General features: G+C 37.2%; 3 protein-coding genes across 7 annotated transcripts; 1 reads left to right on the top strand and 2 right to left on the bottom strand.

Moving 5' to 3' along the window:
- Positions 1–50,479: 50,479 nt before the first annotated feature.
- On the bottom strand, positions 50,480–278,755 carry LOC127438667 (E3 ubiquitin-protein ligase RNF123-like). Of its 4 annotated transcripts, XM_051694399.1 has the most exons (40): positions 278,618–278,755; positions 274,066–274,168; positions 273,894–273,981; positions 270,963–271,042; positions 270,554–270,648; positions 270,295–270,349; positions 270,014–270,099; positions 269,635–269,721; positions 269,426–269,493; positions 269,112–269,237; positions 265,870–265,984; positions 265,651–265,755; positions 265,391–265,516; positions 265,142–265,234; positions 259,841–259,914; positions 259,442–259,559; positions 255,773–255,872; positions 255,617–255,678; positions 254,563–254,634; positions 253,738–253,858; positions 250,887–250,988; positions 244,605–244,705; positions 244,198–244,390; positions 241,530–241,675; positions 229,626–229,709; positions 229,404–229,511; positions 226,080–226,257; positions 225,569–225,643; positions 223,274–223,361; positions 221,175–221,262; positions 219,504–219,588; positions 211,513–211,539; positions 208,505–208,644; positions 197,976–198,164; positions 185,862–185,937; positions 182,773–182,857; positions 106,713–106,840; positions 78,981–79,075; positions 53,276–53,361; positions 50,480–50,619 (listed from the first exon to the last, which is right to left on the bottom strand). In XM_051694399.1, exons 2-40 carry the CDS (start codon positions 274,142–274,144, stop codon positions 50,520–50,522), a joined length of 3,924 nt encoding a protein of 1,307 aa, XP_051550359.1. In that variant the 5' UTR covers positions 274,145–274,168; positions 278,618–278,755; the 3' UTR covers positions 50,480–50,519. The 4 variants fall into 4 exon arrangements, 3 of the variants coding, with proteins under 3 accessions (XP_051550359.1, XP_051550360.1, XP_051550361.1); XM_051694400.1 differs by lacking the exon at positions 211,513–211,539; XR_007896785.1 differs by lacking the exons at positions 50,480–50,619; positions 53,276–53,361; positions 78,981–79,075 and adding exons at positions 90,768–91,170; positions 91,311–91,383.
- On the top strand, positions 139,771–157,628 carry LOC127438706 (amphoterin-induced protein 3-like). 2 transcript variants are annotated; one of them, XM_051694509.1, is made up of 3 exons: positions 139,834–140,699; positions 140,948–142,363; positions 157,490–157,628. In XM_051694509.1, exons 2-3 carry the CDS (start codon positions 141,065–141,067, stop codon positions 157,517–157,519), a joined length of 1,329 nt encoding a protein of 442 aa, XP_051550469.1. In that variant the 5' UTR covers positions 139,834–140,699; positions 140,948–141,064; the 3' UTR covers positions 157,520–157,628. The 2 variants fall into 2 exon arrangements, with proteins under 2 accessions (XP_051550468.1, XP_051550469.1); XM_051694508.1 differs by lacking the exon at positions 157,490–157,628 and having other exon boundaries at positions 139,771–140,699; positions 140,948–143,964.
- Positions 278,756–281,804: 3,049 nt separating the features above from the next.
- On the bottom strand, positions 281,805–287,902 carry LOC127438702 (telomeric repeat-binding factor 2-interacting protein 1-like). Its single transcript, XM_051694497.1, has 4 exons — positions 287,824–287,902; positions 286,169–287,136; positions 285,460–285,584; positions 281,805–282,554 (listed from the first exon to the last, which is right to left on the bottom strand). The coding sequence occupies exons 2-4, from the start codon at positions 287,124–287,126 to the stop codon at positions 281,961–281,963; spliced, it is 1,677 nt and encodes a 558-aa protein (XP_051550457.1). The 5' UTR covers positions 287,127–287,136; positions 287,824–287,902; the 3' UTR covers positions 281,805–281,960.
- Positions 287,903–288,358: the final 456 nt, after the last annotated feature.

The raw sequence follows: 288,358 nt of genomic DNA, 5'->3' as shown, positions 1-288,358 counted from the left end.
CCAAGTCTGCGAACGAACCTTTTCAGTGATGAACTTTAGTAAAATCCCAATAGATTTTCGCATCATTCGCACACGGAGGGGACATGCGAGCAAAACCAAGTGAGAGAGGAATATGTTTGTTCTTTGTGTTATTTGTAAAATGCTGAAGTCTCTCACACCTGTATGTGAATGTTATCTGGCAGTAATCATTTATCAGTATCATGCAGCCTGTTTTATTCAGTTGTGTGCTGAATGGGATGCCAAATAAACCATTGACGAGACTCACATCATGACCCATGAGCGTGTAAACAGGTTGATAATGTTTTGAGAATAAAACAAATGTGTCCACTTTGCGACCAACATTCAAATGAGCCTTTAGAATCTATAATTTCCAGAATATTTTATTTTACTATTAAACCAGACTCCTGATGTAGAGTGTTAAATTGAATACTAAATTACCACTGCATTGAAGTATGGTAAAATAAACAATTCATAATTATACTCAGTCTTAATTCAGTTTTACTAACATGTGATAGAAATGTAGCAGCAAAACTTCAAGCAATCACAGAATGATCCCTTCAGTCAGAATACACTTCAGAAAATTGTGCATCATTCATTGAGTGCATGAGTGCACTACTACTTCTGGGAATAAAAGATACAACTAGGCAGAAATTTTTATCTTCTCTCTTCCATGTTCTACTTAACAGATGATGTGGCCCCTGTACCAAAAAATTGCACACCTCTGCTCAATTTAATATGCAAGTCTAATACTGTAAATTGGCAAGCAGATTTCCTTCAATCCCATCAAACACACAAAAATCCCTGCAGTTTGTGAACACAATTGCTGCATCAAAACTTATAAACGTGTATGATTGTGCAAATCAGTATGTACTAATTTGCAGGAGCAGCATTTTGCTGTCATTTTCAGTGACAGATCATGTGAAAAAAAACAAAGCAATAAATGTTTTGTACATAAAAACTGTTATTTACGTTGTTTTAGTAGCATTTAAACATGATTTAATAGATTACAATACATCTCCACTTTATACAGAGCACCCCCACTATTTTCAAACGCACCCTCAGTGATTTTGATCTGGAACCGGGCCTGTGTCTAAGCATTATGTTTTTGTGTTCTGATTTTTTTTTTTTTTTTTTTTACTGGATAGTAAACCATCATAATGGCATTGATAAAAGAAAACACTTTCCTACTCTCTAGGACTTGTTCAATGTTGCCATTGTTACGTCTCTTCAGTCTAGGGGTCATAAGGACGCAACGAAGATTTGGAATACAAAAGTGAAAAATATGAATACAATGGTTTGTCAAAAGAAAACAAGATAAAAAGGACACAATAAATCTCTTCAGGAGGAAGCAAGGCCAAAATAACAAACAAAACACAAACTTACGAAACCACCCCCTAAAGAAAAACTACATAAACTTAAAACATACAAAAAAAAAAAAAAAAAACTTAAGACAAAATCACTTTCCTGCTCCCTCTCCATCAAAAAACTAAAAAAAGAAAATGGCTCTTCCTCACTACAGAGAAATACTTATAAATATAGAAAAAAGTGGTTTAAAGGAAGAAACTAAGAGACAACAAACACTAGTCGGCTATAGGTTTAACTTTAGCGGTAACTCTTAGCATTAGCACCTGGTCTTTTACAACCACAACTCAATAATACAATAAGAGCTGGGTAATGCTCAACAGGGACACATCCCAAAACAACAGCTAGCACACATGTAACAACTCAATACTCTTTCTGGTTCTCTCAGCTCTCCTTTTGTCTCCTTCCAAGCGAAGTTTCCTTCATTGATGAGCCAATCATAAGAAACAGGTGATAATTAGAGGGGAGGAGCCACCAATTAGAGGAGAACATTCCAATTATCACCTAAAAGATAGACCTTGAAAGGGAGAGAGAAAGAAAAAGAAAACAAAACAACTACGTCCACGGACGTAACGCTAAATTGGGCTGGTTGGGATGCTCAAACAATCTGAGCAATATTTTCAAAAGTGCCACAGAGCCACATTGTTTACACTTTTCAGGAGACTCGACCTGCAAATGACTTAAGTCCACTATACACTGTAGGATTTTTACAGTCCTTTAGGATTGTTGCTTGTCAGACTGTACGATATGAGTGCACTGATATCGCCATGGCACACTGTGCGACATTATGTCAGACTGTACAATACACATCGTTGCCGAATGTGGTCATAATCATCCCAGTCAGAGAAGATGTGCGGGAGCGTTGCGGAACAGAAGCGAAACGGCGAGATTTGCCCACCCCGGAGGAACATTTTATTATTATTTTTTTCTGAAAGTAAGAACATCAGCATTTCTGTTGCTCCAATACCACTCCATCACAAGCATATGCTAACATGTAAAAAGACAAAATTATTTTGTATAATAAGACAGCCTGATCACAAATACAAGAAAGTACAGATGTTGAGAATGAACGCCAGTCAGGGAGGTGGTGTGAATCTTAACTAAAGAAGTTTACAGATGTTTAAAGTAAATTTATTAAAAGTAAAATAGTCATTAAAATGAAGTTGTAAAGAAAATGCAGGATATATGTAAAGAAAAAAAAAAAGGTGTTAAGAAAATGCAATCATTTATTTATTTTCGTTTTGTAAGCTCTGTCGTTATTTAATTCAGAGAATAATGCTTTCATATTGCTGACGTGTTACACTTTTCTCCAAGTATTTTCTGCTTATTATTTATTAAAACTTTTTATATAAAATGAAAAGAAGAAAAAAAACATTGAAAGAGCTTGAGTAGAGTGATAAATGAGCATGAATGTTGCTATGGTGGTGCAAACGCAGAGCAGGTTTCTTTCCAAGTGAATTGGGGTGCGAGAGAGGAGCAGACTTTCTCATCTGGCCGTCCTAACAGCAGTCACACTATACGGCTGCGATGCTAAATTTCTGACACTGTCAGAACTTCGTCGGAGGCTAAAGATCATCGCAAAGGCTATTAATTGGCCGTTGGTGAACATGTCACACTGAACATTGTAAGATTGCCGATTTTGCCCTACGATGACAGAAATCCTTTAGGATTCCCAAAATTTGTCTCAGACGGCAGAATCGTGGCCAAAATCGTACAGTGTGCACTGGGCTTATAGGCTTATAGTTACTTATAGTTGTCTCTGCATATTAAGCTGAGATGGGTGAAAAATGTTGGGTGAAAAAAAAAAAAAAAAAATCACACGTCACCTTTAAACAGACCTTAATAAACATTGTTTTTGCAACTTATATATCTGTTATGATTGACATATGATCACAATGTTTGGTTTACAAGGTATTTAAAGTTGTTTATGTGTTAAAAACACTGTAACAAGCATTATAATAATTTGCATTATGTTTTCCAATAGCAACAGTAATGTGCATATGAGAGTGCTTGGACTCATATGCACATTAGCATACAGTGACATTTGCCTATACCGCAGGCCACTTAATGACACAAATATGCTGCATGTCATTTATGGCTGGGAGTGGAAGGACGTGCTCTCTGTCCAGTTGTGTCTTCCGCTGAGTGACCCTGGTCCCATCTGCCACACCACGGATATGTCAACGCAACAGAAAGCGGCCATTCATCATCCACACAGATAACACCAGTCTCCAATTCAACACCCCCAGTGCCACGATGGGTGCATTTTATTTTTTTTTATTTTTTTGTTGCAGATAATAAGTTCTATTATATTCAGCTTTGACTAATGACTGCAGGTACAGTCATTGTGGCTTAAAAATGATCTAAGAAAGTCAGATTTACAAATCGTCACATGTGGATCACTTTGGATTTGTGTGTGACTTTTTTGAGACTTTCCTGACAGGTTTCGATTCATAAATTGCTTTTTTTTTTTTCGGAAGTCCTCTTTAGCCAATCACATTTTAATCCACCAATCATAATACACCTTGCTGAACTATGGTGGATATTGTTTCCCCGTTACCATAGTTACTCATTCTTTCAGTGGGAAGATATAATCGATAGATTTGGCTATTTTAACAACTAAAAACATGATGAAAAGCAGTTGTGTCGTTTTTTGCACTTCAGACAAAGCCAAAAAACCCGGAAATAATTTGTTAATCACCTTTCAACTTACAAAATAGAAGCCTAAAGACAGCAGCAGATCCTGGCATAGGCAATATAGGCTGGTGTCTAGGCAGCAACGCTCTCTGGGGCGGCACGACAGGGTACCTGATCGATCGCCCCTGCACAGAGCTCGCAAAATCGCGATGGGAGAAGGGTGCCCCGAATTGTGCTACCCCGCCCCTGGCTCGCGATGGGTGAAAGGTGCCCCAAATCGTGTCACCCCGCCCACCGCCCCGAGCTCGCAAGATCACGATGGGAGAGAGGTGCCCCAAATCATGCCAGCCGTCACAGAGCTCGCAAGATCATGATGGGGGAAAGGTGCCCCAAGTTGTTCCGGACAGGCTACTCAACCTAAAAGGCTCTAAATGGTTAGGATTATAGATGTTCATAATGCATTTTTACATTCTGAACAAACATAAGATAACCATGATCAACAGTATAGGTACACCGTGGCACAGGAAAATAAGTATCAATCATGTGATTGCTGGGCAGAGTAAGGGGGGCGCCACGTCGGATCTCACCTAGGTCACCAAGTAAGCCAGAACTGCCACTGCCTAAAGAAGAGCACTGTGGCTGCAATCAACCAAATGCTGGATACATGGTTTAGTGTGTTTGAGAAGCATCCGAGCGGATTCAAGAATAAATCAATCATCATATCATCACAACAATGGCCCTAGCAGGCATAATGATGAGTTAACACCAGAGATCAAGACAAAACTTGACATGATCGGAGTGGAGTGCTGCTTATATTGGTTTTCATACTTTAATCAATCAAACCTTGTGCTTAACGTTCAGTTTGGTGAAGTGTTTAATTAATGAGGTAAAGTTGCTGTAAAAATGTTTAGGTACACAGTACTGGTTATGAATGTATTCTCATCACCATTAGTACTGTCTTAACTTCCAAACAGAGTACTTATTAAGAAGAAACAATTTTTGTAGCATTAATTGTTATTGCATTGCATATTACTGCATATTTCTTGTTTAATAAAATGTATTTCATCCCCATCATTATTGCATCCCCTTTTTTTGTGTTTTTTGTTTATAGTTTTATTATATGTGTACTATTTTAACCTTACCAAAGTTTAAGCCTTCTTGCATTGTCTGCTGAGGCTGTAAATTGTCAAATTAAAATAATTAAAGGTATTCCATTTAAATTGCATCAGCTCTATCACAGGTTTCACCTCTTAAATATTTTGCAAAATATCATTAATGACACTTTAAATGATCATATTAAAAGAAATAAATAAACATGTTGATGATGTAAACAAAGCAAATAAAAGTTGTAGATCCAAATCAAAGAACAAAACATTAATGTGAAAATCGTAAATGTAAACTTCTGTACTGAGTCTACTGAACTGTATGACTCTACAGCTTGAAGACATGTTTCCAGCATTTGGTCCATTGCAGCCACAGCATTCTTCTTTAGGCTTCTATTTTGTTGGCTGAAAGGCGATAAAAATCATTACCGGGTTTTCTGGCTTTGTCTGAAGTGCAAAAAACTACACAACCACTTTTTGTCATGTTTTTCATTGTTAAAATAGCCAAATCTATCGGATATTTCTTCCCATTGAAAGAATGAGTAACTATGGTAACGGGAAAATGATATCCACCAGAGTTCAGCAAGGTGTGTTGTGATTGGTGGATTAAAAGCTCAATGTGACTGGCTAAAGAGGAGTTCCTAAAAAAGACAAAGAAAAAAAAACATTCACACATTTTTTGATGCAAATTAATTCAAGAACTTGATAAATACGTATTTGTAATTTTTTTTAATTATTTATTTAAGTGAGAAGTATTTGTGCGGGCAATTGGGGGAATTTTTGTGCCCTCACTTGTATATTTATGAATTGTATTTTGGATTTATGAATCTGATTTTGTGAATGTGAATTGTGCTGTGCATTTATGAATTGTATTTTGTAAATATATTTGTTATGAGGAGGAGGGCGTGGCCAGGCTGTGATGGAGCATGCTGTCACTGAATCAGCTGATCAGTGGGAGAGCGAGATAAAGGGGCAGCCTTTATCTTTATCTTTATGTTAATTGTTCAGTTGGTTCCCGCCTCCTCCTTGCCCATCCTTTACCTGTTGCAGTATTCTTTTTGAGATCATTCTGGCTCCATAGCTAAAGGCTCTGTGGGGTAAAAGGCTCCTTGTAATGGGTAAGGGACGGGCAAGGAGGCGGCAAATGGCTGAACAGTCTACATAAAGTTGAATGTAAATCTCAACATAAAACAAACATAAACAAACACACACATGCCGCGTGCGTCTCTCTCTCGAACCACCGTCTCCGGCTGCCCTTTATCTCGCTTTCCCGCTGATTAGCTGATTCAGTGCAGCTCTGCTCCTTCACGGCCCGGCCACGCCCTCCTCCTCGTCACACTCATTTAATTTTATTCCCTCCCAAAACACTAAATAGCATCAAAAACTACCACAGTACTTTCCTAAACACCTGTTTGACACTATGAACTGCAAATTTGTCCTCTTCCATGAGATAATTGCTTGTAATGTCTAAAGTGTAATTTTAAGGCAATTTAAGAGAGGGGGTTCAGTGAAAAAATGGCAGCTGATAGCCAGAAGTGCCTGCCAATGTGTGTCAAAGGAGTAGGAGGAACCTGCTGCTGGCAGCCGCCAATCATTAGCGTCCAAACGGTGACAGCAGCCAATCGCTAAACTTCCAGAGTAACGACTAGACTATTTGTCTGTGTTAGCGGTTGAGTTCGTTTGATAAAATGATTAAAACATATTTCTTTAATCGTATGTATAAAGATTCGACTAAACATTGTTCGCATTGTCGTTTTTATTACAAGTCTTGTATTCTAAATGAGATCGTTTGAAATTAAAATGCACTACAAAATGTGGAACAACTTGAAATTTTCACATTTAGCAATAAAATATTCTAAGGTTAAATAAATGTCTATGGACAACAAAATGATGTCATCCATCATTTAGACAGCATGTATAGTAGGCTATTCCTATTTTGCATGATATAAACGACATAATTACAAAGCATTTCTGCCCAATATTAATGTATGTTATGGTCTGTGAAAGACATGCAATGGTGATGAAATGCAAATGTCAAGAAAATGTTTTTGATAATTAAAAACAGTGCTTCTGATTTAGGTTTAATTCACTGTATACTTATGCTTAATTTTAATGTCCCCAAAAGGCAAAAAGCAGTAGTATTTTGTCCATTTTAAGTTATTACCAAAATAATTGGTCTTGTTAAAAGAGAGTGTTGGCTCAACTTTTATATATCTTTTATATATCTGCTACATATGCTCAGATTCAGGGAAAACGAAGACTGTTTTTATAATCCTGTGTAAATACTTCAGTGTTGGTGTATAATTTGGCTTTGTACGGCAGTCTGGTAAATTATTGGTATGTTTAGTGTTCATTTTTATTCTGTTGTTTGTCTAGTATTACTGTTGAACGTGTTTGTGCATTTGAGTACACAAATGAGTGGCATCCGCATATAATATTGGTCAACTTTATGAATTATGCGTACAGAAAGTCAGCATCTTCACTGTGTTTCTGTTGATTTATCTTACCTTAAATTACACCACATTTAAGATTGAAACAGTACACTACAGCAACTTAGGGTTAGGGTTAGGTTAGGGTTAGGTTAGGCTGCTAATGGTGTATATAACATTTAACTCAATCAAGATCTGCTTAATAAACTACCCATATTCAATGAAACTATGAATTCATACGTTTTGCTAGTATAAGAACTGTCAACAAGGTGATGGGTAAAATATAATCATTCACTCAATAGACTTGTTGTCAACACTTTCCATGAGCTGCATTTTGAATTGGTAGCGTTAAATTCAATTAGAGCTGTTACGCAAGTCATATGACAATCCCAAGTGATTTTTATAAAAGGAAATAACTGAAGTAAACCGAAGATGACATTCCAGAAGCATAGATTTATTTTAAAACATGTTCAGTTTTACCTTTTTGCTAGTGCTTTTTTAGCAAATATAGCATTAGAGCTTTTATAATGAAGGAGGAAGAATCTTCTTCCCCTCAAGCATGCGAGTGATTGGCTGCTGCCAATGACAGCCCCTCCCACTTATGGTTAATTTAGCAAGTACCTTCGACTACCATTGACTGCTGCCAGCTGCCGAGTTTTCTCTGAACCCTTACTGCAATTTGATCTAATATTTAATGTTTTTAAATGTTGTAAATCTATGTAGCTAATGAATATCCTGGAAATTATTACATTTATTTTGAAACAAAATACTCATTTGTCATTTTAAATTTTGTTCAAGGTGATAATACGTACACTGGCGGCCAAAAGTTTGGAATAATGTACAGATTTTGCTCTTATGGAAAGAAATTGGTACTTTTATTCCCAAAGTGGCTTTCAAATGATCACAATGTATAGTCAGTACATTAATAACGTGAAAAATTACTATTTTAACTAAACTACTTTAAAGTTTTCTCATCAAAAAATCCTCCATGTGCAGCAATGACAGGTTTGCAGATCCTTGGCATTCTAGCTGTCAGTTTGTCCAGATACTCAGGTGACATTTCACCCCATTCGTCCTGTAGCACTTGCCATAGACGTGGCTGTCTTGTTGGGCACTTCTCACACACCATACAGTCTATCTGATCCCACAAAAGCTCAATGGCGTTAAGATCCATAACACTCTTTTCCAATTATCTGTTGACCAATGTCTGTGTTTCTTTGCCCACTCTAACCTTTTCTTTTTGTTTTTCTGTTTCAAAAGTGACTTTTTCTTTGCAATTCTTCCCATAAGGCCTGCACCCCTGAGTCTTCTCTTTACTGTTGTACATGAAACTGGTGTTGAGCGGGTAGAATTCAATGAAGCTGTCAGCTGAGGACATGTGAGGCATCTGTTTCTCAAACTAGAGACTCTGATGTACTTATCCTCTTGTTTAGTTGTACATATGGGCCTTCCACATCTCTTTCTGTCCTTGTTAGAGCCAGTTGTCCTTTGTCTTTGAAGACTGTAGTGTACACCTTTGTATGAAATCTTTCAAAGTTTTTTTTTTGACAATTTCAAGCATTGTATAGCCTTCATTCCTCAAAACAATGATTGATTGATGAGTTTCTAGAGAAAGTTGTTTCTTTTTTGCCATTTTTGACTTAATATTGACCTTAAGACATGCCAGTCTATTGCATACTGTGGCAACTCAAAAACAAACACAAAGACAATGTTAAGCAGCAGTGTTTGATATAATGGCAAGTGATGTTCTAGTACCAAATTAGCAATTTAGCATGATTACTCAAGGATAAGGTTTTGGAGTGATGGCTACTGGAAATGGAGCCTGTCTAGGTTTGATCAAAAATTACTTTTTCAAATCGTGATGGTGCTGTTTTTTACATCATGACTATACTCTGTGATCAGTTGAATGTCACTTTGGTGAATAAAAGTACCAATTTCTTTCCATAAGAGCAAAATCTGTACATTATTCCAAACTTTTGGCCGCCAGTGTGTATATATATATATATATATATACATATATAATATCAATAACTGTCCAATAAGTGAAAGGATAGTATTTGGGGTAAAAAGCCCCCCAGTTGCTGGGGATAAAGGTCCCTATTAAGCATATTGCTTTTCTTAAGTAGGGGGAATAGATCTGTTATTAACAATGTTCAAAGTTGGCACACATTGACTGATCCAATCACAATGGAGATACAATTGTTTATAGAATACTTAAGATGTAATAAAATATCAAATGTGATTGAAATGAGTAAGAAATGATGCACCCTGTTTTGAAGGGGTTATTTTGAATAAGTATTATCTTAATTTGTTACTAAAAAAGCATCTTGCTGTCTCAAAAGTATTTGTCTTAGTTGATAAATTGTGCCCTATAACTATTGTCCCGTCATCTACACGTCAGTATAACCCCCCAGGGGGACTTTTACCCCAAGTGAGAGAACCTTATGCCCGAGATGTGGGATAAAAGGCTCCCTTGCCACTTTTTTTTAATTGAATTGTATTCAAAACAACCTTCTGTTGTTATATCTTTTCACACAAATTATTATTCCATTGTTGCTCCATTAATATTCAATAAAAAGGAATGTATTTCTTGAATCTTGAGACACTCTGTGACCAGAAAAAAAAGCTAATTTTCCTTAAGGTGTGCCTTTAGCCCTGTTGTACCCTACTGCTGCTGAAAGGGTTGCAGGCACTCCACTGCATGTCGTTCTTTAGCTGTGAATGTAAAATATAGAACAGCCATCCAAAAACATCACTGTGCACTATAAAGCAACAGTTTGATTAAACAGAAATTAAAAGAATGCAAGAATTTTTGCAGAAACTGTGCTTTTGAGCAAAGTTATGCAATTCCAGGAACATTTTATGAAGATTGTGATTGCCGTAATTCTTGAAGGCTTTAATGAGTGAGTACTGGGCTTCAACTAACTTTCAAAAAGTTATTTTGAAGATTTCAGAGTTAAAACTTATCCTTGTACAAAAGAGAGAGCAAACTTCATATAATAAAGCTTTCAAAGAATGTAGACAGTTAATGGAAACAGATTAATCTGTGGATGTAATCGCTTTAGAAAGTACTCTGTATTTGGTACGGAGCAAATCCCCAGTTGATCTGAACGTGAAGACTGAATTTTGTACTTGTGTATGGAGCTGAATTAATGTTTGTGGTTCACATATATCTTTTATATCTATCAGTGTTAAAATTTAAGATTAAAATTAATATAAACATATAAGGGAAAGTGTATATCTTCGGTTCTATGAACTGGTCACCATTTCTTAAGTTTTTCACATTGTTAAACACCCCTTTGCCCTTCACTAGCTCATTTTAAATAGTCCTACAGTGAAAACTATATAGGGCAATTTTAAAGTACAAATATTCCATTTAGTTTCTCAGTCAATTTAAAGCTATAAAAGCTGCATGCATAATTATCAAAGAATTTGCAAAATGCTGTGTGAAAGTCAATGAAGTTAGTAGATGGAGAATAGCATGTCACACTGCAGGACATGTCATATATATGAATTTTACCCACTACTTAATTTTTATATACATTTGTATTACACTTTTGTTGTTGTTGTTTATTTATTGATTGTTTGATCATTTATTTATATGTAATAATTTGATTGTTATATTTTTATATATTTGTATTCTTTATTTTCTATGTTTTTGTATTGTTTAAATGTTCCATGTAGTTTCTCAATCAATCTAAAGTTATAAATAAAAATCCAAGAATTTAAAATACTTTGATGGGGTGTAGCATGTCACACTGCAGGACATGCCAACTTTCAAAAATCCCAATATATACTGATCAGCCACATCATTAAAACCACCTGCCTAACATTGTGTAGGTCCCCCTTGTGCCGCAAAAAACAGCGCCAGCCCACATCTCAGAATGCTATTCTGAGATAATATTATATTGTACAGAGCGGTTATCTGAGTTACTGTAAACTTTGTCAGTTCAAACCAGTCTGGCCATTCTCTGTTGACCTCTCTCATCAACAAGGCATTTCTGTCCACAGAACTGACACTCACTGGATGTTTTTTGTTTTTGGCACCATTCTGAGTAAATTCTAGAGACTGTTGTGTGTGAAAATCCCAGGAGATCAGCAGTTACAGAAATACTCAAACCAGTCTGTCTGGCACCAACAATCATCCATGTGATTATCTAATCTGCCAATCGTGTGGCAGCAGTGTAATGTATAAAATCATGCAGATGTGGGTCAGGAGCTTCAGTTAATGTCCACATCAACCATCAGAATGGGGAATATTCCTTTAACTGCTGATCTCCTGGGAGTGTATAATCTCAGAATGCTATTCTGAGATGCTGGTTGGCGTTGTTTTGGCGGCACGAGGGGTACCTACACAATATTAGGCAGGTGCTTTTAATGTTGTGGCTGATCGGTGTGTGTGTGTGTGTGTGTGTGTGTGTGTGTGTGTGTGTATATATATATATATATATATATATATATACACTATATTGCCAAAAGTATTCGCTCACCCATCCAAATCATTGAATTCAGGTGTTCCAATCACTTCCATGGCCACAGGTGTATAAAATGAAGCACCTAGGCATGCAGACTGCTTCTACAAACATTTGTGAAAGAATGGGCCGCTATCAGGAGCTCAGTGAATTCCAGCGTGGTACTGTGATAGGATGCCACCTGTGCAACAAGTCCAGTCGTGAAATTTCCTCGCTACTAAATATTCCACAGTCAACTGTCAGTGGTATTATAACAAAGTGGAAGCGATTGGGAATGACAGCAACTCAGCCACGAAGTGATAAGCCACGTAAAATGACAGAGCGGGGTCAGCGGATGCTGAGGCGAATAGTGCGCAGAGGTCGCCAAATTTCTGCAGAGTCAATCGCTACAGACCTCCAAAGTTCACGTGGCCTTCAGATTAGCTCAAGAACAGTGCGTAGAGAGCTTCATGGAATGGGTTTCCATGGCCGAGCAGCTGCATCCAAGCCATACATCACCAAGTGCAATGCAAAGCGTCAGATGCAGTGGTGTAAAGCACGCCGCCACTGGACTCTAGAGCAGTGGAGACGCGTTCTCTGGAGTGACGAATCATGCTTCTCCATCTGTCAATCTGATGGACAAGTCTGTTTTTGGCAGTTGCCAGGAGAACGGTACTTGTCTGACTGCATTGTGCCAACTGTGAAGTTTGGTGGAGGGGGGATTATGATGTGGGGTTGTTTTTCAGGAGCTGGGCTTGGCCCCTTAGATCCAGTGAAAGGAACTCTGAATGCTTCAGCATACCAAGAGATTTTGGACAATTCCATGCTCCCAACTTTGTGGGAACAGTTTGGGGATGGCCCCTTCCTGTTCCAACATGACTGCACACCAGTGCACAAAGCAAGGTCCATAAAGACATGGATGAGTGAGATTGGTGTGGAAGAACTTGACTGGCCTGCACAGAGTCCTGACCTCAACCCGATAGAGTACCTTTGGGATGAATTAGAGCGAAGACTGTGAGCCAGGCCTTCCTGTCCAACATCAGTGTCTGACCTCACAAATGCGCTTCTGGAAGAATGGTCAAAAATTCCCATAAACACACTCCTAAACCTTGTGGAAAGCCTTCCCAGAATAGTTGAAGCTGTTATAGCTGCAAAGGGTGGGCCGACGTCATATTAAACCCTATGGATTAAGAATGGGATGTCACTTAAGTTCATATGCGTCTAAAGGCAGATGAGCGAATACTTTTGGCAATATAGTGTATATATATATATATTATTTTTATTTTTATTATTTTTTTTATTTTTTTTAAGCCAGTGTCCATGAGTTCATTGGATTCACTCAACAATGCACGGACACACTTGACGAAGCTGAGAGATTTTGGCAGTATTCATCAAACAGTAGCATCCTCTCAGATGCTAAACGTAAACAAACTGCTCTACATTGAGAATCATTCTTGCAGGGAGACTCCTCAGGGGGGCCCTCACACTCAGCGCATTTCAAAGCTTCTTGCAGAAGCAGGATCAAATTCATCTGAGGTTTAAAGAAAACATCACTTCCCAGCTCACTTCCACCATCAAAGCATCACTGACAGCTCAACCTGAGTGCCACCTGACTCAGTGTTCTCGAATCCCCCGTATAATTATATTCTCAATAGCATGTTTGTGCGGGATGACTTTGAGCTTTTGTAAAGCACTCTAGCGCCATCTGCTGGATGATATCATCTGAATTAGTATTTCACAACCTTTTTTTTTTGTCTTGTGTATCTTTTCATCAACACTAAACCAGCAAATTATTCATTTGAAATTCATATTATAAATGAAAGTGAATGATGACTGAGGTTGTCATTTCCTAACAACCTGCCCTACATCTCCTTATTTACCACAGAAGAAAGATAGGCAATGATGTCAGAATCTTCATTTTTGGGTGAACTATTCCTTTAATTTGGGAATCACTGCTTTGAATCATTGAGATAAGGCATTTTGCATTGCAGTTTGATTGGCTGTGGTGCAGGGGTAAGGTAGAGTATTAAAAATGCTTTGTAATCATATGGGAAGATGGCCTGAAATATGTGATGTCATGTCAAGTCTCTTGGCAGCTTCATCATTTTTTCAAGGCATCAGCTTCTGGATGCAGAGATGCTGGCAGACGAACCCATGCAGGAGTATTTTCTGTACGTTTATTTGATTTGTTTGTTGTCTGAAAGGCACCTGAAGGTTAAACCTTTATCTTCTTTTCAGCAACAGAAGGAAAATACGTTAAAGGGATAGTTCACCCAAAAATGAAAATTCTCTCATCATTGTACTACTTTCTTTCTTCAACAGAACACAAATTAAGATTATTAGAAGAATATTTAATCTCTGTAGGTCCTCACAATGCATGTAAATGGGTGCCAAAATTTTGAAGCTCCAAAATCCACATAAAAGGAGCATAAAATTAATCCATATGACTTCAGTGGTTAAATCATGTCTTCAGACATGATATGATAGGTGTGGGTGAGAAACAGATCAATATTTAAGTCATTTTTTGTCATAAATTCTCCTCATTGTCCAGTAGGGGGAGTATGCATGAAGAATGTGAATCACCAAAAACAGAAGTAGAATGTGAAAGTGAAAATGATTTGGAGATTGATTGAGCAGGGAGGAGAATCTATAGTAAAAAAATGACTTAAATGTTGATCTGTTTCTGACCCACACCTATCATATCACTTCTGCAGACATACAGGTGCATCTCAATAAATTAGAATGTCGTGGAAAAGTTCATTTATTTCAGTAATTCAACTCAAATTGTGAAACTTGTGTATTAAATAAATTCAATGCACACAGACTGAAGTAGTTTAAGTCTTTGGTTCTTTTAATTGTGATGATTTTGGCTCACATTTAACAAAAACCCACCAATTCACTATCTCAAAAAATTAGAATATGTTGACATGCCAATCAGCTAATCAACTCAAAACACCTGCAAAGGTTTCCTGAGCCTTCAAAATGGTCTCTCAGTTTGGTTCACTAGGCTACACAATCATGGGGAAGACTGCTGATCTGACAGTTGTCCAGAAGACAATCATTGACACCCTTCACAAGGAGGGTAAGCCACAAACATTCATTGCCAAAGAAGCTGGCTGTTCACAGAGTGCTGTATCCAAGCATGTTAACAGAAAGTTGAGTGGAAGGAAAAAGTGTGGAAGAAAAAGATGCACAACCAACCAAGAGAACTGCAGCCTTATGAGGATTGTCAAGCAAAATCGATTCAAGAATTTGGGTGAACTTCACAAGGAATGGACTGAGGCTGGGGTCAAGGCATCAAGAGCCACCACACACAGACATGTCAAGGAATTTGGCTACAGTTGTCGTATTCCTCTTGTTAAGCCAGTCCTGAACCACAGACAACGTCAGAGGCGTCTTACCTGGGCTAAGGAGTAGAAGAACTGGACTGTTGCCCAGTGGTACAAAGTCCTCTTTTCAGATGAGATCAAGTTTTGTATTTCATTTGGAAACCAAGGTCCTAGAGTCTGAAGGAAGGGTGGAGAAGTTGCTTGAAGTCCAGTGTTAAGTTTCTACAGTCTGTGACGATTTGGGGTGCAATGTCATCTGCTGGTGTTGGTCCATTGTGTTTTTTGAAAACCAAAGTCACTGCACCTGTTTACCAAGAAATTTTGGAGCACTTCATGCTTCCTTCCGCTGAAAGATGCTGATTTCATTTTCCAGCAGGATTTGGCACTTGCCCACACTGCCAAAAGCACCAAAAGTTGGTTAAATGACCATGGTGTTGGTGTGCTTGACTGGCCAGCAAACTCTCCAGACCTGAACCCCATAGAGAATCTATGGGGTATTGTCAAGAGGAAAATGAGAAACAAGAGACCAAAAAATGCAGATGAGCTGAAGGCCACTGTCAAAGAAACCTGGGCTTCCATACCACCTCAGCAGTGCCACAAACTGATCACCTCCATGCCACGCCGAATTGAGGCAGTAATTAAAGCAAAAGGAGCCCCTACCAAGTATTGAGTACATATACAGTAAATGAACATACTTTCCAGAAGGCCAACAATTCACTGAAAATGTTTTTTTTATTGGTCTTATGATGTATTCTAATTTTTTGAGATAGTGAATTGGTGGGTTTTTGTTAAATGTGAGCCAAAATCATCACAATTAAAAGAACCAAAGACTTAAACTACTTCAGTCTGTGTGCACTGAATTTATTGAATACATGAGTTTCACAATTTGAGTTGAATTACTGAAATAAATGAACTTTTCCATGACATTCTAATTTATTGAGATGCACCTGTAGATTAACCACCAGAGTTGTCTGGAGTACTTTTATTTTGCCCTTATGTGGATTTTGGAGCTTCAAAATTTTGGCACCCATTCACTTACATTGTATGGACCAAAAGATCTGAGAACTTCTTTTTAAAATCTTCATTTCTGTTCTGCTGAAGAGATAAAGTCATACACATCTGGGATGACATGAGTGTGAGTAAATTATGAAATATCTTATTTCAAAATGTTTACTTCCTCAAATGTCTACTCAACAATCATTAACAGAACTGTTAAGGAACTGGAAAAGTTATGTCCTTATAATTCCAATCCCTAGAGCTCAAGTCAACTCAATGATATTATGGTCTCAAGATATAGTTCAGTTCCCTCCTTCATCGCAAGTCTATTGCCGTTTTCGCCTGTTTTATCATCCACCAGGACAAAACTCTTTAAGTCTGATAGTTTAGAAAAGTATTAGCACACTTCTTCTCAATAGGCCATATGATTAAGGTATCATTCCCAAATGTTGAAGAAATGACACAATGTGTTATGCACCAAACTTTAATACTTAACAAATACCACTAATTAGGAGACCTTGTCCATCACTACTTCTGTATTACACAAACTTAATTCCACATTGGCACAAGACTGATGGTTTCTCATTGTCCAAATGTGAAAAGGCTTCGAGCACATGGGTGGATGAACCCTTCCAATGCCTCAGGCTTCTGTCATCTGCTCAGAGTGATATCGGCCTCAACAAAAACACCTTAATTCAGCTGTCATCGCGGTCAGCCCAGGTGTCGAGGCAGGATAATGCCTCTCACTGGCCCGCATGCACGGTGCCGGCTTCAGTTCAGAGAGCATGAAGAGTCTCAACTATCCATTATATTCATGGAGGGAAACCACCAATATAGCTCCTTGCCTGAGGCTCAGGGTCGTCTGGAAATACACAGCGTTCTGCTTCACCGTGACTGCCTGTGATAGGCAGGGGGTTACCGTTTAACAGCGATGGGATGATAATATGGTTTGGCAAAGTTGAGATTTGGACATGTAGAACCAGGAAATAAAGGTGTATAAGCAGGAAAGATGAACAGATAACAGAAAATCAAGGCTTCTCTAATATATCCCCAATTGTATTATGACAGAATTCACTTGAGCTGGCACGAACTCCACAAGTTTGTGCAAAACCTGATGATCCATGTTAAAGAGTGCAGAATCCTAAATATTTCTCATTCACTTTATGCCACAAGGTTTCTTTTTTTCTTTTTCTTTTTTTTCCCCCTAAAACAGTTTATTTCCAGCTTTAAATTAGATTTTGAATTCCAGATTTTCAATGTGCATTCAGAACTTTGAATCCCACTATATATCACTGAACAGACACTTTTATCTAAAAGGACTTTTAGGCAACTTGCACACACTATCTGCCATTGTTTGAATGTTCTAACTGAGCTGTTTTTAAGATAGTGTAGCTTTGCACCAGTTGGTGAAGGGATGTACCAATATTTATAGGCCACTTATTGACAAAATTTAAACCATCAGTATATCGGTCATTAGCATGAAAATGCTGATATGAAAAACCAATGGTTTATTTATTTAATTATGTAAATTTATTGCATTGTATAAAATAAAAATACAAAAACATAAAAAATTCTATGTGTAAATATAAATGAAATCCAAAAAAGTAAAGCATGTTGAATATGCATAATATGAACATGTAATGTTCTATCATAATATGTCAAATGTGAGTTCTTTTTTGTTTAGAACAAAAAAAAATAAAATAAAATAAAACAGAATTGCTAAAATGTTGCAGAAGTGCAAAATAGCCTTTTCCTTTTTTCTATATGGTCTGATATTGATTTTCATCACAATATACATTGCATACCATAAATAGGGGAGGAAATGCATTCCACATGTTTGTTAGACCTCAAGAATAAATGTAAACATAACTTGAGAGGGTAAGCTACCTTTAAAGTATACTCAGTTTTGGATTTAATCCTACATAAGGTGCGTGACCTCTTTTCGATTAAATTTCATCATCTTCAGCTGACGTTTGACTCCACTGAAAGACTGTCCTGTGACGCTCCAGCTCAGTAGGTGGCGGTAATGCACCATAAGCCAATACACATCACAAGATGATATACTGTGACAGCGCAATGGATCATGATTATTTTTTTAACTAAATAGTACATAAATAAACATCAGTGGTGTTGAGGTCGGAGTTGCTGTTGTGTTCACTCGATAGCTGTCTTGTTTGGTACACAACAATATCATATTAGATGGATACAAAGTCTTCTAGCAAGTCAGTCTACTGTCGGCCATCTTTGGAACGCTCTCGGGAGGCTATTTCTAGTCATGCCAGTGCAGCTCCTATCTACTTGAATGGCGGGATACCGAAATCTCCACAATGATTGGTCAAGATTACGATCAAAGAACTTCAAATCAGTAATAAAATCTGACAATCCTGGAGTCATAATATGTGCTTCGTTACCTCATATTATGTTAAAAAGAGCAATTTTCCCAGCTTGTATAGCTATTGCACATGCACGTCCTAAAGTTGATTGAAAGGTGATGTCTGTATCTAAAAGGTGACTGGCTGTTTTAACTGTAAGGCAGGACTTTTTTCTACATCTGTTGACCATTGGGCGCTAGAGCTTCTTGGTTGAGCATTCCAATTTCTCCCATTCATTTTAATAGAAGTGGCCCGTCTCTGCTAAATAATCTCTGATGGATATCTAGCCACTAGCCTGCTAATACTTCCTAACCAGCTGATTTCATGACTGTGATTCAGTTAGCTAGTTGCGTTTTTAGCGACACGTACCTGATCCGATTGTCTAGATGTAGACAACTATTTTTTTTCTATAAATATCGATATAATTTTATCGCCCAACCCTACTCATAAGTGATCAATTTTGAATGGCCGACATAAGCAGCAATTCTGCACGCCACATAAATAGCACAGAAATTATTTCACAATTGATTTCAATACAGTTTGCCGTTAGCATGTTGCTAAGCTAATGGTGCGATGCACTAATAATCATTCAAATACAGAGCACACAGGAATATTGGGTAAAATAATTTTATTACACAGAACTATTTTTAGTGATACCTTACAGTATTTAATTAAATGTAAACCAGTTTTTAGTCAACATTTCTATTACTTTATCCAACATTTTTTATATATATACCTGTATATTATTATTATTTTAACATTTATGGAATGCATTATGGCTTTCTCTGCAAAGGATACATGTGATACTGCCTTAGAATTTGGCTAAAACAAGGTATCTTAGGAGGTGGCATAATTAAGATGTCTACCTGTTGAATCAATCTTCGCATCAGTGCAACTATGAATATGATGCTTTAAAATACTGCCATGAGTGGGCAACTCATATCTTCAATGGGATTTCCTGCCTAATTCATATACAGCTTTTTCCAAGGCTGCATTGTTACATCACTCTCATTATTTTCCTTCAACTTGTAAAGCACTGCAATCCTGAGGGAGTAATTGCATCAACACTACAGTTAGTCTCTGTCTGCGTTAAGCTCTGCTCATTGAATATCTGCCATGCTCAACAGGTGCAAATGACATGGTGCTGCCAATGTTCTGCACAGCTAATGATCTCATTGTAACCGACAGGGATCAATAACATGTTTTGACATTATTAAACCATCAGCTGTCAGGCTGAGTTCAGTAGAGCTTTCCTAATCCATGCTCCCTTTAAAGGGAGGATTCAGGAACAAGACATATAGAAGAAAAGAAGAATGCAAGAGAAGCCTGTATGTGTAATTCATTATAAAGCTATTCATAATAACTTACTGTACAATACACATTGTAATCCATTATACTGTATCTTTTTATAAATAACTGTAACCACACATAGTTACAGTATAATACATAAGAATATAATGCATTGTAACTCATGATGAAACATGTGAAAGTTAACATTGTTTTAATATGTTTTAATGCATTTCTCGATTTAAAGATGTAACAATTAGCCTATGTATTAAAATTAGGGGTAGACAATATATCGGTAACCAATATATCATTTGGCTGATAACTGGGAAATATCTATTTTGATGTAACATTTTGATCTAACTAGTAAATATTTTGACCTGTTTTGTTTTAAGTGAGTAGTTTTCACTGAAATAGCTTGCAACTCCAATTTAAGTGCGAAGGGGTTAAAACACAAAATGTTAAAGGAATATTCCGGGTTCATTAAAAGTTAAGCTTAATCAATAGCATTTGCGGCATAATATTGATTACCACAAAAATTTATTTTGTCTTGCCCCTCCTTTTCTTATAAAAAATCAAAAATCGAGGTTCCAGTGAGGCACTTACAATGGAAGTGAATGGGGCCAATCCATAAACGTTAAAATAATCACTGTTTCAAAAGTATTGCCACAAGACATAAACAATATGTGTGTTTACATGATTTTAGTGTGATAAAATCACTTATTAACCTTTTCTGCGTAAAGTTACAGCCAATTTTACAACTTCGTTGCCATGACAATGTATTATGAACAAACCCTAAAACGACTGTAAAAATAACCATATAATCAACTTTACAGCTCAAATAATACATGAGTTTTAACATAAGAATTAATGTAAGTACTTTTCTAAAATTATAAGCTTCACATATCTGCCTTTAAACCCTCCAAAAATTGGCCCCATTGACTTCCTTTGTACTCACTGTAACCTCGATTTTTGCTTATTTATTAAAAGAAACAGAGGGACAAGTCGAAATAAATGTTTGTGGTAGTATAGGGTATATAATAAGGTATTCTTAATGCATTGTAAAGAATAGATTATCCAAAAATGAAAATTGTCAATAATTACTCACACTCATGTTGTTACAAACCCTGTTTATATATATATACATATATATATATATATATATATATATATATATATATATATATATATATATATATATATATGCGGCAACAGGTAAAAAGTTGAAATTATGTTTAATTTGAGCTGAGAATCAACAGACCCTCCATGTGCTAAAATGCTGACTTGCAAAAGACATTTTAGTTCACTACATTTTGAAGAAAAAATTGATACTTTTACTTTTGCGACTGAACACCGCAAAGAATAACAAGCTGCATGTGCAAAAATGCATGCAGATCAGCGATAGTGATGTCTGATTCGTGAAAGAATCATTTTAATCTAATCTTTTAAATTTGATTCCTTTGAACCGATTAAAAAGATTCAAAAAGTGTTCTGAATGATTTGTTTTGAGAATCGCGAATCTGAATAAAAATCACAAGCGAAGCATGCGCCATATAACGTGTTCCGTCATCTCCACTGGGGAAGAAAAGACACTGCTCATGTCATGTCAATTTACATTTGTTTCAGTGTTTTGATGGATTAATTTGATAAATTTAGGCTTAAACATTTTGAGAGCTGTGAAATAATAAAGTTATGTGTTATCAGTCTCCCACCTTTTGAGGAAACATGTTCATATAAACGTCAATCAAACACGTTTACCTTTTACATATAACCAAGGTGCGATGTGTATGAATATTTACCAGCGCTCATGAAAATGTCCAACAACATTTATTTTATAAACTAGAGTGTTCTGGGTGGTTGTTAATGTGTTCTCTTTGCATTTTAGCACATTGATGCTTCAGTATATGTTTACTAGGGTGTTCTGTATGGTTGCTAGGGCATATCATGCAGTTGTCAAGGTGATCTGCTGTGTGTTTTAGCGTATTGCTACAGCATGTGGTTGCCAGGTTGTTACTATGCTGTTGCTAAGTTGATTTCTATGTAAAAAAAACAAGGAATTCACATCTGGGATGGCATGAGGGTGAGTAAATGATGATCACCACCAATCAAATAAGTGCCCATGGGTTTAATTAGCTGTTCCATAATTTATGCAATGTACTTTTACTTTTTATACTTAAGTAAATTTAAAATCAGTTACTTTAATACTTTTACTTAATTATTTTTCACGAGCTACTTTTACTTGAGTCAATTTTCATGAAGGTATCTTTACTTTTGCTTAAGTATGACGAATGTATACTTTATACAACACTGCATAAACGTGACCAGCTGGATATAAACTAATTCAAACAGATGGTAATAGATGGTAATCATCGTGACATTTAAACATTTGTGTAGGACTTGCGTGTATTTTTGTCACATTGTTCTAACAGCTTGAGGTTAGCTTTAACGTTAGGGTCCTCTCATACTGCTGTTCTCTACTAATGCAGCAACTATTCAACAAATGAATTATTTTATAATGATATGACAACGTGTATTTAAGGTATGTATACCTTTTCGTTGTTGATGTTTTTAATCTGCATCGGATGTGTTCCGCTCCATGCAGAGTGTAGTCTCATGTGTCAAAACAAACACCACAAGGCATCAGTGAAGTGATAGTTTTTATTTCTCCTCTAGAGGCCGCTCTCATATTGTATAATGACAGCGGACCCTTCCTAGCCGCTCCAACACCGGACGCAATGGGGAAAAATTAACGGTGTGGATTTTTGCAGATCACCGATAGATCCCGAAATCTGTTATCGGTGCCGATTAATAGGCAAAACCAATATATCATCGACCTCTAATGTGTATATAGTGATGGGGTGTAAGGACTACTTTTATGGCGCTTTCATTGTGTTTTTTTCCCTTTTTGGAGCTTGACAGACAAGGTCTCTGTGAATTGCCATTGTATTGAAGAGATGGTTGAAGATTCTTCAAAGATTCTACTTTTGAGATCAAAAGAAAAAAATAACAGCATACAGGTTTAGAATACATGAGGGTGAATAAATGATGACAGAATATATATTTTTAGCTGAACTATTCCTTTAAAGGAATATCCCGGTTCAATACAAGTTAAGCTCAGTCGACAGCATTTGTGGCATAATGTTGATTACCACAAGTTAATTTTGACTTGTCAGTCCTTCTTTTTTTTAAAAAAAAAAAAAAAAAAAAAAAAAAAAAAGCAGAAATCTGGGTTACAGTGAGACACTTACAATGGAAGTGAATGGGGGCCAATCAGTAAATGTTAAAATACTCAAAAGTATGCTGTAAACCCTAAAACTATAAAATGACCATAAAAACAACGATTTAAACAACTTTATAGTTTAAATAATACACATTTTCATAGAAGAATTAAAGTGCTTTTATAATAATAATAATAAAAGTTTCAAATTTCAGCATTTATACCCTCCAAAAATTGACGCATTCACTTCCATTGTAAGTGCCTCACTGTAACCTCGATTTTTTATTATTATTATTATTTTTTTTTTTTTTTTTTGAGAAAAGGAGGGATGAAATTATATTTTGTTGCACTCAACATTATGCCACAAATGCTGTCACTTGAGCTTAACTTGTATTGAAACTGGAGACAAACCGTATGATGCAATATATATACAGGTGTCATAGAAAGTGTTACCAACGAAGAATTGTAGTAAGTTTAGCCAGAAAAAAAACACTTTGTTCCAGCTTACAATGGACAGATCTCTGTCACCACCTGCTGAAGACTGATCATATTCAACTCCTCTCTTATTACCTGTGAAGTGAAAAGCATTAAAGTCACTTATCATCTCCTGCGGCCATAATACCCCCATAAAAGATCACTTACGATGGGCAGTCTACAGCTGGCTCTCCTCAGATAGCTGCTCTTCTCACTGCCGCTGTTTGAGCTCAGTGAAAAGTGAAATGAAACTTGACCTTGCAGAGATGTTTCTTGAGGAACACGTGAGGGAAAATGATACAAGACCCCTCCAATTCATGTCAGAAAAGGTATTTGGTGATAAAGACTGGCTGACTTTACAGACCCACAAAGGCAAAATGCAGTAACCCCATATTTGGTCAAAATTTAGTTTTTGGTTGCTTGGGATAACTGACAATTATAGCTACAGTTCAAGGTTTAACAAGTCGGTAGATGACATGAAATGATGGGCCGAGGTTAGTTGTGCTAATATCATGAACTACTTTGAATTGTTATGACAGCCAATAACTGCACAAGTTGAGCTTGAAATAATTTTTACTCCAACTAACACTTAAAATGGTCATTGTTCTCCATCTGGATCGCTCATTTTTATAGTTTTTCCACTCCTTCTTAATGGAAATTGGAACCAAAAAAAAAATGGGGATAACTAAATATTTTACCACAGTATGCTGCGATTGATCAGTCAGAATTAAGTGTTCCAGAGAGCTGTGTAATATGCAGATTTAACATTAGGGTTTCATTTTTGTCCTTGGAACTATAAATATAGTCCCAAAAACTATTGCTGAGATCCACATAAAATGTTCTTTTAATTCAGATGCTGAAATGCAATGGTTTTATTGTTTAATGTTCTGCTTTTCTGTTTGTACTTAGCTGAGGGTAATCCTCCTGAATGGTTGGTTTTTATCGCCGGTGTTCACTTAGCCAGGCTTCCTTCAAAAATGCGATTTACAGAATATGATGAGACTTCCTGGTAGGCAAAGAGGACTGAAATGTGGAAATAAAATTATGCAGCAACAGGAGAAATGTTTAATATCGGTTTCATTTGTCATTGCTCTGGATATCACTCGAGAAAAATGCATGCAAAACAGTACACATATCTTTAATCTTGAGTGATATTTACTTGAATTGCTTCAAAGGAAACCACAAGAGAAATAAACTAATAATCCATCGATAAATGATATCATAATGCTCTTCTAATGATAATGATGATAGGTTCTTCAATACATCAGAGATTTTGCCTACATATATAGAGCATGTAGACAAGAAGCCTAGTAATAAATTATACATTCAAAATATATATTATAAATTAAGCCTGCAGCTCTAATGCCTTAATATATACACTTTAGAGAGGTCTCTAAAAGTCCCCACCAGTGCATTTTGCACATTCAGTGCCCTCAATTGCCTTATAGGAATATTACTGAAAAGGTACGACAAAATATGTAATAAAATGCAGATTCATTTCAAACTGATCAGTATTCGACTGAAAACAACCAACCTGTGTGATCTTCTTTCAAAAGAGACCACAATGGCACCTGTAGTCCTTACAGCAGCTCAACACAATGCAGCTGAGGTTTAGTTATTTTCAGACATTTCATTCAAAATGTTTTTAAATTGGGTTGTTTAAGTGTATACTCCAAACTAATGCCAATATCATACTTTGTCTAAACAAGTGACAGGTTATCAAAAAAATGTCGTATGTATGATACTTTATACAGGGACGGTTTCAGGATTTTTTTTACAGGGGGGGCCAGACAATGGTACCGTGATCAGTCGGTGGTGGCTTTCTGTCTGACCGGAGGGGGGGGTGGGGGATGCGCGAGTGTTATATCGTCTGAGTGGGGGGGGGGGGCAAATGGGGCAGACAGGCTTCTGTCAGAACCCCTCTAGAACCGCCACTGACTGTATCTTTAGCCAAGTTCGCTAGCTTTTTTGCCCGTTTCGCGCCATTTATTCTGCACCGCGAAAACGGCAGTGTTGACGTTTACCTCAGTTCGGAGGATTCCTTGACAGCCTCGACAGTCTTCAGATATTATCGCGTGTGTGCCTAAGCGAAGCTGTATTATATGAGTAGCATACAGTTACAAATATCGAAGGCCCTAATCCTACCTCTACCCTAAACCTAACAACTTTTAAACAATATAAATTGCATAGCGGGCAGATAAACATACGGCCATAGTAATTTATTTCACAAAATGATTATAAAAAGCACTATAAAAGTATTTTAAAGAACTCACTTACTGCATCCCATGTCTTCTTAAGCCATACAATAGCTCCATGTGAGGAATAGTGTGAAACTGAACGTTTTGATGGCCGAAATCTAAATCTTATCCTCCGTGAGGGCAGTCACGTTTAGGTAAATATACAGTACTTTGAATCTGAACCTTAGCGTATTCCAAGAAGGTCGTTCACAAGAAAGGCGAGAGCCAATGGCATTTGACGTAAAAGCTGCCGTAACCACTGGTCATAACGCTTCCTGGAGTGGCAATTTTAGAATGTTTGTTTATTTATTTATTTATTTATTTTATCCCCTTTTCTCCCAATTTGGAATGCCCAGTTCCCACTGCTTAGTAGGTCCTCATGGTGGCATGGTTACTCACCTCAATTAGGGTGGTGGAGGACAAGTCTCAGTTGCCTCTGCTACTGAGACAGTCAATCCTCAGATCTTATCATGTGGCTCACTGTGCATGACATCTCAGAGACTCCCATCATGTGGAGACTCATGCTACTCTCTGCAATCCACGCACAACTTACCACATGCCCCATTGAGAGTGAGAACCACTAATCGCGACCACGAGGTGGTTACCCCATGTGACTCTACCCTCCCTAGCAAGACCTGGCTGGAGTCACTTAGCACGCCCTGGATTCGTACTCGTGACTCCAAAGGTGGTAGTCAGCGTCAATACTCGCTGAGCTACCCAGGCCCCCATGTTTTCTGTTTGTTTGTTTTTTATCATTTATTTATTGAGAACAATTCAAATGATACAAACAAGAGTACATATAGCAATTTAAAAAAAATTGTTATAAAACAACCATGTCAATATATGTGTAAGTGAGACAACCAAAATAACTATAGAAAAAAATGTGTGCATACAGTTGCATAGTTTGTATTGCTTTTAGATTTTTACATTTAGATATTGTTTACAAATGAGTTTTAATTTCACTTCTAAATTGTTCAAATACAGGTATCTTTTCAGTCCATTTAACTATATATAGGCCTATATAATTACTAGCCATAATGATAATTAAGTCACCTATCATTTTAATCATTATCCATTGAAATACATTTTGACATTACATAATTTCTTCAAAATTAACAACAATCTTGGCTTTTTTTTTAAATTTTATTTTTACTCTCTCTAAAATACTTTAGAACACTCCCAAAACAAATGATTAATAGGTTCAGGGGAATTTTTACATACGCACAAAAAAACAAAAACTAAACAGTTATCTTCCATACTAACTTTAATACGCTTTACCACAAGTGTATGACAACAATCTTTTATGAAACCTCCTTTTCTTTCTTCATAATGCAATACTTGTGAGGTGTCATCCATATTTTGCTTGAATCAAAACATTTGTTTTAACAGAGAGTTCCATTTACAGTTGAGCTCAAAAGTTTGCATACCCTTGGAGAATTGGTAATATATGTACCATTTTTAAAGAAAACATGAGTGAGCAGAAAAACACATTTCTTTTATTTCTTATGGGATTCATATTCAACTGTAGGTTATAACAGAATGGCACAATCATAAAACAAAACATGGCAACAAAGAAAAAAATGAAATGACCCCTGTTCAAAAGTCTGCAAACCCTTAGTTCTTAATACTGTGTATTGCTCCCTTTAGCATCAATGACAGCGTGCAGTCTTTTGTAATAGTTGTCTATGAGGCCCCAAATTCTTGCAGGTCGTATAGCTGTCCATTCGTCTTGGCAAAATGCCTCCAGGTCATGCAAAGTCTTTGGTCTTCTTGCATGAACCGCACGTCTGAGATCTTCCCAGAGTGGCTTGATGATATTAAGGTCAGGAGACTGTGATGGCCACTCCAGAACCTTCACCTTTTTCTGCTGTAACCACTGGAGGGTCAACTTGGCCTTGTGCTTAGGGTCATTGTCGTGCTGGAAAGTCCAAGAGCGTCCCATGTGCAGCTTTCATGCAGAAGAATGCAAATTGTCTGCCAGTATTTTCTGATAACATGCTGCATTCATCTTGCCATCAGTTTTCACAAGATTCCCCGTGCCTATAGAGCTCACACACACCCAAAACATCAGTGAGTCACCACCATGCTTCATAGTGGGGATGGTATTCTTTTCACTATAGGCCTTGTTGACCCCTCTCCAAACATAGCGCTTATGGTTGTGATCATAAAACTCTATTTTGGGCTCGTCACCCCAAATTACAGTGTGCCAGAAGCTGTGAGGCGTGTCAAGGTATTGTCAGGCATATTGTAACTGGGCTTTTTTGTGGCATTGGTGCAGTAAAGGCTTCTTTCTGGCAACTCGACCATACAACTCATTTTTGTTCAAGTATCGTCGTATTGTGCTCCTTGAAACAACCACACCATCTTTTTCCAGAGCAGCCTGTATTTCTCCTGAGGTTACCTGTGGGTTGTTCTTTGTATCCCGAACAATTCTTCTGGCAGTTGTGGCTGAAATCTTTCTTGGTCTACCTGACCTTGGCTTGGTATCAAGAGATCCCCAAATTTTTCACTTCTTAATAAGTGATTGAACAGTACTGACTGGCATTTTCAAGGCTTTGGATATCTTTTTATATCCTTTTCCATCTTTATAAAGTTCCATTACCTTGTTACGCAGGTCTTTTGACAGTTCTTTTCTGCTCTCCATGGCTCAGTGTCTAGCCTGCTCAGTGCATCCACATGAGAGTTAACAAACTCATTGACTATTTATACACAGACTCGAATTGCAATTTAAAAAGCCACAGGTGTGGGAAATTAACCTTTATTTGCCATTTAAACCTGTGTGTGTCACCTTGTGTGTCTGTAACAAGGCCAAACATTCAAGGGTATGTAAACTTTTGATCAGGGCCTTTTGGGTGATTTCTGTTATCATTATGATTTAAAAAAGAGCCAAACAACTATGTGATAATAAATGGCTTCATATGATCATTATCCTTAAATAAAAGACAGTTTTTTTGCACGATCAGTCATATTTTCAAAATCAATGCCAAAATTTCACAATTTCTGTCAGGGTATGCAAACTTTTGAGCACAACTGTATCTGTAACAGCAAGGACATCCTTTGTTAGCAAAAAGGAAACATAAAAAATACTATTACAACCATAAAAATACTATATACAACAACATACATCATCATTTAGGGCTGTTCGATTACAGAAATTTGGGAATCGACTCCGATACCTGGTTTTGGAATCGACGGAATCGATTCAAAGAGTTGATTCCAGACTCATTTTTTCGATTCTGAAAAAAACAGGAGGTAAAGTTAAATCTCATCATAAACAGCTGACTACAAAGCGTTCTTTGCACTGTTTATAATAGCATGAATGACATTTACTATTAATAGGTCCATTCTAAAATTAAATCAGGGCCTATATGCACATACCAAAGTGCAATGCTTCAATCCCATGACATAAATTTGAGGGAAATTTGAGTAGATGCGCCTGTATTTCAAAGAACTACCGCAAATACTCTTAAAAGCACAATTTAACATACACTGAGTTATGTTTAGAAAGAGGTTTATAATAAGAATGTACAGTAATTGTCCACTACCGTTTGTACACTGAATAAAATTTCCAAACAATACACTTCAGTTTTATGTAACAATCCAGTTTGTTGTACTTTAATATATAAAACATATATTTTATAACGTGTATTTAAAATTTTTGTCTTTGAATTTGATTTCATAAAATAATTTGAATGTAAAACACTGTAAAATGTAGGCTAGTTAATATATATATTGTATAGGAGGGGGACCTGCACAATATTAGGCAGGTGGTATAAATGTTGTGGCTAATCAGTGTATAAGGTTTTAAAACAATGTAAAAATGTCGAGAACGAGTATAGAAGTGTTAGATTCTCGCTTTTATAAGTGCAGCACATTGATCATTTAAACTTTAACATACTGATGTAATGATGTGAACTGGGAAGCTAACTGAATTCTGCCATCTCCTTGTTGCAAACTTGTGTTGTAACATAGTGGAAGTTGTTACTGTATGACAATTTACTGTTACAAATTTGGCATGTTACTTGATTACTAGTTTAATCCAAAGTAAAATACCAGCAGACTATACACAGATGTGGTGAAGGGCTGAACAAACGGAGCAGATTTACAGATGCTAACAGACAAAAAATGACTCAGAGTCAGGTTGATGATTGTTAAGATGCAGTCATTTTATAGGCCTAATCCTTTTGTAATTTTTATTAGTGCTGTTAGGCTTCTCAAATCTGTAGTAGTTCAGTGGTCGAGGAAATAAACACAGTCTGAAAATATCAACCGGTTTCCCCGAAAGGAATCGACTCCAAAGCTGTGTACTAGAATCTGAATTGTGGGGAATATAATTTTTCTTTTTTCCACTCACTCCTAATACAATATTAAATATGGTAATGATTTGCAAAGTGCTAACTATTAAGGTTTAATTCCTCTCTGTTTTTGATTATTGGTTCCAGGAACTCAAAACTTGATGAGTTTACCGTTAACTATGTCAAAGAATTGGTAGAGTACAGAATTATCAAGAAGGAGAGAATGGGATCAGACGCTTGGCAATGAACAATGCCCACCACCAAGCTTTGATCAAACATGTTTGGCATTGATTTAAATGATTTCTTATTCTTCTCACCCACAGCAGTGGATCCAGGTCTCGCTCCCCAATCCGATCTCTATCAGAGAGTTATTGGGAAGAGAATGAGATGGACAGTTGCTGCTCCGAATCCCCCCTATTGGATCACGCTCTTAACCTTGCTCACCATACCCCAGCAGAGACCTAAGTCAGACCCACAGCAATCGTTCCAGGTCTCCCTACCCCATCCGATCTCCATCAGAGAGGTGTTTGGATGTGAATGTGATAGACAGTTCCCACTCCGAATCCCCTCTATTCCTGAATCACAGTCACAGCATGGAACTCCCATCTCTTCCCAGCTACCGCATTAAGATGGAGAGGCATGATGTGGTGGACACACTGGCAAATTCTAAAAACAGCCAATGAATACAAATTGCTACCTGTGTTGGAAACATCTTTCAGTGAAAACTTGTGAAGCTTCGGAGCATTGCACCAGGCCCAGTTCTCCAAGCAGCCAAAAAAAAAAAAAAAAAACACAGACACAGACACACACACACAAGGAGCAACAAAAAAATAAACCAACAGGGAGCCAAAAAAAAAAAAAAGAAAGAAAAGAAACACAAGGAGGATTATCAAACATTTTTTTACCCATCGCTTAAAATAAACTTGTTTACTGCAGGAATGAGCGTGTCATTTTTTTATTTATTTTTTTATATAAATGCTGTTCAGCTGTCATTCAAATGTTTGCTGTAAGAGAGTAGATACTTGAATGAGTAATGCACACTGAAAATGTTTCTGTCATTTTTTGTTCTGTGGTGGTAAGATGCAAATATCATAGTATATCAATATAGTTGTCATGCAGTACCATGGCATACATCAAAGTGTGACTGTGTCATACCCCAGGAGAGACTGAAGTCAGACCTAGAGCAGTCATTCCAGGTCTCCCTCCCCAATCCGATCTCCATCAGAAAGGCGTTTGGATGTGAATGTGATAGACAGTTCCCACTCAGAATCCCCACTATATCCTCTATAACCATTTGATATTTACAACATTTCAAGTCGATTCTCGATTCCCAATGCCTCAGAATAGAGGAGTTGATTAATTTTGGAATCGATTCCCAGACCTAGCATCATTCTTCAACTGATTCTAATGGAAAATCATTACCACCTCTAAAAGCCTCAACATTTCCCTGCAAATTGCATGTAATACCATTAAATATTGACTAGGTTCAACTGAGAAATTATAAATATTAATAAATTCAGTAAAACTAACTTTATGTTGAATTGCTTAACCCTAACAATTCCCTTAAATTTATTTATTTTTTTTCTGTTTGCATGAGTGCACGATATAACTTTTTTTTTTACTTAAATTTCAGTTTGTTCCTCACAAAAATAATTGTATGGCTTCTACATCATATGGACTGCTTTTACAATCATTTTATGGTCCTTCTGTCATTTTTTAATTTTTTTAAGCCCCAACCCGGACTCTGAAAACTCCTTTTGTGTCCCATGACTAAATGAAACTAAATGAAAATTAAAAGATAAGATCATAAAAAAATGATGACATATTTGAAAATGTTAACATTTTAAAGTTTAGCTTTCGGTAAAGCAGTGTTAACCCTCAGAGACCCAGCATAGCAGAATTGCTACTTTTTTTTAACAGCAATTACAACAATAACACACACACTCTGAACTGTATCACAATAACCGTTTTGGTGAGAAGAAAATTGCATGTTGAATGTCAGAGCTTGCTAAAGTCACACAATAGTCACCCCAAAAAGAAATATGTTTAAAAATCAAAATGTTTGTAATCTATGGCTTCCTAAAAAATATGTTCAAGGAGGAAAAAAGAAAATACAACACCAGTCTCTATGTTGGAGTCTTTAAGGTTTAAAAGCACCAGAGTGACATTTGAAATATGCTAAAAAAGTGATGTTTTGGTGGTGCGGGATGAACGTAACTATATTTAAATTGCCTTTTGAGTGTGTGTTGTTACTGGATACAATTAGCCCTAATGTCCTTAAATATCACAAGTCATTCATCTAAACAAACAAGCCTAATTAAGTCATGGATGATGTTTTATTATAATTATTATTATTGTGAAATTTGCAAGTTTAACAGGGGATTTACTCTCTTTCTTAATTGAAGCAATGTAACTTGACTTCAGCACCATGGACAGCTCAGGTCACTTTATTGCTGCCCTCTCCTGGACACTACATGATGTTCACTTTCACCTTTTATTCTACATGCAGAGTTAGTCTATAAAATGACATCTCATGATTTAATAAAAATTAAGAGTCAATTTACATTATATTGACATCAGCATCGTGGTAGCTTTGCCTTTTGTGAGTGCTAGCTTTGCCTTATGTTAAAAGATTATACAGTAAATACTGTACACTGTGGGTGTGTGTGTGTGTGTGTGTGTGTGTCTTAAATAAACATTAAACATTATTTTCATGAAAATGAAACATTATATGAGACATTACTTCAATTATAAAGTGTTTAAAGATCATCGTATTATGATTTTCTTTCTCGTAGGCTGTTACAACGATGGGAAGCATTACTGTGTTATGTATCATCTTCAGCTCTTTGACAGTAAAGGGGAGTAAAGAGCCAGATGTTCATAAAATAAAAAAACTTTGCATACATGAAAAAGTCATGGCCTTTGGTTTACAGTTAATGTACAGTATTATAATCCATATAGACTTGTGGATGATCTTACAGTTCATCGAGTGTTTTGTGAGGCAGGTTAATGACAATAAGTTGTTGAGAAACAATAAAAATACTTACATCCTTACAAAAAGCACTGTGGTGCTGGTGGTGTCAGATGATAATAACACAGTCACACTTTGATGTATACCATGGTACTGCATGACAACTATATCGATATACTATGATATTTACATCTTACCACCACAGAACAAAAAATGACAGAAATATTTTCAGTGTGCATTACTCATTCAAGTATCTACTCTTTTACAGCAAACATGAGAATGACAGCTGAACAGCATTTATAAAAAATAAATAAATAAAAAAATAAAAAAAATTATGCTCATTCCTGCAGTAAACAAGTTTATTTTTAGCGATGGGTAAAAATATTTGATAATACTCCTTGTGTTATTTTTTTTTGTTGTTGCTCCTTGTGTGTGTGTGTGTATGTGTGTGTTTGTTTTGTTTTTTGGCTGCTTGGAGAACTGGGCCTGGTGCAATGCTCCGAAGCTTCACAAGTTTTCACTGAAAGATGTTTCCAACACAGGTAGCAATTTGAATTCATTGGCTATTCTTAGAATTCACCAGTGTGTCCACCACATCATGCCTCTCCATCTTAATGCAGTAGTTGGGAAGAGGTGGGAGTTCCACACTGGGACTGTGATTCAGGAATAGAGGGGATTCGGAGTGGAAACTGTCTATCACATTCACATCCAAACACCTCTCTGTTGGAGATCGGATGGGGGAGGGAGACCTGGAACGACTGCTCTGGGTCTGACTTCAGTCTCTGCTGGGGTATGGTGAGCAAGGGTAAGAGTGTGATCCGAACAGGACATATCAAGAGTAATGGCTGTTTTGCACCAAAGCTGAATGTATGTGAAGCTGCAGTGTAATTGCCAACATGATCAAACAGGAAATTGAATTGAAATGAAAAGAACAAACAATAATTTTTATTCAGCATCAAACTAGTTTGATCAAAACTTGGTGGTGGGGGGGCCTGGGTAGCTCAGCGAGTATTTACGCTGACTACCACCCCTGGAGTCGTGAGTTCGAATCCAGGGTGAGCTGAGTGACTCCAGCCAGGTCTCCTAAGCAACCAAATTGGCCCTGTTGCTAGGGAGAGTAGAGTCACATGGGGTAACCACCTCGTGGTCGCAATTAGTGGTTCTCACTCTCAGTGGGGTGTGTGGTAAGTTGTGCATGGATCACAGAAAGTAGCATGAGTCTCCACATGCTGGGAGTCTCTGAGATTTCATGCACAACGAGCCACGTGAAAAGATCTGCGGATTGACTGTGTAGGATATTAGAGGCAGAAAAATTGCTGGCAATATGACTTCAGTCTATGAAACAAAGCCTTTTAATCCTGGAATTCCTCAATGTCATAAATTAAAAGAATCTGTTGACTAAGGTGTCAAGAATCCTAGCTGACGCTCACATCTGGCCAATAAAACTAACAAAAGAGACTTGTCCAGATCGCACATGACTTGAGAACTTCTCTGCAAAGAGGCCCTAAGTGCAAAGGTTATGGGCAAGAAAAGACAGAGAACACACTACCTGGAATTCCCGAGAAAGACTCAGAACACACTTGGTTTTGTCCTCCGATACAAACCAATCTGCTACACTTAGACTCATCAGATCACGAGACATTGTGATTATTATTATTCTGCAAACAGCAGCTAAAAAGGAATCTATGAACGCTGTACTTCGCTGAGTTAACCCTCTTAAATGTACAGAATGCATTTAAGCCTACAATGTACACAATACCTAGCCTTGCTAGATAATTCTGAAAATTACTTTGACCTGTGATTACTTTTATAACTGACAAATTAATGATTATAGCCTGATGTACCTTTTAAAATATGTGTAGTGATTTGTAATCACTTATAACTGACAAATCAATAAGTATAATCGTTAATCTTGTATTATTCACCTCATTCTACTAAGAATGGTAACTAACCCGATAATATACCCTGACAATCAGGTTTCTCATGATGTGTAATGTTTTATCCATGTTGTAAAACCAATGAATTAACCAGTTTGACTGGTAATCAGGGATTTTCATGTTTTGTTATTTACACATGTAATGTCCATGAAAGTATGTCATATTTAGTATGTAAATGTTTGCCTGTTTACGTGGAGAATGGTTGATGAATGTCATGTCTCTTGCACCGTTTTCAAGATATAAAAGTTCATGATTAAACATTCACTATTTTGAGTGGGAGTTGAAAGAATCCTTCACACAAAGGATTGTAAATCAACTTTGAAAAGGACAGAACAGTCGACCATGTGACTCTGAAAAGCCACTTCTGATTGGCTTAGGACACCTTTGGGGTGCATCCAATTTCAGTTCAAACGTTTCCTACCGAGGAACAACTCTATTTCTTCTCTCTTGCAACGCTCTCTTGATCTCCCTCGTGGTCTCCTCTTCTTTGGCTCTCTTGCTCTTCAGCTCCACAGCCTCCGTGCCATGTAGAGTCCAAGGAAAACTCGGGACTCATCCGAAGGAAGCCTCTCACTCTTTGCTCTATGGTTCACAGACCCAACGGGAGTCGCGAGTCCTCCTTGTCGAAGGCCTCGCTTCAAAGCCCACTTCATCATCTATCGAGACAGCAACTATCAACGATCATTACAGAGTCCAAAACATCGACGGAACGAACTTTCTTCAAATGCCAAAGAACCAAGCAACACAAGGAAGTGCAATCCAAGGAAACGCAACAACACGCAAGTACATCTCCAGACTTTAGCTAAAGTGCTGGTGTATTAGTTAAATACTTTGTGTAATCCGATTGCAAATCGATTTAGACTCAAAGAAGGATAAATGGTTCTTAAGGCATTGTCAACAGACTCCATTAAGTTCATTTTCTCTGTATTGATCATTTACTTCACATTCTGTCACTACTCACCAACCTGTTTCATGTTGTATGTGTTAGATTAGTTTTATGTTTAGTATAGTAATAAAGTTTGTCTGTATTCAAAGATAATTTGACTGTGGTATATTTTGATATATAATCTCATCCTTGTTTTTAAAAGATTTCGCTTCAAAGCTATACCTAAATATGAGTGATATTATTTTCAATAAGCCATGAGAATAATATTACTCCAATAAGAGAATGAATCATAATTCCCTTATTAAAGCTAATTCCTTACAATAGAAATTGTGAGCGAATACAACGAGACGTTGTATTACGACTTTAATGGTAATCTAGTTATTTGTCATTTATCTCATTTATAATGGTTGATGAACGCGACTAATTCCATTATACATTTCCTTACATAATAATGTAGAATAAGGACAGTTTAATTTAATTCCTAGCTCACACATTCTGTTTTCCTATATATAATGGTGGGGCTACGCGGGCACTTTAACCCATCCCGTGTACATTTATACTACCAAATGTCATACAACTGTCTCAGAAGCGGAGGCAACTGAGACTTGTCCACCATCACCCGGATTGAGGTGAGTAATCGCGCCACCACGAGGACTTACTAAGTAGTGGGAATTGGGCATTCCAAACTGGGGAGAAAAGGGGATAAAAAAAAAAAAATAAAACAAATCAACAGTGAGAACGAATGATCAAAAACAGCAAGAAATTAAAACTTCACAGTAGACAGTTCACAAAACACAGCAGTTCAAATCAAACTCACTCTTCTTTAAGTCTGCACTCCTGCCTGTAAAATTCCTCCTCGGATGGGAAAAGTGCTGTTGACACATCAGAGAAAGATTCAACTCTGCCTGATGAAGTAGCAGGAGGTATCCAGGGAGACTGAACATGAAAATTTGGGTCCTGTGAATGCATAGGTCATAGTCTAGGTTACATCTGTTCTCTGACCAAACAAGCATACAGATGGGAGAAAAATCAACAAGCAACTGCTGAGGAGTTTGAACGTGTCTAATGCAAAGGAGGAGTTTTTACATGCTGATTTTGAAGATCCACTTGGTCCTTCATCCTGATTACTACAAAACAAAACAAAACAAAACAAAGACACATTGATGATCTACAGCAGATACTTTCTTAAAGTGAAAATGTATTCTGCTCTTTGAATTTGTGGTGCATTTCAGTCTTTTAAAAACAACATTGATACTAACCATGGTTAACCCATTATAGTTCAGGGTTAACTCTATAATAGCTGTGTCCACTCCATCCATCAGGTGGGTCTGCCAGTTAAGAGGTTAAAGGTGAAAAAATACTGCCCCTTTAAGACTATCTTTTACAAACTATTACAGAAACTATTAGGCCAATGTCCATATACATTTATATACAATTTTGATAAAGGATAATGCAAAATAACTTACATGACAGCCGTTTTGTCAACCATTTATCAGCATTTCTCTCAAACAGCCATGTATCAAAGTATCATATGATAAAAATCATATGAAATCATGAAAAAAAAAAAAAACATTTATTCTGCTACTGTATCTACATGCACTTTTATATCCAAGGGTTTGATTTTTATAACAAATATTTTTTTCCACTATTGTTATATTTGTCTTGCAAACTTTATACCATGCCTTCATTTATTTTTGCCACTTTTTAAATGTTTTGCCTTTTTATCTTGTCCCAGACCCAGATCTTAAAATATAAAATAGATCATTAAAAAATTGATTGTTAAAATTTAAAAAATTAAAAATCGGGGAAACATTTATTGTGTAAAATACAGTGGTGTGAAAAAGTGTTTGCCCCCTTCCTGATTTCTTATTTTTTTGCATGTTTGTCACACTTAAATGTTTCAGATCATCAAACAAGTTTAAATATTAGTCAAAGATAACACAAGTAAACACAAAATGCAGTTTTAAAATGAAGGTTGTTATTATTAAGGGAAAACAAAATCCAAACCTACTTGGCCCTGTGTGAAAAAGTGATTGCCCCCTAAACCTAATAACTGGTTGGGCCACCCTTAGCAGCAACAACTGCAATCAAGCGTTTGCGATAACTTGCGATGAGTCTTTTACAGCGCTGTGGAGGAATTTTGGCCCACTCATCTTTGCAGAATTGTTGTAATTCAGCCACATTGGAGGGTTTTCAAGCATGAACTGCCTTTTTAAGGTCATGCCACAGCATCTCAATAGGATTCAGGTCAGGACTTTGACTAGGCCACTCCAAAGTCTTCATTTTGTTTTTCTTCAGCCATTCAGAGGTGGACTTGCTGGTGTGTTTTGGATCATTGTCCTGCTGCAGAACCCAAGTTCGCTTCAGCTTGAGGTCACGAACAGCTGGCCGGACATTCTCCTTCAGGATTTTTGGTAGACAGCAGAATTCATGGTTCCATTTATCACAGCAAGTCTTCCAGGTCCTGAAGCAGCAAAACAGCCCCAGACCATCATACTACCACCACCATATTTTACTGTTGGTATGATGTTCTTTTTCTGAAATACGGTGTTACTTTTACGCCAGATGTAATGGGACACACACCTTCCAAAAAGTTCAACTTTTGTCTCGTCAGTCCACAGAGTATTTTCCCAAAAGTCTTGGGGATCATCAAGATGTTTTCTGGCAAAAATGAGATGAGCCTTAATGTTCTTTTTGCTCAGCAGTGGTTTTGGTCTTGGAACTCTGCCATGCAGGCCATTTTTGCCCAGTCTCTTTCTTATGGTGGAGTCATGAACACTGACCTTAACTGAGGCAAGTGAGGCCTGCAGTTCTTTGGATGTTGTTGTGGGGTCTTTTGTGACCTCTTGGATGAGTCGTCGCTGCGCTCTTGGGGTAATTTTGGTCGGCCGGCCACTCCTGGGAAGGTTCACCACTGTTCCATGTTTTCGCCATTTGTGGATAATGGCTCTCACTGTGGTTCTCTGGAGTCCCAAAGCTTTAGAAATGGCTTTATAACCTTTTCCAGACTGATAGATCTCAATTACTTTCTTTCTCATTTGTTCCTGAATTTCTTTGGATCTCGGCATGATGTCTAGCATTTGAAGATCTTTTGGTCTACTTCACTTTGTCAGGCAGGTCCTATTTAAGTGATTTCTTGATTGAGAACAGGTGTGGCAGTAATCAGACCTGGGTGTGGCTAGAGAAATTGAACTCAGGTGTGATAAACCACAGTTAAGTTATGTTTTAAGAGGTGGGGCAAACACTTTTTCACACAGGGCCATGTAGGTTTGGATTTTGTTTTCCCTTAATAATAACAACCTTCATTTAAAAACTGCATTTTGTGTTTACTTGTGTTATCTTTGACTAATATTTAAACTTGTTTGATGATCTGAAAAATTTTAGTGTGACAAACATGCAAAAAAATAAGAAATCAGGAAGGGGGCAAACACTTTTTCACACCACTGTATATATTTATATACATTTTTAATGTTATACATATTACATATACATATATACACAAATTATGACTTTCTCGCAGTTCTTTGTGGAGTCATTTCCGTCACAACCAACAGTCACAAATAATTTTCTTTAAAGTTTGTTTACCAAGGAGGCAACAGTGTCAGTGAAGAGTATGCTTGAGATGAAATATAAGACAAGTGATATGTCAAGAAAACATGGAAAATCAAGGTAAATATCATTTTTGAACAGAATATTGTTATTGTGAGTCATTTAAAATCAAGTTCCAGGTTTGTGTGAAAATATAATTTAATTGTGTGACTTTAGGAAATAAAATACCAGCTATGAAATAAGCCATAGAAAGACAAAGGGGTCTGCCATTTTATTCCAAAATGTTCTGAAATATCATTTCCATCACAGAATGAATGATAATGAGGTGTGGAAATGACATTTGTTCAGGATGTTTCAGAAAATAATGACAGAATTCTCCTGTGATGCATGGATATCCATTTTATTTTATTTTATTTTATTATTTTGCCTATTTGGGCAAAAATTGCACACAGTGGAGTCACTTTTAGCATTTAAGTAAGTCATCACAACCTGAATTTGTCATCTTGTCCAACTCACCTCCATCAGTTTCTGCACTGACAAGCTGCAGGTCACAGCAATGCTCCAGTTTCTCACGGCTCATGATTTCTTGTTGTAAATCACTGAGCATAATGTAAAAGCCACGTTGACAATGTGACACTCACGGTCAGTTAACCTGACATATTAAATCAATTAATAGAATAACAGCCAGGAAAACTGACTCTTGCATTTACTTTAATATGTTGTTGGGTGACCCTTTGCACGCGGGTCTTTCTATACTAGCTGTGGTAACTGTTGTCACTCACTTTAATAAATCAACAAATCTTGCTCATATTGAGAGAAATCCTATAAAACCATATGAAAATGCACTTCCTCACTGAAATACCTCACATAATCATATCGGTAACATTTTTAATCTTTTGTTGATTTAAAAACTCCATTGGAGCATTAAAATATGCAGGTCACCCCTTCAAAATGGGCTGGAATAGAGTAACCTACCTATATTTTTCATCTTTTTAAAATAATAAAACTTGAAAAAAAAGTTATATCTACTGTGTGTGTGTGTGTATGTGTGTGTCTATATATATATATATATATATATATATATATATATATATATATATATATATATATATATATATATATAATGGTCTTTAAATAATATTATTATTATTATTATTATTATTATTATTATTATTATTATCCGCTTCAACTCTGGAACATTTCACGTAAATTTGAAAGCTCACCATTCACACATACTGTGGACTAATTACAATTTTTTTTTCCACATTTTTCAGAAAACCTCCTAAATTTAAAGGGAAAAAACCCCAATAATTGTTTATGAATAATAATTTAAGTTTACAATGATTAAAAGAAAGTTTTTTGTTGTTGTTGTTGTTTTACTAATTTTGCAAGCATATAATTCTGTTTCTGTTCACTCTTTCTCCTTGCAAAAAGTCTTATTCCATTCCACTAGATGGCAGCAAGTACTATGAAAAATCATTTTCTAATAAAACATATTTATCACCTTCCACCACAACATGCCGATCTGAAATGTAGGTGGCGCTCTAACTCATCTCAGCCCTCACAGATGTGATCTTCAACTTTTTAGTTCATGCATCATATGTAAACTTATTTAGCAAGATAGTGGACCCGTAATCTGTATTTTTATGCAATTAAATAATATTGATTTAATTAAATACATAAAAAATACAATTTTAAGTTACATTTAACATAAAATTATTTAATATATAAAATTTGTTTTATAAATAAAATATTTATGTGTAATATATAATGCTTGCATTCCAAACCCAAATAATCATTATTGATGTACGGAGTCATACACTTGTAAATTGCATTTTTATTTTACTTAATACTGAACATTTAATTGACTTCAATTGACTTGATGTTAACCCCCTGCAGTACCCCCATGGACCCCACTGTTGGACACCCCTGTATAAAGTGAAACAGAAATGTACAATATCTCCATCAAGAGGGTGAACAGGAAATCAATTGCTCTGCAGAACCACTAAATGGCAGTTTGACTGCAGTATTATCAAACTGTGCAGAAAGCTTCAGGTCAGTAATGCTGTTACTACCTCTAGAGGGAGCCCTAATCCATTTCAACTTGTAATAGAATAGACCTTGTTAACATCTATGCTGACAAACAGTTTGAAAATGGAATGAAAATATTGGAATATTGAGTCTTTCTGTTCTTGTATCCCATGCTTTATAATGTTCAGTGAGATAAGAATATAATTTAGTATAAAACTAAAAAAATGCTCTTAAGAAAGTAAAAATAAATACAAAATAAATTGAGGTTTATGCTAAAATAAAAATAAAAATAGGCCATTAGATCAAGACACCAAGATGCATTTTCTGAAAAACAAGTCTTTCCTCATTTAAACCTTTTTTCGGCAGAATAAATATTCCATAAAATACACTTAAAATGGTTTTTGTTTGTTTTTCAAACTCATGCTCAGGTTGAGAAAAGATTTTCTATGGTAGGCCTAATGCTCTCAATAGACTTCATTTGTATTGAACTCGGAATATTCCTTTAATATTATATTTATTTTTAGCGAAAAAAGCACAAGATACAGTTCAAAAACAAATGGTACTGGTTGTAACTGAAAATTCACCTTGACTTTTCCCCCAAAGACCTAAATGTTCTCTCTGTTCTGGGTCCCTGGGGCCCGTATTCTCAGCCAGGTCTCTGGCTCCACAGTGGGGTCGTGTCATGAGTGCATTGATTCAGATGCAGGTTTGCTCTTGTTCATCTATAAATACATACAGGGTGCTATCATTGGCTTGCCTGGAGAGAGAAGATTCTCTCGTTGCCTGTCTCACTATCTCCACCCTTTGTCCTGTTCGCCTCCTCTCGGGTGAGGCTATTTCTGCAGGCAATCTATAAATCACAGCACCCTGCCTTCTGGGGTTCAGTTTCTAGGCAGTAGATCAATGAAGAGCAAGAGAACTGCGTGGTGAAGTGATAAAAATGTGCAGGGGATAGGTTGGGGAAGATGCTCCATTGTATCCCATCCAGCGGGAAAGATTTGAGTTGGGAATCGAAAGCCAGTTTTTATAGAGAAACTGTTGTTGTTTAAAAAAGACACTAGGTTCCGTTATAAGTCTTGACCATCTGCATTTTTCTGCCAATGTGGAGGAATTACCGCACTGAGTCTAAGAAATGAAAAAGAAAAAGATGTTGATGTCAATGTAGGTGGAACACCTAGTCACACCCACAGATGACGTGGACCAATGGCAGTAAGAAGGTGCTTAACAGCCGGCACAAATGTTTACTGAACATTTGAACCACTGCAACAAACTCAAAAGCACCTTCTTTTAGGCCATTCTTTATTTGAAATTATGTCACACTCATTCTTCAATTGCACTAGAAGTATATTGGTGCCTTTATGATGAACTGGTCAAAAAGACTCCAAAATCAGTCTCAAACTCATGAGTTTTTGGTCTAAGAACTCCTTTACCGTATCGGTCAGAAAGGGGGGGTTGTCAATATTGCTTCTAAAGATCTAATAGAATTGTTAAAGGAACTGTAAAAACTTACTAGGCGAACAGGCTTCTTTTAGCTCGCCTAAAAAAATATGACAAAACGCACTGATGTTTTTCTGAAGAATTGTCCATTTGATGATATTTTGAAAATGTATCAAGTGCAGGAAATGAATTAGAGATATATACACATCAATTTTCACTAGTTAAAATGTTAATTGTTGAGATCAGCAATGGAATTACTACTAGTTAAAATGCTAATTCTTGTATCAGTACTGACATTTCCACTAGTAAAACCGTTAACCCTTCATATCAAAATGACACCACTACTCACGGAAATACACATTCTTCATATCAAAAATGGAATTTCAACTACTAATAAAAAACAATTACTATTATCAGTAACTGCATTTTCACTTTAAATATCACAAATATCTGTCTAACTGTTTATAACACTGTAACGGGGTAAGGGATGGGCAAGGAGGCGGTGGGAACAGTCAACGTAAAGTTCAGTAATAAAACTCAACATAAAACAAACATAAACAAATGCAGACACACATGCAACGCGGCCGCGTACGTCTCTCTCTCTCTCTCTCTCGAACTGGTGCCTCCGGCTCATCTTTATCCCCCTCCTGGATGATTAGCCCAATTCAGGGCCGGCCCCGCCCTCCTCCTCATCACAAACATAATTAAAGATATGTAAGGGATAATGTACAGTCAGCTGTTTTTTTTTTTTTTTTTTTTTTTTTTTTGCATAATAAACCCCAACAGTGTGATCAGGACCCCGACGTGAAGCAAAGACACTTGTATCACCCTGAAGGGGTTTATTTTGCGATAACAACCGACTGACTGGAAAATATTGATTTGCATTGAAATGATGTCATTTGTGAAGAAAGAAATCGCTGAACAGCTGAAATCAACCTTGTTCAGGTTTGTGCCGGAGTTCTGTTGGTGTTTACTTTGTAAAAATGACCATCTGACTCCTCAATATTAAGCCTATTACAAGACTTGTCAAATAAATAAATGCACATGAAACATTGATTTAAGTTACTTGTAGAGATTGCACAGTGATCTGAGAAGCAGGAGAGATGGCTCGCAGAACTCGGATGAGCGGTCTGATACGTCTAAATCCCCAGATGTGCGGTTGTTACAGAGCAATATCTGACCGCTGGATGGCACCATTGACCAATCAGTATCGAGTATTTCAGAGAGCCGTGTAATAAGTCAAATTAGTTAATGTGTATTTAAAATTCCAATTTCACATTTTAGGAATGTAATACTAGTAAACAATAATTTTTGATATCAGTAATTACACCTTCTGTTACTAGTGCAAATGTCCATTGCTGATATCAACAACTGAATTACCACTATAAGAAGAAAATGTCTGTAATTTGTTTTTCACTAGTTGCAATGTGCATTTCAGATGTTCAAAAATGTAAATTACAGATATCAAATTTAGCTTTTATATGAGTTGTAGGTCAATTGTTGATAGCACACAGACAATCGTACTAGATACAATGTACATACTGATTTAAAAATATTTAAATCTTCACTTTTACTACTAAGAAGTACATAGATATTCAACTAGTAAGTAATTGCATTTTGAACAGGATTAAATGACAGATCATTGTGAAATTATTCCAGTGAAAATGCAGTTTTATTTTCATTTTTTTATACGAAGAATAAGTAATCCTACGAGTAATGTCATTTTTGATAAGAATTAAAGAATTAATGTTACTAGTGCAAACATAATAACTAGTGAAAAATTGCCACTTTCTCTACTAGTAGTTCCATTGTTAATACCAAGAATAAGCATTTTAACTAATACAAATTTAATTATAGATGTATACTCTATATCCTGCACATGATTAAATGTCAAAATGGTGAAATGGCACACATCCCTGAAAGTCTTGTCCTAACAAACTCATCTAGTCGAAGACCATTGATAATTGGTTAAAACTAATCATGGATGTGGCTTGAACTTGACGCTCTTTATTTTCCTCAATGGATAATTTTAAAATGACGCCATATGTAGTATAAAAACCATCTTCATTCAAGTGAAAAAAGTTTGCCTTCAGTTGTATAAATTAGGCTTAATTCAAAAGTGGGATAAGAATGGGTACCAGAGCCGTTAAATTCCTTACAATTCTCTAGAGTGTACAGTATATAGGGGGGCGGATGGATTTTTCGAAACCCCATACTGTTCTCTGCTATCATTAATTGCAGGTGGAAAAGGCTACGATCTCAAATATCAAATTAAAGGGAGACGGTGATGTGATTAAAAAGAAAACAGAATGACACTATTTCCAAACCTATAATGGAGGTAATTTGGCGTATTGGCTTATCTTTTACAAAGCTTATTATAAGGATTAAGAAAGTAAGCTGTTGAATCAGTGCTTTTTAATTCAAGACGCTGGAGCAAAGGCGATGCGGCCTAGCAAAGCCAAGATAATGGCCAGGGTTTTACAATCGATTCTTCATTACTTTCTTCGCACAGACTATAACCGAAGACTCTTTCACAGCATAAACATTAGCAAACACTGCTCAGTGAGTTCAAGGTACAGAAGACACAACCTCTGGGTGATAGCCTACATCACCATTTCAAAACAGCTAGGCACAGACATTTTCTTAATATACAATGTTGCCCCAACCTGTTGCCAGGCAGAGAGAATTAGAGTGAAGGATGCTGGGAGCTGGACCGGAAAGAAAGTTGAGTTCAAAGAGTGTGCTGCCTCATCAGGATACAAACATTATTTCTTATTCACAGCATTGCTCTGGCAAAACATGCTGTGGAATAGATGGCAGCAATGTTTGGCCGCCGCCTACGGCTATTGCGAATTGCCAAGGTAGATGCCATTAAAAATAAACCTAGTACTTTGTGGTATAGTCATGAAGGAACATGGTAATTCCAGTACCTGGATTTTGGTACTTTAATACTATTATATTAGATATAATTTAGTGCATGTTTGTCATGAACATACAGTACAGTATATAGAAATAGATAAACTAATGAAAGCAAGTACTACAACTGTCTTGCCGTTCAATCCAACAAAACTCTGAAGGACCTTGCAAAGACACTTTCTACAAAAAGGTTACAAAATAAGGTTTTAGGGCCCTATTTTAAGAGGTAAATGCCTTAAGCACAGCGCAATGTGATACATTATGCATACAAAGTCAGTGGGTATGGCCACGAAGATTTTAAATTTTTGTAGGCACTAAGTCTATGCGCAAGTCGGTTTGGTGAAATTGCGCACACAAAGTGCTAATGGGCTGGGTCAAGTGCAATTTAATTCTGAGGTTCTTCTCTGGTTATTGCACCATTTGTGTCCTATTTCTTGCCAAGCATGAAGACAGCCCATTCATAAGAATTTGGAGGTGTAAATGGGCTATGTGCAACGCATCGCCTGCGCTGTTTCGGACTGCGATGTCTGTGTTGTATGTTCTCTATCAGCCTATCTAGAGCTTTTGAAAGGTGCTATACAAAATAAATGTATTATTATTAATCATAGTGATCTACTCGCACAAAAATCATGGCTAGTATTAAAAGTGATCGATAGCTCTTTGATATCATTTGCTGGTGGAATCCCCAAATTGCAGATGCAGAACCTAAGTTTAGACTTTGCACAGAGATTAGATGCGTTCTCATACTTCTTAGCGCAATGACCTATTTCTCAGTGCTCAACTGATTAACCACACTAGACAGACTTTTAGGGAAAAACAAATATAAAATTTAATGCTAATATTTCATGAATACATGTACACTCTCACAAAAGTAAAAGAAGCAAAGTTTGCCATCTAATCTAAAATTCCCTTTGACAACAAAAGCAAGTGCCTGAGAGTGGAAATCCTTTGTTAAATTAAATTCGTCAGCACACACTCACCGCAAACACATATGTCTTCAACACACACACACTTAAAAGTAAAGAGCTATAGGCAGGGTTGGGGAGTAACAAAATACATGTAATGGGAATACGTATTTAAAATACAAAATATAAGTAACTGTATTCCACTACAGTTACAATTTAAATAATTGGTAATTAGAATACAGTTACATTCAAAAGTATTTTGATTGCTGAAGAGATTACTTCGCATTTTATTGTCATTTGTTTCATTTAATATTTAGTCCTTTCAGATGGAAAAATGTCTACATATAAATGATGCAATCCAAAGTGCATTTGAACAGCGGTGAAACACTTTCTTATGATGTGTTACATTCATACGAGCAGACAGAGAAGTAAGTTTGAAGTAAGTTTGGAGCAGAAGAAATAGAAATAAACCTTGTGTAAATTGTCAGCTTTACGCTAAGCTAAAATGCTATTTCCTGCCATTTTACATGCACGTTACCAGGCATGATCAAATATTTTTTATCAAGAAAATTCACGTTGGATCATAATTTCTTTTTTTCTAGTAAGACCCTTTGATATTAGGGCAAAAATTGTATTCTTAATAATAATTTTTGTATTGTTTTCATGTAAAAATATCTAAAAATCCTTAAAACAAGATCAATTTGATTAATCTTGTTTTAGAAACAACACTACATAAGATATTTAGGTTTTTCAGAGAATGTATTTTTAACATGTGTATTTTGTCTTACTGTACTGGCAGAGTTTTTATAGTCAAAACAAGTGAAAAAATCTACCACTGCTGAAGAAGTAATCCAAAGTATTTAGAATACGTTACTGACCTTGAGTAATCTAACGGAATACATTACAAATGACATTTTACAGCATGTATTCTGTAATCTGTAGTGGAATACATTTCAAAAGTAACCCTTCCAACCCTGGCCATATGGAGAAATGCTTTAACAGTCCAAATGAGAGAAATGCTTTAACAGTCCAAATGAAGTTGAGAAAATACTCTTTTGGTTTTAATAATTCATACTTAATGTCAGTTTTATACAGTGTTTAGAACTGCAGTGGTTTATATGTCTCAGCAAAATCGGTAGCTGTATGAAATAAACAGTGTGTGTGCATTATTAAGTAAGAAGCCTTTGATAACTTTGGAAGGAATTTTTTTACAAAAAGCAAAAGCAAGCTGTTTGGGCAATTCCGTCTTGTATTTTGACAGTCAAAGCCGTGCTTAATACAACCTACAATTTTGGCTCAGTTTGTATGTAGCCATCTGTCCTCCTCTCTAATTATTTGTGGTTTTATACTGGGTCAAACCACCACACTTTTATTTGGTGTAGAACATTGCAATTGTCAGTGGCTGAATATCTTTTTAAGGGAACTGTGGCAAGGCAATGGATTAAATGTTGCAACATAATCCATTAGTAAAGGATTCTGGGTAAACTAACCCCATGCACACAAGAGTAAAGCACTTAAATCTAGATGTCTGTTGGTGTTTCCTTACAAGTACAGCAGTCTAGGCACTCCTAATGTAAATGACTGAAAGAAAATTCTGGGAATCAAGAAGGCTGAAGTTTGTTTGAGAACATCCACAATGACCATATTATTATAAAGACTGACCACACATGTAAAAGTTCTGGTAGGGTAAAAATGTTGCGGGGAGAAGACTGAACAGGCCGTAGGGTCAGTGATAGGCTCTTGACAAATAATGACAGATGCCACACTAGTGGGTCGACGTGATTTGAAGACATAAAGTGTTGGCATAGCATTAAAGCGTTTCTCTCAAACATGAACATTTACTACTGTCTCACTAAAATAAAATAACTTTTGTCTAAACAGAAACTGTCTAATTTCGAAACCATACATTACTTTAAGTACTTATTTTCCTGTATGATACTTTATAAATCCTTAATAAAACTCTTTTATAACATATTGCATGACTAGTGTAACAACTTCATGTACTTTGTGTTTTCTGACCTTTGATACTGACTAAAGGTTCTGCTTAGAGTTTTACTACATAATCTAATTTCAAATATGGCTGTTAGTATTGAATTTTTTATTTTTTTAAACCATTACCAAATGCATATAGAGATGCAGAAGAAACTGTTTTGCTAGTACCAAGTTTGTATCTGCCTTCCTGATATGATATTAACCAGAGTTTGCAAACTGAGACAAAGGAGGAAATGGGAAGAGGAAAAGAAAGGAGGAAAAGAGTCGGAAGGGCAAAGGAAGAAGAGACAAGAGGAAGAGAATAGGAAGAGGAAAAGGGAGGATGAAAAGGGAAGAAAACAAGAAGTGATAGAGGCAGGAGAAAAAGAGAAATAGATAAGTGGAAATAGGAAAGGAAGGAGGAAGGGGAAAATGAAGAGAAAAGACAAGAGGAAGAAAAGAGGAAGATGAAAAGGGGGGAGAAGAGAACAAGAAGAGAGTAATTGGAATGGGAAGGTGAAAAATAAAGAGAACAGGAAAAGGTAAGTGGAACAGGAAAGGAAGGGGAAGAGAAAAGTAAGTGGATAAAGAGGTGGGAGAGGAAATAGGCAGAGGAAAAGGGAGGATGAGGGGGAAAGGAAAAGAAGAGGAAGATAGAAAGGGAAGAGGGAAAAGAGAACAAGAAGGGGGAGTGGAAGGGGAAAGGGAAGAGAAAGAGTAGAGGAAAAGATAAGAGGAAATAGGGAAGGAAGGAGGAAGGGGAAAAGGAAGAGAAGAGAAAGAGACCACAGGAAAGGGAAGAGAAAGACAAGAGGAAATAGGGATGGAAAGAGGAAGGGGAAAAGGAAGAGAACAGGAAGAGACAAGAGGAAGAGGGAAAGGGAGAAAGTAGGGGGAGAGGAAGGGGAAAGGGAAGAGAAAGATAAGAGGAAAACATAAGAGGAAGTAGGGAAGGAAGACAATAATAAAGGAAGATAAAATAAAATGAAGTGGAAGAAGAGACAAGACAGAGGAAATAGTAAGATGAAGAGAGGAGCAAGGATAAGACGCAAAAGGTCAAGGGAAACGGAAAAGGCAGGAGGATGGGGAAAAGGAAGAGAAAAGGGAGGAGGACAACCAGAGTGAAAAGAAGAGAACAAGAGGAGGAAGGGGAAAAGGGAAGAGAAAATGAAGGGGAGAAAAAAAGAAGTCAAGTGAAGAGAAAGAAAGATGAAAGAGGAAAGAGGAAAAGGGCTAGAAGGAAGAGAAGGCATTGGAACAATGAACTGAGTAGGATGGAACGTTGTCCATCTGAAGGAGGATTTGTCATTTCCTCTTTGTTGTATCCCAGAAGTCTTCTACTCCATCACTGTCAGCAGATCTTCCAGTTTCAGCTTTCCTGCTGCTCTGTCACAACCGCCACGAGCCGGCAACTCACGATCTCTTCCATTCATCACAAAGACACCGGAGAAAGATTGTTGCCTTCAAGCCTCGTTCCACTTACCAGAGGACAAAATGTGATGATATGCCAATACAGAGGGGTTAACTTGGCAGAAGAAACAAACGGGTTGAACATGGAAGTACACAGAAGTGATTTTGCAAGGTTTTGGAAGTCAGAGTGGATCAAGTTGTGGTGGAAACAATGTTTCCAGTCAGCTTTTGTATATTTTTTGTGTCTTTGGGGAAAGTGTATGTCATGTTGATTTTCAGTACCCAAAGTTTTTTAACATTTAGTGTGTGTGAAGAGCATGCTAAGAGGAGGTCGGTTTGGTGTAATCATCCACTCCAGTGATAGTGGCCTTGCAGAAGAAGCAGTCCTTGTTATTCATCAAGTGTTGATTGATACAGGCCCTGAAATAAAAGACAGGGAGGAAAACAGGGTGAGAGATCAGTCCGTCAGTGACATTTAATCATTTAAAGAGTGCTGAGTCATGTCACAGCCGTGAGTTATTTGCGGTACGTTTTGCTGGGATGATGCACCTAAAGCGAACCAAAAACAATAATGTAATAAACTGCAAAGAATATGTATGGATGTGAGAATGTGATCCTAAGCATTTAGTTTTGATTTATAAGATTAAACCCAACAGATTAAGGGTATGAATTACTGCAGTCCTTATTTTAAAAGGCTTAAATGTAACGGTCATTTTAGGACAGATACATATGAGTGGGCTATATGACCAAAATCTTTCATCAAGGTATCGCAAAGTAATTTTAGGTCACGGTAACAGTATATATCACTATAGTTATTTTTACTGGAATGTTTTAAATACCAATGCCTCTTTTTGGATAATTCAGTGAATTAAATACTTTACAAATTTCATTATTTTTATTTGGAACTTCATGAATGCAAACCAAAAGATAAAATTAATAATTACAAACATATGATTGGCCTGGCATCCCTACAAAAACAGTTTCACATTATGTAACTCTTGAGTTACAAACAAAAGACTCAACATTGTTAAACTTATATTATAAAATGGGAAGTTTCGACTCTAAATTCTGATTTGATGAGCTCCAGTTGAAGCTGCCATATGATGTTTACAGTCACACTGTCCAGCCTGACAGATACAGTGTAATTTTTTTCCGCTGAACTTACAGTATTTCAACATAAATAGTACAAAACTTACATTTTTAAACTTGAGTGGTGATAAAAACACAGATTAACATTACAACCAACATTTAAAGGACGTATAGTCAGACGTTTACATACACTTAGGTTGAAGTAATTAAAACTCATTTTTAAATCACTCCACAGATTTAATAATAGCAAACTATAGTTCTAACAAGTCAAGGACATCTACTTTGTGCATGACACGAGTAATTTTCCAACAATTGTTTACAGACAAATTGTTTCACTTTTAATTGAGTATATCACAATTCCAGTGGGTCAGAAGTTTACATACACTAAGTTAATTGTGCCTTTAAGCAGCTTGGAAAATTCCAGAAAATTATGTCAAGCCTTTAGACAATTAGCTTCTGATAGGAGGTGTACTGAACTGGATGTGTACCCGTGGATGTATTTTAAGGCCTAGCTTCAAACTCAGTGCCTCTTTGCTTGACATCATGGGAAAATCAAAAGAAGTCAGCCAGGACCTCAGAAGAAACCAAATTGTGGACCTCCACAAGTCTGGTTCATCCTTGGGAGCAATTTCCAAATGCCTGAAGGTACCACATTCATCTGTACAAACAATAGTATGCAAGTATAAACACCATGGGACCATGCAGCCATCATACCGCTCAGGAAGGAGATGCATTCTGGCTCCTTGAGATGAATGTAGTTTGGTGCGAAAAGTGCAAATCAATCACAGAACAACAGCAAAGAACCTTGTGAAGATGCTGGAGGAAACAGGTAGACAAGTATCTATATCAACAGTAAAATGAGTCCTATATCGACACCAAAACTGCCATAAAAAAGCCAGACTACAGTTTGCAAGTGCACATGGGGACAAATATCTTACTTTTTGGAGAAATGTCGTCTGGTCTATTGAAATTCTTTTTTAACTTTTTGGCCATAATGACCATCGTTATGTTTGGAGTTAAAACGGTGATGTTTGCAAGCCGAAGAACACCATCCCAACCGTGAAGCATGGGGATGGCAGTATCATGTTGTGGGGGTGCTTTGCTGCAGGAGGGACTGGTGCACTTCACAAAATAGATGGCATCATGAGGAAGGAAAATTATGTGAATATATTGAAGCAACATCTCAAGACATCAGTCAGGAAGTTAAAGCTCGGTTGCAAATGGGTCTTCCAAATGGACAATGACCCCAAGCATACCTCCAAAGTTGTGGCAAAATGGCTTAAGGACAACAAAAGTCAAGGTATTGGAGTTGCCATCACAAAGCCCTGACCTCAATCCGATTGAAAATTTGTGGGCAGAACTGAAAAAGCGTGTGTGAGCAAGGAGGCCTACAAACCTGACTCAGTTGCAGGAATGGGCAACTGATTGTGAGAAGCTTGTGGAAGGCTACCCAAAACGTTTGACCCAAGTTAAACAATTTAAAGGCAATGCTACCAAATACTAACAAAGTGCATGTAAACTTCTGACCCACTGGGTATGTGATGAAAGAAATAAAAACTGAAATAAATCATTCTCTCTACTATTATTCTGACATTTCAAATTCTTAAAATAAAGTAGTGATCCTAACTGACCTAAAACAGAGAATGTTTTCTAGATTAAATGTCAGGAATTGTGAAAAACTGAGTTTAAATGAATTTGGTACTTTGATAAGGTGTATGTAAACTTCTGATTTTAACTGTAAATACCATTAAATCTGGTAAGTAGACCATCCCACAACATCCTATTACACAAGCTGCGCAGAGTGCTGAGACCACAACATTATCTGTGGAACCATCACAATAACACAAACAGGATCTCACCAGGTAGTATATATACAAAGTAATGGCCATAGAAGCATTTAAATGCATACTGTTAATCTCCTAAATGGAAGAATGAACAGAATAATGGCACTGTTGACAGGATATTGGCAGCAGTTTGTTGAACTCACTTGCAGGATTTGTGGGAGCAGGGCTTGAAGATGGCCGATATGGAGTGTGCATAGCAGATTGGGCAGAGATCATCCTCACTGGGTGGCTGTGGAGGAGAAAAATTAAGATTTAAACCATATAGCAATAAAAGAACAAATGGTACCATGAAATAATAGACCGTAACAACAGCCATAAGATTGACCAGCTCTCGATATGCTCGTGCAAAAGCAAATTATTAATTAATGGGATGTCCAATTTTTGTTCATAAAATTGACATTTTCAATACGGGGCCAATACTTATAAGGTTCAGTAGATTTGTTTGGTCACAATACTGAAAAGTAGATTTTTGGAAAAGTAGTACAAACAATACGGGTGGAATTCAAGAATGAATAACGCCCGGTAAAAGCACTGTTTATTTGCACGTGCTGTCTGTGCTGGTTTAAGCCCAAAGTATTCTTTGGTCAGATGCAAATGCTAGGCGTCTAGGCGAGTGTTTGAGCACTGAACGTGTGTTGCGCGATTTTTTTAACTGCGCATACTCTGAAAGTACAGTATGCTCCTAGAATTATTTGCACTAATTAGTGGGTCCACAAGGTGGCAACACTCACAGTTGAGCCGTTGCTGTTATGAAGAGGAGCTAAAGGAAGATGTAATTGCCACTAAACAACAGGAGACAAAGGTGGAAACAACAACAGTGGATGTGCACATCAAGAACATGTGTGTGAGGAGGTCAGAAAATATTTGCATTTGTTTGTCTTAAGGACCTCGAGTCTGAATTTATATAAAGACATCTTTAAGGGTCTAAACTCCTGTAGAGAAATAGTCCAGTATCTCATAGCAGACGTGACATGCATGCGCCAAGCGCCTGTGTATTCGCACAATGTCAAATTAAGTATACTTTGAAAGGCTGGCGTTAGACTGTACACAAAAAGCTAAATGTTCGTGTCAAAACCGAAGTATACTTCACTGAAGGAATTACGCAGATCAGACAACGACGCAAACACACATTCAAACTTTTGACCAGTATGTGGCGCAGTATCCAGATTTATGTGGTATTTTCAGGGCATTGTGGAAATGAAATGTGTGAAGTTTCGAGTAACTGCCTTACTTCATGTTTAACTTTGTTAAAGTGTTTCTGGAGAACATGTAATTTCTCAGGTTTTCAAGGCTTGGTCTAAAGATGATCTGTGCCAATTTTGGAGAAGATTTGACAATCTTTGTAGAAGTAGCTTAAAACGGAATGAATATCCAATCAAAACAGTGGAAAGGCATATGTTTAACCTAGGACAGTTTATAATCCCAGTACTTTATAAGCATTGAGAATGATTTGGAGACATGCAGCTTAAGTTTAGGCCGAATTATTTGTCCATTTTCATTTCATTTTTAAGCAGTAGGCTAAGTGACTTTGCCACCAAATTGCTCCTGTACACTCAAGGCATAATGGCAATGATAGTGATATGACCTCACTTCCTGTTTGGCATCCTCACAGTCAAATACAGTATGTTGTTACATATAAACAGTTTGGAAAATCAAAAAGGTCGAAGTTTCAAAGATGATCAAGAAACTACATTAGCTTGATAAGCCAGCTAACCTGCTTAATAAAACTTCTGCATGGAAAAATCAGTAACTGAATGCCAATTTGCATACTACTGTATTTATCTCATATATTGAGTCAAATTAGGATTAAGGTATAGCAAAGCATATTTCGTTGAAACTAGCAGGTCAAAGCTGAACTGGATGGATTCAAAGAATGCATTAGTATGCTTTTCAGGCTAATCACCTATAATCTTGAGTGCTACAGAATGATATGGAGATGTGTCATGTAGTATCAAGGCTTAAGTGTATAGTTCACTCAAAAATGAAAATTCTGTCATCATTCACTTTCATCTTGTACCCAGGGCTTAATTATTGCAGGAACAAGATGTATCCGGCACCTCTGAAATTGGATCTGCAACCTATTTTAGTGGATTTCCAACCTCACATGCTTCAGAAATAAATTTTTGCCATGACCTGTCAAATACTCAAATATACGTGCTTTTGCCAGTGATGCATGTACTTTTTGTAATTAGCAGGAAGGGTGTTGACACTGAAGACCCCAGAGCTTCATCCTTGACCCCTCGAGACTAATATGGATGCATCTCATTAATACTGTATGTAAACCTTATCACTACGCAGTCGAGTGTGACACGACCGAGTACATGTTAACTGCATTTAATTGAATGTCCTGGACATTTTATTTAATGAACAAACATATAATAAGACAAACGACCAGCTGTATAGATACTAAAAAATGCTTGTATATAATGCATGTATATAACTGCTTAAGGGTATCATATTTCCATGACTTTTCCGTGGCTTCCCATGTTTCCGCATATTGTTTACTATTCATATGTTGTTTACTATTCGCACTACCCACCTGCACATACAGTAGATTAAAGCCGTCACATACATCAACATACAGTTGCAATCGAAATTATTCAACCCCCCCAAGACAGTAAGGATTTACAAAGGTAAGCTTTTCTGATGACCCAGAATTTTTAATGAATTCTATAGCAGTTGAGTGACACATTCAAAGTCATAATGTGAATATATAACCTAATATTTGTACAGCCATGTCATAATTATTCAACCCCTATTGCATGTAACTGTTTCTTAAATATGTAAGGCTACACAAGTAATTGTTTTAAAGTCATCAATCTGCAATGGCACTTATTTAAGTTTTAAAATTTAAGTTTAGTGTTTTAAGCAAAAATTTATTTCTATGCAAAAAATGCAATTAAAAATAAGCTGTCTCAAAAACTAATAGAGGAGATTATTTCTTTACACAAGAAAGGTCATGGCTAAAAGTACATTTCCAAGGCACTTCAATTTCCAACAGACAAAGTTGGCAGCACCATTCATACATTTTTTAAATATGGTACAACAGCAACCTTCTTGGGGTGTGGAAGAAAGCAAAACTTCACCAAGGGAAATGTTGACTTGAATATTCAAGAAGTAATAGGAAAGAAGTAGGAAAGACCTGTGGAGTCCTGGAAGAAGGTTTTAAAGACGTATGACACTAAACTGAAAATGAGTTTTAGACCCATGGGTCAGCAGTACGTCTGGAGTAAGATGTCAAGGTGATGACAAGAATAACATCATCCCCACAGTCAAGAATGGAGGTGGGTCAGTCCTGTTATGGGGGTGTTTTGCGGCTGCAGGAAACGGCTATCCTGACTATGTGACTGACACCATGCGAGAAATGTGTAAAAATTCTAATAGAGAGGTGTCTGAAGCCTGAGAACACTTACCTGAAACATTTATTTGCTGTTATTAAGGGTAAAGGATGCCCCACAAATGATTGACTTTGGGGGTTGAATATTTTTGACATGACATTTGTGGAGAGAATTAGTTAGTTAGTCTCAAAATCACTCAAATGTGTATTAAAAACTTACTTTGACTGTTTACTGAGGTTATAGTTGATGTGTTTTAATTCACATCACCAGAATATATAGCTGGTCAGGGGGGTTGAATAATTTTGACTGCAACTGTACATGACAATTCAAAACAGCTGCTGAAAACATTCTCTATTAAGACCCAAGAGACATCACATGCTAGACAAAATTCAGTCATCAAGCCTTCAGAACTGTCAACAAACTAGTACACATACATACAAAGATGTCAGTGTTCTTAAGATGCATATACCCTTGCAAGTGCCCCGGTATACATGTTTTTGTTGTATATTTAATGCTTATGTAGTTATTCCCTATGTAAAACTGAGGAGTAAAATATTCAAAAGATGATAATAAATTGTGATGATTTAGAACAGAATATCACTACAAGAGAAAAATAAATGTTCTCAAACTATTTTATCTGAAGTCCCGAACCCACTTGATTAAAATCCCTACTCTCTCAAAGCAGTTATTGTGTTTTTAGAAGCATCCAAAATCAATTAAGCCCTTGGAAAAGTAGGAAAATATTTATTGTAATTTAAGTCTGAATCAGGGGTTTTCTTCTCAAAGTTCAATGTTGCATAACGTACTTGAAAAATTAAAGCAATAGACACTAGATTTTTACATTCTCAAATGTGCAAACCACAATGCTAGGATGTTCTGGGTGGTTCCCAAGGCATTGCTATTTGGTTGCTAATGTGTGCTAAGCTATATGGTTGCTAGTGTGTTCTAGGTGGTTGCTAGACGGCTGGCCCAAGAGCTCACCCCCAAGTACCTCCTTCAATTTAAGTCTATTTTTACCGTCCGTTTTCTCATCTTCCCTGCACAATCGGGAGTTTCAATCGAAAAGTAAAAGCATATCTTTCCTCAACAAGACGTACGATTTGAGATGTGATCCATGACCGAGTTACATGCCAAAGCATAATACTTGGGTTAAGCGTTTGTTCAAATCCCTAAACCTAAGTATGGGCAACAATGATAGTAATGCTTGCCTTTGCAAATGAAAAAATTACAAAAATTAAAGAAAAAAAAAAAAGAAAGAAAAGAAATGCTGACAACCCTGACATAGCAGCATTGGCAACCAATGGTGTGAGTTTGGGATGGAACTACCTGATTTGTCCGACCAATGGAAAACAGGGGGAAGGTATGTGAAAATAATAATAAAATAATAATTTGAAAGTAATAATTTGTTTTGCAAGTCGATTTAGTGATGCTAGTGCCACAAAAAATAGGTTAATAATCGACCCAAAACTTAAGAGTCCTGCGGTCAGTCGGTCTCATCGTTCTACCAAGGGTCAGAATTCCAGAAGCCATGACATGACACCAATGGGGGATGACTTTTCTTTAGCCCTGAATCACACGAGACTCCTGTAATCTGAACCCATCATCAGGCTTTGCTCAGCTACAGTAAGAGTGCAGAGAGGATGGCTTCAAGTGTTAATTGAGTTCTCTGTACTCATTTCATGGCCACTGGAGATGGAATCCGCAGTGACAGAAGAGCAACCAAATCCCCACCAACCAGCCTGAGTTCACACATCTGCCACAATCCTCTAATTTATACGCCACAGCAAACCAGGTACCTCATTCCCATGAATTCCTGTTTGAAGTGTTGGGGACATAGGCCCTGTTTACACCTGGTATTGAGATGCAATCACAAGTGGTCAGGTGAGGCACATTGCCTTTTACGCTGAAAGGTCTCTGATTTCATGACTGTACAAATCACTCACTTCATCAAGGTGTTATTGCTTTATGATAAAGAGCAAAATCAGTCATAAAAATAAAGTGTGAAAAAATGCATGCACTGTTTTCCCTAGATAACTATAACATTTAATCTAAGCGCAAACGTGCCATTCTGTGCAGAATTCTCCATTTTAGTTGAGCTTGTATTAACTGAGCTGATCACATTTGTGCCACTTCATGTTTATTTTAGGCACATTAAAGAAGTTCAGTGAAGCCTTGTTTATGTGTATGTATACACATTTAAAAATTTTCTGCTCGGATGGTTTCATTATCTGTATGTAACCATCAAAGTTTAAAACTCTTGTTTCAGCACAGTGTTTGATTGACTGGTGAGTGGGTGGTGCTTTTCTGCTGTCCGGGACGCGTCAGGACAGATTATCATCTACACTATAAATGTGATGTTGTCATATGCGTTTTTAATGTAGTTTGAGATTGATCTATCACAAAATGTGTTGTACCATATTTATACCTTCTTTTAGACCTGTTTATTTACATTCAAATCACCTGAAATGCACCTTAAAGGGATAGTTTACCCAAAAATGTTAATTCTCTCACATCATTTACTCACACTCATGCCATCCCAAATGTGTATGACTTTCTTTCTTCTGCTGAACACAGATGAAGATTTTTAGAAGATTATTTCAGCTCTGTATGTCCTCATAATACAAGTGAATGGTGGCCAGAACTCTGAAGGTCCAAATTTCACATAAAGGCATCATAAAAGTAATCCATATGACTCCAGTGGTTTAATCAATGTCTTCTGAAGTGATCCAGTTGGTTTTGGGTGAAAACAATTTCTACTGTACATCTTGCCATTGCAGTCTCTAGGCACGATCATGATTTCAAGCTCGATTACTCTTCCTAGTGATTGAGGAAGAGCGCTAGATGGTGCCATAGGAAGTGTATTCAAGCTTGAAATCACGATCGCCAACGAAAATGCTGTTAAAATTTATAGTGAAAAAGAAATACAATTTTGGTCTGTTCTTACCCAACACCGACTGGATCACTTCAGAAGACATTGACTAAACCACTGGAGTCTTATGGATTACTTTTATGATGACTTTTATGTGATATTTGGAACTTCAGAGTTCTGGCCACCATTCACTTGTATTGTATGGACCTACAGAGCTGAAATATTTTTCTAAAAATCTTCATTTGTGTTCTGCAGAAGAAAGTAAGTCATACACATCATGGCATGAGGGTGAATAAATGATGAGCGTATTTTGATTTTTGGGTGAACTATACCTTTAATACCAGGTATAAACAATGTCTTGGTCATGGGAGAGCTTGTGCTAAAGCTACTTTGGAAAATGTAGTACATCATTGAGAAGCTATCTGAATTTTCCCACTCTCACTTCTCATTTTTATGGTGATTTTATAAATTTGTGATAGGCCGATATGTTGACCAGGTCGAATAATTGGCCATTTTTTATTTATTGATTAATTGTAAATGCTGGGTAAATATTGTCTAAAATAAGTGTTAATTTCAGCATTTTTGTTTTTAATTATTTCGGCCATCTGCCATGTCAATTAATTGGCAGATAATAAGACTTTTTTTTTATTTTTATTACTATTATCAGCATCAGCCTATAACCAATATATCAATGTATAATAAACTATTTATTTACATTTATTTGTGAATGTTGGGTAAATTTAGTCTAAAATAAGTGTTCATTTCAGCAATTTTGTGAACATGTTTAATTAAATCATCACACACATTGCTCTTCAGATATCGGTATCGTATCAGTGTAGGCCATTAAAATATCAGACCACTAGTATAAATGATTTTACATAAGCCATATATTCGTATGCCACTAATACTAAATTCTAATACTCAAAACTTTAACTCATAATTCATTGAGGCTTCCACAGTGATTGCATGTTGTAGACGGACAGTTATTGACTCTATCACACCTATATGAAATGAAGCCAATCAGAGAGCACAGATGACAAGTTATTGATATCCTTCTAACATGAATAGTTTAACTGTCCAGCCCAGCCAAACTGATTAAAAACAGAAAGTGGAGCATCAGCAAGTTTTAAAAGGGCTTTGTACTGTGGTAAGTGATTCTGGAGAACAAGCCATTGATTAATCCTCAGTTATGCAATTAGCAGGGCTATCGGTTTCTTTAACCATATTCAGTGAAGTTATTTGACGTGAACTGGACCTCGTGTATTTGTCTCTGGTTGTCTCCAGCGTCCTTCCATTTTCAAAGTCAAACTTTGTTGCAGGGGGAATGATTGGGTTTCTGTTTGGTCTCTAAGCTGAGATAAAGGAAATACAAGCCCCTTTTAAAATCTCATTCAGTTCCTACCAAGTCTGCCTCTCCTGAGCTATTATCTTCAGATCCTGTGTTTGAGTAATGGGGGAAGATATCCACTATCCCGAGGTAATTTTCCAGAGCAGTGACCTTGACTGCCCTGGTTCACTCTGGTTCACAGTGACCTGACAGCACACTTGTTACTTCACATGTTTAATTTTGATATTGACCAGAATTCTAGTCGGTCAGCATGAACTAACACAAAAATCACTATACTCAAACCCGTGATTGTGGGAGTAAGGGGACATTAACAATGAACACGTTCTTGTGTATATAAACTAGACAACACAACAAATGGAACAGAACACAGGTGTCTGGAGACACTTTTTAAAAAGTCAAACTTCTTTTAACTCGACATAGCATCCCAAATATGCTCTGCTCATGGCACAAGATGCTAAAAAACAGTGAGATGCATCACAACAGTCAAATACATCCACCTAGCCCATGTTTACATAGAAGAACAATTCAAAAACATCACAGATGGATGCAAAAACACTTTGTGTGAACGGTCCCAAAGGTCTCCAAGGTTGCATCGTGCCATTTATTTGTTAATTTTATATATTAATAATTGCACTAAATTATCATGTCAAAATGAAAGCCATAAAGACTATGAAGCCTTCATAAGGGCTGTTACAAAGAGAAATAACACAATAAATAAATAAATAAATAAAACAAGGGATGGTTCAGTGACCTCCATTAAATACTGAATAATCTCTTTCAATCACTGCTTTTGTCTCTTTTGTTGTTCTTGTCTTCATACCTAGCTGTCTAAAACATGTTTAATTTTTAGCAACCACAACAAGAACAGCCAAGCATGAAGCTGTCAAGTAAAACCTAACATGCCTTATTCATTTATTACAACCTTACCATCTGCTTTTTTGATCAATTCACTTCACTTTCTTTGCCAGTAGGGTTGCTCTTGGGAAGGTGGATGGAGTAAGTACCAGTAACAACCTTGAAGGTTACAGGTTGCCAGTGTAGATAAACATTTAATCTGTGACAAGGTGTTATCTTGTAGGCTTGTAAAAAGTTAAGAAATACTTTTTTTTTTTTTACTCTCTTTGATGTAAAGTTGACAAAAATGTCATATTAAAATGTTTTCCATGTATGAGTTGGAAATTCGCAAATGGTGCGACTTTAAGGCAGATTCATTCCCTGTTTATCCAAACCAGGTGGTCAAGCTTTGGCTGGTTAGCTTTGGCAGGTACTTTAGATGCATTAACTACACCATTATGTGTGCAAAAGCCTGTTTCTCCATTGACGGCCATTCAAAACATAATGCTTTGCATGGCTGTGCAAGCAACATACAGTATAAATTGCAAAAATTCCATTATATTAAAGTAGACCGGAGCCCAATTTTGTTTAGGCGCTGCTTAAAAGTGTGAAATGGAAAGAAGTTCTAATATAAAGTGATCAGTCACATGGCAATTATGGCTCAGGTTGTACAGAGCAGCAGTTAAGATCTGGAAGTAAAAATCCCATTCATTTTCTCCATAAATGAATAGATTTTTAACAATAACTTAAAAACCTTAAAACTTCAAAGACAGACCTATCGTGAACTCAGAGGTTGTTAATAAGCTCAGTAGTGTAAGCTTTTGTTGAAGCCATCAATCTGCACTATATCAACCTAATTAAGAAAATAAATAAAATTGTGATGTAAAGTGGAATTCCTGGGGCAGAACTACACTACCCATAATCCTGAAGTGAAAACATTCACCAATCAGAGAATCATGGTGAACAAAGTGCGCCAAGAGAGCTCTAAAGCGACCGCCCACTCCTATTTGAATTTGCATTGCTAATGACATAATACTACTTATATATTTGAATATACTGTTTGGATAGTTTGCAGTAAACTTTAAATATATTGTTTCTATACTTGTAATCAACATCTTTAAATATATATGTTTTAATATTTTGCCATTGTTTTTAATTTGATTACATCATTTTCAGAGCTTTATGGGATTGCAGTTCATGCCATCAGTATAGACGTTAAGTACACAATCATGTTCCTTTGTTTTTTTGTCTGATTTTCAAATACTTTTTGTTTTTTGCTTCAAATCAAAGTTTGTAATGTTGTGATTCACTTGGAGCTGGTTGGTTTGGTTCTTGGCTTAGAACTATTGTTTTAAGTACTTTATTAAATCCCTATGGGAAAAAAAATATGTGAAGAAAACCAAGACGGCTTAAAAAATAAATAAAAATAAATAAAAAAATGTGTGGGCATTGTTGCACATTGTTAGCTTAAAAATAACTGAGTGCCCATGAAGCAAAGGTGGCAGCATCCAGACTGCATACTTCCAGGGCTGCAGGCACTGGGAATGAATGGGAATGCTAACGGATAGTGCCCTCCAGGTATACTAAACCTCCTTGGTTTGGACTATGGAAGATGGAGGGAGTGTTTGAAAAGTGTTTAAATACAATCAGTATTTTTGCAATCATGTTTGGTGTCACTACTGGAACAGAAATGACACATTTCACCTTTAAAGATTTGTTTATTCTATTCATGTCAAAATGATTGTAAATACTGCCCACAGAGCTCAATTTCTAAATGGAATTTAGAGTTATGAGCTACAGAGATGTGATCGAATGAGCCTTTGGCTCCATCCATCCAGTGCCGCAGGTCATATATCCCTCTCCAGTCAGAGCAAATGTGCTGATGAGGCACAAACCAAAGAACAGTACCATCCAGCCCTCTCTGGATGATTAGACATGTTGCCCTAAGACCTTATATGCAACGCTTGCTGGTCTCCATATGGAACACCATTACATCCATCTAAATGGGACAATATAATTAGCATGTTGGGGAAGTCATTGGAAAATGTACTTTCCTATGTTCTTTTAAAGGCTGACAGAGTTGTCCCCTTTTTGCATGAACTATTCATCGAGAAGATTCTTCGTGATTTTTTGCATTAGTGCGTTTTAATTATCGAGTGCGATTGGTGTATTTCAATCCATTTAAAACCTGAACAAATCTGTTTACCATCACATTAGTACACGGCAAGGATTTGCTGTGCTGTTTCAAATCAATTTAGCGCCGCTGCGGAAGCAAGCATGCATCAGCAATATTTTCGCATCTCAGCCACTGCTGCATTTCGAGGCCACCAAGAGCTCTGACATTTGACCTTTCCTGTGATGGGCCCCTATCGACATGCACCAGATTGATATTTAAGAAAGAGATGGACAGGGGCACCTCCAGACCAGTTGAACTGAGGGTGCCAGTTGTGCTTTTAGGAGGGGAATTACTTTATAGCTTGAATGTGCTATGTACAAGTGTAAAAAACACATGAAACCTCAGATTTAGCCTTAAAAATCCAGACAAAACATGAATGTACACTACACACAAGCATTGATTGCAACTCTAAGAGGGGCAGAGCAGCAATTCACCATAATTTATAGGTTTGTTTACTGACGCTTTAGATCACTACATCACATCATATTTCAGAAAGATTGCATGTTTAAGATTTAGGGCTGTAATAAAGAAGATGAATGCTAAAATGAAGACATTTCCAGACAAAAACAGCTGAATTATTCATATCCAAGCAGATTGTTGTTTGTACCTTTCATAATACCGGTGAGATGAAGAAATTGGTTTAAACAAGGGGTTGTTCTAGTTATTGCATTGGCGCGAAACTAGTGCTGTCGAAGTTTAAGCATTATTAACGCGTTAACGCAAAATTAGTTTAACGCCACTAATATTTTTTTAATGCAGTTAATGCGTAATATGACCCTTTGACCAAGATAGTGGGAGACATTATGCTAAGACCTGCGGCAAGCATTTTATCAATGTAGCATAGCAGTAGAACCGCAAAGCATAGATAGAGCTCCTAACATTGTAACATCATTGCAGCGGCAAGACTGTAAGGTTTGATGCAAGCGCGAGCGTGAATTGAAAGTGCAAGCACGAGGCGATCGTCTGTGTTCCACGACTGCAACCGGGTCCTTGAATAACATATAACATGAGTAAGGGCAGCCGGCTGAGTTTCTGCTGCCCCCCTAGGGAGTTGGTGCCCTATGCAGACTGTGTAATATGCGTATAGGGAGCGGCGGTACTGATTACCGGCTAACGTAAACCCTGCTGCTGTCTCCAAGGTTCTGTCACAGCATCTCTGTTTGATGTGCACAAGCCAATTTAGAAGTTGGAGACATTGCTGGAACTCTGCAGGTAATCTACACTGTCATTAACCCATTTAATCCCATCAGTTACAATTGTGACTGGGGTCTAAAATAAGTATTTGATGTATTTTGCACAGAGTTGTCATTGTAAATGACAGTGCAGACTTTTTTGCATGTCTGTCAAAACTCCATAAAAAGAAGCAAATAAATCCTGTCATAATACACTTACAACTACCATAGTTTGTACATAATTTGAATTGAGTTGTGCTGGGTTCATTTTCTGTTGTTCAACTCTGTTGGTGGGGAAGGTTTTGTGTGGATGACTGAAAAATACATCTGGATGAAGCAAATTTTGTCCACTCATATTTATAAAGATATTGCGATTAATCATGATTAACTAAAAAAAAATTAAATAAATATGCAATTAATCGCGATTAAATATTTGAATCGTTTGAAAGCCCTACACGTAACAAAAATTTTTTTCGTGTTAGGCATACCACTGCTTTTCAGTCAACACAACCATAAAAATAGCTTGAACAGTCAGTTGTGTCAACACAGATAATCTCTCAGATTCTTTGATGGAAGCACAGAAAATAGGTCAAGCATTGCAAGACAAGCAGCATTAGATGTATTTCTAAATCCAGCAAAAATATCAAATGTAGGGTACTTTTACCATGGTTTGCCAATTGTGGATATGATATGGTTAAGCACTTGGGAACAAACTGCTGACCAATCTTAGGATGCATACTCATTATCTTGTGTAACAGTCAGACTGCCAACTCACTGAAGAGTACTTCTTTTCTGTACTTCTTGACTTCCACAATGATAGGGTGTCTTTTATGGTGTCCAGGATGTTTCCAGGTAGGATATATTCATCAGTTTTAAGGTCCGCCATGCAAAAATATAAATTTGATCACTTAGAAAAGCCTTGTCTTTTATAAGCCACATGGTTTAATCATCAGTCAAACCCTCCTTGGATATTTTTTCTCATTGAATTCAATGGGACAATTTAGATAAGAATCTATTTTTGAACGATTTACACACAAATTTGTTCTACTCATGTTTCACAAATAAGGCCTATAAGCTTTAAAGTGCTGTCTTGCCAGTTCTTGGCTTTTTCTTTTTCTTCTGCTTTCACAATGTGAAAACGAAACCAGATCCCAAAGTCTTGCAATCTGGTCAATAGATTTAATGAACAATATCCCTTGAATTATTCCAATGGAACTCCACTTGAAACCTCTCTTTTGAAACTTCACTCACATCTCTAACGATGGTGCTTTAAAACGTTTTCTCCAATTTTCTTCACTTTGAATCCCTACTTGCATTCTTTATTGGGAATGGTTCTGATGTAGGGGCATGCAATAGACCAGATACTGTAATTTTTATGTTTGTCAATCAATGGAAAGGATTTGAACTGTCTGACAATGTATTTAAAATGTGGTAAATGATAACGCAACTTAACATAAATATGTAAATGCCGTTTTCCATTTTTAGTGTGTAAGTGCAAACAGCTCTCTATCTGATCACACTGGAGATGCATTGGAATGCAATATGCAAATAAAATAAAATAAAATACAATAAATTGCTGATGATTTGCCATTTCATGACCGAATTTAGTCATGAGTAACAGAAAGGCAGCCATCTCTTTGAAAAAAAAAACCCATCTCTGGACTTCTGGGTCACTTAGAAGCCAAGAAATGTCAATCTGAACTTCCTTTTAAGCTGCCTTGAGAATTATGGAAAGGGGAGGCAGTACTTTGGCCGTGGGAGTGAAAATTGTAGCTTTTGTCAAAGCTAAAGTGCCCTGAAAACCAGCAGGTAATTACACTGCAGCTTTCCAGAGGAGAATTAGCTCAATGTGCTGTCAAAAAATTTAATCAGACCCCCTATTTTCCCCAAGAAAATTACTGTTTCTTGCTGGAATATCAGAGCTCACCAAAGTACCTTGTCCATTTAGGAATGTAGTATATTGCCAGTGAATCACACCAACAGATATTTGTCAAATGTGTGTTAGAGTGGATTCCCTAGTGCCCAACTCGAAACTAGTAGCAACGACTTAAAAACTATAAGATTGTTCTCAAACTCTTCTTTTTTTTTTGTTTTTTTTTTGTTGAGAAAACAGATTGTCTAAGCCTGTGTCTCCACAAAAACTGAAATCTAAGACCGGACTCAGGGAGTAAACAAGTCTAGGAACTTCAAAGCCCTTGAAGTAAGTTAGAAAACTGACCTCGGGTCAGGCAAGCATGGTAACATTAGAACAGATGCCAAGTATTAACAATTTGTTTTTTAATGACAATTTGTAAAAACACTGAATGACGGATCCAGTTAAAAGGTGTTGCCCTTGTCACTATTACCAGTGAAATCTATTCACTGCAAAGAATGGCTGTTGGAGAATAAGAAATAAAACTAGGTTTTTACATTTCCTAAAGAAAATATGATTGGGGCTTGCATGTGGGGTTAGCAATGCAGTTGCTATATGCAAATGCGATACCATGCTAGAAACAGCGGCACTGCAACAATGCTATTGAATTAGCAGCTCAAAACATACAGCGTGACCAGTGTAGTCTGATTCCCAAATGAACAACTCTTTTGAGTCAGTTCATTTGAATTCACAACACAAAACATGCAGTGTGACCACTGTAGTCCGATTCCCTAACAAATTATTCTTATGAGTCTGATCTTTCTAAAGGAACTAAAAGAATCATTAATGAAATCGTTAAGGAACTAGAATCGTTAAATTCCTCACAATTTTCCATCCATACTCCAGAATGCGTCCATCTTAGCCAGAGATCCATCATTACTCATTCTTGCCATATCAAATGTATAAGTGCATCCACATTTGTGTCAAAACCAAACAGGGACAAATACACAGCTGAATATAGTTGAGAGGGGGTGTTCTATTTTTTGATTTTTAAGAAAGAGAAAAAAATAGCAAAAATGGGGAACAAATGGAGCGAGGCTATCAATAAGTGCTGATGAGAGGTTTGTTGACTTTGACAGAGGCAAGAGCTGCTCATGGCTGGAAAAAATACTGGTAATCAGACACCACTTTAGGAAAAAAAAAAAATGTGTTGAGGCACAACAGCACACACACAGATCAAATCATTACAGCAGGAAAGACAGGCTGCACGCTTTGTTACCCAGGACGTCAGAGGCACAGTGCAATTGGCAGAAGTGTGTAAACAATGTCAGCGAGTGTGGAAACAAATACACACTCACATGTACACACACACACACACACACACACACAACTAGCTAGTGATAGTTCCTGTTCTGGTAAAGATGTGGTTAATGGGACATGAACCTGTCAAGACAAAATGTCCTATTTTACTTCAAAATCAAAAGAAAGAAATAAGCAATTATATTTTGCATACGGAAAATAAAGCCTATTTTTAGGGCCATCCCCCCTCTCAATTCTCACAATGCACAAAAAAAATAATACAAAATAAATACAAATAAAATAAAATATTGATATTCTCATTACCGCAATGCAAAAAAAGTCGGTCATTATCATATTCTAATTAGTGCAATGTGAAAAAAGTAAGTCATTTTTATATTCTAATTACCTCAATGCAAAAAAGTTGGTCATTATGAGATTCTCATTACCACAATCTGGAAAAAGACGGTCATTATAATATTCTCATTACCACAATCTGATAAAAGTCTGTCATTCTGATATTCTCATAACTGCAATGTGAAAAAAGTTGGTCATTATGAGATTCTCATTACCACAAAGCGAAACAATCTTGGTCATTTTAATATTCTAATTACCTCAATGCAAAAAAGTTTGGTTATTATGATATTCTCATTACCGCAATCTGAACAAAAGTCGGTCATTATGAGATTTTCATTACTGCAATCAGAAAAAAAGTTGGTCATTTTGATATTCTCATTATTGCAATGTGAAAAAAGACGGTCATTATGAGATTCTCATTACTGCAATGTGAAAAAAGATGGTCATTATGAGATTCTTATTACCGCAATGTGAAAAAAGTCAGTCATTAAGATATTACCGCAATGTGAAAAAAGATGGTCATCATGTTATTCTTATTAGCGCAATGTGAAAAAAGTCGGTCATTACGATATTACTGCAATGTGAAAAAAGTCGGTCATTCTGATATTCTCATTACTGCAAGCTGAAAAAAGACAGTCATTATGATATTCTCATTACTGCAATCTGAAAAAAAGTCGGTCATTATATCCTCATTACCGCAATGTGAAAAAAAAGTCGGTCATTACGATATTACCACAATGTGAAAAAAGTTGGTCATTACGATATTACCGCAATGTGAAAAAAGTCGGTCATTCTGATATTCTCATTACTGCAAGCTGAAAAAAGACAGTCATTATGATATTCTCATTACTGCAATCTGAAAAAAAAAGTCGGTCATTATATCCTCATTACCTCAATGTGAAAAAAAAGTTGGTCATTACGATATTACCACAATGTGAAAAAAAGTCGGTCATTCTGATATTCTCATTACCGCAATCTGAAAAAAAAAAAAAAAAAGTCGGTCATTATAAGATTCTCATTACTGTAATCTAAAAAATGTTATTCATTATGAAAACCTCATTACCACAATCTGAAAAGAAAAAAAAAGTCGGACATTAATGGATTCTCTTCTGAAAAAAAAAAAAGGTCAGTCATGTTGATATTCTCATGACCACAATCAGAAAAAAGTTGGTAATTTTTATATTCTCATTACCACAATCTGGAGAAAAAAATGTGGTCATTATGAGATTCTCATTACTGTGATTTGAAAAAAGTTGGTAATTTTGATATCGTCATTAACACAATCTGAAAAAAAAAAAAAAAATCGGTCAGTTTGATATTCTCATTTCTGCAAACCGAAAAAAAGGCATTCGTTATTATATTCTCATTACCGCAATGCAAAGAAATAAAAATAATAATAATTTTTAAAAAAATCAGTCGGTCATTATGAGATTCTCATTACCACAATCTGGAAAAAAGTAGGTAATTCTGATATTCTCATTACTGCAATGTGAAAAAGTTGGCCGGTCATAACCACAAAATTAACCATGGTTACTATATTACCACCATATTACTGTACTAACACCATGGTTAATTGCATTAAAACTATGGTTTCTGCCAAAAAAACATGGTTACTACAATATTAGTAATACAGTGATACAATCTACACACAAGCGATGCCGAGCCGCGGGAAAAAGTGCAATCGACAGACCCTGCCTCCAGATCAAACCCTTCTCTGCACTCCACGACATTCACCGTAACCAAATCACTGCAATGAAATCAACATTTATATTCATTTTTATCTATTATTTTAATTTGTATTAAAGGAAATTAGGAGTGGAAACAGGAAATAAGATGGGAAAAAGAGTGGGACAAAACACGGTTTTGCACCGCTGTCGCTAGGACAACAGTACACATTTACACCCCACGTCACTACAGTTCCACCAGACTATTGGGGTGCAAACAGCTGCACTGTGTGGCAGATGCTATTTACCTGTGTGCAAATAGACACTCCGAAAAAAATTATATATTTAAAAACGTATATATATTATATTTAAATTGTGAAGAATTTCTACATCATAGTAGTACTGCCTTGAAATACTTTAATTTTTGCTGATTTTAATAATAATAATAATAATAGTTTAAAAAAATCATTGTACAACAACATTGTAACATAGAAAAAAAAAATACTATGTTATGGTTATGAGAATCCTCTTGAACACAATGGGAATAGTAAAAGTAAAACACTTGGACCTGTTACGGTAATGAGAATTAGGGGGTAAAATTTATTTAAGTGTCCTGAAAATAATGTCACAATGCAAAAAATCTTAATGGTCTTCTTAATGGTATGATTCTTTTTAATGTTTTGTGTGTGTGTTGATTTGGGGTAAATATGGCCAGGACATTTTCTTTACAGATTTTAATGAGAATCGCATCATATATCACATTATAATTTATAAGAGAAGATTAATAATTTAAGCATCTTTGTTTTGCTTTAACCACACAACACAATAAACCAGTCTGATCAAGCATAGAAATAACTAAAGATCACTAAAGGCCAAGAGCTGAAAATATATAATTATTGTCAAAATGAACTAAGGTTGATCTATTGAGATGCAGTCTATTAACTTTCAATCAAGGGATGAATATATATGAGTAGGTGGGATCATAGCAGCAATGAACAGCTAAAACAAATAAAAGTTAACACCATAAACACATAACACAATAACAATATGTATTAGCTTTATCATTCAAAGCCTTAAGGGGAACAGTAGCAATCATCTTTATTAAAGTTCTGGAAATAATGTTGCCAATAGGGATAAAATAAGGTAACAACAGAAAATATCCTTTGTTTTAGGACATTAAACTGGGACACAACTGAGAAAGAATAAATACTGTACATGAAAAAAAAAAAAAAAAAAATCATCCAATTCTAATCTTGCAGCGTTAACCAGACAAAGCTCTGTCATTTCTATTTGTAAATGCGTTTGAGTGTTTGATCTGCCACCAGATGATATGGTGACTGCACTTATTGGAAATGACGTTGTCAGCTCCAGTTTAATTCCTAAGACACATATAGGGTTGGAAGTAGCAGTTAAATTCCAAATTCAATTGGAAAACATTTTCGATTCGGAGCAAATGCAACCTGACATCTTCTATTGAGTGGAATGATGACTTTAGATTCACTGTGATGTCAAGGAATGTTTACACTTCAGATTTAATTTACACCTTGATAACATGCGCATCCTGATTATGAATTTCAAGTGTGATTGTTTTCAGATTTTCTGTTGTTATTACTGATTTGAAATGTTGTTCAACATATTCTAAACTGCTAAAATTAATAAATGGTGCATGCAAAGGCATCACTATTAGTATTGCTCATTCATTGGGTTAGGTATTTAAAGAAAGCCCTAACCTTATGTACAGTATTAATCTTCTGCACATTTCTCGTCCTGCTCTGTTGGTGCTACAGACATGAATAATACCTCAAATCGTGTGCTGAAACTTACCTAAAAAAAGATATGTCTAAATGTGAGCAAATTGTTGGTTTACCTGGGGCTCAAACTGCTGTATGATTGCTTCAGTAATTTGGCACAATTCGGTGATTTTAGCATCTTTCAGAGTATAATGACAGAAAGAGTGACACAAATTGCAACAGAAATTATCGATGTCTGAAGAGAAGGTTTTGAGATATCATGAAAATGCTGCAGCTTTGACTGAAAATATAGTGTCAGACACATCACAGTTACAGTTCCAGGAATATCAAATAACAGGAGACAGTCTGAAAAGTAAACAGACACATCAACACACAACTCTCTGAGGTAAAAATGTGAAAATTTGCACCTTGTGGCGCAAATTAAATGCGAATGCTGCCGTGTTCAACATGCACTCATTGAAGGTTTCTCTATGTTTCTCGTACTTTTTTCTCAAATGGTTATGATGGTATGAGGGTAGTTGACAAATGGACATGTATATTAACTTTTTTTCAACATCAATATTTTTACCTAAAATGTACTCTGAAAAATTTGTTTTTAGACACTGTAAATGGTCACCATTTCATTTTTTCACCACTTTTAATGACATTATTTCTTTAAAAATGTCATTTCAGTTGTCCTATGAAGACTGCATAAACAATATTATAATACAATTAAAAAAGAAAAAGTGTTAAAAGTGGAATTTAATGGAGTTTAGCATGTCACTGCTGTTACACTGAAAGAAATTTTGAGGTATCCAGCTATTTTGACTTTTTTTATAGTAGCATCCACAAAAATAAGTAAAGATTTAAATAATTTTATACTTACTGAAGATTTTTAAGGATGGCTAATGATGAATCGTATGCCAATCCACACTCTATAGTTTACACATTTTATTTTAATTTGCTAAAAAATAAATAAAAAAATTATAAAAAATAGAGATAATATTTTTAGAGATAATAAACCTTTATCTTGATGTTTATATATATATATATATATATATATATATATATATATATATATATATATATATATATATATATATATATACAGTACTGTGCAAAAGTTTTAGGCACATAAGATGTTTCACAAAAGCATTTGTCTTAAGATGGTTATTTATATCTTCAGCTTTAGTGTGTCATTAGGAAATATAAATGTTAGACTCCCAAACATTACTTTTGTATATAGAAAAGATTAGAATAGAAGAACAGGGAGCCCTGCAACAGATGCCATGGCCCCCACAGAGCCCCCCCCCACTGAAAATCATGTCAGTCTGAGATTACATAAAGAGACAGAAGCAATTGAGACAGTCTAAACAGATAGAAGAACTGTGGAGAATTCTCCAAGAAGCTTGGGACATCCTATCTGCCAACAACCAAGAAAAACTGTGTCCAGGTGTACCTAGGAGGATTGGTGCTGTTTTAAAGGCAAAGGTGGTCACACCAAATATTGATTTAGCTTTTTCATCTTTACTGGACTTTGTATGACGTTAACTGATTAATGAAAACTATTTATGTCATTATTTTTGAAGACATCCTCACTATGCAACATTTTTCACAAGTGCCTAAAACTTTTGCACTCTACTGTTTATATATATATATATATATATATATATATATATATATATATATCAAATAAATGTTTCATCAAATAAATGTTTCAGGTAAGTGTTCTCAGGCTTCAGACACCTCTCTATTAGAATTTTTACACATTTCTAATTAGCAAAATCTTCCAGCTCATTGACATTCTTTGGTTTCTGTGCTGCCACTGCTTCCTTGAAAACCCAACAAAGATTTTCAATGGGATTTTAATGATGAACTGAAAGGACCATTCAAGGACATGCCACAACCCATCCCTGAACAAGATTTTGGACAACTTGGATGTATCCTTGGTGTTATTGTCTTGCTGGAAAGTCCAGTGATCACCGAGCTTCAATTTACACACTGAAGGCATCACATTTTTACCAAAATGGCCTGATACCTGAAAGAAGCCATGGTGTCAGTCACATAGTCAAGATGTCAAGCCATTTCCTGAAGCTGCAAATCACCCCCATAATAGGACTGACCCACCTCCATGCTTGACCGTGGGGATGGTGTTGTTTTTGTCATCACCTTGCCTTTCTTACTCCAGATGAACTGCTGACCTATGGGTCTAAATCTCATTTTCAGTTTAGTGTCATATGTCCATAAAACCTTCTTCCAGGACTCCACAGGTCTTTCCAAATTCCCTCTTGAATATTCAAGTCAATATTTCCCTTGGCGAAGTTTTGGATTCTTCCACACATAAGAAGGTTGCTGTTGCACCATATTTAAAAAAAAAAAAAATTATGAATGGTGCTGCCAACTTTGTCTATTGGAAATTGAAGTGCCTTGGAAATGTACTTTTAGCCATGACCTTTCTTGTGTAATGAAATAATCTCCTCTATTAGCTTTTGAGACAGCTTATTTTTAATTGCATTTTTTATTTTTATTTTTTGCATAGAAATACATTTTTGCTTACAACACTAAACTTAAATTTTAAAAAATAAATAAATGCCATTGTAGAGTAAAGGCTACATTTTGCTTTAAAACAAAGACTTGTGTAGCCTTACATATTTAAGAAACAGCTACATGCAATAGATCATCACCGATCCTGGTCTAATGTTACACGGAGACCTGGAGAGGCCTTCAAGCCACAGTGTCTCACACCCACGGTGAAATTTGGTGAAGGATCGGTGATGATCTGGGAGGGCTTCAGTAAGGCTGGAATCAGACAGATTCATCTTTGTGGACACATGAATAAAGCCTCTTACAAGGTTATGCTGGAAACTTGCTTCCTTCTGCTCTGCCAATGTTCCCCAACTCTGAGGATTGGTTTTTCCAGCAGGACAATGCTCCATGCCACACAGCCAGGTCAATCAAGGTGTGGATGGAGGACCACCAGATCAAGACCCTGTCGATCTCCAGACCTGAACCCCATTGAAAATCTCTTGTATGTGATCAAAAGGAAGGTGGATGGCTACAAGCCATCAAACAAAGCCGAGCTGCTTGAATTTTTGCACCAGGAGTGGCATAAAGTCACCCAACAGCAATGTGAAAGACTAGTAGAGAGAATGCCAAGATGCATGAAAGCTGTGATTGAAAATCAGGGTTATTCCACCAAATGTTGATTTCTGAACTCTTCATAAGTTAAAACATTAGTATTGTGTTGTTTAAAAATCAATATGAACATGTTTTCTTTGCATTAATTGAGGTCTGAAAACACTGCATCTTTTTTGTTATTCTGACCAGTTGTCATTTTCTGCAAATAAATGCTCTAAATGACAATATTTTTATTTGGAATTGGAATTATTTGGAACATATACCTATAAAGAGTAAATCCAGAGAAACTGATAATTTTGCAGTGGTCTCTTAATTTTTTCCAGAGGCTGTATATACACTATATTGCCAAAAGTATTCGCTCACCCATCCAAATAATTGAATTCAGGTGTTCCAATCACTTCCATGGCCACAGGTGTATAAAATGAAGCACCTAGGCATGCAGACTGCTTCTACAAACATTTGTGAAAGAATGGGCCGCTCTCAGGAGCTCAGTGAATTCCAGCGTGGTACTGTGATAGGATGCCACCTGTGCAACAAGTCCAGTCGTGAAATTTCCTCGCTACTAAATATTCCACAGTCAACTGTCAGTGGTATTATAACAAAGTGGAAGCGATTGGGAATGACAGCAACTCAGCCACGAAGTGGTAGGCCACGTAAAATGACAGAGCGGGGTCAGCGGATGCTGAGGCGCATAGTGCACAGAGGTCGCCAACTTTCTGCAGAGTCAATCGCTACAGACCTCCAAAGTTCATGTGGCCTTCAGATTAGCTCAAGAACAGTGCGTAGAGAGCTTCATGGAATGGGTTTCCATGGCCGAGCAGCTGCATCCAAGCCATACATCACCAAGTGCAATGCAAAGCGTCGGATGCAGTGGTGTAAAGCACGCCACCACTGGACTCTAGAGCAGTGGAGACGCGTTCTCTGGAGTGACGAATCACGCTTCTCCATCTGGCAATCTGATGGACGAGTCTGGGTTTGGCGGTTGCCAGGAGAACGGTACTTGTCTGACTGCATTGTGCCAACTGTGAAGTTTGGTGGAGGGGGATTATGGTGTGGGGTTGTTTTTCAGGAGCTGGGCTTGGCCCCTTAGTTCCAGTGAAAGGAACTCTGAATGCTTCAGCATACCAAGAGATTTTGGACAATTCCATGCTCCCAACTTTGTGGGAACAGTTTGGGGATGGCCCCTTCCTGTTCCAACATGACTGCGCACCAGTGCACAAAGCAAGGTCCATAAAGACATGGATGAGCGAGTTTGGTGTGGAAGAACTTGATTGGCCTGCACAGAGTCCTGACCTCAACCCGACAGAGCACCTTTGGGATGAATTAGAGCGAAGACTGCGAGCCAGGCCTTCTCATCCAACATCAGTGTCTGACCTCACAAATGCGCTTCTGGAAGAATGGTCAAAAATTCCCATAAACACACTCCTAAACCTTGTGGAAAGCCTTCCCAGAAGAGTTGAAGCTGTTATAGCTGCAAAGGGTGGGCCGACGTCATATTAAACCCTATGGATTAAGAATGGAATGTCACTTAAGTTCATATGTGTCTAAAGGCAGGTGAGCGAATACTTTTGGCAATATAGTGTATGTATATATATGCACTGGCGGTCAAAAGTTTGGAATAATGTACAGATTTTGCTGTTTCGGAAGGAAATGTGTACTTTAATTCACCAAAGTGGCATTCAACTGATCACAAAGTATAGTCAGGACATTACTGATGTAAAAAACAGCTCCATTTCCAGCAGCCATCACTCCAACACCTTATCATTGAGTCATCATGCTAAATTGCTAATTTGGTACTAGAAAATCACTTATATCAAACACAGCTGAAAGCTATTTGGTTCGTTAAATGAAGCTTAACATTGTCTTTGTGTTTGTTTTTGAGTTGCTACAATATGCAATAGACTGGCATGTCTTAAGGTCAATATTAGGTCAAAAATGGCAAAAAAGAAACAACTTTCTCTAGAAACTCATCAGTCAATCATTGTTTTGAGGAATGAAGGCTATACAATGCTTGAAATTGCCAAAAAACTGAAGATTTCATACAAAGGTGTACACTACAGTCTTCAAAGACAAAGGACAACTGGCTCTAACAAGGACAGAAAGAGATGTGGAAGGCCAGATGTACAACTAAACAAGAGGATAAGTACATCAGAGTCTCTAGTTTGAGAAATAGACGCCTCACATGTCCTCAGCTGACAGCTTCATTGAATTCTACCCGCTCAACACCAGTTTCATGTACAACAGTAAAGAGAAGACTCAGGGGTGCAGGCCTTATGGGAAGAATTGCAAAGAAAAAGCCACTTTTGAAACAGAAAAACAAAAAGAAAAGGTTAGAGTGGGCAAAGAAACACAGACATTGGACAACAGATAATTGGAAAAGAGTGTTATGGATCTTAACCTCATTGAGCTTTTGTGGGATCAGCTAGACTGTAAGGTGCGTGAGAAGTGCCCGACAAGACAGCCACATCTATGGCAAGTGCTACAGGAAGTGTGGGGTGAAATGTCACCTGAGCATCTGGACAAACTGACAGCTTGAATGTCAAGGATCTGTAAAACTGTCATTGCTGCACATGGAGGATTTTATGATGAGAATTCTTTGAAGTAGTTAAAGAAGTTCTGAATTTTTTTTTTTTTTTAAATTGTAATAGTAATTTTTCACGTTATTAATGTCCTGACTATACATTGTGATCAGCTGAATGCCACTTTGGTGAATAAAAGTACCAACTTCTTTCCATAAGAGTAAAATCTGTACATTATTCCAAACGTTTGGCCGCCAGTGTATATACACTTGGATTCCAGGAAAATCAACAAATGCTAATAGAATTAAAATAAATAAATAATCTATTTCTAAGTTCCTTATCAAATAAGCACAAGGTGCTATTTGAAACATTATCAAATCATGCTACAATAACATGGATCATGAGCTTTTGTGCATGCTTTTATTAAAGCAGAAGGACATACCAAATACTAAGATATTCAGAAATGTATGTTAATTTTGCAACATTTCAATAAAATTGTAATAATGACAATATTATTCATAAAAGAAAAAGAAAAAAAAACACCTATTAAATTACATAGATGCAAAATAGAATCATTTTCACTAGTGTTCTCAGGCTTTTGGACTCCAGTGTACATACTTATATTAATATGGTTAACAAAGCTTTTATGGCTGTTACAAAAAACAAATGGGTTTAATTCTGAAGCGACACACCAGACTGAACAACTCAATTTAAAACAGAGGCGAATTATCTGTTCAAAATCAAATACCCGTCTCTCTGCATAGCTGGGTCTGGTGGTGCATTGAGGGGAGATGGGACTGGCCGATCATATTTCTCTGCAGAGGGAGGAAGCTCTCAAGGGAAGAGCTCATTTTCTGCTGTCTAATGCTGTGGTGGACTCCACTCAGAGTATCGGCTGTAGAAAGACCTGAATGGAGTGGCCATTGCATTAACACTACACCACAGAAACCTAAGGGAACATTGGGATTCCACTTCAGAAATCACTAAAAGGCTTTAATTGACACCCACCATAATGCTGTCTAAAAGCTACTCACAAACAGAATATATTATGTTTAAGAAGCTTGAAGGACTCTTGAGTAATATTTCACTTTAAAAGTCAAGTATGTAATTTCTGTACCATTAGTGTCACCAAACGGAATTGCAAAACATTGCTTTAAGTCATGAAACTCTCCATGGCACAAGTTAATAGGTCCTTTGACCTTGTAATCTGTTAGCCAATCAACAAGTGCACTGGGTCTTTGTCCAGCATTTAAATTGCCTCAGGTATTTGCAGGTACGCTTTGCAGCATGCTATGAGACTTTTTTCTCTGAAACCCTCCTCCTCCCCGGCACCACTTGTCTAGATATACTTTAAGGGGATTTTATATATGTCTAACTGTTCAATTTTAGAACTATTTTTATTGAAAAAAACTCCATATTAATTACTTGTTTTTAGATCTGTTGTATAAAAGCAATATTGGTCTGAACATCAAAACTCTTGCTCGTGTGATATTGCTTAAATATTAAATAAAGGAAGAATTGTGAAGAACGGCTGGTTGTGGTTAGGTGAACTCACTGCAGTGCTGGCTGCTGCCTCTTTGGACTCGTCTGTCAGGAAAGCCAGCATCTGTTCTACCTTCTGCTGCTCCTCTGTGCTGATGTAGTCTGTATCTACATGAAACACAAACAAATGTCAGACTCTTTTTTACACAGCAATGATAGATTGTACATTTGAAGAATTGCTAATGATGAGCTCTTCCAAAACAATGCACCTACAAACAAACACAACCCAGGGCTTTGCAGGAGATGACTAAACATGGACCGAGTTTATTAACAATGGCTGTATGTGTCAAATCACCAAGACAAGAACTCTGTACGAGTGCAAATAAATTACATTTTGGTAGCACAACAATAAGGTTGTATTCATTCACATTAGTTAACCCAATCGTTAATGTGAATTATTAATGAACAATGCTTTACAACATTTATTAATCTTGGTTAATGTTAATTACTGCATGTACTAATACATTTTTAAATGTAAAAGATGGGTACACTTTACAATAAGGTTATATTTGTTAACATTATTTAACTCAAATATTAAACATGCATTAAAAAAGAACAATACTTTGCATTTATTCACCGTGGATAATGTTAATTACAACATATACAGTATGAATACATTTATACAATTTTAATTTGTATATGTTAATGCATTATGAACCAATATTAAGAATTGTATATTTATAAATGAAAATTAAGTAGTAGAATTAATAAATACTTTTATCAAAAATATATTGTTCACTGTTAAAGATACCTAATGTATTTGCAAAGTTATTAAATAGAACCTAATTGCAAACTGTTACCAAAAGCTGAATACATTTACATTTATTTATGCATTATGAACTAACATTAACAAGCAATAATTAATTGTATTTTGTTAAATGAACCAAGATTATTAAATGCTGTTTAAATTCATTGTTCATAGTTAATGATGCCTATTACATGCAGTTGTACCTTATTGTAAAGTTTTACCAAATTTTTATTTATATTTATTCTAAATGTATTCATTTTTAACAAATCTTTTATATATTTGTATTTGGACACAGGAGCACAATACAAATACATTAATGCTCAGTTTGGTTGATGTTGCAATTCTGACTTGACATTGAAACTGGGATTGGTGTTACATTTTAAAGAAGACAATTACCTTGAATGCCGGAAAATAAATACAATATACAGAACTATATACTAAACAAGGGGTCAGCAATGTTTTTGACATGAAGTGCCATTTTTTCATTTTCCTTGTTATTAGTGACTTTCACTAATGAAAACCGTTAGAGTAAAATTGTCGTATTACCTTTTACGGTAAATTAAATACATCTCTTATTCTCACAAGAAATGGCTTCCCGTATTGCTACCATTCACACGTCAGCACCAAAATGCCATTAAAAGTAATTTTAAATTGCATGCTTTTAATGGCAGGTGATGCAATTTGCCGGAAATGACCCTTAAGCATCTGTACCGGAGGAGGTCATTTATTTTGGCCTAAATAAGATAATCTCTAATTGTTCCACTAATTTCTTCATCTGTTTAGAATGACAGAAACTCTTTTGTTTCAACAACTTCCAGATTTAACATAATGTCTTTCCACAACATAATCAAGATTTCTGACTACCGCATTCAGCTCCTTCAGAACTTTGTGGTTGGCTCAAACTCACTGAAAGAAGACTTCTATCGTCAAATTGCAAGAGCTGATTTTCCAGAATTTCGTCAAAGGGCTCTGTTCAAACATGACCTCTAAACAGATTTTTTCCCCCTAATGTAATATTATTACTCAGATGCACAAGTAAATGTCTAAACCTACTGGGCATTACTGCCTGCTGCACCTCTGCCGGTGCGTTCAGTTGTCCAGCTAAGGGATCATCAGCCGGGAGCCACCTATCATTGATGTTTCGCCCCATTAATCCAAGAACACATCATGGGGGTGGGGCGGTGATCAGGGAAATCTCCCTGCCACCCCCCCGCAGCTAGACACTTGATCCTTTCGATTGCCTCTCGTTCTTGCTCTCCTATCAAAATATTCCTCCTTTCCCACCAAGACACAACTTACAACCAGGGTTCTATACCCCCCCATGAGTAGATCTACCCTACGTCCAAGGCCTCTTCTCTGTTAGAAAAAACACAAGCTATCAATCTCTGCCTACCACACGTCCAGTGCCTGTATTTCAATGACAGCGTGTACGAAAGCTGGCATGCACTCCACAAGTTGCTGCACTACCTGATGATGTTATTCCAGTCTGATTTGAGAATGTTCCAAAGACCATCTTGTCTGCTTCAATGGAAGCAAGGAAATTGTATCTTTTGTACAATGCAGTTAACATGATATATATATATATATATATATATATATATATATATATATATATATACACACACACCCTTTTCTCCCAATTTGGAATGCCCAATTCTCACTACTTAGTAAGTCCTCATGGTGGCGCGGTTACTCACCTCAATCTGGATGGCAAAGGACAAGTCTCACTTGCCTCTGCTTCTGAGACAGTCAATCCATGCATTTTATCATGTGGCTCGTTGTGCATGACACCGCGGAGACTCACAGCATGTGGAGGCTCATGTTATTCTCCGCGATCCACGCACAACTTACCACACGCCCCATTGAGAGCGAGAACCACTAATCGCAACCACAAGGAGGTTACCCCATGTGATTCTACGCTCCCTAGCAACCCGGCCAATTTGGTTGCTTAGGAGACCTGGCTGGAGTCACCCAGCACACCCTGGATTCGAACTCGCGACTCCAAGGGTGGTAGTCAGCGTCAATATTTGCTGAGCTACCCAGGCCCCTAGCAGTCAACATGATTAATGTAACAAATTTAATTACATGGGACTAGTGACCTAGAGATCAAAATCTTAAGGAGTTCTCATTCATTTTACATCAGAATGTTTCTTTGTTTTACTTTTCTTTCAAATTCCTAAAACTTTGCATTTATTACCAAGTTTCAATGAAAGAAGATCCCAGAATTCCAGTGTGGAGTCCCACTGAATAATATTCACTCAACTGCCAGTGAGAAACCATAGTTATAACTCCGACTGTGACTCAAATTCTTCAATAGCCTTGACAGGCACAAAAAGATCAATGGCAAAGAAAAGACAATCATTATTGCATTTACGTCATTATTCCATCCTTCAGTCATTGGCTTTAGCCTAGGGCTCCTCAGTCTTATTGCTATAAGGGAACCATGTGAAAGGCCCTCTTCTCATCACGCTCATCATGAATGCATTGGGACTCCGAGATCAGTTTGATAATTTTAGCCCTGTGTTGGGCGCCAGAGGTCTGCAAGCTTCTTTTTTCCTTCAGATTCTACATTCCCAACTGCAATTTCATGCCCTGTCTAGTCTGCAAGTGCCAAAATTGGCCCTGACATTGCCAATCACTGCTGCTCTGTCCAATGTTTTGGACTGATGAACAGCAATGACAGCCGGCGTCTTGATTGCGAGAGGAAAGACAAAATAGAGAACAACCCAGTTATGCCTTTTGGAATATTACTGTTCTTTTTCTGTAGATGGATGTTTCTACAATGGGTATTTTATGTCATAGGTGTTGATTGCTATCTGTGAGTGTATGTGTGCAAACTGTGGGTGTATTGTGTGTTAATGAAGTGGTGCAAAGCGCAATTTGCAATTTTCCTGAGAAATAGGTCATTGCGCCAAGACGTTTCAAAAGCAAAAACAAGAACTTCTGTTTCAGCACAAAGTCTAAACTCAGTTCCTGCATTTATAGTTTGAAGATTCCACCAGCAGCTGGAAATAAAGTTCATGTCCGAAATCTGAAAATATATTGAAACATCAATTTATGTCCCTGCCCATCACTGTTGTAGCTATTTTATGAAACAAACCTTCATGAGATTTGCATAAAATCTTCTAGAGGTCATGGTTATTTTTCAAATTAGTATTTTTTCACACATATTTAGTTTTACAAATGTATTTATGATTTAATTTGTATTAGTAATTTACCACCTGTTGTTGTAGAATGATTTTTATGTCACTGCAAAAGAGGCCATTGGAAGAAATTGGAGAGGGTACATTTTTGGAATTTTCAGGAGGTGGTTATACTTCTTATACTAATATATATTTTGATTTTTATTATAATTTTTTTCAATTAATGAATTACATTTTTTAAGCAAAATCGACCAGTAGAAGTGAAGTGCATGCAAAATCCACAGCCTAACCAAGAAGGCCTATACAATCACTGTTAATACTTGCCATGATTTGTGTCACTTGACCAATATAATTAATAAAACTTACATTCTCTATAATTTAACGTACATCCAAATCCTGTCCAGAACCACATTTTCCATGCATATAAAAAGAGTCTGTCACTGTCATAGAAATATGTCTGACATTCCACAAGAACGCAGTTAATCCATATTTCTATTTTTCTAGTCCATTATATACAGCCCATTTACACTACCAATTTCTTATAAATTTGCTGTCTTTTTTATATCGCTGGTGCTCGGCAGAGAATGGGCTATATAAAAGGACACAGACGGTACCTTCAGAATTAAATTAAACTTGACCCAGCCCATTAGTGCTTTGCGTGCACAATTTTGCCAAACCCCCTTGCGCCTAGACTTAGCACATGCTTGCACGAAAATACCAAAACTTCATGGCCATGCTTATTGACTTTGGCCGTATGACTTATCGTACAGCCCTGCGTGTATGATTTATGTCTAAGAGTAGCAAAAGACAATTTGAGTTGCAGTACATGAAATTTCAAATTAAAAATAAATATTCAAATAGGAAAATCCACCCTAAATATATTTTATTTTTAAAACTGATAATCTAAAATAAAGAATAACACAACTGTAAATTATATCAACATTTATTTTGTGGAACTGGTTTTTAAGTTAGTGTACTGTGTCATGGAAAAGCATGCTTGAGATGAAATATGAAATGTGATGTGTGAAGAAAACAAGGCTGCATGGGGTGCCGACCATCTGCGGATGCAGAATTTTCGGATCCGATTTGAGCTTTGGATGCGTTAAAAATGTTAACTTGAGTGACTATACCGTATGCAACACCCCGACAGGATATGGTGTATTCCAATCAAATCTATGAGCGTGAGGTGAGAATTAATAATAATTCTTTGTTGAACTTTATCATAAACAATTGATACTTGTAAAAATGCATGGATATTGATAAAGAAGTAATACATTATTCATTTTATATTTATATTTTTATTAATGTTGTTTCCATATGTTCCCTCCAAATGTATTGGTGGTCATTTGTCCTATATGCATAGCTATTTAATATTTGTATTCATCTCTGCTATTATTAGTTTAGAGCAAGAGATGCACCTCAACAGAGAAGATATATATGATTGTTTCTGTTGCTATTATATGACAAAAAGCTTTTTTTAATTACAGTAAATGTGTCATTTATTTCTGCACATGCAAAACATACATATTAAAAATCACATCTATTTCGTATTTGCTGAATTATGGTTGTTGTAGCTGTTAATTATCAAGACAAAAGGAGCCAGCCATTTTATTCTCAAAAAAATTACAATAATTGTAATTTCCATTACAGTCATTTCCACAACAGAATGTACACAAACGATACATAATTTGAGATGTGCTCGAAATGACAACACAGAAATATACATGATGTTTCAGAAAAAACAAAAAAGACATAATTCTTCTGTGATGCATGTACTGTATGCTCACTGTTGGACATTGTTCGCAGACAAATTAAATAAAGCTAGTAAGACTGTGATAAATGTGTTATATGAGAGTTTATTTTACAAAAGTCCAAAGGGACAAAGGTTTACATGGCTCAGTTGACAGTGTGCCAGAGCTCAACATGACTCATGTCCTTGATTAATCGACTGATGCCAAGTTTTATTATCTAATTTATGATCTAGTTTGATTATTCTTCATTGACGAGAATCAAGTCCTCTACGATTTATGCTTTGCCAATAATCCACAACAATTGTCCAAACGTCTGATGGTTATGACGTCCCTGATGTCTAACGTGAGACAGCTAGTTATCATGTTTCTCCAGGGTATGCCTTTAACTTGTCGAGGGGCCTGACAGTCTTAAGGGGCTCTTAACACTGAATGTCACCAATCAGCTATACTCAATGATTCTTCAGAAAAAAAAAAAAAAAAGCTATTTCAGGAGCGCAAGCACATGGGGTTCGCATAACACCTGCAAATTATAAATACCGCAGTGATACTTACATGGAATATTTATGAGGGGCATTCAAACAATGTAGTGTTAATGAAACATTTGGCCTTTATAATGGGCAAAATCTCCCAGGTTTTAAAGTACATCAAGAGCACTGAATATAACATATTAATCACCTATCAAATTACAGACAAACAGAGCATGCATAGATTCAAGGAAAAGTTCACCCAACAATGTAAATTCTGTATACGGTTATATAAATGATGTATTCTGTATAAATTCAATACAGTTTACATACTGATCCAACAAAAACCAATAACTGCTGGGAAATGGTGCTTGTAGCTGTCTGTTGTGAAGCTGTTCTGTTCAATACAAGAAAAATATGGATATTGGTACTGTCAAGCTCCATATATATAAATAAAAGCTCTAATTAGGCACCATAAAGGCGTTTTATACAACTAGTTCTGGGATGTTTTTGGTTGTCCACAGTCAGCAGGGGCCACCAAGCTCCAAAATTAACTCCAAGTCTTCAGTAGCCATATGATAGCTTTGTGTGAGGAGCCGACCAAAAGTTATTTTGTGTTAAATATAAGGTATATGTATATACTGTATTAGAGCTGTCAATTTAATGCACTAATTTAGTGCGATAAATAAAAAAATAATAATGCATTAAAAATTAACACAATTAATTATGCAGCCTTGACCTGCGTAAATTCAGTAGTATCCACAATATTCCCATGTCCCATAACGCTTTGCGGGCAATGTGGGCAGAACTTCCGGTTAAGCGTAAACAACCGTTATGTTATGTACTAACGCAGCATTAAAAATGACAGAAACTTGAGAACAAATGATCACAGAATTATAGCGAGGCGATATTGTTAATGATTGAAATACACCTATCTGTTAATGATTATGGGTTTGAGGATGATGGCCAAATATCGCAAGTATAGAAGCATTTTAGTTATTTTGTTGAGTTTATCCATTGATGAATGTACCTGAGCAGACTAACCTGAAAGGCTATGTAGACTATTAGCACCTTCACAGCTGTAAAGTTAGACATGTTTTGAGAACTGTAGATCATTATGTTTATTTAAAGCATATATTGAGTCTAGTCAGAACCTGAAGAGTTTGTTGTATCGCATATATTGATTATGTAGTTACTGCAGATACAGGGGAGGTCAAAACAGCAGGATGCTCGTGTATTACAGGACTCAGTAAGCTCAATCTAGCTTTATAATTGTTAGTTTACATACATAATCTCTGTATCTAAATGTTATAACCTACATGAAATGTTAAAGTGTTGACTGAACAACTAATCCTGTTGACAGATTGAATTTATTGTTCTTGTGTAGGAAATAACGATGTATTAGCAGCCACACAATAAACTGCACCGTATAAAAAGAACTACATGCAATATAAATAAATATATTTAAATGGACATACATTATAAACATTGTACACAAAAGTTAAATGTTCTCTGTAAAGCAACTATAAAACAGTATGCATTATTAAAAGCACTGTACAAATAAATATAATTGATACTGAATTAATGTCCACACTGTTTTCCAAATCACTTTTTCCCCTTAAGGGAAGACATGCACATTCTGCAAAGACACTCAAATGAAAGTGAATTGCAGGCAGGAAAAATGCAGGAAAGAGAAAAATCATAATACAATTAATTTAAAATGTGATAAAACATCTCACTACTGTACATGTCTAATCCAATAATTATGATCTTCCACTGTAGAATCCAAGTTGACAACATCGTCACTACTCACAGACAGATCAGGAAAAACACTGTTCCTTTTTATACTCCGTAATAACGCCATTTCAAAACACGTGAAGCATTCACAAAAAAAAAAAAAAAAAGATGCTAAATAGAAATGAACAGACTCTTCAGCACATGTACACACACCTGTTAGCACAATAATGCTATCGTTTATATAATTCATTGGGCTCTGTTTCTGGACGTCTATCGCAGCTGGACCGTAACGGTGGATAATATAAGTAATCCCCCCTGTTGACTTCTTGCCAATAAGGTGAAAAGAGCACACAAACAAAGGACCCACTTTATATTAGGTGGCCTTAACTACTATGTACTTAACCATTTGATACAATGTACTTAATGTATATACATGTTGTTGCATTGTAATTGCATTTATAGTTACACTGTTAACTTTACCCCTAACCCAACCCTTTCCCCAAAACCTAACTCTAATCCCTAATCCTAACCCTAACCCTAACCCTACCCTTACTCCTAAACCTACCCGTACCTCAACCTCAGTAGCAGCATATGTGGGCATTTTACAGAACAACATGTAGTTACACAGTGAATACATAGACTTGTATGTATTTAATGTTAGTACATAGAAGTTAAAGCCACCTAATATAAAGTGTGACACAAACAAAATATTCCAAGCTTTTTCAAACAGATGTTCTTAAGTCAATCCTTCTGTAGGCAGCTGATTGAAGAAGCAGCATCTGGGACTGGAGTGTTTTGCGAGTGGTTTCTGATCATAACATTGCTGTTTTAGACAAAACTTTAGTTTAACTGCACACATTTGTCTGGAATTTTTTTTAAGACATCTTACAACATATAAAAAGCAAGAATTTAACCACATGACACGCAAGCAAGCAGTGACTGGCTACACACAAAACGCACTTCCGCTAGCCAAGCGGAAATTCCGCCCACTTTGCGAAATACAGTGGACTCGCTGAGAATATTGTGGATAGAATTTTCCTACAACCGGAGCAATTCAAGCTTCAAATACCGTGAACGTTTGCACGCCACAGTTAGCATCAAGCTCCAATAATAATAATAATAATAATAATAATAACAATAATAATAATAACATTAAAACACCATAAATTTGTTCCTTGCAACTTGTGCGCTCTATTCCAAGTCTTTGGAATAGCCGTACGTTACTTTGTGTGTTCGACCAAAAATGATGTTGTGTTAAATACTAGGCATATTACTTTGTGCTGTCGAATAAAAACGTCAATTTAGTGCGCTAAATAAAAAAATACAATTAAAATTAAAATTTGTAAAAAAATGAACATTATTAATCATGTCCCTCAACCCATACGTAAATTGCATAAATAGGAATTTTCCTATCGGAGCAATTCAATTCATGTTATTGCAAGCGTCAGTCGGTAGTCAATTCTCGATCAGCTCCTCACACAAAAGCCATCAAGCTCCAAAACTAATATTAAAAATCCCACTGAAGTACCATAAATGTGTTCCATATGACTTCTGTGATACATTCCAAGTCTTCAGTAGCTATCTAATAACTTTGTGTGAGGAACAGATCGAAAATGAAGTTATATTATATATTAGGCATATACTGCATTTTAGAACTGACAATTTAAAACATTCATATAGAATCATAAAATTACATGAAATACTGTGTGTTAAAAAAAGTATTCAGTTAATTATGCCTCCCGACCTTGTGTGAATTCCGTAATAAGTAATTTTCACCACAGTCAGCAGGGAGCAGTCATTACAACTCCAGCTGTGCTCACCAAACCACTCATTGAGAGCAGGCAGCACAGAATAAGTAAGATGCCTTTCACACTTTTCATAAATGCATTCCTGCATTCAAAGACAGCTGGATGGCGCATAACAGAATGCACTTTTCACAGTTTCAAACTACTACAAACTTGACAGTCTTAAAACGTGACATTAATGGCATTAGACAATGTATCCCGCAAGTCGTGTGGACGACTTTTATGGTGCTTTTTGTCATATTTGGAGCTTGATAGCTCCAGTTCCCAAACTGAAAAAGAGCACTTTGGACATTCTGCAGTATATTTTCCGTTTTGCACAGAAGAAAGAAAACTCATATGGTTTTGGAACGAAATGAGGGTGCGCAAATGACAGAATTGTTATTTATGGGTGAACTATTCCTTTAAGGCTTCATTAAGGATCTGGCCTACACAAGTAAGTCCTTTGCCGATTCTCCAGCAGCCTCCTACTAACTGAAGTCCTTCAGAAGAGAACTGGGAATCTTTCCCACGCCATCTAGACATTAATTATTCCTTCGACTCACCCTAGAGGATCTGTGTCAAAACCCCTGAGCTAGATCAATTCTGCATCCCATCTAAATTTGTGGCTTTGTGATAGGAACATGGCTTAATGTTATTACATCCATTATCATTTCTGTAAAAATCTCCTTCAGAGCTACTATTATGAGACAGGGTTGTCTTACTACGCTGCTTTGAAGAAGCGCAAAGGGGCTGTGATATTTTGACCTTTCATTAGATACTGCACAATAAAAGTCATACAGGTTGGTCTGGACATTTCAAGATGGACATACCCTTTGAAGTGCTTATGTGGACCACCTACAGTCTGTCTTGCCTCATTAATCTATCTGTTCCTTGGACCTCTTTGGTATAAGTACCTTTTTTTTTTTTGACCCAGCACACTCAATCTGAACTGTCTCCAGGAGTAATTCATTATATATAGCTAGTGTAGCTTTGTTGGTGTACTTTGAATACCTTTTCTGTCCTTGATTTAGTGCATGAGAATCCTTGGTATTGAACTAAATCTATGTAGTAGTGGTTTTTTAAAGGAATAGTTATCCCAAAATCATCCTTTAGTCATCCTTGTGTCATTACAAACTCAAAAGAAAATTTCAAACAGAATAACCAAGCTACTTTTTTTCTCCATAAAATGAAAGTGGATGGGGATTAGGGCTTGTGGACTCCAGAAAGGACAAAAAGAACCATTAAAATAGTCCATGCGAGCTGTGCGCTATATCCCAAGTCTTCTAAAGCCAAACGATAGCTTTGTGTGAGGAACAAACTGAAATTGAAGTTGGTAATTGCTGCAAATCATCCCCAACGTACTGTAGCTCTAAAATGACATTAAATTCAAATAAATCACTTCATTATGATTTCAAACATTCGTGTATCGTCATCAACATCAAACCTGCCGCAATTCATCTTGACAAAGCATACTGGAATTAAACATAAGGATGAATGAGATTTGCGATTTAAAATGTTAAGTTGTAATTTGCTGAAAATCTTCTTTCACATCATAGCACTCAAATCTCAATCGAATTCATTCAATTAAAACATTTCAAGCATGTTGCATTCTAGACATGTAACTAATAAACTAATGACGTTTGGTGTCACTGACGTCAAACCAACATGCTTTGACGTGGCAAGTTTGAATTAAAATTGAATGCCACCATGAATAAGATTTGAGATTTAAAACCAAAATGTAAGTTGTAACTCCCTGAAAATCTTCTCTTACAGCGTATCTCTCAATTCTCAATCGAAATAGTTTCATTAAAACAATTTAAGCATGTCACGTTCGGTTTCGGAACATGCAACTGCACTGAAAAAAAACAACCTATATATTTTATCCCCCAAAAATGAGGCAGCAATTTGCACCAACTTTCTTTGAGTAAATTTTCTCAGTTTTAGCATGCAATATTAACTGTAGGTTAACAATATCAGGTAAAGTCTACCTAATATAACTTATATAGTTAATGCAATCTGCCTTTGTAAAACAGGCAAAATTCACTTTTAAATATTGGGTCAAATTAAACTGAAAAAACAGTAAGTACTTTTTCTTAACTAAGCCTATTCTTAACTAAATCTATTTCAATTACTCACAGAAAACAACACAAAAGCCATCGTTAATCATATTTATTGATCAACATGTGTACCAATGGGTTTACTAAACAAAAATCTTTCACAGTGAATCATCTTTGAATGTTTAAATGCACAAAGACAGACAGAAAGATTTCCATATCACACGGGTGTATAACAGCTAATTCTGTATTGAATTCACATGGGCTGCGCAACTTTCGCTCTGTTTACAGCTGTACACGAGAGCGCGAGCGCAATGCAGGTTCATCAGGGCTGCGCTGCTCCGGTGAGAGACCGGTGGTTGTTCTGTTCTGCTCTTGCGCTGCGGCCGGCAGATGTGCTGCATGGTTTGATCCCGATGGCTAGTTCATACTTGTATCCCAGTCCAACGGTGGCAGAACAATGAATTCTTCATTGTTGATATGAAACACATCCCTGAGCCTCAGTAAGATGCTGGCAACTTTCTGTGATTTGTTTTAACAGCAGGACCAACATGAGTAGAATGCATGGAAAAACAGAAATATTTTCAGATTCAGAATTCCATAACATGATAAACATGCATTAAAATAGTCATGTCTAAACAGAAATACGCTTTTCTACATACCTGCGACACAAAAGCATCTTGTCTGTCAATATTTATGGCTTCACTCGATTTTAATTCCAAAAGGCGGCAAAACCTGCAGTTGTCAGAAATACTCCGATTCAACACTTGCACCGCACGATAACGTAAAGCTTGGTCACACTTTAATTACAAAACAACAAATATAATGTTACTTTATCAGATTATATTAACCCACGATAAAGGATTTCATTCAGCCCTATGTAAATTGTTCCTGAGCTGGCAGCTGGACCTTATATGAATTTGTAAAGCCTTGCCACTCGGATAAAACCGATATAAAACGTGCATGAAATGTCAATTTCCTTTCAATTTGCCAAGTATAATATCAAAAACACAAAGAAAATAAAAAAATCAAATATGTCTCAAATATAACATTTATTCTGTCGATCCTGCTGGATGTCCGTTATTTCTGTCACCGGCCGAGCCTCTCATCGTGGATAACACATGTGCACATGCGTACGTGAATGAAATTTATTTTAATATATTTTATTTTTGGCTTTTGTATGTGGTGGTTTTTAATGAAATTATTAGAGGACATGTTGTGTTATTTCATCAAAGGAAATGTACAGCTTCTAATTAAATAAACAGTTTACTGTTAATTATTAAGTAAATCTACCTAAAATGAACAGGTAAACTGAAGATCTTATTTCCTTGGGTAAATTTTAACCAATGTGCAGGAATAGTAATTAACACCCCTACCCCTACCCCCCCCAACTGGTGTCATTAATGTCAAAATAAAATGTTTTGACGCAGCCAGTTTGAATTGGAATTCAACGCAAGCATTAACAAGATTCGAGATTTAAAACACAAATTGAAGTTATTTGCAGAAAAAACGTTTCTTACATCGTTTCTCTCAAATCTCAAACTAATTAGTTCAATTAAAACAATTCAAGCATGTTGCGTTTGGTTTCGAGACATGCAACTAATGAACTAATGGCAGCTGATGATGTTGTTGTCAAACCAACTTTCTTAGATGCACCGAGTTTTCACATAAGTGCTAATATGAATGAGAAATTTGTCATTTTTGGAGCTTTGCAGTAAAAATCACCACCCACTTTCATTGTATGGAAATAGCAGCGAGAAAATTCAGTGAAACGTAAAAAATGTCAAACAGGGTTTCACCACACAAGGGTGAGTAAATGCTGACAAAGTTTCATTTTGGGGTAAAAATACAGTATATTCACTGAGCAATACTTGATTTGCAAATGTTAATAAAGTTCTGAAATGTCTTCTTATTCAAGTCTGAACAGGATGAAATTAAGAGAACTAGTAGGTACAGTATTTAATGCATAATGAATGGGGTTCAGATTCAGAATTATGTTACTTTAAAATCACTTCATGCTTTATGTTTTCTAAGAAATTGCTTTCCAAGACCAGTGGAACAAAGTAAAAACAACACAAAAACATTATCAGCAAACAGGGCTCGGGAAACGATGCCAGCTTCAACCATGCTGACTTCTACTTAGTAAATTCCTGCATTGTACTTCACACACAATATGCTCCCGAATGAATAAATAATATGAGCACAGATCAGTGTTTTTCATATTTGGAACACCCTGCAGATTTGGACTTGCTATTCAGTGGAAACTCGGCCAAGTACATGAGTAAGAATAACGTATTAAAGAAAAGCAGTGGCACTTCTTAAATTTGACATTGCTGGCATGAGGGTGCCTAGCGGTTTATGATTTAATAGCAAAACATCTGATATTGGCAGCAGCAAGAAATAATGAAGTGTTGGACATATTTCCACATACTAATTAAGGTAGTTCAGGCAGCACCTGCCCTTCGTTTGCAGTCTTGTAATGAATCAATGACAAAAAAATACCATGGAAGACATATATTTATATATATATAAAATAAATGAGTGTGAGAGACTGGCAGAGAGGAAGAGGTGAGGAAAACGACGTGTGAGAAAGCATGAGAAAGTTGTTTATTCATAGGCTGTGTTCAGAATGGAATACTACCATACTTGATTAATGCATTCTGCACAGTGTACACAGTGTACTGCCTACTATTTCTTTTCCTATGTCCTCAAATTTCACTTTCCATCCACTTAGTTAAGTTACTTAGTTAGCTAGTTAGTAAAAAGTGTTGGGTAGATTATTTCTGAAATGTAATCTATTACTGATTACAAATTACAAAATTGTAATTGCAATTGGTACTACAATTGTAATTAGTACCATAAACTTTTAGATTACACTTTTTAGGTAATCTAAACTTTTTTTACTTTTTTTTTTTTTTTTTTAACTTAATGCATGTATAGATAAATCTATTTTTAATTGTTTCAACACCAAATTACACTCCTTTCAGAAAACATTGGTAAAATTTGATTTTTTTCAGTCCATGTCAGACGCTTTAACTTTTTGGTGGGAAAACAAAAACACAAACATCCTTAAGTATTAGCAATGGCACAGTAAACACTGCATACGTCTAGAATAGTAGAAGTATTATGGTAGTATGCAATTATGAAGATTGCCATTGTGTTTCTCTTTTTAGTCTAAACCCTTGAAGGAGAAACAAATGTGCAATCTAATGGCATATGATTGCAGCTTTCTGAAAGCAAGTCCTGCGGCTACAAGTGTCCCTGTTCACATGGGCTAACCATGTTATGCTGCTCAGCTGGGTTCAGATGTTGGTGGCGCCTTCATGAGTCCCCTGGGTCTTTGAGCCACAGGTTGAAAAAGACCCAAGGATGATTCCCAACCAATCTGATCTCGGGAATGGAGTCTGATACCCCTGACCCACTTTAGTGGTGGAAAAACACGGGGGGGGGCGGGGTTGGGGGTCTGAGACAGGAGAGAAAGACATGAACTGACACCGGATGTGGTGTCCATGGCGACCCTCCATCTCCATGACTACAAGAGAGACCTGCTTCTTCCTTGTAAGCCTGGAGATTCACACCACGCTGTCCCCCAAAGCATAAATGGGCCTCACAGTTTGAAGAAAATGGGATTTCAACGAAGAGTTTTCCATGATAAAGACCAAGAGATAAAGACATTGTTCACAAGACCTACCTGCATGTGGCTGTCTTTTTTACCACTTCCCTAGTACTGACCTGGCGACTTTTTTCTATATAACGGAACTGAAAGGGAATGGGGCTGTCAAGCTCAATAAATGACAAAAAAGTACCATGAAAGTATCAGAAAAGTAATCCATTATGACGTGTGCACTACATTCCAACTCTTCTAAAGCCATGCAATAGCTCTGTGTGACAAACAGACTAAAAAGTCGTTTTTCACTGAAAATCTTCTCCTCAACAACCCCTTGGTTGTAGCTGTCAAAACAAATATGATGTCATTGATGTCCATGATGATTGGTCACAAGAAAATGTGAGAACCAATGGCTTTTTGCATTAATGGCTTCAAAGTTTGTTTTCCATATTACTTTTGTGGTCCGTTTTACAGCTCGGAGTAGGGAAAGGTTATTGGTAAGGCTGCCGAATCAATTCAGTGGGATAATTATGTTGCATCATAACTCAATAAATCATGCCCCCTGACTGCACAGAAATTCAATAATATGGAATTTTCCTACCAACGGAGCAATTCAAGCATTAAGTTTTACCTTCATGTTTGTGCTATTTGCAGTCTGCAGGGGGCAGTAATCACAGCTCCAGCTGCACAGGTATTGTGCAGCTGCGCAGGCAACAAACAGACAGCTGTTCAATAAAATGTGCAGCTGTCTAGAGATATATTTTTTAAGGTTTAAAACTATATTCAGCTTGACACAGCATCTCAAAAATACAACATTTATGGCCAAAGATGATGAAAGGCAGTTAAATGCGATGCAGCCCTAATGATACTGCATGCTCCAAAAGTGTCCATCTGAAGCATGTGCACAGACAGAACGCAAATAACACATCCTCTTAGAAAAGACAAAGTCTACAGACCACAAAATTGCAGGACTCAACTGCAAATTAAATTGATCGCAGTGGACTGTAGATGTGATATGCTCAATATGAAAATGCAATATGAAAATAAAATATGCTGACTTCTAAAGATTTTTTTTTTATTTATTTTTTTTTTATAATCGGTAACACTTCACAATAAGGTTCTATTCCTTAACATTAGTTAATGCATTAGGTATCATGAACTAACAATGAACAATATATTTATTACATAATTAATCATCTTTGTTAATGTTAGTTAATAAAAATAGAATTGTTCATTGTTAGTTCATAGTGCATTATCCAATGTTAACTAATACAACTTTTTATTTTAAAACTGTATTAGTATATGTTGGAGTTAACATTAACTAAGATTAATAAATGCTTAATAAGTATTGTTCATTGTTAGTTCATGTTAACTACTGTTAACTAATGTTAACAAATGGAACCTTATTGTAAAGTGTTACCATATAATCAATGTATTATTCGTCTGCCACAATTTTCATTATATATATATATAATTTTTCTAATTAATTTGATTGTTACATGTTAAATTATCGTTATTATCAATGTTCTGGGGCCTGTTTTAAATGTATATATATATATATTAGTGCTGTCGAAGTTAACGCGTTAATAATTTTTTTAACGCCGTTAACGCGTAATATTACCCTTTGAATAAACCGTAGTTCATGAGAAGCAAGTAAATTCTTGCAAACGCTGCTAATGTCACATGCATTGACCATCGGGAAAACATATGGTGGGAGACATTATGCTGATACCTGTGCCAAGCATTTAATCAATGTTGCACAGCTGTAGAACATGCCCGCAAAGCACAGATAGAGCTCAGAACTTTGTAACATGATTGCAGTGGCAAGACAGCTGCAATTTGAACACCTGCTTTGCAATGCGAGGCGCGGTACGAAAGTTGCGAGGCGCGATGCGAGCGCGAGGCGAAAGTTGAGCAATTAATCATGACCGTAATAAGTCATATTTCTACCATTGGAGCAACTCAAGTAATCTTGGACTAATGGACAAATTAAATTGCTAAATGGATGCTGTAGATTGTAGGCCAATGGTAGACTTATGTTCAATAATATGGAAATAAACAATAGATTGAATTCTAAAGCCAATTTTTTAATTGTCTTAATGCTTTACTCGTCTGCCACAATAATGTAATGCATTATAATTATCGGAATATTTTTTTATAATAGCAATAATTTATTTATAATTATTTAAATATAACTATTTCTAATTATTATTATTTAATTTAATTATTCATCTTGCGAATCTCCACTCTCTCCCTAACAAAACGGACGAACTACATCTCCTCACCTGCACAAACAAGGACTTTTCAACCTCTGCTGCCTTGTGCTTCACAGAAACCTGGCTGAGTGAATCCATTCCGGACAGTGCGTTACATCTGCCGGGCTTTCAGCTGTTCAGAGCGGATCACATCGCGGAGTTAACGGGGAAAACGAGAGGCAGTGGAACATGCTTTGACATTAATGAAAGTTGGTGTACAGATGTAACAACGTTAAAGAGGATGTGCTGTCCTAATTTGGAAGCGCTCTTTATTAACTGTAAGCCTTTCTACTTGCCACGGGAGTTTTCCTCGTTTATTCTGGTGAGTGTGTATATCGCACCAAATATCCCAGCTATACTCCAGAATAAATTACACCAACTCTCTGTTCCCATGTTTGAATGCAGTGCTGCAACAGCTGGCTGATCAAAATCACAGACATGGAACAACAATACCCGGACTCAGTTATTATTATTCTTGGGGATTTTAACAAAGCAAATCTCACACATGAACTGCCCAAATACAAACAGCACATTACATGCCCCACCAGAGACAGGAACATACTGGATCATTGCTACATAACAATAAAGGATGCATATCGCTCTGTCCCTAGAGCAGCTTTGGGACTCTCTGATCACTGTCTGGTTCATCTTCTTCCAACCTACAGGCAGAAATTAAAATCAACCAAGCCAGTAGTAAGGACAGTAAAGAGATGGACTAATGAAGCAGAGCGGGAACTACAAGCCTGCTTCGATTGCATGGATTGGAGTGTTTTTGAGGCTGCAGCCACAGACCTGGACGAGCTCACAGATACTGTTACATCATATATCAGTTTCTGTAAGGATATGTGCATTCCTACTAGGACATATTTAAAGTTCAACAACGACAAACCGTGGTTTACAGCAGAGCTCAGGCAGCTTCATAAGGCCAAAGAGGATGTTTACAGGGGTGGGGATAAAGTCTTGTACAATCAGGCCAGGAACACACTGAACAAGGAAATCAGAGTGGCTAAAAGAAGATACTCTGAGAAGCTGAAAAACAAATTTAGACCCTGCATCAGTGTGGAGTGGCATGAAACAACTCACAAATTACAGGACTCCTACCCCCAACCCTGTGGTGGACCAACAACTAGCTGATGACCTGAATGTGTTCTACTGCAGATTTGAAAGGCCCAATCTCACACCCCACACCCACTCTGACCTTCACTTCACACAAACACCAAAACCTCCTGCAACCCCCCTCCTCCCCCCTCCTGCTACTCAACCTGCACTTAAGATCTCTGAAGATGATGTGAGCTGCATCTTTTGGAAACAAAAGACGAGGAAAGCTTCAGGCCCAGATGGCGTCTCACCAGCGTGTCTTCGATCCTGTGCTAACTAGCTTGCCCCCATCTTCACACAGATCTTCAATAAATCACTGGAGCAGTGTGAAGTCCCATGCTGCTTCAAACGCTCAATCATTATTCCTGTCCCAAAGAAACCAAAAATCACAGGACTTAATGACTACAGACCTGTCACCCTGACGTCTGTGGTCATGAAATCATTTGAGAGACTGGTGTTGGCCCACCTGAAGAACATCACTGGACCCTTTCTAGATCCCCTTCAATTTGCTTATCGAGCAAACAGGTCTGTGGATGATGCAGTCAACATGGGATTGCATCATATCCTGCAACATCTGGACAGACCAGGGACATATGCAAGGATCCTTTTTGTGGACTTCAGTTCAGCTTTCAACACCATCATCCCAGCTATACTCCAGAATAAATTACACCAACTCTCTGTTCCCATGTCTATCTGTCAGTGGATTATCAGCTTTCTGATGGACAGGCAGCAGCTTGTGAGACAGGGGAAACTCACTTCCAGCATCTGTACAATCAGCACTGGTGCCCCCCAGGGATGTGTGCTCTCCCCACTACTCTTCTCCCTCTACAGCAACAACTGCTTCTCCAAGCACCCCTCTGTCAAGCTCCTGAAGTTTGCAGACGACACCACTGTCATCGGCCTCATCCGAGATGATGATGAGTCTGCATACCGAAGGGAGTTTGAACAGCTGGCAATCTGGTGCAGTCAAAACAACCTTGAGCTGAACACGCTCAAAACGGTGGAGATGACTGTGGACTTTAGGAGGAACACCCCAACACTGACACCCCTCACCATTCTAAACAGCCAGCACTGTGGCAGCAGTGGAGTCATTCAGGTTCCTGGGCACTACCATCTCACAGGACCTGAAGTGGGAGACCCACATTGACTCCATTGTGAAAAAGGCCCAGCAGAGGTTGTATTTCCTTCGCCAGCTGAGGAAATTCAACCTGCCACAGGCGCTGCTGATACAGTTCTACTCAGCGGTCACTGAGTCTGTCCTCTGCACTTCAGTAACTGTCTGGTTTGGTTCAGCTACGAAATCAGAAATCAGAAGACTACAAAGGACAATTCGGACTGCTGAGAGGATTATTGGTTGCCCCCTGCCCCCTTCAAGAACTATACACTTCCAGAGCGAGGAAAAAGGCTGGAAAAATCACTCTGGACCCACTCACCCTGCCCACTACCTTTTTGAACTGTTGCCTTCTGGCCGATGCTTCAGAGCTCTGAGCACCAGAACCGTCAGGCAAGGAACAGTTTTTTCCCTCAGACTATCCATCTCATGAACAGTTAAAACTGCCCCTTTGAGCAATAATTAATGTGCGATACACAGCTTAGTCTTTTTTTATATTTATCCAACACATCTAACCTCTTCTGCCATTTCATTCCTCTGGGAGAAAAAAAAAAAACATTTGCACTGTACATAACAGATTTGTATTTGCACTGTACATAACAGATAACAGATTGTATTAGATTGCACTACGTATGTGTATGTGTGTATGTATGTATGTGTGTGTCTGTGTGTGTATGTATGTATGTATGTGTATAACTATTTTTTATTTTTTATTATTATCTATGTCTTGCTGCTTTTTTTGTATTGTTTTTGTTTTGTTGTACACTGGAAGCTCCTGTCACCAAGACAAATTCCTTGTATGTGTAAGCATACTTGGCAATAAAGCTGATTCTGATTCTGATGTGAAGCTGTACTGTTGCGCTCTGAAGCCAAAGAGTTTTTGAGTTTAATGAAAAGATATTCCTCTGTTGGAATCACCATCTCCCGCTTCCTCATTCCCTGAACATCAAAAGACCTGTCTGTTACACTGGAGGCAGCGATGACCATGTCCAAGCTCATGTTGGTCAAGATGGGGCTGTTATTCACAGTTCGAGAGGTCCCGCAAGCCTCCACGGGGTTCTCCCCTTTTTACTTATTGAGGGAAAATTGGGAGGAGGGACCTTCAATCAGCAAAAAATTAATTAAATATGTTCTTGACCTGAGAGCAAAACGCCACACATTGGGGCAACTTTCACAGGAGAATTTGCTACAGGCTCAAGAACATCAGTCCCGGCTGTATAACAGGGAGCTCAGCTACGGGAATTTACACAGGGAGACAAAGTCCTTGTATTACTACACACATCAAGCTCTAAATTACTTGCAAAGTGGCAAGCAGCCATTGAGGTCACACGGCGAGTCAGGGAAGTCGATTATGAGGTTAAACGAATGGATAGGGGTGGAGCACGCCAAATTTACCACCTCAACCTCTTAAAACCGTGGAGGGAGGTGGTCCCCGTGGCTTTGGTAACGGTGGTTCCAGAGAGGGAGAAGCTCGGGCCAGAGGTGAACTTAAAAACCAGTTGGGGCATCCCGGTCACTTGCGGAGACCACCTCTCACCGTTGCAAGTCCGGGTTGCAAAGAGAATTCTCGGATGTGTTCTCACTCCTTCCCAGTTGTACGAACCTCATAAAACACCATATCGAAACAACCACAGCGGTGGTGGTACACAGTTGTCCCTACCAATTACCCAAGCACAAAAAAAAGTGGTTTGGGAAGAATTAAAGGCCATGCTCGATATGGGGGTAATAGAAGAATCCCACAGTGACTAGGCCAGCCCGGTGGTGCTGGTTCCGAAGAGCAAAGGCTCGGTCCAGTTCTGGGTGGATTATAGAAAGGTCAACACGGTGTCTAAATTTGACGCGTATCCAATGCCTCGTATTGACGAACTGCTCGAACGGTTGGGATTTAATGAAGGGTTATTGGCAGATTCCCTTAACACCAATGTCCCGTGAGAAAACAGCCTTCTTCACACCGTTTGGCTTACACCAATTGGTGACCCTTCCATTCGGTTTGTTTGGGGCCCCGGCTACATTTCAGTGCTTATGGACCGAGTCCTCAGACCGCACTCTGCGTACGCCACTGCCTATCTGGATGAAATCATTATATACAGTAATGACTGGCAGCAGCACATGCAGCATCTGAGGCCGGTTCTGAGGTTGCTGCAACAGGCAGGACTCACGACAAACTCAGAGAAGTGCGCAATAGGACACTATATATATATATATATATATATATATATATATATATATATATATATATATATATATATATAAACTGTTTTCAGGACACTTTATGTAAAGATAATTTTGTAAAAATCCAAATAACTTTACAGATCTTTATTGTAAAGGGTTTAAACAATGTTTTCCATGCTTGTTCAATGAACCATAAACGATGAATGAACATGCACCTGTGGAACGGTTGTTAAGACACTAACAGCTTACAGACGGTAGGCAATTAATGTCACAGTTATACAAATTTAGGACACTAAAGTGGCCTTTCTACTGACTCTGAAAAACACCAAAAGAAAGATGCCCAGGGTCCCTGCTCATCTGTGTGAACGTGCCTTAGGCATGCTGCATGGAGGCATGAGGACTGCAGATGTGGCCCGGGCAATAAATTGCAATGTCCATACTGTGAGACGCCTAATACAGCACTACAGGGAGACAAGAAGGACAGCTAATCGTCCTCGCAGTGGCATACCACGTGTAACAACACCTGCACAGGATCGATACATCTGAATATCACACCTGCGGGACAGGTACATAATGGCAACAACAACTGCCCGAGTTACACCAGGAATGCACAATCCCTCCATCAGTGCTCAGACTGTCCGCAATAGGCTGAGAGAGGCTGGACTGAGGGCTTGTAGGCCTGTTGTAAGGCAGGTCCTTACCAGACATCACCGGCAACAACATCGCCTATGGGCACAAACCCACCTTCGCTGGACCAGACAGGACTGGCAAAAAGTGCTCTTCACTGGCGAGTTGCGGTTTTGTCTCAGCAGGGGTGATGGTCGGATTCGCGTTTATCGTCGAAGGAATGAGCGTTACACCGAGGCCTGTGCTCTGGAGTGGGATCGATTTGGAGGTGGAGGTCTATTTCATCAAATATTTATATAGAAGGTCATTTGGGTTTGGAATATCTTTAGGGTGAGTAACTTATGACAGAATTTTCCTCTTTGGCTGAACTGCTCCTTTAAGGTTGACTTTAAGAAGGCATACTTCCAGTTACAACATTTATTCAAGTGCACTTCACACTACTGGATCTTTTGGAGGCTAAAAATGATTGTAAAGTGCCTATATCTTTGGTTTTATAGAGTATCAAAAAGGCTTTCCCTACAAACAGAGAGTAAACAAACTCTAGGTGTTGTGTTTGCATACCCAAAGACCCTGCTGTCATGCCTGGCTCTCTCTCTAAGTGAAGCAGTTTAGAATTGTGGTCATTTTGTGGATGGAAATGCATCCACTCAGTGTAAATAATTTATCAAGGATTTTTACAGTACAGTGGTGGTAGACTGGGGTGGATGGTCTATACAGTTAAAAGAGTAGGCTTAAGCTTCAGTGATGATGAGATCGATTGCTACTGCAATGCAGTCAGAAAAGGATTTTTCTGATGTCAGGGGCAAAGCTTCTTCAATTCAGATTATTCAAAAAATTACATTACAAAAGGGAGATATGGCTCTAAAATCTGTTTGGATGTGTCTTGTTTGAAGGCCTGGAAAATAGCCGATATACGGACACTTGTGATCAAACATTAATTGAATTCTATATACCCCAAGTTGCTAGCTTACTACCGTAGACAGACTAATGTTAGGCTACTGAAATATAATACTTGAAAAACTGTTCATTGTGCTTGCTATTATTAGTAAACAGTGTTGGGCAAATAACTGTTATGTGGCACTGACTACAAATTACTCAACTAAAACTGTAATCAGCAACATAATATATTGGATTACACTTTTTAGGTAATCTAAATTTTTTATTACATTACTTTTGGATGACTTATTATCTGTTACTTTTGGGTTACTTTTGCATATTTATGAAAAACTTATTTTAAGTATATTAACTACCAGTTTAGACCTCATTTCATAACACATTAGTAAACATGAGATCAATACCAAAACTTTGCTGTTTGTCAGTTCCTGAGTCCCATCACCCCACCCCCTTCTGTGATTATTTGAAAGTCTAGACTAACAGGTAATGTTGGCTAATCAATATATAATCATGTAATCCACAAAAGTAACTGTATTCCGATTACACACATAAAAAAGTAATCATATTAAAAGTATTTGATTTTTGTAATCTAATTTACCAATCCAGATTATATGTATTTCATTAATATCCAACTTTCGTAAACACTCATTGAACATTCGTGTCTTCTAAAATGTTGTTGCAACTGTTTGAAAATGGGATAAAAGCAATAAGCGACTCAAAGATGTGCTTTACAGTTGGATATTGCTATAATAAATCATAATATTATTATTTTTTTTTTTTCAAGGGATTGTGTCAAATTTAGTGCAGTATAGACACTTCTTTTAAACCTATTTTACACTTTTTGCCAGTTACACAAAATTACACTGAATCATGTTTCAAACCCTGTCTCCTGCATGAGCAACACAATTTAATGAAATCAAAATTAGCCTTTTGTGGCTTTAAGTCCATGGTCCCTATTTTAAGAGCACTAGCGCCAAATGCAGTGTTATGCAATAAGTAATAAGCGCAGAGCCAATAGGTATGGTTTGGCAAAAATGCACACAAAACGCTAATGAGCTGGGTCAAGTGCAATTTAATTCTGAGGTTCTTTTTCTGCAGCATATGCATCCTATTATATAGTCCATTCCCTGTCAAGCACCAGCGATATAAACAAAGACAGCACATTTATAAGAAGCTGGTAGTGTAAATGGACTGTATATAATGAATCAGAAGGATAGAAGTATGGACTTGCATTCTTTTGTGCATTAAATGTGTCCTTGTTGAATGTCAGGCATATTTCTATGGCAGTGACACAATCCTTTTATATGCATGGAAAATGTGGTTCTCATCAGAATTTGTATGTACGCTCCCTTAAACTGTAGACAATGCAAGCATTATTAATAACTTTCACCTACTGACACACAAATCATGTCTAGTATTAACAGAGATTGTATTGGCATTCACTGATTTTGATTTTTAAAAATTACATTCATTTATTGAAACATGAAAAATAAAAAATCCCGCACACTATCTTAGCTTGCAAAGAGTATTACAAAATGTCATTATGGCAACGTTTCGGTCACACGACCTTCGTCAGGCATTTACAAACACAGAGTGCAATAGCACCAAACTTAAAATACGTCATAACCAATCAGCGCATCTGATGACCGTGATGTAACATAACCAATGACAATCAATTAAATAAAGGACCTCTATAAATTATAAATACAGAAAAGGGAAACATATATATCACATATATACACAAGCACATATACATATAATAAACAACAACTGAAAGACCCATGACATTATATAAACATCATTTTCTTTCTTTTTTATATAGAAAAACTAATTATACATACAGTATATCTACAGCATCACATTAAACAAGACTTCATCATTAAGTCCCATTGGTGATAAGGTTTTAAGTGTGTAGATCCAATAAATCTCACGTCTCTGAAAAATCAATTCAATGTTGCCTCCTCTTGGTGGCGTCTTAACACGGGACGGCAATGGGATTGATTTTTGCCCCTAATTATGCTAATTTGTTTGTGTGGTTTTTTTTAGCATTGTTATGTGTTTAACAGCGATGTTAATCCTTTTCTTTCATTCATCTTGAAATGGTATAGATACATTGATGATTGTATTTTTGTGGGGGATCTTAGCAATGTTCATGATTTTGTAAAACTTCTAGATGAAAAAGGGTCTTCCTAAAAGTCAGTTTTATTGATTGAGGAGGATGTGTCACTCTGATTCAGATTTAACCAAGAAGTCTGAGATAATGAAATATACATTTCTTCAGTGGGGTTACCCACTTGATTGGATTGAAGAAGCGTTTAGGACGGCTCTTCATAAAACATGCTCTGATTTACTTAAAACAAATACAAAGAAAAAAATAACCTTTTTTCAGAATAAAGTCTTAATGTCTTAAAGCCTAAATGTGGTCAACTTTTAAAAGACGGATAGACGGGCTCCGACGTGAAATCATCACTTCAGGTCAGGCATTTAACATCGTGCTCAGGTTTAGGCTATACATGAATACATGGGAATCACGTGTATTGTGTGATACATTAACACAGGCATTTCAAGAAGTGGGAAGTGTATATGATGTTGTATCTTAATGTTACATTTGATAAGTCCCAGATGTGGACAAATTAACAGAGACCACAAACGGAGATAAGACCATGGCCATCCGATCTGAAATCACAACGTGCACATTTTCATTAATAGAAATATTGGCTGCACAGATTCATAAATTCTTTGAAATTTTGGATATGTTTATTTCAAATGTCGCTTTATCCTTGTGCCTGTTGGATAATCAGTCATACGAATATTTTTTTAGATTATTCGATGAATCCTTTATTCGTTTTGAAGTCATTATTCGTGCCTTTCCGAATAAGGTATTCGGCTTCAGGCACATCCCTAATACACAAAATATACTCGATTTAAAATGTACAGTCTCTTCCATGAAAACAGACCAATAATACTGGCTTTCATTTTGTCCAATCAAATGCTTTCTATGAATGAATAAGAAAGTCCCACCACCCAATTCAATGTGCAATCAACTAGCAAGCAGCAAATCATGGTTCATGGCTGTGATACTAAAGCCTATTTGCTATAAAAAAGCAAACAATCGATATGTCTCACCCACACTTCCAGTTTCAATAAGAACAACATCAGCACAGGATGTTGTCAAGCAATTTAATGGGATCTTCAATGTGTCTGGAACACTTATGCTAACCGCTAGGCAATAGCTCCAACAACTGTGTCTCAATTACAGATGACATGCATTGGTAATGAAAGATTTCTGCTGAGATTAGGAGATTAGTGGTGGTTATCTGCCTGTCTCATCTAAATAGAATCTGTAGAAACACATTAAAATAGATCTGTGAATACTTTTCACACCAGCCAAACTGGAACTGGAAACGGAATTATGCAAATGTGTTTATATCTATCTCGATTTCAGCAGCTAACTTAGAGGTCAAACTATATCAAATTATAATAATCATAGAATGGATTTAATATCAGTGCTTGAAATAGAAGCAGGGTGATATGTGATGGCTATTTTAAGAGCACACGATCACGTTCACATCACTGAATATGGACGGCTATTCTAAGAAGGAAGGAGTATATTTAGACTGTAAAACATAGCATATCGACTCTGTGACAAATGTACTGTAAATGTAATACCACAATGATTATGCAGAAGTTAGATACAGTTGTATAACATCACAGAGAAAGAGTCAGCATAATAGAGCATGTGTGTCCCTGCCTTCACATGCTGTTTGGACAATAGCAAGTTGAAAAGTTAACGAACGTTAACGTCATCATATTCATGTGCTGTCTGATCTGTGAATAAGCCTATTGTGACATTCAGTTTTTTAAATGGCTGTACTTGGATTTGTCTCATTGCAGATAAACACATGTAAAACAGATATGGAAGCACTTAAGCCAAAATGCTGCAGTAAAAATCTATTTCAATCATGTTTCATGTTATTTGTGCTATTGCTGACTTTGGATCATATTAATTAACCTAGTCTATTAGATGAAGTGTTATGTCTTAATATATGTTTGTTTTAGGCAACAATTACTGTACAATAGGAATATCAAAGATTGCATTGGCTATAAGAGCAAGTAGGCTGCTTTTGGTCACGATTTAACAATTTCTGAATGATCACCAGTGGGGCGTGGCTTCCCATGTCGGAAATTGGTGTTCAAATTGGTGTCTTCGGATTACGTTAACATTCATGTGCAATTTCCCAGAGGGAAACTCGTATTTTCTGAGAGAATCCTGGAGCGATGCGTTTAGTCAGAGGCTTACATGTGTGAAGAGAGAAGTGTTTGCGATCAGCGCCGGTTGCTCCGCCCTCCCCCTCTCCGAGCAGGTACTGGATGGACCGAAGCTGGAAACAAGGATCCGACAACAGCACCGAAGAAGCCCGTAAGATCCTGAAAGATAAACCAATGGTGATGTTTAGAGCTGATGACTTGTTTTGTCCATAGATCTGCAGCACGCTAATTGTAAAACAGCCTCCTAACCAAGTGCGATATGAGTTTCAAGGGTCCGAGGATTTTTCTGTCTTGACTGGCTATGTTTATAAGCAACACAATTAATAATCTGACTGATGGTTTAATCAGAATGCAAATCCTTCATGTAAACATCTCAAACGATCGGATTGAGCTCGATCTGAATGACATTTCTATTCGATTGAAAGGTGTAGATTGTACAAACTTCTTTAAATAGAAGAATTTAACCATGCAAACCTTTAAATAAGACTACTGTCTCAATCGGATTCAAAATGACCTTGCAGTTAACAGTGCTTTTCTAAATTCCATATTGGATGGGGTTACACTGTAGGCTATATTCTGCAGGGCTTATATGTTCTTTCATGACATCACATGAAGCAAAAAAAAAAAAGAATGTTGTGTCATTCTAAAATTATGTTTCCATTCCACATCTGTAAACTCCTTAAGGACATCTCTTCTCCCACCAATTTTTACTTCACACTCTCATCCAGATATGCCTGGTTATTGAAAGAGAAATGGGCATATGAGCTAATATGGTTAAATAGGACAGGGTGTTGGGATACTGCCTCTAATTCCCTTTCTGTAACAAATAAAGTGAGTTACATAAGAAGCCAGCTTTTTTTTACATAATTTCCACTGTCAACAAAGAAAAAATGGCAATTACCGACATTGGTGCCATGTTCACCGCTCGAGATTGCTTTCGTCGCTTCTTCAGAACATGATGACTGTTCTGAAGTTTTGTTCAGAATACATGGCAAGGCAAGGCAAGTTTATTTATATAGCACATTTCATATACAATGGCAATTCAAAGTGCTTTACATAAAAAAAAAATATATCTTTTTTTAATAAATAATATACAAGATATATAATATATATATATATATATATATATATATATATATATATATATATATATATACACACACACACACAGCTCTGGAAAAAATTAAGAGACCACTGCAAAATTATCAGTTTCTCTGGATTTACTATTTATAGATATGTGTTTGAGTAAAATTAACATTTTTGTTTTATTCTATAAATTACTGACAACATTTGGGGAACTATATGCAGGTAGGGAGTGATCTTTTCTTTACATCATAATCATTGACTTGTGAAAATAAAATCAGGCCTATGGGGTGTTACGCAGTTAACCCATTTTTTCCCAGTGTGAAGCAAACTGTTCCAGTTTATGATCGACAAATGCTGTTATCTTCTCCATTTTGTAAATGTCCATTGTGATTTCCATCCATGAATTTAGAGTTGGGCTCTCCTGTGACAACCATTTCCTGGTAAGAATCTTTTTGCTAACCACCAGCAGTATATTCGTGAAATATTTATCTCTTTTCACCCATTCTTGAGGTATATATCCAGGGTATATGGTTTTACTTTCTAGGGATATTACACATTTAAAAATGTCTTGTAGGGCACTATGTATCCCTCTCTAAAAGTCTTTGATAATGGGGCAATCCCAAAAGATGTGGTAGTGGTTTACATTTTGGTTTCCGCAGTTTCTCCAGCAAACAGGAAGGTTACTATCATAATGGGATTTCTGAGAGGGTGTAATAAAATACCTTATCAGGTTTTTCCAACCAAACTCACTCCATTTCTGTGAACTGATGCACTTCCACTTATACCTCCATATTGCTATCCATTCTTCCTCAGATATAATCATCCCTCCTTCATTTTCCTATTTTGTTTTAATGTAAGAGGTCGAATGTGTTTTAAGATTTAACAGACTTTTATTTATGCATGAAATGATTCTACTACCAATATCTGAGTTATATGCTTTTCTAAACAGTTCTATCATATATGTATTTGCCTTGGTCACATTTTTTCACCTTCATATTAACATAATGTTGCATCTGCAGATATCGATAAGAGTCTTGTTTTTATAGTGAGTGTTTCTCTTTAAGCGTTTCAAAACTGGGCAGTGTCCCTTCTTTCATTATAATGCATAGAACTGGTATTCCTTTAGCTGTCCAATCCTTAAATCTAGTGTCTAATTTATTCGGTGTAAAATTATATGCACATCATTCATGAAGTACAATATCTCCCTCTAGTATATATTATTTTATTATAGTTTTCCATACTCCAAGAGTCCATTTCACCCATGGGTTATCAATAGTATTTATATGACTTTGTAGGTTGTTATCCACCAAGATTGCCTGTATGGGGATGGAGGGTGTTTTCTCTTCAATGTTTTTCCATTGAGCCTCATATGATGGGTTGCACCAGCATATCATATCTCTCATCTGTGCCACAAAATAATAATCTCTAAGAGAAGGTAGGCCCCATCCCCCTTTTTCGTTGGCTAAATGTAAGGTTTTGAGATGAACCCTAGGTCTTTTACCCTGCCATATATACAGTTGAAATCAGAAGTTTACATACACCTTAGCCAAATACATTTAAACTCAGTTTTTCACAATTCCTGACATTTAATCTTAGAAAACATTCCCTGTCTTAGGTCAGTTAGGATCATTAATTTATTTTAAGAATGTGAAATGTCAAAATAATAGTAGAGAGAATGATTTATTTCAGCTTTTATTTCTTTCATCACATTCCCAGTGGGTCAGAAGTTTACATACACTTATTTATTAGTATTTGGTAGCATTGCCTTTAAATTTTTCAACTTGGGTCAAACATTTTGGGTAGCCTTGTACAAGCTTCTCACAATAAGTTGCTGGAATTTTGGCTCATTCCTCCAAACAGAACTGGTGTAACTGAATCAGGTTTGTTGGCCTCCTTGCTCGAACATGCTTTTTCAGTTCTGCCCACAAATTTTCTATTGGATTGAGGTCAGGTCTTTGTGATGGCCACTCTAATACCTTGACTTTGTTGCCCTTAAGCCATTTTGCCACAACTTTGGAGGTATGCTTGGGTTCATTGTCCATTTGGAAGACCCATTTGCAACCGAGCTTTAACTTCCTGGCTGATGTTTTGAGATGTTGCTTCAATATATACACATAATTTTCCTTCCTCATGATGCCATCTATTTTGTGAAGTGCACCAGTCCCTCCTGCAGCAAAGCACCCCCACATTATGATGCTGCCACCTCCATGCATCACGGTTGGGATGGTATTTGTTTCATCAGACCAGAGAAAATTTCTTCAAAAAGTAAGATCTTTGTCCCCATGTGCACTTGCAAACTGCAGTCTGGCATTTTATTGTGGTTTTGTAGCAGTGGCGTATTCCTTGCTAAGCAGCCTTTCAGGTTATGTTGATATAGATACTTGCCTATAGATACTTGCTTCCTCCAGCATCTTCACAAGGTCCTTTGCTGTTGCTCTGGGATTGATTTGCACTTTTTGCACCAAACTATGTTCATCCCTAGGAGACAGAATGCGTCTATGCGTGGTACCATGGTGTTTATACTTGTGTACTATTGTTTGTACAGACGAACATGGTACCTTCAGTCATTTGGAAATGGCTCCCAAGAATGAACCAGACTTGTGGAGGTCCACAATTTTTTTCTGAGATCTTTTCCAATAGATATATTTTCCAATGATATCAAGCAAAGAGGCACTAAGTTTGAAGGTAGGCCTTAAAATACATCCACAGGTACAACTCCAATTGACTCCAATTAGCCTATCAGAAGCTAATTGTCTAATTGTCTAAAGGCTTGACATCATTTTCTGGAATTTTCCAAGCTGCTTAAAGGCACAGTTAACTTCATGTAAACTTCTGACCCACTTGAATTGTGATATAGTCAATTAAAAGTGAAACAATCTGTCTGTAACAATTGTTGGAAAAATTACTTGTGTCCTACACAAAGTAGATGTCTTAAATGACTTGCCAAATTTATAGTTTGCTAATATGAAATCTGTGGAGTGGTTAAAAAAAAGAGAGTTTTAATGACTTTAACCTAAGTGTATGTAAACTTCTGACTTCAACTGTACCTTGATAACATCTTGTCACATTCATTGATTTTGGTTCATCTCTATTGGTAGGGTCTAAAATAGACATAACAGTCTGGGCAATATTCATTTTAATAGATTCAATCCTTAAACTGAGACTAGAGAAAATCTTGTTATATCTTCCTTAATTTTTATGTATAGGCAAATAGTTGCAATCTGATTGTTTTGCAAGATCTTTTGGCATATTGATGCCCAGGTATTTAAAGGACTCTCTTTGCCATGCTAAGGGGTGTCTGCTTTCAATTTCTCTTGGTGGGCTATAGTTATATGAAAGTAATTGAGTTTTACCTATGTCAATCTTGTATCCTAACAATTGACCATATTGTTCAAATGAATGCATCAGTTTAGGTAAAGAATATGTTGGTTGCCCTAGATAGATCAAAATGTCATCCATGTAACAGACCAGTTTATGCTCTGTCCCTTTAATATTAATTCCCTTGATGTCTTCATTTTGTCTAATATACTGAGCTAGTGGCTCCAGATATAACGTGAAGAGTGGCGGTGACCATGCACAACCCTGTCTCAAGCCCCTTTCTAGAGTAGCACTATTTGATAAATATCCACTGATTTTAATCCTGGCAGTGGGATTGTCATATAGTGTCTGTATAGTTTTATAACTGTGTCATGTAAAGCAAATCTGTGTAAAACTCTGTAAAGAAAAATCCAGTTACAGAATCAAATGCCTTTTCAGCGTCCACACTTATCACTATTGCTTCGATTTTATTTTTTTGTATGTGATCCATGATGTGTAGTGTCCTTCGTATATTATCTTGTGTTTGTCGCCGTTGTATAAAACCTGTCTGATCATTATGTATCAGCGTGGGTAGGAACTCATCTAATCATTTGCAATGATAGAGTTAAATAATCTATAATCTACATTGAGAACAGATATTGGTCTAAATGACCCACATTCCATTTTGTACTTGCTTTCTTTCGGTATGGCTGAAATTATCACATCCTTCTAGCTGGGTGGCATTTGTGCTTTTTTTAAGAAACCCAATTCAGTGTAGAGAGTATGACCAGAGTTAGCTCATTTTTTAATTCCTTATACCACCCTGCCGTATAACCATCTGATCATGGTGACTTGCTTAACTTAAGCCTACTAACTGTAGTTTTTAGTTCAACTTCAGTTATATCAGCAGTGATCCTTCTATTTTGTTCTTCGTTTAAAGTGGGTAGCTCTAGGGAATTCAGGTAGGTGTCAATTTGGGTTATACTTCCCCCTGGAACTTTAGAGTATAGAGTTTTATAAAACACTTCGAAAGCTTCCTGAATTTCACTTAGCTTATTTTTTATCACTTTGTTCTTGAGTCCCTAATTCTATGAATTGTATTTTCTGCTGTTTTCTATTTCAGTTTCAATTCCAGTATTTTCATAGAATTAGATCCACTTTCATAATGTCTGTTTCAGAAACATTCGGGCTTTCTTGGTTTCTTGTGTAGCGAATTTTTCAAATTTCTTCTAGTCTAACCTGCGCCAAACTCAATTTGTGTCTTTTTATAGTTCCTTCAATTTATGTAATTCCTCTAATGTTTTATTCCTTATTTTTTTTTCTTATATGAAGATATTGCTATAATTTTCCCTTTTAGGACAGCCTTATTATTATCATCCCACAGAATAGGAGGTGAAACCCCTCCATTATCATTAAATTCTAGGTAAAGACTGATTTCTTTTTTAATTTGTTCCTTAAAATAGGGATCATTGAGTAGACTTGAATTTAGTTTCCATGTAGTATTCTTTGGTCACAGGTTAAAATCGACAGATAAATATATGTGCATGGTCAATTAAATCTATTGCCCCAATTCCACAAGTGTGTATTTTGTTTTAATATTTTCCAAATGTTATGAAATAGTCTATTCTAGTATATAGAGAATGGGGGCCAGAATAATAAGTGTAGTCCCTTCTGTTAGGGAAAAGGTCTCTCCATATGTCAATTACATTTTTCTACCAGAAGAGTCTAACTTTGGTTGTAAGTGTATATTTAAATCTCCCCCACATATCATTACGCCTTCTGTTTCCGTTGTCATGATATTAGTGATTTTCTGAAAGAAACTGATATCACTTCCTGGGGGTGCGTATATGTTCAACAGACTGAATTCCCATCTATTTTACCCTTTACTAGAATATATCTGCCCTCCTTATCTCCCATTTCAAATACTTTTTCAAAATGTAGTTTGCTTGAGATGAGAATAGCAACTCCTCTCCTATGTCCTGGTTCATATGAGGAGAAAAACAAGTTAGTGAAGCCAATTTTCTTTCGTTTTTCATGCTCTGTATCATTTAAATGGGTTTCCTGTAGATAGACTACATCGGCTTGTTCTTTCTTTATTTTAGATATAATTTTACTACGTTTGACTGGATTCAACAGCCCACTGACATTAAAAGAAATGAATTTTACTTTGTCACTAACCATTTGTATTTATCCATCAGTGTATTGTTGAAGTTAGCAAAATAGAACTTAACCGATCTACTCCCTGAACAGGCAAGAACAAAGAAAAGCACATGAAGAAGTAAGTAAAGAAGATGCGATTCCAAGGTTGAGGGCTCTAGTAGATTACCCTGGGCAAAGCTAGAGGGAGGTCTAGTTGTGGGGGAAAGCCTACCCTACCTATGGGCAGAGGGCCCCCACTCCTGCACCCCGAAAAATAAATGAAAATGTCTGTGTCTATTACACGGAAAGGGCTTCCCTGTATATTCCTCCCATGTATATGTTCTCATTTAGATTGGGAAAAATGGGTGTATGCAAAAAAAAAAAAAAATAAAACTGAGTAATAGAAAATTCACATTACAATATGTATTTCTTAAGATGAGTACATCACCATCTATTTTGAGTTCTGTTTAGCTCACCAAAACTTTTAAGGTTAGTCCGAACTTATATCTCTTCTGGAGGGGATGTGGGCTGTCTTCTGAAAGCTTGCAGTCTCTCCCTAATTTTCTTCTCTCGCTCTTCTTCCGTCCCCTGCTGTCTCAGTCCTCTCACCATTTCCCAGGCAGAGCTGGATAGCTGCTCAGCCAGGCTCTCCCTGAGTGTGATAACACTGACGGGCTGTCCTCTGTCCTTCATGTCTGCAGTCGCCGCCTCCACTGACTGGTACAGCCGAGTCCTGTCTTTATAGAACACTCATAGTTTAGCAGGGAATCGAGTCTGGAAGTGGATCTGTCTCTGCATTAATACTTGCTTCGCTTCAGAGTATTTCTTACACTTCTGCAGGACTGCTGGGGTGTAATCTTGATCAAAGTATATTAGTCTCTTGTTCAAAAACAGTTTTCTTTCCCCAGGCCTTGTGCAGAATCTCTTCTTTGGTTTTGTAGCGGCTGAATTTGATTATTATTGACCGTGGCTTGTCTTCCCTGTCTCCGGAGGGTTTCAGGTGTGCTCTCTCAATATCAAGCTCTGTAGTCGGGGAATCTCCAGCGTGTCCCGTAGTAACTTTTCCACAAAATGCACCATTGACGTCCCCTCCGCTTCATCAGGAAAATTACATATCCTTATGTTCTCCCGACGGGATCTCCCTTCTTGGTCGAGTAGTTTATTTTCTTGTTGGTACATGCCTTTTATCATCTTGCTCAACACCTGTTCCACGTTTTGAATGTGATCTTCCACCTTTTCAATTCGCGACTCTGCCTCTGCTATCTTTTGATTAACGTTGGTGATCTCAGAGATAATATCGTATAGTTGTTGTTTTGTATCTTTGTGAAAACCCTGTGTCTCCTCCAAAAATTTTGTTAAACTTGCTAAACATTTAGTTGAGGGTTAGCGTTAGCTTTGCCATTTTGTGCCTGTGTAGGAGAGCTGTTCTCTGTGTTTTCTTCATTTGCATTTTCATTACGGTTTAACAGTGTGAAGTTAGTGTTTTTTGTTTTTTTTTGGAGGAGCTGTTATTTTAGTCATTCAGGGTGATGACATCCTTTTTGTTATTTTGACCAGTTGTCATTTTCTGCAAATAAATGCTCTAAATTACAATATTTTTATTTGGAATTTGGAAGAAATGTTGTCAGTACTTTATAGAATAAAACAAAAATGTAATTTTACTCGAACACAAACCTATAAATAGTAAATCCAGAGAAACTGAAAATTTTGCAGTGGTCTCTTAAATTTTTCCAGAGCTGTAGATATATAAATACAAAATAAAATCAATTAAGAACAAGAAATAAGAATAACATGTAATACTTTAAATAAAAAAGTAAAAATGATTAAAAATGTATAAAAAAAATAAAATAAAAAAAGAATAGAAAAATAAAATAATTCAGTGCATTCAGTAAGTGCAGCACAGTGTTCAGTCAGTAAATGCACAATAGACCAATAATCATTAACCTATTAGAACAATAGCTTTATTAGCTTCCCCTTTACCCTTTTCAATGAACACTATTTAGAAATAGAACTGCAAGACTTTTTTTCTGCTATGTGGCTATATGCAGTGTCCATACCAAGCATACACCCTCGCCCAAAAACTCTATTTCAAATTTCTCTTGATAACTTTCTTTCAAGTTCCCCTTTACCGATACCTATATAAAACTATAGCATTTATACATGCAATGCACGTGCAAACAACTGTTTGTGTCGGATTACAAAGTTTAGGGTACATATGAACAGTACAATCTACAATTGGACTGAATTTATTCAGATTAACGAAAACGATTGCATGACCAGCATACTCACTTATGGGGCGATACTCATACAAAGCGAAAAGATCACAAGCAATGAAAACATATTTGATGGTGCTTAGAAAAAAAGAGCACATCAGCCAACTGTCAATAAGAAAAAGCTATGCAAAAGTAACTAAACACATGTACAGAAAGTAACAATGTAACTAAGCTACATTTTAGTTTTCATGTGTCATGTTATGTGCATTTGTCCAGAAGTACTTTTAGGGCCAGGGTTTTCAACTGGGGGTCTTGCAGGGGTCCATGGACTGATATATAAAACATACAGAGATATCTTCCAAAATATTCCATGTGTTACCAAACATTCTTAATATTCTGCATTTCTAAAGGTGATTAACTTTAAAAAGAAAAATGTACGATTGAAAGAAACGACCTCTTTTATCATATTTTGGTTGATATGGTTGCTTCTACAAAATGTAAAACCATCCAAAGTCAAATGCAAATCACTCTCTGTCGAACAATACAGTGTCACAATGAATCCAGCGCGTGACAATGGATGTAAAGGTTAATTGAGAAAGCACAGTACTCTAACGATGTGATAAAAAAATCAGAAAATAGGCAAGCATCACTACCACAATTGCTTATACTTGCAGTTAGGGATTTAAACAAACCCCAAACCCCAAAATTAAGAGCTATTGTAATAGAGCGCAACAGTCTAGTCCAAGAGTAAAAATCGCATTCATTGGGTCTATTCCAAAACTTAGTGAGCTGCCTCAATGTCTCCGGCCTACATAGGCAGCTGTCTTCTATGGCATCATCCTTTCTGAAACGATGCCTCATAAGAGACCGATTTGGAATGCTCTACATAGGTGGCAACTCGCGCATCATTCAAATAGCGCTCCTCACGTGCAGCGCAAGAGAAAAGATGCACTCATCTAATGAGCCTTAATACGCACAGCATACACACACATTTTGGGTAAAATGGTCGGTTTTGAGTTATACGAAACTGTTATTTATCAATATTTTTCAATATTGAATGGATTATAAGTACATTTATACATTTCTAAATTCCTCTCGCTTTGTCCGCCATATTGGATTTATTTTTCCGTCGAGCTCAACGCGGTGCATTCAGGGATCGCCTACCTGGGGAAAGATACACACGATGCTACCTTAGAATCTGGCCGAAACGAGATATCTTAAGAGGAAGCATAATTAAGATACCTACCTTTCGGAACAGACTTCGCGTCATGAGCGCACCTAAAATGCTGCCTCCGGAGGATGCTCACTAGGTTTTGGAATAGACCCGATTTCTCTATAGACAAACTAAATTATGATAGCTTATAAACCTTTAAAGACAGGCCTATCGTAAGCTCCGAGGTGGTTAATTGATGGCATTTTCTTTCATTGTAGCCATCAGTCCACATTATTTGAACTATGGGGTTGGGGTTAGTGGATGACCTCCTGTCATTTTCGCCATCCGGGGTCTTCCCTCGGTTGTTTCCATCACCAGTGGGGCCCCCGGTCGTTTTAGTCAATCCCGTCAAAAATCAATACAGCTGAAAAAAAACTTGGCAGTTGCTGTTGCACTGTATAGTGACGCATGCCTTTGCAAACACTTCTCAAAACAAGAGTGAGAAAAACATTTCACATCTCTGCACAGACACACAAATCATGTGATTGTGGTCAACACACTTCTAGCACACCATAGAAAAAGAGCAACAACCCAGTGGGAATAAAAATGCATTGCTGCTTCAGAAAGCAATAAAAACTGTATGCACCTCTGGACACATCAAATGCAGACAACAGGCCAAGCTGACCAAATCTACAGCACCATTTTTGCATCCGTTTACACTGTTCTTCTATTTTCTTTCTATGTAAACGACCACTACTCCGCTTCTCGCTGTGTTTTTGGCATCTATTTATGCCAGAATTGTCATTATTGAATGTACTACTCCTTTAATATTTAAGCATATTGATGGGCCTATGCCGTTCATGGTAATATTTGAATTTAAGAACATTTTTGCTTACTTTTGTATGATGCAATTTTGGTTACCACAAGTCCAGTGTTAATCTGAATCTGAATCTCTTTTATTCGCCAGTACTTGTGCAGTACAGGAATTTACTTTGGTACTTTATAGTTTAGGATCATAAAGCAAAACCAGTTGAAAAGCACTGGTTTCAGGTTTCAAAATAAAAAGGTTACACTTGTTCTGTTTGTTGTCATCTGTTTCAAACAAAAGAAAAAAACACAAAAGGTAGATGATTTATTAAGCTGAAGCTGGAGCTGCAGGCTGCACAGTAGTGCATTAAAACCCAAACCTTCCCGTCACCCGGCGCACCTGCTGCTTACATCCAACCCCTCACTTATCAATCTTTCATGTGTGTGTTTTTCCAACTGGACCGCACACACCCCCTCACTTACAATTCCTCATGATGCAAGCAAAGGAAAGCAGACTTCCTCTAATAATACACTGTGGAGATTGTTAAAAACATCCAATGTTGCTTTATGGATGCTCTCAATTAATTAAAAGTGAGTGGTATTGCAGAGCAGCTAACCGTAGTTTCTGCCAAAATACCATAGTGACTATGGTTATTGTAAAAAAGCATAATAAACAGTAAAATGATTCTTACACTATTTGAAGAAAATCCACCCATTAAAATGTTTCATGCTTTTACAATAACTGTAGTATTTAAAGAAATGCTTCAGGTTTAATAAAAGTTAAGCTCAATCGACAGCAGTTGTGGCATAACGCTGATTACCACTACAGTTAATTTAGACTTTTCTTTAAAAACAGCAAAAATTGGGGCTACGGTGTAACAATGGAATTAAATGGGGCCAATACGTAAACATTAAAATAGTCACTGTTTTAAAAGTATAGCCACACAATATAAACAATCTGCGTGTTAACATGATTTTAGTGTGATATATTGCTGATCAAGCTTTTCTGTGTAAAATTACATCCAATTTTACAACTTTGTTGCGGTGACAAACACCTAAAACCTTAAAACCCTAAAACAGTTATAAAAATGACAATTTAAATAACTTCATGTCTCAAATAATAGAAGTTTTAACAGAAGATTAATGTAAGTGCTTTTATAGAATTATAAGCTTCACATTTCTGCCTTTAAACCCTCCAAAAATTGGCCCCATTCACTTCCATTGTAAGTGTAATCAGAAGTAATCTGACTATACATTTTCTTTACATAAAGACTTTACTTAAAAACTTTAGACCTACACTACCATACAAAAGTTATTAGATCTGGAAGATTTTTTAATGTTTTTAAAAGAAGTCTCTTCTGCTCACCAAGGCTGCATTTATTTGATCCAAAATACAGCAAAAACAGTGATATTGTGAAATATTTTTACAATTTAAAATAACTGTTTTCTATTTGAATATATTGTAAAATGCAATTTATTTCTGTGATCAAAGCTGAATTTTCAGCGTCATTACTGCAGTCTTCAGTGTCACATGATCCTTCAGAAATAATTCTAATATGCTGATTTTCTAATATGGGCATATTTACAGCACATTTTACACATTTACACCCGAACAGATATTGGCAAGCACAAGCTTCATTGATGAAAATGAGGCAGCATAAACACTAGTTAAAATATAATCTAAACATTCATATTATTTTTATATCATATTACATATCATATTTATATCATACAGCATACAATTTAAATACCTGCTTTAGCCGAAACAACATTTAAATGTAACTTAAACTTGCCTATTAGGACATATTTCAAATGTCAATACTCTGAATACTGGCTGGCAAGTCTGGACATAGTCCAACTAGTAAAATATGTACATGTTTATATAAAATAGCATGTCAACTAATGTAAGTAAAGACTTACTCATCCGAAGTTGTATGCTCGGCTGGATCAAGTCGCAACATGCAAACGTTCCTCATCGGATTCCCGCTCTTCTTCTGAGGAAAATGTGAACTCTTCCTCACTATCCAGGACCATCTGTAGAGCTTCCTCACCTGTGTAGCGTGCCATATTCCAAACGTGCAGGAAAGTGAATGAATCTGATGATGAACTGATTACTTCAGCACATTACTGTATGAATAGCGCGCTCTGCTGGTGGGTAGGATCACATTAGCGATAATTAGCTGAGCCAGGAGAAACTGTACATCGCTTTGTTTCACACAGATTACATTGCAGGAGAATATTTGTTTTAAAAGTAGACATTTTAAGCTTTCTTTAGGCATATGTTTCATGTTTGTGTGATAAGTATTCGTGGAGTTTCACTTCATTTTTGTGACATGTTTCAGAAAGATGCTCGTGGAGAAAGAGACGGCTGAAAGCGCACCCTGTTTATTTTCTTTATTTTATAAAAGCACAAAGTTTTGTTGTTATTGTGAGTGTACACAAATAATAGTAGACCCTTTATAGTTTCTAATGATGTCTTACACTTATCTGTATGCCCAAAAATGACGGAGTATTTTAAGTTGTTTCCGCTGTTATGCGGAAAAAAATCCAGCAGGATGCGCATTGATGAATATAAAACAGAAATGTAATGTCTCTCTTTGGTGTAAGCCCCGTCTGGCAGAAGACGTTGTACTCTGAACCGTCATATCCTGCCGGAGATAGGAGGCAGGGGCGAGGAGCCTACCCCCGTGCAGGATGGGACTCGACTGGTGGTGGTGGGGTGGTGGAGGTTGCCGTGTTAGCACACTGAAACAGCAATGTGATAGATTGTGAGCAGACTTATAAAGCATTGGCTTACATGTGATTGGCTTGGAGTTACCTAGCTAACGGTGTGATGATGTACAGCTGCTAGTTTCCCGCTAGAACTACACTGCGCTTAAGTACCTTTTTTAAAAAGAATTATTTGGAAATGAGAAATGCAATTCTTTTTGTATTTACTACACTCTGCAGTCTGTTACCAAATGATGAGATCATTTCAGATTTCTACAGAGCAGATATAACAAATCAGAAATAAATGTAATACAATTCTTGTAAAAGGTGAGTTTGCAGACTTTTTAGAGACATAATTACAATCCAATAATAGATCCTAACTATATTTTAAATAAACAAACCTAAACCACAAAGAAATGTGATGGCATATTTCATTAATCATTTATTCTTTTATAAAATTCCACTTATTACAACAACTCTCATGTAGCTTTAATTATACATTGTGATACTAGTCAGTAACTGCACTGCTTGATTTAACAGAGACACAAGTCATCATTAAATAAACAGTAACAGTTCCAGAGACAGTTTAGACTGTGTTTTGTAGCCTGATGTTGTACTTCATGTTTGTGAGATTTCAACAGTTTTTATTTAATTTTGAGTTGGACATTAATAACTTCCACATCACTATAAAGATTACTTGTATACTGGACTATAAATGGAAGCGCTGTATGTTTCGCGCAGTAGATTCAAAAGAGCCGGCTCGAGATCGGGAATCAAATACACTGGTAGAGCTGTGTGGTTTATGCTGTAGAGGGCAGCGCTGCTGCAGAGATGTGCTGCTGGAAACACTGTCAGACTTTCAGGATGCTATTCCAACCGCTTCGGTGGAAAATTGCACGCAGGAGAACCGTTAATGTAACCAAAAGTCACGAAGATCATCCGATTCCGGTATTTTTTAAAGAATGGAACCGGTTCTGACTACCACCCCTGGAGTCGCGAGTTTGAATCCAGGGTGTGCTGAGTGACTCCAACCAGGTCTCCTAAGCAACCAAATTGCCCAGGGAAGGTAGAGTCACATGGGGTAACCTTCTCGTGGTCGCTATAATGTCGCCACCACAAAGACTGAGAGCGCATTGGGAACTGGGCATTCCAAATTGGGGAGAAAAGGGGAGAAATGGAACCGGTTCTAAACAAGAAACGGTTCTCGAGTCAGTTCCCAATCCTAGTGTTGGGGATGTTGCATTACACACCTTTCCCACTGCATGCTAAATCAGTGTGTATGGAAACAGCAGTGCAACTCGTGATAAGCTCACAAACTGGCCTCGATTTCCACCGTGACAGAGCTGCACGGCTGCTCTAAACAGAAAATAAAGTGATTTCTGGGTTATTATGTTTAATATTGCCTTTAAAAATGACCACACATTATAAAATGATTATCAAGAGTTGGCCACAGAGAAATATTACAAATATTATTACTTGAATGTCATAAAATCTTTTTAGACAAGGTGAGGAATCACATTACATGCAAACGGTAATTAACTCTAAACTAAAGGGAAGACAAACCTTAAAGTGTATCTTTAGTATAAACTTTATATTCCATTTAAATTAATACAAGTGTGTTTGTGTGCCTGTCACTGCATGTGGAATTAGCATCAAGCCCAACAGATGTCTTGTTTCAAACAATAGGTGAGTAGTTCGCTCCAGTATTTTGCATTTTTGCTATATTTTCTGCTCAGTACAGCACACTTAATGTAGGAAAAATAGGCTCAAAGCAAAACTCTCATCTCACTGTTGCGTCCGTGATGCTCTTACTATGCTCCAATGCGCTACTTACGTGCCCAGTGTGAATTATCTAACCTATACTGTGTATTTCTTTTGCGCTGCTTTTGCTTGCGGTGTGAAACAACTCTTACAAGAAACACAATTTCTTCAAAAAAAGATTAATTTTTGGAAGTAGCAAGTAAAGTAATGCATTACCTTTTAAAATAATGCTAAAAATTGAGTTTTTCCATGTAAGTAACATGTTACTTTCAGCATCTGATGGCCATTTTGACTATGAAGTGCATATGACCGCTCATGCATGCAGCCGTGTGACCATGTTTACCACGTGGCGCGAGTGCTCTTCTTCTGATCGGTCTATTATGCAAGTGTCACAATATTCAATCACTTGTTTACACTTTTTATTTTTTATTTTTTTATAAAAAAAAAAAAAAAAAAACACAACAAAACTGTAAAACAAGCATAGTTTTATAGTTTTGGATTAGAGACTGCCTAAGCCAAGTGACAGGGAAAAAAGTAGCACAAAACTCTTTATTTTCCATGTATACAGCAAATAACAATGACATTTTGCTACCTTTTTCAGGAGTTTTTTTTTTTTTTTTTTACAGTATTTATAAAAGTTACTCAACAAAGTTACCAAGAAAATCTAGGCTAGCATTTTTAAATTACGGGTCTCTAGCTTGGCTAAGAGTCTGAGTTGGGGGTCCTTTAAATATAAAAGGTTGAATAAATCCTGGTTGGTATTGTTTCCAACCAAATTTTTTGCAGATGTACAGACACAAGCAAAAAGCTTTAGGACCTCTGTACCGAGAGACAAACACTTGAACAAATGTGTTTGTACCCGCACACAATCACACCCAGCTGGCCACAGTGTTTACAAGGCACAACTGGCTGTCATGCTAAGTTAGCAATACTGTACACATGCAGAACGACAGGGCTGGGCGGTCGAGAACGATCAAACAACAAAGGCCTTGTAAACAGATAAATCACACAAACACATGATCAGTGCCCACACAACCAGCACCTGGCAGCCCTGCTGCTAAGCTCTGAGGGCAACGGTACTGGCAAAGGGAGAGTGAAATATCACATAAACAAATGTCTTGAACTCTACTGGTGTGCACCTGACAACTATTTCAAACAATAACCTTTCTTTTTTTGGCACCAAAATGAACACACAGACACAAACAAAACATTGGGGAAAAAAGAAATGCAATATCCTTTTAAAAAATTAAAAAAAATGTCTTGCATAGTAATTATTGTTTTAATGTGGCATTTCCATTCATAAGCCATAGAAACCACAGACAAACCCATGGATGGCTACTCGCTACCATGATTAGATAATTCAATTTTAACGCCATTTCAAGTTCCCTGTTGGATATGGAATGTTGGAGGAACATAACTGTTGTTAGCTACGTTTCCATCCAAGTTGCAAATTTAATTTATGCTAATAATCTGAATATGTGAATAAAGTTGTGTTTCCATCCTATGTGTTTAACAGAGCAAAATCGTCACTTCTGGGGAAATTTGGTGCAAAATAAAAATGGAAGTTGAAACCACTGTGGCTCTTTTATTAAATTATTTATTTTATAATAATTTATTTGCGGTTTAGATTGCGCAGAATAAACGATGGAACGCCATGTATATGCCAGAATTCAGTCGCAGATGTCTTATGTCTGGGAGCGAAAGCATATAACACAGTTCTGGGAGGTAATAGTGGACAATCTTATTGATGATATTCTCTGAGCGAATTATGCAATTTTGTATGTTGAGGCAAAGTCACATTACTTTTTTTTTTTTAATGTGCACCTACAGTATATACCTCTATAAGGTCTAGGGCTGAACAATTAACCAAAATAAAATCGAAATCGCAATATGACGCAGAGCGATTATCAAACTGCGAGGGCTGCAATTGAATTAAATAAATAAATAGGCTCAACGTGCTGCCCACTGTTCCATGCCTATGTGCACAGCTGTTTTGTCAGTAGTGTGTAGTGCTTTCTTAAATACCGGTACATGCAAAATGGGTCAGTGTATTACACATGTGGTTTCAGAGTGGTTCTGTTCACCAAATACACAAATTCTAGCTATCTGGTGAACTGAGTGACAGATGTGCTCTGCATTCGGTTCGGTGTGTAACCGGCTGAACGGTCAAAATAATATTTAGTGAAACAAAAAGACACACAACACATATGCACACATGGCAGCTGCGTGTGGCTCTCTCTCTCTCGAACTGTTGCATCCCGCTGCACTTATCCCTCTCCTCAGCTGATTAGCCCGATTGGGGGCCCTGCCCTCCACCACATCACACTCCTCCCTCCTTTGACTCAGGCCAGGGAACCCCCGGCATGATGTACATCATGCCCTTCCGGCCCCGCCTACTGGCAGGCTTTCCCCGCCTCTCTAGAGCTGGGGAGGGGGACAAGGGGAGGGAAAAAAAAAAGAGGAGAGGGAAAGGGCAAGGCGGAGCAACAGTGAGAGAGAGAGAGGAGAGAAAAAAAGTTGCTCGCCGGTTCCCAGACACGCCGTCGCCTGGTCCTCGATTACTCCTCCACCCTCTGGCGGACGACAGCTGCTGCTCCCCGAGAGGACCGGAGCAAGTCCTCCGACCCCTGGTGGATGGAACGCCCCTCTGAATTTTGGCGGCCGGTAGGGAGCCCCTCCGCCCCTGGCAGCGGCTCCACCGCTCCAGGCGGCCGGCAGCGAGCCCCTCCTCCCCTCGCGGATGGCGGCCGTTCCTCCGCGTCCAGGCGGCCGGCAGTGACTTCTCCATCCCCCGGCCACAGCTGCTCCTTTGGGTGGAAGGCAGTGGCGAGGACTCCACGATAGCGCATCCCTCCTCCTTCCCAGGCTTCAGCACCAAAGTAACAAGGTTAAAAATGGGAAAGAACGAGGCAGGAACCGGCTGAAAGGTCAAAAAAATATTTAATGAAACAAAAAGACACAACACAAAGGCACACACGGCTGCTGTGTGTGGCTCTCTCTCTCTCTCTCTGGAACTGCCGCATCCCGCTGCACTTATTCCTCTCCTCTGCTGATTAGCCCGACTGGAGGCCGGGCCGCCCTCCTCCTCATCACAGTGTGCTACTTCAAAGTCTTTCTTGAAAGTCAATCCACTGTCGGCCATTTTTCGAACACTCTCGGGAGGCTATTTCCAGTCATGCCAGTGCAGCCCCTATCTACTTGAATGGGGAAACACCGAAATCTCAAAAACAAATCTTGGTCTAGATTACGATCAAAGAACATATTTTAAATCAGCAATTAAATTTGATAATATCAGAATCATAAGTTGTGATTCTTTACCTCATATTACGCTAAAACACGCAATTTTCCTGGCTTGTATAGCTAATGTGCATGTGCATTACCGAGTTGACGGCGACGTCTGTATCTAAAAGTTGATTGGCTCTTTTACCTGTAAGGCAGGACTTCCTTTCTACATCTGTTGACCGTTGGGCGCACAGAGCTCCTTGGTTGGGCATTCCAGCTTCTCCCATTCATTTTAATAGAAGTGGCCCAACTCTGCTAAATAGTCTCTGGCTAACGTCCACTGAGCACATTATTTAAAGAACCCCATATTTACTTTAATTGCACTATTGCATAATTTCATATACCTCTATGTTTGGCCGCTACAATTTACTATACACATTTAAAATAACCCAATGAGAGTGAGTTTTTGTTAACAGCAAGGCAGATGAGAGCATTTTGCTGCATTTAAAAGGCTGTTGTCAACTCAACTACAAACAACAGACACATCTGTCCCATCAGTTTTCAAAAGCTTCCACCAAAATAAATTACTATTGAATAATAATAAGTTTTATATATTTATTTAGTTTGGTTCTTTTTAGAGGACTCTAGTGTGATCACCCTTTCTATAACAGTATCTCTGGTCTTATCTGGTCAGCAGTATTACATGTGCAAAACATGGTTTGAGTTTGGTTAAAAGCAATCACACATGTTTTTGTTTTATGTTTATCATATCGCAATTCAAATTGCAATCGCAATTTTTACTTTTATTTTTTTTAAATAATCGCAATTCGATTTTTTTGTCCAAATCGTTCAGCCTTAATAAAGTCTATAGGAATATATTCGGTAACTGTGTTTCCATTGGTAAAATTAGCTTATGTACCAGGACCAGATCTATAATGGTAACATTAGGGGGGTAATGTCATATGATGGAGAGGCATAAGGGGTGGGTGGGGGGATTGCACGTGTCATCCGTGGTAATGGGATTGGGGTGGTGGCTCGAGGAGTGGTGCACATGTCAACCGTTCAAGCCCATTAGGTAAAGGTAAAGGTTATGATGATGCAATTAGATCCTTTGCTTTAATTGTTCTTGGGGTGAAGGGCATAGGGATAATTTGGGGGGGGGCACCCCCCTAGATCCGGCCCTGCTATGTACCCAAAACGAGTTTTAAATTCTAACCAGAAGTACCCCCCACCCCGCCATTTTATTCTCATTAAATTCCATTGAACGCACATCATCGCTGCATATTTGCATCACATCTGGTCATGTCTTCACCTAGTCTATTTTTGAAGGCAGTATAAGTGAAGAATAAGAAGTGGAGCCTTTGCTGACTTTGATATCCCAAAATCCTGTGTGTGCAATTCAGTGGTTGGTGGAAAAAACAAAAAATATGTCAGAGGGAGCAGAAAAAAGCAGTAATTATTTTATACATGCCCCGTTTTTAATGTATTTTTTTCTTTAGTTTAGACCATTAGACATCATGTTATTGTGCCTTGAAAGGCTGTCCGAAATCAATGTCCATATTATGCAGCCCATATAATCGTAAATAGGAAATTCCGACTTACAAATTTCATACTTTTCAAATTACATAAGATCATAATATACTGTATTTTTGCAAGGGATCTCATCTTAATCTCACATCTGTCTAAATGAGTAACCATTCATAAATGCACAAAACTAAACCACCACAAAAATCATCTATCAATAAAAGAGTCAGAATCGGGTTGTAAAACATCCCAGTATGACAGCAGGTGTCTCTTGGCGTGCACAAGCCTGTAAACAGGAGTGGCTATTTGCGGAGTCTGTGGCCCCCAACAGACAGACACTGACTCACGGGCCCCATCCCGAGACTGCCTTTTGGAGCCCAGCGGGGTTGACAGCTGAGCGTGGGGGAGGATTATTGGAACAGCTTCCATCACTACACACACACACACACACACACACACGACTTACGATTCCCTCACATCCTTCAAAAATATGCCCAGATACACTCACCACGGTTGCCATGCTGTTCGATAATTAGGGCTGATCGCAAAACTTACCAGGAGCCCTGGGTGAGAGATACAGCTGTATATAGTCTGCAGAACTGCAAAAACATAGTTTTACTTGTGATTTGAGTGAAAGTGAATAAAAGTAATTGTTGTTGTAGCGCCTCTAGTGTTCAATTCACCAGGAAACTGTCACGATACATACAAAGACCCACTTAAAAAAATAAAATTTTCGCAAAAATGTAGGCATAGCAACGTGATTCTATGACAACAGGTTATAAGACGTTACATCTTTTTTTTTATTTAAATAAAAATCCAACAACATTTGTGAGGTTTATGCTTAAAATAAATAAATAAAATTGACAATGGGCTAAAAATAAAATGCTGTTATTACAATTTCTCTGTAAACAAGCAGAATATAATGTCACGTTGCTTTATCAAAAATAATATATATTATTTTAGATATTTTTTACTAGAATACAAGATAAAAAAAAACTGAGAAAGAAAATTATTATTATTATTTTTTTTTTTTTTGCAGTGAGGGTGATAATGAGAAATCAAGCAGTGGGACATTTTCAGATTTATTTAGAGCCTATAATTTATTTCAGGAATAAGCAACTTAATGTACACAGGAAGTGCACTGGACACCAACATTTCAGGACCATATGAAAAGGGACAAAAATCCATAGTATTTGACCTATGGTCCAGTCACTGACGATGTCAATTATTTTGTTTTTTGTCTTTTATTTGTCAATGTGAAACAATGGCAAGTAACGATCACAGAAGACAACAGCAACTAACATATTTTTAGGTTTTCTCATTCTGTAAATGGAAATTCAGTGGGGTTCAAAGGTTTGAACGACAAATGAAACTGCATTCATTTTACATTTTTCTAATTTAATTCTAATTTATTGTATTTTTTTAATTATCAGCATGACAATTTGAGTGAAAAGTTAAGGGAAAATTTGAATGATTTGAGCTGACGGACTCCGGAAGTGCAAAAACTGATGATCCATGTTAGCCAACCTGATCTCACAGTGAAATCGGAAAGTGTAGACCGACTTTTCTTTCGTCAAAATTGGTATACGTTGACCGAAATTTTGAAACACTGCCCCCAGTGGCCAAAGCGGTAAGTGTTGTAGGGCATATGGGCACGTTGAACTCCATTTATGTCCAGGAGAGGTTGCCAAATGCTAGTAATGAAGCAAGTTGTTTTCAGCTTTACAGGACGTTATACAATGAAGAGAAAAACATATATTTATAGATTCTATCCCCCAACCCAAACCTTACCTTAACCATTAGTGGAGTAAAAAAGTAATGTTTGAAGGAAAAGTGAAACCTCCGAATCATGCTCGTCATTGATTATTCAAACGTGGTTGCTGTCAGGCTTTGAACCCTAGTCTCCCATGCAGCTGATGCAACACCCTGCCAATCTCACCAGGTGGAAAGGTAAACACATTGAAACCACTGCAAACATGTCTGATAAGAATGCTGCACGTCAGCGCGTCGGCATACAGTCGCCAATCCTAGGGTACTGAAACTATTGGAAATATCATGCTGACTTCACATGTGATCATGTTGATTTGAGAGCATCCAGCTTGTGTGCTTCAATGGAAGCAAGGAAAACTGAAGGAGCCAATATGGTCAATGTCATAAATGTGCTTATTTGGTAATTGATCGAGAAATAGTACAGAATGTTAAATATGTATAATTTATTTTACATTATGACATTTATTTACTTATTTTAAACTCCCCCAATTTTTAATGTATTTATTTATTTTTATTTCTAGATTTAAGTTAAAATTTATATCCCAGATTTTCAATGTGAAATCAGACTGCTGAACTCACCGTATGTGACACAGTACAAAACAAGTCATTCAGATAACCTTGAAATAGTAAATGGACTTGGACATCAGTCTGACCCCAGAGACAAAGTTCTATTTGACAATCTGACAGCAAAAGAGCCAATTAAGAGGCAATGTCTCAAATCTTTCTCTTTCTTTTTTCTCCTCGCATGAAGTCTGTCTCAAGCATTTGTAGATTACGGCACAACAGCCTGCCTCAATTTTCTTTTGTTTCATTTCTGTGTTCTGTCACGCTTTGTGTTTATAAATTGTCTGGTTGCAGTTTTGTCTATTGCATGCTCCAAAAAGAACAACTCCGATAGCAGATCAGAGAATGCAATGCTTTTCAATTCAACTTGAATTCACGCTGAGTCTCTAAAATAAGACAACATTCCAGCTAATTGTTTGGGATCAAAAGAGACAAACAGATTTTGTAAAGTCTGTAGATGGCTCTCGATGCTTTTGTCTTGGTTGAATTGTGTGGGAAAACAGAATTATTCTGTGAATAAGCGAAAAAAAAAAAAAAAAAGAGAGAAAAAAGTTGAGTAATTTCCACAAAGTTGTGTTGAAAACAATGAAGGCACATACAGTAGAATCTATCGGTATCCCGTTATGCACCATCATTGCTACTGTGCTAGCTTAGCTGCACAAAATAACATCTATTACATGGTGCATATCTACAGACTTTAGCTAAAGCTTTCAGTAAGTCGTAAGGAAGTCAATTTACAGGTACTTGTAACTGGATTACATACCATTTTAAGTGGTGTATCATATTACAGTTACTTTTTATGGATTTTTGATTACCAATCAATGGCAACAACTAATTTACTGATTTTCATTAGGCACTATTTGGTAAAAAAGCATCAATCCCTGTTCCTAGTTGACAACAATTCTCTTAAAATTAAAAGTATATTTCATTATATTCCATTTTGGATAAAACAGTGTTAGTTTTACCCTTTTGTTTTACTTCTGCTGTTTGATTTTATGTTTATTAATGTTTAATGAAAGGAGTGTTAAATAGTGCTTAATGCATTTAAAATAAATGATTCGATTTCGAAAAACATGCAATCAGTAATCCAAAAGTAATCTGATTACATTACCAAAAAAAAGTATTTAAATGTATTTTAAAAGATTACATTATCGATTGCAATTAATTTAATGTAATTTGTAATCAGAACAGGACTGCATTTCAGAAGTAATCTACCCAACAATACATTTCAAGTAATGTCGGAATGATCATATTTATGAGATGAGGGAACATGAAATTCCGCGCAAAGTCATAATTACCAGTGGAAAACAGCGGACTTTGATTTGAACCCTGACTTCATCATAGAAGCCAGTTGGTTTTGGTCATAATTAAGTTTTTATTATGAATACTGACTGTCCAATTTAGTATCTACACATTTTGTGAACTATTAGTCGTAGAATAGTGGTAAAACTTGCAAGAAAATACTATTCATTTAGCTGGTTTAAGAGGCAATGCAATAAGTAAAACTACACTTACATATTGTCGCAGCACAATAATGATCAAATATACATCTAAAGCAAAAATTGCATGTTATTTTGCATTAAGTATTCTTTTTTTTTTTTGCACTAGCACTAAAACGGCTTACTTTGTTTTAAGGATGTTTCGATATTTTTACCGGAAAATACGAAGAAAAAAGAATTATTTTTGCTGTGTATGACTTGTAGACTTGATTGCAGCAAAAGACTCCCCTGTCCACCATCTCTTTACTATCAAATAAATACTTTTCCAGGGCACATTCACGGCACAACACTGTTAGTCCTCGATCGCTCACTGTCTACCTTTCTTGAATATATCAGTGGTCCCCTGAGGTCTTTTACCAAATTCAAAACCTCCTTGTAAACCATTTGTCAGCCATCAAGAAATGCTTCAATTCAATAACATGTCAGAAATCTTGCCATTTCCTATGAGTCATTTTCACCTCTTATCTTTAAAAAATATTAGCAAACTGTCATGGGGCGATAGATGCTATCACCATGCTATATGACAAGGGTGGATAATCTTCAGTATGCTGTTGGTAAAAGTAACATTCCATATCTGTGGCAGTCTAAAGTTTATGGTGCTTGCTGCAGCAGTGTTGGAGAGCAGCTAATTAAAGTAGTGACACTACTAACTTAAATGCATGGAAGGAGTGGAGTTGTTTAAAAAAAATAACAGCTTTTCCAGTAACAAGCTACTTTTTTTGACAATAAAAAAAGCTACATTTCTGTTTGTCACTTTCAGCCGAGAATTGGTTCATTTGGATGGTTTGTGTAAATAAACCATTTCAAAAAGGATTCACTGATTCATTGGAGTCACTGAACTTTGAGCCGAAAATCGGTTCATTTGGACGGTTAATATAAATTAACCATTTCAAAAATTATTCACTGATATATTTGAGTCCCTACACATTCAGCCGAGGATCGGTTCATTTGGTAAATGTACCATTTCAAAAACGATTTACTGATTAATTTGTGTAACTGCACTTCCAACCGAGAATTGGTTAATTTGAATGGTTCATGGAAATTAACCATCTGAAAAGTGATTCACTGATTAATTTGAGGCACTGAACTTTTTGCCAAGAATCGGTTCATTTGGATGGTTTGTGTAAATAAACCATTTCAAAAAATATTCACTGATTCATTTGAGTAACTGAATTTTCAACAGAATATCAGTTCATTTGGATGGTTAATCTAAATTAACCATTTAAAAAATTATTCACTGATTCATTTGAGTCCCTACACATTCAGCCGAGGATCGGTTCATTTGGATGATTCACGTAAATTTACCATTTCAAAAATGATTTACTAATTAATTTGTGTCACTGCACTTCCAGCCGAGAATCAGTTCACTTGGATGGTTCATGTAAATTAACCATTTGAAAAGCAATTCACTGATTCATTTGAGTCACTGATCTTTGTGCTGAGAATCGGTTCACTTGGATGGTTTGTGTAAATAAACTATTTCAAACATGATTTACTAATTCATTTGAGCCCCTACACATTCAGCCAAGAATTGGTTCATTTGGATGGTTTGTATAAATAAACCATTTCAAAAACTATTCAATGATTAATTTGAGTCACTGAACTTTCAGCCAAAAACTGATTAATTTGGACAGTTGATCTAAATTAACCATTTCAAAAATTATTCACCGATTCATTTGTCACTGAACTTTTAGCTGAGAATTGGTTCATTCTGATTTTTTTACGTAAATACACCATTCCAAAAAACAATTTACTAATTCGAGTCACTACACATTCAGCCGAGAATCGGTTCATTTGGACGCTTAATCTAAACGAACCATTTCAAAAACGATTCACTAATTCATTTGGGTCACTGAACTTTCAGCCAAAAATCAGTTCATTTGGAAGGTTAATCTAAATGAACCATTTAAAAAATGATTCACTGACTCACTTGAGTCACTACACATTCAGCCTGGGATTGGTTCATTTGGATGAATCATGTAAATTTACCATTTCAAAAATGATTCACTGATTTGAGTCACTGAATGTTCAGCTGAAAATCGGTTCATTTGGAGTCACTGCACTTCCAGCTGAGAATCGGTTGATTTGGATGATTCATCTATTCAATCAGATTCAATATTGATGAGGATGAAATGGGAATCAAAACTTTTCAGTCCATTCTCAGGGGATGAAATGGAGATCAAAACTTTTTTGAACACACAGTTATACTAGAGAGATGGTTACATGCTAAACAAATGAATGTACATTGTTGTGCTATGAAATTGGTACATTACAAACAACTTGAGATGAGCATGGGGAACTTTGTATCAATGGCTTTTCGATGCAATTTTAAATGGTCTACTCTGTTTAAACAGACTATCTGCTAAAAGGCAAATGGAAAGTGAAAACTTGTGCATTTCTGTGACGGGTAAAATAAATTAGAAAACAGCGGCACACATAACTAAACTTATAAACACATCATGATCTGTAATTACATGAGCAAAGTTCAATTCATCAAAGCATGACAACCAATATACACTTCAACAACCCTACCAGAAAATATATCCAAGCATTATAGCAAGTAAACAACTTCACCAAACAGTTTATTTAAAGTGCACCTATTATGGTTTTTAAATGTGCCTAATTTTGTTTTAAAGGTCTCATACAATAGATTTACATGCATCCAAGGTCAAAAAACCCTTTAATTTGCTTATAATTTAAATTGCAGCATTACCTTTTTTTTTTCCCAGTGTCTCAAACGACTCGTTCAATGATCCGTTCTAAAGGATTCATTCTAAACTCCTCCTTTCAGAGAGCATACTCTGCTCTGATTGGTCTACCGCTTACAGCGTATGTCGGAAAGGAAATGCTCACTACCATATCCGAGTTTCAGCTCCATCTGAAAATATTTCTGTTTTACCTTACCAATTTGAGCCCGAGTCCGATAGTGATACATCGGAAGATCAACCCGAACAACCATCGCAAGCACGACGAGAACAGGATGTTTCTCAGTGGTAAGTTTATATGTAGTTTGACAATAACGTGAGTTAGCCGGTTAGCAGAGGCTAACAGCTAACAGTGTGCACTGGCTGTACATGTAAACAGACCAGAGGCGGGTTTTTTGTTACCAAATTACGTAGGTTAGTACAGTCTGGAATTACAAACAACTCGTTCAGGTGTTCAGAATTGGTTCTTTCTTTTGGGTGTCAATAACTCCATATTTCATGCACTTTGATTTATGAAACTTTGCAGACTTTTTTACATTCACAAACAGCTATATAACACACTACATGAAAGGTAATATTTGAAAAAAACATAATAGGTGCTCTTTAACATATTAACATCCAATAGGGCAGTGGTTCTCAACCTTTTTTGAGTACTGTACCCCCATCATATCTCAAAACCAGTCTCAAGGACCCTCTGACACCCCACCCCAACCCTCTGATTTTTACAATTTTACATTTAATACCATCATTAATTGCAATAAAATTACATTAATCACAAAAAAGACATTAACTTTCATCCAATATCAAATTTTAACAAAACATTATACACCGATCAGCCACAACATTAAAACCACCTGCCTAATGTTGTGTAGGTCCCCCTCGTGCTGCCAAAACAGCGGCAACCCGCATCTTAGAATAGCATTCTGAGATTATATTCTTCTCATCACAATTGTACAGAGCGGTTATCTGAGTTACTGTAGACTTTGTCAGTTCAAACCAGTCTGGCCATTCTCTGTTGATCTCTCTCATCAACAAGGCATTTCCATCTGCAGAACTGCTGCTCACTGGATGTTTTTTGTTTTTGGCACCATTCGGAGTAAATTCTAGAGACTGTTGTGTGTGAAAATCCCAGGAGATCAGCAGTTACAGAAATATTCAAACCAGCCCATCTGGCACCAACAATCATGCCACAGTCCAAATCACTGAGATCACATTTTTTCCCTAATGTGATGGTTAATGTGAACATTAACTGAAGCTCTTGATTCATTTTATGCACTGCACTGCTGCCATAATCGCATGGATGATTGTTGGTATTATATTAAAATATAAGTATTATATACTTGTAGTATTTGTAGTATTTTGAAGATTCAAGTATTGCAAATTAATTGCAAAATTTTGCTAATTTAGCTACAAAAATAAAGAGCATCTTGTGGAGCACTTCCTTCTGTTTCACACATGACAATAAAAGACTGAAAACAAGCTGCTCCTTGAATAAATTATTTAATCAATTACAATAATGACAATTGTGCATGTGCACAGTTTTATTTTTTACTCTGTGCTTGTGCATTGTAGGATTTAAATGTATCCAAGTAGCTTGAGTGTTGACTACGTTCACCAAAATTCATTCGATCCATTTAACGATTCGTTCAGTGACCATTTCTGGTGATGCCACCTGGTGATGTCTTGTGTGAAATTAGTTAGTCACCGAATCAACGGTCAAATTTGTTGTTTAATCCTTTAAAATGTGTATGTCTACAGACCTACAGAGAGACTTTAGTAGAGGTTTTAAGCATTATAAGAACAAAGCAAATCTATCATTTCCATACAGTTTGTGAGCTGCTCAGCATGACTTTTATCAAAAGACAACAATAATAGTCTTATAATAATTATAATGAGTTTCAATAACATCCGAGTGTTTTCATGCATAAAAAAGCGTGTCTCCATACTGTATCTATTGACTTCAGTCAAATACAAAAGTGTTCTAAGAACACAGCAGATTTATCTTTTTTCCTACAGTTTGTCAACTGCACACCAACATAGAGGTAAAAAACAGGAGCTGATATTAAAAATAGCTTTACATATTTAACTCAGATCTAGTAATCTGCTTAAATTGGCAAAAACAACCAAACATTTACCTCACAAGCATAATGTAAAAAGCATAACTTAATGAAGACTCATGCACTGATATAAACTCCACTTACAATGTGTGCTTAAAAGAAGAACTGTCCTTTGGTTTTTTTCTGCAGTGCATTTCACGTAATCTGCCAATCAAGAGCGATATGCCAATAAATAACTCTCATTTGTGTGTTCCTCATCTCTTGATTATTAATTTAGATCAACCTCAATGTCAACAAAAAACATGGATAAATGAGCATTGTTGAAAGCAGCTTTGTAGAAATGAATGGAGCCACGTTGATTAGACTGTCCTTCTGATGGCCTGTTACATAAGGGTTGTTTTAGCTCATGAAACTCACCTGTGATTGGCTGGATAGTTGCTCAAACAGCCCAAAGTAACAAAGCGTAAAGAATACTGTATACAAATCCACCATTTGGACTCAGTATAGGTTTAGCTTGTAAAAGTGTGGGGGACTGAATCACCTTTTTTATAGAGTGCACGTCCCTCCTGGCTGCTTTACGCCCTTGGTTTAGATGCTGAGGTAATCTTCACAGAGCGCGTCTTAACATCTGATTCTGAGCGGCTGAAGGGCAATCCTAATGCCTTTCCTATACAACCTCTGTCAGTGAGACTTACACATAGATGCGACTTGTCTGTGTTTTTTTTTCCTCTCTCTCTCTCTCTCTCTCTCTCTCTCTCTCTCTCTCGAATGATTTATGCCTGTGATTTCGCACCAAATTCCACCCGATAGCTCATGACAAAAATTTTAGGATTTGAACATGAAATGTTCAAAGGATTTTTTATGTACTCGCTCAATAATTAACTTTTGTTAATTGTAACCAAAAAAATCTTACATAGAGCAGTTTTAGTTTTTTTCTCCCCAGTTTTGGAATGCCCAATTCCCAATGCACTCAAAGTCCTCGTGGTGGCGTAGTGACTCGCCTCAATCTTGGTGGCAGAGGACGAATCTCAGTTGCCTCCGCGCCTGAGACCATCAATCCGCGCATCTTATCACGTGGCTTGTTGAGCGCGTTACCGCGGAGACATAGTGCGTGTGGAGGCTTCACGCTATTCTCCACGGCATCCACGCGCGACTCACCACGCGCACCACCAAGAGCGAGAACCACATTATAGCGACCACGAGGAGGTTACCCCATGTGACTCTTCCCTCCCTAGCAACCGGGCCAATTTGGTTGCTTAGGAGACCTGGCTGGAGTCACTCAGCACGCCCTGGATTCGAACTCACAACTCCAGGGATGGTAGTCAGCATCTTTACTCACTGAGCTACCTAGGCCCCACACAGAGCAGCTTTAATAACTTTAAATAACGAGTGCTTTCAAAGCCGTTTTCTGCAAGCAGATTGATATGTCATGCTGAAAGGAGTGTGGTAACGACATCAGAAAGGACACCATAATAAGCTTTTTGACGCTTCACCAGTTCTTGGTTCAGAGTTATCAAAAGGTGCAAAGAAACTTCTGGCTCAAATTGATGGTTGTCTGAAAACATAGATGAGAGAAACTAAGCTATTAACCTCAGGGTTCCTCTTTCTGTCTACCTGCTTGTATCCTTCACTTCCAGAGTTTTGTTTTTGAAAAATGAGCAAGATCTGGGCCAGGAAACCAATTTTCCTGAACAATTTCATATCAGATAACTGCTGTCAGTGAACAACTTTGACTTTGTCTTTGCTAAACATGGGACGAATGTCATGAATTGATGTCACAATAAAAATGTTTTGTTTTTTTTAATCCCTATGGTACAAAAAAAGGGTCTTATTTTCTTTACGAAAAATTGTATAATTTCGTATTTTTTTTACTTTTGATGTTGCGGTGAAATATGACCCGAGGCCAGATTCACGAAATGTTCTTAAGAAGAAAATTCTTCTTAACTAACATTTTCTTTTTAATTTGTAACTTAAGAAAAATAATATTTTGTATTCCTGTATAAACTTATTTCTTTATTGAAAGTTCTTTATTGAAAACTGAAGCAGCATTCATGTTCTTGAAAAAAAACTCAAATCTTAAAAATCGACATAAATAACATCTTAATGTTAGGATAACCTCACCGTTGTCTTAAATCCTAAAAGTTAAGATATTTAATGAATTTACTGGGTTTTTCATGTTGAGTCTGAAGTCGCAGTGGGCTGTTTACGTAGAAATGTTATTTTAGACCCAAAAACTTTTTGACAGTTTTGTGTTTAATTATATTTTTGTTTTCAGCTTTTAAACCATGTAAATATTATCACCAAATTCAAACAATAAATGCTGTTTTGAAGCTTGCTAATGTGGTGACCAATCATGCTAATGGATGCGCTGCATATAGCGCTCTCTCTCCGCAATCTTTAGAGTTCATAGAAACATTGGCCTGGGTAGCTCAGCGAGTATTTACGCTGACTACCATCCCTGGAGTCACGAGTTCGAATCCAGGGTGTGCTGAGTGACTCCAGCCAGGTCTCCTAAGAAACCAAATTGGCTAAGTTGCTAGGGAGGGAAGAGTCACGTGGGGTAACCTCCTCGTGGTCACTATAATGTGGTTCTCGCTCTCGGTGGAGCACGTGGTGTGATGTGCGTGGATGCCGCGGAGAATAGCGTGAAGCCTCCACATGCGCTATGTCTCCGCGATAACGCACTCAAAGGCAATTGAGATTCGTCCTCCGCCACCCGGATTGAGGCGAGTCGCTATGCCACCACGAGGACTTAGAGTGCACTGGGAATTGGACATTCTAAATTGGGGAGAAAACAGTTAATAGAAACATAATAATTATAACATTAGTAAACTGAGACTTTCTTTTTCACCACCATCCACATCCCTGTCGGAGTTGGGCACAGCAGAGACAGCCTACGCCACCCTTTTCCATTTACCCGCCTCTTAATTTCTGACGTGATATTATTATCAAGCTTCCCAAGGACAACTTTTTCCTTGCAGTAATTTCCTCAACAAGAACCTCTTTTCTACTAAAGTTTTTGTCCCTTTCTTTTCCTCCATGTCAAATTTAAAGTTATCAAATGTTAGCAGCAAGTAAATTCTCCTATGATGGTTAATGTCGTTAAAATAACACATCTCACGCACTTTATATTCAAAAAAATTATTGTGAGGTGCTTGCTATTAAAAAAAAAAAAATAATAACGTTTAAAGATACACTTACTGTTACGATTTACCAGTGTTGAAGAACTGAATTTGTTGTAGGCTATTAGACAAGGCAACTCCATTAGCAGGCTGATCAGACAATGTCAATGACTTTTTATTCTTAAGAAAAAAAAGATGTTCTTATGAAAATATTTGAGAACTTCTCAATAATTTTTCAAGAATTACACTTAGGAACATTCTTATGAACTTCTTATAATTTATCCTAAGGACTTTCTTAATTGTTTTCTTAAGAAAATATTTGTGAATCCAGCCCCTGGACATCTTCTTGACAAGTTTTATGAGATTCACCCAAATACTCAATGAAAGATTTCACCTCAGGTAGAAACATGAAACTACTATCAGTTTAACTTGTGAAGACAATGAATTAATGGGTTGTGTATTACATGGACCCAGAGAAGTGTGTGTGGGAGTGCTTGGACTCATTTGATAGTGGCCCACAGCAGTGGATTCAGACTATAATGCGCCATGACAGTAGTCAAACCCTGTATAAGGGTTTGTGCAGCGTCACTCCACAACTGTGATCCAGACACCTAAATCAGCTCTTCAAAATGCCAACAGTGTGTTTGACTACACTGCACATCAGAATGTATTGTTCTGCTCCATGATTTGATCATCATTTGATGAATTACTGCAGCCACTGGGAAATCCCTTTAATACACAAGCATCCCTTTTAAATATAATTTGGTTTATGCCTGCTTTGTGTGGGTGGTAATAGTACCAGGTTAAGTGACAATTACTTCGTTTAAATACTCATGGACCAGAATTATACTGTAGCAGTCGTGGTTTGTGAATAAGACATAAATACGCCTATTTTGTGCTAAAGTGGCGCAATTGTTTTGTGAAATTGAGCCATCAGTAATAGTGTAGTGTGTACACAAATACAGCACTGTCATCAGAATCTAAATATTCTTAAAATTTACAAAAAATTAAATAAAAAAATCTCTCATTCATCATACATACAAGTCTGAGCTTTTGCGTCAACAAATGGAATTGCAAAAATAATGACTTCTCCCAAAAAGTTTTCTCAAACACTACCCCTGACTAGCGTTGCTAGAACAAACAGGTAGTCCTGCCCCAAACTTATGCCACTGGCTGATTCAAACGTTTGCATATCAGACCGTCAAAAAAAAAAAAAAAAACACTTTTATCCAGGCAATTAAGGGCTTATTCAGATCACCATTACAAAACATGCGTTAATGGCATATTAAAAGCTAAGCAGAGCGAATACAACCTGCTAAAGAGGTGCCTGCAAAGGGAAATTAATAATTGGAAGAACACAAGGAATGGGGAAAAAGCAGCAGCACCAGGGGAGACTCTGGCAAACATTTCCTTTTCATAATCTCCGACTTCAACCAATCAGTACTCAGAAGAACCCCCCTCCTCCAAAACTCCATGCCTGTCTGTTTATAGAGCGCAGAGAGAGAGATAGACAGAACATGAGAGAGAAAGGGAGTGTAATACACACTCACTCTGCGAGAGAGAGAAAGAGACATGAAGATAGAACGGAGACCTGTAAAACAGAAAGCAAATCGGAGGAAGGAAAATAAATAAGAATAGAGAAACAAAACGGATGCTTAAGAAGAAAAAAAAAATATAGGCAAGCTGGATCTGTGAGGAGTTCCAAAGGCAGATTTAAGATACTTATCTTTGTTTGTGCTTTCACCTTTTGGCCAGTTTATCCAGATGCCACGTGGAGACTGGAAGCTTAAGAGGTACCTGGATAAGAGAAGTTAGTAGCCCTAACCCAACAAGCATGGTTTGCAAACCGTGGTACAAAATCTATACTTAAAATTTAAGGACTACTTTCTCCTGTTTCTGAAGCAACAGTGATATACACCTGCTCTGTATTCTTATCTTCTGGTTAAAACAAACAACAGATTGATTGCTTGGCGATGGACATTGTGGTCCAGTGGCTCGTGTGACACGTTGTGCGCCTGCTGTTTTCAAACGAGGGCAAGATTATACTAACTGAAGTGGACAGGATGCTGACTTTCTCAAAAAAACATCCTCAGTATGCAGCAGCAAGCTAATTCATGATCTAAAAACCTTTTCAGCACTGTCTCAAATGTCACGCCCGCAAGACAGCTTGGAATGCTAAAAGGATGGTTCACAGAAGGTTGGGATCAGCTTTGGGGATGGGGCATAAAAAACTTCTCTTCCTTGACTGACTCATGATACCATCCCTCTCTTCCTGAGAATGGAATAAAATCTGGGGCAACATTCTGAATCAATGAGCCAAAGGTTGAGAGCTGCAGCCGCCCAAACAAGAGTTATGAGGCGAGACATTTGGGGAAGTAACCGTTGTAAAGGTAAAAACTATCTTATGGTCTGTAACTTTTATGCAATCCTAAATTAAAAATGTCACTACAATATACGGTATAATGTGGTGTTGGATTAAATTGACTACAAGTTGATAAAATAATAATAGTTCTCTCATAGATTCACTCTTATGACATAGGCTGAAAGAATGCCAAGAGATCACAGCATTATTAAACAAGGTATGTGCTGTATTAAATAACTGATGTTTTTTTGTTCTCTCTGTCTCACAATCTATTAGAATTTTAAAGACAGGAATACCTAATCAAGGTACCAGCTTCATATAACGGTGCGTGGACCTCTATTCCTGTGAAACTCAGGCTGCTCTGTTTACACACAGAAGGATCCTGACGGCACAATGCTGTGTGCTCAGGGTGTGGCTGCACCCCTAATGCTGAGCTCTTTCCTCCTTCAGCTGGCCAGGGCTAATCTCCCTTCTGGCTGCCTGATTGCATCCGATATACTGAGTTGCACCAATCTCGGCCTCGACCAAGTTCCACTGGAGTTGCCTGTAATGGTGGCAACCTTAGACTTCAACCATAACATTCTTGAACGTCTGGAGGAGGGCAGCTTTGCTGGCCTTCCCAATCTTGAGACCCTAAGGCTGGCCCACAATCTGCTGAGCAGAATTGTTGCAGGAACCTTCCGGAATACAAGTACTATTCGCCATCTGGACCTTTCCTCCAATCAGTTGAACATTATAGAGCAGCACTACTTTCAAGAATTAGTAGGAGTCAAAGAGTTGCTTCTTTACAACAACCATATAGTAAGGGTAGAAAGCAAAGCCCTGAGTGGGTTGAGTAACCTACGGAAAGCCTACCTGAGCCATAACAGGCTGACCGACTTCCCTTTCTTTTCCATTCAGGAACATCCCAGTCTCATTACCCTGGACCTAAGCTCGAACCGCATGCCCAACCTTCCTGTTGAGGACATTGGAGCTTTGCATGAATCAATACAGCAAGGGTTGTTCCTGCACAACAATACCCTAATTTGTGAGTGCTCCATGTATAGCATGTTTAAACAATGGGAGCAGAGAGGCTTTACCTCAGTGAGAGACTTCCAAGAGGAGCATACCTGCTTGCTTTATGGCGAAAGGCGTGCTTCAGTTCGGTTTCTCCAGCATGTGCGATTTTTTGAGAACTGCACGGTAAAACCACAACTGGAGACAGAAAGTCTGAAAGCAGACTCTGGGGATTCAGTGCTGCTGGATTGTAAAACATCATTAAAGGGAAAGCATCTCACCTACCTGTGGGTGTCCCCACGTAAGGAATATATTGCCCCTCCTGGTAATAACAACACACTGCGACTGTATGCCAATGGCACTTTGGAAATCCTGGCAGCACAAGTGGAGGACTCTGGGGTATACTTGTGCATGGCTCTAAACCATCAAGAGTCCCGAAATGAGACTCGGGAAGTGAATGTAACCGTGGTGATCCACCATCAGGCGGAGGAGCCTTTTAACACTGGCTTTACAACCCTGCTGGGCTGCATTGTTAGCCTGGTTCTGGTCCTAATGTACCTCTATTTGACACCTTGTCGCTGCTGGTGCCGCAAGCAGCCCCTACCAGCAACACCAAGCCCTGCAAACGAATGCAGCGCCCAGTCTTCAATCCTGACGCCCACGCCACCTGCCACCACGGAGGGTCCCGGCCGCAAGGTCAGTAACAACAAGCATGTGGTCTTTCTGGAACCCATCAAGGAGGCACAAAATGGGAGGCCGCGGGCAGCACTGGCCCTCGAGCACCCCAAGCTGGCAGTAACACGGAGCGATGCCGACTCCGTCACCTCCGTCTTCTCAGATACAACTATTGTGCCATAGCGGCTACATATATTCCAATGACCTACTCGAATAAGAGTGTGGGTCCTTCAACGAGGCAGTCGGCAACTGCACAGCTACTCAGGACAAATCAGGGAGAGGGTGTTGCAAGCCCAAGGCAGGGAACAGAACAGAGCAGGAAAGAAAAGCACACAGAATCAGAGAGAAGATATAAAAAACACAAAAGGCAAAAAGATGGAGCAAAGCACTCCCAAGATTCAGCTTTAAGGCTCAACTGAGCCACAACGGTAGAGGAAGGAATTGGCTTGAAATAACAAGGGTAAAATGCTTTCCCTTTACCACTGCTTGAACCTTGATAGATTCATAGCTATGAATGCCTTGTCTAGAGCCTATAACCCAATGAATACTGCATAAACCCTTGTTATTACTTAAGAAATAGCATGATTGATAAGAAGGAGAATGACAAGTGCATACTAAATTTCTAGTTTTTTACAGACAATACCTCTAGAATGTAGATTTTTTTTTAGACTTAAATGTATGTCCTTTGTACCACTGTGTTTCTAATTAGCATTTTGGTTAGTAGTTAGAAGTAGTACTTAATTTGAAGAGGCCATGCTCATTTGGAAAATGCAAGTGTATTGGTCAGAACAAATGGATCCAGAAAACATTGGGGAATTGTTCAGATGGTGGAAGTTGTATTACAAAAAATGACATGGTGGTGCTCAGAACTTATTCAAACTGATGTGGATACTGCACAGAGGTTACGTTTTATCCTTAATAAGATTAAACATTGAATGAAATGGAATCTGTGAAAATTTTGTTTACATTCTGGAGTACTTTCCCCCTCCCAAAGCATTCCATGTTTCCTCTTCACCCACCCCTCTCCTTTCACAAATCCCTTCCTTATTATCTTTTTTAATAAATCCTTCTGCTTCGACCCCAGAGGTAAATGTCTGCCTTCTTATTGATTTGTTGGTGATATTCAGCCTCTTTGGCCAAAGTGAACAGCCAAACCATGTGTGTGCTAACTGCTTTTCTATTCAAATGTAAATATAAAACAGTGTGTCCAAGATATCTGTGTCAAAAGCTGCTGGCAACCAGAGCATGACGGAAATAAGTGGTGAGATATGTTTCCAAAATCCTAAATGTTTAGTCATGAAATGTTATGCTTTTAGACAATGGCACACCGAAATATTACTGAACAATCTCAGCACAAACCACTGACTAAATGTTAGATGAACACTCATCTTTGCATTGCTGGTACCTCAGCCAAGTGAAGGAAGTGATTCTGATTATAGACCCCAATAAATCACTGGATGAGCAAAGTTTCTGTTCTGTGCTGACAAATTTCCTTTTGAAACTGTAAGATTGGGAGGGACATTCCGAAGGCTTGCCCCCCTTTTTTTTAACCAGCCAACAGGATTCATAAATAATTTTGATCCATTTTCCCCAAAAGAGAAAGCCTGTACATTTTAAATGCATAACGTTAGGAGTACACTAGAATATAGATGGCTTCAAAGCAAATAAACATGTACTAAATGTCACAAAACTCAATTTTTTTTTTTTTTTTTTATGGGGTCTTTAAACATGTTGATAATTTGGTGATATGCTGTGACCCCACAAATGAAAACATGCAATTAAAAGGAGAGTTTTACAATAGTGCATTACCCTTGAGCCGAAGCCCACCTTACCCAGAATAACTGCATACTAATTATCGTCCTCCATCTGCTTAAGAAATCACAGCTGAACTAGTGTCACTAAACCATCACAATCACAACCACCATTATCTTCATTATCTTCATTATCACCACATCACAATTTTTGTGTTGTGAGTCTAACCACATCTGCATGGACACACATTCAGCTACCTAAGGCTTGCTTCCACCTAACCTGGAATTAGGGAGAGTGGGGTAAAATGTCACACCCTCAATCAAGGAAATTGTGCACAATTTTTGTCATGTGACCATACAGTAAATTTTGGAAGAGCCCATTAAATACAGCTGCCTGTGATTGAGCGATGCACATGACAACATTGATAAGCATTTGTATGGCAAAAAAAAAAAAAAAGTGCCTGGTTCATGAAAATGCAAATAATCATAATAAGACTTGCGAATGGGATTGTGCCTTAACTTACTATATTACAGTTTTTAATGAGATTTAATTTCTAGTCTACTGTTATTGGTATCTAGTCACATTTTCATGTTTAATAAAGGCAGTTTAGATAGGTTTCAAATTGTATAATATACCGTGTACAAAAAAAAAAAAAAAAAAAAAAAATCATTTTTACTTTATTTAGGTTAGTTTATGAGTTATGGAAATTTATTACGTTTGTGTATGCATATTACATGCTAATGTATTTAGTTTGCAGTATAGTTTACATTTTACTATGTTTTTATTTATTTTTGATTCAGTTTTGTTTCAGTTTCTATTAATGAAAATAACACTGTACCACACACCATGATATATAATTAGGCATCTTGATTTTACCTCTCATTTCTCCTTGCCTACAGGAAAAGTAAAAGGTGGCACAACTTACCCCACTCTCCCCTATGCCACTTTTTTAGGTTTGGGATACCTTATATTATGCATATGCTTAAAATCCACAAGCTTAAAATATTCCATAATTTTCACCGCCCTGAATGCGTGTTTTTCTGGGTCCATCTGTGTTTTTGTTTTTTCATGCTGGATATAGCTGCTGTTAGGGGACTCTATGCAGTGGGTGCAGTTCCTTTGCCTCTGAGCTGTGTGGTTCACCTCATTAGTGTATTATTTATCATCTGGGATCAATACTGTCACATAGAAATATGTCAAAACAGTGACAGTGCAAAAAGCACAGAAGAAACCTAACTGAAACCAAGGCTTGCATGTAAGAGAGCCACTTCATACAATAATTAGTTTTGTGCATGTATAGTTTGTACTGGACACACTCGCTCACTAGAGAAGGGCCTAATTTACAAGATCAGATTACAAGGCAATGCATAAAGCCATACCTCAGAAAATAAGCAATCTGTTTACGGCATCAGTTTACGATACAGGTGAATACACAATGAGTGAAGGGAAATCCTATGATCAGCTGCTGAGCTCTAAAGCTGCTCTGAGTTTTTCTTCCACATGCACCATACTGAGCTTCACATGTCTGTGTGGGAAGCCCAATATGGGCTTTTTGTTTGAGCCAGGACCAGTAAAGGATTCCAAATATTTTCTCTTGATCATTATCGAAATAATAGAGCTATATGAGGCTCTATGTTTGCAGCCTGTCTGAAATAAGTTCCAGAGTACCACAAAAACTAGTATATGGGTGCATCTCCCATAAAGAAAAAATATCACATTGCACCCCAAAATCATACCAAAAATAATAATAATAATTTTTGCATAAAAGACAATTACTGTAAGCTTATATTACTTTATTTTATTTGTGACATTATTTTCATGACAAATAAGCATCCACCCCCAATTGTCAGCAGCTATAATAATATAATATAATATATAAAATATGTTATATATATTATTTAAATTGTAAAGTACATTTGTGAAGCACAATTACAGTAATAAGACATTTTTTTGGATTACGGTTTTTGCATGAAACTTTGGAGGGGGGGGGGGGTTAATTGTCATGAAAATGTCACAACGCAAAAAAATTATGATGATCATAAAATAGGCTTTTCTTTATGTAAAGTATAATTTCATTTATTTGTGATATTAAAATATTGCATGCCCATGATCCTAAAGGAGTGTTTACACTTTGTTGCACATTTGCAAAAGTTGCACTTTGTTTTTGCAACTTAAGTGCAATTTGAGTCAGAGTCTAAAATTCAGTGACTCATTTTAAAATGGCATTTTAATATGAAACTATACATCTCTATGAACTCCTACACTGCAGTGTGATTCGTTGCTTTTGGAGTCTAGTTAATTTTTTTTATTTATTTTTTTTACTTGGATGCCAAAACATTCAGGTATCCAAAAAAAAAAAAAATACAAAATGTGTCAACTCATGTGTCGTTATGTCAATTTGGACCTGGCTTGAACAGACTTTGAAAGTTTAGTAATGTAAATATAATTTAAGACAATATGCAATTCAATGCCGAAAGGCCTTGAGCACTGCCAGCAAAATAAACAGACACACACTGCTTTAGTCTCTCAAAATGCAATCACATTAGCTCGGCTTTCTTTTTCTGCCTTATCTGCAAGATTTCCATCATTAGAGCTCAGCAGGAGAAAGCCAACAGTTTTGCTCAACAGCCTGTGAACATGTAAATGAGGGACGTGTAATTGATTAGCTTGACTCTTTCCCCAACACTTTCAGTAGACATGGATGCGTTTTAAAAATAAATGAATGCAAACTTGCATTAGTAATAATGTGAGAAAATTGTATTAAATTAGGTTCAGCTTATTAACTTGGTAAAACAGCGTGTCTGAGATGTAAACTTCGAAAACACAATGCATGGCAAAACCTGCATTGTTGCGAGACTATTCTAGTCAATAGAACTGCATGCACTTAAAAAATAAATAAAATAAAAATAATAACAATAATAATTTTCTTAGTATTTTGTCTTGGTTTCCAGTAAAATAATTAATCAGCTTGAAAGATAAAATACTGTATCTTAAAACAAGAAATGATTACTTGAATAGCAAAATTGTGTAAGATAATGAAGTTCATCCATTTTATGTTGGTGGGTCTTTTTTTTCCCTTAAGCATAAATCTCACTTGTTTTTATTTTATGTATATATATATATATATAATGCAGATGGGCTGAGAAAAATTGACATCAAGATACATTTTCTGAAATCAAGTCTTATAATCTCACATAATTTTGCTCTCCACATACAGTTTTCCTGTTTTAAGGATGTTTTGATATTTTTTATTGGAAAACAGGACAAAAGCAATGATAAAACAGATTATTTCTGCAGTATAAACATCATACATAAATATGCTTGTTTGTCTCATTTCACAAATGCTATATACTGCATGTAAATCCTGAAAAGAGTTACAAGATTAAAAGATGTGTTTTAATTAAGGCTTGACCACCATTGAAAATTAACTGAATGTCTGTCAACATCCCTGAGACAAAAAACAAATAAATCAACCTGCTTGATATCCAGCATCATTCAGTCTCTGCTGTTTGGCTCATCCATTTCAAAGGTATTCATCAAAGCTCGACAACAGTCCTTCGATTACCAGCAAACAGTCCCAATTTAGAGCTCTCATCAATCAGAAATATTTACAGGCATTCTGATAACTCATTCAGAACAAAGATTGCCCCACTACAAACACTATTTGGACAGATTTAGTATTATCTGCACCTGAGATTAATCTTTCAATGTGGTCGTTGCTTGACAACATGGCTTATGCAGGTGGTAGTAATCTTGTGGTGGAGAGTCAACCTAAAGAAAACATGTGCAAGTTTTGTTGCATTTCCCCCCCCCCCCCATTTGCATAATATTACACACCTTAGAAATATCTTTAAATGAAAGCACAATCAAGAACTGGTTCTTATTCAACTGCTTGTTCAGTTTTGTTAACGGTTCTGAAACGTCTGCATTCTTTCATCGATGCGGATGGAAAACCATAATAAAATATGCACAAAATATGCACTAACGGCAGCTTTAGGCTTTGCAGCTGTCGCCATCTTGCTTTCGGTGAACTGTGCATGAAATCAACAATCAACATTCAAGCGCACCAATCATTGTTTCCCGCACTTGCCTACGTAAACACAACTTTTCCTGGTATACAGTATATGTCGCTTCGTAGACGTGGTGTACATGACAGGCCTCACAGATAAACTGAATTCAAGGTATGGGTTTTAAAAGAGATAACAAAGACAGCAAAGATGCAGTAAATATGAACGGACAATACCTTTCTTTGAATTTTGCAAGAATTATTGAACAATAGTTTATTTCTGATTTTACTATTAACTGTTCTGTGAAAATTTGAAATGATTTTCTCATTTAAAAAGACAGACTGCTAAGCACAGTAAATTAAATAAGAATGGTTTTCCAAACACTGTCAATTATTTCTTCCTTAAAACAAAAATAATCACTAATGGAATCATTAAGGAACCAGAATCGTAAAGTAGAATGGCAATCTGAACCATAATCATTAAATTTCCATCCCTTAATTGGAGTCACATTTCTTAATTCTCTTACGTCACTCAGAGAAAGCTAGCATACCCAGAGAGGTTGGACTCTCTAAAGTATGGCTCTACAGTAAAGGTCTGGCAGTCCTCATTAAAACATGATGACATCTCTCTGCCTTCTCTGCACTTGAAAAAAACAAACAAAAAAACCCCCCAAAACAATCCAAAGCCAGAGCATCACAACCCTAAAAATAAAGCGAAGAGACACTGTGCAGACTGTGACTTAGCCATGTTTGTAGTTTCTTTATGCTCTGAAAATGTTTTAAGTAAAACATTCAAATAAAACTTACTAAACATACTAAAAGAAAGTATTGCATATCTTTATTCTTCACACAAAATTCTGTAAAATATCAATGAGGTGGAATTAGGGCATTGGCCTAGATTCGTTTGATGACTCGAGTAATCAATCCACACAAAGAAAGGAAAGCGGAAATTATTGGCCGTTGGGGACTGGGTCGCAGTAAGAGAGATCCTTGAGTGTTAGACTTCTCAAATGCACATTACTATTGAAACACACACACATTCACACACACACAGTGAGAAACGTTATCAGATTTACACAAGGCCGAAAACAATTACCTTACTGCTAAGGGATATTGCATCCAAATTTAGGTGAGGTTACTGTATAATAACTTTAATACTTGCAACTTTTTTGGTGACCTTGGCTCTGTAAGTATTTTTTCCCATTAATTATCTCCATAGGTATTAAAAAAAAAAAAATCAATAAATAAAAAAATCAAGAACCAATCAGCTCTGTGATAAATTACAACATTACAACCTTTGATTTAAGCTGTGTACTTAAGTTTTTTTTTATTTTATTTTTTTATGAGCCAATGAACTACAATCCCATTAATCTCTGTGATTAACTTAATTGAATCAAAAACATTGGTACAATATAAAAAAATATATATATATATATATATATATAATGATAAAATCATTGACTTTAAGTATAAAATACTATACTTTTTAAGTTTTTTTTAAAATATTCAAGTCTATAACTCTTTTACATTATTATCAATGCTTTACAGTAGTGGGTGGTCAATGCTGAACTCTTTTTGCACTCTCCATTCTACCAGCAAGTGATTTGATTGGTCGATCTCTCTTGAGGATTATGGGTAGGGTAGTTCGTCATAGGGAATTCAACAATGGAACACAACTTTGTTGAAAATTTTAAATCAAATTGACTTACGACTTGAGGCATATACCATTACTCCACAACCTCGCAACTCACAGTAGGTCTGTCTTGAAAGGTTTTTATCACAACATATATATATATATATATATATGTACAGTTGTGCTCAAAAGTTTGCATACCCTGGCAAAAATTGTGAAATTTTGGCATTGATTTTGAGAATATGACTGATCATGCAAAAATAACTGTCTTTTATTTAAGGATAGTGATCACATAGTTGTTTGGCTCCTTTTTAAATCATAATGATTACAGAAATTACCCAAATGGCCCTGATCAAAAGTTTACATACCCTTGAATGTTTGGCCTTGTTACAGACACACAAGGTGACACACACAGGTTTAAATGGCAATTAAAGGTTAATTTCCCACACCTTTGGCTTTTAAAATTGCAATTAGTGTCTGTGTATAAATAGTCAATGAGTTTGTTAGCTCTCATGTGGATGCACTGAGCAGGCTAGATACTGAGCCATGGGGAGCAGAAAAGAACTGTCAAAAGACCTGTGTAACAAGGTAATGGAACTTGGTGGAAAAGGAAAAGATGGAAAAGGATATAAAAGATATCCAAAGCCATGAAAATGCCAGTCAGTACTGTTCAATCACTTAAGAAGTGGAAAATTCAGGGATATCTTGATACCAAGCCAAGGTCAGGTAGACCACGAAAGATTTCAGCCACAACTGCCAGAAGAATTGTTCAGGATACAAAGAAAAACCCACAGGTAACCTCAGGAGAAATACAAGCTGCTCTGGAAAAAGACAGTGTGGTTGTTTCAAGGAGCACAATACGACGATACTTGAACAAAAACGAGCTGCATGGTCCAGTTGCCAGAAATAAGCTTTTACTGCACCAATGCCACAAAAAAGCCCAGTTACAATATGCCCGACAACACCCTGACATGCCTCACAGCTTCTGGCACACTGTAATTTGGAGTGATGAGACCAAAATGGAGCTTTATGGTCACAACCATAAGCACTATGTTTGGAGAGGGGTCAACAAGGCCTATAGTGAAAAGAACACCATCCCCACTGTGAATCATGTTGGTGGCTCTAAAGGCACAGGGAACTTTGTGAAAATTGATGGCAAGATGAATGCAGCATGTTATCATAAAATACTGGCAGACAATTTGCATTCTTCTGCATGAAAGCTGCACATGGGACGCTCTTGGACTTTCCAGCACAACAATGACCCTAAGCACAAGGCCAAGTTGACCCTTCAGTGGTTACAGCAGAAAAAGGTGAAAGTTCTGGAGTGGCCATCACAGTCTCCTGACCTTAATATAATCGAGCCACTCTGGGGAGATCTCAAACGTGCGGTTCATGCAAGACAACCAAAGACCTGGGGCCTCATAGACAACTATTACAAAAGACTGCACGCTGTCATTGATGCTAAAGGGGGCAATACACAGTATTAAGAACTAAGGGTATGCAGACTTTTGAACAGGGGTCATTTAATTTTTTTCTTTGTTGCCATGTTTCGTTTTATGATTGTGCAATTCTGTTATAACCTACAGTTGAATATGAATCCCATAAGAAATAAAAGAAATGTGTTTTGCCTGCTCACTCATGTTTTCTTTAAAAATGGTACATATATTACCAATTCTCCAAGGGTATGCAAACTTTTGAGCACAACTGTATATATATATATGGAGAAAATAAATAAAATGTTTAACTCCAGAACTCTACAATCACACCAGATACGCATGTGCGTATGTTGGTGTCAGACTGATCACACTGAATTCGGTGACAGTAGGTCAAAGGCTTTGCTTCACCTGTCTGTGCTTACCGCAGTTCAAATCACTGCCCCCAGAGGGTGAAGTTGGAAGTGTTGTTGAGTGTATGAGCATGAGTGAGCTCTAGTTTCTAGTTTCCAGTGACTCTACACCCTAAACATAACCCAAACCCCAACCCTAAATCTAACCATCAGTGGAGCAAAAATTGAATTTTAGAGTGAAAATGGAACCTCAGAATCAGCATTGTTTATGTAAACACCATCACTTCCTGGTTTCCATGGGACAAGAGCCCATGTCTCCGAGGTTGCTTGCTGAACAAGCTATCAGTAGCGGCAGACGGAAAGGTGGTGACACTGGAATTTAAGGGTGGGTAAAAATATTGTTTTTCTGATCTTCACTTGAACGATCTTGATATCAATTCTTAAATCCCAAGATCGGGGAGGTAATCAAAACAAGCAAGTACAACCCCCAATATTTATACGATGATCAATGGAAACATTTAAATGCTTCACGTTGCAACTCCCAATGTAAATACTTGTAAATAGTACAAATTATACCATTTTACCATAAATATGAAACAAAAATAATATATGAAATATAATATCTTATTTATTGAATAAATACATTTATTTGTGACCAAAATGATGAAAAAGTAATAAAATATAATTCGTAAAATTGAATATCGTTTTCAGAAAGACTGCCTCTGTTAGTTGTGTGTGTGTGTCCGTATCCCTTTTCACTCTATAAACCTAACAGGATGTTTAAACATCCTGAAGTCTGCTTAAGTTAATTAGCAGGCATTGTTAATGAGCGCTCTGAGCTGAGTGTTAGTCGCTCCGCTGGTATTTAATGAAGCCATCCAATGCTCAAGGGCCATTACCATATTAGTACAGTTATCATACAGATTGAACATAAATCTCATGAGTCACAAAACATTTAGATGTTTGGAGGTATACACACCTGACCACTGTTTAAAAAAAAAAAAAAAAAAGATTTATAGAAAATAGGGGCAGCGTTTAATCTTAACAGCACAACAGATGTTTGCAAAAGTTCGTTCTTGATGCATTGCAGACAAAAGTACTAGTGCTGGCAACTGATTAATAGGGAAACACTTTTGAATGATGTGTCTGAGCATGTCACGGTTCACAACTTGCAATTTCACAGGGAAAAGGCAAGAAACGAGCTTTTATTTTCTCTGTTCTCAACACTTTCTCCCAAGTTATCCAAGAGCCCTCATTGAAACCACGCAGGAGAAACAACTTCAGACCCTAGCCTTAAGGCACAAAAAAGCACCATTGAATTACATGATAAAAAAAGTATGATATTACCTCTCGAGCAAGGACAACTCTTACTAAGCATGGTCAAAAAGAGCACACAGCCACAGCCAGTTTGAAATAATTCTACCTTTCATCTCTATTCTGCAATGTTTGCTATGAATGATAAAACAAGGTATACCGAGGAAACCAGATCCATCTGTCCATCCTGAATAATAACAGCTGGAGTACATGCCTTATTAAGCCCCACAGAATGATGTCTTCACAACACCGGCTCTATGGGTTTTATAAAGACTACATTGAACAAAGCAAACATCTGAGTGTTGACTCAATGTGGTTGTGTGTCGATAAATCAGGTCAAGGCTATATAGTTCACTGATTCTTGAGATAAGGGACAAAACAAGTTTAAAATCTGAGTTATATTTTTTAATAGTAAATTCATTTGAAAAGTATATATTTGTAGACAAAGATCTCAGCTAATGAACCGTGTAAGGGAACAGGTTTTTATAAAAATGCTTTTTTTCTGAAAATTGAAATTTATTCACTTCATAGCTTACATCTTAATGTCATTTGTGTCAGCTCCGTCAGATACACTAAAAAGCATGCTATTTTAATTTGATCCATCCAACAAAAGTTTCAAGTCTTTAATTATCTAATACTAGTGTTCAATAAAGAAGTTAAGTGATAAAAATACATTCTATACATTTCTTTTCTGTTTTTACACTATTCTGAAAATTCAAAACTGAAACTGAATATTTTTTCCATCTTAACCATGTGTTGTACTCTGGAGCCATTTTTTATATATTTTTTTCCCTCCGTCAAAGCTGCCTCTATAAACTAAACTAAAATGCCAAAATGCATCCCACAATTCTAACAGAACTTATCATAATGGGAATGACGCAGCTGACATGTTGAAGCTGTGACCGCAGAGACTGAAACATTGTTTAAAATACAAATAAATACAAACCTTACCAGACCATGTGTCCTACTGTTGCATCCACCATGAGCTGGAGGCATGAAAGAGGTCCTCAGAGTTATAGCTGACCATGACATTATCCGATTTATTCAGGATTGATGCAAAGTGAGGACACAACTTTGATAGACAGTTGTTTTTAATGCAAAAATATAATTTTAAGTTTACTTTGTGACTTCTGTGACATCTTACAGATCGCTACCTTTCATTTGATATTTATATTTATGATTTTTTTGCATTTGCAAACACTTTATTTGGCAGTTTAACATTGTGACCTCTTGCTGAGGACAGGTTAAGTTACATGTGCTTTCAAGTATAGAGCATGCATTTTAAAAACTTCCAATGAAATTATTAAAAAAATAAATGGCCTGAGTATACACAATTCCTTTAGATTTAAGATTTTCCAGTATTTTTAACATAAATAGGGATGTCCCGATACTATACTGTATCAGGTCTGATACCGAGCTCTTGTACTGGTACTCGTAAAAATACGACGATACCAAAAACCGTTACCATCTGATGTACGAATGCCATTACGTAAACATTCAGCCCACAAATTAAAATCACGTTATGATTAAAAGTAACGTTAAAATCCTAGTGAGATTGCTGTGATTTAGTGAGATAAATATATAGTTTGCATGTAATTCAGATGTGAGCGCTTGTGAATGTGTGGAGACAGTGTTGTGCTGATGCCGGCTGCTCATAACTTTTAAAGCCCCTCCAAGGCTCATGTAGGGAAAACACTGTCTTGAGCATTCCGCTCTCTGTTTGTAGCAGATAGAGTACACATTCATGTTGTAGCGCGAGGCACATACAGAGCACATACTTGTTTAATTAAATAGCAGCCTTTGCAGTTTAATAATCACTTGACTCACGTAGCGACCGGCTTTTCTAGAGTGGGAAGCTGCCGTCAAACGTCAGAGGTCCTTGGTCAAAACAACACAGAAACATTTCAAAATAAAAGCTCCGTCAAAATTAAAGTGACATTTATAAGAAAAAAGTATGACAGAAATATATCACTACTGTAAAGTTATGTAATATTTACTGTATTACTACTACTACTATTACTACTACTAATAAATCAGTAGTAATTGTATTATACCTAAGCATTATCTAACATCTGTGATGTTCTGTTATGTAGCACTTTATTTGACAAAATGTAACTCTAATGTTGTATTTTGGATTCTGCTGTGAGGTTCTGTATATAAGCACTTAATTTGATAAAAATAATACAATATTATGCTGAAAATGAATTGTTATATTTTCATTTGATTAAAGTCTTAATGAATTCATTTATTTTAATAACACCATCCCTAACCATAAAGATGAATTTTGTATTTAAGACATGTTTTGTCATTTATCTGAAGAATCAGTGAGAGGATGTCAAGGTTAATCACACTGGAGTGCCTGCAACGCCTTTAGCTGCGGCTACATACACAATATAGTATGGCCTTAAATAGAGCTTTTTCTCAGAACCAAAGTCACTTTCTGAGCATCATTTCTGCAATGATTATTAACCAACTGGTGTCAAGGTGATTTTTAATTCAGTTAAAAGTCAGTTCCTCAAGTTCACACAGGTGTCATAGTAAACCACATACGTAGTTTAGCACATTAACGTTTGATAACCGGAAAGAGTCCAAATACTTTGTGTTTAACTAAATTTTGATTTATCATTTCAAATCTAATAAGCTTGTTTTTGCAAAATAAGGATTGCTCGATAAGTGTGCTTGAGCAATCCTCAATTAAAATGTATACTTTATTTATTTATTTCATCTAATTCAATGACATACAGAAATTTTAAGTGTGCCTTAAGTGTCTATATATCTTTCAGGCCACTGAATGGTGCACAACTTCTGTGATTTTCCCCATGCACTTCAGTTACTTTAAAAACCCTTCTCTCTCTAAGCAAATACTCTGACTAGGGAGCAATTCCTCTTCTCAAGGGCTCCAATTGGCTGCTTTCGTAATGGCTGCACTAAACCAGTACTCACAGATCGGGAACTTCGACCACCTGTAGTGTGGAATCGGTGAAATCGTCACAGAATGCTGGCACCTCCATTTATTATAAAAACACTCATTCTGTACCACCATAACCGTCCCCACAGTCTAATAACACCGCACAGGGTCCAGATTTATAATTTTTAAGTACTAAGGGGTAAAATAAAAGCCCATTTTTAGCACATACACAATTGCATGCATCCATGAGTCACTACTGAGCTTGTGAGGAGGTGACACACGTTCTTGCAGCTTTTCACAGGGACGTAAACTGCGGGTAGGGTGAGCCGAAGCTGCTCAGAACTGAACAGCGAGTGAAAATTGTTATGCCAAATAAAGGATTTTGATTCCAGAGATGTGCAAAGTTAACAGAGGTATTTAGATAATTGTTTTTGCCTTAACATACAGTAGCTTTGGAGAAATTCTGTCTGCTTCGACAAAAACTGTTGGCACTTTCCATGAATAATCATTTGTTAAGAGTTTCAGGCCTTAGTTTGAACCCTATTTGTAGAAATTTCCTGTTGCTTTTCTTTCTGAATTACCTCATTATGTCCCATAATACATCCATTAGCAGTGTCTCGAATCGAATCGTCTCTACTTCATGACCAATTTGGGATGTGCCCTGATCATATTTGGTCTATCAAGGATTTAATGAACAAAATTGTTCCACTGGCTTTGTCTTGTTCTTTGATTTCAAATACAAGTCTTGGCTGGTATGGTAGATACGGACTGAAATCAAAAGGATTTAAATACATGTCCGGACTTCCTGCCAGCACTGGTCAGATGGGCAAAAATACACGCATGCAATGTATGACAACGTGACAGGGTTGTGATGCTTTGTGTTGAAGTGCCCTTGGTAACAGCCAAAAAAGTAAAAGACAAGTTAATAAGGCTCAAATGTACCCTTTAGGGTTAGAATGTTAACAAGGTTTAATGTGAAGGTGTAATTTCGACGCTTAATGACTTAAGCTGAGAATGTTTCAAAAACTCCCCCATCTGTCTTTGAAAAGCAGATTTGGGGCCCACCCTCAACACACACCATTGTTTGAGCCATTGTTCGTATATCAAAATAACAGATTGCAATTAAATTTGGTGCCACTAATGACAGAAATTACACAGTGGAACAGTACATCCATATGCCATTCCAAACCTGTATGACTTTGTCTTTTCTGTCTTCTGTGGAATACAAAAAATAGGAATTTATCAGAAATGCCAGGCTACTCTTTTCTAAAACATTGAAAGTGAATGTGGATGGACACTGTCAAGCTCTATAAATGAGAAAAAAATAAACAAAAACAAAGCAAAGCAAAACAAAGCAAAACAAAAACGCAAAACAAAAACTCAAAGCAAAGTTAAACAAAACACAAAACAAAATGCAAAGCAAACAAAATGTAAAGCAAAACACAAAGCAAAGCAAACAAAAATGCAAAGCAAAACAAAACGTAAAGCAAAACACAAAGCAAAGCAAAATGCAAAGCAAAACACAAAGCAAAGCAAAACAAAAACGCAAAGCAAAACAAAAGGTTTGGGTGAACTATTTAATAAACAGTGACCAAGACAAACTCAAGACTAATAATCCCATCATCTGAACTTTTGTAAGCCATAACAAATGCCAGATGCAATATCAAGAAAATCCTGATTAGATTGTTTTTGCCTGTGTCGCACTCTCAATTCTAACTCTCTCTCTCTCTCTCTCTCTCTTTCTTCAGATGGCTCAATCCAAACCAGCGGTCACCTAGCAGCCCCTTGCCCCTGACATATGGACCACTTGTTCAACTTCTCTATGACTAAGACAACATACATATTGGGACATACACTGTACCCTCCAGAGCGGTCCATGAAACCTATATCCAGCGCCGTTAGAAGATATACAACTTTAGAGCTTTTGTTTTCTACAGTTATCAATAATCTTTATCCTTAAAAAACAATACAATGAAAGACAATAAGTAGAAAGAATCATGTTTGCAAATGCCATATCTATCTTTCTTTATTTTCAGTGTAAACAATATACTGTATCTATTAATCTATATATACAGTATACTGTACATACAGTGTGTGTGTGTGTGTGTGTATATTATATATATATATACACACACACACACACACACACACACACACAGTACAGTGCAAATGTTTTCGGCACTTGTGAAAAATGTTGCATAGTGAGGATGTCTTCAAAAATAATGACATAATTAGTTTTCATTTATCACTTAATGTCATACAAAGTCCAGTAAAGATGAAAAAGCTAAATCAATATTTGGTGTGATCACCTTTGCCTTTAAAACAGCACCAATTCTCCTAGAGACACCTGGACACAGTTTTTCTTGGTTGCTGGCAGATAGGATGTTCCAAGCTTCTTGGAGAATTCACCACAGTTCTTCTATCTATTAAGCTGTCTCAATTGCTTCTGTCTCTTTATGTAATTGTAGCAGCCAATAATGTAATAACTACCGTTAATATAATAACTGCCAATAACATAATAGATTTTTCATTCTTGATGTAATAAAAGTCAATAATGTAATAACTTTCCAATAATGTAATAACATTTCTCAACCAATAACGTAATAACTTTTTGCCCATAATGTAATATTGGCTGGCTATTATATTATTGGCTGGGTTAATAAAAAAATAATTAAAAAAATATTACATTATGGGCAGTTATTACATTAACGGTAGTTATTACATTATTGACTGCTACAGTAATCTCAGACTGACACAATGTTAAGTGGGGGGCTCAGTGGGGGCCATGACATCTGTTGCAGGGCTCCCTGTTCTTCTATTCTAATCTTTTCTATTTGCAAAAGTAATGTTTGGGAGTCTAACATTTATATTTCCTATTGACACATTAAAGATGAAGATATAAATAACCATCTTAAGACAAATGCTTTTGTGAAACATCTTATGTGCCTAAAATTTTTGCACAGTACTGTGTATGTATGTATATATATATATATATATATATACACTATATTGCCAAAAGTATTCGCTCACCCATCCAAATAATTGAATTCAGGTGTTCCCATCACTTCCATGGCCACAGGTGTATAAAATGAAGCACCTAGGCATGCAGACTGCTTCTACAAACATTTGTGAAAGAATGGGACGCTCTCAGGAGCTCAGTGAATTCCAGCGTGGTACTGTGATAGGATGCCACCTGTGCAACAAGTCCAGTCGTGAAATTTCCTCGCTACTAAATATTCCACAGTCAACTGTCAGTGGTATTATAACAAAGTGGAAGCGATTGGGAATGACAGCAACTCAGCCACGAAGTGGTAGGCCACGTAAAATGACAGAGCGGGGTCAGCGGATGCTGGGGCGCATAGTGCGCAGAGGTCACCAACTTTCTGCAGAGTCAATCGCTACAGACCTCCAAAGTTCATGTGGCCTTCAGATTAGCTCAAGAACAGTGCGTAGAGAGCTTCATGGAATGGGTTTCCATGGCCGAGCAGCTGCATCCAAGCCATACATCACCAAGTGCAATGCAAAGTGTCAGATGCAGTGGTGTAAAGCACGCCGCCACTGGACTCTAGAGCAGTGGAGACGCGTTTTCTGGAGTGACGACTCACGCTTCTCCATCTGGCAATCTGATGGACGAGTCTGGGTTTGGCGGTTGCCAGGAGAACGGTACTTGTCTGACTGCATTGTGCCAACTGTGAAGTTTGGTGGAAGGGGGATTATGGTGTGGGGTTGTTTTTCAGGAGCTGGGCTTGTTCCAGTGAAAGGAACTCTGAATGCTTCAGCATACCAAGAGATTTTGGACAATTCCATGCTCCCAACTTTGTGGGAACAGTTTGGGGATGGCCTCTTCCTGTTCCAACATGACTGCGCACCAGTGCACAAAGCAATGTCCATAAAGACATGGATGAGCGAGTTTTGTGTGGAAGAACTTGACTGGCCTGCACAGAGTCCTGACCTCAACCCGATAGAGCACCTTTGGGATGAATTAGAGCGACGACTGCGAGCCAGGCCTTCTCGTCCAACATCAGTGTCTGACCTCACAAATGCGCTTCTGGAAGAATGGTCAAAAATTCCCATAAACACACTCCTAAACCTTGTGGAAAGCCTTCCCAGAAGAGCTGAAGCTGTTATAGCTGCAAAGGGTGGGCCGACGTCATATTAAACCCTATGGATTAAGAATGGGATGTCACTTAAGTTCATATGCGTCTAAAGGCAGGTGAGCGAATACTTTTGGCAATATAGTGTATATATATATATATATATATAAAATGAATGAAATGATGTAGACTAGATGACAACATATGTATGCCTCACTCTGCTCAAAATGTTGAAATTACATTCTGAATGTGAACGTGAGAAAAATCTGGAATGCTGCATTGTGGAAATGACAGGACAGCAAATCTGGAATGCTGCATTGTGGGAATAAATGGCTGTCTAATAATCTCTTCCATTTAAATCGGAACTTTTATCTTTACTAGCTACGGACTCAACAAACAATGGGACATTTAATCAACCGCTTGGTTTCTATTTCTGTGGCATCATCCTGGGTAGCTCCACCCACCATGAAATTTCATTGGCTGTGATCGGGTCATATCATTCAGCAGTTTTATGTTCAGTGTGGACAGAAAAAGAGTTTTCAGATCACACCTGGTAAGGACACCGTGTTTCATTGGGAATTAATAGCTGGCACTTCAGCCTCTTTCCTTACTATTTAATAAGTTAATTTCAAGAGTAATTGGTACCATTTCACAAAATCTGCTTCTTATAATTTTAATGTTATCAAAGCAGCAAGCATCTCTTTAATAATATGGCCTCTGCAGTGAAACAATGCATATAAGGGTGTTTCTTTAACTTTGGGCACCTTCAGCCCTGTGAATTTCTAGAAGGTTAAATAAATCTAGAAAGTTCACAATCTCAATAGTAATTTGTCTACTAACAATGTCCAACAGTATATTTTAATGCACTGCAGGAGAGTAATGCAAAAAAAAAAAGTTTTCCACACTGATGGAAATGACTCTTTTGTCTCGCTAAGGCTGATTTTATTGCTAACAATTTATGTTTCCTTAAATACACAAAATGTTAGCACTTTTAGCAAAATCTGGCAAAAGTACAGCTTGATTGGATACAACGCCCAACAATATATACACAGTATATATATTTATATATACAGTGGATATAAAAAGTTTACACACCCCTATTAAAACAGCAGGTTTTTGTGATGTAAAAAAATTAAATATCTGTTTGGATAAGAGTCTATTAGCTTGGCACATCTTGACTTGGGAATATTTTCCCACTCTTTGCAAAATCCCTGCTCAATTGTAGTGAGCATAATAGCATCTCAAAATGCACAACACGTCGAACCTTGAGGCGGAGGGGCTTAAACAGCAGAAGACCAAGTTGGGTTCCACTTCTGTCAGCCAAGAACAGAAAACTGAGGCTGCAGTGTGCCTACCATTTGTGTACCTCAGTAGAAATTAGAGCTTGACCGATATGGGATTTTTGAGACCGATACCGATTTTAGAGAGGGAAAATTCACCGATTACCGATATGGTGGCCGATATATTTAATGAATGAAAACAGACCTTTTCTATGTGGATTTTTCACTGATTTTGCACCGATATGACTACGTAAAGGTACTCAGAAGACTGATTTCTTAAAAAAAATTTTCAAAGAAAATTTGACATTATTATTATACATTGTCAACAAATTCTAGAAATGAACACTGAGAAAATAAAGAATAAATAAAAATTAAATAAATAGCTAAATAAACATCAGTACTGTTTAGTATCAGTCAAATGCTGACCATTAAAATAAAGAATAAATAAAAATAAAATAAATAGCTAAATAAACATCAGTACTGTTTAGTATCAGTCAAATGCTGACCATTAAAATAAAGAATGAATAAAAATAAAATAAATAGCTAAATAAACATCAGTACTGTTTAGTATCAGTCAAATGCTGACTAGATTAATACTGCTGAGTCAAGATAAACAGATAAGCAGCGGTGTTACACCATATTCTGCTATACAAGTTCAGGAGAAACTTTCAAAGGTGGAAAACTAGACTTTTAAATATTACATTTTATAAATGCAACGACTGGAATTGTTCGGTTGAAGGAGGTACCAAACTGTGAATCTTGAACAAAACAGTTTGGTGAATATGTTTACACATTAGCTTCCACTCAGCTGATAACAATAGTCTAGTTTCCATCCACTTGCGCTATTTTGTTATCGACAAAGTAAAAATGCGTAAAAAACTTTTGCTGTCTTCTGCCTGTTTCCATTCAAATGGCCTTTTATCGATATAAATGGTATGTGTGATGACATCATGCCTAAAAAAACACTTAAGTTTTGGTTTATCGCAAAAGAAATCTGCCCTTAAGCTGTTTCCATACAGAAATGTGTGTTTATCGCTAATTCGCCTCCCAGATGTCCCTAATTTTTTTCCTCCGAAGTTTTGGTAAAATGGGGAGAGTATTGAGACAATTCATTGAAATTAGACAGCTTACTGTCATTTTAATTTCACAAATAAATGCAATCAGAAGAGGAGGAATTGCAATCAAAAGGAGCAGTTGCCCTTCTGATAGGACTGTAATTTTGGTCCTGATGTTGCGCCTATCGTAGGTTGCCACCGGTGCCGACCCGAAAGTGAATCGTCATGGGCCTGTTCAAGCTGGCAACCTGCACCAAGTAGTGGGGAAATTTTCGGTCTTAGTATAAGGACCATCCATCCATGCGTATATACTGTGTGCACAACTATTAAAGAAACACTGATGCAGTGTAATATCAGGGTTTACATATGATACATTCCTGATATTTTAGGCTATTTTGAATAATCATCTAATCTAAAGCATTGCCATCACAACTGCATTATGTCCCGTATATTTGTCCCACAACTTTTAACAACCAACTGAACTTGATTGTCATTTAAAATTAATTTTAGCGTCATAATGCAATTTACATTTTCTGAAGAAGCTCAGCAAATGTGATCCGAGGTAAAGAGGGTTAGATTTAAAATATTTAAAAGCTCGTTTTCTGTAAGTGAACTCACATTGGACAAATAGCTCTGATAGTTTAAATGTCATTCAGCTGACTTTATTCGTCTACAGAACAGGGTATGGCTAATTTAATTAGTGTAAAGAAAAGGCATAAATAGGTCTAAAAATATAAAACATTTTCATTTGGTAATTTATTTTTTTAATTTAATGCGTTTTTCGTTTGGTAATTTATTTAATTTAATACAGGGAATTTTGCCAGCATTTTTTCAAAAGTAAGCTAAACAATAATTTAATATAATTGGGCTATGTTAGTGTTTCAAAAAAGCACACTGAAGCCTTTCTTCTAGTAATGTGTATTTATTTTTAATTTAAAACTTTGTGCACAGAAATTCTATGTTTTTTTGTATTGTGGGCTAATTCCGTGACTGCCGCCTATTATTTTGAATGGTGTGGAAAAGCAACTTTAATAAATAAACGGATGTCTACCGTGATTAAATTAATCACAAAGAGTTGCCACTCATTTGTTCTCCGTGCACTTCTCAGTGTGCATGATATGAGATATTTGTGTTGTCACTCTTGGAAGTGTCATGTTTGCAGCATCAGATCTGTGCTATGCCGTTCAGATCAGTCCATATTCACTTACAATAAATTGGCTTTCAAGGATGTATACCTTGTCATCATGATTAACACAGGCTAACGATTGGGGTAAATTCTGTCATGTGACACATTTTTGCGTTAATGACAATTTTCTCTACAAAAAGTGTTTCCAAACCAGTTTTTCACGACATCTGAAGTATCGACATTGAGTTTATGCGCAAGAGTTAAAAGAAAAAAATATTATGTCGACACTTGTGAAATTTTAGCAATAATTTGCATTTCCATCAGCTTTATTTTGATGCGCTAAAAATTTTCCGCAAAAAATCCTTGGATGGAAACGTAGTTACTGAAAGTTGCTTCGTGATTAGCTAGTTAGCTATAAGCTCGTTGTCACGGAGAGTAAAAGACGGACGTTGTTTATTTTACTTTCCAGCATTGTGTCTCACCAACTACATAACAACATAGCATGAAATCAACACTCAGACACAATCCACCACCGCACTATTGTCTACTGAGCTGCAAAAAGATGCTCTCTTACCTTTCAATCTGCTACTTACTGCTAATTACTGACTGCACTGACAAACTATAGCTGGCTAACAGCAAACAGACATGAGTGACATGGTTGTCAGGGACAAGGTTAATGTTATATTAGTTATATTGAAAAGAGAAAATGATGGGGTCATTGTTTATTAAGTTTCCAGTATGTATTTCACAAACTAGTTAACTTACCGAGACACCGTTTAACTCCGCCCTGTCTGCAGAGCCACCATCAGCTCAGAGTCAGCTCTGTAAACAATGGAGTAGGAGCGCGCTCTGCTGGACAAACTACGCTATGACACCAATTCTAAAGCATTGTTTTCTGCATTATATGTTCTGAAAAAAAGTTTTCATATCGGCACATATCGGTAAAATATACGTCGATACCGATATATCGGTGAAATGCCAATATCAGCCGATAATATCGGCCGGCAGATATATCGGCCGGGCACTACTAGAAATCCAGATTTTTCAGACCAGGTGATGTTTTTCCAATTGTCTACTGTCCAGTTTTGGTGAGCCTGTGACCACTGCAGCCTCAGTTTTCTGTTCTTGGCTGACAGAAGTGGAACCTGACATTCTGCTGTTGTAGCCCCTCCGCCTCAAGGTTCGACATGTTATGCATTCTGAGATGCTATTCTGCGCACTACAATTGTTATCTGAGTTACCGTAGACTTTCTATAAGCCCGAACCAGTCTGGCCATTCTCCTCTGACCTCTGTCATTAACAAGCCATTTTCTCCTACAGAACTGCTGCTCGCTGCATGTTTTTTGTTTTTCACACCATTCTCTATACACTCAGAGTAAATTCTAGAGACTGTTGTGTGTGAAAATCCCAGGAGATCAGCAGTTACAGAAATACTCAAACCAGCCCATCTGGCACCAACAATCATGCCACGGTTGAAATCACTGAGATCACATTTTCCCCATTCTGATGGTTGATGTGAACATTAACTGAAGCTCCTGAACTGTATATGCATGATTTTATGCATTGCACTGCTGCCACACGATTGGCTGATTAGATAATCACATGAATAAGTAGGTGTTGGGGTACCTAATAAAGTGCTCGGTGAGTATAAGTGATATTTACTTTGATTTTATTTGTTTTCTTATAAAACAAGTACTTTCTAAAAAAAAAAAAAAAGAAAAAATGTATTAGGGGGGATTTTTTTTGTGTTGTGGAAATGATGCCACAACTGTGGGACAGTTGTAATTTTTACATTTATGATAGTTTTAAACATAATAATTTGTATTTGTATAATGGATTTTCACAGTTCAAAAACACAATCTATACTGTACGTAAAATGCATTTGAAAAGTACCAAAAATAAATGAATGTCTGGTAAAAAGTCGCATTGTGACCTTAATTTAACAACAACAACAACAAAAAAGAAAGAAAAAAAAAATCAAACCCTGGGATATCCAATTGTCCAAAGTTACAGAAACACAAATAAAGTCATACAAATAAAACAAGGGAAAAAAGAAAAAGAAAATTGAGTTTGTTTACACACTGAAAGTGAGCATCGCAGCATGACAAAATGAATCATTCCCATTAAACAAATCTGTTTACACTGCAAGAGCTGACATCACAAAAATGGGAGCAATTTACTTTAGTCTACAACGCTGTGCAATTTCAAAGTCTTTTAAAACAATACTTTGATTTTCCGAAGAACTTGCAACCACCCTGCAAATGGCCATGGCCCAGACTTTGGGAAACCCTCCTCAACAATTCAAATAAATAAAGGCAGCAAACACAAGTGAATCTGAAAGGCAAGCCATGAAAAGTGAGGGTCGACACAACTGCAGATGGCTCGATTCACACAATCACCCGGCATTGAAGATGAGTTTTTGGTACAGCGGGAAGAATCAGTGGTGATGAATTGTAACCACAGTACAGATCAATCTCGGAAAAGCCGTCCAAGCGGTAGGCATTAACAACTGTAGCAGTCAAGAACCACAGTATAAACAAAGGGCACGGACCGAACCAAAAAATTACATTTATTTTAGTTTTTTCTCCTTTCTTGAATTTTTTGTGTCCAATACCAGCTTAATATGCTATATACCTATAAGTAATAACTATAAGTACGGCATTACTAGGTTCTTAACCATTTGTAACCTTCCTGACCTGAAACAGCAACATTGGCTCCACAAATGGTGTGAGTTCGGGGCGGTACTGCAATAGTGTGACAAAGAGTGATTACACACTTAAGCCAAACAAGTCCATAAACTTTAAATGGATGTGCTCTGAAAGTTTGACGTATCCATTAGAGCACGTAGCTTGTATACAGCATTAGTATGTAGAGTGCAAGAAAAGATTTGGCTTCAGTTTGAGTAATTCTCGAAGGTGTTTATCAGCATCAAACCATGCTATCATCTCATCAGTCAATCGTATGGCAGCAGTGCAGTGCATAAACTCATGCAGATACGGGTCAGGAGCTTCAGTTAATGTTCACATCAACCATCAGAATGGGGAAAAAATTGGATATCAGTGATTTGGAGCATGGCATGATTGTTGGTGCCAGACGGGCTGGTTTGATTATTTCTGTAACTGCTGATCTCCTGGGATTTTCACACAAAACAGTCTCTAGAATTTACTCCGAATGGTGCGAAAAACAAAAAACATCCAGTTAGCAGTAGTTCTGCGGATGGAAATGCCTTGTTGATGAGAGAGGTCAATGGAGAATGGCCAGACTGGTTCAAACTGACAAAGTCTACGGTAACTCAGATAACCGCTCTGTACAATTGTGGTGAGAAGTGTATAATCTCAGAATGCTATTCTGAGATGCGGGTTGGCGCAGTTTTGGTGGAACAAGGGGGACCTACACAATATTAGGCAGGTGCTTTTAATGTTGTGGCTGATCGGTGTATGCTTAATAGAAAATGTTACTAATTACCACCTCAAAAATAGAGTTTCTCTATTAATAAATTATTGTAAAAATGATGATACATGACGTGGAAAAATGATTTAATCGGTCATATATTATTGAAAAAGATAAAATATTCGGATGCTTTACAGACTGACTGGCTATTAATGAGCAGTCATAAGATTTTAAACATCTTGTTGGAAATTAAGCCTGAAATGCAATCAGTGCTCAAGGATTAGACTGAAGCTATCAACATTAAAAGCTTTTCAAATGAATCAGTCGAGCAGAACTGAACTTCACAGGACTGTCAAACTCACTGAATTTTCTAAAGAAGAACACAGCTTTGAAATATGTGCTGGCTTTTGAGGAATTACTGTAAAAGATCTTCTGAAAACAGTGGATATCAAGACTGGCTTTGTGTTGTGACTCATATTCTGAAATGAATCAGCGAGTAGCCCATTTTGCTTGACTGTCAGCACCACATGCAATAATGTTCTTTCTTAAATTTTGTTGAGGTGATGTTGTATTTGAAGCTAAAGTGCAATTATTTTCAATTATAGTCCATTAATTACATGACAACTGTTTAACAAAATCTGTATAACAATTCAAGGAAGTACGCTTGTGTGATAATTCCTGATTCCTGAATGCATATGAGAACAGTACAAATGTACAATGTATAAAAGTAACTGTCCAAGTGTTTAATGAACTAAATGCTCCTTACAACACAGTACTGTGGCAGTATCATGATACAGTCATGGTACAGATGGTACTGAATAAGTGTCATATTCAGACAGCGCTTCAAGGTATTTACATACTCCAAAGGAATTCAAATAACACCCTTGAATTAACATGGTATCATCATGCCTAATAAACATGGTTTTTACCATGGTACAAGTCAAAAACCATGGTATTAACATGGTAGCTACAGAAAAAAAAAAAAAAAATGGAATTATAATGGTATATGTATTAAAAATAAATAAATAAATAATTAAAAACCTTATTATTACGGTATTGCCATGGTATGAAGTAAAAAAAAAAAAAAAAAAAAAAAAAGAACCACATTACTTAATATGTGTTAATTTGATTCATCAGACACAGACAACAATATGCAGTGACTGAATCTGCGGGCAGAAGGTTATCAGCAAGTCCTGCTCAGAGTGATGAAAAGACAAAGAGTGAAATGTACCGCCCCTCCACCCAGTCCATTTCTTTCCCTAAAGCTGCTAAAGCCAATTACACTGTCACAATCTAATTAGTACAGCACTGTGAGCTCTATTTGATGCCTTTTAGACAACAATAATGTTAGGAAATTATCTAAATAGATTTTTTTCCCCCTCCACAACAGAATGGGAAGGCATTTGTGTCTGTTATTACAATGAATGTTTCACACTGGAGGTCCACCTCATTGAGGGGAATGATGTTTAACATTAGTACACTTTACAGTTCTGCAAACGAACCTTCAAAATTCAGCTTAAAGGAATATTCCAGGTTCAAGACTAGTTAAGCTCAATCGACAGCATTTATGGCATAATGATGTTTTTTTTTCGTCCCTCCTTTTCTTAAAAAAAATAAAAAATAAAAAAATAAAGCAAAAATCAAGGTTACAGAGAGGCACTTGATATTTAGTGCAACACTGAACACCCTAATAAGTTGATTTTACTCAACTGATTTAGTAAACTCGTTCCCTCAATTGAACTGTGTAATGGCGTCTTAATATAGTTATACAGAATGAACTTCACTATTTCATTTAAGGTTACTAGAAGCAAGTAGACTTAACTCATAGAGTTAAAACCTCTAAAAATATTTAAAAGAGCACAACAATCTGGTTCCGGAAGTAAAAGTCCCATTTGTTTCTTCCATAGATGAATACAGTTTCAACACCAACTTTTAAACCTTTAAAGACAGATCTACCGTGAGCTCCAAGGTTGTTCATTGATGGCATATGCTTCTGTTGAAGCCATCCATCTGCGCCACTTCATCGTCATTGTTTAAAAATGGTCTTTAATAGCAGAATTCTTGTTGAACAACTACATTACCCATGGTCCAGCAGAGAGAGCTTCACCAATCAGAGAACCGCGGCCAACAAAGCCCACGAAACTAGCCCGGAAGTGACCGCCCACTTCCATGATGCACTCTGAATGATGCAAACAGGTCGGTCTCCCTGCACTCTCAAACTGCTTATATATTTGTGTATATTGGAATGTTTCACAATAAACGTAAACTATATTGTTTCTACACTTACAATCAACAACCTAAAATCAATAGTTCTATAAATTTCCATAGTTTTATATTCATAATTCACAATGCTTCATGGGATTATAGTTTGTGATCTCATGAAGGACGTTAAGTACACAGACTTGTACCTTTGTCATTCTGTCGGATTTTCAAATTTGTAATGTTGCGATTCACCTTGGAGATGGTTGGATTGGTTCATGCTTTACAATTATTTAATGGATGATTTTTTGAAAAGTCTATGGAAGAAATGAATGGGAAAAATACTTATGGAACCCAGACGACTGAAAAAATGGGCGGGCACTGTTGCGCTCTATAACAACGACTTGCATGTCCCCATCTGTTTCTATTGACCAAGGAAACATAATTAAATAATTCAAGGCACAGAGATTATGGGTACTCCCCATAGCCTCAATCCGGCACTCAATTGTTTGATTTATTAACAGTTCAAAGAACAAATATTTGAGCTATGAGCCCAAAACTTTACATTTCAAGAAATGTTTAGTTAAGACAACGTATTTTTTTTTCCAATAATGACAACATTAGGGTTTACAGTTAACAGCACGATTGATTTTATAAAGTTACTTTCGAGTAACTTACATTTTAGACATAGCATGGCCAATTATTTTGTCGATTTTACTCTGCTAACAGTGCCAAAAACAAAAAGAAAAACCCAAAGTGGGATCAACAGCCAAACATTGCAGTATATACTCTGAAAGCATTCAAATTTCAACACAACTAGTTATAACAATTCAATTCATTGGCTTCCAAAAAAGCAACCAATATTCAACAATGCTAAGCAAGGGACTAAACCCCTAGCGTCATCTATGCTGAAGCTTTTTTGTCTTATTTTTATTTTTTATGTAACACCAGCTGCAGAAGAGCACATGTCTGACAGTTCAGCTAATGGAGGGTGACGCCAGGCGTTAATGCTGTTTTGCTTTGTCCTAGCTAGTCTTTTGTCAGTGGGGTAAAGGAGAAATGGGCTAATTAAAATGTGGCAAACTGACACACTTTTGGCTCTGCTTTATCAAGCCCTGCATTTGAATGAGATGCTAATACCAGCTGGCAAAACAAAAACAGTCACCACTTTATGAAACTATGCTAATGCCTCTTTATCTTTCATTAGCTATAATTTAGGCAGCATTTTGCTTCACTGTATAAGGATTTCACTGTATTATTGTCTCTATAGCACAATGCACGGGTTGTTGCAGGACTATACATATGTTTTGAAACATTTGACTGAAATGTTTCTCATGATCTTAAAAATCTTTTGATCTGAAAGCATATGCTTAAATGTTTGAAATTAGTTTTGTAGACAAAAATATAATTGTGCCACCATATTAATTTATTTCATTATAAAACTAAAATTGAATACAAAAAGAAAAGTTTTTGAAATTGATGACTTGGACCAAATAATAAAGAAAAGCAGCCAATAAGTGCCCAACATAGATGGGAACTCCTTCAATACTGTTTAAAAAGCATCCCAGGGTGATACCTCAAGAAGTTGGTTGAGAAAATGTCAAGAGTACATGTCTGCAAATTCTAGGCAAAGGGTGACTACTTTGAAGATGCTAAAATATAAGGATTTCTTTTGGATTTTGTTTAGTCACAACACAATTCCCATAGTTCCATTTATGTTATTCCATAGTTTTGATGACTTTACTATTATTCTAAAAGTGAAAAAGAAATTATAATAAAGAAGGATTAAGTGTTTCAAAACTTTTGACCAGTAGTGTATGGGTGCAGTAGTTGAATATGTCCATGGACTTTTGTCAACATGAACATTTTAGGTTTCAGTTTTCATCTTAAACCATCTTTGTACCATGGTACAACCACATAACTTTTTTATGGGTTGTAGTCTTAAGTATAGCTTAATCTTAAGGACTCGTGTGAACTTAAATGACCTTTGGGAAATACAATGGCAATCTGTCACCATACAGCTATTTGGGGGTGGACAGAATATGTAGGAGTTGTAATGCATTAGTGTGATGAGATTATTAGGAAAGGTTTGAAAAAGACCACTGGGGGAAATTTAGCCCAAAGACCAAGGTTGAAACCAAGGTAACAGCCCTTACTCTTTAAATAAAGTCAGATGTTTTGTGAACTCATGTCCACAGTTTAAAGTGACTTCTGAAGGACAGGATACAATAAAGAGATCATTAAAGCAATTCTTTTTTATATCAAGACAAAATTGGCATATTTTACCAAGATATCATCAGTCATTTTTCTTTTACACAAATAAGAAATTAGAGAACAAGCTTGAAACCCTCTACAGATACGTATACTACAGATAAAAAGTCAAATGCTCGTGTTGATGGTGCTGAACTGTTTGTTATTAACACAAATGTGGCATGGACTAGCAGAACAGGGATGGATAAAATATCATAACCATATCGGTTATCAGCCAATATTGGTGATTTTTGGATATTCTAGTTAGGTGATATTAGATATTTAATTGTTGATTCTAGTACATTCACCATTTCAAAATGAGCTAAAACTTAGCCATAGTCTAACTTACTAATTTTAATATTAAAAGCCTAATACTTTTAAGGTGTTTTTATAGCAGATTTCAGATTGTGTGATGCCTAAATTACACTTGTAGCATATAGAACCATTGTTTTTAGTTTAGCTTTGTATCTATACAAAATAGATAAATAATATCGGCCATTTATCAGTTATCATCCATAACATGAAAATATTTACTGGCTTGTTGGTATCGGCCAGAAATTCAATCACAGTGCATCACTGTTAGAGATATAGACATAAATATCGGTATATGTCAGGCCAACTAATTGGTTGATATTTGCCCCTTTCTAAATATTTATCGGCTTATTGGTATTGGACAGAATTTATATATCAGTGAATCACTGTTAGCGATAGACTGAAATACTGTATTTATACTGTATATATGGGCCAGGACAAATAATTGGCTGAAATTTGCCCATTTTGAAATATTTATCGGATTACTGGTATCGGCAAGAATTTTTGTATCTGTGAATCACTATTATTTATAGACCTATATATTGGCCTGGTCAATGAATCCTATTGTTTTCCCATTTGGAATTTATTGCCATCTGCCAATATACTTATATATATATATATATTTATTTTATGTACATCTAATTTGCTATTATTCAATTGCTTCATGTACATATCAACATTATCCATCGTCCACCCTGCTCTCTAGATACTAGTATCGGTTATTGAAAAATATTGAAAACCTTATACTAGGGGGCCTGGGTATCTCAGCGAGTAAAGAAGCTGACTACCACCCCAGGAGTCGCGAGTTCGAATCCAGGGTGTGCTGAGTGACTCCAGTCAGGTCTCCTAAACAACCAAATTGGCCCGGTTGCTAGGGAGGGTAGAGTCACATGGGTTAAACTCCTCGTGGTCGCTATATTATGGTTCTCGCTCTTGGTGGGGTGTGTGGGGAGTTGTGTGTGGATGCCACAGAGAATAGCGTGAAGCCTCCACACGCGCTACATCTCCACGGTAATGCGCACAACAAGCCACGTGTTAAGATGTGTCGATTGACGGTCTCAGACACGGAGGCAAGGTCAGGGTTAGGAAAGAAATTTGATGCACTCTGAGAACACAGTGCTGCTTCATGCAAGCTATGAAAAATATCAGAATACAAGAGTGGTTAGAATATCAGAATACATTATTGGATTCATCAAAGCTGTCTGAGCATCATCTTGTTTCTTGATATTGTTCAATGTGGTTTCTCTACTCTACACTGATAATAGAGTCTGGACCAAGTAGACCCAGAGAACTTGGCAGAGGTCCCAAAAAGCTCTTTGGTTCCTGTGGAAAATTACAGGCAGTCTGGAGGAGATGAGAGGAAGATGTGAAGAGATAATTGGGGATGTATTAGGGATCCCAAGGCTGAGAGAACTGACCTCATTTTAAAGGTCATAAGGAGAGTGTTAAAACTAGGCTGCACCAAAGCCTAGGGTCTGGGTGTATTATCTACAAGATCTCACATGCAAACATGTGAGTACCAAACCATATAGGCCTGGTTTCCTCAAGCATCCATTTAAATTCTTCTCTTTTTTTACTTTTTTTTTTTTTTTTTTTTTTTTTACAAATTTGTGAAACTGACCATGTTAACTTTGTCCAAAAGGTCCCTTAAAGCACACAAGAAGTGCTTTGGAAGATTCTTAAATCATGCTAGATAACATGATAATCAGGTTTTCTGCATAAATGTGTAGAGTCCATGCTGGCTCGAGAGCATGCTGTCATTAAAGCAAAAGGGGGGCATACCAAATACTACGAAATTCTAAAATTTCTTTATTCATCTTTTCAATCAAATTGCTATGTGTGACGAGGAGGAGGGCGTGGCCGGGCCGTAAGGATGGTTGCCTGGCGCTGAATCGTCCTAATCAGCCGGGAGAGGGATAAAGAGGAGATGGAGATGCCAGATCGAGAGAGATATAGAGGATTTGTGTGTGTGCGTCAGTGTTTGAATTGTGTCTGATTTAAAGTCTTCGTGTTTGTTCATACGGTTACCACCGCCTCATTTCCGATAAGCAAGAGACCTTTTTGTTACACTATGCTAATTATATAATTGGAAAAGAAAAGTAATTTAAAAAAATCATCCATATGCATCAGTTAATATACCAAGTGAAATATTTCTTGGAAACCGTAAACAGCCTATACCATAGTTAGGCTAATGGACTATATTACGAGAACTGTTTATTCCAATTATTAATATTGAAAAAGTTAATAAATTTTTTATTCAAATTTGATGCATTTTATTTTTTCATGTTGCATTTGCCATCATTTTTTAAAGCAATAAGCCACTCAAGGCTGTGCGATACAGCAATTTTACCATGTTAAAACGGGTTTACACATACTTTGCATCCCATGATAAAAATTACTGTATAGCACATGGCTTCCTGTGGCATATCAAAAATAAATGATTCAACCAGTAAAACTAAGAGGTAAAATGAGAATTTGGAGAATCAAGATGGACCTTTAGCCGAGCCAAGAGCCATAAGAAAAGTTACATTAAATTACATTTTACATATATGCATTTGTCAGATGCTTTACAGTGCATTCAATATTGACATTTTTATTTTTATCAGTTTGTGTATTCCCTGGGAATCGAACCCATGACTCTGGCATTGCTAGCGCCATGCTAGTTGCCTAAAAATTGTTGCCTAGAAACTTTATACTAAAATTAACTTGTTTAATATTTTAACATGGACCAATAAACTTAAGTGACTCTTATTCCAGAATGGTTGCTTTTAATTTCAAGCTTGATTTCTATGCTTGAAATCAAATTAGTGGGCCAAACCACACAAATTGCAGACCTGAATACCAATGCGATCAAGACATGCATACAATAGAAGTAAATTAGCACATAAATCATTTTATTGAAGTTGGATTATTCCAATAGAATTTAGAGTACGAAAAACACCATGACAACAGCCCAGCGCCTCAAGCAAGTGTAGACTTCAGCGGGAATTCAGGAAGTGGGAAGGTGCCAGGTGTCACACCAATTATTTCCTCATTAACAATTTTGTACTGGGTATTACATGCCAAATTTAGCAGCAGTTTCAGATTGTCACCAACTACCATGTAATGATAGCAAAGGTGTTTCTTAGGCAATTTTCTATCCACTATATTTTTTACAGGATGAGAAATAACATAATAACAACATGAGTTTTGGGGCATTTGTTGGTATTCTTTCATAAATCAAAGTGAAATTTCAGCCGTATTGCATGGACATAAAGGCAAGAAGCTGCCTGGCTATTTGAGAACAAGATAATACATCAACTAAAATTTAGTTAGGGCTTTTAACCATTTTTATAAGTATTTTAAAACACTTCTAATCGCTCAAAAAAAAAAAAAAAAAAAAAAAAGTGAGGAAGGTTCTTTTTCACTGTAGCTTTTACCTGAGGTGTTGGGATGAGCGTAGCTGTTTTATCAAGTTTGTAAAGGTCATCTTCTAAGGACTGATCTCTTGTGTTCACCTGTAAACGAAAGTAACCTTGCCAACTCAGTGTCTGTTTTGTGTGTGTACAGGGCTTGTGTGACCTTAGAAAAGACCTTATAAGACCTTATAAAACAGAGAAGCACAAGTAGAAGTCTGGTGACATTCAAAGAAAAGGTCACATCTCATCAGAGCACATTGAAGAGAGATGCTAGGCCATCGTGAGAAGATAACACAACGCCACAGTTCAGCTGAGAGCAGCATTCTTGCTAATTGGTTTAGTTGATGTAGGCTATCTTTCAACAGTATGATGGCTATAAGAGACAAAGTAAAAAATAAATAAATAAATGGAAAAAATTATATATATACACACACATACATACACACAGTACTCACCAGCCACTTTATTAGGTACACTTGTACATCTATTTATTCATGCAATTATCTAATCAGCCAATCGTGTGGCAGCAGTGAAATGTATAAAATCATGCAGATATGGATCAGGAGCTTCAGTTAATATTCACATCAACCATCAGTATGGGGAAAAAAATGTGATCTCAGTGATTTAGACTGTGGCATGATTGTTGGTACCAGACAGGCTGGTTTGAGTATTTTTGTAACTGCTGGTCTCCTGGGATTTTCACATGCAACAGTCTGTAGTGTATAGCAAATGGTGCGAAAAAAAATAAAAACATCCAACGAGCAGCAGTTCTGTGGGCGAAAACAGCTTATTATTACAGAGGTCAGAGGAGAATGGCCAGACAGGTCCAAGCTGACAGTAAACCAAATAAACTTGCATTACAACAGTGCTGTGCAGAAAAGCATTTCTGAATGTACAACACGTTGAACATTGAGGCGGATGGGCTACAGCAGCAGAGGACCACTCCGGGTACCACTACTGTCAGCTAAGAACAGGAAACTGAGGCTGCAGTGGTCACAGGCTCACCAAAACTTGACAGTAGACAATTGGAAAAACATCGCCTGGTCTGAAAAATCTTGATTTCTGCTGAGGTACACAAATGGTAGGTCCACTGCAGCCTCAGTTTTCTGTTCTTGGCTGACAGAACCCAACGTGGTCTTCTGCTGTTGTAGCCCCTCCGCCTCAAGGTTCGACATGCTGTGCATTCTGAGATGCTCTTCTGCTCAATACAATTGTACAGAGCGGTTATCTGAGTTAACATAGTCTTTCTGTCAGCTCAAACCAGTCTGGCCATTCTCCACTGACCTCTGTCATCAACAAGGCATTTTGTCCACAGAACTGCCGCTCAATGGTTGTTTTTTGTTTTTCGCACCATTCTCTATACACACTAGAGACTGCTGTGTGTGAAAATCCCAGGAGTTCAGCAGTTACAGAAATACTCAAACCAGCCTGGCACCAACAATCATGGTCTAAATCACTGAGATCCAATTTTTTCCCCATTCTGATGGTTGATGTGAACATTTATTGAAGCTCCTGACCCTTTTCTGCATGATGTTATACATTACACTGCTGCCACACGATTGTCTGATTAGATAATCGCATGAATAAGTAGATGTACAGGTGTACCTAATAAAGTGGGCAGTGAGTGTATATACTGTATAGATAGTATTTGGTTACATCATCAACACGCCCACCCGCCGCCATATTGTCTGTAGACACTGGGTAAACAAAGCTGTGCGTTTCGCTGGTACCAACGAGAAAAACAAAAACATTGCAAACATTGTGACCATAGAAAGCACTGAAGTGTACATTGTATAATATTTATGAGCTATTATTTAGTTATGAGAAGATAAAAATGGAGATAAACTTAATTGGTGGATTTGATCCTTCATGTGCTGCTAAGATAAACGCTTCCAATTCTGATATTATTAACATTCCTCAATACTTGATGCACACAAATGGAGCTTAAATGATCCAGGAACTAGACATTCAAGTCTCTACAATCATGTCATGTTGAGGGAGGTGGGGCCTCCATGGATCTGACTTGTTGGTCCAGCACATCCCACAGATGCTCAATCGGATTGAGATCTGGGGAATTTGGAGGCCAAGGCAACACCGTGAACTCTTTGTCATGTCCCTCAAACCATTCCTGAACAATTTTTGCAGTGTGGCAGGGCGCATTATCCTGCTAAATGAGGCCACTGTCATCAGGGAATACTGTTGCCATGAAGGGGTGTATGTGGTCTCCAACAATCTTTAGGTAGGTGGTACATGTCAAAGTGACATCCACATAAATGCCAGGACCCAATGTTTCCCCGCAGAACACTGACCAGAGCATCACACTACCTCTGCCGGCCTGCCTTCTTCCCATGGTGCATCAGCTGCCATCTCTTCCCCAGGTAAACGACACACACGCACCCAGCCGTCCACATGATCTAAAAGAAAACGTGATTCATCAGACCAGGCAACCTTCTTCCATTGCTCCACGGTCCAGTTCTGACGCTCACGTGCCCATTGTAGGCAATTTCAGTGGACAGGGGTCAGCATGGGCAATTTTACCGGTCTGTGGCTTAGCAGCCCCATACGCAGCAAGCTGCAATGCACTGTGTTCTGACACCTTTCTATCATGGCCAGCATTACGTTTTTTTCAGCAATTTGTGCTACAGTAGCTCTTCTGTGGGATCAGACCAGACCAGACCCCACGCACATCAATGAGCCTTGGGGGCCCATGACCCTGTACCGAGTTCACCGGTTGTCCTTCCTTGGACCACTTTTGGTAGGTACTAACCACTGCATACAGGGAACACCCCACAAGACCTGCCGTTTTGGAGATGCTCTGACCCAGTCGTCAAGCCATCACAATTTGGCCCTTGTCAAAGTCGCTCAGATCCTTACGCTTGCCCATTTTTCCTGCTTCCAACACATGAAATTCAAGAACTGACTGTTCACTTGCTGCCTAATATATCCCACCCCTTGACACAAACACACATATATATATATATATATATATATATATATATATATATATATATATATATATATATATAATCAATCAATAAATAAAAAATCCAGAAAAAAGTATATATACAATACATTAATAAAAACAAAATGAAAAATAAATAAATACCAGGTAAAACATTTTTATTTCATTTTGTCACTTATATACCTACATAGAAAATACAAATCCGACATGCACCTAAAATATACTCCTGTTGGCAAAAAATATTTATCATTACTTGAACATGAATATTGCATTTTACTGCATAGTTTTGTGCACCATGTTCAGTAAATTGTGCCAATCTACAAATGAAGGAGAGCTTATTTTTCCAGAGTTAAATATAAATATCTCAAAAAGCATTCTTTGGAAGGCTAGTCCTGATTTTTGTTATCCTGGCATAATTAATTATTTCATGACCCAGACAAACTTCAAAGCTGTTCATTATTTGTTAACTTGAGTTAGCAGGATACAGGAATACATCTACGAAAGAGCTGTTTTTCAATGGATGTGCAAAACTCCTTTTTTTTTAGTAGGTGGACTAAAAACACAAGCTGCATCCCAATTTGCATACTTATTTGTATAAAATTCACACTTTAAATAATACTTTACTGCTTGAAAGTACATGGGTCATACCCAAAAGAAAGTGCCATTTATGCTAATGCTGTGCTATTTTTAATTATTTAATTTTATTGTATTTATTTTTTCATTTGAAAAGTTTACTGCTGAACTATTTTCCCAAAGTATTAGGACCATAACTGGCATGGACATTGGCAAACCACTTTAGTGAGATTTGTTGAATGCAATACTCAGATTAGTGGCCAACAGAAACTTGCAAAGAACCAAGAGTTATTTATCATTCCTAAGCCTATGCTTAACCCTACCGCATCACAGTAAGTTTGGAATTTGTATCTTTATCATTTGAATAGATAACTGAGTGAATTTTGGTAGTATCACTGTTTGGTGTGCCTTGCAATATATTACACATTATAACTGAAAGGAATATAAAAAAAAAAAAAAAATGCATTGATTTCCCTTTCAAAACATTTGTGCCAACCCTGTTAGGTTAAAAAAGTTTCAAGGTTGAAAATCGGTGCAAAAATGTCTATAAACTTAAATAACAAATAACATTGTCTCACACCATATACAATGTATATTGTAAGTCCCCGATATAAGTGTAGCAACAAGACATTCAGTTGCATTGTTTTAATTAGGGGTGCAAGCTGTATCAGCAGCCGATGTATTATTCACCGACATCTGGGAAAATACAAATATATTTGCCGTGCCTTGCAGCGGACTTACAGATGATATTTTGCTATGTTTTTTTTTTTTTCTTTTTTAGTTTCTCAAATTGTGAATTTCAGGGGTCTCATTTATAAAATAGATTTGATCCTTCATTCCATGGATTTAATCCTTCGTCAAAAGTGAGGAACAAATCAGGATTCAATTTAATAGTTTTGAGTCCTACGAGTTAACAGGCAGATGTAGTATACGGTATGTAATATGCTAATTTTTGGAGGGTAGAGGAGGAGAGAATGGTTTAAAACATCTAAATCAGTATACAGACAGCTGAAAGCACCGCAACAGTCTCATCTTTAAAACCTAGTTGTTGTTGTTTTTTTTGTTTTTTTTTATCAATTCATCCTTTAGCCTCTTGTCTGCTGTTGAGGACATAAATAAAATAAAATAGAATAAATAAATAATAAATAAACTGAATGATTTGACTAAAATGCAGTGTACTCAAATGGCAAGAGCCAGCAGAAAAGAATAGCGGGAAAAAAATGTGCATGTAGTTTATACAAAATACTATTGCCATGTAGACTATGCATATTTCATTTTATATAAATGAGCATGTGAACCTCTTTTTGGTGGTGGGGGTGGAGGAATTAAGATTTAGCAATAATATGGACATCGGTTGAAGAACGGTGTAGATTTACAGCAAACACGGTCAATGAATGGATTTATTATTGATATTGAAGATGAATAACTGATGATTTGTTGTGTAGGCTGCATTATATGAGCAGAAACCAGTAGCTGCACTCACTTTTTAAGAAAGCTATGTCAACCACACAAGACCATTCCTTTTGAATAAGTGAACAAATGAATAACTTACACATGCACTTTTATTGTATTCTGTCCATGTGTGCATGATTTTAAGATGAATTTTGATTCATAAAGTGGGATGCATTTAAAAACATGTTTAGTGCAAATGGAACATTTAAGAAGTTGTAGTACATTCACATTTAAGATAATTTGACGAGTGTCTTTATAAATGAAGTCCCAGATTCTAAGCTTATAAAATGACACCTCTTTTTTCAAGTGAGCAGTTTTTGATTAATTAGCAAGAGCTACAATTTAAAGGGTTAAACGCTAAAAGTTAAATTATCGGTTATCAGAATCGACCACAATAACTTGTGAATTACTGTATCTGTTATCGGTATCGGCAACAACGAGCTGTGAATTATCAGTTACCAGTATCTGCCACAATGATTCTGCGAATTATGGGTTAAAGTATCAGGCCACAATGAGCTGTGAATGACCAATTTTCATATCGGTCAAAATAAGATGTGAAGTATCGGTTATCAGTATCGGCCACAATGATCTGTGAATTACAAGTTTTCAGTATCGGCCACAATGAGTTGTGAATTATCGGTTATCGTAACGGCCACAATGAGTTGTGAATTATCGGTTATTGTATCGGCCACAATGAGCTGTGAATTATTGGTTATCGTAACGGCCACAATGAGTTGTGAATTATTGGTTATCGTAACGGCCACAATGAGTTGTGAATTATCGGTTATCGTATCGGCCACAATGAGCTGTGAATTATCGGTTATCGTATCGGCCACAATGAGTTGTGAATTATTGGTTATCGTATCGGCCACAATGAGTTGTGAATTATTGGTTATCGTAACGGCCACAATGAGTTGTGAATTATCGGTTATCGTATCGGCCACAATGAGCTGTGAATTATCGGTTATCGTAACGGCCACAATGAATTGTGAATTATTGGTTATCGTATCGGCCACAATGAGTTGTGAATTATTGGTTATCGTATCGGCCACAATGATATGTGAATTACAAGTTTTCAGTATCGGCCACAATGAGTTGTGAATTATTGGTTATCGTATCGGCCACAATGAGTTGTGAATTATCGGTTATCGTATCGGCCACAATGAGTTGTGAATTATTGGTTATCGTATCGGCCACAATGAGTTGTGAATTATCGGTTATCATATCGGCCACAATGAGTTGTGAATTATTGGTTATCGTATCGGCCACAATGAGCTGTGAATTACCAATTTTAGTTTTGGCCACAATGAGCTGTAAATTATTCGTTATCGGTAATGCCCACAATGAGCTGTGACTATCGATTATCAAGATTGGGCACAATCGGGAGTTGTGAAATATTGGTTAACATATCAACCAAAATGAGCTTTGAATTATCTGTTATCAGTCAACTAGACTTGTGAATTATCGGTTACTGTAACAGCCCAGAAATTCCATATCTTTGCATCCCTTGTTTTAATTTTGTAGATTCATGCTGGGTAGCTCAGCCCACGGTGAAATCTTATTTGTCCAAAATCCCACTCTGCATAGCTGTATTTTAAGCAACAAATATTTTCTGATCGTTCTGATTTAGATATAAACATTGAACTATAGACAAACAAAGATTCAGACAGGGTTTCCACACTTTTTTCCCCAATTAATTTCCAATGAGTTTTCCTTGACCTTTCTGTTCGTTTGTTATTACTGGACAAGGATGCTAAAAAATAATTCTGTTTCCGATCAATTCGTAAATGAATGTTTTAGAACGATTTCTTAACATGTTTAACTGGTTGAGTGAAAAGAATTGACAAAACATTTGCTCACAAATTGGAGAACACAATGGCTTACAAGCATGTTTTGCTCTGCAATATCCAGCCAATTAAATATTTTACTATTTACTAAAGAAATGCCCATGACTCAAGATTGGGTTTTTTTTTTTATTTTATTTTGATGACTTTTCCAGGCCTGAAAAACAAAGTTTCCTGATATTTCCACATTTTCCATGAACATTTCTACAAATCACTAGCCCACAGTGGAAACAACATTTCAAATGCCAGCAATGTAACAAATCCAGTTTAAAAAGACACTGAAAGTGAGAGCGATCATGATGGATTAGAGACTCCATTTGTCCTTTCTGAGGTCTCTCAGAAGTCTAATTTCTTTCAACATGAGCCCGTTATTAGATTTCACCTCTCCACAGTCTGTCCCAAATCCTGTTGCTCTGACCCTCTTCTCAGCCCACATACACACAACAGGGATGTGGTGGGTGTCCAACTTCCCCCCAGGCAACAGAACATGCAATTAACTGTTGACTGCTTCAAAAAGAACAGACCAAAGTCACACAGCTCCCCTGCCAACACACACAAACCTCTGCCGTATGCCCATTTACACAGAACAAATGTGCTTTCCCCAGTTTTCAAAAAGAAAAATGGCTCTCAAATCAGACAAAGTCAGACACCTGGTGTAACTGTTATTGATCAAATCCACACAGACCCAATAAAAATAGAAATTGGGTCTGTAACACTATAATGGACTCTCCATTACACTCTAGGAGATATTTTGCTCTCCGCCAAAAACCAAAACCAGTCCAGAAGAGATTACACTTTCAAATACCACATGCAGGCCCCTTCATGTCAAATAAAGGGGTCTGATACCACTGATATTTAAGTTGATTTTTTTTTTCTTCCTTTTTTTTTTTTTTTTTTTTTGCAAAGGTAACTAAATTGGGGGAAAAAATAAGCAATGTCTGACATTTTCATTTATATTATACATTTTAATTATTCAATGAATTCTGGCTTTGATTAGCATCTTCTAAATCTACCTTAGTATAAATTCTGTCCAACAAAACTTAAAATTAAGTTTTAAAATTCAGAGTAAAATAAAGAAACAAAGCCATAAACTTACCCATGCTTGTCTGAGTCTACCAGAATACACACTAATATCCCCGTAACAGCCACTAAGATGGGGTAATGATCAACACTCTCCAGACCTATACACAAATAAGAAAAATGGTTTAGTGCAGTGGAAGCAGCTTTGGAAATGTAGCTTCCCAAGCAAAAAGCTACACATAACTTAAAAGCAGAGAAACTACAGTCAAACTACTCTTTTGAAAAAGTTGTTAGCCACACCACAAGCAACTAACAAAAGTAACCATAGGCCTATCTTTTGAAATACTGTATATAATTACCAGATAATACAATAAATTTTTTCAATTGGAGCTGTATTTATCTGGCACAATCTCAAGAAGGTTGGATAGCATTAAAGTGGAACATATAGGCCTACATTTTCAATAAATAAAACAAAACTAGAAAACACAAATTTACATAACTGATAACAATGAGCGTGTTTGCACACACCGATTATGCTTAATAAGCTGACAATGTGTATGGTCATGTAAACACATTAAACGGAGTTCCTTTATCAAGTAAGGTCGTAAACGGCGTAAGAATAAACATTACGCTGATTCTGTGTTGCATGTAAACACCTTTACCGGCGTTCTTCCCGGCTTATCCAATGTATGCTTAAGTTGTGTGCATGCCTCTTAACGGTTTGATGTCAAAAGCAGAGAATTAAGCAATTATTTACAATGTCACGTAAATGCAGATTTCTTGCTTTGTTGGATTTTTTAAAATGGGCTCAATGATGAACTTTTCAATACTAAAATATGATGTAAAATGACGCACATGGACTCTGTGATTTTTACTGGTCCATTAGTGGCATTACTGCCAACAGTGCTCATCACTTTTTTCAGCCATCTTGGTCCCAGACGTATTTTTCCCATTAATTTTTTCCACAGCTTTAAGTTGATATCAAACTTTGATTTGAAATGAAAAAAAGGATTTGGAAACTGGACAAAAAGACTAAAGGTACAAGGCTGTGTACTTAACTGTGTACTGTGTCTTTAATGGGGGAACAAACAACAATTATGAAACTATTCATTTAAAATTGATGAAAATAGGTATTGAATCAATATATTTTAAGTTTATAGCAAAATAAACAAACTATTTTGAGAAGATTTACCACTATTTATTTGAAAAATTAACTTGTTACTTTAAAAACGACAGATTTGAAAACAGCTGAACTACTATAACGTCTTAGAGCGCAACAGTCTGGTTCCGGAAATAAAATTCCCATTAATTTCTTCCAAAGACGAATTGATTTTCAACACTAACTTATAAACCTTTAAAGACAGACATAACTTGAGCTCTGAGGTTGTTCATCGTTGGTATATGCTTACGTTGAAGCCATCAGTTTGCCTTATTTCAACTTAATTGTTTAAAAATCGTGTTTAATGTTGGAATTCTTGTTGAACAACTACATTACCCATGGTCCAGCAGAGAAAGCTTCACCAATCAGAGAACCGCGGCCAACAAAGTCCATGAAACTAGCCCGGAAGTGACCGCCCACTTCCATGACGCACTCTAAATGATGCAAACAAGTCGGTCTCCCTGCACTCTCAAACTGCTTATATATTTGTGTATATCGGAATGTTTCACAATAAACGTAAACTATATTGTTTCTATACTTATAATCAACAACCTAAAATCATTAGTTCTATAAATTTCCATAGTTTTATTTTCGTCATTCATGGGATTGTAGTTCGAGCTCTCATGAAAGATGGTAAGTACACAGACTTGTACCTTTTTCTTTTAATCCGATTTTCAAATAATGTTTTGCCTTAAAACAAAGTCTGTAATGTTGTGATTCACCTCGAAGCTGGTTGGTTTGGTTCATGCTTTACAACTCTTTAATGGAGGATTTGATGAAAAGTGTATGGAAGAAATTAATGGGAAAAATACCTCTGGAACCCAGATGGCTGAAAAAGTGGGCGGGTACTGTTGCGCTCTATTGAAAAATACTATGTTTAGCTAGATTTTCCCCTATACTGTTTGAATGGTTCAGATCATTTCATTTTTTGTTCATTTACTAAAGTAACTATGAACTTTTATATTAAAAATTCAGTCAATACAGTCTAAAATCAACTACAAAACGTTATACTTTAAAAGGCAACACTTGATGTTATGTTCTTGTTTGTAACTACATTTTGACATGACATCGAGTCGCACACTTTAGAAGAAAATGACTTTCAAACAAAAAGGCTGTTTCGTGCAATTTCAGTTTTAGACCATTTTCTACCTGCAAAGTGATTTTCTGAAGTGCAGGTCAATGGAGTGCAAGCAGCAAACTTTCAAGAGAACAGACAAGGTCTGCCTATTTTTTTTTTTCTTCCAAGGACACCAAATATACAACATTTTCTCAGAAGTTTAATGCTAGGAATGTCTGTAAATATCATTATGGCACAGTCAATCATGGAACAGATTTTAGAAATGATGGGGAATACATCAAGTGGTGATGAAATCTAAATCCACTAAAACCCAAAGATAGTAATTCTTCTCAAACAGTATTTTATGATCCATACCAGGTTGACCCAGGTCATATTGTGCTATATAATAACAACTGCTCTTCAAACAAGACTATTTTAAATACATTGAGTGTCATGGTGGAAAATTGTCCCTTCGCTCTGAGGACTGTCCCAATATCCTTTGGCAGAATTGGATTATGTTTCCGCACTAAATCGCTGTCTAATCTCTTGACCCATTGCTCCAATATCATTCCCTGAGCACGCAGACTGACTTCCCAAACTTCCGAAAGGTGACATGAAGATCATTGCAGAATGAATATTAAATTATGTCTTTGTTCAGGGACTTGAAACAAGATGCTAAAAAAAGGAACACAAAGTCGACTGGTAGGTTAGGTAACAAACCATATTTTAGCCCATAGGGAACACGATCAAAGACAAACCGAAGTACAGTACATGAGAGGTCCAATTTGGTACATTATGAACTTGAGAAATATAATTGCAGTCAAGTGCATACTCTAGTGCGTATCTTAGTATGCACTCTCATGTTTGATGCTTCACACAATTTGCATGAATCTAAGAATTTTTCTATTATTTGTTTCCTTCAAAACGAAAAGAGATTGGTAAGCATTACCTGGAAGACGCAAGTTGACCACTCGGTCAAACAGGTTTCGTTCTGCCGTGACTCGATTTAACACTTGGTTCAGGAGCTGCAGGGTAAAGACACAAAAAGCAGCATTAGGCCTTACAATGTAAATGCAGCATTTGTGTTTTTAGTAACTGCTGCAACAAACAGCAAAGGAACTGGATTAAATCAAAACAGAAAGTTACACGTTCACAAGGGCGTAGACTCAGAGTAAAAAATAAAAATTGTGCACACGCACAATTGTCATTATTGTATTTGATTAAATAATTTATTCAAGGAGCAGCTTGTTTTCAGTCTTTTATTGTCATGTGTGAAACAGAAGGAAGTGCTCCACAAGATGCTCTTTATTTTTGCAGCTAATTTTGCAAAATGTTGCACTTAATTTGCAATACTTGAATCTTTAAAATACTACAAATATTAAAATTAAATAATATGTATACATTAATATAATACTTATACCATACTTACTGTATATATACTGTAATATATTAATACTGCACTGTAAGTGTTGGGTCTGTGCAAGCCACCTACTGACAGCTGTGCCCCCCACCCCCCACCACCACTCCCCCACTTTTAAAATGACTGCTACGCCCCTGCACGTTCACGCAGTCGGTGGGGTGGATTCGGGAAAGATTTTTCTCCTCAAGGATATGCAGACGCATGCTGAGCTCACAGGTGTGTTTCAATTAAACCCTGATTACAAGCTGCAGGTGAACGGAAGCTCCGCTAGGAACAAAGCCCACACAATCGCTGTGAGAAAAACCCACCTGAAAATTCCCTTTTAAACCTTAAACTTGCAAAGGCCCTGAGAACAAGATACTCGCACTCCTCATTCATATACCAGGGTGACTCTCACAAAACCTGTCAAAACATATCTGGGTCATGTTTAATTCTGAAATTAAAAGAAAGAAACAAGACACTAAATTTTGCTAAAAGAAAATTAAGCCTTTTAAGCCTAATTAGAACATCTGAGATTATTTTGCATAACAAATAAGTACATTAATTTCTTAAAAAAAATTATAATTACTATAATGTGAAAAAAGATATTTATACTGTATATTGTTTAAATTGTAGTGTTTACTACAATTATCAGTGTATTGTTTGTTGTACTGCCTTTATGCTAAATTAAATAAAAACATTGTTTTACAGTAATTTTATAAATATATTAAGAGTGTAAATATATATATATATATATATATATATATATATATATATATATATATATATATATACACACTATATTGCCAAAAGTATTCGCTCACCCATCCAAATAATTGAATTCAGGTGTTCCAATCACTTCCATGGCCACAGGTGTATAAAATGAAGCACCTAGGCATGCAGACTGCTTCTACAAACATTTGTGAAAGAATGGGCCGCTCTCAGGAGCTCAGTGAATTCCAGCGTGGTACTGTGATAGGATGCCACCTGTGCAACAAGTCCAGTCGTGAAATTTCCTCGCTACTAAATATTCCACAGTCAACAGTCAGTGGTATTATAACAAAGTGGAAGCGATTGGGAATGACAGCAACTCTGTAAAATGACAGAGCGGGGTCAGCGGATGCTGAGGCACATAGTGCGCAGAGGTCGCCAACTTTCTGCAGAGTCAATCGCTACAGACCTCCAAAGTTCATGTGGCCTTCAGATTAGCTCAAGAACAGTGTGTAGAGAGCTTCATGGAATGGGTTTCCATGGCCGAGCAGCTGCATCCAAGCCATACATCACCAAGTGCAATGCAAAGCGTCGGATGCAGTGGTGTAAAGCCACTGGACTCTAGAGCAGTGGAGACGCGTTCTCTGGAGTGACGAATCACGCTTCTCCATCTGGCAATCTGATGGACGAGTCTGGGTTTGGCGGTTGCCAGGAGAACGGTACTTGTCTGACTGCATTGTGCCAACTGTGAAGTTTGGTGGAGGGGGGATTATGGTGTGGGGTTGTTTTTCAGGAGCTGGGCTTGACCCCTTAGTTCCAGTGAAAGGAACTCTGAATGCTTCAGCATACCAAGAGATTTTGGACAATTCCATGCTCCCAACTTTGTGGGAACAGTTTGGGGATGGCCCCTTCCTGTTCCAACATGACTGCGCACCAGTGCACAAAGCAAGGTCCATAAAGACATGGATGAGTGAGTCTGGTGTGGAAGAACTTGACTGGCCTGCACAGAGTCCTGACCTCAACCCGATAGAGCACCTTTGGGATGAATTATAGCGAAGACTGCGAGCCAGGCCTTCTCATCCAACATCAGTGTCTGACCTCACAAATGCGCTTCTGGAAGAATGGTCAAAAATTCCCATAAACACACTCCTAAACCTTGTGGAAAACCTTCCCAGAAGAGTTGAAGCTGTTATAGCTGCAAAGGGTGGGCCGACGTCATATTAAACTCTACAGATTAAGAATGGGATGTCACTTAAGTTCATATGCGTCTAAAGGCAGATGAGCGAATACTTTTGGCAATATAGTGTATGTGTGTGTGTGTGTGTGTGTGTGTGTGTGTGTGTGTATAAAAATATATATATATGCATTTTTAAATTAAAATTAAATAACTAAATTAGTATATTGTTTAAGCGATTTGAATTATGGGGACACTAGAAATGTCCTCATAAACCACATGTATAGCATAATACCCTTGTAATTACCAGTTTGTAGTTGTTCTAAAAAATGTCCTCGTAAACCACCCAAACATGATGCTTGGAATTGAGCCCAAACAGTTCAATCTTTGTTTCATCAGACCAGAGAATTTTGTTTCTCACAGTCTGAGAGTCCTTTAGGTGCTTTTTTCAAATTCCAAGCAGGCTTTCATGTGTATTGCCCTGAGGAGAGGCTTCCGTATGGACACTCTGCCATAAAGCCCAGATCGGTGGAGTGTTGCAGTGATGGCTGTCCTTCTGAAAGTCTCTCCCATCTCCACACATGATTTCTGGAGCTCAACCAGAGTGACCATCGGGTTCTTGATCACCTCTCTAACCAAGGCCCTTCTCCAACGATTGCTCAGTCTGAGGTCCCCAAATCGGGCAGCAAGCTCAAAGAAGACTTCTGGTTGACATGACTTCGCCAAGATGGCGCCGAGTATGGCTGCTGCGTTGTGAGCTCCGACAGAAGAGTTTTTTGTTTGTTTTGTTTACAATTCTTATGTTTTTTGTCTTGGATGTTGTCTGCCTTATTGTCTACAACAGACAAATATTTCTGGACACTAGTTCTGCAATTACACATCGTAAACCAGACCTTAAAAGACCCGCTGTTTAGAAACACGTCAGCTGAGCCCTTTGTCTGGGCAGCCCGTCTGCGGAAACGCAGGAGGAAAAAGGGAAATAGAGCCGGCGTTCTCATCAGAGTAAGACGTCGTGCAAATCGACCCCCGCTACCCAGTATTCTACTGGCAAATGTTCAGTCTCTGGACAACAAGCTCTGCGAGCTGAGAGTGCAAATCTCTTTCTAATGAGAGACAAGGGACTGCTGCATTATCTGCCTTACAGAAACTTGGATGTCTGCGGAGATTCCAGACTCAGCCATCGAACCCGCGGGGTTCTTCCTGCACCGAGCGGACAGAGCGAAAGACCTCTCAGGTAAAAGCAGAGGTGGTGGTGTATGTTTTATGATCAACAAATCCTGGTGTGATCAGAGGAACGTACATTCTATCAAGTCTTTCTGCTCTCCTGATCTGGAATTTCTCATGCTTCTGCGTCAACCATTCTGGCTACCAAGGGAATTCACAGTGGTCATTATCACAGCTGTGTACATCCCGCCACAAGCCGACACAGACCGGGCACTCAAGGAACTGTATGGGATTATAAGCAAGCAGGAAACCGCGCACCCTGAGGCTGCGTTCATTGTGACCGGGGACTTTAACAAAGCCAATCTCAAATCAATCGCACCAAAATACCACCAACACATCAGTTTCAACACACGAGGGAACCGGGTTTTGGACCATTGCTACTCTCCCTTCCGGGATGGCTACAAATCCCTCCCCCGCCCACCATTTGGCAAATCGGACCACTCCTCCATTCTGCTTCTGCCCGCTTACAGGCAAAAACTGAAACAGGAAGCACCCGCCCTCCGAACGATGCAGTGCTGGTTGGACCAATCAGACTCTACGCTACATAAAAAAGTGTTTCATAAAAAAGTGCGTAGAGGATGTTTTTCCGTCCAAAACAATACGGATCTACCGGAACCAGAAACCTTGGATTAATAGCGATGTTCGTGCGGCACTTAATGCGCAGACCTCCGCTTTAATTCCGGGAACACGGAGGAGCATAAACAAGCCAGGTATGCCCTCCGAAAAACTATCAGAGCAGCAAAACGCCAGTACAGGAACAAGATTGAAGGACAATTTAACACCACCAACTCTAGAAGCATGTGGCAGGAAATTAATATCATCACGGACTTTGAAGGGAATAAAAACTCAGCCGTGAACACCGCTGCCTCTCTCCCGGATGAGCTAAATACTTTTTATGCACGTTTCAAGGGAAATAACACCGCCCTCGCGGAGAGAGCTCTCGTGGCCGAAGCTACAGAGGTTAGTTCACTCTCCGTCTCTGTAGCGGATGTAACCCGATCCTTCCGATGGGTGAATATCTGTAAAGCCGCGGGTCCAGACAGCATTCCGGGCTGCGTCATCAGAGCGTGCGCGAACCAACTGGCTGGTGTTTTATGGACATTTTCAACCTTTCCCTCTCCTTGTCTGTAGACCCCACATGCTTTAAAACATCCACCATTGTGCCTGTACCAAAGCAATCCAAAATCACTTAAATGACTGGCGTCCTGTTGCTCTGACCCCCATCATCAGCAAATGCTTTGAGAGACTAATCAGAGATTACATCTGCTCTGTGCTGCCTCCATCACTAGACCCGCTGCAGTTTGCTTACCGCAACAACCGCTCCAGTGATGATACCATTGCATCTACAATACACACTGCTCTCTCCCACCTGGAAAAAGGAACATTTATGTGAGAATGCTGTTTGTAGACTACAGCTCAGCATTCAACACCATAGTGCCCTCCAAGCTTGATGAGAAACTCCGGGCTCTGGGCTTAAACAGCTCGCTGTGCAGCTGGATCCTGGACTTCCTGTCAAACAGACACCAGGTGGTTAGAATGGGCAGTAACATCTCCTCATTACTGACCCTCAACACTGGAGCCCCACAGGGCTGTGTTCTCAGCCCACTCCTGTACTCCCTGTACACACATGACTGTGTGGCAACACACAGCTCCAATGCCATCATTAAGTTTGCTGATGATACGATGGTGGTAGGTCAGATCACTGACAATGATGAAACAGCCTACAGAGAGGAGGTGCACACTCTGACACGCTGGTGTCAGGAGCACAACCTCTCCCTCAACGTCAGTAAGACAAAGGAGCTTGTGGTGGACTTCAGGAGAAGAGAAAGTGAACACAGCCCCATCACCATCAATGGAGCACCAGTGGAAAGAGTCAGTGGCTTCAAGTTCCTGGGTGTCCACATCACTGAGGAACTCACATGGTCTGTCCACACTGAGGCCGTTTGTGAAGAAGGCCATCAGCGCCTCTTCTTCCTAAGACGGCTGAGGAAGTTTGGAATGAACCACCACATCCTCACACGGTTAAACACCAGCACTGTAGAGCATCCTGATTGGCTGCATCTCCGCCTGATACGGCAATAGCACTGCCCACAACCGCAAAGCCCTGCAAAGTGTGGTGCGAACTGCCAGACACATCATCGGAGGTGAGCTTCCCAGACTTTTGAACTCTTGATCTCTCACGATCAATATACATCAGCACTGCACTTTATTAATCTTATTATGTCACACTGGACTGTCATAAATTATATTCTCTCTTAACAACACACTGGCAACTGACTATCAACCGACAGCCTGAATGTCAATACAGTACAATACAACCTACTGTACATTTTATATATACTACATATACTATTTTTTATTGTATAATGTGTATTCTATATTGTGTGTATTGTATAATGTACATTATATGATATTATTTGTATACTGTGTTGTGTGTAATTATGTGTATATTAGATTTTAAATTGTGTTGTGTAAATCTGAAGTTTATTGTAAATTGGCATATGTCTCATCACTGTCATGACTGCTATGTTGCTTGAAACTGCACCCAAGAATTCCACACAATATTGCATTTGTGTACATGGTTGTGTGATAATAAAAGTGATTTGATTTGATTTAAGAATTATGGAGGCCACTGTGCTCTTGGGAACCTGAAAAAAAATTTGTAGCCTTCCCCAGATCTGTGCCTCGACACAATCCTGTCTCTGAGCTCTGCAAGCAGTTCCTTTGACCTCATGGCTTGGTTTTTGCTCTGATATGCATTTTCAGCTGTGACACCTTAAATAGACAGGTGTGTGCCTTTCCAAATCATGTCCAATCAATTGAAATTGCACAGGTGGACTCCAATCAAAGTGTAGAAACATCTCAAAGATGATCCAGAGAAATGGGAAGCACCTGAGCTAAATTTCAAGTGCCATTGCAAAGGGTCTGAATACTTATGTCAATGTGATATTTCAGTTATTCTTTTCAATAATTTTGTTTAATATCATCTGTTTTTTGCTTTGTCATTATGGGGTATGGAGTGTAGATTGATTTGAAAAATAAATAATTGAAAGTATTTTAGCATAAGGCTGCAACATAACTATATATATATATATATATATATATATATATATATATATATATATATATATATATATATCAGAATCAGAATGAGCTTTATTGCCAAGTATGCTTACACATACAAGGAATTTGTCTTGGTGACAGGAGCTTCCAGTACACATCAATACAAAAACAGCAACAAGACTTTTAAAAAATAATTAAAATTGAATAAAAAATAGATAAATATTGAAAAGAAAAAAATATAGAATACACAATAGACAATATATATATATATATATACATACATACATACATACACTACCGGTCAAAAGTTTTGAAACACTCATTCTTTATTATAATTTTTTTCACATTATAGAATAATAGTAAAGTCATCAAAACTATGGAATAACATAAATGGAACTATGGGAATTGTGTTGTGACTAAACAAAATCCAAAAGAAATCCTTATATTTTAACATCTTCAAAGTAGTCACCCTTTGCTTAGAATTTGCAGACATGTACTCTTGACAATTTCTCAACCAACTTCTTGAGATATCACCCTGGGATGCTTTTTAAACAATATTGAAGGAGTTCCCATCTATGTTGGGCACTTATTGGCTGCTTTTGTTTATTATTTGGTCCGAGTCATCAATTTCAAAAAACATTTTTTTTTTTTATTACATTTTAGTTTTATAATGAAATAAATTAATATGGTGGCACAATTATATTTTTGTCTACAAAACTAATTTCAAACATTTAAGCATACGCATTCAGATCAAAAGATTTTTAAGATCATGAGAAACATTTCAGTCAAGTGATTCAAAACTTTTGACCGGTAGTGTATATACATACATACATACATATACACATATATACACATATACATACAGTTGTTCTCAAAAGTTTGCATACCCTTGGAGAATTGGTAATATATGTACCATTTTTAAAGAAAACATGAGTGAGCAGGCAAAACACATTTCTTTTATTTCTTATGGGATTCATATTCAACTGTAGGTTATAACAGAATGGCACAATCATAAAACAAAACATGGCAACAAAGAAAAAAATGAAATGACCCCTGTTCAAAAGTCTGCATACCCTTAGTTCTTAATACTGTGTATTGCCCCCTTTAGCATCAATGACAGCGTGCAGTCTTTTGTAATAGTTGTCTATGAGGCCCCAAATTCTTGCAGGTGGTATAGCTGCCCATTTGTCTTGGCAAAATGCCTCCAGGTCATGCAAAGTCTTTGGTCGTCTTGCATGATCCGCACGTTTGAGATCTCCCCAGAGTGGCTCGATGATATTAAGGTCAGGAGACTGTGATGGCCACTCCAGAACCTTCACCTTTTTCTGCTGTAACCACTGGAGGGTCAACTTGGCCTTGTGCTTAGGGTCATTGTCATGCTGGAAAGTCCAAGAGCGTCCCATGCGCAGCTTTCATGCAGAAGAATGCAAATGGTCTGCCAATATTTTCTGATAACATGCTGCATTCATCTTGCCACCAATTTTCACAAGATTCCCCGTGCCTTTAGAGCTCACACACCCCCAAAACATCAGTTAGCCACCACCAAGCTTCAGAGTGAGGATGGTATTTGTTTCACTATAGGCCTTGTTGACCCCTCTCCAAACATAGTGCTTATGGTTGTGACCAAAAAGCTCTATTTTTGGTCTCATCACTCCAAATTACAGTGCGCCAGAAGCTGTGAGGCGTGTCAAGGTGTTGTCGGGCATATTGTAACTGGGCTTTTTTGTGGCATTGGCACAGTAAAGGCTTCTTTCTGGCAACTGGACCATGCAGCTCATTTTTGTTCAAGTATCTTCGTATTGTGCTCCTTGAAACAACCACACCGTCTTTTTCCAGAGCAGCCTGTATTTCTCCTGAGGTTACCTGTGGGTTTTTCTTTGTATCCCGAACAATTCTTCTGGCAGCTGTGGCTGAAATCTTTCTTGGTCTACCTGACCTTGGCTTGGTATCAAGAGATCCCCGAATTTTCCACTTCTTAATAAGTGATTGAACAGTACTGACTGGCATTTTCAAGGCTTTGGGTATCTTTGGGGAGCTAACAAACTCATTGACTATTTATACACAGACACTAATTGCAATTTAAAAAGCCACAGGTGTGGGAAATTAAACTTTAATTGCCATTTAAACCTGTGTGTGTCACCTTGTGTGTCTGTAACAAGGCCAAACATTCAAGGGTATGTAAGCCAAACAACTATGTGATAATAAATGGCTTCATATGATCGCTATCCTTAAATAAAAGACTGTTGTTTTGCATGATCAGTCATATTTTCAAAACCAATGCCAAAATGTTACAATTTCTGCATACATACATACACACACACACACACACACACACACACACACATACGTAGTGCAAATCTAAAATACAAATCGGTTATATACAGTGCAAGGGAATGTAATGGCAGAAGAGTTAGGATGTGTTGGATAATATAAAAAGACTAAGCTTTGTATTGCACATTAATTATTGCTCAAAGGGGCAGTTTTAACTGTTCCTGTGCCTGACGGTTCTGGTGCTCAGTGCTCTGAAGCGTCGGCCAGAAGGCAACAGTTCAAAAAGGTAGTGGGCAGGGTGAGTGGGGTCCAGAGTGTTTTTTCCAGCCTTTTTCCTCACTCTGGAAGTGTATAGTTCTTGAAGGGAAGGCAGGGGGCAACCAATAATCCTCTCAGCAGTCCGAACTGTCCTTTGTAGTCTTCTGATATCCGATTTTGTAGCTGAACCAAACCAGACAGTTACAGAAGGGCAGAGGACAGACTCAATGACTGCTGAGAAGAACTGTATCAGTAGTGCCTGTGGCAGGTTGAACTTCCTCAACTGGTGAAGAAAGTACAACCTCTGCTGGGCCTTTTTTCGAGTCAATGTGGGTCTCCCACTTCAGGTCCTGTGAGATGGTAGTACCCAGGAACCTGAATGACTCCACTGCTGCCACAGTGCTTTTTAGAATGGTGAGGGGGACAGTGTTGGGGGGGTTCCTCCTAAAGTCCACAATCATCTCCACCGTTTTGAGCGTGTTCAGCTCAAGGTTGTTTTGACTGCACCAGACAGCCAGCTGTCTAACCTCCCTTCTTTATGCAGACTCATCATCATCTTGGATGAGGCCTATGACAGTAGCGTTGTCTGCAAACTTCAGGAGCTTGACAGAGGGGTCCTTGGTGATGCAGTCGTTGGTGTAGAGGGAGAAGAGTAGTGGGGAGAGCACACATCCCTAGGGGGCACCAGTGCTGATTGTACAGGTGCTAGAAGTGTGTTTTCCCTGTCTCACAAGCTGCTGCCTGTCTGTCAGAAAGCTGGTAATCCACTGAGAGACAGACGTGGGAACAGAGAGTTGGTGCAATTTAGTCAGGAAAATAGCTGGGATGATGGTGTTGAAAGCCGAACTGAAGTTCACAAAAAGTGTCCTTGCATATGTCCCTGGTCTGTCCAGAAGTTGCAGGATATGATGCAATCCCATGTTAACTGCATCATCCACAGACCTGTTTGCTCGATAAGCAAATTAAAGGGGATCTAGAAAAGGTCCAGTGATGTCCTTCAGGTGGGCCAACACCAGTCTCTCAAATGACTTCATGACCACAGACGTCATGGCGCCAGGTCTGTAGTCATTAATTTCTGTGATTTTTGGTTTCTTTGGGATGGGGAAGATAGTGGAACGTTTGAAGCAGCATGGGACTTCACACTGCTCCAGTGATCTATTGAAGATCTTTGTGAAGATGGGGGCCAGCTGGTTAGCACAGGATCCAAGACATGCAGGTGAAACGCCATCTGGGCCTTGTGCTTTCCTTATCCTTTGTTTTCGAAAGACACGGCACACATCATCTTCACAGATCTCAAGTGCAGGTTGAGTAGCAGAAGGGGGGGAGGAGGGGGGTTTCAGGAGGTGTTGGTGTTTGTGTGGAGTGAAGGTTGATGTGTGAGATTGAGCCTTTCAAATCTACAGTAGAACACATTCAGGTCGTCAGCCAGTTGTTGGTCCACCACAGGGTTGGGGGTAGGAGTCCTGTAATTCGTAAGTTGTTTCATGCCACTCTACACTAATGCAGGGTCGTTAGCTGAAAACTACTCTGATTCCCTTATTCAGTGTGTTCCTGGCCTGATTGTACAAGACTTTATCCCCAACTCTGTAAGCATCCTCTTTGGCCTGACGAAGCTGCCTGAGTTCTGCTTTTAAACATGATTTGTCGTCGTTAAATGTTAAATAAGTCCTAGTAAGAATGCACATATCCTCAAAGAAACTGATATATGATGTTACAGTATCTGTGAGCTCGTCCAGATTGGTGTCTGCAGCTTCAAAAACACTCCAATCAGTGCAGTCAAAGCAGGCTTGTAGTTCCAGCTCTGCTTCATTGGTCCATCTCTTTACAGTCCTTACTACAAGCTTAGCAGATTTTAATTTCTGTCTGTAGGTTGAAAGAAGATGAAGACAGACAGTGATCAGATAGTCCCAAAGCTGCTCTAGGAACAGAGCGATATGCATCCTTTATTGTTATATAACAGTGATCCAGTATATTTCTGTCTCTGGTTGGGCATGTAATGTGCTGTTTGTATTTGGGCAGTTCACATGTGAGGTTTACTTTGTTAAAATCCCCAAGAATAATAATAACTGAGTCCAGGAATTGTTGTTCCGTGTCTGTGATTTGATCAGCCAGCTGTTGCAGCGCGGCATTCAAACACGCATTTGGCGCGATATACACACTCACCAGAATAAATGAGGAAAACTCCCGCGGCGAGTAGAAAGGCTTAAAGTTAATAAAGAGCGCTTCCAAATTAGGACAGCACATCTTCTTTAATGTTGTTACATCTGTACACCAACTTTCATTGATGTAAAAGCATGTTCCACCGCCTCTCGTTTTCCCCGTTAACTCTGCGATGCGATCCGCTCTGAAAAGCTGAAAGCCCGGCAGATGTAACGCGCTGTCCGGAATGGCTTCACTCAGCCAGGTTTCTGTCCTTGTTCGTGCAGGTGAGGAGATGTAGTTCGTCCGTTTTGTTAGGGAGAGAGCGGAGATTCGCAAGATGAATACTCGGCAGCGCTATTCGAAAGCCACGCCAACGGAGCTTGACCAGCGCGCCTGCTTGTCTCCCTCGCCTGCGTCTCGTAGCGCGTTTAAACAGCACAGCCGCGTCTCCGAATAAAATGTCCAACAAAATGTCTGAATATTCAAAATCCGGGAAAAGATTGACTGGTATATGCTGACGAATGTTCGGCAGTTTGTCTCTGGTAAAACTGACTGGAAAAAGATTACTAAACACAGGACAAACAAACAAAAACAACAAAACAATAGGAGCGCTCCACACCGAGGCAGTCATCCGCGCCATCATGATGGATCATATATACATATATATATATATATATATATATATATTATACACATACATACATACACACAGTATATATATATGGTAATCAACGTTATGCCACAAATGCTGTCGAATGAGCTTAACTTGAATTGAACCCGGAATATTCCTTCAGTACAGCTGCTTTAGAAATCACTCTCACCTGAGCCAATCGGCGTAGCAGCAGCTCAGCAGAGGGGCGGGTCCAGTCCAGGAATATTTCTGGCACTAGAGTGATGGTCATTTCTAGAACCCGTAACAGACTGACAGAGAGGTCAAAGCAGGTCGCACACACTTTCAGCTGCCTTGTGTCCACAAAGTTTCTCTCCGGTCGCTCGGCAGCCTGCTGGATCTGAAACAAGATTATTAACATTAACGAAAACAATCACAAAGATGTTTTTTTTGGGGGGGGGGGGACAAAAACTATGCCAGAGTGATAGCAATCACTAATGAATATAATAATATAACAATAGTCGCAATGGCACATTTCTAACACAATTCACTGTCAGCAAGTGTTGTGAATTCGGCAGATACAATTTTTAATTTAACTTTGATGGTATTACTTTGAGCATAAGTAGTTTCTGATAAAGCGTCATCATTCGATGAAAATATGTTTAAAAGTACAATATTTCTTTAGGTGTAACACTTTTCATTAGGAATATTTTGCACAAAAGCAATGTCTTGATGTTTAGATATTCAGTTCAGACAATTCCTGCGTCTCGGCTTCATTCTTATTTAGTTCTCCCAGAAACGGAGGCAGTAAACACATCACAAGCTTCCCCTGGAGACTGCTGCCTCCTAATTCGAGGATCAACGCAGATAAATGCCGCTCCTAAGAGCCAGCCAACCTCCAGGCGAAGGAGCATACGAATAAAATCCAATCTGCAGTGAGCAGAATTTCAGTGTCTTTACTCTCCTGAAAGGCATTGATTAAAGAGAAGAGGAGAGCCTGGTGGGAAAGTGCTTTTATGTGTCTCTGCTGAGGTTTAATTAACTACCATTGTAGATCAGTCAAGGTTTTGCTTTCTTCTACTGTATATCTCCCCAGTAGTTTCCAAAGCCTGTGTTTAGTTATGAACCTACCATGCCAGGGGGCTGCCTTGCAATATATAATATCTATTTTTAATCAGTATTTTCGTCTTAGTTTCCAGTAAAAAATATTTAATATCCTTAAAACGAGATACATTTATTAGAGTTAAATTTTGTAATATACTGTGTTAAACCTTGTTTTCCGAGAATATACAGTATCTTAATACAACATTAACCAACACTTCTTGGGAGGGTGGAACCTTTGTAATGTGTCCGCCCGGAAGCATTCCACTGACTGACACACCAAACACGCACAACAGCGCTTCCTTGAAATAATGGAGATGGAGAAAGGAACTCTTAACACTATTTGATGTACAAAAGAAGCCTAGATGGGACCTATATAAGGTGCGTTTTAATTACCACAGAAGCACGTCAAGTCTTAACTATCTCCAAAACGCAGAATGAGACATTTTTGTCTGCAAGCGTGGAGTTCAAAGTGACGTATAACGCTGGCACTGACGCTCTGATGCGAATCATGGATGCAGCTTCACAGTTGCTGAAGGAAAGCAGATAGCAACAGTCTACCGGCTGATTAATATTGTGGAGGATGAGAGTTTAAGAGATTTAAAGCCAATGCAATGAATATGCAATCTATGTGGGCACTAGTTCTTTCAATAAGTCAAACTTCCACGTTTAAAGTTTCTTGGATTGGTACTATTTTACAGCATTTCTATCTTTATACTGTGGAAGGCTTTATTTGGCAACTGTTAATAAACCATAATATTGTTACATATTGTTTTGCTCTCTTTCCTAAAGTGGAAATAAATGCATTTTGACAGGAAAAGAAGTATATACAGTGTCAAATTTCAGCATTTTCAAAATCTGCTACAATGTTAAAAGTCCACCCACTCCTCTTTCTTATATTTCTATTAATCAAAAACAGTGTCTCAAAATGACTGGTTTTCGTATCTGCTCTAAAGTGACGTCACTTTAGAGCAGGCCACGCCCACGACTGGTGATGGACTCCACCCTATTATCATAGATCCTCCCCTGAGTGATCGACACACAGTCTGCCATTTTTTTCTGCGCTGGAGCAGCTACAGTGAGAAGAATAATGCCTCAGCTTCATAAGCGTCATAAGTGTTCTGTTGTTGGCTGTAAAAGTGAACACAAGAGTCTTCATGTACTCCCGGCATCAGAGCCACTGAAGACGCCGTGGACAAGTTTTGTTTCTGAAGAAAATGTGCCCCAAAACATACAAAAATGTGTGTATGTTTGTACAAATCATTTTACACCAGACTGCTTTGTGAATGAGGGTCAGTATAAAGCAAGAGTTTCAAAAAAATTGACTCTCAAGCATGGATCAATACCAACTGTTCGTGTTCCAGCTTTATATCCTGAAGATGTAAGTATCGCACTTTATATTTTGTGAATGTTTGCAAATCGCCTTTCCGAATGTGTTTGTTAGCTGATTCCACGGCTAATGCAACTAAAGTTACCATTGTCTCTGATTGTGTTCACGGAGACCAGAGCTATGTTGTTATAGCTTGTTTGCACATGACGTCACATCACTGCGTTGCTGTGGCGTGAAATGCATATGGAGGGCAGGAAGTGATTTTCTACATAAGAAGCACTATCACAAACTCAAAATGCCTATGTTTTGCGTCGTTTACGTTTGCTCATACATATATGGCTGAACTCCGGTATTTACGGTGTTAGTCATATTGGTTCTGATTTGTTGTTGCTATAGTATCTGAAGCACGAGCTGTAAAGGCACAGCCCTGTTCCGGAAAGGGGGCAGGGAGCAGCAGCTCATTTGTATTTAAAAAGACACACACGAAAACAGCGTGTTTTTGATTCCACCCAAAAAGAGGCATTTACAACATTGAATAATAAATGATCCGTGGGGTATTTTGAGCTGAAACTTCACAGACACATTCTGGGGACACCTGAGACTTATATTACATCTTGTAAAAAGGGGCATAATAGGTCTCCTTTAATAAATTTAGTGTGATAATACCTCCCTAGTTTTACAAAAACAACAAAATGGCTGTTGCATTTTCTCGAGCAAGTCAAATTTGTATGCACTGTTTTGTAAGAAAATTATCTGGAGGGACAAAAAACATTTCTTGAAGTCACTTTGCACTATACATAACTGTACATGAGAAACCGGAGTATTTATTTATTTATTCATTTTAAAGGTGCAATATGTAACATTTGTCATGTAATATTCGCCTTTTTTTTGCCAATGTGTGAACGGCTTCTAACGCAACTTAAAAAATGAGACCTTCCCGGACTTCCTAGGTTGCCTATTAAAGCCTGTAGACTGATTTTCATGCGAAGGGAGTGGGTCGCTTTTGCCAGGAAAATCCAAAGGATTTGATGTTTATGCGCGCTCATGAGAGCCTTGCTTCAGACAGTAGCTTCTCTTCCGCTATTCAACAGCGACAACAAACTGCAACACTAGGTAACGTTATCTTAGAGATGGAATCCATCAAACGTCCAGCTCCCAGCACAACACCGACTCCTACACAAACTTTAAGTAAGCCAAAAAAAAAAACAAAAAAAACATTTATCTACTGAATCCCATCTGGCTAAGCAGGAATGTGATCATGGTCGAGCGAAAACTAGAGTGAACATCGGCAGGGCATTTGATTCCTGGAGGGACCTTCGTTCGGTTTTGGGGATCAAAACCAACCCTGAATTGGCGTTCTTCTTATTGGACAGGTAAGCTTACATAACTGCAAAACATGTGAAATATAGTGCCATAAGGATTGATCTGTGTAATTTTAGCTAACTTGATCTTGCCTGCACAGTAACTGTCATAAACAGTGTTAATCTGTAATTATTCAGCAAGGTAAACTACAATAACACATGAAATGACAATGTTCAATATAATGTAAAAAGACCCATTCATTAGTGTAACGTAACTTGGTTATACAGAAAATATATATATTCTATTATTATAAAACAATAGCGCATTGATATATCAAAATGACAGTTGTGATGGAATCACATCAATACTGAATTGTGTCAACATATTTATAATGTACAGTCTATTTTATAAACAGCTACTGTCATCAGCCATCAAATTTAGCTAACAGCTATTGATAAAGCTGGCTAGCTAGCTAACGCCTACATAGGCTATCATGTAAATGCAGTCAATGTATCATGCAAAGAAAAGTGATTACTTCAAGCTATAGTCTTGCATAGCCAGACCTATTTCCACACTTTGTTTTAGCACTGTTCCAGCACTGGAGAGTCAAATAAAATATACAGTCTCAAAGTTTGTAGTAAAACAAAAAAAAGTTATATAATCATAACTGTGTAATTTTAATTATGCTACGTCATCTGTCAGCATGATGTCTGTGAATCACGTTCAGTGTCTTTGTATGTTATGTCATTGTTTTGGTCGATGCTCGCTGCAGTTCACTTAACGGCCAAAGGTGTCATTAATAACAAGGGTTTCTGAATCTTACATACTGCACCTTTAAGTAAAAACTCATGGTAACATAGTTGACCATATAGAAAAATAATTGACACAGGTAACACAGTTAACTTAACATAATAAAGTACAGTGGCAAAATGAGCAAGGGATAATACTTCACAGGTTACAATTATGAAAATGCTAATTTTTATTTATTATTTCATCAAACCATTGTTTTAATATTATTGAACTGAAGATTATTTTAAAATGTTTGAAATGACTGCTAAGCTAATTCAGTAACTCCTTTAAATTTTATTTTACAAATTGTATATTTTTAAATTGAACATTTTTAAACAACTTATAATATATGTAGAATGTGCTTAAATGTCAACTATGTTACCAATTGTCCACTATTTTACCTTTATTGGGTAACACTGTTGGCATTTTTTAACACTTCGGGTCTTTACTCAACAAACAGTGGGCCTACAACAGATGTTATCTTTAAAAATGCATTTTCAAAAATACTGAATCATTTATTTTTTTATTTTATTTTTTTTTCTAGTGAAGCTTTAAAACGATAATACTTGAGTCACACTGTTGACAGTTATTCAATCCACTCTTGACCCAGGCTTGGCTTTTTAACAAATATTTGGGAAAAAGAGAAATAACAACTTTAAGTCCTTCATCCTTGTGTTTCCTGAGAAAATTACAATATGTTGTGCAAATCAAGTGATATTGGGACAAACTGTTCCTTTTTGAAGTGGGTTTTTCAGATGGGTAACTTAGGGGCTGTTTACACGACAATGTTTTCAACTAAAAACGGAAAACTTTTTATGCGTTTTGGCTGTTCGTTTACACGACAATGGCTTTTTGGGGCCTGAAAATGCAAACATTTGAAAACGGGTTTCAAAGTGCAAGTTTTTGCGATGCCATTACCGTCTCTGTGTAAACATACAAAAACGTGAATTTGTGAAAACGATGATGTCATGCGCACGCGTATTATGTGTTCAGTCTATAAGCATGCGCGCGAGTACTTCAGAACAATGCGCGAGACATTCAAAACTACAATGGCGGACTACAGGACTGTGTTTGTGCTGCTCAAGATTTTGAGTTTATTGACGCTTCTCTAGCAAATTGTAGATTTACTGCATCACTACTACAACCAGCGATCGCCATCTTTATTGTTTGTATTCACCACTCTGTGGAAGAATGCTTATGTGCGCAGGAACGTAGTGTTTCTTTACAAAGTGACATCGCCAACTACTGGCCTGGCATGCATAATACAGCGTTTTTAGTCGTTTTCGCGGATCCGTGTGAAAGGGGATCGTTTTGACAACGTTGTCGTCTGTACGTGAAACTTTTCAAAAACGCAAAGGAAAAACCTTTCCGTTTTTAGTACATCGTTGTCGTGTAAGCGTACGCTTAGTTGACTATGATTTTTCAGACAAATATAAAATTAGGAATATCACAGTAAAATGTTTTTACTTTGTGTAGTGCATAAAATGTCTTGATAATCTAATCTATATAAAGACAGATGTATGGACATAATTTATGTTTGATGTCATTTTCATGCATATTTGCAAAGCAGAATGACCAACTCAACAAAACTGACAGCTGAATACCAAGGTTTTATGTCATATACGCCTTTTTTTAACAAAAGACATGCCTTTTCCAACAAACAATAATGTGATTTGGAAAAGATATAATTGTGTACTAAAAAATAAGCATTAGTACTATACATTGATGAAAATGCATAAAATATATATCCCACCAACATGAAATGCACCTGCAATTATAGAATGACCCACTTAGTGCTGGGGTTTAGACCAAACCTTAGCCAGACTGTTTGAGGAATATCAATAAAGTGCTGCTTTGCAATAACTAACTACTGAAATTGTGGTGCAATTGTCTACAATCTTAGGATCGCAACAACAGACTTACATAATCGTTGAGGTGGATAATGTTGTTCGGTGATGCAGCACGAACGCACACCCGCCGTGCAAACAACTGACTCACAGGGAGCATGGAAAGTGACAGATCATTTACATACTCACATTTGCCATGCTATAATAATACTCTAAGCATGTTGAATATACATTTCAAAATCAGCTCACAGAACAAAACAGAAGAGCTATATTATTGTAATGACTAGATTACAGCAAAGCTTTGCTACCATTAATGTTATTGACACTTATTAGTTGTGTTTCCTACTGCAAGCATCACTATTGCTATTCGCCATACATTATTTTTTTTATTTTTTTTATTCAGTTCAGATATCCAGATAATTCAATTCATATATGAAGTGGCAGTCATGATTACATTGTCATTTTGAATATTTACAAGGTCTGATTGAGTTAGCTACAGTATAATAAACTACTTAAATGAATAATTGCAGACAGGGGAGTGTCTGGGAAACCTGTTTGGAAAAAGAAATTAATTTTGCAATTCTGTTTGTTGTCGCTAATTCACAAAAATGACACTTCAGTTATTTTAGTACACGTTTTTCAAACTTACAGCATCAGAACAACAGCTGTGTTGCTGTAGGGATTTTTTTTTAATTTTTTTTTTATTAAATATCATGGAAAAGAAGAGATTTGTACACTGTGAAAATTTTGTCTTGTTTTTCAGAGAAAATATCTAAACATACTTAAAACTTGAGAAATTTACTTGAGAAATACTTGACAAAATTATGCAAGGCTTGCTTTCAGAGACTATATCATGAATTAAGTTTATTTTTTCTTACCTCACCTGATTTTGTATTTTTTTAATTTTTTTTAAATTATTATTATTTTAAGCATAAACCAAAATTTTGTAAGATCTATGCTTTAAACAAGATTTATTTTTTTTTTAATAAACTTAATTCAAGATATATTCCCTAAAAATATGTCTTAATTAAGGCTGTTCATTTAACATGTTCATTTCATGTTAGTGTGATTAATTACATAAAAATTGTTTTAAATTTTTTTCACGTTTTTATTCTACTAAATTGAACATAATTTAGAAACAATATATTGACTTCAAAAGCCACTTTATGTAAAGGCACTTTGTGTTGTCTAATCAATACTTTACTCCTCTGCAACAATAATGTACAGTACCGGTCAAAAGTTTAAGGTCACTTACTCATTCTTTATTAATATTATTTTTCACATTTTAGAATAATAGTAAAGTCATCGAAACTATGGAATAACATAAATGGAACTATAGGAATTGTGTTGTGACTAAATAAAATCCCAAATAAATCAAAACTGTGTTATATTTTAGCATCTTCAAAGTAGTCACTCTTTGTCTAGAATTTTCAGACCTGTACTCTTGACATTTTCTCAACCAACTTCTTGAGGTATCACCCTGGGATGATTTTTAAATAGTATTGAAGGAGTTCCCATCTATGTTGGGCACTTATTGGCTGCTTTTCTTTATTATTTGGTCCAAGTCATCAATTTCAAAAAAAATGTTTTTTTTTTAATTACATTTTAGTTTTATAATGAAATAAATTAATATGTTGGCACAATTATATTTTTGTCTACAAAACTAATTTCAAACATTTAAGCATACGCCTTCAGATCAAAAGATTTTTAAGATCATGAGAAACATTTCAAGTGACCCCAAACTACTGAACGGCAGTGTGTGTATTTGAATGACCTTAATCATCACATGATATATATACAGTATATGGATTATATTTATAATTATTTGATTATATTTTGTATAGGGCTGTTGATTTAATGTGTTAATTTAGAACAATTATTTATCTAAAAATTGCATAAACTGCCGCCGGTGTCCTCTCTTCTCTAGCTTCTCCAAAACTTTCTGCCCGGTCACTATACAAGAACTGTAATACGTGATTTTCTGCACATTTCATTTTATTCTGGAAAGGAGCCATTCATTCAGGTAAGAGGGAACCATCTGAACACATTTAATCACTGATCAAACTTCACTTGTTTTTAAGGTAGGCAGTGTTTTTACTGTCAAACATTAACACAATGTAGTTTGACATCTATGTGGGGATATCTTGTTTACTTGCCACTATATGTCTAAAACAAACTTTTTATATACCTTAGAAAGATACAATGCCAATTGTGTCGGAAATTAACGGGGACTTGGTGCAAAAATGCCACAGAAATTGACAAAAACATCCCTGGAATTCAAAATATGGAGGTAAAAATGCCAACACAACGAGTTCCCGTGTTTTATTAATAACATCTGGTATAGTTACAATTACATACATTGCGATCTTCTTTTGACTTTTCACTGAACATATTTTTTTTCCCCTGCCGTCCAGTTCCTCACAACATTGCACGCTTCTATCATTCCGAATCAATTCGGTATTGTACTCTCACGTTAAATTCCGTAACCGTTCGCCCCTCCTGTTCAAAATAAACTTTCCTAGCGGGTAACACTCTCGCTCACGGTGCTGTACTATACATTCCTGCCCTGTGCTGCTGTTTATCTGTCTGAGAAGCCTCACACGCTACAGGCCAAAAGTGTGCAAGGGATGGATGTTATTTAAAGAAGGTATGAGAAATCAAAAAACAATGTGAACAAATGCTACAATTTATTTAATAATAATATCTCAATATGTTAAATAACCATAATGTTAATTAAGTCTTTATTATTACAACTGTTATACAATAATACATATACAGAACAACCACTTTTAGTGTTTGAATCAATCATACAGTATCTTGATAACGGTTTACTTAATAATCTCATTCCATATCTGGATTATTGCTGCAATATCATAGAGGATACATTTCCTCCTCTATGATATTGCATTATATTAGTTTTGTACAGTATGTTAACTTAATAGCCAAAATACTTGGACATACATGAATGAGAATAAACCTGAAATAGGAATGTGTTTCAGTCACAATGCACATTATGTAATTTAGAGATGATTTAGAGACACTTAGAATGTTACAAATGGCTATTTCTATTTAAATAAATGTTACATTCTTAAAATGTACTGTTTGTCCAAGAATCCTCTTGCAGCAATGCAGGTCTTTGGCATTTAGAAGCTGCTAGTTTAGGACCTATGAGGAGTCTGTTTCTCAAACTAGAGACTGTGATTTACTTGGGTCGTCCACTTCCCTCTCTATCCTGGTTAGAGATTCTTTTTTCAAAACAGTAATGCATGGAATAGCCTTCATCTCTCTAAAACAATAGCCTTTAGGAGAAAATAGAATTTCAAGAGAAATGTGTTTCTTTTTGCCTATTTTTAAAACCAAAATTTGACTTGCAAGTGTAAAGCAACTTGTAAGAACTCAATATCTCAGCAAATGGGGGAAACCCCCACTGTACTGTGAGTTCCGCATGGTAGCGCAACCATTTTCAATTGTTCTAATAATAAGACAATTTTCTTGAGTACCAAATTAGCTCTTTAGAATGCTTTTGTAAGGAATAGCTGACACAGTATATGCTCTGTATGCTTGTACAGAGCAGTTATCTGAGTTACTGTAGATTTTGTCAGTTCGAACCAGTCTGGCCATTCTCTGTTGACCTCTCTCATCAACAAGGCATATCTGTCCACAGAACTGCCACTCACTGGATGTTTTTTTGTTTGTTTTTGGAACCATTGTGAGTAAATTCTAGAGACTGCTGTACTTGAAAATCCCATGAGATCAGCAGTTACGGAAATACTCAAACCAGCCCGTCTGGCACCAACAATCATGCCACGCTCCAAATCACTGAGATCACATTTTTTCCCCATTCTGAAGGTTGATGTGAACATTAACTGAAGCTCCTGACCCATATCTGCATGACTTTATGCACTGCACTGCTGCCACACAATTGTCAATTAGATAATTGCACGGATGATTGTTGGTGCCAGATGGGCTGGCTTGAGTATTTCTGTAACTGCTGATCTCCTGGGATTTTCACACAAGAATTTACTCAGAATGATGCATAATAGCATTCTGAGATGCAGGTTGGTGCTGTTTTGGCAGCACGAGGGGTACCTACATAATATTAGGCAGGTGGTTTTAATGTTGTGGCTGATCAGTGTGTGTGTGTGTGTATATATATATATATATATATATATATATATATATATTAGTTATTACATTAGTTTTATAATGTTGTTATACACAATTTTGCTTCTCAAGCAAATTTATCTTGCCGTTTAAAATTTTTACTAGAAAACAAGTCAAAAACACTGATTAAGGAAATTATTTTCTGTACTGTAGCTCAGCTGATAAGCTCAGTAGAAGGTTTTTGATGGGACAACACAAGTTTCTTACCTCCTGTATCATGCCGATAAATTCGGAGAAGGCCCAGTTGAGCTGGTTTAAGACACTGTTGAGGAAGCTGGCAGCCATGTCTTTATCCTGACTGAGCAGTTCAGCCATGTGTCTCTGCAGCAGAAGTGATGGGCACGGCTCTGTAGCCAACCAGAGAAGAGCATAATCATCCAGTATGTCAATTATTAGCACGAATATTTTGCAGAATAAAGTGTGTAGATGCTTTCATAAACTATAGCATTAGTCGCATCTCCTTTTATGTGAGGTAGCAGTTTTTGTAATGTTTAAAGAATACGAATAGGTAGTAAAAGGCCTTATTCAATGCATGAGTTTGGGGCAGGACAATCTGTTTGTTCGAACAATGGCAGACGAAGGGAGTGTTCGGGAAAAAGTTGTTTAAAAAAAAGCGTATTATTAAAATCCAGTTGCGGTAGTAGCGCAGAAATGACGCACTTCAGCTTTAAATACAAAACAGAAAGAACAATGTGGGAAAATATAAATTATTGTATTAATTCAAACCAAAACCCATATTACTCAACAATAAGACAAAACCGACAAATACCAGAAACCAACATCATCTGTCGCAGGAGAGTGGATACAATCTGTCACATTTTAACAGAGTGGCAATGCTGAAATAATGCAATAGTGAAACAACAAAAAAGAGAGCTGATGGGAAACCATCACCCTCCCCAGCTGCTTTATTACTATCTGACCATGTCTGGTGAACATAGAAAGGCCGTTCTCTCATTACATGCACACAAAGAGGACACTGGGTAATTTAATACCTTTTCTGGGAAAGCACAGTGATCGCAAACATGCTAAAAGCCATGGAGCACATTGTTAAAAGCAAGAGCGAGCAATGGCAATAAAGCCCTAACTAAAGCTAATGATTAGATGTAGGGGTGCAGGTCTCAGAGACACAACCTTCATGTTTAATTAGATGAAGTCAGGTTTGCTAATTGCTAAGTGGCTGCTTGGAAAATAGGGGCTTATTGGGCAAAGAGGAAGGCGTATACATAGAGAGACAAAGAGAGAGATAGAGACTGAGGTGAACTTAAGGGATGTTTTTTATGGTGTCAATGCTGCATCACCCATGATTTAGGACTCTGGTTTTGGAAAGGCAAGTTCCCACTGTTCCTCATTAACTTTGCCAACAGTTGCAAGTGCACTGAGGTTGTGTCTAAACTAAAGTGCTATGTTTATGCAAAAAATTTCTTCATATTCATGCGCCATGTATATAACATTATTTTTTTTTAATATTCTTTATAATTTGATAATTTAGCATTTAATTGCATTGTTTGAATATATTTATTATATTATATGTATTGGCAACAATTACATAATAATATAATACCTTATATAATATCATAATTATAATGTTTGTTAATGATATTTCAATTCGCCAAAACACAAAAATCCCTATATTTATTTTTACTAATAAAAGCGGTGAACTGGTATTTTGTGGCCATTAATGTCATTAAAACAAATTAATAAATAGGCACAGAAAATGATCTAAGATCTATAATCTATATAAAATGATTTTCTGTCAACAGAAAATCAAAAACATCAAAAGCTAAATTAGTAACAAAATAATCAGTTTTCCTAATGATTTGACAAAATATTATTTCATTTTATTCAATATATTTTTATTATATTAAATGTGTCAAACACTTTATGATAACTTTTATAATATCATAATTATAATGTTTCTTAGCAACCTTTACAAAAATTTTCTTTGATTACCATGGTTTCCAATAAAATACCAAACAATAATTCAAAGCCCCTCACACTCCTGAAAAGTTATAGGTAGGTCCGTGAGAAAATAAAAATATATTATCGAGAGAAAAAAAGAAAAAAATCCGGCACACTACCATAGCTTGCAAAACACAATCAAGAATTTATTTGTGACATTTCGGTCACACGACCTTCATCAGGCATACATGTAAGCAATGGCAGTGTGCGTGTTTTTTTTTTGTTGTTTTTTTTTTTTTTGTCTTTCCAATAAAGTACCAAAAACCATGTATTTATTGTTACTACAATAAAAGTGTTTTTTTTTTTTTTTTTTTTGGCCATTACAGTCATTAAAATTAAATAAATACAGTAAATAAATACATAAATAAATAAGCACAGAAAATGCAAAATAAAAAATCTGGAGATCTAAGATCTATGTAATCTATAAAAGACACTTCAATGTCTACAGAAATCTGAAACATCGCTTCAAAAGCAAAATTTGTTACCAAATAATCTGTATTTTACATTTGAGAATTAAGCATTTAATGTCAGTTCTTTTTAAGTATATTTATTATATTCCTTTAAAAAATTTACTATGATAACCATAGCTTCTCTTAAAATAATAACAAAAAAAATCCTATTTTTATTGTTAGTACAATAAAAGTGTGGTAAATTGGTATTTCTTTGCCCATTACGATCATAAAAATAAATAAATAAATAAGTCAGAAAACAAAGATGCTGATAGGCTGCTTTCCCTGTTTGTAGGAGATAACTCTTTTAATTAATTAAATATAGTTACTATTGTACAAGCATATTACATTTATTAAAGTAATTTACTAGTAGTTAATGTCTTTAGTCAGAAACTATGGTTAGCATGGTAAACATTTGTAAAGGTAATGGAAATTATTAGAAAGTATTACTATTATATGCATTTATTTCATTCAACTAATTTGATTATTTCATTCTACTAATTTGGAGTAGGACATAAGAGGTGAAACATTAATCACATGGTAACTGGGGACAATTAGGAAGCAAAAGCCACTGCAGACAAGGACGAGGCAGAAGAATGACCTTGGTGAGCAAATGGACAAAACTGGGCAAAACTAAATCCTAATCTAGCTACTGGCCAGCACTAAGACTAGTTTAAGACACAATCCTAAATGCAAGTCAGTCTGCTGTGAGCCAGTATGGCAAAATCAGAGCAGACCCGCACAAAGGATAGTGTTGCTAAGGGTCAACGGAAGGTGAGGATAAAAACAAAATGCAATGAAACTTACTTTGAAAACTAGCAACTGACAGATCTTCTGGATGCCATGCAAATGAGAGTAAAGAAAAGATGGAATAAGCACTGGGGAAAAAACTCATCAGGCCAGGGAAAGAATTCATGCATCACATACAAGACAATATCAAATTTCAAGACAGTACCCAAGTGTACTTTCGAAAAGTCTCAACTCTGAGGAATAAATTACAAAGATAAGCATTAGGGCTCTGATTAAGTGCTATTGTTGAAAGCCATAATTGACCCTTTGCTAAGCCCCACTCCCTTTAGTTACTGGCAAGCCTCACAGAAATGGACATTTCTATGAGCAGGGCATAATTCAGCTAAATGTGGTCAAAATTGAATTGACATTACTATTAAATGAGCTGAAATAAAGTGTGATATTGCAAAGCATTTTTATCTGCAATTTACTAGAGTATGTGAACAAAATTAGAGAACAGTGTGTCCTTTGAGACAGGGCTTTACTTTAGAAGCTTTACTTTTGTTATCACAGGAAAACAAAAAAACATAGTACTTACTTTGATGAATCATTTACAATGAGACCAGGAACATGTACTAATGAAAATTATTAAAAAATAAATAAATAAATAAATGTTTGTCTATAAAATTGGTCATTAAAATGTAATAACTTGCCCCACTTCTCATTTTTTTCTCTGAAAAAAAATAAAAATAATAATAAATAAAAATCTGCTGAAGGCATACAGTATTTAAGTACTTGAGTTCCGCAACAGCTCTCCTGTGCTCGTTCTCGACTTGAATTTGAGTCATCTACGCTCAAACTCCTTCACAATGTCTCACACTGAAACATCGTGAAAGCAAAGATTTGCTGTAGAACTTGAGTCATTAATGCTAGAATTCACATCATAAAAGCAGTTCATGAAAAAGATCATTCACAATGGCTAGTGCTGAAACCTCGCAAAAGCAAAGGTTTGTGGTAGGACTTGCGTTGTTTGTGATAGAACTTGCAATGTTCACGCTAGAACTTGCATCATAAAAGTAGTTCATAAAAGAAGCTAGGTCACAATGGCTAGCGCTGAAACCTTGCAAAAGCAAAGTTTTGTGGTAGAACTCGTGTCATTTGTGATAGAACTTGCAATGTTTATGTCAGAACCTGCGTCATAAAAGTAGTTCATAAGAGAAGCTAGTTCACAATGGCTAGCGCTAAAACCTCAAGAAAGCAAAGGTTTGTGGTAGGACTTGCGTTGTTTGTGATAGAACTTGCAATGTTCACGCTAGAACTTGCATCATAAAAGTAGTTCATAAAAGAAGCTAGGTCACAATGGCTAGCGCTGAAACCTTGCAAAAGCAAAGTTTTGTGGTAGAACTCGTGTCATTTGTGATAGAACTTGCAATGTTTATGTCAGAACCTGCGTCATAAAAGAAGTTCATGAGAGAAGCTAGTTCACAATGGCTAGCGCTAAAACCTCGAGAAAGCTAAAGTTTGCAGTAGAACATACATCGTTTGTGATGGAATTTGTGTCGTTCACGCTAGAACTTGCGTCATTGAAGGTAGTTCATAAGAGAAGCTAGTTCACAATGGCTAGCGCTAAAACCTCAAGAAAGCAAAGGTTTAAGGTATGTGATGAAACTTCGTCGTTCACGCTAGAACGTGCGTCATAAAAGTAGTTCATGAGAGAAGCTAGTTCACAATGGCTAGCGCTAAAACCTCGAGAAAGCTAAAGTTTGCAGTAGAACTTACATCGTTTGTGATGGAACTTGTGTCGCTCACGCTAGAACTTGCGTCATTGAAGTAGTTCATGAGAGAAGCTAGTTCACAATGGCTAGCGCTAAAACCTCAAGAAAGCAAAGGTATAAGGTAGAACTTGCATTGTTTGTGATGAAACTTCATCGTTCATGCTAGAACCTGCGTCATAAAAGTAGTTCATGAGAGAAGCTTGTTCACAATGGCTAGCGCTAAAACCTTGCGAAAGCAAAGGTTTGCGGTAGAACTTGTGTCGTTTCTTGACCTGGTGTCTCTCATAAACTACTTATGAACTACTCACAGAATACTCTTATGATACTTTTGGGTGCTTTTTTAAACTTTTTCTTTTAAAAGTGAGTCACTATCAACTGCACTTGTATTAAAAACATGGAAAAGAGCACTCTTTAAAATATCTCTTCGCTTGTTCTGCAAAGGACAGAAAGTCATACCATTTAGGAACAACATGCGGGTGAGCTAATGATGAAGCCCCAGCATCTTCTGCGTAATTAGAAATTATACCTCAAGAACAGGTTGGCAATGAGTGATTAAATTCAGAGTACATGGCTTTAAAGAAAATTGATAAGGGGAAATATCTGTGGCCAATGCAATGGATGCTTTGACTTAATGGATTGTCTCTTAAAGTATTGATCTGACAGTCTGCTGTAAGGAATAATGGATGTCGAGCGAATAGCCACATCCTTGCTGAGTTTATGTGTGCACGCAAGTTTGACTTTAATGAGTATAAAGTCTTAAAGCAAAGAGACTTTTTACAGTCCCACAGAACAATGGCATGATGTCAAAACTGCCCTAGTGATATCCCAGCATTTGTACTCAGTGTTCAAAATTATCGATTTGGACTTTCTAATAATGTCAGCCAAGGATGTCAACTCCAAAGTCAGGAACAGAAAACAAAAACTGCTTGTCATAACAGACAGCAATATTAAAAATCACGGAACATCTCTTATGTATAATCAATCAATAGTTGATGTAGCTTGTCTAAAATGTACCCTTCTTTTAGTGTTTTGTTATTGTTTTTCAACAAGCCAACTAACTTTGAGATGCCAACAGTGCTCGAAGAGTTTCTAAGATGAATCCATTTATTTGCTTTGATATTGTAAACTATATTTGGTGTGCTATAGGTGGAATATTTAGTGCTTTATTTTGACTGGTAAAACATTTATACAAGTGGGTTAAATGTGACATCGCTGATACAGATCCTATTTATTTAAGCAAACACAAACTTCCACACAGAAACACACATGAATGTAAAGCACATAAATGACAAGCACAAAAGAAATACTGCAAATTATTTCTCTGGCATGTCTCTGAATTGCTTCTTAAAAATCACAATAAAATGAGCAAATAAAAAAAGGAAAGAGACTTGGTTTTTACGTTACTAAGTACACAGTATACAAAAAATGTGATGGTACGCATCGTGGAGATTCTACTTTTTTATTATTATTATTATTATTTTACAAGCATCTGTATCCACTACGCATGATGTCCTACGCCTACGTAACGCAGGCATACACATGGAAATCGCTTCAATGCACACAAGGAACTCTAAAATGCAATTACTAGCTGAATCTGCAAGAACTGAAAGTGAAACCATGTAGCAAATGTAATACAGGGAGCAGGAGAGAGAAGCGTCTTTTAAGCCGGGAGGGATCTAATGTCCGTCTAATGTGTGAGATCGAGTGATCTGCTCTGACTGCGTGAGAGAATATTGAAGTTTACAGAGGATTAATGACAGTGCCATATTAATCTACTGTATATAATGCTAAATATATATAATTATGCTACGCTCTGTCAAATGTCATGTCTGATTAGATTTCATCAGTACATTTCAGTAGGGTTTTAAGTAGGTACATTATTTAACTGGATAAGAATGCACTTCCATTAAATATGTATTTTTGAAAAGAGTATTTAGATGTAATCAGAGACAATATTATTTTAGAAAAATACAGCTTTAATTTACAATATTTTAAATGTATGTATGTATTCAGTGACAGTGTGTAAGCAGCATATGTATCTAACATTATTCCATATTTTCTGCGAGGCTAATTATTAGCTAATGTTTCCATTTGGTGTCATCATTGCCCTGTTCTAGGCTGATTTTTAATTCCAGTACATCTCTGATGGATCGTATAGCACTTTAAATAACAGTGCAAAATTTTAAATGTTTTGCATATGTCTTTAAAGTAATAATAAAACTTTCAATCGTAACTTTTCTTGATTCAGGCTTAGTTTAAAGAATCGCAAACTGATCTGAACCGCAAGCTCAGTATCGTGAACCGAATCCGAGATGAGAGAATGGTTACACCCCTTGTACATAAATATATACAGCCGAAGTTTACATATACCTTAGCCAAATACATTTAAACTCAGATTTTCACAATTCCTGACATTTAATCGTAGAAAACATTCCCTGTCTTAGGTCAGTTAGGATCACTACTTTATTTTAAGAATGTGAAATGTCAGAATAATAGTAGAGAGAATGATTCATTTCAGTTTTTATTTCTTTCAATCACATTCCCAGTGGGTCAGAAGTTTACATACTGTTAGTATTTGGTAGCATTGCCTTTAAATTGTTTAACTTGGGTAAAACATTTTGGGTAGCCTTCCACAAGCTTCTCACAATAAGTTGCTGGAATTTTGGCCCATTCCTCCAGACAGAACTGGTGTAACTGAGTCAGGTTTATAGGCCTCCTTGCTCGCACATGCTTTTTCAGTTCTGCCCACAAATTTTCTATTGGATTGAGGTCAGGTCTTTGTGATGGCCACTTCAATATCTTGACTTTGTTGTCCTAAAGCCATATTGCCACAACTTTGGAGGTATGCCTGGGGTCATTGTCCATTTGGAAGACCCATTTGCAACTGAGCTTTAACTTCATGGCTGATGTCTTGAGATGTTGCTTCAATATATCCACATAATTTTCCTTCCTCATGATGCCATCTATTTTGTGAAGTGCACCAGTCCCTCCTGCAGCAAAGCACCCCCACAACGTGATGCTGCCACCCCCATGCTTCACAGTTGGGTTGGTGTTCTTCGGCTTGCAAGCCTCACCCTTTTTCCTCCAAACATAATGATGGTCATTATGGCCAAACAATTAAATTATTTGTTTCATCAGACCAGAAGACATTTCTCCAAAAAGTAAGGTATCTGTCCCCATGTGCACTTACAAACTGTAGTCTGGCTTTTTTATGGCAGTTTTGGAGCATTGGCTTCTTCCTTGCTGAGCAGCCTTTCAGGTTATGCCGATATAGGACTCACTTTACTGTGGATATAGATACTTGTCTACCCGTTTCCTTCAGCATCTTCACAAGGCCTTTTACTGTTGTTCTGGGATAGATTTGCACTTTTTGCACCAAACTACGTTAATCTCTAGGAGACAGAATGTGTCTCCTTCCTGAGCAGTATGATGGCTGCATGGACCCATGGTGTTTATACTTGCGTACTATTGTTTGTACAGATGAATGGGGTACCTTCAGGCATTTGGAAATTGCTCCCAAGGATAACCCAGACTTGTGGAGGTCTGCAATTTTTTTCTGAGGTTTTGGCTGAGTTTACCATGATGTCAAGCAAAGAGGAACTGAGTTTGAAGGTAGACCTTAAAATACATAAACAGGTACACCTCCAATTGACATCATTTTTTATGGAATTTTCCTAGCTGCTTAAAGGCAGTTCACTTAGTGTATATAAACTTCTGACCCACTGGAATTATGATACAGTCAATTAAAAGTCAAATAAACTGTCTGTAAACGATTGTTGGAAAAATTTCTTGCAAAGATGAATTCATTTTGCTCAAACAAAACTCAATTTTGCACTTGAATAAAGTTTATTTGACTTTGCACAGAATTTTGAAATTGATGTAACTTGTTTGTGCAAGATCTCACTCACTCTCTCCTCATACCCACTTTGCATGCACTCATAGCTTTGACTGCTCGCTTGCTCAACAGGGTCACAGCGTTACAATGTGCCAGAATTTCAGATAATCAGAGATGAGGGGGTACATTTTGATTGGTTGGCTATATCACGGAGCATACTGCTAATCAAAACAAGAGGAAGAAGAGAATGGGATAGTTTGTTTTCAAGAAAGGAAATGTGTAACACACCATAACCACATGTAAGTAGCTCTTTTGTTTTTTTTTTATTTAACCTTAATTATTTTAGTTTTTCTAGTCTGTAAACTGCCAACAGGCTTACTAGCTAGCTAACAACAGTATCTGGCTAGCTCTCTTAGTCTCTTAGTATGGGTATATTAGTATTTGGTTCTCTTGGCTCACTATCAAGGTTACCAAGTTACACTTACATAGCTACTAGCTTGGCCATGTTAGCTACCACTTTCATCTGAAATCAACGTAATTTAATCTCGCCCATGTAAAACTCTTTAAGAGTAACATAATATTGTAGTTTTGGGGGAACTTAATTTGACTTTTATCTATCCCACAGTATATTCTGAGAGAGCAGTTTATTAAAATACTGTAAATGTGACCAGATTACAGTCTTCCATGGATCAGTAACCACTGAAACATTTATTTTATTTTTTTTTGGTGTTGTTATTATTACATGAAATATTAAATATTAAACAAGTTATTTTGTCCACCTTCATTAGTGTACCTTCTCCTATTTTCTCATGGCCTATATGTCAGGAATGATGATAGCCTTATGTATTATAAATATTGCCTGAATTAACCAATTCTATTCTATTCTATGCTTGATAATAAATTAGAAAAGCTGTTTATTTTTTTTAAAGGTGCACTCAGTATTTTTTTTTTCCTCATATAAAAGTTTTACTTCTAAAGAAATTAATAGTAATATTGATACATATAGATAAAATCATGACCACTCATGTGAGTTCAGTCATATCAGTAACCTTTTATTCTACATGGGGCTGGCCATGTTAGGATCACATGACCACCTGAATACCACTTGTTAATCACAGTTACTGCCCTGTTATTGAACACTTTCATTCATGGATTAAATTAATCTTGGTTTACTGTGCATAGTGAATTTCTACAATGGCACTAGTAACTGAAAACTACTGTGTTTGAATGATGCAGCTTCCAGGCCACTAGGTGTCACTGTAAGCCAATACAAGTCACTTTGACATCCTTAAATTACTGAGTGCACCTTAAGTTTTTGCATTCTCCACAACCCTGGCAAAATTGATAAACGAGAAGAAATGGTAGAATAGGAAGTGGCTAACTATGTCACCAGTCATAGTTTGGGATAAATTAAATGCACAGTATACTTAACCTTAATTGTTTGAGACTGCAAAAAGTGAAAAAAGGAAATAATTCCTTAGCATTGCATGATCCCATGCAACTATATTTTGAAAAACTTACATTACAGTAATTATGTCTATAATCCATGGGGTAAATATCTCTTATAATGATAACTATAGTATACAGTATATAAATTGTATACTGAACTTAAGAGCATTGTGCCTTTCTGCTACATTTACACCGAGATGTTCATGGTTGCTGTAGCTACCTCAACTGTCCTACTGCAGAGTGCTTGTAAGCAGCTACTAATAGCCAATCTTGATGAAGGAGTCGGGACTTGTCGGAACACAGGTGGCAAAGCAAGCCAGCAGTCTTAAGTTCTGAGCACACACAGAGTGCGTACGAGGAGAGAGAGCAAGTGAAATCTTGAACACGCAAAAAACAACGGAGTAGCATAAATGTCAAGATTCTGTGAAAATTTATGTCAAACTTTATCCAAGCACAAATTTTCATTTGCTCAAAATGAATTCATCTTTGCAAGAAGATATATTGCTTTACAAAACTGAGTTGAGGCATGTACAAAATAATGGTTTTGCACTCAAAATATCATTTTACGCATGCAAAATAACTTTTTCAAATTAGTCCTTACAATTATGCTCTATTAATATTTTTTTATCATTATAATTTTATGGGGGAAAAAGATTGTTGTTTTTTAATAAAAATGTATACATTTTTTTGTTGTTTATACAGTATATTTAATGATTCTCAAAATGTATCAATTATCACTGTAATGAATTATTTTTTTATTTATATTATTTATCACAGATGTTGTTATACAATGATTTCATCAATATAAAAAAAACACATTACAATAAATAACAAAAATATCTAACAAACAGTCAAGACATTGGAAGGATAGTAAATGAGAAACTCAAGAGAGTGACTCTTGCAGAAGGAAAATAGAGAAAGGCAATGATTTAAACAGAAAAAAAAAAAAGGGTTTTAGTCAAAAGTTTGAAAGTTTAGATGGGCTGAAAATAAAGAGGTTGGTAACTCACTCTGTAGGCTGGGCAGGTTGGCGTCCTCAGGTTTGGTCTTCAGCAAATGAGGCAGTCGAGTGTATCTGTAGCCAAAGCCACAACCCTGAAAACAAGAGGAATACAATATAAAGCTACAGACTTACTGCAAAGTCTGGGGAGTGAATCCCTAGAGAGTGGAATACAGACCTCTGAAACTGCAATGACTGACAAAAATTACTATAGCAATGTTCCACGGCTGTAAATAATTAACAAGGATGCCAATGGTTTAGCCTATCTGCCTCTAGCTTTTTTTAACCAAAGTAATATTAGCAATGAGAGATGCCTTAACATCCAAAACATTTTGTAAACCGCCATCGACAAAAGTTCTGTTTTTCTTCTGCTTTTAAACAGTGTGCTTTCACTGGACTGTTCTGAGACAGATTGGTGTCAGAGCGACCAGAATTCATTCATTTTCAGTGAGAGTTAGTGATTTCATAAGACCTGAGTAACAGCAATCGTTGGTGGTGCGAACTGCCAGACACACCATCGGAGGTGAGCTTCCCTCCCTCCAGGACATATATACCAGGCGGTGTGTGAGAAAAGCTCGGAGGATCATCAGAGACTCCAGCCACCCGAGCCATGGGCTGTTCTCACTGCTACCATCAGGCAGGCGGTATCGCAGCATCAGGACCTGCACCAGCCGACTTCATGATAGCTTCTTCCCCCAAGCAATCAGACTTTTGAACTCTTGATCTCCCACGATCAACTCACCACGTGTCCCAACGAGAGCGAGAACCACATTATAGCGACCATGAAGAGGTTACCCCATGTGACTCTACCCTCCCTAGCAACCGGGCCAATTTGGTTGCTTAGCAGACTTGGCTGGAGTCACTCAGCATGCCCTGGATTCGAACTCATGACTCCAGGGGTGGTAGTCAGCGTCTTTACTCGCTGATCTACCCAGACCTCCTTGTAGCGTGACTTTTAAATAGTGATACTTAATGTAAATACTGATAGTGCAGCACAATATCAGAGTGACTGCAGCCTGGTTAAACTAAACTGCAGGTGGTTGATGAGCAAATTAATAAATTTGTGCTGAAATACCACGTGAAAAAGTAGCGAAACTGTTCAGTGAATTTACCCTTAAATGTGTGTATAACATAGGATTATGCATTTAAAAGAGTGACAAACGTATTTAGCTGCAGTATGTATAGACATTAAGAAGCTCAAACAGCAAAGAAATCCAGTGATACAACCCTGTGACCAATGATCTGTCACATTTTCACTTTCACTCTGCATGAAAAGGCAATACAGATTGAGTTGTTTTTCATAAATGGAAAAAATAGACAATACTCAGAAAAACTAAAAAATGAGTAAGAACAGAGCAATAAACCTGAAGTTAAATAAAAATAATAGACCCAGTAACACTGCCTGAAAGATTTAGAACAACGCATCCACTTTCTCCATATAATAAATGTTAAACAGCTAAATAGGAGTCGTTGGATGTCAGGGTCGTTTCATAATGCTAAATGGAAACAGCAGAGATATTCTGCGTAATGGCTCTGATATAATGCACCTATTCTGAGCTCAATCTAATGATATAATGGAGGGGAAGGAAGGGCAGAGGCAAGATGAAAATAAAGTGAATGGAAGGCAGAGAGAGAACTTGGGTGATTTAGCGGGTGTAATAGAAAAAGAAAGGCAGTGTACCCTCCAAAGACGAACCAGGATCCAGTTGGTTTGAGCCCAGGGTCTCTGTTCATACGGAGCCAGTAAGTTCCTCATCATAGCCATTCGCCTGAGAGAAATCACATTTACAACTTTATTAGATACATAAAAGCACTGCAAAATAAAGACATGAGACAGACAGTACAAACCAAAGGAAAATACAGTTTATTGACAGTGTTAGTAGCAAAGTAAGTCTCGCGTAGCAAGACCTGCAACTTTAAGTCTGGTCCAGTTTGCAGCTTTTTTCTGGCAAGAACTACTCACTTAGACACAAAAGGTCTGAATGATTGACATGAACTAAACACAGATTGTTTGGTTTTTACATGCAATTTAGGGGCAGCATTATCTGAAATGGTACAAAAATAAACAAAAAAAGACTAACATGGAAAAACATTTAGCGTTAAAAAAATGATAGTTCTTATGGTGTTCATGAGCACTTTGAGCCAAGCTCATTCACAGTGGCTCGAGTGTTCACATGGGAATTTGCTCTGTTTTCAGTGCTTAAAAAATGCTAGTTATCCGAGTATTGACGCTGACTACCACCCCTGGAGTCCTGAGTTCGAATCCAGGGCGTGCTGAGTGACTTCAGCCAGGTCTCCTAAGCAACCAAATTGGCCTGGTTGCTAGGGAGGGTAGAGTCACATGGGGTAACCTCCTCGTGGTCCATACAACGTGTGGTTCTCACTCTCGGTGGGGCGCATGGTGAGTTGTGCGTGGTGTAACGCGCTCAACAAGCCACGCGATAAGATGCGTGGACTGACGGTCTCAGACGCGGAGGCAAGTGAGATTCGTCCTCCGTCACCCGGATTGAGGCGAGTTACTACGCCACCACGAGGACTTAGAGCGCATTGGGAATCAGGCATTCCAAATTCGGGAGAAAAGAAAAAAATACTAGTTATCGAGGTGTTGATGAGCGCTATGAGAGAAGCTCGTCCACAGTGGCTCGTGTGTTCAATGTTTTTAGCGCTAAAAAATGCTAGTTCTCGCGGTGTTAATGGGCCCTTTGAGTGAACCTCATTCACAGTGGCTCAAGTGTTTATGCAGGAACTTGTTCTGTTTTCAGTGCTTTACAAAATCCTAGTTATCGAGGTGTTCATGAGCACTATAAGAGAAGCTCATCCACAGTGGCTAGTGTGTTCACGCAAGAACTTGCATTGTTTTTAGCACTACAAAATACTACTTCTCGTGGTGTTCATGAGCACTTCGAGCAAAGCTAATTCTCGGTGGCTTGCGTGTTCTCGTGAGAACTTGCATTGTTTTTAGAGCTAAAAAAATGCTTGTTCTCGCTGTGTTCCAGAGCGCTATGAGCGAAGCTCTTTCTTAACAGTGGCTCATGTTCACGCGAGAACTTTTGTTTTAGCGCGAAAAAAAAGAAGCTAGTTCTCACAGTGTTCGTGAAGATTTTTAGCGAAGTTCATTTACAGTGGCTCATGTGTTCTCGCAAGAACTTGCATTGTATTTAGAGCTAAAAAATGCTAGTTCTTTCTGTGTTTATGAGCACTTTGAGTGAAGCTCATTAACAGTGGCTAGTGTGTTCACGCAACAACTTTGTTTTTGGTGCTTTAATATGCAAGTTATCATGGTTTTCCTGAGCACTATAAGAGAAGCTAATTCACAGTTGCTTGTGTGTTACAAAAGTTTAGTTGCTTGTTTAGCGATAAAAACGAGTTATCACGTGAACATGCATGACACTGTAAACAATCTTCTCTCATGCACCCATTAACACGCAAAAAACCGTCAAGATTTTCAAAAATGACTTGAATTATGGGATGATTCTCACCAAAACCATATGCCTTCAGAAGACTTGGAATTTGACGCACAAATCGCATAAACTACATTTATGATATGTCTGGGTGCTTTTCTAAGCTCAACAGTAAGTTGTTATCCACTTAAATTGTATTGAAAAGATGGACCAGGATATAAATTAATGATATTTATTTTGTGTTCCATATAAGAAAGAAAGTCACAGGGGTATGGAATGACACGAGAGTGAGTAAATAATGACTGAATTATAATTTTTTGGTTGAACGATCCCACTTCTGCTCTCCACTGGCACTTCAATGAGAACTTGGGCAACTTACTGCTCCTCTGGTATCCTCTCAACGGCACGTAGTGACTGTGGGTAACACACGTAACTGGCCAAAGCTTGCATGAGTGAGTCTTTGATATCTGTGGAGCACAATAAATAAACAAAAAAAGTGGTTTTCATCTGGTGGGTCACAACTCAATGTCTGTTATGACAGGGTCACGTACAGCAGGACAACAGGGAGCAATGCTAAATGCCCTTAATAAAATGCAACCAACCATATAATGGTGCACAGACAGCAAAATAAAAAGTCTTATAAACTTATGAAAGTTTTTACCACAATTCTACAGTACATTATTTCTGTAGCTTGGTAGAAGCTTGCCAATGTAGACAGAAGGCAAAATGGCGAGGTTGGCGGGACATGCACTCATCCTCAAAAAACATGAATAAAATTATGCAAGGTAAAAGAAAAATATGACCCAGGCTAAGTTAAATACAGGTTACATTTGGTACAGTGTTGGGTTGCCAGTGATGTCCAATGAAAAAATGTGGTCCTGTTGCAACACCAGTTATGAAACACTGAACTATAAGAGGGAGGGTAGACAATCTTTGTGTGAAAGTGAACAACATTTGTATGCAGGCTAGTTGAATCTATTCTGCTTACGAATCAAGAACTCTTAATGATTTCTTAACGTCTCAGCTCCCCTTTAGTTGAGAAAAATATTAAGACCTTGATCGTGATCATGATCTCATAACTATAGGAGTGGTAGTGGCATAGTGGGCTAAAGCACATAACTGGTAATCAGAAGCTGTTGCTGGTTCAATCCCCACAGCCATCACCATTGTGTCCTTGAGCAAGGCACTTAACTCCAGGTTGCTCCAGGGGGATTGTCCCTGTAATAAGCGCACTGTAAGTCGCTTTGGATAAAAGCGTCTGCCAAATGCATAAATGTAAATGTAAATGTAAATGTGATAAAAGAAGCATACATACATAAAAATCCCTATTTAATCAAAACACGCCACACACAACAAAAGAATAGCTCTTCAGGCATGAAAGCATTTTTTAGCGTCAATGGCACTGGTTTTAAAATAGGTGCTTTCGTCTGTGTACAGTTCAACAGCCATGTTTAAAAATGAAGCAATCAGTGACCGAACCCCACAGAAAGCAAGATAAATACGCAAAAAATCTGAATGCATCAGCATAACAGAGTGTGAACATAATAAAAAAGCCTGCTTATGAAATGCAGTTTAAACAAATGGGTCTAATAACATCTGTTCATTTCCACAGCAGCTCACGTATGATTCAGAGTCGAGTGTTTCACAGTCTTGTCCTTAAAAAGGATTAAGAAAATAATGCGGTTCAAACTCATCATGCAAACGACTTCATGTTGCCTGAGAGCTGAGAGAGGAAGCTTTTAATTACACCTTTCAGTGATAAATGAACCACAGTGATGAACGGTGCAAGCCAATGGCTATATTAGGTTAAAAAAATGCCATTAAAACAGCCGAAAAAATTATTATCCTCGTATTTTTGGGCCGCTCGCCTTTGAGTCTTTTCCTGCAGGTAATGGGAATAAAATATTAACAGAGCTGGGTCTGAGAACAGACAGAGAGGGAGAGAGAGAAAGAGAGAGAAAGAAAGAGAGTTTGGAAAGAGCTGGGGGGAGTGAGACAGAGAGAGACGAACAAACAGACAAATGGATGGATGGACAGATAGTGTAAATGGATGGAAGGATGGACGGACGGACAGATGGTGGATGGACGGATGGACGAATGGACGGATTCCGTAAACAGATGAGAAGATAGACGGATGGATGGAACAGACAGACAGACAGACAGATAGACAGATAGACAGATAGATAGATAGATACTCCATGCATTAATACAGGAAGCATTTAGCAGTTTGAGAATTGAGACTGGGTCTCTGTAATTTAATAGCTGTGTCATAAATCATAATGGCTCGGGCTTTATCATATGAAGCTCTGTCTGGAACAAAATAATATAATTAAATGAAGCTACTCATCATTAAGGACTACTATAACTACAGCAGGTGCACTTTTAAGAAAATCTTGAAGGAAGGCACTCTATTTACCTCTGTGTCTTGTTGAAAAGTACAAAATCAAACATCACTATTACTACTGCTCATACTTTGGGTTAAAAAATTAACTTCAGTGCCTAACTTACAGACATGAATGAATAAATCATGTGGCTTGTTGAGGAGAGGTGTGCTACTACTTTTACTAAGCGCTTTTGACCAAGTGGTTGATAAAACAGGAAGGACCCGAGTCATAGGGAGCAGAACTTCAGAGACTTTGTGGTTCGATGTGTGTTTAAAGACGGTTCCTCTCACCCGTCCCGACGATGCGTGGATCGGCAAAGTGTTTGGCGAGAATAGCCGCAAGCTGTGCAAGAGTGTCCTCATAACCTGAGTGAAACAGAGGGTCAAAAACATGAAATAAAAGCATCAGTGAAAACCTCTGCATGCAAATGACTGCAGTTTAGATATCAATTTTTCTTTTCTTTAGAGTTGCTGCCTATGTAGAACGTTCCACATTGGTAACACATGAGGCTGCATTTCAGCTGCCTATGTAAGCAGTGAGGTAGCTCACTAGGTTTTAGAACAGACCCAGTGAGTTTTTATGTTGAGGGAACGAAAATACAGGTGCACTTGCTTACTCCTGCACCTGGTTTCTTCTTCAAATCTTGCATAGCTAAAAATGTGCATGGTGAGAATAGACCTTCTTTCTATTTAGTTATTTGTTACCCATGGGGTGTGCCTGTAATTAGCAGTATACTAATTACAGGCACACCCCAGCAGCATTAAAGTGAATAGTAAGGTAGTGAATTAAGTAGCGAAGTACCAGGAAGTTCTTCCATACAGTTGGAGGGGCTGAAGTAGTTCTTGAGTGCGCTGTAGCTGTTCATGGCCACATTGAGGTAGAACTCCGGCATGAAGGCGAAAAGAGAGCCAGTGCTATCTGCATGCTCGATAGTGCGGATACACACTCTCAGCAGCCAGTACACATCCAACATCTTCTCCTACATTAACACAAACTGTATTAGAATAAAGTGTGCCCACTTTATATTAGGTGCGTTTAATTACCATGTATTTAAGCATATGATACAATGTACTTATTATGTACATTTTATGTACATGTGTGTTGTTGCATTGTTCTAACATTCAAAGTACCTAAATTTAACTACATTTACATTTACATTTATGCATTTGGCAGACGCTTTTATCCAAAGCAACTTACAGTTCACTTATTACAGGGACAATTCCCCCGGAGCAACATGGATTTAAGTGCCTTGCTCAAGGACACAATGGTGGTGGCTGTGGGGATCGAACCAGCAACCTTCTGATTACCAGTTATGTGCTTTAGCCCACTACGCCACCACAACTACACTACATCTGTAATTACACTGTTAACCTTACCCTAAATCCTAACCCCATAACCCTTACGCAAACCCTACCCCTACTCCTTAACCTATGCGTACCACAACCTCAGTAGCAGAAAATGTGAACATGTAGTTACACAATAAATACATTGTATTGTATGTATTTTAATATTAGTACACCTAATATAAAGTGGGACCAATAAAGTATATAAGCATGTTGATAAATATCTACCCAATTTTGTTCTGAATTGTGATTAATAGAATTTACTGGTGGAAATTACTTTGATGGAAATGACATTTATTTATTTATTTATTTATTTTTCCCCCAATTTGGCATGCCCAATTCCCAATGCGCTCTAGGTCCTCGTGGTTGTGTAGTGACGAATCTCAGTTGCCTCCAAGTCCGAGACAGTCAATCCGCGCATCTTATCATGTGGCTTGTTGAGCGCGTTACCGTGGAGACATAGCACGTGTGGAGGCTTCACGCTATTCTCCGCGGCATCCACGCACAACTCACCACACGCCCCACCGAGAGCGAGAACCACATTATAGCTGACCACGAGGAGGTTAACCCAACATGACTCTACCCACCCTAGCAACCGGGCCAATTGGCTGCTTAGGAAGCCTGACTAGAGTCACTCAGCACGCCCTGGTTCAAACTTACGACTCCGGGTGTGGTAGTCAGCGTCTTTACTTGCTGAGCTACCCAGGCCCCCGGAAATGAAATTTTTTACATTTTTGAAATAAAATGGCAGACTCCTTTGTCTTGCGGAGGCTAATTTCATAACTTACATTTCATGTATCCTAAATACAGAATTAAATAACTTTTGCATACTTTGGCAAATTACAGCTTGATCGAAAATGACAGCAAAAAAAAAAAAAAAAACTTGATATTTACCTTGAATTTTTTTTTATTTTCTTCTAACATCATGTGTCTCATATTAAATTTCAACCATAGTTTTTGCTGACACTTTTGTTGACTTGGTAAACAAGTACACTAACTTTTGAAAAAAAAAAAAAAAAAAAACTTTATTGGTGCAAAATTGTTTGGTGTGGTGGAAATGACGCCACACCTGTGGACAGTCGTAACTGATTAAACAAAATAAATATTGAAATGTTTTGTGTTTATTTAACTCTTTATTTGAATTATCATAGTTTTAAACATTTATTCATTTGTATATTTATAATAGATTTTCATACTTTAATATTGAAAGTCTGGGTCTAGGACAAGATTAAAAGACTCTTGAAAGTACCAAAAATAAATGATGAAGGCCTGGTAAATAAAGTTTCTGATTGTGATTTTGAATCATTTTATTTATTTTTTCCCCGAGTTCTACTTTCTTGCACTAAAAAAGTCATAATTTAATTTGATATGACAATTTTCAACTCTCTGTTTGACCCTCATAATTAAATTCCCATGAAATGGCTTGGTGAGTGTAGTTTTCTTTCCTGTGCTGATGCATTTCCTTCTGAAACAGGAAGTTTGAGCAGGACATATCAAAGGGCTCGTCCCTTTTTTCTAAAAAGCTAACAGACTAAAATATTATTTGCTACTTGCTAGTCAGTTGCAGGGGAAGGGATATTATCATTCTAGAAACCATTTGATTCGACAAAACTTGGTGTAGTGCAAGATGAGTCATCAATATTTTTGGTCTGTTCTCCAGGAGAAAAAAAAAAAAAAGACTTAATTTTAAACGTGTACATCTACTAAAAGTGAAAATCTAGGAGTAGACTTAAAGATATGTCTTTGAATCTAACAGATATGGACAAAAATAAAAATATTTCATGGGGTCTTTAAAACCAGCTGTTTTTGCTACTGTACCTTTAATAATGCGTGTAAATTACATTTTTATGATTGGCTAACCTCTTTACATCTTAAACAAGTTACCTTGCAAATTGGATGTTAATGAGCATTATATATTAATGAGCTCATGTTTATGACATTATAATCATGTAGATTTCTGAATGAAAAATTTTTGCAGCTTAGTTTTGCATTTTAAAAGTAAGAGTATGCCTACATACTTAATTAAACTCTTTATTTTAAAAGTTCATGGAAAGGGGGGGCCTGGGTAGCTCAGCGAGTAAAGATGCTGACTACCACCCCTGGAGTTAGCGAGTTCGAATCCCAGGGCGTGCTGAGTGACTCCAGCCAGGTCTCCTAAGCAACCAAATTGGCCCGGTTGCTAGGGAGGGTAGAGTCACATGGGGTAACCTCCTCGTGGTCACTATAATGTGGTTCGCTCCCGGTGGGGTGCGTGGTGAGTTGTGCGTAACACGCTCAACAAGCCACGTGATAAGATGCGCAGGTTGACGTCTCAGACGCGGAGGCAACTGAGATTTGTCCTCCGCCACCCGGATTGAGGCGAGTCACTACACCACCACGAGGACCTAGAGCGCATTGAGAACTGGGCATTCCTAATTGGGGAGTAAAAGGGAGAAAATAATATATATATATTTTTTTTTAAAGTGCAAGGAAAGTCTTGTATTACATGCTATGACCACTTTAAAAACCATTATTCTCATTCCATATTCAGAAAGTTCTGTGATAAATGCATTGGCATTTAAAGAATATACAAAATGCCTTGTACACTAAGTGCCCTTTCGAAGAGCCATTTCAAGGCTGATTTAATTGTCTGCTCTTTATGGGGCACATGATGGGAAATTCCTTGGTAAAATCATATTAATGCAATTTCTCCTCCTCTATTAAGTGACATTGCTTAAAATTATAGGGACATTTGTTTCACCCTATGTTTCAATGGGTTTTTGGCCAGCATTGTCAGCCATACCTTGGAGTAGATGGTGGCGTTGATCCAGGCCAACCTACGACTCAGGTGGTTCAGCTTCTCAGCAAACACTTTTTGGCTCTTTTGCAACTCTTCTAGAATATCCGGTCTCTGCCAAAAGAAAATCAGATAATCATATCAACGATAATATTGAGAAACTTGCAGCATTAAATAGACAACATTTCAATGACATTTTTTAAATGTGGTGTGATGAGGTGGTCTTACTCTGCTAGGGCATCGGGCAATCTTCTCCTCTGTGTCTTTGAGGGCGATGGCGTATTCATGAACATCATCAGATACAACCACCATCTTCAGAAAAAAATAAAATAAATACAAAGACATAAAAAAAAAAAAAATTTTTTTTTTTTTTTTTTTTTTAAATCAGAGCTCTCCACACTCTCTGTAAGCTTGTAGCTACAGAAAATTAGCGTCGTTTCAAGAGTCAACATAATCACTAGCCATCCTGATGCAGTTCAAAATAGCCAACAATTTTGGAAGTAGAGGGACAAAGAGAAAATTATCACCCTAGTGACTCTCCTGTGGGACTGAGACAGGTTTAAAGCGGTCATACTGAACAGACCACCATCCTTTCAGATAGAACTGTTATTAGAACAGATCTCTTTACAAGACATGACACAGATGAGCACACTAAGGCCAGAAACATACACCGATCAGCCACAACATTTAAACCACCTGCCTAATATAGTGTAGGTCCCCCTCATGCCACCAAAACAGCACCAACCCACATCTCAGAATAGCATTCTGAGATTATATTCTTCTCACCGTACAGAGCGGTTATCTGAGTTACCCTAGACTTTGTCCGTTCGAACCAGTCTCATCATCATCATCCATGCGATTATATAATCAGCCAATCGTGTGGCAGAAGTGCAGTGCATAAAATCATGCAGGAGCTTCAGTTAATTTTCCCATCAACCATCAGAATAGGGAAAAAATGTGATCTCAGTGATTTGGACCGTGGCATGATTGTTGGTGCCAGATGGGCTGGTTCGAGTATTTCTGTAACTGCTCATCTCCTGGGACTCTAAACAGTCTTTAGAATTTACTCAGAATGTGCCAAAAACAAAAAAACATCCAATGGGTGGTAGTTCTGCGGACGAAAATGCCTTGTTGATGAGAGAGGTCAGAGAATGGCCAGATTGGTTCGAACTGACAAAGTCTACAGTAACTCAGATAACCGCTCTGTACAACTGTGGTGAGAAGAATATAATCTCAGAATGCTGTTCTGAGATGTGGGTTGGCGCTGTTTTGGTGGCACGTGGGGGACCTACACAATATTAGGCAGGTGATTTTAATGTTGTGGCTGATCGGTGTTTTTAAACAAGTATGAAAATGCAGACATGAATGTTTCGCCAATGCATTGCAAGTCCCATTGGGTGATTCTCATGAAATCTGCTCATATTGAACCCCAAATCAATCAATATACTGTATATATATTTACATTTTACATTTACTGTTCCAATCATTTTCTATGATGATTCTCATTACAACACCACATCCAGGCATTTACTTTTACTATTCCTCTTGTTTTCTATGATGATTCTCATTATCGCAACACGTCCAGGCATTTATTTTTACTACTCTTATTGTTTTCTATGATGATTCTCATTACCGCAACACATCCAGGTGTTTACTTTTATTATTCCCATATTCCCATCAATCAATATACTGTATATATATTTACATTTTACATTTACTGTTCCAATCATTTTCTATGATGATTCTCATTACCACAACACGTCCAGGCATTTACTTTTACTATTCCCATCATTTTCTATGATTATTCTCATTACCGTAACATGTCCAGATGTTTAATTTTACTATTAACACTATTTTCTATGATGATTCTCATTACCGCAACATGTTTAGACATTTTACTTTTACATTCACATTGTTTTCCAAGATGATTCTCATTACCACAACACGTCCAGACAATTACTTTTATCACCATTATTTTCTATGATGACTCTCGTTACTGCAACACGTCTAGACATTTACTTTTTACTATTCCCATTGTTTCTCATGATGATTCTCATTACCGCAACACATCCAGACATTTACTTTTACTATGACCATTATTTTCTATGACGAATCTCATTACCGCAACACATCCAGACATTTTACTTTTATATTCCCTGTCAGGGTTTCTGCCCTTAGTTTTGGGTTTTTTCATCTTTGTGGCAGAGCCCTGATATGTACAGTATGTGTTCTTTTCTGTTTTGTGTATTGTGTCTGGATTCTGCCACTTCGGTTGGTTCGGTTTATTCACTCTGTGGCTGAGTCCATGCAGTTGTGTTATGTCTCGTGCTGTGTGCATGCACTTGGGTTTGTGTTTTCTCATTCCCTTGTGCATTCATGTCTGTCTTCAGTGATAACCCCGCCCTCTCGTTTGCCTTGTTATCTGTCTGATTATTAGTTTATTTGGTTCACCTGCCCTACTCATTATCTCCTTGTTTTCTCTATTTAAGCTCCTCTCATGTTCTGTCCTATGCCAGATTGTTTTGTGTGTTGGTCCTTGCCACTCTGTCTGTCTAGCTCTGGTTCCTGATTCGGTCGGTCATCGTTGTTTGCTGCCAGTTTCTTTCAGTTTCACTGTTTTTATTCATTTATCTCCATTGTGAGTGTTTTTGGTTTGTATTTTGTTTATTTTTATAATAAAGCCCATTGATCTGCCTCCTGCATTTGGGTCCTTCCCTCATCACAATCTTGACATAACAATCTTGCCAAAATGGACCCAGCAGAGGCAATGGGCTTTTTTTTTTATCGCGCTCCATCCAGAAAGGAACCGGTCTCTCAAAGTACCGCCCAGCTCAACTACACCATGTCCAGCTCCCAGAACGGTTGTGGTTTTGGCGTCTACACTATGGAGCTGGTCAGTGAGACTCACAGGTGGTGCTTTGATGAGAACCAGCTGAAACAGCTCTTCCTTTCAGGCTTGGACAATCCATTTAGCACAGAGGTGCTAAGCGAGATTTTTGTTTTATCCTTTTGGGATCTGGAGGACCATGTCTGCCACCATGCGGAAGTTGAAAACCTGCTGCAGAGATGGAATGCCAGATCCAGGAGCCCCTCTTAGCCCATGCCCTGTCTCTCATCATCACATAGCTCAGTTCCATGTTAGCGACCACTTTAGGCTGTTCCCAAAATGTGAGGCCTCACCTGAATTACTTATTATGACTATGGTCAGGCAACTCTTCCAACTAAGTGGAATAAAAGAATGCATTAGAGTTTGATGAAATTATAGGGTGTGATAGTACTACATACCTCTACACCAGCTGAATTCTAGCTTATATCAATTAAAAAAAAGGAGAGTCATATGATGGCACTGTGCCAAGCCAATTCAGCAAGGCTTTATGAAGTCCATGCTAGTCAAATCAGACAGTTTTGCTTGATAGGCTATGATGTAAACCTAATCAGGTTCCAACAGAGTTCCACAGAAATCTCAGTATGAAACAGAGCCACTTTCAATTCACTTCCAAAGACACAGTACAAATAAGCCACTGTGTTGCTTAAACTAACTGTGCCACTACTGTTGTCCAATTAAATACTTGAGTGAAACTTTAGAAAACTGCAGGGGGAAAAAACAGAAACAGGTCTGTAAATTAAAGTCACCACATTGCGTTGCTCTCTTTTGGGTGCTAGAAGTGTACGAGTGGGTGCATTGAGTGCTTGCCCAGCTCCATTGATTGGAAAAGGAGAGATGTACTGTTAACATGTCAAAACACATTGTAGGCAAAGTGTGAATGCTACTTTTTCAATGACACTACTGAGCTCTTCTCTAATAGATGACATTCATAATGCTGGATGTTGTAATAATATGTACATAGAGCAAGTATGATGCACCGTTTCCATAGTTACCCAACTCTCAATATTCTTTTGATGAATGACAGCTTGTTTGAAAAGTTACTCACAGCTCACATTCTGGCAGTCAGTACTTAGACTTTTCTATACAGTTGTGCACAAAAGTTTGCATACCCTTGAAGAATTGGTAATATATGTACCCTTTTTAAAGAAAACATAAGTGAGCAGGCAAAACACATTTCTTTTATTTCTTATGGGATTCATATTCAACTGTAGGTTATAACAGAATGGCACAATCATAAAACAAAACATGGCAACAAAGAAAAAAATGAAATGACCCCTGTTCAAAAGTCTGCATACCCTTAGTTCTTAATACTGTGTATTGCCCCCTTTAGCATCAATGACAGTGTGCAGTCTTTTGTAATAGTTGTCTATGAGGCCCCAAATTCTTGCAGGTGTTATAGCTGCCCATTCGTCTTGGCAAAATGCCTCCAGGTCATGCAAAGTCTTTGGTCGTCTTGCATGAACCGCACGTTTGAGATCTCCCCAGAGTGGCCTGATGATATTAAGGTCAGGAAACTGCAATGGCCACCTTTTTCTGGTGTAACCACTGGAGGGTCAACTTGGCTTTGTGCTTAGGGTCATTGTCATGTTGGAAAGTCCAAGAGCGTCCCATGCGCAGCTTTTGTGCAGAAGAATGCAAACTATCTGCCAGTATTTTCTGATAACATGCTGCATTCATCTTGCCATCAATTTTCACAAGATTCCCCATGCCTTTAGAGCTCACAACCCCCCCAAAACATCAGTGAGCCACCATCATGCTTCACAGTGGGGATGGTATTCTTTTCACTATAGGCCTTGTTGACCCCTCTCCAAACATAGCGCTTATGGTTGTGACCATAAAGCTCTATTTTGGACTCGTCACTCCAAATTACAGTGCGCCAGAAGCTGTGAGGCGTGTCAAGGTGTTGTCGGGCATATTGTAACCGGGTTTTTTTGTGGCATTGTTGCAGTAAAGGCTTCTTTCTGGCAACTTGACCATGCAGCTCATTTTTGTTCAAGTATTGTCGTATTTTGCTCCTTGAAACAACCACACCGTCTTTTTCCAGAGCAGCCTGTATTTCTCCTGAGGTTACCTGTGGGTTTTTCTTTGTATCCCGAACAATTCTTCTGGCAGTTGTGGCTGAACTCTTTCTTGGTCTACCTGACCTTGGCTTGGTATCAAGAGATCACCAAATTTTCCACTTCTTAATAAGTGATTGAACAGTACTGACTGGCATTTTCAAGGCTTTGGATATCTTTTTATATCCTTTTCCATCTTTATAAAGTTCCATTACCTTGTTATGCAGGTATTTTGACAGTTCTTTTCTGCTCCCCATGGCTCAGTATCTAGCCTGCTCAGTGCATCCACGTGAGAGCTAACAAACTCACTGATTATTTATTTACAGACACATATTGCAATTTAAAAAGCCACAGGTGTGGGAAATTAACCTTTAATTGCCATTTAAACCTGTGTGTGTCACCTTGTGTGTCTGTAACAAGGCCAAACATTCAAGGGTATGTAAACTTTTGATCAGGGCCATTTGGGTGATTTCTGTTATCATTATGATTTAAAAAGGAGCCAAACAACTATGTGATAATAAATGGCTTCATATGATCACTATCCTTAAATACAATCCATTGTTTTGCATGATCGGTCATATTTTCAAAATCAATGCCAAAATTTCACAATTTCTGCCAGGGTATGCAAACTTTTGAGCACAACTGTATATGAAAGGACTCAAGAGGCCCTTGCAGAAACTTTTCAATTTTAAATTCAGAAATTATTTTGCAGCTAACTTGCAGGTTATTAGCAGAAAATTTCTGTTTGCTGCAAAGCTAGAGTGGATATGTAATGGGAGCCAGCTGGTATGTGATAGCAGTGCGGTATGTGTAAACCTCACTCCCCTTGTCTCAAGAGGTGACTGACACTAGGGGCTGTAGCCTTTATCCTCCTCGTTAGCGCACCCGCCTCCCACATTTGAAAATGAGAAATTGCCACAAATGTGTGTTTTTTAAAGAAATAGAAACCAGTTTTATTTTTTTACATATGTGGGTCAAAAAAGAATGAATTTTGAAGGATGTTCAAGCTGTTCTTTTCCATACAATGAAACCATACAGTGACCAAGGCTGTCAAATCCAATTTTCCATAAATGTAGTCCATAAAACTTGTGCTCTACATTCTAAGTTGTCTGACGCCAAATGACAGCTTTGTGTGGGAAACAGGTCAAATTTTAATTCGATATTCACTGATAAACTTCTCTTCCACCACTGCCAAATGTCATGCTCGGATATGAAAACAAACGCAGACATTTGATTCTTGTTTGTTCCGTAACCGAGGATGACACAGCAATTTAGAAATGTGAAAGTGCAAATGCAATTTGAGAGCTACGGCAAATTTACTATTTAATTACTTTAAACAGCTACGGAAATTTGCAAGCAAGTCTTATGGACTGTTTTTATGGTGCTTTTTATCTTTTTGGAGCTTGACAGTACAATTGCAATCCTCTTTCATATTGAAAAGAGCAGCGAAAACACTTCAAAATATCTCCTTCTGTGTTCCACAGAAGAGAAGAAATCAAAGTTTTGGAACACATCATTATGGTGAACTACTCCTTTTAAATAAATTGCAGAAGAAAGCTTGAATATAAAATGCAAGCACAACCACTCTAATGGGATAGCTAAAAAAAAAAAAAAGAAGGCGAAAGCAGTCAGAAGACTGTGATTGAAATCCTTCTTCTTCAACCCTACGGACACGCTCAGGGAGACTAGAGGTTGTTGTTGTACACGACTCTGCCGAGCGAAGCACTTTACTGAGAGCATGAATTATATACACTTTACAGCCTTTGAGTGCTCCACAGTTTTTATGTTTTATACTCTTTCTTCTCGATACTGAAAGAGTGAAACACTAAAACAGCTGCTGTCAGAACAGAGTCAATGTGTTACCCTGTGACTCGAGTGGGTCGGTCAAGAAGAGCTGGCACAAAAGACCTCTACTAAATCAATAAGAACTGTTTCAGCAAAATTCGTGCAAGAAAACTTGGAGGAGACAACTCAAGGGTAAAATAAAGAATGAGCATGGGGGTGTCACATGATGCGAGGTGTGGTCGCTTAAAGGCAAGCTCCGATTAAACTTTGCTACAATTACCCTTTTAAGCAATATTAAGCGGTGAGAACTGTAACAGTTTTGTTTGTTAAACTGGCTGGGAGGCAGGATGTCAAAATATTTGAAATCGTCAGCCTGTGGGGACAATAGAAAGCATTTACGTTCTCACGCATCGGACGCCTCGCAGGATCAGGGTGGCGAGGTCAAGTCGATGGTGACAGCGAGCTTCGTGAAGTAGGTTGGGATTTCTCGAACATTTATGCAGCGCTGATGAAAATTTAGACTGACTTGGTGGGCCTCGCAGAAATACGTTGAGCGATCACATCTATGGAGGCGAAACTTTCCACCCTGATTACAAGAATGGACGATGTTGAAAAATGGGTCGAGTTTCTGGAGTCGGCCGAAAGAGAGCAACAGGCTAAAATGCCTGCTACCAAGGCTGATGTGGACTGCGTGTGGGAAAAACTAGAGGATATGGAAAAAAAGAAGGTCAAGATATGGTGCAGTTTTTGGACAGGCTTACTCCAAATTTGATTGACACAGTGGACCATCGGCTCGAAATTTAGCATGCCCACTGAGTTTTCGGTCAGATTCCCAGGGCGGGTGACAGACCCCGATCTATCCTGGCAAGATTCTTGCGGTTGGCTGACTGTGACTTTGTTCTACTAGCAGCGAGGAATAAAGGCATGTTGTGCTGGGAGGACTACAACATCATGGTTTTTCCAGATTTTGCTAGATTGACTCAAGTGAAGCGCGACGGATTCAAAGAATGTAAAACATTTATTCACCAACAGAAGGTGGGTTTCACACTGCTTTATCCTGCTAAGCTGAGAATTGACGCCAAGGGTGGTCGCAAGACTTTTACATGCCCACGACAAGCTTAGGCCTTCATTAAACCAATGGTGTGAGTGGGTAATTTTGCCTGCACTAGGTAAAAAATACAGACTACACATCGTGCATATTACTGATGCAGCATGAGATGGTATGTTATTCTGTTGGCTGCCCACTGACTCTCGCTCTTCTTTTTTTTCTTTCTCCCTTTATTGACTTATTGTCGAGTTCATTTGTTCATTTTGTGGGTTCAATGTGATATTATTTACAGGGGCTTATTTCATGGAATACATTTTTGTGCAATTTAATGGCATGATTTATGTAAAAAAAAACAAAAAAACAAACACTGGTAGCAATAGTGTTGCAGAAAATCTCATGAGCATGCATGGACCGTCAGATTTCCGGGGTATGTATGCCAGTTGGGACTGTTGTGCACGGGGTTGAAGCGCATTTTTTTTTATTCTGTTCTGTGCGTTGTTCAGGATTTTATTGTTACATCAATGTTGGAAAGTGGTCTATATCATTTTGTCTTGGGTACACAATTTATCTTTACATGTCAATATGTCACACTTTATTATAGGTAAAATGTTTCTCTCCACGTGGAATGTTAATGGGCTGGGGCACCTTATTAAAAGAAGGAAGGTTGTATCTTTCCTTTAACGTAAAAACTATGATATAGTGTTCCTTCAAGAAACGCACCTTTCCGCAAAGGAAGCTGAAAAACTTGGCAGGGCATGGATTGGGCATGTGTTTTGCAGTGCTGGTTCGAGTAAGAGCAGGGGAGTCATCATATTGATAAGTAAGCATTGTGCGATGTTGATATGTGGGCTTCACTACATTTGTCTATGGCAGGGATGGTCAATGTCATAAAAATGAATTGTATCCCAAAATGCAATTATCTACTACAGTATCTCCCCTTAGAAGATCCTCTTTCTTATTTTAAACAATTTGATAGAATATCCAAGTTCTTTATTTGGAATGGTAAACAACCTTGGTTGTATTTCAGTAAGTTAAATAGACAATTGACAAAGGAGGTTTAGGCCTCCCTAAAATTTTGTTTTATTACTTTGCTTTTAATCTTATACACTTGGCCCATTGGTCTTTTCCACCTGAGAGAGCCCCTCCCTGGTACTACATTGAACAAGTGGTCCTTGACCCAATCTTGTAATTGCAAAGTCTTTCTATCAAACTGCCCGGAGAAGTAAAAATTAATCCCATTATTTCACACTTACACTCAGTATGGACAAAGGATTCCCATTTGTTCAGTTTTGATATTCACCTAAATCTTTTCTCAAGCATATGGCTGAACCCTAAATTGTGTATTAACAAGTCCTCCTTTTGCTGGAAAGAAGGGATTGATAGGGGTGTTGCTACACTTGGTGACCTTGTGATCATTTGAAAATATAACACAGCAATTTGGGATTTCTAGGTCTCAGTTTTTCAGATATTTACAGTTGCGCCATTTACTTTGTTCTATATTTGGTGGAAGTACACATCCCCCTAAGGGAGTGGGAAAGAATTTAAAAAAATGTTAAAACTATGTCTAGGGATGCAAGGGTATGCCTTATTCAGTTTAAGATTTTGCATCATTTCTACTGGACTCCCTTTAGATTGTTTAGACTTAGTTTAAAAGACACAACTACCTGCTGGCAATGTCAGTTGGAGGATGGAGACATAACCCATGCTCTGAGGTTCTGCGCTAAGATTCAAGAATTCTGGGCAAGAGTCCAGAATTTTATCTGTGAGGTTTTAGAAACTCAAACAATCATGCCATGGTCAAAATACTGCGATCAAATTTTTTCCCCATTCTGATGGTTGATGTGGACATTAACTGAAGCTCCTGACCCGTGTCTGCATGATTTTTTTGCACTGCACTGCTGCCACATGATTGGCTGATTAGATAATCGCATGGATGATTGTTGGTGCCAGACAGGCTGGTTTGAGTATTTCTGTAACTGCTGATCTCCTGGGATTTTTACACAAAACAGTCTCTAGAATTTACTCCGAATGGTGCCAAAAACAAAAAACATCCAGTGAGCGTCAGTGCTGTGGACGGAAATGACTTGTTGATGAGAGAGGTCAACAGAGAACGGCCAGACTGGTTCGAACTGATAAAGTCTACGGTAACTCAGATAATCGCTCTGAATCAATTGTTTTGGCAGCATGAGGAGGACCTACACAATATTAGGCAGGTGGTAATGTTGTGGCTGTGTATGTATGCATGTATGTATGTATGTATATATGTGTGTGTGCAGATATAGATATATATATATATATATATATACAGGTGCATCTCAATAAATTAGAATGTCGTGGAAAAGTTCATTTATTTCAGTAATTCAACTCAAATTGTGAAACTCGTGTATTAAATAAATTCAATGCACACAGACTGAAGTAGTTTAAGTCTTTGGTTCTTTTAATTGTGATGATTTTGGCTCACATTTAACAAAAACCCACCAATTCACCATCTCAAAAAATTAGAATACATCATAAGACCAATAAAAAAAACATTTTTAGTGAATTGTTGGCCTTCTGGAAAGTATGTTCATTTACTGTATATGTACTCAATACTTGGTAGGGGCTCCTTTTGCTTTAATTACTGCCTCAATTCGGCGTGGCATGGAGGTGATCAGTTTGTGGCACTGCTGAGGTGGTATGGAAGCCCAGGTTTCTTTGACAGTGGCCTTCAGCTCATCTGCATTTTTTGGTCTCTTGTTTCTCATTTTCCTCTTGACAATACCCCATAGATTCTCTATGGGGTTCAGGTCTGGTGAGTTTGCTGGCCAGTCAAGCACACCAACACCATGGTCATTTAACCAACTTTTGGTGCTTTTGGCAGTGTGGGCAGGTGCCAAATCCTGCTGGAAAATGAAATCAGCATCTTTAAAAAGCTGGTCAGCAGAAGGAAGCATGAAGTGCTCCAAAATTTCTTGGTAAATGGGTGCAGTGACTTTGGTTTTCAAAAAACACAACGGACCAAAACCAGCAGATGACATTGCACCCCAAATCATCACAGACTGTGGAAACTTAACACTGGACTTCAAGCAACTTGGGCTATGAGCTTCTCCACCCTTCCTCCAGACTCTAGGACCTTGGTTTCCAAATGAAATACAAAACATGCTCTCATCTGAAAAGAGGACTTTGGAACACTGGGCAACAGTCCAGTTCTTCTTCTCCTTAGCCCAGGTGAGACGCCTCTGACATTGTCTGTGGTTCAGGAGTGGCTTAACAAGAGGAATACGACAACTGTAGCCAAATTCCTTGACACGTCTGTGTGTGCTGGCTCTTGATGCCTTGACCCCAGCCTCAGTCCATTCCTTGTGAAGTTCACCCAAATTCTTGAATCGATTTTGCTGGACAATCATAAGGCTGCGGTTCTCTCGGTTGGTTGTGCATCTTTTTCTTCCACACTTTTTCCTTCCACTCAACTTTCTGTTAACATGCTTGGATACAGCACTCTGTGAACAGCCAGCTTCTTTGGCAATGAATGTTTGTGGCTTACTCTCCTTGTGAAGGGTGTCAATGATTGTCTTCTGGACAACTGTCAGATCAGCAGTCTTCCCCATGATTGTGTAGCCTAGTGAACCAAACTGAGAGACCATTTGAAGGCTCAGGAAACCTTTGCAGGTGTTTTGAGTTGATTAGCTGATTGGCATGTCACCATATTCTAATTTTTTGAGATGGTGAATTGGTGGGTTTTTGTTAAATGTGAGCCAAAATCATCACAATTAAAAGAACCAAAGACTTAAACTACTTCAGTCTGTGTGCACTGAATTTATTTAATACACGAGTTTCACAATTTGAGTTGAATTACTGAAATAAATGAACTTTTCCACGACATTCTAATTTATTGAGATGCACCTGTATATATATATATATATATATTTCTGTTTATTCTGTTTTTCTATATAAATAAATCAATCAATCAATAAAAAGTGTTAATAACAAAAAAAAAAACAAAAAAAAAAAAAAAGAATGAGCACGGAAAAACTATGAGATTATATAACCAGGTTTTTATGAACAACAAAACACCACTGGCCTCCAATTCATGAAATGATCTTTTTGTGTTTTGTGTTTCATCAGCAGAGAATGAAAAAACGAATAAAGAATTTGCCTATACAATTATACTGTAAACTCAAAAAGTATTTGGGCACTTCAGTCAGACTTAAAAAATGTCTAAATATCATTGCATATGATAACAAAATATCAAAAACATGCTCTGTAGCGACTGCAATCGTGGATGACATGATGGAGATGGTCGGGTCGGGTCAGTTTGTCATACAGACACATGGACACATCCCAAAGGGCCGTGTTTTGTTCTCTTGGTCCTGTACCTTGCCAAGCTGTTGATGAACGCTTAGATTGTACATCATCACAACTCCATCCAGAATCTCCAACAGGGACTTCTCTGTGATTGGCTGGTCGGGCTCTTCTAACGGTCGCCCCAGCAACAGGCCGTCGTTACCATGGCTTCCCTCGACTGGAGGTGGCAGAGGGGAAGAAGGGTGTGAGAGAATTGGCAGGGAGCAAGAAAGAAAAGAAATAGGAAGATGAGTAAAGTTTAAAATGTCAGTTTCCCATTGAGATACACTGACGGCCAAAAGCTTGGAATAATGTACAAATCTTGCTCTTATGGAAAGTAATTGGTACTGTTATTCACCAAAGTGGCATTCAACTGATCACAATGTATAGTCAGGACATTAATAACGTGAAAAATTACTATTACAATTTGAAAAAAAAAAAATTCAGAACTTAAACTACTTCAAAGAGTTCTCATCATAAAATCCTCCATGTGCAGCAATGACAGCTTTGCAGATCACTGGCATTCTAGCTGTCAGTTTGTCCAGATACTCAGGTGACATTTCACCCCACGCTTCCTGTAGCACATGCATTACATGTGGCTGTCTTGTCGGGCACTTCTCACGCACCTTACAGTCTAGCTGATCCCACAAAAGCTCAATGGGGTTAAGATCCATAACACTCTTTTCCAATTATCTGTTGTCCAATGTCTGTGTTTCTTTGCCCACTCTAACCTTTTCTTTTTGATTTTCTTTTTCAAAAGTGGCTTTTTCTTTGCAATTCTTCCCATAAGGCCTGCACCCCTGAGTCTTCTCTTTACTGTTGTACATGAAACTGGTGTTGAGCGGGTAGAATTCAATGAAGCTGTCAGCTGAGGACATGTGAGACATCTATTTCTCAAACTAGAGACTCTGATGTACTTATCCTCTTGTTTAGTTGTACATCTGGCCTTCCACATCTCTTTCTGTCCTTGTTAGAGCCAGTTGTCCTTTGTCTTTAAGACTGTAGTGTACACCTTTGTATGAAATCTTCAGTTTTTTGGCAATTTCAAGCATTGTATAGCCTTCATTGCTCAAAACAATCATTGATTGACTAGTTTCTAGTGAAAGCTGTTTATTTTTTGACCTAATATTGACCTTAAGACATGCCAGTCTATTGCATACTGTGGCAACTCAAAAACAAACACATAGACAATGTTAAGCTTCACGAACCAAATAGCTTTCAACTGTGTTTGATATAATGGCAAGTGATTTTCTAGTACCAAATTATCAATTTATCATGATTACTCAAGGATAAGGTGTTGGAGTGATGGCTGCTGGAAATGGGGCCTGTCTAGATTTGATCAAAAATAACTTTTTTCAAATAGTGATGGTGTTGTTTTTCACATTACTAATGTCCTGACTATGTGTTGCGATCAGTTGAATGACACTTTGGTGAATTAAAGTACCAATTTCCTTCCGAAACAGCAAAATATGTACATTATTCCAAACTTTTGCCGCCAGTGTTGATATACTTAAATAAGCTAATTGGTTTCCAGCAGATTTCCTGTGTAGTTGTAAATTGAGGTTCGCATGGCATTAGGCGTCAGCTAAAAATCTAAATAAGTAATCTGAATAACTTAAAAATTATACTAAAAAATTTTATGTTCGTATTTGCTGTAGTCATTTTCCACAATTATGGTGCAAACAGGGCCTGAAACTCATAGAAAAATCTTCTTTTTTTTTCTTTATCACCAATGTACTGTTAAAAGGTGGTGCTTAACCTTCAGAAAAAGTTCATCGTAAAGCTCAGGAGGTTACATTTTAATGAGCTATTTTATTTTCAGTTATAATCAAGCAATAAACAAAAACAAAATCAATAAACAAAATGTATGAACTGTTTTGTTGTCTGTTTATTTTGTTTGAGGTTTACAATTTTTCAACCCTGTTACCAAATTTTGGGCCATGTCTAAATACAGTTTAAAGCCCTAATTTATGTGAATTTGTATTATCATCATCAAGCAATAAAAAAATAAAATAATAATAATAATAATAATTAATTAAAAATGATGAGCCATTTTATTTTTCTGTTTATTTTATATGACGGTTGCAATTTTTTCAACCCTGTTACCTAATTTTAAGCAGTGCTTAAATATAGTTTAAAACCCAGATTTGTGTGAATTTGAATATCTAATAATAAAAAAATAACAAAACTAAATAAACACAATGTATGAGCCATTTAATTTTCTGTTTATTTTAAATAAGGTTTGCAATTTTTTTCAACCCTCAAACAAATTTGGGAAGCTTCTAAATACAGAATTCCCCCAGATTTGTATGAATTTTATTATCTAGAAATAAACACCAAACAAATAAAATGTATGAGACATTTTTTGCTGTTTAAATAAGGTTTGCAATTGTTTCAACCCTGTTACCAAATTTTGGGAGGCGTCTAAACAGTTTCAAATGCTGATTTGTGTGAATACGTATTCGAGTAATGAACATAAAAACGGATAACACTAAAAATTGTGAGCTATTTTATTGTCTGTTTTTGGGGTAATGGGACACCAAACTTTAGCCCCTTTGTGGAAAGTGCTAGTACCATATAGCAGAGATCTGACAACTGCAATTTAATAATTTATTCCCGTTGCCACTATCTTAACAAGCAGAAGTATTTTAGCTCTTTTTATGCTTTGACAGGTGAAATAACAAGTGTTAATGGACTCACTGTCTTCCTCTGTCCTCTGCTCAACAGCAAGGGTCCGGACCTTGACCTTCTCAGGTGGAGCAAGAGGTCGTCGAGGGGTCATGAGGCTGACAGCAGCAGTGCTCAGGAAGCGGTTGGCTCTGCCCAGCGTTGGGGAACTTAACCAGCTGGGCCGGGCCAAAGCACCACCCATGGCAACAGCGCCAGATGGTCTCTGTGGTTTATACACACAAACACACAATGTCATTCTTACTCTATGTCTAGACTCCAAAGGCCCACATGATTCACATGATTCAGCATTCTCAGCTCAAAATTAGAATTTTTGAGTGAACAACCCCTTTAAGTGTATGGAGTAGAGCATCAACATCTTAACCATGTCAAGTTAACTTTATTGCCATGCATTAAAAACCTGGCAGTCTTAAATGTACCTGGGCAGCTCCGGTCTCCTCATCCTCATCCAGATCATCCATGGAGGTGGACTGGATCTCCGCTGGGTCTATGATGATGTTGGCCTTTGCGGCTAGGTCATCTAAAGATAACACAGTAAAAATTATGTTTTAACTAGGGCTGTCGATTTAACGCATTAATTTAGTGTGATTGTTTACTGTATTTAAAAAATAACACAAACAAATAACGCATTTATTTATACCTCCTGACCCATACTTAAATTCTGTAATGAAAGTGTTTTTTGTTTTTGTTTTGTTTTTTACCATCAGAGCTATTCAATATTGAAGCACATGTAACTTCGTGTTTTAAAGAGAAGTGTCAGCAGGGGGCAGTCAGCGCTTAAAATAAGCAAATATTTTGACTTCTAAAGCCACTGGATTGTCTAGTCCAATGTTTCTTAATCCTTTCCTGGAGTACCACTAACTGTACACATTTTGGATGTCTCACTTATCTGACACACTCAATTCAGATCATGAAGCACTCCAATTAGCTAATCTGTAGAATCAGGTTTGTTACATAAATGAGACATCCAAAATGTGTAGTTAGTGCTACTCTAGGAAAGGACTGAAAAGCACTGGTTTAATGAATGCTTTACTCATCTGCACAATGCAATATATTTCAATAAAATATCTGAATTATTATGTACATTTACATTTGTACTGTCAATCGATTAAAATTTCTAATAAAATTAATTGCATATGTTAATCAAACTAATTCAATTAAATCGCATACATCAATATTTGCAGAGAAATACTTGTATATACACACTACATCCAGCTAGAGTTGTGCTTACTCCCTCCTGCTGATTGTATATACACCAATCAGCCACAACATTAAAAGCACCTGCCTAATATTGTGTAGGTCCCCCTCGTGCCGCCAAAACAGCGCCAACCCGCATCTCAGAATGGCATTCTGAGATTATATTCGTCTCACCACAATTGTATAGAGCGGTTATCTGAGTTACCATAGACTTTGTCAGTTCAAACCAGTCTGGCCATTCTCTGTTAACCTCTCACATCAACAGGGCATTTCCATCCACAGAACTGCTGCTCACTGGATGTTTTTTGTTTTTGGCACCATTCAGAGTAAATTCTAGAGACTGTTGTGTGTGAAACTCCCAGGAGATCAGCAGTTACAGAAATACTCAAACCAGCCCATCTGGCACCAACAAACATCCATGTGATTATCTAATCTGCAATCGTTCGAACTGTTCGAAAGTCTACTGTAACTCAGATAACCGCTCTGTACAATTGTGGTGAGAAGAATATAATCTCAGAATGCTATTCTGAGATGCGGGTTGGCACTGTTTTGGTGGCACAAGGGGGACCTACACAATATTAGGCAGGTGGTTTTAATGTTGTGGCTGATTGGTGTATATATATATATATATGAGGAAGTTCAACCTGCCACAGGAGCTGCTGACACATTTCTACTCGGCCATCATTGAGTCTGTCCTGTGTACGTCTATAACTCTCTGGTTTGGTTCAGCCACCAAATCAGACAGAAGGAAACTACAAGGGACAGTCAGACTGTTGTGAGGATTACTGGTGCCCCCTGCCCACCCTCCAAGACCTGTACGTTTCCAGAGTGAGGAAACGTGCAGGTAGAATCACTCTGGACCCCACACACCCTCCCCACACACCCTGCCCACTCGCCCTTTGAACTGTTGCCCTCTGGCTGGCACTACAGAGCACTAAGCACCAGGACATCCAGGCACAAGAACAGTTTTTACCCTCAGGCCATTTTCCTTGTGAACAATTAAACTGCCTCAGGACTCCCCCATAGTGCAATAATGTAAATACATATCTCATGTACATGTGTAAACTCTACCTTGCACATACATTACCACTTGCACATGTACATATGCCATTCTGTTATATGTCCTATTATTTGTATGTCTATTTATACTCTTACCTTGTTTTATATTCTGTCTCACTGTAATGTTCTGTGTGCACTTGTTTCTCCTATCACCAAAAAATATTCCTTGTGTACTTGAGAACACTTGGCAATCAAGCTCATACTGATTCAGAATATACGTATATATATTATATATATATGGCGACCAGAAAGCATGACAGCCCCGAACTGAGAGTGTGTTTATCATTTAAGAGTGCTTTCATTCCTCTGCGAGGTTTTTATGTTATCGACAGTTACCGTCGATTGTGTATCTGAACATTAATTAAAGAGACTGACCTTGAGCCTGTTTCGTTGTCTCCTGACTCCTCCACTGCCCACGAACGTAAACTATCACAATATATTCAGTATATATTACTATTATGTATAACTATATTGAATTAACTATTTATGGGCCTTTCTAAGCAAATATTGGTGTATGCATTTAACAGCAATTAATTTGCTTAATTACATATGCATTTATTCATTTAGCAGATGCTTTTATCCAAAGCAACTTGCATAATGAGGAAGGATACAACAAACACGATTTATTTTAAGGAGACAGTAACATAACAAGTGCTGCAATACAAAATTTCAATTTTGTATTAGAAAAGTACTAGCCAAGACAGAGATTTGAGAGCATTTCATTAGCAAACACCACTAATAAGGCATACATAATGAGTGTGAACATAATAAATAAAAAAATCGTTATTACTCAAGTATATACAAAACACTGGGCTGAATAAAATGAGACCCAGATTGAGGATTCGGCAGTGTCATAGCGAGTGGGTATAAAATCATTATAAAAATAGAAAAGAGCTGCCCAAGGGAGTTTCCAAGATGGCCACTGGGTGGACTGACTTTCCTTAAAGGTACATTCTTCAGGGTCATTTGTCAAAACTGGGCAGGTTTATATCCAAGCTGCGAATTTAATATATACGAAAAAAAACACTGCGAAAAATGTAGCGTTTCCATTCCATGTATTCAAGAGTTCGAAATCGTCACTTTAAAAAATTGGCACAAAATAAAAATGGAAGTTGTAGCCACTGGTGAAGACAGTTTTATTAATGTTAATATTTATAATATTGATAATATTTATAATATAAATATTTCATTTAATTAATAGTAATAAATGATTTGAGGTTTAGAGAGCGAAAACAAAAACACTCTCACAAACTTTATTTTTGCTAGCGATCAGCAGCAGAATACTTATAACGAAAGCTTGTCCAACAGTTCTGGAACCTGGGTATAAAGGCTCATTTATTAATTATTAATTATTATTTATTAATTAATTCCCCTACAAATTATGACGAAATGCAGAAAAGCACAGAAGTTTTTGTTCTGCTTAGGTATTCGTTTGGTAAGATTTCTCCTGTTTGCAAGCATCGCTGAAATTCTTGACCTAAAAGCTCTTCGACTTCCTTGAAGAGCATCGATGACTGGTTAAAATGAGATCGTAGCTAGCTGAGTTACTATCTTAAAGTTAAAAATTGATAACTTTGAAGCCCACCTCTCCAAAGTTGTTCAAAAGTACACTGTTTTTCATACTAGACAGTTTACCGAATGATGTGTCGTCCACCCGAGAGTGGGCAAAATTCTATGATGTCACCCTCTAAGAACTTATTTTAAAATGTCACTGTGCGTAGTATAAACCCAGGCTTTGTTCGCTTATGGTGCTTTAGTTTGGCTTTAAGTTTGGCTTCCCTTACAAAACATCTAGAGTTCTGAAAAACTAGCTGCAAACTTACCACTCGTTATTTTCGCGTGCAAATGAGCTTGTGATTCACCAAATGTTTGCCAGAAGATTGCAGCTCTCCACCGGTAGTGGTGAACCTGCAGCAAACCTTTGGTGACAATGGACAATTTGCCACAAGTTTGCAGCAAAGGTCATTTGCATTTGAAAATGATCAGTGGCGAATTTGCAGAAATTTGACGGCAAATTTAAAATGAACTCCCGATTTTTGCAAGGGCTTTCCCATTGAATACAGCACATCAGGCTTAAGCCTAAGCTTTGGCTCTGCTATTGGTCAACTTATTAGTCCAATTATGAGTGAATTATTCAGTAACATGATGTGTTGATGCAAAGTCATGTGAATTTATTTGGTAAATGCATTTCCATGGTAGTTTGTGTGCATGTCTTCCAACCAGATAAAAAATAAAATAAAAAATTCCACCTTTTTATGCACATTTTGGACAAAAATTTAGCATCTTAGTGTGTCCATCCCAAAATTTTCAAAAAACATGTGGATGGAAACCCAGCTACTGATGTTAACGACTCCAAACAGTTATGTAGACAAAATAAGAATGCAACAAATGTTTGCCATTCTTCACTCAACCGTTTCAAAGTCGAGATTTGCGGAAACAAAAGCATCAGAATGAGTGCAATCAGGCAGCAGAAGCACGTCTGCTGAAGGAGATGTTTTGAGCAGACTCAGCAGGGAGATGATGCAGGAACAGGAACAATGTTATCATCAGCGTTTAATCAAACAAGGACAGAGAACAGGAACACCAGAGGGAGATGAGTGTTTCAGGATAGAAGACGGGGAGAGAGTGAATGAGAGTTAATGAAATTCAAACCTCGCTACAGTCCAGTTGTGATTCCTGACATGAGTCATGATGTGCTTCACCTCTCTCCACCAATGGAAACACACATCACACATACACAAAAACAACTGAAGACAGCTCTCATTTTAATATCAAAGAATAAATCCCTGGTTGATTTCCAATTTGCGTACAATCCGTCCTGTATAGCATGCTAGATTAGGATGAGTGCATCCCAAATCATAGCAGATTAAAACTGATATGTCTAAGATCCCTGGACAGTGGCCTATTTGCAGTAAAATTCTTTTACATTTTTAAATTGCCCTTTTTTTCAAAGGGGTTGTGCACAAATAAACATACAGCGCGAACAATGTAGTCCAATCGATGCATGAACGAATGTCTCTTGTGTGCCAGTTCTTTAAATTAATTCAATTAATTTTAAATTAATGAATCCCCATGTTTTCGACTCGATTATATAAAAGTAATTTTTCAAGGTTTATTAGTTGTATTTTGTGCATATATGCAATTCATTTGTACTAAAGTTTATTCACCTTGAATTCGGCAACAGTAGGTCGAAAGTTCTTCAACTGAAATCAGTCTGTGCTTTCCAAAATTTGAATCACTGCCCCCAGTGGCCGAAGCTGGAAGTGTTGTTTAACATATGGGCAGTTTTAGTTCCAGTTTCCAGGTGAAATGTCCACAGAGTAGTGCCGATAGTGAGTTATAGATATAGATATAGATATAGACGTAATAGAGTCAACAGGAATGCATATTTTATTAACCCAAACCCCCTAAACCTAACCATCTGTGGAATAAAAATGTAATTTTAGAGCAAAAATATAACCTCCGAATTGCGCATATATTGTTTGTCAGTTTTGTTTTGTTTTTTAACTCCCTGATTGGAAATATTTATTTAATTTAGCTTTACTCTTGCTCACTACATTTTTAAAAAGGATAGTTAGACTGCAGCTAATTTAATTTGAGAAGCTTGCAGAAGCTTGTACAGTTTCTAAGTAGATTCCTCAACACTGCAATAAGTCATTTTCATACACAGTAGAATGTAAATGCAAATTGAGATTCAGCCCCAGAGAAGAGCCTCAGTGCATTCTCGGGAATCCAGCCAAAATGTTTGGCCTGATTCCTCCAAAACGCATTAGACAACATGAAATCACCCAGTGCTAACCACAAACAACACATCATCACATAAAAGACACAACTCTCCACCTCTTCCTTCATTCATCCTCATTCTCTCTCTGCATCCTCCCTGCTGTTTGACAATATATTTGCGGCATGTGACTCTGCCTTGAGGGAAATCAATACCTATCAGCATCTGAGTCTTACTGAATGACGCCAGCATCCATTTTATCCCATCATTTCAGAAATTTAAATGATGCCACAAATCAACATAATGGCTGTCTCTTGTTTTTGAGGTTAATACATCAGTCAGAAACATAATTAGAAACCAAAAAAGCACCATGCAAGTTGTGTACAATTCATTTCGTCTTAATTTAAAACTAATTTATGAGGTTGATCGATTTAAACCATTCTGTCTGCAGCTTTGCGAAGATCAATAGCAAAATCTCATTTTATGTCTGGACATACAAGCTATTCAAAATAACCTTCGAAAAAAGCACTAGGCAAATAATTTGTTGAATAATAGAAGAAAGTTGAATTCAATGTCTTTAGAGGACTGAACTCAGTGCATTGCATTTTCTCTGCCATCAGTAACAGTGAAACGCTCAAAACAAATTGAACTTCTGCTCCCTCTGGTGGTCTTTAGTGCAATTTCACACAGTGAAAGAAAGAGTTCAGTTGCACTTTTTACTAACCTTTGAGTGTTTTCTTCAAATGCGAGAGAAGCCCTCCCAACCGTTGAAGGTCAAAGTAGTCAACCTTCCCGTTGTAAAAGAGTTGAGGGGGCACATAGGCATCTGAAAAAAACACAAATACAAAGTATACTGTACAAGGTCTGAAGAGACCCTGAACTCATTCTTGCAAGCTCTTTGACAACTTTATTACTGCTTATTAATGTTGTGCTTACTCTATATTCAACCGAGTATAATCAAGACAAATCAGTTAAAACCACAAAAATGACCTGAAACACACTTGTTTTGCAATTCTTTGAGAGGGCCTAATTTTGTAAGGGTTTAGGATAAGTGCATATAAAATATAAAACTTACAATTTAATTAATAAAAAAAAAACCCAATGGGCCTCATTTAAGAAACACAAGCAAAATGAACAGTTCGGAAAAACATTTATGCGTAATTAACATACTGACCTGTATGCAACAACTTACTGTACATATAAATAGATTTATGAATAATTTATACAATTTAGCTTTTTAGCATTGCTAAAGGCCCCAGCACACTCAAGGCAAAGTGCTTCTTCATGGCAAAGAAGTTTGATACTGTTTGCGAACATTCTGACACTGCCACACTGCTGGGGGAGGCTTTTTAAAGGAACATTTAAATAGGGAGATGCTCAAGACTACATGTAAAACATCAACTATTTTGACATTAATGTGTGTTATCAATATGAGGATGCTCAAGACTACAAGTAAACATCAACTATTTTGACATTAATGTGTGTTATCAACTTCTTGTTCAGTCACTTGTCATAACTAGACTGGACTACTGTAATGCTCTCATTGCAGGCCTCCCTGCATGTGCAGTTAGACCCCTGCAAATGATCCAGAATGCAGCAGCACGTCTGGTCTTTAATGAACCAAAGAGAGCACATGTTACACCACTCCTTGTCTCTCTTCACTGGCTGCCGGTTGATGCACAGATCAAATTCAAGGCTCTGATGCTGGCATACAGAACAGTCACTGGGTCTGCTCCACCATACCTAAAATCATTTCTGCAGAGCTACACGCCCACTAGAAGCCATTGGTAGGCAAAGGAACATCACCTTGTTGTACCAACACAAAGAGGCACCGAAACACTTTCCCGGACTTTTGGCTTCATCATACCACATTGGTGGAATGACCTTCCCAACTCCGTCCGTGATGCTGACTCACTTTCTGTCTTCAAAAAATGGCTAAATACACTTCTTTTCCATGAGCACTTAACCAGTCACTAAAAAAAAATTCTTGTTGCACTTTAATCTGTTTTGAATACTACTATTCTGATGCTAGTGAAACTTTGTAATATGGCACTTTTCGTACCACTGTCTCCTTAAAATGATTCACTTATGTGTTCCTCTTTTGTAAGTCGCTTTGGATAAAAGCATCTGCCAAATGAATAAACGTAAATGTCAATGACTTCATGCCTCATTCTAGGAGTTGAATTTACACGAGATCAGTAAAAGAAGCTGTTTTGATTAATCGATGATGATTTACATCAGTAAATGTGTACTTTGTAATGTTTACCTTTTGCACCGATAACACTCTGTTATTGTAATTTATGATGATACTGAGGCCACGTCCACACTAATAAGGTTTAGTTTGAAAACAAAACCTTATTCTCTAAGTTTTGGCCTTCTGTCCACACTGAGATGGCGTTTTTGTCATCGAAAACTGAGCTTTTTGAAAAACGCTCTCCCAAGCAAATAAATTTGAAAATGGCGTCTTCACGTTGTAGTGTGCACTGGAAAAACTGATATATCTGAAAAAGATGACATATTTGTTGTCATGTGATGCAGTCATGTGATCCATTCTACCAAAACAATCAAGATGGCGGCCCGTGTTGTGCCTGATATTCAATTTGATAACGTTGTTAAAGATAAATGTTACTTTGCATTCAAATTGCATTCCTTCAAAGGCGACGGCAAGTTTTCTCGAAATTCGCATCCGGCGACAGACCACGAGGACAATTGCGTTTCAGACCCTACATGCAATGGTGATTTTTCGCATGTGCAGTAAGGGGATTTAAGCGTCTTCATACGTTTCGGTGTGGACGAGCAACTTTTGGAAAATGCTTGAAAACGGCAGTGTGGATGCAGAGCATTTCAAAAACAAAAAGGCCGTTTTCAAATATATCCAGATTAATGTCAACACAGCCTGATACTACTGCAAAGACGGGTGTATAAAAGAGTGTTAATGGGTGGAATACAGACAAAAGAATGATGGCATATCTTACATTGGGCAGATGTGTGAATGGCTTTCGGCTGCAGACGGCACATGAGTGAAGCGACATATCAAACAACAGTGTGCATGGGCTCTTAAGAGTATTTGAGTAGATCTGATCAGTTTTGTAGACAAATTAATAAAAGAAACTGCATGACATTTTCTTGGAAAATGTCTCTACGTGAACGATCGTACAGATGTAGGTACATTTGCAACAGATCTCTAATAATAACTCTGCATGCCGGTGTTTTCATGTTGACTGATCTTAACTGACTGAACAGGAATTAGTTGTCGGCCTCAATGTAGGTGGAGCACCAGGTCAAACCTACCGATGGTGTGGACCAAGTAAGCAGGTGTTTAGCAGCCGGTAAGTGCACCCGGGAGAACTTTTACAAGCCACCAAAACAAACTCAAAAACACCATGTTTTTGGCCACATTTTGTTCAAAATGCCGTCACACCCATTCATTATTCAATTTCGTAGGAAGTGTGCAGGGGCCTTTAGAGTCTATTCCCAAGCCTGATCTCTAGATTCGGCTTGGGTCCCTCCCTAAGTTTAAGTCTATGGGATTTTTTTCACCCATTTTATCATCAGTGTATATCTGTGCTGTGAACCTTCACTGCTGATCGATCCTGGAATTTTCCTCTTGCCTTCATCCCAGTAGCTCCTGATGGCCGCGATGAGCCGGTGTAAGAAACACACCATGTATTCAGGAGGACACAACACTGTGGGGTTCTGAACACACCAACAAACATTATTACTTTTACATCATGTGTGTGGCAAACATACCTTCATCATACCATTCAAAAACCCTCACTGATTACTGAAATATGTACAGTAGCCATGTTATCAAAAATGCCCATATTCATTCATTTGTAGTATATTTTTATGTTTTCATACAACGGATAGTTACAGATCAGTTTGGTTAAAGTTTGTTTGGAACTATTTTTTTGGTGGAGCAAAAACAGACAGCATAACTGGCCATATTGTGTCTAAAATGTCAATTACTCTAAGTTAACTTCTTAAAAACAATATCACACACAACCGTGCTGTTGTACTGAATAACAGTTCAGTCACAGCCATGATGATACTAGTATGAAAGCAGTCTTGCTCGTGTGATATTGCTTAAATATAGCAAAGTTAATGCCAAAATAACAGATTGAAGCACATCAGATTTCTCAACCAATCACATTTTCTCCTAAAATCTCTTGACCTCTTATGCCTTAATTTAAAAAAAAAATTAATAAAATAAAAAAATTAATATTTAAAATTAAAATAATATTTATATGAAAATAATACAATTAAAAATAAAGATAAAACAAAATAATAATAAAAATTAAATTAAATAAAGACGCCTGAAGAATACCACCTTAAGCATTTTTGTGAACACATGAAAACATTGATTTTCAGTGAGCTGTTTGGCAGGGTCTTTGTCTTACCCCTCGGTTGCTGGCATTCTCTTGAAGGAACTTGCGGAATTTGTTCAGGAAAATGTATCGGGATGCCTCTCCCTATGGATGGAATCACTCAGATAAAACAGATGCCACACAAACAGCTATGAAGAAGCACATTTAGTGTCTCTTTATAGTGTATTAAAGGATTAGTTCAAGCAAAAATGAAAATTCTGTCATCATTTACTCACACTCATTGCATTCCAAAGCCATATGACTTTCTTTCTTCCAGGAGAAATGTTGAAGAATGTCAAGAGTGCTCTTTACTGTGCAACAAAAGTGAATGGTGACCCAAGCAATCAAGCTCTAAAATAAAATAAAAAAAGCATCATGTGTTTCATAAAAATAGGCCACATGACACATGCAGTATATTCTTAGTCTTCCAAAACATTGTGTGAAGAACAGACTGAAATGTAGGTTGTTATTCACTGAAAATGTACTGCGTCCACTATAGCTCTGACATCTCATTTGCACTTCTGCCTATTCAAACTTGCTGCGTTGTGATCGGTCACATGACCGCACTGACATCAAAATCGACATGCTGTTTCTAAATAAGCGGTGTTTGAATGGATGTGGAAGTGGACAGAAGATATCAAGATTTTCAGCAAATAATAGTGTACATTTTGGTCTGTTCCTCACACAAAGTTATCAAATGTCTTCAGATGACTTGGAATAAAGTGCACAAGTCATACTGACTACTTTTTGACCCTTTTTATAGTGCTTTTTTGTCATTTCGAAACTTGACAGCCCAGGTCACCATTCACTGTCATTTTATGGAAAAGAGTGGCCAATACATACTTCAACATTTCTCCTTTTGTGTGCCACAGAAAAAATTAAATCAAACTGGTTTGGACCGAAATGATGTTAAGTAAATGATGACAGAGTTTCCATTTTTTGGTGACTTATTCCTCTAAGATTGAGGAAATACAGAATACATCAATTTAAAAGAAAACAGCTGTCTTCAAGAATAGGGAGATGAAACACATTAGAGGTGAAAAGTTCAGCTGTGAGAAAAAAAATAAAATAACACAGATCAACATACCGTCCCTTTGTCTTTGTTGTTTAGCATCAGCCTGAGGATCTGAACCTGTAACTCCTCCACAACTACACACACACAAATTAGAGTGTCACAAATCTAGACAGGGTTGCAGATTTAATGTTGTGTGTGTGAGAGTGAGAGTGAGAGTGTGTGATATACCCTCAATCCTCTTTTTGAGCCTGTGACAGCCACGCTCATATGCTCGGCGTCTCAGCCTCTCATCTGCCGTCTCCTCGCGAGTGTCTCTCTCATCTTTGCCCTGGAAATACATCGGGTGGGAAAGCCAAGAAGTTTTTGTTACTTTATCGCTTACACAAGGGGTCAGTTCAAAAAGAGCTCAAGTGTTTGACAAGAAACTTTTTGGTAACACTTTCTGTGAAGCCCTTATATAAAAGCTATTTATAATACATAATAATAAAAAATAAAAAAAACATTTTGGCCATAATTATTGGCACTCTTTTATTCAATACTTTTTGCAACCTCCCTTTGCCAAGATAACAGCTCTTAGTGTTTTCTTATAATGCCTAATGAGGTTGAAGAACACTAGGCAAGGGATCTGAGACCATTCGTCCATACAGAATCTCTCCAGATCCTTCAAATTCAGAGGTTTTCACAAATTGTCTATGGGGTTCAGGTCAAGGGACTGTGATGGCCATGGTAGAACCTTGATTTTGTGGACAGTGAACCATTTTTGTGTTGATTTTGCTGTTTGTTTTGGATCATTGTCCTGCTGCAAGATCCAACCTTGTAAGCTTTCTGGCAGAGGCATTCAGGTGTTGATTTTTTATCTGTTGGTATTTGATAGAGTCCATGATGCCATGTATCCAAACAAGATTTCCAGGACCTCTGGCAGAAAAACAGCCCCACAACATTCAAGATGCAGCAACACATTTAACTGTGGGCATTGGGTACTTCATCTCTGTGTACACCAAACTTCCAAACTTCTCTGGTGTTTGCTGCCAAAAAGCTCTTTTTTTGTTTCATCTGACCATAGAACCCGGTCGCATTTGAAGTTCCAGTAGTGTCTGGCAAACTGACACAAGACACTTGAGTTTGTTGTTGGATGAGAGCAGAGGCTTTTTTTCTTGAAACCCTCCCAAACAACTTGTGGTGATGTAGGTGATGTATGATTTTTCTTTTTTTTTTTTTTTTACTTTCTGACCCCAAGACCCAACTAATTTCTGCAATTCTCCAGCTGTTATCTTTGGAGATTCTTTGGCCACTTGAACCATCCTCCTCATTGTGCGTGGAGTCAATATAAACACACGTCCTTTTGCAGGCCGATTCTTAAGATCTCCAGTTGATTGGAACTTAATTATTGCGCTGATGGTGGAAATGGGCATTTTCAATGCTTTGGATATTTTCTAATAGCCACTTCCCATTTTGTGAAGCTCAACCTTTTGCCACACATCAGAACTATATTCTTTAACACACTGTGATTGATGATTAAGGGAATTTGGCCTGTGTGTTACCTCATATTTATATCCCTGTGAAACAGGAAGTCATGGCAGAACAATTTCACGTTGCTAGTCACCCAGATGCACAAAAAGATGTCAAATATGGGAAATAATTTTTTTACTCATAAGAGTTTCTAGGCATGCCAATAATTGTGGCCAATGTGTTTTGGAGAAAAATATTGTTTTACTTCAATTAAAGGTTAGATTTGTGTGAATTTTTTTTTAATGAAAGATCAAAAGGATAAACAATGCAGATTTTTTTTTTTTTCTACAGCCTTCTTTGCTCATATTTACCAAGGGTGCCAATATTGTTGGCCACCACTGTATTACTTGGAGGCATGGTTTATTCAATTTATTCGCTACGCATCATTCTTATTTATTGATCATTTGTGTCTTACCATATTGCTGTTGGCACAGTTTTATAAAAGCTACAAGCCACTCGAGTCTGTGCATTACAGAGATTTTACAATGTTGGGAAAAAAAGCACTCTAACATGCAGTCACAGTCAAATGGTTTATTACTTTAATAATACTTAACTATTCATAGTAATGATTTTAAAGATTATAATGCATTATAACATAATAATGTTTGTTAATACAGTATGCGCTTTAGGCAAGTATTATAAAGTTATTCACAAGCAGAATCAACTGATTATTAGGTCTATTGTAAGGCATTATGAATATATGATAACACTGTCACGGCTCTGGTGAGTTTGTCGGTTTATTCTGTGTGTTTTGTTATTTTCTCTCCCTCATGTCTTGCAGGTGAAGCCGGCATGCATGATCAGTGTTTCCATGGGAACACTGATTGTTCCCAGGGGAACGCTGATCATGCCACTAATTAGTGTGCTAGCAACACCTGGTTCTCCTCTAATTCACTCCCTACTTAAACCCTTTGAGTTCTCAGTATCCTTGCTAGATTGTTGTTTGATGTAAAGTAACTTACCTCACTCTCTCTGCCTAATTGGTCCTGTCTCATGTATCTGTCAGGTCTTATGCCCTGCCCATGTGTCGGGAGTGTGGTTACCCTCCAATCTGCTGGCCATTGTTCTCTGCACCTCACTACGCTTCTACGGAGGATTCCTACGAATCTGCTCCAGACATCCACAACGCACACACTAATCTACGAACACACTCTTCACAGATCTGTGAAGATCAAAACTCCTTCCCTCAACTGCAGCCGGTGCCAGGATCTCCAGCCTTTTCCAGCACAGTTAAAGTTATCATTTATTGATTATAAATCTTTTGAGATGAGAATTAGAAACATAGTATGTCTTAAATACAATTATTCAGAGAGTTAAAATGCATTACATTATTGTGGCAGACGAGTAAAGCATTGATAAGACAATACAAATAGTGGCTTTAGAACACAACATACGGTTTATTTTCACATCATTGAACATAAACCTATCATTGGCCTACAGTCCACAGCAATCCATTTTTCAATTGAATTTGTCAATCTTTCCGAGATTTATAAGGGCTTTTTAAGGACACATCAATGTGCACATGCGAGGTGGCTTTTTAAGGTCACTCTGTCAAGTGAAACTTATTTGAACACTTAAAACACATCTCGAGTTCCCTGAATTCGGAATGCGCTCCATCCATCCATGTTTGAACGCAAGAACGTGTCCTCATCTTGTGCTATTGAGTGTGGTTTGTTGTCTGTTCAGCTGCATGTTGCCTGTGCAGTAATCCACTTGCTGATCTTAACAAATAGAGCCTTATTGTAAAGTGTCACCGAATACATTATAATACTTAAAAACAGCCCAAATAATTCATCATAATGTAGATATGGCTTTCTAGAAAGTGTCACCACATTTCTTTTTCTCATTTCACTGATTAATGAGATAAGCGCCAAAACATGTTTTAAATCTGAGTTTTTATTTTTTAATACTGAATTCATTTGAAATAGATATATTTGTAGACAAAGATCTCAGCTAATGAACCATGTAAGGGAACAGGTATTTATAAAAACACTTTTTTAAGAAAATTGACATTTATTCACTTCAAAACTTACAACTTACTGTGATTTGTGTCAACTCCATCAGACACACTAAAAAGCATGCTATTTTAATTTGATCCATACAACAAGAGTGTAAAGTCTTTAATTATCTAATAATAGTGTTCAGTACAGGAGTTAAGTGATAAAATACATTCTATACATTTCTTTTCTGTTTTTACACTATTCTGAAAATTCTGATGGTTGAAAAAAAAAATATATTTTTCCATCTTAACCATGAGTTGAACTCTAGAGCCATTTCAAAACTAAGTTAATTTTAAGTAAATTTACTTTCTTCAGCAGCAAGTGTTTTAAATACTGCACTAAAATGGCCTATGTGAGATTTTAGATTTAGTTTCCAGACATCACTGACCTCTTTGTCAAAGCGTGTTGGCCACCATGTGGTTGGGATGAGCTCCTCTAGCCCCGCTTCCTTCACCCTCAGAGGGGTCTTGATGTAGAAGAAGACCACAGACCGCAGCACATCAAACGTGACACTGTTAAGGACTGAAAAACTCTGAAGTAAACAAATCCACTGAATTCATATATGAACTATTCTATCTATCTATCTAAAGTGGCCCCAAACAGTATTTGGACATTTACTACTTAAATATGTATGAATTTGCATTAGATAACAAAATATAAAATATTAAAGAGATAGCACACGCACACTTTTTTAATTAAGACAAACCTCAATGGAACATGTCTATTTATCAGTCTGTCATATCATGAAACACTGCTACATTTTTAACGTCACAAATAAAGAGGATATAGAACGTTGCTCAGCAGGAACTTCCTGGACTTCTCATGACGGAGGATTGCTGTGGTCAAACGGAGGTAATGAATCTAGTAGACACAGAAAGAAAACATTTTTCAGACTCACAAATCACAAAACAACATGTCAAAATGTCTTAGTTTCAAGCCAAAGGGTTTTTGGATTTTTTTTCAACAATAATGCAAACCAGAAGAAAAATATGCATCATGATGATAATCAAATGGTCTGAATTAAAACTTACTGTTGACGAAAATGTGACGAGAAACAAAATACTGCAAGATATTAACAATGCAAATACATATTTATTTGTTTATTTTTAAAGAAAGAAAAATCTAGCAAGAATTTATTCAAATAATCCAGTTATATATGTTGGGGATTGAAAGAGTTGAACAACTATACAATTAACTTTACAAAGGGTTAATTATGTCACTCAAATGCATCTATATATGAGATCCATCGCTATATCCACAACATAAACATAATATTACAACTCACATCTGCACAGAAAATGAAGCCAATGAACATGTGAACTGAAACTTGAAGTTACACCCTAGTCAAAACTCGTAAACTGCATTGTGAATATGCCGGCTACCTTAAAAAACCCATAATGCAACATCCGAAACTGTTTAAACATGAGGAATTCACAACATAGCTAATACATCCGAAAACTCATTATATGTTATTATTTCAGGAGCTCATGTTGTCAGGACTAGTGATACACCAACATATCAGCCAGGCAGATTAATCTGCCAATATTTGGCCATTTAGAGATTATCGGCATCTTCTGATAACAGTGTTCACTTGGCCGATTAACAGAAGTGTTAACTTTCCCATGTGTCAGTTCCAAAATATACCAATAGATTTGTCAGTGGATAGTCAACATTTTCCGTTTTCAAGGTTTTTTCTTTTCACGTTTATGCAAATTTGAGTAAATGCTGCATAAAATAAGTGCTTGTTTCACTTTAGAAATTGTGTGTACATCTGATTTGCTGTTGGCGAATCAATATACAGTATAATTGTGTTATATTTATAGGCATTTATATCGGTCATCTTGATCTCTAGATATCGGTATCGGCCATTGAAAAACCTTTATCGGTCGGCCACAAGTCATTTTCAGTCTTACATATTAAACTGTAATAAGTTTTACACATGTTTAAACAATTCTAAGTATTTTATACAGTTTTCAATATATTTAAAAGTTTGGGCTATTACAGTTTGATACATGTTTTTTTTTTTCTTCCATCAACTGACATATGCTAAATTAGTTGAATATGACATAATGTAGCCTAATATTGACTAAATTTAAAGAACAGTTTTGTCAAAATACAAATTTTAAGACTAAAATAAAAACCATGTGAAAATTAACACTAGTTATATGTCGTTAAATGTGAAAAAACAAAAAAACAAAACCAGTACTCATAAAAATTAACAAAATGTTGCAGATATACACATTTCCACTCTTGGACAACACTGGGACAAAAGACTGCGTTCCCAACGGCATAAATCACCCTCCAAAGGGAACTTTGAAGGGAGAACAGTCATGATACTCATGCTGTAAGATTGCTTCAAAGAGAAATTCCAATAAAAATGACAAAGTGAGTTCCGAATTACCCTTATTTTTGAGCCCTTCAGAGCTCTCAGAGTGGATGGTAAAGTCTTCGAAGGGAAAAGGGCACAGATCACTTCAGAATGAAACACACACTCATTCAAAACAACAGCGGGAGGTGCTTCATTCATAGTGACTTTAACATGATTAACATTACTAACTTGGCACGATTGTCATTAATGTCATTATAAAAATGTGGACCATGTTGTTCGGTGCGAGGATACTCCCTGGATGCCTGGAACTAACGGAAATGAAAGTGTTTAGCTCTCTGAAAAAGCAACAGAAAATGGACGCATGAACCGCTTCAGTGAAGTGAAACGGCTGGATATGTGCAGTATTAAAAACTGTAGCACACGTCTTATCTCTGGTAGCTGAACAAAATTTATGCCAACTAATTGTAAGTTTGATAGGTAGAGCTAAGCATGCTAGTTAAGTCAGAGTATTTATTTACAGGCTCTAAAAGTGACTGTTACTGTTTACATCCTTGAAATGGTCTATAGTTATTATTTGTTTATATGATTGGATTCTGGGATTCTGTCCATGTTCTGCGCATTGCGGAAATCAAAGGGTCCTATAATTAGATGGTCTGGCATACGTCATATCATCTCAAATGTATTCAAGGAATATTCGGGGTACAATACAAGTGACTGCAAGTTCTACACGTTAAGCTCAATCGACAGCATTTGGGGCATAATGTTGATTAACACAAAAAATAATTTAGACTCTCATTTAGTCCCTCCTTTTCTTTTAAAAAAAGTAAAAAAATCGAGGTTACAGTGAGGCACTTACAATCGAAGTGAATGGGGCCAATTTTTGGAGGGTTTAAAAGGCAGAAATGTAAGATTATAATTTTATAAAAGCACTTACATTAATTCATCTTTTAAAACTTGTGTATTATTTGAGCTTTAAAAGTTCTTTAAATCAACGTTTTTGCGGTCGTTGTAGGCTTTAGGGTTTACGCCGTTACGTCGTCATGGCAATGTAGTAGTAAAATTGGATATAACGTAAAAACAGAAAAGGTAAGCAAGCGATTTTATCACACACACACACACACACACACACACACACGTTAACACGCATATTGTTTGTGTCTCATAGATACAATTTTAAAACTGTGAGTATTTAACGTTTACGGATTGGTCTCATTCACTTTCATTGTAAGTGCCTCACTGTAACCCAGATTTTTGCTTTTTTTAAAAGGGGTCATGACATGCCTTTTTGTATTATTTAAATGTTCCTTGAGGTCAACTTATAATAATGGTAAAGTTTTTTCTACAATAAACAGTCATATATTTGTAAAACATGATAATTTTCCACTTTCATTCAGACCCTCTTTCAGAAACGCTCAGTTTTGGTGCTGCTTCTCCTTTAAGTCTCGACATTAAACGGCCACTGTTCTGATTGGCTATCTGCTCGTGATTGTCCTGCTCCCTCACTGTCATCTCACTGGGTGGGGCTACAGAAGTGATAAGGTAAAGTAGGTGTTGATGTGTTTTTGTGGAGGCAGTCAGATGCAAATGTCTATCACAGTGTGACATCACAATGTGGAGGAAGAAGAGAATGAGTCATTTTGGCAGTTCGGTTTCATCAAATGCTCTTTTTGCAGTGAGAAGGAAGTTTTGAGTTACGAAACTAAAAGTGTGTTTTTTTTGTACAATGACCTCTTATATGTTAAAAGATCAAGGAAAATTTAAATCCTCATCTAATGACCCCTTTAAAGTAAAAAAGGGACAACTCTAAATACATTTTTGTGGTAATCAACATTATGCCACAAATGCTGTCGATATATACATTTACTGAACATGGAATATCCTTTGAAGCAACGCATGACTATTACAGTTGAAGTCATAAGTTTATATACACTTAGGTTGAAGTCATTAAAACTTATTTTTTAACCACTCCACAGATTTCATATTAGCAAACTATAGTTTTGGCAAGTCGTTTAGGACATCTACTTTGTGCATGACACAAGTAATTTTTCCAACAACTGTTTACAGACAGATTGTTTCACTTTTAATTGACTATATCACAATTCCAGTGGGTCAAAAGTTTACATACACTAAGTTTACTGTGTCTTTAAGCAGCTTGGAAAATTCCAGAAAATGATGTCAAGCCTTTAGACAATTAGCTAATTAGCTTCTGATAGGAGGTGTACTGAATTGGAGGTGTACCTGTGGATGTATTTTATGGCCTACCTTCAAACTCAGTGCCTCTTTGCTTGACATCATGGGAAAATCAAAAGAAATCAGCCTAGAACACAGAAAACAATTGTGGACCTCCACAAGTCTGGTTCATCCTTGAGAGCAATTTCCAAATGCTTGAAGGTACCAAGTTCATCTGTACAAACAATAGTACGCAAGTATAAACACCATGGGGCCACGCAGCCATCATACCGCTCAGGAAGGAGACGCATTCTGTCTCCTAGAGATGAACGTGGTTTGGTGCGAAATGTGCAAATCAATCCCACAACAACAACTAAGCACCTTGTGAAGATTTTGGAGGAAACGGGCAGACAAGTATCTATATCCACAGTAAAACAAGTCCTATAAGGCTGCTCAGCAAGGAAGAAGCCACTGCTCCAAAACCACCATAAAAAAGCCAGACTACAGTTTGCAAGTGCACATGGGGACAAAGATCTTACTTTCTGGAGATGTGTCCTCTGGTCTGATGAAACAAACATTGAACTGTTTGGCCATAATGACCATCGTTATGTTTGGAGGAAAAAGGGTGAGGCTTGCAAGCCAAAGAACACCATCCCAACCGTGAAGCATGGATGTAGCAGTATCATGTTGTGGGGGTGCTTTGCTGCAGGAGGGACTGGTGCACTTCACAAAATAGATGGCATCATGAGGAAGGAAAATTATGTGAATATATTGAAGCAAAATCTCAAGACATCAGCCAGGAAGTTAAAGCTCAGTTGCAAATGGGTCTTCCAAATGGACAATGACCCCAAGAATACCTCCAAAGTTGTGGCAAAATGACTCAAGGACAACAAAGTCAAGGTATTGGAGTGGCCATCACAAAGCCCTGACCTCAATCTGACAGAAAATGTGTGGGCAGAACTGAAAAAGCGTGTGCGAGCAAGGAGGCCAACAAACCTGACTCAGTTACACCAGTTCTGTCTGGAGGAATGGGCCAAAATTCCAGCAACTTATTGTGAGAAACTTGTGGAAGGCTACCAAAAATGTTTGACCCAACAAAGTGTATGTAAACTTCTGACCCACTGGGAATGTGATGAAAGAAATAAAAGCCGAAATGAATCATTCTCTCTACTATTATTCTGACACTTCACATTCTTAAAATAAAGTAGTGATCCTAACTGACCTAAGACAGGGAATGTTTTCTATGATTAAATGCCAGGAATTGTGAAAAACTGAGTTTAAATGATTTGGCTAAGGTGTATGTAAGCTTCTGACTTCAACTGTATTGTATTGCAATACTATTAACTAATTTTTCATTTTGCAAAATAAAAACCTTGTACAGTACACTCATTACAGTGCCTTGATCAAGGGCAAAATTGTCATAGTTCATGGATCAAAACTCATGGGGTTTGAACCTACAACCTTTCGGTTAATAGCCAAGATCATTACACAACCACTATGCCACACCACCCCAAAAAAGGCGACTGACCAAACACACATGTGGTTACAGTATGTACAGCAGTAGTAATGAACAGCAAATGAGTTTGTCACCTGAAAGCCGAGGTCAGGGATGATGGGAGAGAAACGATAGGCTCTTAGCAATGACATCACCAGCTGCTTCAAACACTCGTTCACTTCGTAGTCCTGCATGAAAAGAGAAATAACAAAACATCTCCCTTTGTGTTCCACAGAAGACAGAAAGTCATACAGGTTTGGAACCACATGAGGGTGAGTAAATGATGACAGAATTTTCATTTTTGTGTAAACTAACACTTTATATTGAGGGATTTTCCTTTTTACCTCCATGAGAAGCCAGAAAAGGTCCAACAGTTGTTGTATAAGTGGATGTTCGTCCACGGATCCGCCACCCTCCAGAATACCCAACAGGAAGTTCATCAGCACATCTTCCACCAAGTAGACCTTACACTATCAAGCACACACATTCGTAATAAATGAAGCAGTGCATGGCAGAATGACAGTGATTTTAAGGAAATTATGCACCCATCTTAATAAAAAGAACCTTATATCTGTGAAAAGAGAGATGCTAAGCAAGCGTTTACCATAAGAGGTGCAAAGTGGTTAAATATATGCGCTAGGGTGACCAGGATCGTTGGATCACCAAGAATCTGCCAAGATGCGCTGTCTATCTCGACAAGCTTTTCCTCCTGACAAAAAAAAAAAAAAAAAAAAAGGAAAATGTCTTTTACTAAAATTTTCAAATCAGTGACGGGTCACACAAAAGCACACCTTCTATTCCAGAGCTTGCCTTCTGCAGGTACCTGTGTGTCAATAGAGGTGGCCAGAACAGTCTTGAGGTATCCCAGAAGCCTGTTGGCTTTGATTAGGTCAGCTGATGGTGGGCTTTGCAGAGGAAGGTAGCCTTCCACAGGGTACGTGAGCAACAGATGAGTTAAGGAGCTTACAGGATGGTACTTTTTTTTTTTATTTCTTACATTTTATTGTTTAAAACATTTTTCTTTTTTTTTTTTTTTTAGATAAGTTTTGAATAAAAATATATATTTTTTATGTATATATTTTATATCTTGTATTTATACACAGTACTGTGCAAATGTTTTAGGCACTTGTGAAAAACTTTCAAAGTGAGGATTTCTTAAAAACATAATGACAAATAGTTTTCATTTATCAATTAACGTCATACAAAGTCATAAGAGCTAAATCAATATTCGGTGTGACCACCTTTGCTTTTAAAACAGCACCAATTCTCCTAGGTACTCCTGGTTTTTCTTGGTTGTTGGCAGATAGGATGTTCCAAGCTTCTTGGAAAATTCTCCACAGTTCTTCTATCTATTAGGCTGTCTCAATTGCTTCTGTCTTTTTATGTAATCTCAGACTGACTCGATGTTCAGTGGGGGGCTCTGTGAGGGCAATGACATCTGTTGCAGGGCTCCCTGTTCTTCTATTCTAATCTACTCTATTTGCAAAAGGAATGTTTGGAGCATAAAATGTATATTTCCTATTGACACACTAAAGTAGCAGATATAAATAACCATCTTAAGACAAATGCTTTTGTGAAACATCTTATGTGCCTAAGACTTTTGCACAGTACTGTGTGTGTATATACAGTATATATATATATATATATATATATATATATATATATATATATATATATACACACACACACACACACACATTACACTAAAGGTATATTTAATTAATTCATTCTGAAGTCTTCTAAAATTAATTATAAATATTTAAGATGATAAATAATTGTACATTATTTTATACATTATATTTATATATGTAATAAATATAAATATATAATGCTATATTTTAAATAAAAATACTTCACCTTTATACAAAACTAAAATATATAGATATCAAATGTATAAGTATTAAAGTAAATGTATATTTACTTCATTGTCATATATGAATAACAAATATTTATAATGATCAATTAATTGAAGTGCATATTTGTATAAATTTATAAATGAAAAAATATAACTATATAATCCTATATTTTAAATAAATATACAATGTTTTATTTCAAACTTAAAAATATATAATAATAATAATAATAAAATAATAATAACATACAAAAATATATCAAATTCATAATATACATTACAGTAAATGTAGATTTACCACATTCATTCATTATGAAATCATATTAATAAATGAATTATAAATATTATAATGATAAATGAATTTAAGTTATAAGCACATTTTTTTATAGATTTATATATACTGATAAATACAAATACATTTAGCTATATTTAATATAAATATACTAAATTTTCATTAAAATCTTAAAATATATAAATAAGTCAAATGTATGTACTACAGTAAATGTATTTACATAATTCATTATGATCTTATAAATTATTTTTCAAAAACATTTATAATGATAAATGAATTTAAGCGCATAATTGTTATCTATTAATATATGATGATACATAAATATAAATTGAATGCTATGTTTTAGATAAATATACAACTTTGTTATTCAAAACTTATTTCAATATATAAATATCAAATGTATGTTACAATAAATGTATATTTACTTCATTCAGTAATCTTATCAATTAATTTTTCATAAATATTTAGAATGATAAACAAATTTAAGTGCATTGTTTGTAATCTATGACATTATACAGGATGCATACCTATATAATACAACACAAATTCCAAAAAAATTGTGACAGAATTGAAAATGATAATAAAATCAAAAAGGAGTTATTTGTTAGTTCTATTCACCCTGTGCTATATTGAAGGCACTACAACAACACATTATTTTATGTTTTACCTTGTGATTTCTTTTTCCTTTTTTTTCTGTTAATTATACACGCAATTCAAATCAGATGATTGCAACACGCTCCAAAAAAGTAGGGACAGTCAAGTGTTAACCACTGTGAAACACTTATTAAGCACTTGGGCGCTGAAGACACAAGTTTGTTAAGTTTAGCAAGCAACATTTTCCCCCATTCATCCATTATGCAGGTCTTTAGCAGCACAATTGTACGGGGCCTCTGTTGCCGTATTGTGCGCTTCATAATGTGCCACACATTCTCAATTGGAGTCAGGCCAGGAAAGCAAGCAGGCCAATCTAGGCCAAAACTATTTGAAATGTGGACTCATCGGACCACAAAACATAATTCCACTGTTCTGCTTTCCATCTAAGATGAGACCAACCCCAGAGAAATCAGCAGTGCTTCCAGACAGTGTTGATGTATGGCTTCTCCTTTGCATAGTAAAGCCTTAACTTGCATCTATGGATGCAGTGCTGACTGAGAAATGTTTACTGAACTATTCCCCAGCCCATGTCATGAAATCCACTACAGACAAATGACAGTTTTTAAGACAGTTACATCTGGGACATCACGCGCATTCAGAAGTGGTTTTCGGCCTTGCCCTTTACATACTAAAATGTTGTGCACTATAGAGGGTGAAATGCCCAAAATCTTTACAATTTGTCTTTGGGGAACATTGTCATCAAAAGCACTGGATCATTTGCTGACGTATCTGTTGGCATATTGGTGAGTCTTGACCCATCCTTGCTCATGAAGGACTAGGTTTTTTTGGAGGCTCCTTATATACTTTAACCTGATTTTCTCACCTGTTTAACATATCCTGTTTCACATCACCTTGTTATTAGTCTTAAATTGCCGCTGTCTCAACTTTATTTGGAGCGTTACAATCATCTGATTTGAAATGAGTGTTTATAAAATACAAATAAAATAATTATTAATAATAATAAATTCATAAGGTAAACCATCAATTTGTGTGAATACAATTTACAAATCACTCCTTTTTGCTTTTATTAGCATTTTCCATACTGTTGGAATTGGGGTTGTACATTTATTTTATATACATCATATATTTATATATTATTCAACTATATACAGTGTATATGACATAATACATAACTTAAATTCATCTAAATATTTAATTCCTGTCTGAATACAAGCATTACTGTAGCTTTAGTGCTTGTTTTGAATAAGTGTCTGTCAAAGGGGAAAATATAATTTATTATGAATCTTTATAAAAATGATCAGGATATCTGAGAGGACGGCTGCCGAAGTTGAAGGCTACAGACTCTTTGAACGAGAGACTGATCGCAGGAAAATATGCAACGCCCGGTCCCATCTTAATATTACTGAATGCGATACCTAGGGACTGTCCGTTTCTAAAAAGTATTAAAAAAAAAAGCATTATTAGTACATAGATTACTTCATTATTGAATACCATTGGTTGCAATGGGGGTAACAAACTGTTCAGTGTATATCGAATTTGAATTCAATTTGTGATGCTTTCAATATATGAAGACATTGGTGAACTAAAGCATAAAGTACATCCAATGTAACAAACACTTACAGACAAAATGTAATCGTTCCTTCATCCAAGTCTATCAAACAGCTGACGATATCCCCAGCAGCCCAAGACTAAATTGAAACCGAGGAAAATAAGACATGGTTACATTCCTACAATTTTGCCCTCTGAAAAAAATGTCCAGGTTGACCAATTTGACAGGGACAAATTGACCGTGACCCCTGAACCGAATATGCAAAGTACTGCGTTTTCACCTTGCCATAATTGGTGGTTGTCACATTCCATTTGCGAACTCTGTTTCCGTCGTAGGCGTACGAGTCTGGCGTGTCGCCAACGCCTTCCTGTGGACAAAAATAAGCCCTCATGAAACGGTTATCAGAGGACTAAAGCTTATTAATCTAGTGAAGGACACATTTCAAACCAATTTCACAGATGGATCAAGTCTAACACTCGACTTAAAAAAGGATTTTGAGACTTGAGTGAACAATCACAATGTAATCAAGTTAAATCTTCGTAATTTCGGTGGCTTGGAAACCTTACCCATGAGAGCTAGCTAACATTTTGTGAATATGCAGTTTGCACGCCTCATTTTGTGGCATTATTTCAGTTTTAAACACAGATGGGACCTTGTACCTCTTGGTTGAACCTGCAGTTCAATGTGCACCATCCGATTTGCATCAGGCCTTGAGATGAGATGAGAACTTCATACACCCATTTCCCTAAAACCAATTAAACATAATCATATCAATAATGTACACTTTAAATTCACCATTCACATTCAGAGTCCAGTTTTGTATTGTTCTAAAATAATAAAATTGTTGGAGTACATGTCCAAAAACCATTTTGTTACATTTAGATAACTTTAGAATTCCATTAGTACCATTCGAAAAAGGTACATTTTAGCTAAATATTACCTTTGTAAACACATGTGGTGGCTCTGATGGAGCTGAAGTTGCTGTGGCCGATAACCTTGAATACAAAAAAATGGAGAAATGGAAAGATGAACAATACTAAACACTGGTACATGATTTTAGAGGTTTCACCAGTTTATAATCAACTGTAATTGTGCAATTGGATATTATATATATATATATATATATATATATATATATATATATATATATATATATATATATATATATAAAATCAGTTCAAAATCAGACAATTTCTCACCCCCAAAAGGTCATCATCAACAAATAACAAGCCTTCAAACCCACTGCTGTGATCCAGCACAACAGTCGAAGGTCCAAGACAACCTTCTACCTGATCTGCGCACAAACACACATAGAAATTCACGAAGACATGGCTAAAAACATTTGATTGTAAAAGATAGGACCAATATTTGGCCATTTTGAGATACAAAACCAACATTGGATAGCCACTAATTATAATGTACAATTGATTATAGTTCACATATTTTTGAATTATATGGAAGGCCTCACTGGATTACGACTCATTCTGTGAGTTTGCTTAAATGTTTATAATACAGTGACTACCAGACTGCTGTAAAGTCTGATCTAGAGTCAGTTGTCAGACACTCAGCAACAGTGCTGATATTCTGTGTATTAAGATGATGTCTCACCTCTTTCGTCTTCTGTGAGGTTATCTTCAGCCAGCAGCTTCTCCAGATGGGCTCCGAGATCCTGGAATGTCAGAGATTTTCTACAGGGAAGAACCGTGATGTGAGACGTGATAATTTAATCCAATCAAAATGCAAAACTCCCTCCCCAATCCACCTCATTTACTGATAAATAAACAGCAAAAACACCTTGTTCTGATGTCGCAACCATGAGCTCATTAACATAAGACCGCCTACATTTATACAACAACACTTATTCAGAAACTTGGTCCACCAGTAGTTTTCAAATGCATAAAGGTTAGCAAATAATAACAGGGGTCATTTACATAAAGAAGTCTTAAAGTTACAGTAGCAAAAAACAGGCTTTTTGGTACAATAAACATTGTCTAACATTATTAGTGGACAAAAATATGCAATCAAAGTGTAGAATTTGTCTCTTTAATAATATTCTCTCAATTAGTGATTCACTGATATTGAATTTCTGGGACGAAACGATAAACGATAATTCATTGCTCATTGTGGCTGATACCGATACCTAGGCCAAGCATACGGACATTTAGATTGCTAGACATGGAGTAAAGCCGCAAGCAAATAAACCGTAACAACCAGTAATTTCACTATCGGTGCAGTAGTAATGTTTTCATTTTCCCATTTTTCAATCAGTAATGTGTGGGCTGCCGGTATATCGTGCACCCCTACTTAAAATCCCAATATACTCATAATAAGCATATATGTGGCTGCATTGTAGCACTGACAAATGTGATGTATTTTGTGCACTGTGGGTTCAAAAGAACCAGCTCATAAGAATAATTTGTTTGGGAATCGGACTAAACTAGTTGCATTGTATGTTCCACACTGTAGATTCAAAAGAACCGACTCGTAAGAGTCATTCATTCAGGAATTGAACTACAATGGACGGGCAATTAGGGATGCAGCGATATGGAATTTCTAGGCCGATATGATAACCGATAATTCACTGCTCACTGTGGCCAGAAACGATACCAACAGCTAGGCTATTCGCACAGATGGTTGAAATTGCCTTACAAGGAGTGAAGGAGCAAGCAGTCAGAGATTCTCTGCAGCAAACAAATAATCCGTAACAAGTTATCTGCGAAAATAACGGCGGTAATTTTACTATCGGCGTGATGATAATGTTTGCATTTTCCCAGTTTTCTGCCAAATATATTGGCCGCCGATATATCGTACTACTTAAAATACCAATATTCTCATTATAAGCTTGTATGCAACTGCATTATGGCACTGAGCACAAAACATGCGAATAGTATTCCTAAATGTAAAATATATTTAATTAGTGACCCCTAACCCAAATTACATTTTGTTGTGTAACTGGTCTCACACCATTTGTTCTGCAGACATGAATAATACCTTAAATGGTGTGGCTTGTTGATGAGAGGTGCACTATTCATTATTTTTCAAAGCAACAGGGCTGATGTTTTTTGGAAAATGATAAAACGGCCGCTAAAAAGTTGTGCACTGGAGATTCAAAAGAACTGGCTCATAAGAGTAATTTGTTTGGGAATCGGACAACACTTGTAGCGCTGTATGTTTTGCGCTGAAGATTCAAAAGAACTGACTCATAAGAGTCATTTGTTTGTGAATCAAACTACAATGGGTGCGTTGTTTATAGTGCTGCAGATTCAAAAGTACCAGCTCATAAAAGTCATTCGTTTGGGAATCAAACTACAATGAAAGATCTGTATGTTTCATGCAGTAGATTAAAAAAAAACGGCTCATAAGAGTCATTCTTTTGGGAATTGGACTACACTAGTAGCACTTTTTGTTGTGCACTGTAGATTAAAAAACGGCTCATAAGAGTCATTCTATTGGGAATTGGACTACACTGGTAGCACTGTATTTTGAGCGCTGTAGATTCAAAAGAACCAGCTCATTGGAGTAATTTGTTCAAGAATTGAACTACATTTGGTGCACTGTTTTTCACACTGTAGATTCAAAAGAACTGACTCACAAGAGTAATTTGTTCCTGAATCAATTTACAATAGGCAGGCTGTTTTTCATGCATTTGATTCAAAAGAACTGGCTCATTTGAGTCATTTGTTCCTGAATCAAACTACAATGTTGAGCGCTGTAGATTCAAAAGAATCAGCTCATTGGAGTAATTTGTTCATGAAATGAACTACAATGGATGCACTCTTTTTTACACTATAGATTCAAAAGAACCGACTCACAAGAGTCATTTGTTTGTGAATCAAACTACAATGGGCACGCTGTTTTTCACACTGTAGATTTAAAAGAATCGGCTCATAAGAGTCATTTGTTTGTGAATCAAACTACAATGGGCACGCTGTTTTTCATACTGTAGATTTAAAAGAACTAAGAGTCATTTGTTTGTGAATCAAACTACACTGGATGCACTGTTTTTCACACTGTAGATTTAAAAGAACCGTCTCATAAGAGTCATTTGTTTGTGAATCAAACTACAATGGGCACGCTGTTTTTCACACTGTATATTTAAAAGAACCAGCTCATAAAGGTCTTTCATTTGGGAATCAAACTACAATGAAAGTGCTATGTGTTTCAAGCTGTAGATTCAAAAGATCTGGCTCCTAAGAGTCATTTGTTCAGGAAAAGATTTACACTGGTAGTGCACTGCATGTTGTGTGCTGTAGACTCATAAGCACCGGCTCATAAGGGTCATTCATTTGGGAATCGGACTATAATGGACGCGCTGTAGATTTAAAAGAATCGGCTCATAAAAGTCATTCATTCGTGATTCGGACTACACTGGTTGCGCAGTGTGTGTCATTCTATATTTTCAAAAGCAGGGCAGCGCTGCAGGAATCACTGTCAGAGTATTAAAGTAAGGTGTTCCATCCACATCGGCAGAAAATAGCAAGTTCGGGAACTGAACTGATAAAAATCTGAAATAAAAGGATGAATATTCTGAAAACCCACCTGTATGTCGCTGACACTGGCCCCTGCTTACCAAAGACAGGAAACACATGATGCAGATAATCGCTCAACAACTTCTCATTGACAATACCTGAAAAAAAACAACATCAATCATATTCATAAACAACTCTTAAGCAAGTGGAAGTATGATTAACTCATCACTACATGAACGTACCTGTAACTTTGGGTTTGTCTGTGTCAGATGCCAGGCGATAGTTGCGTCGGGACAGTGCAGTGCCACCCTTTGAATTCATATTGCTGCTAGACAGGTCACCAATCTGAGAAACAGAGACAGACAAAGCATACAAGCTATTTTACACCTGTATACTGAGAGTTGATGCTTTACAACAGTCAACTATGAAAAAGGAACACTGAAATCCATAATAAGTTGATTCTACTTAATTGATTGAGTAATCTCGTTCAACAAAACTTGTCTAAGTTGTGTAATAAAGTTCACTTGGTTTTCATATAGAATAAACGTTAACTTTAAATAATTCAAGTGCAAGGCATTTTGGGTATTCCCATTAGCCTCAATTTTGTAATTACTCGCTTGAGTTATTGACACTTAAAACCTTAACTCTGTGGATTTTTGAGGAAAAAAAGTTCAAGGAACTTAGATATTTATGTTATGAGCCAAAATCTAACATTATAAGTAATGTTTAATTAAGACAACTTGATTTTTCCAGTAATGACAACATAAGGGTTTACAGTGAAGGAGAATAAGACTTTATGCTGAATAAACCAAGCTGATGAAATTATATTGCTAAATATTACATATTATAGTATAGTTTCTGGGTGTTTTTCTATATTATATATATATATATATATATATATATTACACACACACACATACAGATCTGGAAAAAATTAAGAGCACTGCAAAATGATCAGTCTCTCTGGATTTACTATTTATAGATATGTGTTTGAGTAAAATTAGCATTTTTGTTCTATCAAAGATGAATCTGTCTGATTCCAGCCTTGCTGAAGCACCCCCAGATCATCACCGATCCTCCACCAAATTTCACAGTGGGTGCAAGACACTGTGTCTTGAAGGCCTCTCCAGGTTTCCATCTAACCATTAGATGACCAGGTGGAGGATCGGTGATGATCTAGGGGTGCTTCAGTAAGGCTGGAATCAGGCAACTTCATCTTTGGTGAAGGACACATGAATCAAGCCTCGTACAAGGTTATCCTGGAAGAAAACTTGCTTCCTTCTGCTCTGACAATGTTCCCCAACTCTGAGGATTGGTTTTTCCAGCAGGACAATGCTCCATGCCACACAGCCAGGTCAATCAAGGTGTGGATGGAGGACCACCAGATCAAGACCCTGTCAATCTCCAGACCTGAACCCCATTGAAAACCTTTGGAATGTGATCAAGGGGAAGATGGATGGCTACAAGCCATCAAACAAAGCCGAGCTGCTTGAATTTTTGCACGAGGATTGGCATAAAGTCACCCAACAGCAATGTGAAAGACTGGTAGAGAGAATGCCAAGACACATGAAAGCTGTTATTGAAAATCAGGGTTATTCCACCAAATGTTGATTTCTGAACTCTTCATAAGTTAAAACATTAGTATTGTGTTGTTTAAAAATGAATATGAACTTGTTTTCTTTGCATTATTCGAGGTCTGAAAACACTGCATCTTTTTTTGTTATTCTGACCAATTGTCATTTTCTGGAAATAAATGCTCTTAATGACAATGTTTTTATTTGGAATTTGGGAGAAATGTTGTCAGTACTTTATAGAATAAAACAAAAATGTTTGTTTTACTCAAACAAACACCTATAAATAGTAAATCCAGAGAAACTGATCATTTTGCAGTACTCTTTTTTTCCAGAACTGTAGATATACAGTTGTGTCCAAAAGTTTGCATACCCTGGCAGAAATTGTGAAATTTTAGCATTGATTTTAAAAATATGATTGATCATGCAAAAAAAACTGTCTTTTATTTAAGGATAGTGATCATATATTTGTTTGGCTCCTTTTTAAATCATAATGATAACAGGAATCACCCAAATGGCTCTGATCAAAAGTTTACATTCCCTTGAATGTTTGGCCTTGTTACAGACACACAAGGTGACACACACAGGTTTAAATGGCAATTAAAGGTTAATTTCCCACACCTGTGGCTTTTTAAATTGCAATGTGGATACACTGAGCAGGCTAGATACTGAGCCGTGGGGAGCAAAAAAAGAACTGTCAAAAGACCTGTTTAACAAGGTAATGGAACTTTATAAAGATGGAAAAGGATATAAAAAGATATCCAAAGCCTTGAAAATGCCAGTCAGTACTGTTTAATCACTTATTAAGAAGAGGAAAATTCAGGGATCTCTTGATACCAAGCCAATGTCAGGTAGACCAAGAAAGATTTCAGCCACAACTGCCAGAAGAATTGTTCAGGATACAAAGAAAAACCCACAGGTAACCTCAGGAGAAATACAGAAAAAGACGGTGTGGTTGTTTCAAGGAGCACAATACTTGTTGACCCCTCTCCAAACATAGCGCTTATGGTTGTGACCATAAAGCTCTCGTCACTCCAAATTGCAGTGTGCCAGAAGCTGTGAGGCGTGTCAAGGTGTTGTCGGGCATATTGTAACTGGGCTTTTTTGTGGCATTTGTGCAGTAAAGGCTTCTTTCTGGCAACTCGACCATGCAGCTCATTTTTGTTCGTGTCGTCGTATTGTGCTCCTTGAAACAACCACACCATCTTTTTCCAGAGCAGCCTGTATTTCTCCTTAGGAATCTCATACAGAGATTGTTGCATATGAAAATCCCAGGAGATCAGCAGTTACAAAATACTCAAACCAGCCCATCTGGCACCAACAATCATGCCATGGTCCAAATCACTGGGATCACATTTTATTCCCCATTCTGATGGTTTATGTGAACATTAACTGAAGCTCCTGACCCATATCTGCATGATGTTATACATTACACTGCTGCCACATGATTGACTGATTAGATAATAGCATAAATAAATAGATGTACAAGTGTACCTAATAAAGTGGCCGGTGAGTCTATAAATATTGCATATATAAATATATACAGTTGTGCTCAAATGTTTGCATACCCTGGCAGAAATTGTGAAATTTTGGCATTGATTTTGAAAATATGACTGTCTAAAAACTGTAAAAACTGTCTTTTATTTAAGGATAGTGATCATATGAAGTCATTTATTATCACATAGTTGTTTGGCTCCTTTTTAAATCATAATGATAACAGGAATCACCCAAACGGCGCTGATCAAAAGTTTACATACCCTTGAATGTTTAGCCTTGCTAAGTGTATAGAGAATGGTATGGAAAACAAAAAAACATTCAACGAGCAGCAGTTCTGTGGGCCAAAACGGCTTGTTGATGACAGAGGTCAGAGGAGAATGGCCAGACAGGTCCAAGCTGACAGGAAGGTGACAGTAACCCAAATAAACTTGCATTACAACAGTGCTTTGCAGAAAAGCATTTCTGAACGTACAACATGTCGAACATTGAGGTGGATGGGCTACAGCAACAGAAGACCCCTCCAGATACCTCTACTGTCAGCTAAGAACAGGAAACTGAGGCTGCAGTGGTCACAGGCTCACCAAAACTGGACAGTAGACAATTGGAAAAACATCGCCTGGTCTGAAAAATCTGGATTTCTACTGAGGTACACAAATGGTAGGTCCACTGCAGCCTCAGTTTTCTGTTCTTGGCTGACAGAAGTGGAACCCAACATGATCTTCTGCTTTTGTAGCCCCTCCGCCTCAAGGTTCGACATGTTGTGCATTCTGAGATGCTCTTCTGCTCAATACAATTGTACAGAGCGGTTATCTGAGTTACCATAGTCTTTCTGTCAGCTCAAACCAGTCTGGCCATTCTCCACTGACCTCTGTCATCAACAAAGCATTTTTGTCCACAGAACTGCCGCTCACTGGATGTTTTTTGTTTTTCGCACCATTCTCTATACACTAGAGACTGTTGTGTGTGAAAATCCCAGGAGTTCAGCAGTTACAGAAATACTCAAACCAGCCCATCTGGCACCAATAATCATGGTCTAAATCACTGAGATCCAATTTTTTTTTCCCCAATCTGATGGTTGATGTGAACATTAACTGAAGCTCCTGACCCATATTTGCATGATGTTATACATTACACTGCTGCCATTGGCTGACTAAATAATCACATGAATAAGTAGATGTGCAGGTGTACCTAATAAAGTGAATGGTGAGTGTGTGTGTATATATATATATATATATATATATATACACACATACACCTGTATATAATGGAGATTTTTACATCTGATTTATATATATATATATATATATATATATATATATATATATATATATATATATATATATATACTGCAAATCAGACGTAAAAATCTCCATTTAGAATTACATGAATGTATCAATAAATAGCAAGCATCAAACCCAAAGCCTTGAACATCAAGCCCCAAATCACCTACAGTTTCAATGTGTGCATGCTGCTGTCTTGGCAAACATATACACAATATACACACAGCCACCAGCCTGCTAACACTTATAATGAACTATAACATGATCGATTATATTTTTAAAACACATTCATATAACATTTAAGGGCTGTCAAGGCTCTAAAAATCTGAAAATACGTGTAACAAAAACAATATTTAATGTGTATGGACCCTCCGTGTTGAATGCATATGACAGCCAGAGCTGCTGAAATCATATTTGAAACATAACAATCAGTAAAGCGATCATACCTTGGATTGAATTTATAAATATATATTTATATATATCCTGCAGTCGTCACTGATTTGGGGTGTTGTGTTTATTTGTGATCAGCAGATTATGTTATTGGATTCTCCTCTTTAAACGTGTCTACAGTCACTGCCTTAAACCTTACAAATGGGTAGACTGGACGTTCGCATTACATAAAGTACTAAAATGGGCGGGTTTGTTGGTCTGAAAGTTGCCTTTAATTGGTAAAATAGAGCAAATCTAAATTATTCTCCTTTGTTAAATTTTAATTGTGTGTTTTTAAATAAAAACATTTATAAGGTTTCTCAGTGTCATAATTCAGGAGTAGATAACTGTCCAGTTATCGGGTGGTAGTATCATGTGACACTTGTTTCTTTTCTCAGCGCTGGTCGGAACGGACCAATCGCAGTCGTTTGTGCTTACGTACATGGATTTTTATAACAATCATTTTATAGGGGTTACAGCTCAATGAAGGATTCGGCTTTGAGCCGTTACGCGCCCCCTAATGGAATCAATCTGTATTTGTCATAAGAAACAGTTATTTGCTAGTAGTGTTTGCCGCCCAATATGTTTAACGCATTCGATTCAGCGCTATGGATCACCGTATGGGACAAAACTTCAGACATGGATGAAGGAGAATCATTAAATCCATAGAACGACCACCGGGAGGCAGATGTTCCTACTGAATAGTTTTCTATGAGAGACAGCATTCAAAAGATCTGAATACTCAATTAAACCTCATTCAAACCTCTTTTAACTGCGGCCTGGACTATGATTTATGCGCTAATAAAATAAAACCATTTAAAGAAAATACCCAGTAAAGAGTTCAAATAGGATAATTATTACTTCGATTCAAGACCCATCGCACCTGACCAATCAAAGACGAATCAAATTAGTAGTATATTTCTGCCCTAGCTGTACATTTCACTCATTCACTTCCATTGTAAGTGCCTCACTGGAACCAATATTTTATTTATTTATTTATTTATTTATTTATTTATTGTAATCAATATTATTCCACAAATGCTGCCGATTGAGCTTAACTTTTATTTAACCCAGAATATTCCTTTAATCTGATTTTTTTCTTTATTTACTAAAACTAAATACATTACAAAAATGACCAGTTTCTGTAGTTTCTGCCAAAATACAGTTATTGTTACTACTGTAAAATCGTCATAAAGTAATATGGGATCTCCTCTTGAGATCTTTTTTAGTGACAGCGATGGCCAATAGTAAGTTACTACACATTTAATGCCTTAACAACAACTGTGGTAACTAAATTTTAGCAGAAACTATGGTTACCATTGTACAGTTTCGTAAGGGTATTTATTGTTTACCACGAAATTCCAAAAGGAATGTTGTGGTGAATACAGATTACAATTACAATAATTTACACTGGCGGCCAAAAGTTTGGAATAATGTACAGATTTTGCTGTTTCGTTAGGACATTGGTACTTTAATTCACCAAAGTGGCATTCAACTGATCACAAAGTATAGTCAGGACATTACTGATGTAAAAACAACACCATCACTATTTGGAAAAAAAGTCATTTTTGATCAAATCTAGACAGGCCCCATTTCCAGCAGCCATCACTCCAACACCTTATCCTTGAGTAATCATGCTAAATTGCTAATTTGGTACTAGAAAATCACTTGCCATTATATCAAACACAGTTGAAAGCTATTTGGTTCATTAAATGAAGCTTCACATTGTCTTTGTTTTTGAGTTGCCACAGTTTGCAATAGACTGGCATGTCTTAAGGTCAATATTAGGTCAAAAATGGCAAAAAAAGAAACAGCTTTCTCTAGAAACTCATCAGTCAATCTTAGTTTTGAGGAATGAAGGCTATACAATGCTTGAAATTGCCAAAAAAACTGAAGATATCATACAAAGGTGTACACTACAATCTTCAAAGACAAAGGACAACTGGCTCTAACAAGGACAGAAAGAGATGTGGAAGGCCAGATGTACAACTAAACAAGAGGATAAGTACATCAGAGTCTCTAGTTTGAGAAATAGACGCCTCACATGTCCTCAGCTGACAGCTTCATTGAATTCTACCCACTCAACACCATGTACAACAGTAAAGAGAAGACTCAGGGGTGCAGGCCTTATGGGAAGAATTGCAAAGAAAAAGCCACTTTTGAAACAGAAAAACAAAAAGAAAAGGTTAGAGTGGGCAAAGAAACACAGACATTGGACAACAGATAATTGGAAAAGAGTGTTATGGATCTTAACCCCATAGAGCTTTTGTGGGATCAGCTAGACTGTAAGGTGCGTGAGAAGTGCCCGACAAGACAGCCACATCTATGGCAAGTGCTAAAGGAAGTGTGGGGTGAAATGTCACCCGAGTATCTGGACAAACTGACGGCTAGAATGCCAAGGATCTGCAAAGCTGTCATTGCTGCACGTGGAGGATTTTATGATGAGAACTCTTTGAAGTAATTTAAAAAGTTTTGAAATTGTTTTTTTTTTTTGTTTTTTTTTAATTGTAATAGTCATTTTTCACGTTATTAATGTCCTGACTATACATTGTGATCAGTTGAATGCCACTTTGGTGAATAAAAGTACCAATTTCTTTCCATAAGAGCAAAATCTGTACATTATTCCAAACTTTTGGCTGCCAGTGTATGTACAATAAAAGTCAAGAAATGTTTAGCGGTGACATCAATTTTGTAGGCAAACCCAGAAGCCATTTGCCATGGGCTCCCTCAAAAAGACCCATCATAAAAATTCTTGAGTAAAATAAGGTCTGTTGTAAACATTACTTGAAGATATTTCAAGTTAAAAAAATGTTGCTAACAAGTTGCTAAATTTAGACTACAACTACCTCAAGCATGTGAGTGTAATTGCCTGATGAAACGGAAAGCCGTTGTCGCTCTTCACCGGCAGTGGTGAACCTGCAGCAAACCTCTGGACACAATGGACAATTTGCAGCAAAGCTCACTTGCATGTGAAAATTATCAGTGGCAAATTTGCAGCAAATTTGCCATGAACTCTCGATTCTTGTAAGGGCCATTATAAAAGCCAATAGGAAAATCCAGAGGGAACCCATGGCTCGAAAAAGCTATGTTTCTTCCTGGTTTTTGGAGTACAACCTGAACAGCTCTATGATAGATAAATATGTGAATGTGCATGTACACTGTTTGGATAATATTGCATTTAAAATTGCATTTAACACACTGCTACACAGTTATAAAAAATACTTTATTTTATATTTAACATTTACTGTAGGCACAGTACTTATTTAAAACTTTCAATGTAAAATTAAGCTAAAAACATCAAACTGAGGTTACAAAATTGTGTGACAAGTTACATTTGCCCATCAAACCAAACAAATCCTCTCAGTTAACAACAGTCTTGAGAAAGGCTTTCCTCCTGGTCACATCCTCTTCTCCGTACTTCAACTGAAGCTGCTCAAGTTCACATGGATCACCTAACAAGAGTATCTCATCATCTAGACGGGTCCAAAGGGGCCCGTGAATCTCATTGTCATATCCCTCAAGTAGATACAACTTAGCTTTTGTGAGGTCACCACTGGCTTTCAACAGCGACTTGGTCACCTCAACAACATCTTTCTTGGTCTCTCCCATCAAGCTCATGATGTGTTGTTTGACCTCTAGCAAGTCCCTTGAGAGCGCTTCCTCTTGACTTGACTGGCTGTGGTGGTCTTGTGTTTCAGAGTCAAAGATGAAGTTATGGGCATTGGAAGTTATACAGACAGCTGTGCTACTGGGCCCTGAACATTCATCTGCTGGTATCTGTGTTACCCCATTGCAAAAGTCTTCTGGTGAACGTTTTTGGGCTTCATGGTGCTCAGCTTGGCTTTCTGGTTCCCTTGCAACCTCATCAGGGGTGGCTGAACTTTCTTGAGGGTCTGAGGGCTTGGTCAATGGTGCTTCACTTGCACCCTGGTCCTCTTCACTTTCATCATCCATCTGTGGAAGTATAACCATTACAGGGCATTAGAGATACTCGGTTTGACTGACATTATTTACCGATATTCACTCTTTTCTGCTTAAACAGTTATGGGCTCTTTGATATTGTGCCTACCGATAAATGACACGATTTGGTGGGTTTCTAAAGAACAGCACCTGTTAACTGATTTGACTGAAATTATTTTCAGATATTCACTCTTTTTAGTTAACGGTTATTTACTATTGTGTCAACCGATAAATGGCACCAGTGGAGAACTTGCTGCTAAATCAATTACGATGTTTATTGAAAACATTTGGAATTACGATGTTTATTGGTTGTCCGAGGTGATAAAAATTAAATCTGGTTTAAATCAGATGTATCAAGTTCAAATTTGTACAAAAAATATACAGTAAAATATACAGTATATATATTTAATTACTTTAAAAATGTCATGTGGTGCAGCCATCAAGTAAAAGACATTAAAATAGTTTCATTGCACCTTGAATACATGAGTGTACACAACTTTATCGTTAATTTTAAAAAAGTTTTGAAACATATGTTTCAAGGTGAAAAATATTTTTTACAAATATCATTAATTTTTAAGTCAAGAATGTCAAGAAGGTTTCTCATGGTTGCATCAAATTACCTGAACAAAATGTGCCTTTTCATTAAAATGTCAAAATATTGATATTAAATGACGTGACAAAATGATGCGTTTTAAAATCTTCACACACAGTCTTGTGGGTCTAAAGAGATCTATATTGGTTGCGCCACATGACTTTGATTTAGTGGACAAAAGTTTATCAAATATGAATCATATTTTAATGTTAATAAAAACACTGATTTTAATGTTTTAACGCATTTAAAAAAATAAAAAAATAATAAAAGATTATTCAGCACAACTCATGCCAAAATTTCTTTTTTCAAGAATTTCAGTGTTTAATGAGACTTTGAATTTTTTAACTCTCTCCGGACGGTTGCACCACATGACATTTTTGACTTCAAGCTTATTCTCTACTTATTCACACTGCAGATCAAAAAAATTATACAGTCGGTCAGATGGAAATGAGTGATGTAACAGGTGTTTATCATGATGATGAATTGTCTGTTTTAAGCGTTTCTCTTTAACACAAAGTATTTTTGCTATTTCTTCCTTTCTTGTCAAAGACGATGTTATATAAGCGTGCGCCACAATGTGACGAGGCAACAGCTTTGTTGATTATAAACAGGAGTGATGGTTTTATCACGTCGCTCGTTTGCAGAGATGCGGTATAGCGCCATTTGCATGTCGAATTAACAGGTTTATGCATCTTCAAGTTCAGCAAATATCCTAATTTAAAATATGCAATTACTTCAAGCATCCAATGAAATATGGAATGCTACACTTGAGAGAGAGAGAGACATGCAACGCAGAATTGTTATTATTATCATCATCACTTGTTACTTTTGAGAAATGTAGGATATTTTTAAATATCCTACATTTATTAAACATATAACATTTTTAAATGTTTTATATGCATATTAGGATTTTAGAAATGTTTGAAGGATTGTTTTACATGGCATCCCTGATCTCGCCAGACAGCACCCTGGTTAAAACACTGCTCTGAAGAATAGCACCCGATAATCAGTTAGACCGATGTTCTTTCTTGATATTCACCCTTTTCTACTTAATCAGTTATCGGTTCTTTAACATTGGCTCTACTGATAAATGGCATAATTTGTCTAATAATTTCTTTGGGTTTTCAAAGAATAGTCCGATAATCGATTTGACCAATATTCTTTTCCGATATGTACTCTTTTCTATTTAATCAGTTATCGGCTCTTTAATAATGGGTCAACCCATAAATGACGCCATTTGGTGGGTCTCTAGAGAATAGCACCTGATAATCAGTTTGACCGATGTTCTTTCTCGATATTGATTTTTTTCTGTTTAATCAGTTATCGGTTCTTTAATATTGGCTCTAGTGATAAATGGCACCATTTGATGGGTCTCCAAAGAATAGACCGATAATCACTTTGACCAAGATTCTTTACCTAAATGCACTTTTTTTTCTACTTAATCAGTTAATGTTCTTTAATATTGGGTTTTCTAATAAATGGCAACATTTGGTCTGTCTCAAAAGAATAGTCCGATAATCGATTTGACCAAGATTCTTTACCGATATGTACTCTTTTCTATTTAATCAGCTATCAGTCCTTTAATATTACTCCTCTGAAAAATGTGGGTCTCTATATTTTTAACTGTTATTCATTCTGTGATCAGTTCTTTAGTATTGAGCTAGACATGTTGTTCATTTTGACATTGTTTTTTTATGCTAATATTTTCAACATTATCTGTCCATCAGACCTTTGTTTTATTGTACAACAAAAAACATCTGAATACCATATGACCGACATTTAGTTTTCGACCACTGAAAACTTATAAAATGAAAACTCAAATGGAGCAACATTGAGAGCCCCATATTTAACCATATAGGGCCTTAAAATGATGATACAAAAGGAAAGTTTGTTCTGAACCAGATTCTAAAAGGATATTAAGATATCGTTAACACTTCTGGAGTTTTAAGGAAGGGAGAAAAAAAAACAAAAAAAACAAAACATTTTTAGTTATTTTTGGGGGGACTAATGCTATAGGCATACAATTCAACAAAGTGTGCTGAAATTAACTGATTTTAGCAACAGACCAACTTATCTAGCCTAGCCTATGTGTAAAAATAAATATAAAAGACACTGACAATTTTCTAAGGTTAATTTTTTAAACTGTAGTTTTGCTCCAAAATCACAGGCGAAATTGTTATTTGTCCCCCTTCTACAAAATAATAAATTTCTTAGCAAATATTGATCCATGGCATTTATTTTAGAGTTGACACGGAATGACCCATCTATATTTCTAAAATATTCAGGGTTGATGGTCTTCGATCTTACCACATCATATTCCTCAAACTCTCTTGCAGCTTTTGCAAGAATGCCAAGTTTCTTAGAGGTGGGTGTCGAGGATTTGCAGGCTGTTTGTCTGGTTTCACTGAGGGATGAGGAATTTCCATTTGATCCTAAATAAAAAGAGAGAAGATAATTTTTGGACAGAGCTTCTTGGGGTGTTCATACAACAAACACAAAAAAGAATGCAACAACTAGCTGCCGAGCTAAAAAAAAAAAAAAGAAAAGCACTATTAAAGTACCATAAAAGTAGTTGATATGCCTTGTCTGCTATATTTCAAGTTTGCCGAAGCCACACAATGGCTTTTTGTGATGAACAGTCCAAAGTTGTTGAAAATATAAGTTGTTAAAATCACTGAAAATCATTGCCTCCTCCATAGCTCTAAAACTGCCTTTGCACATGCACGTATTCAAACTTGGTGAGAATACGCATCACGTCAGGTTTGACGTCAATGATGCTAAATGGAATTAATTGTACATCATGTATTATAATCCATCACGATGTGGAAAGTTCACAATGAGCACAACATGGCAAATATGTGGCTCAAACGAGAGTTGAGAGCTAACAATTGAGGTAAATTTAAGTGAATAACAACTTAAACTTTGGTCTGTTCCTCACTAAACAGATTGTATGACTTTTGAAGATTTGCAAAACAGCGCACAAGTCATATGAACAACCATTATGAAAAAGCATCACCATCTGGACGGTCTTGTCCATCACAATCTTCCCCCAATCTTGGTCTTTTAGACATTTCAGGCCCTTCATTGACTGACTGAGGTTGCTCTTGAGTACTATCCTGGTCTTGAACTTGGACACGAGATTCTGGCTCGCCATCATTACTTGAGGCCTGTGGTGTTTCCCCTGCTGCCTCAACCACATCTGGAGGTGAACTCACTCTCTCAGGAGAAGCTGAGGGATTTGTCTGCACAGTTGGACACAAGCTGTTCTCAGTGGCGCTTTGCGTTTCAGCAGCATCTGAGATAACCACTGACTTCTGAGGTGACTTTTGTGAAGAATCAGTCTGTGATGAGGCTCGAGTGATATTCTCCATACATGAGGAGCTGTCAATAAATGTGAGAGGTTTCTTTTTAGAGGGCGTGTCTGGACATTTTGCTGGGCTTTTCTTTAAGAGCTTATACTGAAGGTGCTTTAGAAACCGATCCTTCATGGACTGCCAGCTATGGTCTGTGACATGTCGCTTCTCCATTTCTTTCCAAACCCGAATGCCTTTAGCTTCATGATGACATTTTTCCATAAAATTCAATATGGCTGTATCATCTTCTTGCGAATATCCCAACCGTCCGTTGCTTTGGCTGCGGGATGCCATCCTTGTCTGGACAGATGGCCCGACAGTAAGTGTGTATCTATCTATATCTAATTGTTGTTTCTGCTCTATACAATCTCTGATAAACTGAGTAGAGATATAAGTTTGTCCAGTGTTTGCCATGGCAATAGTCACGGTCCCAGGTTCGGCCAGTAAAATGGAGCCCGGCTCTTGATTCCGACACATAGTGCCGCCTCCGTTTGTTATCAATGGATAAAGCTGTGTTTTAGTAGGACCAGGTCTTAAATAGAATCGTATTGGTTGTCCACTGATGTCCAGGAATAAGACCGGGGATATGTAAGAGACTTCCTCCTTGGCTATCTTAGACATTGTGAGTTATCTGGGGGGAAATGTAAAAATATATATATATATATATATATTTCAAATGTTATTTTTGTCTATCGATCTACTCACACCTTTATCCATCTAATTCTAAAAATTCTAAATGTTTTATATAATTATGATTTTACATTTTTCTAATTTAAAAAACTATTTTCATGACACATATTTTCAGCATACCAATTACAAGAATCCAACAAATAATTTTTGATTTTTGAAAGTTGTGCAAAACCTGAATCGTGTTATCTCAGCATGATTTGAGAATGAGCATCATGTGTGCTTCAAAGTTAACATGTAACAATTTGCTTGCATTTAATTGGTGACCAAGAAACGATGCAGAATCATAAATATTTCTTCTTCATTTAAGTTCTTCACTTCTTTGCTTTAAACTCTTCAAAATAATAAAACTACCCTTTATTCCAAGGTTTCAACACAGACAGACACACACACACACATTTGAACACTTTTGCCACATTGAGTACATCGCAACCTTAAGTTTTTAATATTATTTAGTTAAATATTCGGGATGATTAAACTTAAGTTAGCATATCACAACCTTTTTTGTGCAATGCTGATGAAAAGCAAACAGCGCCAATATATGCAAAAGACTTATAAACTGTCTAAAGCTAATGTGAACACGCGACCTGATTAACAAATCAAAACAATGATGTCTCAAAATATAAACTACCTGTTTACTTCCGCAGAGTTTCTAGAGCACTTCGGATGAGCCGAGGCGATTTTACCCAGAGAGATTCGAATAAAACATTTTTCAAAATAAGAGACACGGATTTGTCAAAATAAGAAGACACGGATTTTTGTTTGTGCGAATCGTCGCCTGAGTAATGATGTGCATTCACACTTTAATTTTGGAAATTACCGGAAAAGGACATACTCAAATTGTCTTCCACTTTAGCGCGACTCACGTTTACGTGCGCTTTTAGCGGGAAAATAACATCACTTCCGGAAGTGAAAGTAAAGATTTAGAAGAACCACACTTGTTGTTGTTGTTTATTATAATTACTACATTACAACAGGGCTAAAGGCTCCCCGGGGGTAAAAGGCTGCTTTGATTTGATTTTCTCCCAAAACACATTGTCACTGTGCACTGCAAAATTTTCTTGATCAATGAAATCATTGTGTATAAAGTCTAAAATCTGATTTTGAGGTCATTTGATCTAATATTTAATATATATATATATATATATATATATATATATATATAT

Source organism: Myxocyprinus asiaticus, chromosome 50, assembly GCF_019703515.2.
Source record: "Myxocyprinus asiaticus isolate MX2 ecotype Aquarium Trade chromosome 50, UBuf_Myxa_2, whole genome shotgun sequence".
Taxonomy (NCBI): Eukaryota; Metazoa; Chordata; class Actinopteri; order Cypriniformes; family Catostomidae; genus Myxocyprinus; species Myxocyprinus asiaticus.
The sequence above is the reverse complement of the archived record's forward strand: the minus strand, read 5'-3'. Positions and strand labels throughout refer to the sequence as shown.

Excerpts from the sequence above, each read along its gene's own strand:
- LOC127438667 (XM_051694399.1), bottom strand. The coding sequence starts at position 274,144 with ATGAATTCAAAGGGTGGCACTGCACTGTCCCGACGCAACTATCGCCTG. Across the intron at positions 223,362-225,568 it reads TCCACGCATCGTCGGGACGG|ATATCAAAGACTCACTCATG; the intron begins GTGAGAGGAACC and ends TGTGCTCCACAG. Across the intron at positions 208,645-211,512 it reads GTCAGTTGCTAGTTTTCAAA|AGCCGTGCCCATCACTTCTG; the intron begins GTAAGTTTCATT and ends GGTTGGCTACAG.
- LOC127438706 (XM_051694508.1), top strand. The coding sequence starts at position 141,065 with ATGCTGTGTGCTCAGGGTGTGGCTGCACCCCTAATGCTGAGCTCTTTC.
- LOC127438702 (XM_051694497.1), bottom strand. The coding sequence starts at position 287,126 with ATGTCTAAGATAGCCAAGGAGGAAGTCTCTTACATATCCCCGGTCTTA. Across the intron at positions 285,585-286,168 it reads TGGACAAGACCGTCCAGATG|GATCAAATGGAAATTCCTCA; the intron begins GTGATGCTTTTT and ends CTTTTTATTTAG. Across the intron at positions 282,555-285,459 it reads AGTTTGAGGAATATGATGTG|ATGGATGATGAAAGTGAAGA; the intron begins GTAAGATCGAAG and ends ATACTTCCACAG.